The sequence below is a fragment of the Mya arenaria genome, chromosome 3 (assembly GCF_026914265.1).
Source record: "Mya arenaria isolate MELC-2E11 chromosome 3, ASM2691426v1".
Taxonomy (NCBI): domain Eukaryota; kingdom Metazoa; phylum Mollusca; class Bivalvia; order Myida; family Myidae; genus Mya; species Mya arenaria.
The window spans coordinates 45,759,168-46,033,071 of NC_069124.1; the positions used below are offsets into that span (position 1 = coordinate 45,759,168).

General features: G+C 34.2%; 12 protein-coding genes and 1 long non-coding RNA gene across 20 annotated transcripts; 5 read left to right on the forward strand and 8 right to left on the reverse strand.

Moving 5' to 3' along the window:
• Window positions 1-600: 600 nt before the first annotated feature.
• LOC128228379 (uncharacterized) lies at window positions 601-11,660 on the forward strand. Of its 3 annotated transcripts, none has more exons than XR_008259911.1 (7): window positions 606-655; window positions 4,419-4,505; window positions 5,264-5,407; window positions 5,654-5,764; window positions 6,370-6,447; window positions 8,367-8,473; window positions 9,317-11,660. It is a non-coding gene; the product is annotated as an uncharacterized LOC128228379 (long non-coding RNA). The 3 variants fall into 3 exon arrangements; XR_008259912.1 differs by lacking the exon at window positions 606-655 and adding an exon at window positions 807-890; XR_008259913.1 differs by lacking the exon at window positions 4,419-4,505 and having other exon boundaries at window positions 601-647.
• Window positions 11,661-27,487: 15,827 nt separating this feature from the next.
• LOC128226062 (heat shock 70 kDa protein 12B-like) lies at window positions 27,488-31,869 on the reverse strand. The gene is made up of 4 exons (XM_052935959.1): window positions 31,804-31,869; window positions 31,204-31,425; window positions 30,012-30,150; window positions 27,488-28,500 (listed from the first exon to the last, which is right to left on the reverse strand). The coding sequence occupies exons 1-4, from the start codon at window positions 31,843-31,845 to the stop codon at window positions 27,488-27,490; spliced, it is 1,416 nt and encodes a 471-aa protein (XP_052791919.1). The 5' UTR covers window positions 31,846-31,869.
• Window positions 31,870-35,710: 3,841 nt separating this feature from the next.
• Window positions 35,711-44,935, reverse strand: LOC128226592 (heat shock 70 kDa protein 12A-like). Its single transcript, XM_052936544.1, has 6 exons — window positions 44,728-44,935; window positions 43,723-43,840; window positions 40,541-40,720; window positions 39,649-39,873; window positions 38,952-39,102; window positions 35,711-38,325 (listed from the first exon to the last, which is right to left on the reverse strand). The coding sequence occupies exons 2-6, from the start codon at window positions 43,822-43,824 to the stop codon at window positions 37,250-37,252; spliced, it is 1,734 nt and encodes a 577-aa protein (XP_052792504.1). The 5' UTR covers window positions 43,825-43,840; window positions 44,728-44,935; the 3' UTR covers window positions 35,711-37,249.
• An 8,365-nt stretch (window positions 44,936-53,300) lies between these two features.
• LOC128227963 (ubiquitin-like protein 3) lies at window positions 53,301-66,244 on the reverse strand. The gene is made up of 5 exons (XM_052938950.1): window positions 65,954-66,244; window positions 63,010-63,118; window positions 61,514-61,600; window positions 57,700-57,777; window positions 53,301-57,256 (listed from the first exon to the last, which is right to left on the reverse strand). The coding sequence occupies exons 1-5, from the start codon at window positions 65,981-65,983 to the stop codon at window positions 57,195-57,197; spliced, it is 366 nt and encodes a 121-aa protein (XP_052794910.1). The 5' UTR covers window positions 65,984-66,244; the 3' UTR covers window positions 53,301-57,194.
• Window positions 66,245-66,322: 78 nt separating this feature from the next.
• LOC128227958 (syntaxin-binding protein 4-like) lies at window positions 66,323-131,102 on the forward strand. Of its 2 annotated transcripts, none has more exons than XM_052938945.1 (18): window positions 66,323-66,403; window positions 69,535-69,628; window positions 70,776-70,852; window positions 72,914-73,009; window positions 77,934-78,003; window positions 78,382-78,456; window positions 78,972-79,134; window positions 80,777-80,897; window positions 81,957-82,198; window positions 83,591-83,687; window positions 118,422-118,552; window positions 119,623-119,703; window positions 121,899-121,943; window positions 124,692-124,835; window positions 125,411-125,527; window positions 126,078-126,255; window positions 126,709-126,766; window positions 127,250-131,102. In XM_052938945.1, exons 2-18 carry the CDS (start codon window positions 69,561-69,563, stop codon window positions 127,365-127,367), a joined length of 1,881 nt encoding a protein of 626 aa, XP_052794905.1. In that variant the 5' UTR covers window positions 66,323-66,403; window positions 69,535-69,560; the 3' UTR covers window positions 127,368-131,102. The 2 variants fall into 2 exon arrangements, with proteins under 2 accessions (XP_052794905.1, XP_052794904.1); XM_052938944.1 differs by having other exon boundaries at window positions 66,333-66,487.
• Window positions 86,468-91,054, reverse strand: LOC128227962 (zinc-binding protein A33-like). The gene is made up of 2 exons (XM_052938949.1): window positions 90,231-91,054; window positions 86,468-89,954 (listed from the first exon to the last, which is right to left on the reverse strand). The coding sequence occupies exons 1-2, from the start codon at window positions 90,557-90,559 to the stop codon at window positions 89,228-89,230; spliced, it is 1,056 nt and encodes a 351-aa protein (XP_052794909.1). The 5' UTR covers window positions 90,560-91,054; the 3' UTR covers window positions 86,468-89,227.
• On the reverse strand, window positions 93,411-97,644 carry LOC128227959 (E3 ubiquitin-protein ligase Midline-1-like). The gene is made up of 2 exons (XM_052938946.1): window positions 97,113-97,644; window positions 93,411-96,537 (listed from the first exon to the last, which is right to left on the reverse strand). The coding sequence occupies exons 1-2, from the start codon at window positions 97,439-97,441 to the stop codon at window positions 95,106-95,108; spliced, it is 1,761 nt and encodes a 586-aa protein (XP_052794906.1). The 5' UTR covers window positions 97,442-97,644; the 3' UTR covers window positions 93,411-95,105.
• LOC128227960 (uncharacterized) lies at window positions 100,317-105,241 on the reverse strand. The gene is made up of 2 exons (XM_052938947.1): window positions 104,654-105,241; window positions 100,317-104,120 (listed from the first exon to the last, which is right to left on the reverse strand). The coding sequence occupies exons 1-2, from the start codon at window positions 104,977-104,979 to the stop codon at window positions 103,154-103,156; spliced, it is 1,293 nt and encodes a 430-aa protein (XP_052794907.1). The 5' UTR covers window positions 104,980-105,241; the 3' UTR covers window positions 100,317-103,153.
• On the reverse strand, window positions 111,852-117,327 carry LOC128227961 (uncharacterized). The gene is made up of 2 exons (XM_052938948.1): window positions 116,941-117,327; window positions 111,852-115,100 (listed from the first exon to the last, which is right to left on the reverse strand). The coding sequence occupies exons 1-2, from the start codon at window positions 117,264-117,266 to the stop codon at window positions 114,155-114,157; spliced, it is 1,272 nt and encodes a 423-aa protein (XP_052794908.1). The 5' UTR covers window positions 117,267-117,327; the 3' UTR covers window positions 111,852-114,154.
• A 6,003-nt stretch (window positions 131,103-137,105) lies between the features above and the next one.
• Window positions 137,106-173,624, reverse strand: LOC128228596 (protocadherin beta-8-like). Of its 5 annotated transcripts, XM_052940000.1 has the most exons (10): window positions 173,586-173,624; window positions 171,165-171,244; window positions 170,606-170,642; window positions 167,336-167,417; window positions 143,361-146,126; window positions 140,993-141,199; window positions 140,751-140,862; window positions 139,614-140,570; window positions 138,662-138,783; window positions 137,106-137,964 (listed from the first exon to the last, which is right to left on the reverse strand). In XM_052940000.1, the coding sequence occupies exons 5-8, from the start codon at window positions 146,052-146,054 to the stop codon at window positions 140,119-140,121; spliced, it is 3,465 nt and encodes a 1,154-aa protein (XP_052795960.1). In that variant the 5' UTR covers window positions 146,055-146,126; window positions 167,336-167,417; window positions 170,606-170,642; window positions 171,165-171,244; window positions 173,586-173,624; the 3' UTR covers window positions 137,106-137,964; window positions 138,662-138,783; window positions 139,614-140,118. The 5 variants fall into 5 exon arrangements, with proteins under 5 accessions (XP_052795960.1, XP_052795961.1, XP_052795963.1 ...); XM_052940001.1 differs by lacking the exon at window positions 167,336-167,417; XM_052940003.1 differs by lacking the exons at window positions 167,336-167,417; window positions 170,606-170,642; window positions 171,165-171,244; window positions 173,586-173,624 and adding an exon at window positions 170,150-170,237.
• Window positions 173,625-222,096: 48,472 nt separating this feature from the next.
• LOC128227226 (uncharacterized) lies at window positions 222,097-223,290 on the forward strand. Its single transcript, XM_052937530.1, has 4 exons — window positions 222,097-222,164; window positions 222,455-222,553; window positions 222,778-222,894; window positions 223,190-223,290. Exons 2-4 carry the CDS (start codon window positions 222,463-222,465, stop codon window positions 223,288-223,290), a joined length of 309 nt encoding a protein of 102 aa, XP_052793490.1. The 5' UTR covers window positions 222,097-222,164; window positions 222,455-222,462.
• Window positions 223,291-232,171: 8,881 nt separating this feature from the next.
• On the forward strand, window positions 232,172-247,732 carry LOC128228009 (acid ceramidase-like). The gene is made up of 13 exons (XM_052939021.1): window positions 232,172-232,355; window positions 232,629-232,716; window positions 233,539-233,582; window positions 234,096-234,180; window positions 234,467-234,556; window positions 235,489-235,567; window positions 236,044-236,164; window positions 237,675-237,819; window positions 238,421-238,475; window positions 239,026-239,189; window positions 239,673-239,843; window positions 241,923-241,979; window positions 242,345-247,732. The coding sequence occupies exons 2-13, from the start codon at window positions 232,633-232,635 to the stop codon at window positions 242,432-242,434; spliced, it is 1,185 nt and encodes a 394-aa protein (XP_052794981.1). The 5' UTR covers window positions 232,172-232,355; window positions 232,629-232,632; the 3' UTR covers window positions 242,435-247,732.
• A 10,668-nt stretch (window positions 247,733-258,400) lies between these two features.
• On the forward strand, window positions 258,401-264,623 carry LOC128226063 (neuronal acetylcholine receptor subunit alpha-6-like). The gene is made up of 5 exons (XM_052935960.1): window positions 258,401-258,584; window positions 259,218-259,255; window positions 260,863-260,985; window positions 262,283-262,381; window positions 264,030-264,623. The coding sequence occupies exons 1-5, from the start codon at window positions 258,401-258,403 to the stop codon at window positions 264,621-264,623; spliced, it is 1,038 nt and encodes a 345-aa protein (XP_052791920.1).
• The last annotated feature ends 9,281 nt before the right edge of the window (window positions 264,624-273,904 follow it).

Here is a 273,904-nt window from a genome sequence, read left to right on the forward strand (position 1 = left end):
ATCTGTTCCGCCATACATATATTTATATATATATATATATATATATATATATATATATATATATATATATATATATATATATATATATCTACTACAGATATTAAGGTGACCATATATATATTAATCTAGGCATTATGGGGACCGCTGGATTAAGGCGACAAAAATTGGTCTCCTTAATATTTTCAGTCCAGATTTGATGTATCAAATGTCAATAAAAATGTCCATTGACAGTAAGTTGATAAGCTTGAATGTTTATTTACGAGATCATTTCATTGTTTTAAATCTTATTCTCTTTTAATATTAAAAAAAATATTCTTAAACTTTTGTGTGCGTATATTTGTGTATCCATAAAAATAGCTATTAAGGCGACCAGGGAAAAAATCATAATTTTGGTCAAAAATAGCTATATACTAAGCATTTTTTATTTGTTTTACTTTATTTAAAGCCTATTGTATATTATCCCGAAGTTTCATTCCAAAAAAAACAGAAATAAGGAAATTCGATATTTCGTGTACCATCAGCATCCAAATTTTCAAGTATACAGAAATCTAACTTTCCGGAATATAACGGAAATTTTCGGGTATCTCCGTGGTACCATCTCCGTGCAATTATGCAGTATGGCGTTCATCTCTTACGGAAAGAGAATGGTAACTTGGTAAGTGTTTAAAATATATATTCAACGTTTTTTGCGTTTATTTTTATGACTTTTGTACAGTAGTATAAATCGTCCACCCTTTGGATAAAAAGCAAATGATTTATCCGGATTTTGTTCATCCGAAACTAAATCACTAGTATCAACATCCGGTGTAATTTTTGCTTGTATTTTGAAGAAACTCGATTGATTTCTAGCAAACTTGGTTTACCACTACATCGTCGCTTATTATTATTTGGTATGTTCCAATCTAAAAAGGGATTTGCTCCCTTAACATCTCAGATTTTAATAAATAAAAGACGAAAGGATACAAATGCCTTACATTTTGTTTGTCAATGTCATGTCATTAGTCATTCTCATCACCTTTGAATAGCAGAACAGAACAAACACCAATTCGTATTGTGGCTTTTTGCATGTGTCTTAAATTCTCATATTTGATAATAAATGGAACAATAAAATATTTCCCTTATTCTGCCACAGTTATGCACCAGTCAATTGTAACCATGGCCCCAGGTCTTGTTTATACCGGGGATAGCAGGGGAAATGGGCCATGTTTTTACCTTCCAGGTGGACCGGCAGTGCTGAGTGAATGCGGTGTTATTGTTTTTGCGCTGAAAACAGGGAATGGGCCTAACCTAGGATGTCCCCAGGGGCATTTGACGGGGATCTGGTCATTTCGTAACCTTACCATTTCGTAACTGCTGAATCTTGGTTATTTCGTAACCATTCTGTTAGTCAATTCGTAACTGTCAAGAAATCAATTGCTCATATGGTAACCACCATTTAACAACGTGATAAATAGTACACTTAGCACATCGTTAAGTGTATTGTTCGAACCTGGATGTATATGGCACAGCAACCAAGACACCAATTGGGAGACAATAAATTTACTCAAATTCTCACTAGTAACAAGCCAATAATTTATGTTACTCAATAGTTATTAGATTTATATATATATATCATGCTAAATTAGAAATGATTTGTTATACTACCAAAATATGTTAATTATTTTCTTACATTTTGCTTACTTATAAACAATAATTTAAGACTGATTGCGATGTATTTTTGAGTAAAATTATGTTTACATAAATGATCATTCTTGACCTATTTCATTGACTATATTTGTTTGAATTGTTTAAAACGAACAAAATTTTGTTCTGTTCTTTTCTCAATTGATCCATATTCTGCATACTTTATATCTGAAACTGACAAAAAACAGCCTAAAATTATTAGTTATGGTATTAATTTCCAATAACAAGATACAAAATTAAACATATCGGCACATTTTTAATACAATAAGCATATAAAAAGCGCATACTCTCATTCGGCAAACTCACTACATTTTACAGAACTTCTATGCAATTTAAAAAAAAAAATGAAATTCTAAAGTTATATGGTCTATATATTTAAAAAATATTGGCTTAAGGTCACAATTCCTCTCAATGGTAGAACATCTATGAATTAAAAAAAATATTACATTTAATATTCAGCCTACTAATAATATTTCCTTCGCAACATAAAAAATAGCTAGTGTGAATGTTTCTATTTGTCATAGTTTCAGAGTTTATTGGCAAATCGCACTACACTATTAGGAATAAAGAAGGAATACAACTACTAGATTTAACTTTGTTTATGTTGTTATTTTTATGTTTTATACTTACAGTAAACTTATTTTGTAAATTCAAATGGTATTAAATTAATTCCGCATAATTATAGGAGTTAACGGTTAAGATATGACCATTTGATTTCTTAACGGTTACGAATTGACTAACACAATGGTTACGAAATTACCAACAATGAGCGTTACGAAATGACCATAATTCATTTGACAGGGCTTTTACCAACTGTTTGTCTGTGCAGAGCGGGAATTTTACCTGGGATGGGCTGGACCGAAAGTCAAAGTCCCCGCTATTAGCAGGACCTTGGGGGCCCATGCTGCAATTGACTGTTGCATTATTTGGATTTTTTCTTAACTTTACGACACGCCCCCCTACAGTATTTTATAGTCAAGTTAAGTAATATTTATTTACAGAAATTGGATAACTTAACAAGTAAAGTAAACTGTACTGAGCTTTTGAACAAACCTACATACTTATAAATCAAAATTGATATTTTAGGGTCTACACTGAATAAACCCAAAATGTTAGTTTTGATTTGCTAAATTCGAACAGTATTTAGTCTATCCACACAAAATTTACAGGATCATCTGGTAACAAATTTTCTAAAAATTCTCTGTTTTCCAAATAGGGAAGACAGGTTTAAGTGGGATTAAAAGGTTGCTATCTGTGACCAAAAAAATACTGTTCAAAATTGTGAGTATTCATTTATCTTTTGTTCAGTAAAGAGCATGCAATGGCATAGTGGTTGGATTAGATAATCTGACAGTGGTGCTGGACGTCAGGAGTTCAAATATTGTTGTGAGTTCAATGTACCAAAAGAATACCTTTGGAATACACAATTATCTATAAAAATGGCAGAGCAAATTGCCCATATTGTAGTAATGTCTTAGATCCAGCTTGGATAACTTGGACACAGTAAGCGGTTCACACCCAGGGAAATTCTCAGATAAAACAGTGCCTATAAACTTGAACATTATATTTTTCATTGAGACAATTAAAGAAAATACATTATTGCTGATCTTCTGAAAACAAATTTTCTAGCATCCAAATATTTAATTTGTTGGATGAACTAAGGTTTATATTGATAAGAGATTGCTTCAGTTGGATTTAAACTAATCACCAACAAAAATATATGCATTTAAATCACACAATGTAAACAACTGCGCCACAGATAGGTCTGGTTGGTCTGTTGCTTTAGTTGCTGAGTAAACATAATGTCAGTTATTTCATCACTATTTCTTTTTTTACCATTTGAATCATAAAAAGATAACAAACACAAGAACTTAACACTTGTGAATATTTAAGGAATGTAAGGGGTCAGATTTCAGATTGCTCATTATTTCTGGAACACTAAATAATTTATTTGATTGTGTACACTGCACTTTCTTGTTAAGCATTCATCCAAATCATTTGGGTAAATTTTGGCAGAAAAACTGCTTTTGGATTTATACTGGTCATCAAAACCGGCACTGACAAAACATAAGACGTGTTTAATTAATGTGCGGGAAAGAGGTTTAAAGGTGTTGGCCCACAGCGAAAGGCTTGCGGGATGCAGTACCCCTTCAAGTAGTTCTTGAAAAAAATGATTCTCTCAGGTAGCATTTGATTATGTGTACATTGTATTATTGTATGTATTTTCAAGTTTACACATGATTTATATCAGGTTGGTATAATTTTAGTTTTATTTAAGTCTTAAAATTTTGACATTTTTTTTTAAGATTTGCCTGCCCCTGTCAGAACACTTAAATTCTTGGTCTTTGGACTATTGTCTGCAACTTCAAAACACACTTTTTGGAACAGGACACATTTTCCTGATATTTTATCCAGTTTGACTGCAATATAAGTTGTATTTATCAATAATTTAAGTAAAAAATGACATTTATATTTCCATAATTACCTGGTAGTTATTTGTTAATTTGTTTTAATTCATGCAAGGCGGCTATGGTAAGTTGCGTCAAGATATCCTTGGCCCCCCCCCCCCCCCCCCCCGACACGCAATACAATTCGTGTTTCGCTGATCTGTTGGCTGGGATCAGATCATCCATTTAGGGATTTAGATATGTTACCCCAGCCACCAGGCTGAATGTGTAATTTTACTCAATACTAAGCTTTGTTTTATTGCGAACATCATGTTTATCTAATTGCAGTTGCTGCTTGGGACAATTAAGTTAAGTCAGCAACCGTCTACCAGACTGCAAGATTCATCTCTTCCAAAGGATGTCGTACCTTTCCAGGTGGGTGTGCATTGATTGCTTGATTGATTGATTGATTGATTGATTGTGAGTTTGTGTAAATGAATAACTGTGAAACCATAACCAAATGTTGGGCTGTAAAGGTGTGTGAGTATGTGCATGCTTCACATATTTGCCATCCTGGTTGGCACACTGGATCGTCATCAGACACTCTGCCATGAATGTGAAAGAGTTTAAAGCTATTTCTTATTTTCCTGTGTAACTATATTGATTTTTTATTAAATTTACGCCGCCGTGTTACTGAGTAACAATTTGAAATTGGGCCAAAATCATCAAGCTAGAGCTTTGCATAATCTTTTTGAAACTTCTGGGAGATTTCTGCCCTTGAAAGTATTTGCTCGCAGCCCGCCTCAAAGTTACACTTCGTTCAGTATTTAAAGCTTTCGGATACACTTTTTTGTTAATTTGAGATCTTAATGAGGCTACATTGTACTTCTAAGTAAATAGATGCTCAAAGTAACAAGATGCTCTGGGTGTTCACTGGGTGACAAAGGCTACCCAGTATTGGTTGTTTCTTTATTCTGAAAAGATGTTTCTAGTGAATTGCCCAGTTGCAGTGGTTTTGACGCCACAGAACCAGCACAGCTCCATGACAGATATATATGTTTTTGTCATTGATGTCAGTACTGCTGTATTGGAGGCCTCACAATTTCTGTGTGGAAATGTCATCTGATACACTCATAACGGCGTATTTCTAGCATAGCTTTCATAAGTGCATGGCCATTCTCTGTCATTTTCAGATACACTGTGTTGTGTGTGGATAAGAAATGCAGAGTGGTACCACCAATCACCTAAGCCACCATTCCCCTTACAGACAAAAGGCTCATGGGGACAGTTCCTGCAGTTTACAGCAAAGCTCTCAATTGTAGCCCTACAAACTTCAGGTAAGTGATAAATCTGGGCTTCAAGATATCTCTGTACTCACTTTAAGTTTATACTTCATTTGAACAAAACTTACAATTTCAGCATCAAAATCCAGGTTTAGATCCCAGACCGAACCTTGTCTCCTTCATTAAACTTCATTTCAGATGATCTATAAGCCACATACATGTTCGCTACTTATGGCGGATAAGAACTTTCGCAAATTGATTATAAAGGCATTTTCCCAGATATACACCCTCCTCTTGCAGATACTGCCGATGGTGAAGCTTGGGTGCACTGGGCCGGTTATCCAGCCGTGTGGAATCAACATCTCCAGCTGAACTGGGGCCGGGAATTATATAAGAATCCTTAGCAGCATGGTGAGCTTTTGTGTATTTATTTCCAGGCTCGTATACCCGTCCAGACTTCTGCGTTTAAGCTTTCCTTTCGTCATTTTTCTCAGAAAATGTAGCTGTCTAAGTGCCTATTCCATCAATGAGTATCACTGTCTTTAAATTGCTGTTGTGGTACAGTTTAAATAGCAAAGGTTTATGGCCCTGCTTGTTTGCAACTCCTCATTCAGTTTTGTACAGCGAGAAAAGTAAGGGAATTCTAGAGGTTTACTAGAATTATGGATTGTTTTTCTTGAGTTACACAGTACATAAGGAGGAATTAGTGTGTACACAACTCCTCATTTTATTCCTGTTTATTATTTATATATGTAACATAGATGTGTACAAGACTTACGGTACTTTAGAAACATGACATAAAAGAGCTCACTTTGATTAATTTTCTCAAAAAAAGAAACTTTTACTGCATAGTAAGTAATGTCTTCTGCTCATCTTTACGACATCATTACATGGAATGATGTCAACTTCCCAAGACACATTTCCACATGGTGCAGCTCATTTATATATATTGCTGATGGATTGTTTAGAATGGGACAGTTTTAATTCGACATAATGTTTTAATCGCCATTTTACAGAGTGCCAGCCAGTCATTGCTGTTCTTTGCAGTGCTGAGGAGGACAGTCCTGCCAACATAACAGTTTGTTCAATAACAGGTAAAAAACTGGTCTCACTTTACATTTTCAACCACTGTTCAATCGTAACAATTATCAACGAACCGGCTAGTCTCAATCATGCAGCCGCTCTAATTAGAGTCAATGAACGATATAGATCCGGATACAAGCGTCTAGATGATCGAGACTAAATTGGCAACATGAGAACATTTATTTCATTTCCTGATTCTTGAAAATATATTACATGAACAAATGACAATTCTACTACCATTTAAAGTTTGATTAATTTTCGGACAAATGTGTTTGTTTTAATTTGCCTTCCGCTTAAAGTAAACGTATATATACTGGGCAAAAGTGCTGAATTTCATCGTCAATGACAGTGATTATCCAAAGTTTGAATTTGGTTCGGACATGTTTGACGGGAATTCAAAGACATTTTTTGTCAGCAGTCTTATATCACAGGTTTCCATGTGAAACTTAACTCTCAATCAAACTATGGTAAAAGATCAAATGCGGGGCTCCGTGTGCGGCATAGACTGCTAATTTTTATTTAATATGATGAAGAGCTAGTTAAGTTATCTTTGTTAAAAGTCTTCATTTGAAGCAAAAAAATGTTTCAATATCCTGTATGAATTTTCTTCACCGGATATTGATTCATAAAAAACATTGCTCCAGGGTGCGGAGCTACTTTATGCTATATGTCTATATGGAAAAATCTTCTCCTCAGAAGTCAACTTTGTTCCCCAATGTGCAAGGCACAATCGGTGAAAATAATTTCAGTAAAAGTCACTGACCATTATGCCCCCCCCCCCCCCCCTTCGAAGAAGAGGGGTATATTGCTTTGCACATATCGGTAGGTCGGTACCGTCTACCGTCTGTAGACCAAAGCTTATCTGAGTGATAACTCAACAATTCCTGGACGTATGGTCTTCAAACTTGACATGAAGGTTGGGCCTGACCAGTAGATGATTTTAGGGCTCATCGGGTCAAAGGTCAAGGTCACAGTGACCTTGAATGGTAAATTAATTTTAAAGCTTGTCCGAGTGATAACTCAACAATGCCTAGACCTTTGGTCATCAAACTTGATATGGAAGTTGGGCCTCACCAGTAGATGACCCCTAAAGTTTTTAGGGATCATTGAGCCAAAGATCAAGGTCACAGTGACCTTGAATGGTAAAAGGTTGTCCAAGTGATAAATGAACAATGCCTGCACCCATGGCCCTCAAACTTGACGTGGAGGTTGGGCCTTACCAGTAGATGACCCCTATTCATTTTAGGGGTCAAAGGTCAATGTCAAAGTGATCTTGAAAGCAAACTCGACAATTCCTGGACCAATCATGCAATTCAGTCTGAATGGTCATCAAACTTGACATAAAGGTTGGGCCTGACCAGTAGATGACCCCTTTTGACTTTGAGGGTCATCAAGCCAAGGTCAAGATCACAATAACCTTTAATGCAAAAAAGATAACAAATTCTCTCCTAGGGATATCTCAACAATGCCTGAACCTATTATCATCAAACTTGACATGGAAGTTGGGGTTGACAAGGAGATGACGATTATTGATTTTAGGAGTCATTGGGTCAAACGTCAAGTTCACAGTGACCTTGAATGCGAAAATGTTTGTCTGTGTGATAACATGTCAATGCCTGAACCCATGTCCCTCAAACTTGACATTTAGATTTTTGTAGACCAGCTGATGACTCATATGGATTTTGAGGTCATAGGGTCAAAGGTCATGGTCATAACACACTCTATCCTCACACTTTGAATGGTCATAATCTTAAAACTGCCCCAACGGCATCCAATGTCAGTGACTAATCAGCTGTCATTTCGGTCCATGCTTATTTCATTCAATTGTTCATATAATCCTGACAACATGGCGCTCAGGTGGGGGCATAATGTTTGACAAACATCTCTTGTTATTATTGTGATTATTATTAATAAACTTTTACTATTTCAGGAGACAAACAGAAACACAGAGGTGCTATACATTCCGATGGAAAAGACAACAAAAGCATCTCCCATCATTTTGGCGTGGCTCAGATCAAGAGGAGAATTTTAAGAAAGGTAATAACTGAGCAGCTAAGAACATGCAAGTTGCACTGGTTAGAGTGTAAGACCCATCTTGCTTCATAAGAATTGATAATCATCAATGTATTAAATCAAGAAATTGAAACTTAAGTGTCTTGTCTTTTGCAGTGTTTTTGAAATAGAATATAATTTTAAAAAAAAATAAAAAAAAAAATTAATATGATTGTGAATGTGTGATGTTTTCTTCTGATCATTCTCTCTCAAAAACCAGATACAAAAAACATATTTGTAGATTTTTTTGTTTTATTTGTAAATATAGTTTTAAGTTTGTATTTTAGGCAAAGCCTTTTATTCTGCTCAATACAAACTTAAATATTGTAAGAGTTATGGCCCTTTGTAATTTTTATATATTTTCACCAGCTGCATTATAAAGTCAGACCAAAAGTGTCCAGTTAGTGTCCAAACAATAACTAAGTTAGAATCCTTTCTCAAATCAGGTGAGCAATATAGGGCCATCTCTATGTTTGTCTGACAAAAAAAACAATAATCAATCTTTGAGTTAAAATGACAAATATTGTTGTAGAATGTTTTGTGAAGACATACAATTGGATAACTTTTGTGTCAATAGGATTGAGGTTTCTGCACATAAAATTTATTTAGAATAGCATTTGGGTCAGTCGGTTCACGTTCAATATTACTGATAGTATAAGTGGAAGCAGTGACTTAAAATTAATTACCAAACAGTTTTTGCTCATTTGCTTTGAGTTAACATACGAGTTATGAAACTTGGAATACTAGTTCTTGGTGGCATAAATGAAAGACCTTCTTTTGTCACATTGACTTGTAATCAAGCACTAACTTCCTCTAAAAAAATTTCAGGTGATGGTTGGGCACACACAAGAAGACATAGATCACAGGTGTCCAGGCATATGAGTAGACTGGAGTTTCACACTCTGCCAAACTTACTTCATCAGAGGAGCAGAAAGCTTCTCAAGATCCCGCACTGCACACTTAGATATAGTCTTTGACTACAACAAGGGGATGAAAGTACAGAGAGGTCCAATTGAAATCAATTCTGTGCTGCGTCATTTCTTCTTCTGGAAGTCGATGGACATGATTTATCATGGCATCAAGTGTGCAGTTTCGATGGACATGATTTATCATGGCATCAAGTGTGCAGTTTGTCGACTATCAGCAGTCTTGTTCACCAGCTGTGCAACTTGAGCTGGTAGCTTTATTGCTTGAAGCCACTGCATAAGAGGGGGAAGGTGCAGGCTCATTAAAAAGTCTCAAAAGTTGAAACTAGGAAAAGAAGTTTGTCAAACGTGTGAATCTATTTGCTTTGAAAACAATCGTTACAATGATTTGGTTTCCTTTGAAACTTGATACATACTATGTGTATGTTGAATGAATTGAGATGCTTAAATAAAGAACCGCTATTCAAATATCAGGAAACTGCATTTTTCATACTAAAGGGTAAATGATGTTGCCATTTCCTGTATGTATTTAAATAAGATATTTTTCCACAATTAATATTTTTAGGGAATTTTTCTCAACCTAATGAATGAGATTAAATTGTTCCAACGTTATATGAGCTTAATATGTGTTTTCTGTTTCTTTAAAATTGGTGAAAAATTGTCAGAAGATAATTAGACCAGTATCCATTACTGCAATCATACAATCAAATATACAGGGACAAGCCCACTGGGAATATAATATAATTAAATCCTGTTTAGGGGCATGAGGCAAACAGAGTTACTTTCAAACGTTAAAGCTGCACTCTCACATTTTGGACGTTTTGACAACTTCTCTCATTTTATGTCTTGGATTAGAACCATCCAATTTTTGCGAAAAATTAAATGGCAGATTTTTCTATTTAATATATATGCAAAAAGCTACAGAAACATGCTCAGTCGAAAAAAGTTTAAACATAAACCCAGTTTAGTGGCAATGGGCAACGCCAAAGACATAGAACACAAATTCACAGACAAGAAACATAAAACAGCACACAGCTCTACAAACAGCACAGTGCATAAATACTATATATATATTGAACAATATATATATAAATAATTGGTATGTTTATCAAGAAAACATTGATGTTTTATGCACTTTTCTTAAACCGTTAGTAACATTAATTTTCGAACGGAAATATGAAATCTGCGATCTGATCTTTTGTCAGCAATCTTTTATCATTATCATAAGTTTGCAGATAATTACGCAACCATTTGCTCATTCCAAGACAACAAAAAAGTTGTGAAAACGGTATATCTGTGGGAGTGCAGCTCTAAATGTTTAATTGCTTGATTTTACTACTGTATTAGAAATTACAGGGGGTGGGGCATATTTTTAGTGGTTTTATTGCTTTTAATGATTCATACAGTCTTACTTCAGTCCTCAGGGCACAACTTACAAATAGACAAAACTGGAAAATGGTCATATCAAAAGGTCAAAGATAATGCAAGCTGAACAATCATATTGTTCATGGCTTGTATTTTTGGTATATTTTATTGCATATGCTATAGAAAAGTTGAAAGTTAAAAATAAATTCATAGTTGAAATGATGGCTTTGAATGGTATTGTCAGATGAGAAACAGCACTATTAAAAAATAGGTATAATGATACTTTATTTATTTTAATCAATTTTAGATATTGTATGAAAATTATATTATTTAGTACATGAGACCTTTTAAACAGTTATTGACAATATAACAATGTGTATATGAAGCTTCAGATCAACACTTAAAGCTGCACTCTTACAGATTGTCAGTTTAGACACAAAATTGTCTCAAAATCTGCTGATTTGGTTATCATTCCTTTAATTCAGTCATATTAGATAATTCACAATAGAACCAATCAAAAATGTTTGGTAAAACTGCCGAAAATTTCATTTACATTAAATTGTTCGTAAAGCTTTTAGCCATAAAACATCAATTTTTTTTTAACATAAATATGATAAACTGCGATCTGATCTTTTTTCACAGTCTTATATCACTTAAAATTGGGTCTAGACATTTCTGCAAAAAACTAGTCCATTTATAGACAAACAATAAAAGAGTACCGGAAGTCAAAACGAGCAATCGGTGAGATTGCAGCTTTAAATACACCTTTTAAGACCGCTGTAAAATTCCAATGGTTTGCCTTAATCTTTAAAGCTAGCATACTGTTTTAAAAGTGTCATGATAACTTTGTACAATGTTTTTATATAATTCATTAAAGAAGTCGAAACAAATTTGTTTATCTTGTAATTTGTTTTCTATTATTTAAATGACCCAGACAAAAATGGGAACGTCAGTGCTAGTTCTTTTACTATTAACATCCCATTAAGTTTCTATTGGAGTAGCAGCAAGGAGGTGTTACATTAAGGATGCATCATTTAAACCAAATTTTACATTCATATGCACATCATACAGGCGTGTAGCCGCCTATACGTGAATACGCGGCTGAATCCTCATGATTCTGAAAAAAAATCAACCAAAGTTGCAGTATACGAACTTGACTACATGAATCTAAAACTGGTTATTTTCCAGTACTAAATCATGCACATCGGAACGCCCAGAATGCACTAGAGTGCACCATGGTTTTCAAAAAAAAGAGGGGGCATGCCCCTGAACCCCCAGCACATTTATGAATCCACATGAATAGAGGGGTAGCTACGCCCCTGACATTATTGAAACCACAGTGTGGCTAAACAACACTTGTATGTTTATCCTACGCAGTGATCTCCCATGGAAATGCAATCGTCAAATAATCTGAAGGGGCTGTTTATATGGACTAGATTTGAAATGCACCAAGTGTTTAAAAAAGTTGATTTCAGTCACGAAGAGAAACAACCATACCCTACACTTGTTGGAGCAAGATGAAATGTCCACTTTACGCGAGAAAGAAAGTACATTGAAAATGTTCATTTGATTCAATTGACTTTATCTTTTTATAAATATGTTGCAATACATAAAATACGTTATTTGTTATAATTGTTTAACCATGTTGAATTTTATTTGGCAAATGTATAAGAGATTTATATATAAAGAAACCCAGCCGCTAAAGAGGATATGATTATGACATTCTTTTTTTTTTTAAATCTTTCGAACATGAGTTTTTGAGTGAATATAAGCGAAGCGTTAAGGGTTTTTTGAAAATGCATTTTTACTTGGATTTTATAGATTGTTATTACGAAATAAAGTATGGCGAATCAAACGAAGTGTTAAAGCTAAGCTTTTGATGGCTGAAACCCTTCAATAAATGTTGAAATGTGCTAAAATATAAACTGAAGTCCAAAATTTTGAAATGAGTTACTAACCCGATTCAACAAAAGGCTGTTGCACAATCAGTTATTCGACACCTTAGTGTGAGTCCCTGTGGGCGAGTGGATAATCGATCCGTTTTTTTATTCTATGTGTTATCTGCACCCCCATGTGCTTGCTCCCAACTTTAACAAGATTAATTTTTAATACTTTAATCGGTTTTTAAAAATGCAATTGAAGTATAAAAGAAAATCAACCTGGTTACTATTATTTCTGCAATTTCAGTACCAAGGAGTAAAATAAATATACATGTAAGTGTTTTCAGATGCTTTACAACAAAATATGTTTGGTGCCAAAACATGAGAGAGTCTCTTTAAACGGAAAAGTTTTGGCAGTTACTCAGTCAGTCAGATGATGATAAATATAATACATAGCATCATCGCTCTGGGGTACGAGAACGTTGTATACAAAGTATGTTTTTAGTCTTTTTACTGAACATGCGTCTGTTTATTTCGATGTCATAAAAGGTTTAAACTGTTTAAAGGAACTATAACATTATGAAACAACAAATCTGATTACAGATATCAGTGGCAGATCCAGGAATTGACTTAAGAAGGGGTACGTGAAACTCATGGGCTTAATCTTTCCACACCCGCCCCTCCCTCAGAACAGAAATTGAATGGCTTAAAATGTTGGACCGGAGTGGGGGTTAGACTCCCCTAATTTATAGTCCGAAAAAGTGCATTTTTATCTTAATATTGTATTTTTTTCCCGATATTGACTGAGAACGTATTATAAACGGACGATTCAAAGGGGGGGGGGACAGCGCGCGCGCTGGAACCGACCCCCCCCCCCAACCCCCCTTAATCTGCAATTGAGTACATGCATTAAAACCGTCTCCGTAGCCTATTGGTTAAGGCGTTTTATACCCTTCATTCAATGGACTTAATACTTCACACATTTGTTCAGGACCATCAGCCAATGAGGTTACATAACTCCATATCCTTAATACAAGTTATGGCCCCTGATTGACTTAGGTTAAAGTTTTAGGCAAGTAAAATTTAAGGGAAAAGAAGTTGGGATTTTAATAAAAAAAACTTCCATGGGTCACAATGAACCCAATGAACAATGTTCTTTAATCATGAGCTAACTGTTCAAGCGTTAACAGACACATTCGTGTGCAAACTAAACTTTTATTGTTTTTACAAGCACAGAACTTGTATTTAGCATTTACAGTTTCTATATAATTCAACTGAAAGTTCTATTTAACCATAATATATCAAATATTAAGTCACCATTCACTAGCGGATTGAGAAGGGGGCGCAGTCGGCGTGCGCTCCCTTTAAAATCGTCCAAGTTTACTTTTTGTGTCAATATATGAGAATAAAATAATAAAATACGCACATAATGCATCATTTCCGACAACAAATTGTTAAAACATGGATGGTCTTCATTGAGTAACCCTCAATCCTCCTGCAAACGCCCCTAAGTAACGCCCCCTTCTAACGACAATTCCTGGAACCGCCCCTGGCCATTATATATTTTGTTTATCAAACGGTACACATACCAAGTGACTGAAGCTGAATTTCATTTAATGAATGAGATGGTCTGTAAACGATTTTCGATTAATATCCAAAGAAATGTGCAGCCCTTCCGTTTCGACTGGTCATTGTTTGTGGATTTATTACACACAATTATAAAAAAATACTATTACAAAGTTGTCTCTTAAGGTTACGGGAGCCTTCACTGTCAAAAGTAAGATATATATAATTTGTCCCCCTAATGCCATAAAATATGGATGGCCCCTTAATGCCTCAAAAATAATATAATATATACACTGGTCTCCATAAACCCTTCGACATATATACCTGTTTCCTTAAAACCTGCAACATACTTACAAATTATTAAGGAGACCGCAAATTACGTATATTTTTTGTTAATTAATATAAGAAGCCTAAATCTTGTACACATAATAAACGATCATTTCAATACTAAATTATCAACAAAAAAGCAAAATAAAGTATAAAACAAAAAATATACAAATTGTCTCCTTAGTGCCGTAAAATATATACGGTCTCCTTAATGCCCTAAGTAGATATATATATATATATATATATATATATATATATATATATAAAGACATACAGACAGACTCGGGAAACCCGGTTTTCCTTTACATGGAATGTGGTACTTTTCCTTTCGGCGAATGGAAAGTTAAATCAATACCACACATATTACCTAATCGGAAAATAATATAAACACTGCACATAAAGCGTCGATCAATATGATTTGAAACCTACCCAAATCCCATTGGTCCAAGATCATCAACCATTATTGGAAAAAATATTGATATTGTAGTTGAAATAAATACGGAATGATTTTATTGTCGATTAAAGATTTTTTTTCTAAAAATAAAATCGTTTAAGGTATTTAAAAAATACCAGTCAATTATTAAATGTGAAGTAGTAAGTAAGATTTAAGTAAAGATTATGTCAACGTAGAATGTTGGGAATTGCGACAGAGAAAAAAGAAAACACAGCAACAAAAACTTAATTACAATAAAAAAGATTCTGCATTTCAAGAATTTAAAGGACATACTAATTAGTTTTCTACAACCATGTAAAATTATTTATGTAAATGCTGACATGTTTACCGTAACAGTAATTCGTGTTCGAAATTATATTTTGTCCAATGGGATGGCAGTACTTTTCAAATATCCCGTACATTTAATGAAGTAAATCTGCAGTCATCTGTTATTGATTTTAATCAGGTGAATCGGTAGCTTTAATCAGAGTCTGAATCAGTAGGTAAAATATAAACTTGAAAACTAAGCTGTTTAAGGAAATATTAGTATGCATTTACCAAAAACAAATAGTTATGCGACTGTTTAGTATCAAACCATTATCATTTTTATAGTAAATAATAATAACATTTTACCATTATATAATGTTACACAATACAAGTAAAAATTGAACTTGTGTAGCGCATTAAAACACAACAAATGAAACTTGGACAATCATAGAAAAAGACGTTCTGTGCAATATTATATATATATGAGTCAGTTTAATTTGAAAATAATTTTAAAATCGTCATAACACGTATTATATTCGAATTGTTAAAGATGCACTTTTACTCCCAAATAAGATTTACAACAATTAATAATATCGTTTTAATAATCCAAAAAGGATGTCTAAATGTCAAAAACAATGGTTCTTATGAAGGATACCGAGTTTAATTTGAAAGAAATGAGCATAAAACACAGTATTTCTACTTTATGAGACTTTAGTAGACCACAGTAAATCTTTTAACATTCACCAATCATTTAATATTTTTGCGCTTTCTGCTATTAAATACACGGTTACAATCTTGTTATTAGTACTAATATTTTCCATAAATGCATTATTTAGTAAGTAGTTATGGATTTATCATTCAAAATTGATGTTTGTTATACATGTGTGTGTATTGATTTTGAATAAGAGTGTCACTTTAAATAAGTCCAACGTGTATGCTGATCATTGTTTTCAAACTCGATAAGCCTTTGTTATTAAAACGTGAACGCTTTTTGTGACGATGAAAGTAGCAATCAACAACACATATTTCAGTCCGTCTTTCGACAGAACCTTGCAGTGACATGTCCCACTGAATCGTTGAAGTCGTCAGATAAAATCAAACGTCTTGGTCATCACATCTCCAGTTTCCGGTTCCTTTATTCTTAGCAGAACGGCATCTGTCTCAAACACGAGGGAAACTTCACATGCAAAGCAGGTTCTGTGAACTTTCAATTCCAGTTTTCCTTGCAAGTCGGATCAGTAACGAGTGTTGGTATTGTACATGAAGAATTCAAATGTCGCATATCCGCCTTTCTTGTCCAACAACGGCCAATTATTGACAGTGACTACATGTCCGTTTGTATGCTATTCTTCCTTTTCAATAAAGATATGAAATTTGTTTTTCCCGTCCGTTTTCCTCTTTAAGCCGTATGTAAATTTCGTCTTCCTGCTTGCAATTATGGTTGGTTCGTGGCCAAACAAAACGGCGCCATTGAGAACTGCAAGACCAGATTCTGGAGGAACACGAGCTTCTTTTTCTCTGGAAGAAGGCGTTACTTCATTTCAGCTTGAACTATCGCACATTATGCAAAGCCGCCAACGACCAGCACATTTTTAACATCTGAAATCCTCGGATCGCCTGCAAAATTATCTTTAATTGCATCAATTGTCTTTGAAATGCAGTCAACAAACATTCGTTTCATTAGTTCGGCGTCGATTTTGAGTTTATCCTTCGCAATAGAAACCCTGTCACCATTGTCTGATGCAATTAGGCAATTCTCGCGCCAGTCTTTGATAATTTATGCTGTATATAATTTATTTCAGTCAGCAGGAATGGCAAACGGATTCAGACCTTTCTATTTCGGTATAACGCTTTGTCATCTCAAAGTCCTTTAGCAGATGGAAAACGTCCTGCAGGCATTCGTCATAAAACGCATTAATCGCCTACTGTCCGAGACATCTAGTAAACAGTTTAATGAAGTTGTTGTTAAATTCTTGTCCTCCCCATTTGCCCTTGAAATCTGCTCAAAGCTGTTTCAGCTGTCCGGTCCGCAACTTCTGATCGACTGTGATATCAGCAGTTCCACCTATAAAATATAGGAACTGCAGAGAAAATCAACAATTTAAGGTACCTGACCCTAAAACTTAATATTTGTAATGCCTGGTGGTCCCCTTTTTATTATTTCATATTTTAAACTTGTGCTGTGCTGTTTGAAACAACAAGGCTGTAATTTTTTTCTTTTAGATTATATGTACAACATAAGGGCTCATTTTCTTGGATCATTTTATTTTTAAGACTTTTGGTGTTCATGTCTTGGACAAAAGCTCAACGAAAAAAATGATTTGGTATTGCCTTAAAAGTTTGATTTGTAACGTTGCGGAAAATTTGATGTATTTTTCTGAGTGATTAACTTGTGGTTTGCATTAAAATGTACGCCATTTGTGCAGTTACCAACTTTAGTGTTACCTTCAAAAGGTTACCCAAGAAAGTCTAAAATGATAATATCCTAATGCACAGGTCAGTGTGTTTCCAAAATCCGGGGACAGAGGTGTGGGCCGGTTATCTCAGACCTGATGAGACCGCCATGCTTGGAGCTTTTAATGCCTAAATGTTTTAACGTAATTCCGGTGTCGAAATATCCCTTGCGTGCGTGCTAGCAAAACACACCTTGCTTGGATCTTACACTTACCCGGTGGGGCAAAACGTCGATGAGTGCATTGCATACATTTGGCGATAGTTTTGTCCTGTACGAATCGAGTAAAGGTTTTGATAACTATACTTGTATCATAATACTTTTTATGTAACAAGTTTTTTAGTTAATTCACCAAGGTAGATATATATATATATATAATCGTTTGCAACTGTCATTGGCTCATGTTGCAACATGTGTAACTGTATTAAGGAGTTGAGCGAACGAAATATTTTATAAGATATCCAATCGAAAAGCATTTGCATCTTTTCGGAAATGTCTTAATGCAAAATGAAATGCGTTTGTGTCAAAATAGTCAGTATAAACCAAACATTAATGTTTTGTGGTTTTGTGGTGATTGCAGCTATTTCTAGAAAAATATTTGCATGTGTGAAACCAGGAAATGAATTTAATCCACTATTTTCATTATTTTAGAAACGTCTGGTAATAAAAGACAACGTGTACATGAGAATTAGATCAATTAACTAGCGAATGACAATTGGTTGGATAAGAGTGAGCGTTTTCTTATAAATCCATGTGAACGTATTGATTCTGTGAAACTGCATGCCTTTTTGATATCATGCGCAGGAATCATTCGTGCTTATAAATGCTACCTGGCGAATGTCATTTTAAGAACATGGGAAGACTTTTTTTTATTTACTCAAACGTAAAATATCATATTTCTTACAGATTGCATACAGTCAGAGCCCGTAGAACCTCGGGAAATACTTCGAGAAAACAAACATTCGATATAAACGAAATACAAAAAGTGTATAACTAAACCAAACACATTCGACAAAAGTTCGACATAGCCAGAACATCGAGAAAACAGAGTTCGAAAAAAGGAATTTCGACTATATGTAAAATAAATAAGCGGAAAAACATAAAATATAAGTTTGTGTTTTTTTTCCTTATTTCAACTAGAATCGAGCTTGAAAATACCTGTTTGTACTCTTTTAGGTGATTAAACATCCTTATTTGTAAAATTATGTCTATTATAGTCTTGACATAATCTTGCATTGCACATTAAACGCTATAAAATAACACCACAACAATGTGGTGTAACCATGCATCACACATTCACATAATGTGTGCAACGGATAACTTAAATCAATTGATAAACATAATACACGACTACCAGCATCAAAACTAATTAAGAATCAATACTGGCTTTTTCTGAGAACACACAAAACCTACAACAAAAACAGTTTTTTCATATTAAAACATAAAAAAATCCAGATATGAGACAACACGCAGCATGCAGAGTAATAGATATGTCAACAAGCCAAACATGAACAAGAAAAGTACATGAAACCAAATTACACGGAGTAAATCTTGCATTAAAAATATAGCTGATGCCCTGGCCAAGACTCGTTCATCTCTTCAAAACTGATTTTCATCTCAAAGTGAAACAGTATTAAACCTACTCAATATGGCGCAGCGCATGTAACATGTCAATCACCAAACATATCGTCGTTATCCAGAGAGGACAAATTTTCAAATAAATCTGAATTTATAAACGACTGGTACACATTTAAATGTTCTACACTTGTGTCTCCCTCTTTCTGATAATCAACACGAGAATCTGATAACCTTTCACCTGTTTGACACGGTCCATTGCTAGCACTTCCACGACCGGCAGATGGAATTCGGGTTTCATATGAGCCATGTAATTGTTCTTGGGTAGGGTACGGATGTTCATAGGAAAACACACATTTAGGTTTCGTGAACGAGTCTGCATCGCTATTGCCGGCCGATGTTGATGTTGAACTCAATGCTACTGGAGAGTATAGCCTGAGTTTTGGTATGGTTTCGTTATCATCAAATGTTCGGACACTGATAGTCTTAAGACTTTGGCTTCCAAGTAAAACATAGTTTTTTGTTTCATCTAATATCAAATTATCAAGTACTTCCGTCTCCGGTTCTTCCCTTTTTATGATGTCTGTTTGTTGACTTTGCGTCAGAGTGGTCACCTTATCAAAGTAATCTGAAATGAATCTTAATTCGTCAAAATGGCCTTCAATGGCAAGGTTTATAGAGAATCGTAAATTGTCCAGACAGTCCTGGTACTGTTTTGTCAAATCCGCTATTCTAGCTCTAGCAACATAGTAAAACATTTTTCTTCTTGTCTCGATACCGGTCCAGTTTATATCTATATCGGCAAAAAGTTCCTTTGCTTCTACAATGCATGCGTCGTCAACAGGACAATTTTCAATAACGTTTGCACCGTTCCCGAGACTAAGCAAGCAGAATACCATTCTCAAAACAAATGATTTTCTCCACATATGTTTACCATCCAAATTTTCCTCTTCAGCACATTCAAGACCACGTCTACCCCACATTAACAGAGCCCGCCTTTCTTCAGCTGTTTGTGATATTTCAAAGCTATACAGCATTACTTGCACTGCGTTATAAATCATAAACACAAGTTCAAAGCAAGGACCAATACGAAATGCATTACAAAGGGCGGCTTTGATCATATGATCGCTTTTATTGAAACGTCCTGCAATAGCATTAGCATTTGCTAACCGACCAAAATACACACCATTTGTTAGCAGTGTATTACTTGTCGCGTTCGTGAGACTTTTCATTTCGGTGAAGACAGCTCCTTCACATAGACCTTCGTCAAATTTAATAGCTGTCGCATCGATTTCTGCGCCAATAAATGCTATGCGTATGTCATTAAGAATTTGTCTCCGATCTTCATCACTTTCATTTTGCATTTTTAGGCTCAACCCGTCTCTGGTTTGGCGTAAAACAAGCCGAGGATTAGTGTACTGTGCATCATCCACCATCATTTTCAGATTAAAATTTATTTTGCTTATCGATGGCCTTTGTCCTGATGTCGATGTACATGTTTTAAGGTTGTAGCCGCGTCCAGTTTTAAACGGGAACGTAACAGTTCTGCTGCCAATGCTGTATAGCCACATTCTTTCAGAACAAACACAAAGTCCTGTAAGCAAATATTTTATGGCAGTTGTCTTATTAAAACTCCTGAGACGTATTATCTGTCATGTTTCAGTTCTAACTGATGGATAACTGGTAAACAGGTTCAAATCGAGGGTATTCTCTACAAAGTGTTGCCGACACAAAGAAAGGGTCGATTAGTAGAATAATCTCCTCTTTGCACATATCCAATGATTGAACTTCAACTTCCGTCATAGCTTGGTTTCGAGGGACAATCATACGTCCATGTTCTGTAACATATACTAGAATACTAGAAAGTGATAAGGAGAAATCGTTTTGAAGTGATACCTCTTACATATCGAAGCATAAAATCAAATCATTCTTTTGGCATTATATTGAACGAGGCAATGTTAATTAGTGTCCTGATTTTATCACAATAAAAATAAACATAAGTTTACAATAAATGCAATATTTATTTTTTTGTACCAAACTTTCATTAAATTAAATTGAATGATAAAAATATCCAAATATACATGCAGATATTAAATATTCGGAAAAAAACACGTTGGCCTATATCGAGTGTGATCTATTGTTAACGTAATCAATATATTTGGCCGCATAGGTTTAAAGAATTATACATTATCGATTTATCTTATCAACTATTGTCAATAAGTTGTAATGATTACATCAACCATTGAGTTTAAATGCAAACACGTATTTAAAACAGTACCTGTATTTGTATATCTATCCATTTTTTAACATAACTATGCTTAAAATTTACTGTAAGAGATTAATTTCAAAATCGTTCATAGCGCTTGTTTTGAAACACCCATCAAAACGAAACCAATATTATTACGCAGTAGTGTCAGTTTATAGTATCTCATCAAAATCAATAAGACAGACAATTGAGAACCCAGGTATTCGATTCCATGAAATGTTTTATTTTTCAAGCAGCCGAATGAAAATGTAAAAAAATACCACCGGAGAATAATATAAACACAGATATTATACAGCCCTCTGTACCTTAAATCGAACGTATAGCCAAATTAAAATAATACTTACTTTGTAAGGAACCACCGAATTCGCTTTTAAAAGGAGCCAAGTTCATTTTAAAAATATCAAAACAGATACGTTTAAAAGTATGAGTGATGTAAAAGCTCCGTTTTTTATTATGCTTGAGTAACAAAACATTATTTTTAAGTATAGTGTATTGTTTATTTTGACGTCTGTATGAACATCAATCGTTTAATCAAACAAGAGAGAGAGAGAGAGAGAGGGAGATAGAGAGACACAGAGAGAGAGAGAGAGAGAGAGAAAGAGAGAGAGAGAGAGAAAGAGAGAGAGAGAGAGACTCTTTATTTTCTCCAAGATGAATCACATAGCCAATGAGCAAGCAAATAAGAAACATATAAAGTTAATAATAATACGTTATAGATACAATCAAACATATATGATGTATAACATTCATAGTTAAGTATAAATTTCAATGAAGTTGTATTGCTTTATAAAACATGTTATACAAATACAATTATGGTTAGCCTGAAATTGATATTCTTCTTGTTTAAGTTGTTTTTAACATTTTTTTACATATTTCATTTTGTTTTCTTTTCTTTTGGCTTCTATGCGTTATTATATTTCTCTTCTATTACTAAATATGTGTATGCGTAAGAAATTGTACGAATGCAGGTATATGTATATCAAGTATAAAACATGTTGGCGATTTGTTCCATAAGAACCGACACATAAACCGCCGTTCACTATGATTTATCGTCAAATAATTTGAAAATTACGACAACCTCATTGGTCCAAAATAGTAGCCGTATAGCTCCGGCCACATTGTTTTGCACCCTACTTATAGGTGTAGCTCGCAAAACAGAGAAATAAACAATGTCACTAACATATAATGCAACAATATGTAAACGGACTCCTCTGTGTTAAAAACAGTTTAACGCTTAACCATTAGCAATATTTGCGTTCACTAATAAAAAAGCGGAAATAAATCCGTCTTACAGAAAAACATTGATGCCTTGAAAAGTACAAAAACATTTAAAAAAGGTACCTGAATTAATTTATTATTTCTACATATTCCAAATTTAAATTGCGTACTTTGCGTTGTACTTGAAAATTCGTACATTTGTTATTTCCAGTAAATGCACTCGGCATATTTTTAGTACGTCTTACAAAGTGCACGAGGATTTAAGTCATGCTTTTTCCGGCCGCTTCAGTCAACACTGACTTCTGCCTGGTATGACCTCGAATTAAACAATGTATTGAATCGATTTGAACGTATTCGTTCCCAAAAGAAATATACCTTATGAAGCTTATTTGAAATTATCATTAGTTTATCAACAATGTCAATAAACTGTAATGAAGGCTTCATCCATTTATTATGCCCCTCTTCGAAAAAGAGAGGGTACATTTGCTTTGCACATGTCGGTCGGTCAGTCCGTCGGTAGACCAAAGCTAGTCCGAGTGATAACTCGACCATTCCTGGACATATGGTCATCAAACTTGACATCCAGGTTGGACCTGACCAGTAGATGACCCCTATTGATTTTAGGGGTCACCGGGTGAAAGGTCAAGGTCACAGTGACCTTAAATGCTAAAAGATTGTCCGAGTGATAACTCAAAAATGCCTACACCCATGGGCCTCAAACTTGACATGAAGGTTGGGCCTGACTAATAGATGACCCCTATTGATTTTGGGGGGTCATCGGGTCAAAGGTCAAGGTCACAGTGACCTTGAATGCAAACTCGCCAATTCCTACACCAGTGGTCATCAAACTTGACACGAAAGTGGGGCCTGACCAGTAGATGAACCCTTTTGATTTTAGGGATCATCGAGTCAAAGGTCAAGGTCACAGTGACCTTGAATGCTAAAAGATTGTCCGAGTGATAACTCAACAATGCCTAGACCTATCAAATACCAGTCATCATCTGAACATGATTAAAAGCTGTAACTACTATCCTCACACTTTGAATGGTCATAATCTTAAAACTGCCTCAAAGTCATCCAATGTCAATGACAAATCAGCTGTCATTTCGGTCCATGCATATCTCATTCAATTGTCCAAATAATCCTGGCATCATGGCACTCGGGGGGGGGGGGGGGGTCATAAGTCATAATGTTTGACAAACATATCTTGTTTAAATGTAAACACATTTTTTTAAACAGTACCTGTACTTGTACGTGTATCCATTTTTAAACATAACTTTCCTTAATATTTTCTGTGAAACTGACAGAGATCCATGTCAAACTCGTTTGAAATTGGATTTTATGACGCAGTAAAATCACAGTTCAAGTGTCCGATTAAAGTTACTTATGAGATAACCATACGTGCATATAAATAATCAAGTATCTACAGACCAACTCGGGAACACAGGGTTTTGTTTGCGTTATAAGCGTTAATCTTTTTCAGTAAATGGAAATATTACCTAATCGAAAAATAATATAAATACGGATATGGCACAAGTTTACAATATTTATTGTAGGTATTGCCAATTCAAAATTTAAATAAGTTTCTATGTTACAACCGAATTTATTCTTCAAAGCAGCCGAGTTCATTTTTAAAAATATCAAACAGATATATAAAGATAAAATACGTGTTTCTGTTTCTCTCCACAGAGACAGAGAGAGAGAGAGAGAGAGAGAGAGAGAGAGAGAGAGTCCAAGATGGATAACATAAAAAACCAATGAACAAAAAAAAGCTCGTGAAATATACAGTCGAACTTACTTATTTAGGAAATACGCTAAATTATTACATAATATTGTTAACAGGGTAGCGTATATATTTATATGTGTTTGTACATTTTTTAAAGGGATTACAAGAAACAATTTTGAGGAGATATCTCTAACATATTACAGCTGAGATTTGAAACTAATCTGGACGATTGAGATAGTACGCAATTTAAATTTGGAATATGTAGAAATAATAAATTAATTCAGGTACCTTTTTTAAAATGTTTTTGTACTTTTCAAGGCATCAATGTTTTTCTGTAAGACGGATTTATTTCCGCTTTTTTATTAGTGAACGCAAATATTGCTAAATGGTTAAGCGTTAAACTGTTTTTAACACAGAGGAGTCCGTTTACATATTGTTACATTATATGAATAATATCAGTTTACAATCAATGCAATGTTTAGTTTTGCTTTTATTTTAAACTTCCTTTAGTTTTATTCAATAATAAAAGATATCCAAATACGTGATGGTATTATTTATGCAAATATTCATGAAAATAGGTCATTGCGAAATAATCTTTCGTTTATTAACTATTGTCAAACTTTTATGACTGCCTCAACCAAAGTTCGAATGTAAAATAAACGTAGTTAAAACAATACCTGTATTTGTACATGTATCCATTGTGGAACAAAACTAGGCTGAGAATTGACAGTGTAACAGACATAGATCTACGTCAAAATTGTTCATAACTCTTGTAATGAAAACCCCATCAAAACGAAACTGATTTTATGACGCAGTAAAATCACGGTTCAAGTGTCCGTTTATAATTAGCTTATCAAAATGCTATACATGGAAATATATACAGATATACATTACCAACCACGCAAAAAACGCGTTGCCACCGCGGGAGAGATTGCGTCGTCGCGGAAAATCGCGGCGATATATTCCGCGGTAGCCAATGCGGTGGTGCGTGTTATCACCGTGATCATCTGCTGCTACTGCGTACGACTTCCGCATACATGCACGCAGCGTATCGCCGCGATGCGGCTTACTGCGATGTGTAGGTATTTTAACAGGTAAACGTGGTACAAATAGAAGATTGTACATGTAAATTGAACCGTGCTCGCAAAATGGTTTTCACTCGAATGTGAGGGTAAACAATCTCATCCCCCAAACTTGACAATTATGTCGCTGGAATATTGAGTGTTTGTTAAAGTATTTCTAATAAGTTAATTGACTCAATAATGTATTTATTCGCAATCACACAAGTTTAACGAGGGTATTTGAAATTTAGATTGTTTCGAACAATGTGACAATAGCGTCTGAATACTTTGTCAGTTGCAAAGCATAATTTTCAGGGCTCAAACTACGTTTTGGGTACGAACCAAGATTTGTAAATGTATCTGACTTATACGACGATAAGTGTATTGTATATATTAGTGACAATGTATCGGCTAGTGGGATTACTCGAAATTCTCGTGCACGGTCCTCTTACAACCGTAAGAAGACACTTTTTTTCAATAGCTCTGATGGGAGTTTAGTCGTATAATTATAAATGTAGGACGGGAACAAAGAAAAGGCCTTCAGAGAATTGACAGGTACCTATATTACCGTTAATTAACACTTCTCAACGCCGCGTATCGCGGTGACTCGACGTGGTGGAACGCGGAGTAAATTGTATGTATGAACGCGGTGGTCATTATGCTTCAATCGCGGCGTATAGTGAAAACTAGATTAAAAATATGTCGTCCGCGGTAAAGAAAAATAGCGGCGATGTGCGAAATGTGCAAAAAAAACGCGTTGTTGGTAGTGTACTAATCAATAAAGTCATACAGACAGACTCTGGAACCCAGGATTTCGATTCCATGAAATGCCATACTTTTTCTTTCGGCAAATGAAAAGTAAAGCAACAACACATATGACCTAATTGGAAAATAATCTAAACACTTCATGTGAGTCGCCGATCAATATGATTTGATAAATACCGCCATCCAATTGGTCCAGGATAATCAATCATTATTGGAAAAAAAAATGATATTTTAGTTGAAATGAATACGGAATAATTTGATTGTCGATTTAAGATATATTTTTCCTAAACATAAAATATAAAAAATACCAGTCAATTATGAAATGTGAAGTAGTAGGTAAGATATAAGTAAAGATAATGTCATTGTAGAATGTTCGGAATTGTGACATACTTGGAAGAAGGAAAACACAACAGCAGAAACCTAATTACAATAAAAAAAAATCTACATTTCAAGAATTAAAAGCACATAATTATTTTTCTACAACTATGTAAAATTATTTATGTACTTGCTGACATGTTTACCTGAACAATAATTGGTGTTCGAAATTTTGTCCAATGGGGAGCTTTTCAACTTTTCAAATAACCCGTACATATAATTGAGTGAATCTGCAGTCAACTGTAATTGATTTTAATCAGGTGAAGCGGTAGATTTAAACAGAGTCTGGGTCAGAAGACAAAATATAAGCTTGAGCACTAAGCTGATCAAACGCTAATTAGTATGCATTTATCAAAATCAAATGGTTGTACGATTTCGTCGCATTCCATCTTTTTGGTTTTTGGTAAATAGTAATAACCTTTAACCATTATCTTAATGTAACATAAGACCAGTAAAAATTGAACTTGTGTAAAGCTATAACACACAACAAATGGAACTTGGAAAATCATAGAGAAAGACGTTCTTTGCAGTATTGTATTCAGGCAAATAAAGTGTTTCATCCATTCAGGCATTTTGAGTCAGTTTAATTTGAAAACATTTTTAAAATCGTCATAACACGGATAATATTTGAAGTCCAACGTGTATACTGATCATTTTTTCAAACTCAATAAGCCTTTGTTATCGATACGTGAACGCTTTCTGTAAGGATGAAAGTAACAATCAACAACACAATCATGTTACAGTCCGTCTTTCGGCAGAACTTTGCAGTGTCGCGCCTCAAGGATTTTTTGAAGACGTCAGATAAAATCAAACATCTTTGTAATCACATCTCCAGTTTCCGGTTCCTTTATTCTTAGCATAACGGCATCTGTGTCAAACACGAGGGAAACTTCACATGCAGTGCAGCTATTGTGAACTTTCATTTCCAGTTTTCCTACGTTCTTGCAAGTGGGATCAGTAACGAGCGTTGGTGTTTTACTCGTCGACATGAAGAGTTCAAATGTCGCATATCCGCCTTTCTTATCCAACAATGGCCAATCATTGACAGTGACTACATGTCCATTTGTATACTCTTCTTCCTTTTCAATAAAGATATGAAATGTGTTTTTCCCGTCCGTTTTCCTCTTCAAGCCGTATGTAAATCTCGTCTTCCTGCTTGCAATTATGGTTGGTTCGTGGCCAAACAAAACGGCACCATTGAGAACAGCAAGTCCAGCTTCTGGGGGAAACACCAGCTTCTTCTTCACTTTAAGAAGGCGTTCTTTCATTTCAGCTTGAACTATCGCACATTCAGCAAAGCCGCCAACGACCAGCACATTTTTAACATCTGAAATCCTCGGATCTCCTTTAAATTTATCTTTGATTGCATCAATTGTCTTTGAAATGCAGTCAACAAACATCCGTTTGATAATCTCGGCGTCGATTTTGAGTTTATCCTTCGCAATAGAAACCTTGTCACCATAGTCAGATGCAATTAGACTTTTCAGGAACAATTCTCGTCCCTTACTCTTTGATAATTTCTTCTGAGTTATTTCAGTCAGCGAGACTGGCAAACGGATTCTGACTTTTCCATTTTCGGTAGGAGCAACCGAACGTTTTGTCATTTCGAATTCTCTCAGCAGATCGAATACGTCATGTAGGCATTCGTCATAAAACGTATTCATCGCCTCCCGTCCGAGACATCTAGTAAGTAGTTGGACGAAGTTGTTGTCCACTTCCTGTCCTCCCCATTTGCCCCCAAAATCCGCGCAAAGCTGTTTCAGCTGTCCGGTCCGCAACTTCTGATGGACTGTGATATCAGCCGTACCACCTAATTGAGGCAATTTTAATAAAATCTTCAATTATTCGCCTAAGTATCAGCGTGTCTTCACATAGATTAACACATCGAAAGGTATCATTTAAGTTGTATAAATAGCTCGATGGAAACTACAGGTAAAAGCCCATGACAAACTGCACTCTCACATATTGACCATTTTGACAACTTTTTTTTTTATACATTTTTGTTAATATTGGAATGAACCAATCTTTGCGTAAATATGTGAAAACCATTGATATAAGACTGGTGACCAAACATCAGATCGAAGTTTTTAACATTTACGTTCAAAAAGTTTTATGGCTAAAAGCGCTACTAACGCTTTGAGAAAAATGAGTTATTCGGCATGAAATGTCAATTTTCGAACGTAAATATGTAAAACCGCAATCTAATATTTTGTTAGCAGTCTTATATTACTGGTTTCCAGACCTTAATGCAAAAATTGGCTCATTGTAAGACAAAAAATAAAAAGTTGTCAAAAAGGTCCAATTGTTGGAGTGCAGCTTTAAGGTAAATGACCCATAAATATATGAATTTAGAATGACCCCATACTGTTTTGGTACCATTTTAAACGATTCTGTGTGTAGAAATTGAAAATTAAAAACATTTACCGAAAATAATTTGACAAGTAAAATAAAATATTCTTCAAAGATAGCAAAGTTGAATTTGTTATGTCTTTACGAAGGATTTGCATTCAGTCATTTATTTTACATATAAGTAATCAGGAAACAAATATCTTTCAAATGCCACCAAAATTGTATTGAGTCACCAGGCGACATTGTGATTAATGGAGCTATCCGAGAACTAGTCTATCTGGAGTCGGATACCTTAAACATTGGTTTGTTTAAATGCACTTTATGTTAACAGACACTCGTGCATGAAATTGCATATCAACACAGTCTTTTTCAAGATAGTTGAACATAACATTGGACCCCGGACGTATTCCATTGCATTTTAATTAATGCAATTTTGCTCAAGATTTTTCAACACAACATTGGACCCCGGACGTATTCCATTACATTTTAATTAATGCAATTTTGCTTAAGATTTTTCAACAAAACTTTGGACCCCGGACGTATTCCATTACCTTTTTAATTAATGCAGTCTTGCTCAAGATTTTTCAACAAAAGATTGGACCCCGGACGTATTCCATTACCTTTTTAATTGATGCAGTCTTACTCAAGATTTTTAAACAAAACATACGACCCGGACATATTCCATTACATTTTGAATTAATGCAGTGTTGCAAAAGATATTTCAACAAAACATTGGGCCCCGAAAATATTCCATTTACTTTGATATTTACACAGTGTTGCTCAAGATATTTCAACAAACCATTGGACCCCGAACATACTCTATTTGCTTTGATATTTACACAGTGTTGCAAAATATATTTCAACAAACCATTGGCTCCGGACATATTCCATTTACTTTTCATATTAAGATAGTGTTTCTTAAGATATTTCAACAGAACATCAGACCTGGCCATAGTGGTTATATCGTATTACCTCCCAAGTCCACGACCATGTATCGCGAGTTGTCCTGCGTAAAGGCGGATTTGTCCATGGCCACAGGGACCCTTTGGCACCAGACAGAAGCCGCCTCAGACTCCAGGGCCATAACCAACTGGTTTCTTGGTATGCCTGCCTGTAAATAAAGAAATTTATTTGTAGTTGTTGTTGTTGCTGTCATCGTTGTCGTTGCTGTTGCTGCTGTTGTAACATACTTTCGAGTATTGGACTTGTTTAAGCACATATAATCCTTTGCATTTATTTTTCGGTGTTACTAATTTATAAATGCTTATATTACGAATGTAATATTGCCTTTAAAGCCAATAACAGTGGAACGGTCCACTATAGGCGGATGTGCGTTCATAGTATAACATTCCGTTATAGACGGAAGTACGTTTATAGTACGTTAATGTACTTATTTGGTAATATGCGAATTGGCAAAGCCCGGGCTCGTGTGGATTGCGAATTTTCTGTATATACAAACCTGTGAACCCCTTTAGGGTTGAGCATGCTTTTCTCTGAAAGGATATGTTGCGTCTTTGACGTCGCACGCCCCAACACAGGAGCATGACCATGTTCTCAATGATAACCCCAACACTGGAGCATGGCAATGTCCTCAATGATAACCCCAACACTGGAGCATGGCAATGTCCTCAATGATAACCCCAACACTTGAGCATGGCAATGTCCTCAATGATAACCCCAACACTGGAGCATGGCGATGTTTTCAATGATAACCCGAACTATAGGACATGGCGATGTCCTCAATGATAACCCCAATACTGTAGCATGACCATGTTCTCAATGATAACCCCAACACTGGAGTATGGCAATGTCCTCAATGGTAACCCCAATACTGTAGCATGACCATGTTCTCAATGATAACCCCAACTCTTGAGCATGGCAATGTTCTCAATGATAACCCCAACATTGGAGCATGGCAATGTCCTCAATGATAACCCCAACATTGGAACATGGCGATGTTCTCAATGATAACCCCAACACTGTAGCATGACCATGTTCTAAATTCATATAGTTGTGTAGTTGCAAATATAACTTCAAGAGATTAGTTCCAAAATCGTCCGTGTCGCTCAAATTTAAACTGAAAGTTAAGCTTCCAATATTCGTTTGTAAAGTGTTAATATACTAAAATAAACAAATGATCTTTTATCAATGATCTTTTCCTCACCTCGACAGCCGCTTCCCTCATGAACATACGAGCTCGGTCGTCCCAGATAGCCGGAACAGTAACGACAAACGTGATGTCTTGTTCAGTGATACAAAGCCGCTCCAAGTTCAAGTTGTCCAATGCGTGGTCTTTTAGGTATTTCAAGGAAAGTGAAAATATCTTTAACGCAGGCATTTCCTTTTTCTTCGTTAAATCTTGGACAGTGGTCTTTTCGTCAAGTTTCTTGAAAGGAAAAACAAATAATTTGGTTGTCCGGTTAATGCAATGGTTAGCGCACTCACTTCTCACTTTGGCGACATTGGTTCGATTCCCGGCCTGGGAGCATGTGATTTTTTGTTTTTGGTCACCAAGCCGGACAAGTTGGTTTCATCCGGGTACTCTCAATTTCCCCAACAACAATACCACACTCTAACGTAAAATCGTGCCAACGAGAGTGATTAATATAATGTTGTTATAACTTGTTTCACAATCGTTGTAAAATATATAAGTTTAAACTAAGGCACAAATAAGACTATGGAGCTATTGTAAACCTGTATATATCTTCAGAGCCATAACCTGTATAATTTTATATTTGAAATATCTGTGGTATATTAATCGTACTGTGTTTTGGTAAAGGATCATTTTAAACTTCCGGAAGAGCATCCAGCCTTCGTCGCTTTCGTCCAATAACAGGTCAGCGTAGCGTTCCTCCGCTTCGTAGCCGAAACTGTCAAATTCTTTGCTTTGGTTTAACAACAGAACGGTGGGAGTTTTCAGGGAAGTCAAATGTTTGGCCCATCTCTAAGAGAAAAATGTTATTACCATGAACATGATATGATTACGGTGTTATAGAGGTGAAAGTGTGAATTTTCTTTATCTTGTGACCATAACTTAGTTTTCTCCCACCTCAGATAAGTAGAACCAAAAATTTAACTATGCTAGAAATTCTTTTCTCCCACCTCAGATAAGTAGATCCAAAAATTCAACCATGCTAGAATATAAGTATCTTGCATGGCCGCATAGTATTGTTTTTGCTGGAACTCTTTTGTGCGTAGTGAAAATAAATGCGTATGGTTATGTGATAATTCGTGGTTGTCATGGATATGCGCGAAGTAATTCAGATTATGTTAAAAGTGAAATAGGTCTTTAAATAGTTTTCACGCATCTTCAAGAAATAATGCTTCACTCTCCTCAAAACTATGTAAAGAACAATTTGACTATTAACATAATCATAATCTAAATCACTGCGCGCATGTCCATGACAACCACGAATTATCACATATCCATCCGCATTTATTTTGACTACGCTCAAAAGAATTCCAGCAAAAAATACATTTTTTACTTAATACTTAGTTTTGTTTAACTGAGGTGGGAGAAAAAGCATCTTCCATGGCCGAGAGTTTAAACCTCGTTTCCCCAAAACACCCTACGCTCGGGTCGGGATCTATCTTACACTCTCGGCCATGGAAGATACTTATAATCTCGTGACCACGGCATGGTTATATCGTCGTCACGCCTCTATATCTCGATCCCTCGACTACGTAAGTCGTGCTCACGGATTGCTGATAAAAAATCAGATTGTAGTTTTTCATATTTCCGTTCGAAAATTAACAGCTTCAAACCAATGATAAAAGATCGCTGACAAAAAATCAAATCGTAGTTTTTCATATTTCCGTTCGAAAATTAATGTTTTATGGCTCAAACCGTTAATAACGGTTTAAGAAAAATGCATAAAACACCAATTTTTGAACTTAAATATGAAAATCTGCGATCTAATTTTTTGCCAGCAGGCTTATATTACTGTTTTCCATGGATTTTCGCAAAAATTGGCTCGTTCCAAGACAAAAAATAAAAGAGTTGCCAAAACGTTCAATCCTGAGAGTGCAGCTTTACACTTGGGAATCTTTATTATGTATGCAATAATACACTTCACTGGCAACCAATTTTAACATAATGATATAAAATACACGTTAAAACGCTTGAATTTATAAATAGTGTCACTTAAAACTCTACGAACTACTTCTACCGGCATACATCTGAGATTGTTTTCAATGTAAAATGGCCGAGGTGTTCCGGACGAATCCAATATTGTCACAGTTCATGGTAACATGATCATGTTTTTCGTTAAAGTTGACGTATATTGGTACTATTAAATCGAACAGCTCACCCAAAAATTTGACAACATCTTGTCTGGTTTATCTTTGAATTAGTCATCAAGTTTTACTACGCGAACTAATTGCAGCGGACTTAAACGTACCGCATTTTGATTATGTAAAGTGTCCAATTACATCTGAGGTTGTTTTCGATAAAACTGGCTGAGGAGTTCCGAATGATTGTCACAGTTCTGTTTTTCGTTAAAGTTGACGTATATTGGAACATTTAAATCGAACAGCTCACTCCAAAATTTGACAAAATCATAATAAGAACAGACCTGATTTGTGGATATCTTGTCTGGTTTATCTTTGAATGAATACGCATAGCCACTGTAAGTCGTCCCGAAGTCGATGGCTAAAGACAGTATTGACATCGTCTTGGAGTCTATGAAAACTCTGGCGAAATTTGAAAATGTAGCAAAACACAAAGAAATACAATCTACATATAATAACGCAGCAGCGAACCCGTATTTTGTTAGTTTTATGGTCGCGATCTCTCTCGGCCATGGAAGATACTTATAATCTAGCAAAAAGGCAAACTTTCACCGCATAAAAACCCCAATTAAAACACATAATAGTACAATAGTGGTTGATAAAGTTTCATCAAGATCGGACTTAGTATTTTGTGTCCACTCAACCAAGCTTTGAACTAGACTTTTAGAGACGTAAATACTGACAAAGATTTATCGGTTTTAATGTGAACCAAACCAATTGATCTTTCTGCGAAAACGTTTGAAATGACGTTCGGCCCAACTAAAATATCCATCACCATCAACGTTTTTGTTGAAATATTAGAACTCTATTTTTTAGCTTTATTATAAATGGTTAGGTTAATCCTTTTGATGTGGCTAAAAGGCACAGTTGCGCTCCATATAAGCAATTTCTGCTTTTTGCGTTGAGCGTCGCCGCATAAACGTGGTCGCCCTGTTTATGCGTTAAAAAATCACCGCATAAACGAAAAAACGCGTTTATGCGGCGATACTGTTATGCGGCGTTACAAGGCGCAGTGCGTCGACTTCAACTTTCAACAGAGCCCACAGTGCTAACAAGCAGAAAGAAAGATGAGACTTTTTCACGTCGCAACAATGAGCAGGTAATGTAACACCTTAAGTTTGGAATGATATGCAAACACAGTTGCGACTATTATAAATAAAATAAATTATTAATATCAGATACTATTGCTACTTAAAAATACGATTTTTCTGTAATATATTTGCTGACACAGATAATATGGTTTCCGCTTGATATTGCGGACGCGGACGTCCGATTCGGAGAGCGGACGCAAGCAATGTGTATGTGGTATACCGGCCTTATTTTCAATATTTTAGCAGATGCCGTCCCGTATGTCCGCCGCACCTCTGAATAAGATGGAGGTTCACCTGTATAGTTAGAGATGTACCTCTATTTAGATTCTCCCGTTGACTTTTAGCGACATTTGACCAAAAAGGTACATTATAGTGTGTGGAAAGTTTTGCAAAACTGTTTTGTGCACTCCAACAGGTAAAAAAAAGTCAAAGTCGCAAAGAATCGAATGCAGTTACTATGCAACTAAAAAACCCAATGGTGGTATGAACAAACTTATTACCAATATCAAACTATAGATTGTTTTATAAAGCACTTATCAACCACGTTTTGTTGTCGTATTTGAAAAATGATAAATAATTGACATGAATTTTGTTATTTTAACTGGAGACGAACCAACAGTGACCTTGAAGTTTGTCCTTGTCACCGCAATATTGAACAAAACTGAGCTACTGCTTAAGATCAGTGATTTCAAAATCAATAGAGGTCATATACTCATCATGGCCAACTCGCATTCGAATTATGAAATTCTTGGGCCCAAGCGTTCTTTTGTTGAAATATTGAGTGAAACTGTTGTTTTTTCTTCACCCCACCTTGACCTTTAACCTACTGATCTCCAAATCAATCGGGGTCATCTACTAATCATGACCAACTGGCATGACCATGTATAAAGTTCCTGGGTGAAGCGTTCACCGCTAACGTATTGTTTTTCACCTGATGTTCACCGTGACCTTGACCTCAATATGCTGGTTTCAAAATCAATATGTTAATCATGACCAAATAGTATATCAAGTATATCAAGTATGAAGTACCTTAACCCAGAGAATTTTCAGTTATTGAGCGGAAATCTTCTTTTTTTCACCTCAAGGTCACCGCGACCTATACCTTTGACCTACTAATCTAAAAACCAATAAAGGGCTTTTTACTTGTTATACCAAGTATGAAGTTTCTGGGAGCAAACGTTCTATAGTTATTGAGCGGTAATGAAGCGTGACAAACGGGCGGACGGACATGGCAAAAACAATAGTCTCTTCATGAATGGAGAAGACATAATAACAAACGTAACAATGATGTTAATTCAATTATTTTATTAAATAAATGTATATCTTTGATTGTCTTCTTCAATCAGTATGAATTAATTCACAGAATTTAACAACACAATAAAATTGATTCTGACTGTACTGGTTCAGGTAAGAATAATATATAACATTTTACGGGTTAAGATGTAGTCTTATTTGAAATATTACAAGTTTCACAGCTGTGACGGTAGAAGGTTTAGATAGATAAAAATATTAGTAATACTTTGGCGTTTTTTTACTGGGGAATTTGTGACCAGGTAGCTATAAACCAAAAACCCCATTTATAAAAGCTAATATTTCTAGTCTGTTCACGAATCATGTGTGTGTTTTTTGTTCTGATTATTGAAGCCAAAGGAGTTTGACAGATTAATAATACATTAATGTTAATGCATTTCTTTTGTGCATACAGCCCAACCTCGTTGACTCGAACTCCCATGGACCGGCGAAAATACCTCGAGCCTCGAAATATTCGAGCCAAACGGGAATCCTTACCTTCAGTATATATCGGTTCTTAACATCCACTTCGAGCCAACGAGGAATTCGAGCCAAGCGATTTCGAGCCGACGGGGTTCAACTGTATATCTAGACTATCTACCTTCAAACTTGATTAAATGTGAACATGCAGGCTCAAGAACACACACAATAAAAGAAAGGTTTGTCGTTTTAAAAAAAAATATGCACAATTTTGAGTGTTAACATATCAATTACTATAACTGACAATTATCAACTGTCCATGTATAATAATAGAAAACCTCAATCCTGAAACGTTGGTTCGGTTTTTAAAGAATCATGTCCAAGGATTAGAATGTTTAAACTATTTTTATATCCAGTAACAAATGTATATCCATTTTGAGGTACATTTTTGCTAGCTTAAATGCAAATGCCAGGCACAATTAAAAATTTTTTTTATAACTTTACAATAGTTTAAAATTGATAGCTCTCAATCTTGATTTCCATATCAATCCGAGACGTCCGTATTCGCTAACGTATTCAGTCTGATTTTCAGACTCAGGCTCAGAAGACTGAATGTTTCAAAATATCTATAACATAAATAATTTTGACCAAATATGTGAGCCTTTTTTAGAACAGATAACTTTTAACACAGACACCATTTTGTACAACTTTGTTCTTAAAATATTTTTTGACAACAAAATTAAAATGCTGTTTTTCGGAGTCTGAAATTCATACTCTGGATGTTAGAACAGAACAGAAAATTTATTGTTAACTTGAACATATAAAGCTCATCGTTATTACGATAACATAAATACATGGCATGGCAGTACGAAGAAGAATAATGAGAATAAGGTCCCTGAACTTTAGCATAAATGAAAATAACAAAGTCGAACCCCGTTGGCTCGAACTCACAGGGACCAACGAAAATACCTCGAGCCTCAAAAACCTCGAGCTAAGCAGAAATGCTTAACTTCAGTATATTAAAATCGGTACTTTAAATCTAGTTCGAGCAAATGAAGATTTCGAGCCAAACGAGTTCGATCCAACGGGCTTCGACTGTAAAACAGTTTTGCTCGGATTTTACATAAAACTAAAGAACTTTGCAAATGATTTCCCTGTGTGCAAATGTTTCACTTTCAGCATAATTTCGGTGTCCCCAAATATGAGGGAAGTTTCGTAGGCAGTGTTTGCATCCTCGGGCATTCTCACCTCCAGTTTCCCGAGCGCGTAGCACGAGGGGTCCGTCACATACGTCGCCGAGTCTGTAGTAGAGAGGTACATTTCAAATGTAACATATCCACCCGGGTTTTGATTGTCTTTGGGTTTGTGTTTTTTTGTGATTACTTGTCCCGTTTCGACCTCGTCCCCCTTGAACACGTAGATTTGAAACAGGTTAGAACAAAATGCCACTCCGTTTTTCACAACCTTGTACTTGTGTTTGTGTTTTGTTTCGTCGAATTCTTCGGTCGTTTTAAGGCCGTAGGTAAACCTAGCGACACGGCTTGCAATAATCTGCGGGTTGTGGCCGTATAACACTGCTCCCTTGAGCACGGCCAGACCAGCTTCCGGTGGAAATATGATCTTTTTCCCGCGGAGTCGTTGCCTCATGGAATGCTGCACAAGCGCGCATTCTGAGAAACCGCCTACGACTAGAATATTTTCGAGTCTACCTACTTCCGGTTTTTCAAGAATCTCGCCGATTTTACTGATCAATGAGTCAATGGAATGGTCGAACATGTGTCTCATGAATCCAGCGTTCACCCGTAACTTATCACCCTTGACTGAAAAATTATCCCCGTACTGTGAATTCCTAATCGTGGTTAAAAATTGGTTCCGCAATTGGGTTTTCGGCATTTCTTCGTCAAAGCTCTTCCGCAGTTCATGCAAAGACGCGGGAAGCCGAACTCGCACCATTCCCGTTGTTTCTGGTGTTAAAGTTCGCTTCGTTGTTTCAAACTCTCTTATTAAATCGAAAACGTCTTGCAAGCATTCCCTGTGAAACTTTTTCATGGTTTCCTCGCCCAAGCACTGCGCCAGCATGGCGATAAAGCGTTTGTCGACCTGCGTCCCTCCCCATGAGCCACCGCTTGCAGAATCAAGCTCCCGGAGCTTCCCGTTGGCAAGCTTTTGGTGGACAGTGATGTCCGCTGTTCCTCCTGGAAACAATTTAAAGTTTTTTTTTTGAAAAAGTATAGTATGGACAGACGTTATCAATAAACACATCGCGACAACCACTTGATTTATACCTTGGGCTTCTAACTGTTGGTTTCAAACAGTTCCAGAATAAATAAAATGCTGTTCAGTTAGCGCTTTCCGTGTTCGAGTCCCAGCCTGGGCGCGTATGATCTTGTTTTGTGGTCACCAAGCCAGTGAGTTTCCTCCCGATACTCTGGTTTTCCCCACAATACAATACCACACACTCGCGTAAAATATTACCAGCAAGAATGATAAATATGTTTGTGTTATAACTTGTTTCACAATTGTTGTAAAACAAATTAGTTTCAAAAAAATATACTTTATAATGTTATCGTTCAGGGACGTGTCAATTCCACGCTTAAAATGGTCCGGTTCTTGATAAATAACCTTATAATAACAGCAAAAACTCGCTATATCGAATTTGTTTGGACACCGGGAAATACTTCGAGATAACCAAACTATTTTTAAAAAAACTCGATAATTTCCTGGCTACAGAGTTCGACATAACAAGATTCGACTTTATTAATAAGGGAGGGCAATAGCGCAGTCATTGGTATATTAAAGTGTAAGAGTTTATGAAACTAACCTCCCAGATCGACGACCATGTACTTGGAGTCTACATTTGTGAGGGCGTATCTGTCGTCCTCGGCGGGTATGACGAGGGGGACAGTCTGGCACCACACCGAGGCCGCCTCCGACTCTAGGGCCATACCCAGCTGCGCACGCGGAATCCCCGCCTGAAAACAGCGAAACAGAGATTTGTTGGTATTACCATTTTTTACTGGCACGGTAAAGCGAAAAAAGAGCGCCGCGAAGTGTAGCATAATTCGCACAAGGAAATACCTATGAGTAGCAGGGGCGGTTCCAGGATTCGACATTAGAGGAAGCATAACTTAGGGGTGTAACCTTTTGACTTGCACCCCTCCCTCAGAACCGAAATTTATTTAAAATTGATGGTGTGTGTGTGTGGGGGTGCTTTAGTATAAAATGGTGCATTTTGGGCGTAATTTATTACTTTTTTTTTCTCCTATATCGAAATAAAAAGTAAACTTGGAAGATTTTAAGGGTGGGGGATGCCGGGTGCACCCCCTCCCCTTACCATGGATCCGCTAGTGAGTAGATATTGGGTCACTAAAGCGATATTGCCCGAGATTTAATGAATTATAGCATTGCAAAAAATTTTGGTTAAGAACAGATGAGCATTTGTCAAGTTAGAGTGTAAACATAAATGAAATATTTTTCAAAAACTGTTACAATTCAACCTAAACGGCTAACAAACGAACCTCCACAGCAGCCTCCCTCATAAACAGGCGGGCCTTGTCGTCCCAGATAGCGGGAACCGTGAGCACGAACTTGACGTCACTCTCCTTCACGCGCGTTTCCGGGCACCTGTTCAGTGACTTTAGGGCGTGGTCTTTGAGGTACTTGATTGACATGGCGAATACAGTAATGGCGGGCAGTTTGACCACGCCCGCGAGGTCGGTGACCTCTGTAGCCAGAGACAAATCCTGCAGAAAGAAAATAATAAACATGAAAGTTTCATACGAATCGTGAAACGAGATGCTTGTTTAAAGCTGCGCTCTCACTGATTTACCGTTTTGACAACTTCTTTTTCTTTTGTCTTGGAATGGGCAAACTTTTTTCGTGAAAGTCTGGAAACCAGTGATATAAAAGTGCTGACAAAAAATCAAAACGCAGTTTTAAATACTTCCGTACGAAAATTGATGTTTTATGCCGATATTCCATTTTTTCTTAAAAAGTTAGAAACGTTTTTAGCCATAAATATCAATTTTCGAACGTAAATATTAAAAACTGCGATATTTTGTCACCAGACTTATATCACTGGTTTCCAGATATTTACGCAAGGATTGGTTGATTCCAAGACAAACTATACTGTTTTTGTCAAAACGGTCAACCTGTGAGAGTGCAGCTTTAAGTATTTCAATTTTACATATCAAGCGTACAACAGCCATCCTTGTATTTTACGGTGTCATGCAGGTATGGGCATTCAAGCAGTTAATCATCCCCACCTTGAATACAATTTATGAGTGTACTTTTTTGAAACGAAAACAAAATAACGCGAAATAGATATCCCGAAATTGCGTTACTGTTAATAAAACAAGATGTGCGCATATCATTTTTCAGAAGCAAGCGCATTAACATTCAAGTGCAGACCTCTGTGTGGTAGAGAGACATCTTGAAGCGGCGGAGGAGCGCCCATCCGTCCGCCTCACAGTCTTCCAAGAGTTCCGCGTACTTCTCCTCCGCCTCGTAACCAAACGCCTGGAACTTCCGGTCCTCGTCCACGAGTAGTACCGTCGGCGTCTTCAGTGACACGAGCTTCTGTGACCAGCTCTGTATTGGGAACATTCATAAAATTATGATGTGTTTTCTATCATAACAATTATATAATGGTTGCTATTGTGGGTTACCCCCGCTCCTTGGTTTTACGGTGTGTTCGTTATAATGGGTCGATTGTTCAGAACATTGTTAAAGTTAACAACGTTGTTAACTTCATCGTTGTTAACTTTCAAATCGTTCCAGCTCTGGACGTTCACAAAGGATACACTTATGATCTCCTGTATTTCTAACATAGTTTTTTCCGCGACACTTGTGTATATGCAAATATGTGGGCATATCATCAAGTTTCTTACATTTAAAAGTTAACTAATGTCGTTAATCTGTTAACTTTAACAAAGTTCTGAACAATCTGCCTATTGAATGTCTTTAGTATATTCATCTTCCTTCTTTGCGACCACAATTATGCAAACAAATAGACTGGTACCCTACGTAACTTTTCCTACAAAAATCTACCAGTCTAGTAAACAAGCATAATTAGATGACCGATAAACAGGATCAATGCACGTTTATACCCGTACTGTTTATGAAAAGTAAATATTTGTCATGCATGTAAGTTATTGTCGGACCTAAGCATTATGTTAGTGATAAATTAGATACAACAAACAAAGCTATGGAAGCGTATATCGTATATACAAATGATGTGATCATGTAGTTTTGTCGACTCGTTTTATATCGACGAGTTATAAAATCACAAATTGCCAAAGTTATGTCGACTGGTCCACTTCTTTATTTAGTGGATGACACTATCTATAAATTATTGACAAATAGCTGAACATGCTTTGTGACTCCATTGTTGAAGTCGACATATCAGGGTGTTTACACAACTTCTGTCAACATGTCCAGTGTGAACAGGTCGACATAATGTTGTTAGCAGGTGGTGTTATAACTCATCCAGTCGACATAAAGGTCGACAAGACTATCATCAGTATATACGATATACGCTTTCATACTACATGATCATGCTATACGCTTCCATACAACATGATCACATCATCATTATATACGATATACGCTTCCATACTATGTGATCGCGTTACCGGTAAATACGATATACGCTTCCATACTACATAATCACATCATCAGTGTACATATAAAACAAAAACAAGGTCATAAAAGATAAAGCCAAATGTTTGTTCTTCATTGTAAACCTAAATATAAATTAGAAAGAAAGGCGAACAAGTATACAAAACACTTTCAAATATCTATGACTCAACTACATTAATTAAGAAAACCATCATGCAGAACCCTGACCACAATCGATGGGATGGACCTTAAATATGACTCCTAAAATACTTTCTAGTGAGGCCAGACCATTGATATTGACATCCATAAACAGGATTTTAGCTTATTTTGTGAGTAGTTAACTCCATATTATGTTTGTATTCGTTGAAATGGTTTTACGTGTGGAAAAAAGAATAAACGCATTTTCATTCGGAACTCCTCGGCCATTTTCCATCAAAAACAACCTCTTACGTTTATCTTTATACCTTAGTTACTACTAATTGAATGCTAGTGAAGTGTATTGTTGCAAACATCATCAAGATTCCCAAGAGTTAAGACATTAAGTTTAACTGCTAAATTGAAATTACTACGCGATCTACTTGCAGCGTAGTTTAACTGTATAGATTTCTGACATTGTAAACCGTCCATATACATCCGATCATTGTTTTCGATGAAAAATGGCCCACGAGTTCCAAATGACGCATTTTATGGCTTTGAAAGGTGGCAATAAAGGTGATTTCACGTCATTTTTCAGTTTATTATAAACAACAAAATTTAATATACAAACTGTAATATCTGTATTTATAATAATAACAATCAGCAATCAATTAGTAATCTTGCAACTCCAGACAAACTCATCCTACTTTGTATTAGTATTATTAAGCTCTTATTGACACTGTTCTCCAATGTTATATGTCCTTATATTGTCATGTATGTATGACCTGAGTGTACTAAAGATGTTTGTATTGTATTGTATTGTTTTGTATTGCGTCGCATTGTATTGTATTGTATTGTATTGTATTGCGTTGCGTTGCGTTGGGTTGTTTTGTGTTGCGTTGCGTTGTTTTGTATTGTGTTGCGTTGCGTTGTTTTGTGTTGCGTTGCGTTGGGTTGTTTTGTGTTGCGTTGCGTTGTTTTGTATTGTGTTGCGTTGCGTTGTATTGTGTTGCGTTGCGTTGCGTTGCGTTGCATTGCGTTGTATTCATATTGCGTTGCGTTGCGTTGTTTTGTATTGTGTTGCGTTGCGTTGCGTTGTATTCGTATTGCGTTGCGTTGCGTTGTTTTGTGTTGCGTTGCGTAACGTTGTTTTGTATTGTGTTGCGTTGCGTTGTATTCGTATTGCGTTGCGTTGCGTTGTTTTGTGTTGCGTTGCGTAACGTTGTTTTGTATTGTGTTGCGTTGCGTTTCGTTGCGTTGTTTTGCGTTTCGTTGCGTTATTTTGCGTTGCGTTGCGTTGTTTTGTGTTGTGTTGCGTTGTTTTGTATTGCGTTGCGTTGCGTTGTTTTGTACTGTATTGCATTGCGTTGTGTGCGTTTCGTTGCGATGTTTTGTGTTGCGTTGCGTTGAGTTTCGTTGCGTTGCGTTGCGTTGCGTTGAATTACATTATATTGCATTGCATTGCATTGTATTGATACCAAAATTACAATGGGGCACCACACATCAAAATTGAACATTATTGTATTATGGAGTCATCAGAGAGCTGGCTTATTAATTTTTGTAGGGATCATATTCATAAAGCTTCTTTTAATAATGAATGTTTTCAACTTATTTTTTTTTTTCGATTTTTTTAACAACATTCTTTTTTAATTCGCTCCATTTTTAATCAAATATATTCATATAATTTTATGATTTTAACCTTTTCCTTGATGTTTTCATGCTTTTTTGTACGTATTTTTTTTTTGTTTCTTTGAATTAAACTTAGAATAAACATTTCAACAACAGATCTTCAAGATCGTAGTGTTGGTGCAAGTCTTTGTCAGTAGTAAGTAGTATACCTGGTTTGTCTGAATTCTGAGGGGGTCAGACCGGAAGGAGAAGGCATAGCCGCTGTATGTCGTCCCGAAGTCGATGGCCAACACAAGCAGGCTCTCGTCCATTATGTTCTTGTAGTGTCTTAATATACAAGAACATGTTATTATATACGTATTGCATTGAAGTGTTTATGATCTCCATACAATATAAGTATTAGTGCCTTAATCTACGATTAAAATTTTGATCGACCATATTCGAAACACAAATGCATTTAATACTGCAACTCTCATTTGAAGAAAACGTCTGTTCTGTTCTGTTGTGTTCTGTTCTGTTCCTTATGAATGCGCTTAAAGGGACGTAATAGGTAGATGCAATTGTTTTTTTTATGATTTCTGTACGGATCAAGACAAATAAGCAATACTTGGCGTGTTATTTAAACTGGTGGACACGAAGCTATAAAATAGTATAAAAAAACACTTTCAACAGGGGCGGTTCCAGGAGTTGACGTTAGATGGGGCGTAATTAAGGGAGCGTATCCTTTTGACTAGCGCCTCTCCCGCAGAACCGACATTTATTTGGTTTAGAATATTTTTAGGGGAGTTGGGGGAATTTCCCCAATGACTTTCAACAATTTATAATCCGAAATGGTGCACTTTTAGCGTATTTTATTATTGTTTTCTTCTTCATTGAAATTAAAGTAAACTTGGACTGTTTTAGGGGGTTCGCGTGACGATTGCGCCCCCCTCTGGATCCGATAGTGATTAACGCTTATATCTTTATATCTGTGATAATGCATTGTTATTAAACAACACCTTTGCATCGACCTACAATTCACCCCTTAAGCGGCGGTCAGTTACCTCCAGGGATTTATTAAGTAAGGAATTAATTCGTCTTACTGTACATTAATATAAAAGCAAAATGAAGCTTACGAATACGACAATCTATAAATTATACGAGAAAATCTTATTTCAAACTTGCAAAAGAAAAACAAATGCAAATAAAATCTAAAATTAAGATCTAGGACATACCTGAAATGTGATGAAGTGAATACGATATTTTATCCAGTTGACTTAAGTAAGCAAGTATACTATCACACAAATGGAACATTCAAACTGTGTTTCGTACAAAATATTGCTTTAAATTCGTTTATTTATCATCCCTAGCGAGATGCATATATTTATACTTTGTTATTTGTCACGTGTTTTACATTTTCTTTTAAGTCAATCCTTTAAGAATCGGATTTTTTTGAACACCAGGAATTAAGATAGATTGGTTCCGTGATTTCTTGATGCCGCCTTTGAAGTTCATAGCCTTAAGAGGGGAACCATCTGTGGATTACATGCTGTATAGCTTTAAACTTCATACGTGAATAAATGTTTACAAATACCCTTTACAGGTAAAAATAGCAGGCTATATCAGTCTATCAATAGATTTTGAAATAGGTACGTTATAAATCGTCATTGAGGTTATAGACTAAAATTCCCCTATCGGAAATGAATAATGACTTATCTTGGAGTAGGATATGTTTTGTTATTGAACCGATTTATTTTTTGTCGTATGTATAGAAAATTTCCATGGCAAGATTTATCTGCAAAAATAATACAATATCTAAATTGGCGCTAGTGTAAAAGAATTCCATACACTGAAAACGTATTTATGCTTGCATTGTGGAAATTTGAGGAAGTATTTTAAAGCTGCACTCTTACAGATTAACCGTTTTGACAACTAATTTATTTTTTGTCTTGGAATTATCCAATTTTTTTAGTAAATGCCTGGAAAACATAGATCTATACAAGACTGATGGCAAAGGAACAGGTCGCAGTTTTTCATATGTAGATTCGAGAATTGATGTTTTATGGCTGAAAGCGTTACTAACGCTTTAAGAAAATAAGAGCTGTCGTAAGAACGCGCGCGCTCGACTTCGCCGCTTTGTCTCAGAAGTGAATACAATCATAACGTAATATCATCGATGAATACATGCCTGTCAAAGGCAATAATAAAAAAAAAGTCAACGAGAACCGCGATGTGACAAAACCGGGTTTTTAATGATTGGCAGAAGAGATACAGTTTCAACTGCTTTCTTCTATTTTGTAACTGTGAGTGACCTTGATCCTAGGGGCCCCAAACACAATCCCATAGAAGTCCTCCATAAACTCTTCTTTACATACCACGTTTGGTCACAGTATGTCAACCATAATTAAAGTTATTCAGTACCAAACGGTATTCTATTTTTAGTAACACTGACCTTGACTAAGGGGTCAAAAGACAATCCAACGAAAGGTCTCCATAAACTCGTTCTATATAGCAAGTTAAGTCACACTATGTCAACCCTTACAAAAGTTATTCAGTACTTATATTTTTTTCTCTATTTAAGCAACAGTGACCTTGACCATAACTCTGGAGGCCCAAAACAATCTCCTGAAGAGACTCAATAGACTTCATATATACCAAGTTTGATAGAATATGTCGACCCTTCTTAAGTTATTCAAAACCTATAGTAACTTTTACCTTGATCCCAAGGACCTCAAGAGCAATCCTATAAAAGCTCTCCATAAATAAATCTATATACAAACATTGGTCAAAATATGTCAAACGTGACTTTGATGATGCCCTCCCACCAGCTCGCTGGAACAATGACGCAAGTCATTCTCATAACTAGTTTTCCCTTGTGAAAACCAAGCATATAAAAATGTGCCTGTCAAAAGAAATGAAAAGAAAAAACCCCAAATCAATCAAGGGCCATAATTTGTAATAAGTGTTAAAATGGAGTTATGTAACCTTCTTGTAAGACGGTCGTCAATAATTGTGCGAGGTATTTAGTCAATGAATGAAGGGTATAGAAGTGTTTTTATTAAACTCCCAACTTGCCCTAAAACTTTAACCTGCCCTAAAACTTTAACTTTAGTTCTTAAGTCAATCAGGGGCCATAACTTGTGTTAAGGATAACATGGAGTTATCTTACTTCATTGGATGATGGCCCTGAACAACTGTGTGAAGTATAAAGTGAATAACATGAAGGGTATAGAAGTTATATATAAATATCCCAACCTGCCCTAAAACTTTTAACTTAAATTGCTAAGTCAATCAGGGGTCATAACTCGTATGAAGGATAATATGGAGTAATGTAAACTCATTGTGTAATAGTCCTGGACATCTGTGCGAGGGTTTAAAAGTTATTGACTTGCCAAACTTGCCTAAAAACTTAAATCCGGCGCCGACGCCGGAATAGATATTATTGTTTGGGAAACTGTCGAAAATTCAATTTTAGCTTGACTATTCGAAGAATAAGGAAACACTCATGTCAAAATCAACCGATTTTAAGACAAAAAAAACATTGAAAAAAATTTGACAAATCGGTCAATCTGTAAGAGTGCAGCTTTAGAAAACAGGGAAATTCAAAAGTTCAAACTTTGGTAATTTTAAGCGTTGTTAACACTTTCCTTCTTAACTTTCAATTCGTTACTGCTCTGGAAGTTTCATAGACAAACTTGTGATGACTTGTGATCTGCAATATTGTGTACATTTTTTTTATTTAAATGTATGACTACATCAAAGAATTGTGCAACTTTAAATCTGCACTCTCACAAAATTACAGTCATAACTTTTTTATGTCTCAGAATGAGATAATTTTGTTCACAGTTTTAACTCTTGTAGATGTTTTATCACATGAAATAAAAAAGCGATGTCTGACCCTGAAAAACCTGAACGAGTCCCTTTAAAGCTGCACTCTCACATATTGGAAGTTTTGACAACTTTTTTTGCGAAATTGAATGGAAACGAGTGACATAGGACTGCTTCTGTTTTTAAAAAAAAAAACAGATCATAGTTTTTCATATTTATGTTCAAAAATAGATGTTTTGCGCATTTTTCTTAAAGCGTAAATATGTTTTTAGCCATACATCATTAATTTTCGAACGTCAATATGAAAACTGCAATCTGCTCTTAAGTCAGCAGTCTCATATCACTGGTTTTCAGACATTTACGCAAAAAATGGCTCATTCCAAGACATAAAATAAACAAGAGGGCCAAGATGGCCCTATATCGTTCACCTGAGTAAAACTTTGTGCTATAGAATTGTTGATAATTAAAGGGCAATAACAGGGATTTGGCTTCTCTGATGTATTATGCCCATTCACATTCTCACTAAATTTTGTGATGATTGGACAAATGCTTAAAAAGTTATTGATAGTATAAGAGCTAGATAAGAGATAATTTTAGTCAATTTCTATAATCAAAGCGCAATAACTCTCGGGTGCAATTTTGCTAATTATTAAACACGTTCATACACATTCTGACCAAATTTGGTCATGATTGGACAAAGGGCTCAAAAGTAATTGATCGGACTACATACTGGATGGCGCCTTTCTGCCCTTCCGTACACAATAGGTGGAACTATTATACGTCCAGTTTTTTTAAACATGCTGTAAAAACATGACAAATCTATATGAGTTTAAAAAGATACGAAGGGCAATATCTCTTACAATATTAAGGTTGGATTTATATAACTCCAGATGACCCATATTGAAACTTGAGCTAGAAACCATCGAAACAACTTTTTTCGCAAATTTCCAGGATATTTGGGCTGAAAATGTCACTTCTAGAGTGTTAACAAGGTTTATCTATATTTTGGTTCTGTGAGCTAGTTTTTGACCCCAGATGACCCATATTCGAACTTGAGCTAGAAATCAACGAATCAACATTTCTGACAAATTTCCAGAATATTTGGGCTGAAAATGTTACCTCTAGAATGTTAACAAGGTTTTTTTTCATATTTGGGCTCTGTGGCCTAGGTTTTCCCATATTTGGGCTCTGTGGCCTAGTTTTTGAGCCCAGATGTCCCATTTTCGAATTTGAGCTAGAAAAAACCTTTCTGACAAATTTCCAGGAATTCTGGGCCGAAAATGTTACCTCTAGAGTGTTAACAAGGTTTTTCCATATTTGGGCTCTGTGACCTAGTGTTTGACCCCAGATGACCCACATTCGAACTTGCGCTAGTAATCAACGAAACAACCTTTCTGACAAATTTCAAGGATATTTTGACTTAAAAAGAAGCCTCTAGAGTGTTAACAAGATTTTTCTATTTTGTGGTCATGTGACCTAATTTTTCATCCCAGATGACCCAAATTCAAACTTGTCAGAGTAATTACTGGGACAAACATCTTGGCCAACTTTCGTGACAATTTAGGCAAAAATGTGACCACTAGAGCGTTAACAAACTAAGTGTGGACGGACGACAGACGACAGACATTCATCGATCCTAATAGCTCAACCTCAACGTACGCCAAGGTGAGCTAAAAAGTGGTCAAAACGGTTAAACTGCGCAGCTTTAAAAGTCAACAAAGATGCCGTCAACAACGTTGTTAATTTTAACAACAATCGGCCAAATATTTTATGGCAAAGGGATAAACAAAGAAAAACAACAACATTCTTTTTCTTGTTTTTATAATATTTAATTTAAAAGTGCATCTTTTAAATGCATTTAACATTACAATAACAACAGTTTTACTAAATATGCATGCATACATGGCAAAACATTTCATGGATAGACAAAGTAATGTATACAAATGACACAAAAACATACACTGTGCAGTCGCTTAGTAAAATTATATAATAATATAAAAATTGTAAGTAGTTTTTTTATTCTATTCAGAATAACCAGTCTAGAAAACAAGAACACCACAAGGGGATTCAAACACTTGTCTTTTCTTTTGATTTCAGTTGAAAAAGGGATATAACTCATGACTCAGTAATTATTCAGAGTTATGGGACCTGGGTTGTATTTAATATCATTCTTATCCTTGACCTTAGACATGCCTCCTAGACTCCATTTAGTCCAGTGGCCAGCTATTTTTACACTCCAATCAAAACACTCAGATTCTACTCTTAAATTAACTTTAAGTGAAATCTAGGGTGGTTTTTGAAAACAGCCCCATGTTATACATGTGCAAATTTTCTAAATCAATATATGTACCAAGATTCATTTGAATAATTGATGTTCACGCTTGTCCAACTTCTCTATTCAGGAAGGATCATGTATAATTCAACAAAAATATTCGACATATTGCTGGAATTTCTTTCATAGAGTCATGCACATTGCCATTGTCATCATGTGTGCCAAGTTTCATGGGAATATTTTAAAGGGTTTCAAAGTTATGGCAAATATTCAAGGCTTGGAAAACAAGGCTGTGACAATACCTAACGATTGTTTTCTATGACAACTCATTTTTGTCTCAACAAACTAAATAGTATAATGTAAATCAATACCGGTAGGTCATGTTAATACAGACGCAATTAAACATATATATTGCAAATTCATTCATAATGCCATTCTAGCAGGAGCTTATAAGCCAACAGTTTCTCATTTATTAGCCTTTAAATGGCTATTTTTTTAATCTTTGTACAATTGAATGATTTTTACTTTCTTGTATGAACCAATGCCAAACAGTACCTCACAGAAACTTATTTGTACAGAATTTGGTAAATCCAAGTCTACAGTCATTTAATTTTCAATTGCATTGCTAAACTTTTCAGCAGATTTTCTGTCACTATTTTCAAAAACCTGTTAATGCTAAGGCTTAGATCTTAACTTTTGATGATACTTTATCATTATTACAATCATTTTGTTCATATTTTATATGAAGTTAATATTTTCCATATCTTAGACAATATAAAATGTGCGCAAGTCCCTTTAATGAAGATCTATGTATATTACACCTCAAACATGAATGATGCAATGCCATTAGAACAGAACTGATCACGCTGTGACCCCATAGTTTTCCATATTTGGTAGGTAGATTATAACAAAATGGTGTCTTTTTTCCGAATCCAATGAAAAAAATTCCCATAGGTGAGTCAATGAAAACAGGTTGTTGATGTTATATATACATTACAGGGTAAGTCGGTAACACGATATGAGATACAGGGGCACAGAAAACCATATTCGGGTTCGATCCTAAGTCTCACCAGATATGAATTCCTTTGCCCCAAATATCCTATATTAGGTCACTTACTATCCCCATAACTTAACCCATTACCTGATATGCTATATTTAGATTATGATGTCATTTTCTATATTTACCGGTAGTTCAAAATTTTGAATTTTCTGGAAAACCAAAAATTGAATATTGAAAAGTTTTTAAAGCATTATGGAAATTGGAGCATTTGATCCATCAGGAGCAAATGCTCCGTTTTCCAAAATGTTTTCAATACTCACATTTCTCAGATGTGTTCAAGTGCGTGAAAATGCGTCTATATCGGTTAATGGGTTAAAATATTGACAAAGTAAGAAGTCTTCTTATATAATAATAATAATATCAACATTAATTAGAAGAAACATTTCATCTTGGCCATCAGCATGAATAGTCTGAATGTATAAATAACTGTTCACATTATTTCTATATCATGTTCAAGTGTTGTTAAGTTTTACTTCGTGCATATGAAAACTTTCTCAATGATAATTTACTGCAGAAATTTAAACATATCAATATATAGCTATATTAATAACATTTGAATATCTTTGTTCAAATAGCAAGTCAATTACAACACATATCTGTCTCAAGTCTTGGTGTTCTTTGATAAGCTATTACCCACTATGTTTCAACTATTAATATATCTATCTTTCCTTCTAACTGTTTTGTTTTGTATCCCTGTTGCAAAGCAAACCATACACTGCAAACAAAGAACCAAACAGTAAATGGTCGCCTCAAATGTGTTTACTGAACACATGGCAGAAAAAGGTAAAGATTTTGAGTCAATTGATAAAAATGTTTAGAAGGAATACAATACATGGACACTTAGATGCACCATAATCAACAATAAATGGAAACGGTTAAAGCTGCACTCTCAAAGATTGAACGTTTCGACAACTATTATATTATTTGTCTTGGAACAAGCCAATTTATGCGAAAATGCATGGAAACCAGTGATATAAGACAGCTGACAAAAAAATAGATCGCAAATTTTCATATTTAAGTTCAAAAATTGATGTTTTATGCATTTTTCTTAAACGGTTAGTACCGCTTTTAGCCAAAAAACATTAATTTTTCAACAGAAATATAAAAATCTTCGATCTGATCTTTTTCAGTAGTCTTATATCACTGGTTTGAAGATATTAACACAAAAATTGGCTCAATCCAAGAAAATAAATAAAAAAAGTTGTCAAAACAGTAAATCTGTGATAGTGCAGCTTTCAGACAAGAGCAAGGCAAAGGTATGCAAACGCTCGCCTGTTCTCTAAGTTAACCAAGGGTCATACATAATTCCACAAGTGATTTTGCCTCAGTGGTGGGACTGACAAACTATTGTAAATGTGAACATGTCTACAAAGTTTCATGTTCACAAAATGTTTCTGAATGTTCATCGACATAAAAAGTTTTGCATCCAAGAAACAACAAAGACGATAACACAATCAGCAATATGACAATATCTCAAACCTTTTTTTCTTTGAAAAAAACACAAAACAAATGAGCTATCATGGTTGAAATCTGTCAAAACAATGGTGTCAACTGAATATGATGAAGACAAATATTTCGTAACTAACTGTTACTTAGTTACAAAATTTAATGAAACATTAAAATCATTTAATGATGTGAAAAATTCAATTATTCGTCAATAAATTTTACATCTTTGAACCCCAAAATGGCAAAAGTTTACACAATTTCACACAAAGATATCACATCAGTCATAAAAGAACAATACTAGAAATCAGGGTGAGGGATCCCGAGGCTTCAAAGGGGTTCTCACATGGATCAACACCAGTCAAAACTGATGTAAACATACAAGGGACATTACTTTCATTTCTAAATAACTTCTTTGACAGAAAAGATGTGAAAACATTTCTTAGCTTATAATATAAAAGATTATGCTATTTTCTAGTTGCATCATTTATAAACAAGCAAATCTAAAATATTTCACACATGTAGAAGCAAAAAATAGCAGTCTTTTATAGGCTTGGAAATATTTTCATATCTTTTTTTGTCAAAAAAGTTATTGAGAAAGTTAAATCTCCTACTTGTTTGTTTACATCAGTTGTGACCCGTGTTGACCCATGTGAGAGCCCCATTGAAGTCACATGATTTCTCACCCTGGAAATGGTGATAAAATATTCCACTGAAAGATTTACTGAACGCAGCTCAGAAGAGAAGGAGGATAAAAACAGGGAGACATAATCATAGAATTAAAAATAAATGCTATATAAATAATCATATGTCTGTTTAGAGGGACAAGACACCAGATGATACCAATGTGAGAAAAAAATGAAAATTGTCAAAAACTTACATACATTTGATCATGTTGTTTACAACACATGGAATCTTTCCTACTGGTGTATCTCATCTTTTACCACAGATGCATTTTTCGCTGATTTTGCATATTTTTCCAATGCAAAATTTACTTGGTCTTTCTAACACATATATCCCTGTTAATTGAAATTGCATTAGTATATGTATCTGTATTTATCACAGAAGCTTCACATGCTAAATATACACACTATAAACTGAAAAACCAGAATACGCTATTTTCGAACAGGTATACTCAGCTGAGACAGCGATAGAATATTATTTTAATCATGCAAAATAATGTATTATCGGCTTTATACAGTTCGTTTTGATAATTCTAGACTTGTTTTGAGGAAATACTGTACTTGTCGATTTTGGAATTTTGGACGCATCTGGTGTCTAGTCCCTTTAAATGTTGTCTGTATTCAGAAAAATACACTTCAACTCAAACATTAAATAAATAGAATACTCAGGTCTATATTCAGAACATTCACACCATCTTGAAAACCACATACAGATATACTTGCACTTACTTTATAACTAATTAAACAAACAGAGTGCATTTACAATTTATTTTCTTTGTCTATACACTTCATAAGTGTCCGCTTAGAGGCATAGAAACTGTTACAGTTCACTTTTGATTTAATTATTGTAGAACTAATTTACCCAAAATTGTCCTGGGAAACTGTTCCAAAAATACAGAATACCCCATTAAAAGCCTATATTTTTTCTGTTCTTCGGGTAGGGGTGGGCATATCCAACTTTGATTCTGTAATGTGCCCCCCCCCCCATGCCAAATCCTGGGTCTGGCCCTGAATTATAATAAAAATTATATACCCAAAATCAGAAACAAACTTTCCTATTCTTTAATTTCTCGCCTGGTCATATATTAGAAGGCTGGAGTTCAAAAAGGGAAGTATAAATTATTATTTTTTTGCAATTATAAGAGGATGGCTATGAGAAAATCGTGTCTGCCTCAATAATAAAATGCAAGATTTTAGTACAGATGTTCATTAATTATTTAAATGAACGCATCAACACTCGTAAAATAATGACCGCGTCTGCAGGATTGAAATCGGAATATTTTATGTAGACAACAAAGTATTTCAAGAAAATCACCATGGCAACTAGAAGATATTCTATATACATAACACAGCATGTGTCTGGTTTTTCTTGCACCAGTACTATACATGTGTGACAGTTTGTTATAACGAGAATTTTTTCCAATATATAGTAGCTAGTTAATCCATTATAAAACTAGGATGGCTTTATGCGGCAGTCAATGACAGTATAATCATCCACTAAAGAGATATATGGATATTAACAAGTACATTCTGGTCATATAATAGGACTTGTAGAAAAAAACGTTTCTATTTTTTTGCTGAGATTCCTAAAAAAAATTCAATAAGATAATGTGTCCGTGTACTTAAACACTGAACTATACTAATTGAGGGGTGTGCCCTTTAGCAACAGACCAAAAGGTTCCAATCAATGACAATTTCAATATGATGAAGTATCTACGCAATTAAACACTAATTGTGGGTGTGTGCCCTTTATGAAAGCAGGGGACAGAACAGTTCCAAACAATGACATTTTCATTTTAAATATTAGGTATATTTTTAACTCGTATAAAGAATTAATATTTTTTAGTTGTGTATGACCTTTATATATTGTGTTGATTGTTCAGAACTTTGCGTTGTTAACTTCATTGTTAACTTTTAAAGATTTACTGCCCAGGAAGTTAAATGGATACACTTGAGATCCTCTGTATTTCTAACAAGATTTAAGACAGCTTTTAAGCTTTACTACTTTATGAGGACAATATATCAAATATTCTAAGTTTAAAAGTCTAAGTTTAAAAGTTAACAACGCTTCGTAAATCATGTTGTTCACTTAGCAAAGTTCTGAACAATCTGCCCAGTGTCTTACATACTTAGCGGAGTAAAGTAGCTGTGCATGCAAAGGAAAATCAACAAACTGATTGCTAAATAACCCCAAAATAGTGCTTTACATCAAAATATGAATTAACTCTGAAAATGTCACATGTTTAAGTTATGAGGAAGTTCCCCTCTGTATCAATTTGACAAAGCTGCATTGCTGCATGTGTATGTTTAATATAATTATTGAGTAGACACATAGTCTTGCAAGCACTGCTTGTCTAAAGATCATGTTAAGATTATGTTAGACAATTTTTTTTATCATGGAGGGTGTAATCCGCCTCCCCATGTGCATCTCAATTACACCGTTTTACACCATTCAGTGGAAAAAACAGTATTAATTTTTTAAGGGTCAGTGAATCACATAATGCCAAATTTTGAATGCTTGTGCACTGTATGACACCCCCTTCGGTCCTAAGTACTCCCTTAAAGGCTCCTGAATACCCAACACCAAAGTATTGCCTCCTTATGCACTGTAACATTTTTCCATTAGTAAATAAATCAGACACTACCTGAGATCTATTAAAGTAATACATTGATAACATATTTTTATGGGAATAAGAAGTACAGGGATAGCAAAGTTCAAAGCTCATCGATAAAATCCATATCAAATTTCCTTAACTACATGTATAGGAAAACAAATTGTTTACAGGATACAAAAGAGGCCAGATGGTAATGCTATTTTCTATATGTTATACAAATGCTATGCCATAAGGTGAAAAGCTACATGTACATAAGTTTTAGACAATTACTGACAAATCAAAAATTCTATCCAACATTTTTCACTCGGAACAGCAGACATGTGTACCAAATCATAAAGAAAATTGTAAAATGAGGCTATCCAGCAGCCCAGAAAAACATGTACACTGTGATATAACAATGGGATGTAACATATTTTAGCACATATCAGCTCATATCAACTATATACATGTGTATATTCTTACATTTCAGGGCTTTTACAAAACGTTTCATTCAATGTAATGAGTAAATCTGGCATAAAAATCATAACTGGATTATTAGCAGTAAACCAAAATTTTCACTGACATAAATTAGTTCATTAATACACTTATAAATAAAATACCCTTCATTTATCCTATATTCCCTTAGCACAACTAGGGCTTCTTAACAAGTCCTTGAAAAATCTGAACATTACAAATGATACTTTTTCATATTAACTAAATTTAGTCTTTGCAGTTTTAAAATTGAGAAAAGGAAACAATTTTATCATATTTATGCTTTCTGGTGGTTACGAGATTTATCTGTGAAATAAAAATAATATTTCACTGTTTATAAATGTCAGCACGGAGAGGGCTTGGACAAAATTTCAATGACATCATTTCCAAATGATGTTGCATTTTTATACAATTCAGCACATTTTGAAAACTTTAATAAAGTGTCATTTAATATCCTTTTAAGGCATAAAATCAAACGGAAAATTGTTTCCTTCAGTGTAAGATTGCTGTATAATTCACTTGTGAACACCAGAAGTGAAAAAAGAATTTCATGTAAACTAGGTGAAATATATATAATCTTACACAGACACAAACAATTTTTCTTTATTACATTGTATATATACTTATACAGTCAAACCCCATTGGCTAAAACTCAAAGGAACCAGCGAAAACTCATCTGGAAAAGTTTGGGCCAAGCGGAAATTCTTACCATCAGATTAAAGAACTCTAAAGTCATTTGCATCAAGTTCGAGCCAACAACAAGTCAATTTGAGCCAACGAGGTTTGACTGTATTTCATTTGAGTTACAAGCAATCTTGCAAATATAACACACACACACACATCAAACAAAACACACCTTGGGTTTTACTTTTACACTAACAAAATAACAGAAAGTAAAATGCCCGTCTTTTTTTAAGTTCACGAGCAAGGAGAGTACGGTACATGTACCATGAACTTTTTGGCACCAGTGCAAAGAACTGATTAAAATACCGCTAAAAATTTGGAATTATTAACAATTTTACATTGATACAGAGGTAATAGTTTGTAATAGAAAATAGCGTATGAACTGCTGCTTTTAAAAATATGAGAAACATTGCAACTGACTTCGGTAAGAAACTGACATTTTGTCATGAAACTTGTACATGTATAATGATGAAAAGATGAAAAGATAACAACAATAATCAGGATTCTTGCCAGAAGTAATGATAAAACCACAGACTTGAATTCAAATTAAATTCACAACTTTTTTGGAGTTCATTTTCATTGGACAGCACAGACCATGTGACTGTTGTAACAACACATCTCATTGGTCAACACTGATCATGTGACATCACAGAAGAACACAACATAGACTACAACTGGCCTCTCCACTTTTGTCCTTTTTCAACTGGCCTGGAAATGAAACAAACAGAAATCTTCATAAGCCATAAGTATGTGTGCAAAAGCTTGCATGTATTTATTTATTAAGAATATATGAATACTATACTCACAACAGTAAAATTATCAAAGAAAAGAACATTCCAATTTATGATTTTTTAACTTTTACTTCAATTTGGATATGCTTACCTTAGAGGTAAATGTGCAATCATTAGATGATTACTGACAATGTGAGCTATATCGTCGGAAATTTGAGCCAAATTAAAATCTTGAACAAAGATTTCAATCAATTTAAATTGTAAAAGGAATACTTCCAAGGCCGAAATTCTAGGATCATGATTGTGCTTTGTATAACCAGCAGTTCAAAATACTTGAACATGAATATCAGTCATAGTAATCAATAACCAGCCTACTTTCACACTTAAAAAAAATAAACCAATCCAATGCTCGCCACTCACCCTGGTTGTTAGGTTCTGGCAGATTCTCCCGTGCTACTAAATGCATCACTGTAGTCTTTCCGAGGGGCAGTTGTAATGCTGTAAAAATAGGCAGCAGATTATGCAACATGTTCACCCAACCTTTTTAAGAAATGATCACATCCTCAAGATAGGGCCCTTATAAAATACGGTTTGGTTAGGGTTACGTCCTTTTCAAAAAACAGATAGGGTACACATGTAGGAAGGCTTTTGATTTTTTTATTGATTTTTTTTATATAATCAGGCTTTTCGTATTGTCACACTCAACATTGGAAAATTATGTTAATGTAATCTTCTTTATAAAGCTAAAAAGATTTTAAACTTCACATCAAAACACCATTTAAAAAAATTAATTTATTTTTTAACTGACTATATAAACAGTAGTGTCGGAGCCTATTTCGTAGGTAGGATCGGGTAACCTGAACCAAATGTATTTATTTTTAGGCCTTGATTATCATTCATACATTTTACATTATAGACCCATGTCTATTTTAAGCCCATTGATTCAGTTGCCAATCTGCTTAAGTGCCTCCCTCGGGGCTCTCAAATTTCACCGCCCACGGTCCAAAGCAAAACTCAGAGAGTCCCAAGTTTTATTTTGTGCACATTAAACTTAACAACAGTGCATTCCCAGGATGAACCTATTTACTGGTAGGAATAATGGGTCCCAAGAATAATAATGAGTTATAGGACTTTCAATGTGCAGCAAAATGATTCATTCAGGAGTGAACATAGATATCTGGAAGTAAAGATCCCTGAACTTTGATTGGGGTTTAGCAACCCCTTTAATCTCCTGGCCCAACTTTCATGAAACTTAACAGGCTTATATATAGTTTATTTCAATTAGCAAAATGACATACTAAAATTTGAATTTGATACAAGAAAAAGAGTTTACGGTATTGTGATTAGATGTACCATACAGATAATTCCTATTTAAAGTTTAAAAACCCTAAAAGGGGTATATATTATTCAAATTATATAAAAACATAAATAGTGAGCTTAACTTTATCCTGTCACAAGGGACTTAAAACATTTTGAGAAATTTGGGCCTGGTTTTGAAGCATTTTAAGAGCCCAATACTGCATTTAAACATATCTATAATAGTTGTTAGGATTTTAAAAATGTGCCATTTTTTTCTGTCTTTTTTTTTACCACATGTAGGTCAGTAGGAGGCATTAATCTAAGAAATCCGTGAAATTGTGAATGGTTCTCTATCAGAATCATGTACAGTTGATAGGAATGACGTCACCATTACGTCATATGTACTTCCGTTGTGTGGAAAATTCTCAATAAAAAAAAAAAGTTCTTATGATTGATAGACATGTTTTCACATGCTCAATTCACTGTAAATCAAAACTATCATTATTCCTGAAACTTTTATACCTTAAGTATCTATTCTTGCTTGATTTATCATTTAGAGTAGAGATTAAAGCATAAACTTGACCCCCCTTTTTTATTGGCTTAAAGGGTAATTTAAAGCTTGTACTTTAAGAATATATGTGGTTATCATAGCCTGCATTCGCTCGAAATGCCTTTAAATGTTGTCTAAAAATTATAATTTTACATTGAATTATATAGGGAATAACAATGGTGGTGTGTAACCTGAAGCCCAATGGGTTCTGCATCGGTCAAAAGATGTATGCTCTAATTTCTGTAGTATGTGTCAGAGAATGAACTATTCTAATGGAAATAGTGGCACCCCACATATAGTTGATTGATATAGTAAATATCAGAAACATTTCTTTTCTTTTTGGTCTGATGCAGACCTTACAGACAACACTTAACTTATGAGTGATTCTGTCCCCAAATATTTAATTAAAGGGTCTTAAGACTCCCAGTATTCCATTTAAAGTGACACTCTTATTCAAAATCAATTCAAACACATTCATAATGAACATAAATTTTGACTGATAAACCTTTAATTAAATAATGCATATAATTTTTAATGGAAAATATTAACTACTGATAAGAAGATTGTAACCATATATTTAATAGGGGCCGGGATATATTAAATGGCTCATTGGTGAATGCTAAAAGATTTACTGTGGTCTACTATAGTCTCATAAGGTAGAAATACTGTGTTTTATGCTCATTTCTTTCAAATTAAACTTGGTATCTCTCATTTTAACCATTTTTTTTCTGACATTTATTCATCCTTTTTGGAATATTAAAACAATATTATTAATTGTGGTAAATCTTTTTTGTGAAGTAAGAGTGCATATCTAAACAATTAACAACAAACGCCAGAATTTTTTAGGCTAATATTCTTTTTCAACCTTTTTACATAAAAGTTTTTCCAAATTCTTCCAATTTAAAAATGACTTCCTGGATTGTTTGTTTGTATGGAATAGTCATGAAATTATCTTAAATCTGTATTAATGTCACAAAATTAAGGGCAAAAAGTTTTTTTTTTATTCATTACCTTTATTAAGTTCATCTTTGATACTAATTAAACCATCACCCAAAAATGTAGCAAAATAAAAAAAAATATTACGCAAACACAATTTCGATTTACGACTTAGATAAGGTCTGTACTTAAATGGCCCCCTACCGGTAATCTCTTACTAGCCTTTCAGTTCATAATACTCTAATATACTTTTAAACTTATATATGCCTTTTTCTGATAAAGTAATCACTGGCGGATTCATTACCGTCAATGTTTACTTTCCATGTCATAATCGTAAAAAGAAAGTAATAATAGTGCACCATTTCAGACTAGAAATTAAGATTTTTCTTGGGGGAGTAACACTGTTCACGTGACCAAACTTGGTATATAGGAAAAGGTTATTAAGACCTTTCATGGGATTGCGTTTGAGGCCCATAGGATCAAGGCCAAGGTCAAGATCAAAGCTACTACTGTTACAGTATAGTGTAACCCCAAAACCCTCCTGCCAACATTTTAATTACTATTAAAATTTCAATTCTGAAGGGGGAGTGGGGCAAATGACAAAAGGTTGTGCCCCTAAGTTACGTCCCTCTAAGTTCTAATGTTGATTCCTGGATCCCCCCCTGGTAATACATACATGTCCATGTACATATGTATAGCAAAAATGCATTAAAGTATACATCATTCAACTTATGAATTTGAAGAACTGATGAATTTGAAAGGTATAGATTTCATTAACAACATATTATCTGTGCTCAACTTGAATTCAACTGTGATAATTGGTTAATTTAATTATCATGCTCCTATAGTACAGGATGAGATGATCTGATAAATTTGTATGAAAAAGGACACTGCTTTATTCATATTAATCAATACATCAATAATCATGTACATGTATAAATTTCCTGTTCCGATGCAAAACTGATTAAGCTTAAATTTCTTCATACAAATAGAAGTACTGATTACATGTAACATTTCATAACATAAATATTTGATATGATACTAAATTATACTGTAATACATAATAATGTTTTCCTATGTCGAGACAGAAATATTACATTAATAATCATAATAGGCAGAATCTAAGGCTTAGACTACTAGACTCAGACAATAATATTAACCAGACATTTTTTAACTTTTGTTTCTTTTATGTAATAGTTCAAGGTAATTAATACTGAAATATACACACAGTTATTTGGTAATTGCTTACTAATAACTCTATAACCAGCTTAGTGGTTGAGATTATATTTTGTCTACTAACCCAGCCTGTTAAAATCTATCGATTCACTTGATAAAATCAACAAAGGCTGTATGTTAATTAACAAAATAAGATATTTGAAATATACTGCCAGTCCATTATACAAAATACAATTTCAAACACTAAAATATTAATTTTTTTATAAGTTGTACCTCCTAATGTAACATTCCCATGAAGGAACCGGCCTTGATATATCAACCGTAGAATGTTTGTTTCAGGTAACTTCTCCTCGCCCCATTCTGTAAAATAGGTAAACATCGCTTAATTAACTAGAATAATCGTTAATCTACCTTCTGAACAAAAGTGCCGCTGAGCAGATGGCAACACTTGTCTGTTGTTTTTCAGTCAAAAAAGGGGTATAACTCAGCAACTATTAAAACCAGAGCAATAGCCCATACAACACATATTTGCATATTTGCTTAAAAAACATGTGAACTTCTAACACTTAAAAATCTTGAACAGCTTCTAAGTTATGACCAAGATCATTTTTTTTGCTGAGGAGCCAAAGCTATATATAAGTTACATGTATTCCTTTCTTTTTTTGAACAAAGAAGCTCAAAAACCCTCATTTTATAACAGGGATAACAGGAGCACTGTGACCATATGACAATATTTTTCTCCTTCCACCAGGTATTATTGACTGAACATTTATTGTATCCATATGAAGTTATTGGCTGTAATTTTACCTCTCTGGAAACATATAGCATTAAGTTTAATGTCAATACTGAAATTTTAGTATTACTGTAAGGCCACAAATTTATCATATGTCAATACATTTACACATACATGTGATAACATTCCGGACGTCCAGGATTGTCCCGGAAATCGTATCTCTGTCACAGAGTCACGGAGGGTGCATGTTTGTCCCGGAAAGTCAGAAAAATGGCCCTGCACCCCCCTAGTGTGCGTTGCCATTACGACGAGTGTCCCGGAATCCACCCAAGAAATTATCACATATATGATTAACATCATTTTTTGATAAAAAAAAAGCTTTAAAGGGACTAGACACCAGATGGATTCCAAAATACAATATTTCCACAAAACAAGCCTATAATTGTCAATACAAGCTAGTGTGAGGCCGAGTACTTTACATGATTGTTTTGTCGCTGTCTCAGCTGAGTTAACCTGTTTAAAAAATAACACTTGGTTTCCAAGTTTATTACTTATGTATATTTAGCATGACTGTGAATTTAGTCACATGATTAGTACATAATTATACAATAAAACATGCCAACACTTTTTTAAATAAACTGGGATTTAAGTGGTAGACAGACCCAGTAAGTTTTTTTTGAATTGGAAAAATATGATAAAACTTTGAAAATTACATGTTTCAGGAGCAATGTGCTACATCAGTAATAAAGATTCAATGTGTTGTACACAACTATATCAATTTTATGTTAGTTTTTGACAATTTTTAATTCATGCAGTTGTATCATCAGCAGTGCTTCCAGTAAGGTGAGCATTAACAAAACATTCACAATTTGTTTTGTATCCCTATTGTTTTGTTTTGTATCCCTATTTGCAACGCAGCGCATACACTGCAAGCGGGAAACCAAACAGCAAATGTTCGCCACAAACATGTTTACTGAACGCATGGCTGGTGTCGAGTCCCTTTAAGATAAGTAAATGTGTGCCTAGTGTCACTCACCTACTGGCCAGTTACAGTACACATAATCTGTAATATCTGCTGCAGAACTGGAGTGTGTAAACAGGAATTCTTTTGTTCTACCGCTCACAAGAATAAGTCGTAAGTTAACCTGGAAATAATACATGATTAACATAAAACATAGAATAGAAAACTCTTTAAAAAAAGAGAGAACTATTTAAAATGTACAGTGACAGAAATCTCTGGAAAAATTATATAATACTTGAGCATGAAGATCACACTATATTAATTCAAGTAGGGTGTTAACTAAAGATTTATTGGAGGGTGCCTCAATTGATTCAAGCGAAGGCCACACCCATTTGATATTTTGTTTGACAGACTTACCGTATTTTCTCGACTATAAGGCGATTCGCTTATAAGACGGCCCCCTAACTTTGCCCATGAAATCTGGTGCTTTTTGTTTCGACTCGCTTATAAGACGGGGTCAATTTTTAAGCAAATCTAAAATGCTAAAATTCTTCCTAATGTGTAAAAATGTTCAAGCTCAACGGACATTTATCGACTTTCGCGGTAACTGTTTTTGTTTTACTCAAAGAAAATGGCGGTCAACTGTGAGATCTCTATTTGGAGGTAGGTTAAAAATGAGTACATAAGTTTGCAGGACAGGTCGTTATTTATCGAAATTGTAATAATTAATCAATAACAACATATGTTTGTTTTAGTTTATTTTTTTATTGAAGACACCAATGAAGTTCTTCGGCAAAATAAATGGCTTCAATAACATAACTGCGAAAAGCCGAGGCATGAATAGGTGTTTGTTTAGCAATAATGCTTTAGGCAATATTGTCCCTTGATTGGCGACGAACATAAAGGATTCATAATCGCATTGTCATTTGTTTGCTTAATCAAATTGACAGTTAGGTACCTACATCATATTAAGATTCCAATTTATTGATCTGATATATCTGTCAAACTAATTATACTGACACACGCCATGAGAAAAAATGCAGATATAACGGTACACTGTGTGACGTCAGAGCACGCGCGGTGAAGAGATTTTGTGTTGTTGTTTACTTAATTGCCCCATACTTATATCAGTAGACGATAGACTGGATAGATGAATACCCTATGTAAAATTTAACTGATTTTGACTTGAATCTTTTTTTTAATATTTTATCGACTCGCTTATAAGACGGGTCCCCTACTTTGGGGGTAAAAATCGGGACCCAATTTCCCCGTCTTATAGTCGAGAAAATACGGTAGGCCAAAATATTTTCTGGGCGAGAGCTTAATTATATTAAGATTAGTAAAAATGCAGATTCAGAATATACAAATATAATTTATAAAAATAAATAAACACCATAACACAGCTTTATCCTACATGTATTTCATCATACAAATTAAAAAAATGATATTTTATACGTATTCAGGTTAAAAACACTTATCACTTATTCTCGCTAAATGTATAACAGTGTATGAAATGCAAAATCTACATTAACTTCGATGTTAGAAGGGCTATATGGATTTACAGAGACCAATTATCCAATTAAGCTCTTTTCAATTTCTTTTTACTATGATATAGTTTAAAAGATACTTTAATAGGAATAAATTTCACAATTTTTTTTAGAAATGAAGCTTTACAAGTATCTTCAAATATGTTGAACAAGGGCTCTCTATAGTTGATTTAAAGAGCTCTCTTTATTAATGAATGACGGCATTTAATGCTTTGCTGCTAGAATTAGTAGAAATATTCGTTTAAAGAGCTCTTCAATTGATTTAAGATATCTCAGTATTTTAGTTAATGTATTTTTGGCATTCCATATAACTGTGAAATTAATATATCAAGGACCCCCCCCCCCCACATTGTTTAAAGTAATATTGCTTTACAAGTAGCATATTTGGAATTAAGGCGTGTCATTCGAATTTCCTTTTCCTATACTGTCTTATATATATATATATTATTACACTTTTAGCAATTTACATGTAGTTATGGGGTTGTAAATGTATTGATGTACATGGAGCTATGTACATACATGCAATGATGCATGTACTAATATTTGGTTCCCAAGCATACACACTGCTTTCCCAATTTGTAACGTATTTTTACTTTTATACAAATTACTAGACCTGTTTAAATGTTAATAATTTTCCCACTGGAACATATCCAGATCATGAGATGTTGTCCATCTTGAGGACACACCATGTCCTGATTTCTTCAAAGCCATGTGTAATGTACTAATAGTTTGTACATGACATGATCAAGTTAAGGTCGATACAAAAGGGTGCAGGACGAAGTGAACCATTTCACAAGTGAACCAGTTCCTAAGTGTACCATTTCAGGACCAAGTGAACCACATATGTATTACATAGTGGCTATTGTGTGATGGCACACCGTCTGAAAGGTGATAATAACTAGTAATTATCGCCAATTGAATGCAAGACTCAAGAGTAATTACCAATTAATAAGGCCAATTAAAATTAAAGTACAATTATCCATTAATTACACCCACACTTATTTGTTTTTGGGACATGATTGAGGTGTAAATAACAAACATAGATAATTTTTTGAACATATATGAAATAAAATTCAACGAAGTAGGATGTATTGATAATATATTCATTATAAGGATTAAATAAAAAGGTATTTTGTTTTTCATTTTTCTTTTCCTTTTTTCAAAACATTGTTATATCAAAATACATAATTCTAATAAATAAACACTTTGATATGATTAACAATTTATTCATATTATCTATTAAATCATTTATACTCAGGAAAATAAACTCTGAAACATAATATTACATTAAGAGAATATTCCCTATATAACATATAGATGGTTCACTTCGTCTCACCGAGTGGTTCACTTAGTCCTGGTTCACTTGGGAAGTGGTTCACTTCGTCCTACATTCGATACAAAAGCGTTTTTACAACAAATAATAACAAACATCTAGTACAAAACAATTATGAATGAAAAAGCCGGCATATAACCTTATCAACTGGTATTCCTCTTGATCCCATGTCTTTAACACGGTTTTTGATGTCCGATACACTTGTAAGTCAAAATGTAGGTGAAAAAACAACAAACCCCAAAATTGGGGATTTTTTCTTTTATTTTTCAGTTATTCTTTTTAAAATACGACATTTTGTCTTTAAACATATAAATGAATATAATGTTCTTCATTGTTTTTTGTCACCGATTACATGTAAGTTTTGAAAAATTCAGAGAATAGAACTTATTTTGATGTACTATTTCATCCTGTCATATTTTGGCAGCCATTTTTTGTGCTTTGATTGCGCATGCGCTAAACTCATCCACATCAACGAAACGATTGAAAATTAGTTGGTCAAAGATGAGTGGAAAAAGATAAAGCGTCTAGAAGATTCAGATCTGTTTAATATAATTATTAATAAAAATAAACAAAACAATGCATTTATCAGGTACTAGTTTAACTAAACAAATGAACAATTGAGAACAAATGAAGAATTGTTGCATGAGATTGTAATTAACAGCAACATGATCGTGTAAGTAAGAAATACTCGATAGTGACAAGTAAAAAAATCAAGGAAAATGACATTTTCACATTATCTTTAAATTTAGCCTTACTGGATAGTAGTAGTTCTATTAGCTGTTGTGGCTTTGGATGAGTTGTTTAGGCAGAGACTGCCACGATGTACACCTTCCCACCATGTAAGGCTGAATGCCAAAATTACAATAATTCATACCAGTGTTAATATATTCTTTGACTGTATTAGTGTATAGTCCAAATAATTGTACGTTGACGGATTTTTTTTAGATTTTTGATATGGCAAATCCTTCACGCACAAATTGTTTAGTATCAAAAGTGGGTAGTTGTTCCGATCAGGATTCCGGGTTAAAGCATATAGCGTCTATAAAATATCATAAAAACAAGAAATATTACCAGATAATGTTATTTTATATTAGTTCCGTACACAAAAAATAAATATCCAACTTATAATTATGAGTTTGACGGCTTTTCTTCATTTCATTCTGTCAAAACATAACGATATATACATGAAGGGCACCTGCAAGGCTTCAGGGCACAGTTTTAAATCGCTCGGAACATTTCGGCCATGGCCGAGTTGTTACGATTGTAGAACGAGGTCTATCTCGAAGCTTTGTCGGAGGAGGCCGAGTTATTACGATTGTATCAAGTTGTTCCCCTTCGCATAATTGTTGTCTGTGTCAGTCAACTTTCGCTTTATTGGAAAGGTAAACAACTTGTTTTAATGCATTAAATGCTTGTTTAGTGCAAAATAGCATTTCACTTACATGGTAAAATATGAATATAACTCTTTATGATCAATTTCAACCATAAAACACTTCACCGAAAACAATTTCAATATTTTTAAAACACCCCCGTTTTTTGCATATTCCCGTTTAGACGTTAGGGATTGGAAGAATCCCGTATAATACGTCTAATATTTTAGACTATATTAGTGTATAGATCTCATGTCAGTAACACTCGGAAGAGGAGTTGACATTAAACAGAGATAGATCTCCAAGTGATGTTCTGATGTTCAATTATAATCCAAAATTGATTGGGTGGGCCTGAAATTGGCGTCAATGGATTGTATTTGGTCATCATCGATTCAACCATTGAGTTGTTTTTCTTGTTTCCTCTCGTTATTTGCATTCAGTTAATTCAGTTTCAGTGTTCAGTTGTTGTCGTTATGCACCAGTCAATTGTAACAACGGCCCCCCAGGTCTGGGGGTATACCAGGGATAGCCGGGGAAATGGGCCGTGTTTTTACCTTTCAGTTGGCCCTGCAGTTCCGGGTGAATGCGGTGGTTTTGTGGAAAGTCGAAGTCCCCACTATTCCCCGGACCTGGGGGTGGGGTGGGGGGTGGGACGTGGTTACAACTGACTGGTGCATTAACATATGGCTGAAGCAACAAAAAAAACCCACTAAATAACTTCAAACATTTGCATGACATAAACATAATTATACTTAAGATTATGAGATATTGTTTAGAAATAAAACTGCAATTAAAGAATTGATTAAAAACTTACAGTTGTGTGGAACTCATTATCGATAGTCAAACTGGAACCGATTCACAACACTATCTCCACCATAACACTGAATTTTTCAAGGAACAAACAAAAGTGCTGAAAGGTTCAGTAAAATGTGGATTTTTAATTGAAGAAAAGCAAAACTTCTTGTATGAAGTTTTAGCAAAGCAGACAGTGTTGTTATTTTTACTGAAAATTTACCATTCATGACCAAAAACCTATTCTCATTATTTTGCCATGCAAAGATGAGGCAGAAAACATACAAGCATTCAGTGTGCGAGCAGACATTGCAAAAGACTTCAAACTTTTAGTAGACCGAAAACAAATTTTCCATAGATCATATCTTTAGGTTTATTTTACAAGACTTCTATAAAATTCTCTGCGTAAAAAATGTATATCATCATCTAAATTTTGTTCTAATAGACCGCTTATAAAGATTTTTTATTTTATCAAAATTAAAAATTGCCAGGATATTGCTATTGTTTCACCTGTTATATATAATATAAATGATACCACTAGAATCCAGTTATTTCTTTATGTAATGTGAATGTCTAAATGGCAAAACAATCCTCTTAAACTTAACTTTATTTGAGAATAACAATTATTATGTATTTATTTGAAACTCCCTTATTTTGAAAAAAATCCTCTATTGAAGGGCCTGGCGCATTTCCTGAGAATTTGAGTGGCTTATGTAAACCTTGCTACTGAATTACATGTATGCTTGCCATAATTGAATGGCTAGTAATTATGGTTGACAATGGTCTAATAGGGTCACGGACATTACGGACCATGGACATTACTGACCAGACATAACAGACCAGATTTGGGGACAAAACAGACCATATTTAGGGACATTAGGGACCATGATATTTAATTTTACTCAGTTTGTTTTAACTTTAAATAGAATCCATCAACGTCATCATGGTCATGTGATTGCATTGCATCATCACTCTCAATTGATTCTGGTTGACTTTACTATGGGGGTTACGTCATAACTTGAATGTGTTGTAAACATCAAAAAATAAGTATCAACATTAAAGTTATGGAAGCTAGAACTAGTATATAAGCAGATCTAAAAATAGTCGAATAATAGGTTGAAATCCTGTATATATGTTATAACACTGGTTATATTATATAAATAAATATATAATGACATTATTTCACGATGGCGCCACCATGGCAACATCATTGATGATGTATGATGAAATATACATGATATAGTCCATGGACCTATTTGATATTTCATTGAAATTTAAAACAAAGCAATTATCCATTGTGTTTGCAGCTGTAAGTTCATGACATTGAATATATAATATATAATGTATTTTAATAGACATCGAAATTAAGACTTTGGTATCAAATACTAAATAGCCCGAATTCCTATATTTTTGCATCAATATTTTTTAAAAAGCCCTGTTATACATGTATAAAATTAAGAATTTGAGCATAAGCCCAGATGGCATTTTACCATTGCAGGGCTAACGGGCTTGTGCTAATTTCGACCACTGTGTTAAAGGATATCATTTTCATCTTCAGAATGAAATGAACAAAAAGCAGCGAAAATGTCGGACACGTTGGTGATTACGAGTACAGAGCTGCAGCATGAGGCTCCTCTTCAGGAGAATGCAGGGTAGAGTGTATAAGTTTTGATTTTCAATGTTGTTATGCAATCTTTTTAGCAAAGGAGTTTTCCTTCGAGATTATCAGTTAAATTGAATTTGAATAATGAACAAAATCCAAAATTTGTAATTTTTGTTTACAGCTTGTCTGTTGTTTTTTTGAAGAGAAAATTAAGGCTTTTGTGTAGACAGCCTTGATGTTATCGGCATTAGTTTCAGCATCATAATGCATTAGCTTCAGTCTCGGTTGGCTGTAACTCAAAAAATGTTCAAGATATTCAAATGAAATTTGTACACCTGTGATCAACAACATGTTGACACACATGTACAATGCCCCAAACTAAATGATTGTTGAGTTAAACTCCTTGTTTGACTATAAATACAGAGAAAGGTTCCTTCACAGCACTCTTGTATTTAACACAATTTGAAGTGATCGTTTTTCACAATATTGCTCTTGTCAACATTTGAAGTGGTTTTAAGTATATCGCTTGAAAATTGAAGGTCATTCAAGAGCAAAACTCATCAGCCTTTAATTTAATTTAATCAACAGTGAAGTGAATGAGTTGTTCTGAGAAATTAAGAGTGGTACAATGCAAAACTCTTGATACAGTTTTCACACAATAGTTATTGACTTACCAAGGGAACAATTGGGTTTAAAAAGTGGTCGCGTGACTTAAATGTCGGCCTCTTACCTAAATAGGTTTGATCAGCACAAAGGGAACTTGCTTATTACCTCGCAAGATGGGCACCAGTACTGAGTTCTTACAGGACTCAAGCATAATTCTATAATTTATTAGCATTCATCGCACTTGAGCTAAAAGAAAAAGGTATAAACTAAACAGGGGTGTGGCTAGCCCTCCATTCATGTGGATTCATAATCGTGCAATGGGGTTTTGGGGGCATACCCCCTTTTGAAAAACCATGTTGCAATCTGGTGCATTCTTGGCATGCTGGTGTGCTTTATTTAGTACTGAAAAATGGACCGTTTGTGGATCATGTAGTCAAGTACACATACTGCAATTTTGGCTGATTTTTTTTATATTTCTAGTCAGAAAAATGTGAATTTAGCCACTTACTCATATATAGGCAGCTATGAGCCTGATAAAAACAAAGAGAACCACATGTATTGCACGCAATATGTATTCATTTTCTTTACAGAGAACCTGGGGCAGTTGCAGACCAGAATTACCGGGTGGCTGAACTTGTGGTGTTGGAGAACTGTAAAAAAGGCATTGGTAGGCTATATGCAGTGTACTGCAGGGGCTGTATTCAATTACCGCCTTAGATTTATCTTAATTTTAAGATAAGAATTCAAGGGTTTTGATTGGACTGTAAAAATAACTGGCCAATGGACTGATTGGAATCACTGAGGTGTGTCTTTGGAGAACGATAAGAACTATATGCACATTACGCAGTATACTTGTGATTGCCGAACTGATTTTACCTGATAGCAAGGGTAAATAAGGTGCCTAACCTCCCCTCATCAGTATACTGCAGGTCACCCCTGATGACACATCTAAGATTCTTAGAAAAAATTCTGAGTTTGAGGTTTTGTCATAGCCCTTTGGTGTTGTCATTGGTGGTGGAGTTCAGCAAAAATTTAACCTTTTGCCTTATCATCGGTATATGTTAAAAAACTTTTAAGATAATGACACAAAACTATGTTGCCAGTGGCAATATTTACTTTGACAGCAAGGCCCATAACTCTGGGTTTAATAATTGTATCTATGCCCTTTGAAAAAAATATGCCAGGTAAACATTTCCTTTCTCCACAATGCACCCTTGTTATCTCGACTATTCGAAGAATAAGGAGAGCTATACTACTCACCCAAGCGTCACCATCAGCATCGGCGTCACCCCATGGTTAAGGTTTTGCGTGCAAGCACACATAGGTTAATATCTCAGCAACTACTTGAGGTATTGCATTGAGACTTTATACAATGGTACTCAACCATCCAGCCTACTTAATTAACCAAGTTTGATAACTCTACTTTGCATTTAATGCCAATAATATGCCTTTATTATTTGACTTAGAAATTCTGGTTAAGGTTTTGCGTGCAAGCACACATAGGTTAATATCTCAGCAACTACTTGAGGTATTGCATTGAGACATGATACAATGGTACTCAACCATCCAGCCTAATTAATTAACCAAGTTTGATAACTCTACTTTGCATTTAATGCCAATAATATGCCTTTATTATTTGACTTAGAAATTCTGGTTAAGGTTTTGCGTGCAAGCACACATAGGTTAATATCTCAGCAACTACTTGAGGTATTGCATTGAGACATGATACAATGGTACTCAACCATCCAACCTACTTAATTAACCAAGTTAGATAACTCTAGTATACATTTAATGCAAATAATAGGCCTTTATTATTTGACTTAGAAATTCTGGTTAAGGTTTTGCACGTAAGCACACATAGGTTAATATCTCAGCAACTACTGGATGAATTGCATTGAGACTTTATAAAATGGTACTCAACCATCCAATCTACTTAAATAACCAAGTAAGATAACTCTAGTTTGCATTAAATTCAAATAATGGCCCCTTTTTTATTCAACATAGAAATTCTGGTTAAGGTTTTGCATGTAACCACTTTTAAGCCAATGCTTCAGCAAATACATCATGTATTGCATTGAAACTTTACACACAGGCTCCCAACCATTTAACCTTCTTATTTAATCAAGTAAGATAACTCTATCTTTCATATTATATAATTTTTGCCCCTTTATTATGCGACTTAGAAATTCTGGTTAAGGTCTTGCATGTTAGCACACATAGGATAATATCTCAGCAACTACTTGATGTATTGCATTGAGACTTTATACAATGGTATTCAACCACCCAACCTAATTGAATAATCAAGTAAGATAACTGTGTTTTGCAAATAATGGCCCTTTATTATTACACTTAAACATTTTGGTTAAAATTTTGCATGTTACCACATTTATGTTAATATCTCCTCACATCATGTATTGCATTGAAATCTAATCTAACAGTGATCCATGCATGTTTCGCCAAAACTTTTCAATCCTTACACTGAAAAGTGGCGGAATAGTCGAGCGCGCTGTCTTTGTGACAGCTCTTGTTTTTAATATCTTGTCACAGAAATATTTCCTTACATGCAAAAAGTAACCCTACACAACATAATTATCTGAATTATCTGAATCTACTTTCATTTTATTATTTTTTTACTTTCTTTATTTTTCAAAAAGAACTGATCATTACGGAATGCATATTTTCCCTTTATTCTTGTTTTGCTCCTGTTTAAATCTCGTTGTTTTACCAGGCATCAAGATTGTTGGAGGTTGCAGCATAGATTGTGAGGAACTGTATAGCGTCTTTATCAAGAGGATTCTGCCTGGGGGCTTGGCTGACTCACAAGGTGGGTAGCACTTTTGTCTCTGGATTTGTGGTGGGGGGCGGGTATCTCTTATTGTTTATAAATTAGACTGAAGATCTGTCTTCGTAGAGGATTCTGCCTGGGGGCGTGGCTGACTCACAAGGGTGGTAGCACTTTTATTCCCACTGAATGTTGGGGGGGGGTCTATTCTTGTTTGCAAAATAGACTGTACAGCTGTCTTCATCGAGTGAAATCTTCCCTCGGCGAGGCTGAATTACAAGGTTTGTAACACTTTTGTCTCTTGGGTTTGCTATTTTTGTTTATAAAATAGACTGAACAGCTGTCTTCATCGAGAGAATTCTTCCTGGGGTGGTGGCTGTCTCACAAGGTTTGTAACACCTTTGTCTCCTGGGTTGGCTATTCTTGTTTGTAAATTAGACTGAAGAGCTGTCTTCATCGAGAAGATTCTGCTACCAGAATGGTTAACCCAAGGGAGGTTTAGGGGAGGAGCTTTGGTTTAGTGTGTTTTTGCAGTCTCTCCAGCATTCCTATCAGTACTTTATTTATTAATTAAACTTTTTTATATATTTTATCAATTATCATATTGTCCTATATTATAGTTAAAACCTTTAAACATTTTTACTTTTTTTTCTGAAAAATGCTTATAATAATTATCTAGTTATGACCCTGTTTTAGGCTCTTCTTGATATTTTTGATATTTTGTTTCTGTAGCATTTTTGCTTTAACTTAAGGTCAAGATTTTACTTCAACTTGACATTAAGTTGTCTGCTGCTCTTTGTGTAAAGCATCTGAAGTTATTTCCTAACTTTAATAAGTTGATTTTTCATTGTCAAATTAAAAGAAAAGTATAAGTGTGCTTATCCTTAAAGTGAGTATTATCAAGAAAGTCCTTAGAATTTAATTATTTAAGATATAATCAAGTAATTATATATATTTAATATGATCACTGTAAGCATAATTACCTCGTTTATTTAATCAAATTACTTCCTTCAACTTGATGTTACAAAAATAAATAAAATATCTTGATTATGATAAATATAATTTCCCTTAAAAGCGTCTCGCTCATGTTTTTGGACCAAAAATTAGTTTTCCCAGTTATGCATCTGAAAACACTTATTTTATAAATATTAGACCAGGGGTCCGCAAGGGATACACTCATTCAAAACACCTCGGCTATTTTCTACGTAAACAACCTCAGATTCATGCCAGTACATCAGAAGAAGAAGTTCATAAAATTTTGTATTATATTATTAATTATCCCCCGCCTATGAAATAGGGAGGGGGATATTGAAATGGCGTTGTCCGTCCGTCCGTCTTTCCTTCCGTCCGTCCGTCACCTGTGTTTTCTCAGTAACTAGCCGGTATAATTTCATGAAACTTAAAATAAATATGAACCACTATACTGGAATGATGCCTGTCCAAAAAAAATTTTGATTGGTCAATTGTCCTTGGAGTTATTGCCCTTGATTTTTTGAAAAATGCACATTCACAGTCATTCTGGCAGAATTTCATGAAACTTAAAATAAATATGAATTACTATACTGGGATGATGCCTGTTCATTTTTTTTGGATTGGTATTGTACTTGGAGTTATTGCCCTTGATTTTTTTGAAAAACTCTCATTTACAGCCATTTCTCAGTAACTAGTTGGTAGAAATTCTTGAAACTTGAAATAAATATGAACCAACATACTGCGATGATGCCTGTTTATTTATATTTTGGATTGTGTAATTTCTATATGAGTTATTTGCCCTTGATTTATTAAAAGATCCATGTTTGCAGCCTTTTCTATGCAACTAGCTGGTAGAATTTCATGACACTTGGAATAAATAAGAACCAACATACTGTGATGATGCCTGTCTATTTTTCTTTTGGATTGGTCAATTTTCCTTAGAATTATTGCCCTTGATTTATTAAAAAATCATTGTTTGCAGCTGTTTCTCAGTAAAACCAATGTGCTTATCTTATTCTTTCTGAGATTTTTTTTAACCTTCAAGCACAATCAAGCCATCAAGCACAAACAAGCCATCGTTGGCGAGGGATATCATTTCACTGAAAATGCTTGTTAAAATTAAAGTAGTGTTTTAGCTTGTATTTGTAGATATAAGATAAAATTGATTGCCAGTGATGTGTATTATTGCAAACATAAATAAGATTCCTAAGAGTTAAGTCCCTTAAGTTAATTTAAGTTAATTGAAATTACTACTTGATCTGCTTGCATCTTAGTTATAAAGTGTACTGATTTCTGACATTTTAAACCATCCATATACATGCAAGGTTCGGGTTGTTTTCATAGAAAATGGCTGAGGAGCTCTGAATGGGATACACTTTATAAAACCAATAGCTTTATATTGTACATGAATGTTCTCAACATCTCAACACCTTCAGATAAGTATTAAAACAAGTGGCATAGTGAGAACAAACAACTCTACCATCGCAACAGTTTGTACTATTGGTATTATACTCTAGTTAAGGCAGAGGGAGTTTTTCACACCAACAGCATTGACAATGCACAATGATGCTCCTTCACAGTATGCATGAATTGTTAATTTATTTATATTAAAGAATCATATTACATAACATTATTGTACAATTTCAAAATTTTAAAATAATGACTGGAACTCACTATATCCCGATTTTTTTCACTGCCAATATAACTCATTTAACTTAATCCAGAAGATGTGAGTTAGGTCCCTTTGAAATGAAACAGTAAACAAACTCTTTTTTATAGTAGTAATGGTAGGCGCGATTCCGTGTGCGTGCGTGTGTGCGTCCGTCCTTCCGTCCCACATTCATTTCTTTGCATCTCCTTTGCTTATTTTACATTTAAAATTTGTTTCTTCGCAACTCCTCTTACGTTTTTCATGCGATTTCTACCAAACTTTCCCAGATTGATGATCATAAAGTGAAGCAGCGCATATTTTCGGGTGTTCCTAATTTGACCATTTTTGAAAGAGTTATTGTCCTTTGCTCATTTTACATTTAAAATCGGTTTCTTTGCAACTCCTCTTACGTTTTTCATATGATTTCTACCAAATTTCACAGATTGATGATCATAAAGTGAAGCAGCGCATATTGTCGGGCTTTCCCTATTCGACTATTTTTTGAAAGAGTTATTGCCCTTTGTTTATTTTACATTTAAAATTGGTTTATTCGCAACTTCTCTTACGTTTTTCATGCGATTTCTACCAAACTTTCACAGGTTGATGACTATATAGTGACGCAGCGCATATTATCGGGCTTTCGCGATTCGGCCATTTTTGAAAGAGTTATTGCCCTTTTTTACTTTAAAAATTGGTTTCTTCGCAACTCCTCTTACGTTTTTCATGCAATTTCTACCAAACTTTCGCAGGTTGATGACTATATAGTGACGCAACGCATATTGTCGGGCTTTCGCGATTCAACCATTTTTGAAAAAGTTATTGCCCTTTCTTTATTTTACATTTAAAATTGGTTTCTTCGCAACTCCTCTTATGTTTATGACTATATAGTGGCACAGCACATATTGTCAGGCTTTTGCAATTTGACCTTTTTTGAAAAAGTTATTGCCCTTTCTTAAACTTACGTTCCTGAGAAACTACCCTTACCATTGATTGGCTTTCGTTACAAAAAATGCCCCCATGAGGCGGGGGATATAGCTGTCTGTGACCGCTCTTGTTCCATTTATATTTCTGAAGAGCCAAATTTGGCCTGAAATGGACTTCCAAAAAAAAGGCATAATATTTAAGATTTGACGCAGGCATTTTTATGGGAATTCTGCGGAAAAAATGTGTCCTATAGTATACACAGTAAAGTATGATATAAGATTGCTTGATAAATTGGAGCCTGCTTGGCCCCAGTTTCTCAAACCTTCTCAAGTGTTTACTCAACTGAGTACTTAATTTAAATCTTGTGTATATACAGTGAAAAGAAATGAACTACATTCTGATAATAAAAAATTCTTAATATTTAACCAAATTTTATGCTTTAGCTTCTTTTTTAAGGTCAATAAAATGTAAAGAAAAAGCAGTTGAGTACTTTAATTCTCTATGTGTAACTACTGAAGTAAATTTCCTGTTCCAAAACAGCTTTAATTTCAATCTCTTTGACTAAAGTCTATAGCAATAATTAATGAAAGTGTACATGAAAAACAGTTAAAATCTTGAGCCATGCTAGGCTTTAAAGGGGTAAAATGTGTTCGAGTTTGTTATTAAGTAATGACTTAAGTATTTTTAAGGAATTGGGGCCTATTGCGTATTCATTAAGCATCATGGTGAAGAATTGAAAAATTGTCTTCTTTTCTATTTGAAATTAAAGAATGTTTGTAAAGTATGAAAATAAGCAAAAAAAAGTCCATATAATAAATGCACAATGAATAAATTTGATGAAAGTAAAGGGTAATTAAAATATTCATCGTAAAAAAATCAAAAAAATCATTAAGTTAAAAAATTTTGCTAAGAAGCTTTATTATTAGGCTCCTGATCTTTTTCAAAGGTGACTGCTTCTCTTTGCAAGAGGTTGTTTTTTCAAGCCTCATCAGGGGTGCTTTCTCATGTCCTTTTAAAATGGACACAAGTATGCATTTTGCCACACAATGGACTTGATAATACAATGATGAAAAGCCCAGTAGTCATACTAAAAAATTTTTTCCAGCTTAGGGGCACAAGGCAAGGGCCGAAATCAAGTGTGATTTATTCAATGTATTAAATCTAAATGTCGTTTCCAATTACCGTAAGCCCAGTAGTCATACTAAAAAAATATTTCCAGCTTAGGGGCACAAGGCAAGGGCCGAAATCAAGTGTGATTTATTCAATGTATTAAATCTAAATGTCGTTTCCAATTACCGTAAGCATAAATTAAATTGAAATTAACTGAACAAAACATTTGAATATTTCTATGTTTTTCAGGTGGGTTTTTTTAGCGAGGAGATTGTGAAGAAAATGTTTGAATATATATTTGTTTTTCAGGTGGTTTACAGCGAGGAGATCAGATTCTTGAAGTGAATGGGGAAAGTCTTGAAGGTGTCACAAATGAAAGGTTGGTACTCACATGTAAATAAATCAAATAAAAAAAATGAAACGGGAAAGTTAATATCAAACCAAGGCGTTAGCGGAGGTTTACATTTACGTTGTAAGGGTTGACATAATATGCTCTTACCCTGAGATCTGATATTTATTTTATTATATCTCATTTGACTTTGCCTTTATAAAATTACCTGTTAAGTCATCATTAGTTATTCCGTAATGACCCATGTGGTAATATTTAATACAACGTGCACTCTAAAAATAGATTTCTTGCCTTCTCAAGCGCATTGGCACTTATAAAATAAAGTTAAAAGTTTTGTAAGGGTGATTAAGCGCAGATGTTTGTGTCGCCTCTAAAAATTATCCTTTTCCTTCATATATTTCATTACAGAGCTGCCTCAATATTGCGTCTGGCTTGCTTCACCAACCACCTAGAGATGGTCATCTGTAGGGATGAACAGGCCATGTATGTACTGAGGATATCCTAGGGTCATAAGTTTCCAATTTGATCTTTGAGGTTGTATCGACCTGTGTGGAGTTTTGCAGATTCAGATTTCATGATTTCATGATATGAAGTCAGGACCCATTTTCCCCATCTTATAAGACGGGGAAATACGGTACAAGTGAAATCAAAATCTATTATCTGCAAAATTCCAAGTGAGTTGAATATAACCTTGATCATAATGTGAACTGGTTCTCGATATGCATATAGCAGCACTTTTACTGTCTAGCTCTAGAGGTAGAATAATGACGCAGCTGAGTGAAAATATCTTAGTGCCATAGTGTTGTTATTTTGATACATATTTGTGTGAAATCTGAACTTAAGCCAGTATTTAAAATAAGCATGACTTTGTGGAAATAAAAAAGATCAATTTGTTTCCATTTTTGAGAATATAACAGAAAAAAAATATTGAAGTGACAAAGAAAGGGCCCTTGCTCTACTGTGCAATATTTTACATGTAACTTTCTCCCTTTCCTCAGGACAGATTTCAGGGAAGTCATGGAGAAGAAGCAGAACAAGAGTGTTCCAGCTTCCCTCACCCCGGCCTCCGTAGCCCAGATCTCCCACCTTGGGGACTCAGACAGTGAACACGGGCAGCTGGCCCCCAGCAGTGATGTCAACACACCCGACAATCAACCAATGGTAAGTCTAGATAGCCTTATGGTAGGGTGCAGGCTTCTGGTGCGGATTGTAGCAAGGTTTAATCCCCAGCTGTACCAATGGTTAGTCTAGATAGCCTTATGGTAGGGCATAGGCTTCTGGTGTGGGAGGTAGCAGGTTTAATCCCTATCATATCAAAAGCATTTAGAATGGTTATGGTGACTCCCTTGCATATCACTCCACAATTGAGGCCAGGGCAGGAAAAAATGTATACTCAGTGGATTATTTTTTTGACTGAAAATGGGGCTATATCTCAGCCCAATTTACAATAAAAAAAGTATATAGTTTTCACAGAAATAGGACACAAAATTCACAATCCTAAAAAAAATCAACTCTTAACATTTCAATGAGTACAGATATGTTTAAAAGCATTCTTAATCTTTTGAAAATTCTTTAAACTGAGGATTTCAAAAGGCTTTGCCTTGTTTTTGTTTTTTTATATATATTTTACTCTCAATGTTACGCACTTGGTTGCTATTTTTACAATTCTGAGGGCCATGGTTCCATTTGCAAAAAAGTGGAGAGAAAAAAACACTCGAAAGTTGTGTCCTATTTACCAATGAACTGGCCAAGTTTAAGAACAAGGGGGTTTATTCAAAACACCTAGGATATCTCACCTGGACCTTCTTGTATCTTTTTCTGTCTATTCAGGCAAAAGGACCACATTTGAAGTAAGTCACAAAGTGCTTTCCATGGGTTATCCCATAGTTGGCAACCATGGTACTTAATTCAGTTATACTTAATAAATACCCTGGGACAGTTAACTTACAAAGTCTCGTTTTAAAGAATATGCATGCAGCACGGGAGGCTACTCTCCTTCCAATGAATTTGCATGTTACAATTAAGTATTCTTTAATAACCCTCTAGTGTTAATAGCCCCCATAGCCGTGTGGTCTTGACTTCTGACAAAAATGTATTGTACTGAACTAATGGACCTGGTTCAATCCCAGCTTTCGCTAGTATATTTTTCTAAGGAAAGCATCTGATACCTTGAAGAGGCAAGGCATGCTTGATTGAAAAAAACTACAACGGAATGTGGGATGTAGTAAAAATAAACTTTGTCAAGGGAGATCACTGTGTAGGATAATAAGTTTAATCAATTAAGTTTACCAGCATGACTTACTTCCCCTGATGAAAAGCTGAATGCCGATTTTTGCATTTCAACAATGAAATATGCATTTTATTGGAAGGAAATTTATATTTTTAAGGGGAAAACTATGCTCCTTTTCCTTTAAAATGCCTGTTCCTTTTAAGGTTAAAAAGCCCTGTCGTGTTATCAATATTCATTCCAATTACATTATTATACATCAAAGAAAATAAATTAATTTAATTTTTTAAGATTTTTTAACTTGATACATGCCAATTACTGAAATTGTATCTTTTAAATAGCAGACGTCAGAAAATGTTTACAAAAAATAAAATGTTGAATAATAACTTTAATTTTGCTTCTGTTGCTTCATTTTTAGAAAACTTTATTTAAACTATTCTTAGAACATGATCGGATGCCACTCCTGTTTAAAGAAAAGGTACAAATATGAATCTCAATAAAGGTAAACCACAAAGAAACAGTTATATATACCTGTTATATTTATGAAAATAAATTGGATTAATATTTTCTTTGTAGGAGCCCCTAGTGACCCCTACAGATATGATGGGAGCAGAAGCCCAGATCCCTAATGGAGTGACCCCTAAACTGCCATGGAGGGGCTTTCTACCCTCACAGTCCTCAACACCCAATCGAAAAGGTATCTAGTTTATCTTTTATCTTTTAGTTCTTTACAACCTGATACAATGTGCCTTTTGAACCCTGAGCAGCCTGGTCAATCTCTTCAGCAATATATCTTTTGGAAACTAGGGGACCATTTTAATAAAGATCGCCACCAATTAGGATCATAGTCGACTTTAGTCGTAAATTGAAGTTATTTTCGTGTCATAGTCTCTTTTTTTTGATATCCTTTAAAGCTGCACTCTCACAGATTAAAAGCCATAAAACATTAATTTTTTTAATGGAAATATGAAAATCTGCAATCTGTTCGTTTGTCAGAAGTCTTATACCACTGGTTTGTAGACATTTATGGAAAATTTGGCTCATTCCAAGATAAAAAATAAAAAAGTTGTCAAAATGGTAAATCTGTGAGAGTGCAGCTTTAAGTGAACTGAACTTAAGCCAATATTAAAAATGACCTCTAAACTTGAGGAAATATAATAAACTCCTTTCTTGCCATTTGTGATGTTTTTTTGCAGATTAAAGATTATTGAAGTTACAACTAAATTCCTTTATTGAAACATGCGTCTGGCTGAAACCACTCATATACATACTGTAAAGTATCATTCTAGATGTTTAAAGATGCACTCTTACTCCCAAATAAGATGTATCACAATTAATACAATTGTTTTAATTTACCGAAAAGGATAAATAAAATATCGAAAAAAGAAGGATGCCATGTTTAATTTAAAAGAAAGGTGCAGAAAACACAGTATTTCTACCTTATGAGACAATAGTTGATCGCTGTGAATCTTTTTGGACTCTCCAGTAAATTAATATTTGTGTATTTTCAGCTATTAAATACATGGTTACAGTCTTGTTATAAGTAATTAGTATTTAAAGGTTTATCTCTCAAAATTTAGATTTGTTATACATGTGTATGTATTGATTGTAGATGATTTTTACCATACAAAGTAGTTTCTTAATTTTACCCAAGGATTTAACTATGATGTATAAAATAATACCAATAGCTTAAGGAGGAACATTGTGGGCCCCCACACAGGAAGTTCTGGTACCCTGACAGTAGATTTCTCTCCAGTTCCAGGCCCCGTGATGTCCCTAGCCAATGCCCTCTCCAACACAGGAAGTTCTGGTGCCCCGACAGTAGATTTCTCTCCGGTTCCTGGCCCGGTAATGTCCCTGGCCACTGCCCTCTCCTTCAGTTCGGTGTTCGGGGGAGAGGAACCACTAGGCTCCTCAGGGGTCGGGGAAAACTCATCCCTCTCTCGGAAACTCTCCATAGGCCCGAAGGAGAAAGTCGAAGTGAACAAATTGACTTCGGTAAGCCCTGCCAGTGTTGAAATTGCAGCGTTTGAGTCTTTTGTTGCATCCTGGAAGTATTTTGTTGGAAGTTAAAGGGATGATCAATAATGACATAGACTGGTCCCATCATTTTTTTCATACTTTTTGCAACATATTAAAATTGGTACCATTTGAAAGAGTAAACCTTTTTCTATTTACTGCTATGATTAGAATAGCATGACATAGCATAGTGTGAAACAACATAATATAATGCAACCATAGTAATGCGCTAGCGGCCCAGGTACTTAAATGATTATGATCATTCTATAATTATAATGATCTCATAGCATTGGATTTTGAGCCAAAATTACTGTATTATACTGTGTATAGGACGCTAGCATAGGTAGGACCCAGGCAAAAATTATTGGTGAAACAAAACAGGTTAAAACCCTTAATACCAAAGATAGGACTCAGTGGAAAAATTGTCAAAATCAGAGCTGAAAAATAGGCAGCATCCATAAATGGATTGATAAAAAAAGTACCCTGAATGACAATTTCAAAGGTATTCTTTCTGGTGTAGTGTAAACAATAACCTTTTTGAGAATCTGTTACATTAACTTCTTTATACCAAAGTAATGACTTCAGACCAAAACCTGTGATACATCTTATTCATTTTTTGAGTTGTATTTTTTCATGTTAAGAAAGCCTCTGAAGTTAATATATTAAATATAGGATAATGTCAGACATGATTTTAGCAAGCGATTCTTTGCATAAAAATTGTCTAAATTGCATTGAAAATACATAAATGCAAGATTGTATCCTCGCATAAAAATTGTAAGTTGCATTGAAAATACAAAAATGCGAGATTGAATCCATGCATAAAAATTGTCTAAATTGCATTGAAAATACAAAAATGCGAGATTGTATCCTTGCATAAAAATTGTCTAAATTGCATTGAAAATACAAAAATGCCAGATTGTATCCTTGCATAAAAATTGTCTAAATTGCATTGAAAATACAAAAATGCGAGATTGTATTGCCCTCGCTAGCGATTTGTGCCATATCACTTTTATTGTTTACAGCATCAGCACTGCCTATGGCCTATCTTCTTGTTTATTAAATTATACTTTTGCTGCCAACTATGGTCTGCCTGTGCCTAATCAATTTATTTCAACAACATCGTCTATGTACATGTTTTAAAGCAATTTTGCAACAGGGATTAGTTTTGTTTCAATCTGCTTTTAATAAGCGTCTATAATATCGGAAGCTCTCTGAAAACCTCACAAAATTTCAGATCAGAAAACTTTGTCCATTTCTTATTAAAAATCTCACCGAAATTAAAAATTATCTCACCAATTTTGGACAAATGGGAGCACTTCTTTCATTGAAAATCTGACATAGAATTTACCCTGATATTCCAATACATTTCAGGCCCTGGCATATCTAGGCCTTGATGTTACTGCAGACAAGGAGGCCCTGATGAGATCCCATCTCAATGTTGATTCAGCCGGCAAGGTTTTATATGGAGGTAAGTGAAACTGGTGGCTAACCCGCCCGGTTAGCTCAATCGGTAGAGCGTTGGACTCTAAATCGGACAACCCAGGTTCGAATCCCGGGCGGACCAGGTCACTTCTGTTGTGATTGGTTATGAAATCATTTCTACGACCATTCGCACTGTACCACTGCCCCGGGCATGTACAGAAGTTGTCAGTTCCTTGTGGAGGTGAAGGCACCTAGTACTGGTTATCCGCCAGATAGTCTGCCCAGGATAGGTGTGCGGTGGTTCAACTGTCACTCAGGGACCCTTCAATGTGCTCACGCCGGGACCCGGAGTATAAACTACTAACACCAACACCACTGGTGTAAAATGGTGACCAACTTGTGTGAAAATCACAATAGGGGCAGACCCTACTGTTTGTTTTAATATGTAGTTTAACTGAAAGTTAATCATTTTATTATAAAATCAAATACAGTTGGATGATCTAATTATTTATGTAATTTTTATTATCTCCCTTGAATGATTTTAGCCCAATAATTATTTAAACTTGGTAGTCAGTTACATAAAAGTACTTATTTACATAACATTTTGTAATTTTATAATTCTCTAATGTTATGATAGTTAAAAACTCATAGTATATAAGATTATTCAAACTCATAATGCTTTAGTAGTATAGCTCTCCTTAATATACCCTCGACTATTATATTAAGAGTGAAATTTCTTAAGGATCTAATCAGATCTACCTGTAAATATTTTACCAATTGTGCTGGCTAGATTAGCGGACACCTATTCTATCATTACAATGATCTTTAGAATATTCACCAGGCAGATCTGTGGTATAGTGGTAAAACACTCGACTGAATGGCAGTGGCTGGTTCAAATCTCTGCTGCACCACTAACATACTAATCGTCTTTCAGGAGGGACTTTAAATGGGGGTCCTGTGTGAGAGTGCTATAAACTGGGGCATGTTAAAGAACCAAGGTATTTCTAATCAGGGTAACATTCTGCCTGTGCACTTTGCTCCAAAAACCTAAAATGACTAACAATCTTATCAGAGCACTCACCGTATGGGCAAGGCCCCAGTGCGAGTATAAATATGAGAACACACTAGATATGAAGTTCATTTAGTGAAGAATTAGCATGTTGAGCTTGCACTTCAGGGTATACCCACCCCTGTGCAGGGTTACCCACTTTTAGGGGCAATAAAACCTATTTCTAAGGAAGAAACATATTTAAGTTTACTAAATTAAACACTGTCATGTATATTTAAAGGGACAAAATGTTCTTTTGCTTCACATAAATTATTATGAAGTAATACATCACATGGAAAAGACATTGATTAAAGGTACAAAATGAGAGTTGCATAAGACTGCATTTTAGCGCCTGCAGCAATGCAAAAGTCCATTAAAGGACCAAAATTTAAAAAGTTAAAAAAATCAATTTCTATTAAGTTTTGAGGTTTAATATTTAACAAGCATGATTCATATATCAGTTGCAACATAAAAAGCTGTTATTTGGAGTTGAGCAATTTTTACGAAAGAATATTTTATCAGATTTCCAATCAAAAAGCACTAACTTTTTCTCGGAAATGACCAAATACAAAAAGAATATGTTTATGAGTAAAATTTATCGGCACTGCCCAATCAACAATCTCTTCAGGCTTTGTGTTGATTGCATCTATTTCAACAAAGATATATGCATTTTTGTAACCCAGAAATAAATTTCATCCACGATTTTTCATTATTTTTCTGAACATGCAATTTTAAGCAATTAAGTGCTGTCACTCTTGCTGAAATGTAAGTCAGGTACATCATCAGATAAGCCAGGTTTAAAAAGGACAGGTTGCTACAGAAAAGGGACCGGGTGCTGTGGGACAAAAGGGCACATTGTTTCGGGCCGTGAATTATTTAACTTTAAGCATGAATTTCATAGAAATTTTTAGAAATTTGAATTTATATCAGGTTTCAAATACCAAATATGTTATGTATAAGTTTGTTTGAATTCATAATCATATTTCAAGTTTTAATCAAAATAAAAGAAATATTTGTTTATCTTCAGAATTTAATTCTTTAAAAGTAGGAAGTTGCACATTCTGGTCTCCATGAGGGCAGAAAGGTGCTTCCAAAAAGGTGCACCACCCTTCCATTACTCTCCAGCTTAGACCCTAATGAGGCATCATTGTAGGCCCCTTAATTAACCGAAGAAAACAGACATGTTTAATGGTTTTGTTTCTCTTGTTTGAAGAATATTCTTTTCCTCTATAAAACATGTACTGGTATCCTGTATATTATACACTTCCGGTAATTCATCTTGATTGTTAAGCTAAGTGTATCTGAAGTGGTAAAGGAAATGCATGTACATGTAGTTAAAGTTACTTCATTCGTCATTTGAAACAGTTTGTGTTCTTTCTTGTACACTTAAAGCTGCACTCTCACAGATTTAATGTTTTGACAACTTTTTTACTTTTTTGTCTTGGAATAAGCAAATCTATGTGAAAATGCATTTAAACCAATCATGTAAGACTGCTGACAAAAACAAGATCACAGATTTTCCGGTAAAATCCTGAAATTTGGATTGAGAGCTTTTAACTGCAGACTAGAATATTGTACAGTTCTAAAGATTGTTTATGCTCAGACATTTGCAGCAAAAACAGTAGGATATACCTTGAAATGAATGTGAATGATTGTGGAAATAATTTTAAAGCCTAAGGTCTAAGCCTCTTTACCCTGCTTTGGGTGCGTAAATCTCTTGTACTCTGACAAACAAACCTCTGGCTATTTCAGGATAGACAATTATTCACTGAAAGGACTCCTCATTATAGATGTTTATTAGGGATTGATACATAGAATATATGACAAATATGATTTATTAATCAAAATAGGCATGCATAATAGAAAAAATAGTAATTATCAGAGTTACAAATAAGCTAGGTGCGTATTTGCGTCAATATGCAATTAAAATCATGCAATTGTTTTAAAAATTGATGAGTAACAAAACGCATTAGAAAAGGCAGAATACGCAATTAATTAAAAAGGAATGCGTAATGAATAATAAACTTATCTGTAACTCTGAATTATCACATTCTTGCAAACATTCAAACTATATGTATATTTATTTGAATAAAAAAACAACTTTTATACATTTATATAAAGCATACAAGACACACAGTTCAGGATACCATTTGCAAAAACATACTCTCTTCTGCATAGTTAAATGGACAATTTTATTATATGCTTTCTGGTGGTTAAAGAGGTTTATCAGTGAAATATAAATAATATATACTTGATATTTTTCTCTGTTTTGAAATTTTCGCCTGCTCTCACTTTTAAATCAAAGTCAATACGCAGAGGGCTGTGACGCAATTTTAACGATGTCATTTCTAAAATGATGTTGTGTTTGCATACAATTTGACACGATTTTCTGAAAGACTACAATAAACTGTCCTTTTAAATTCCGTTAAGGCGTATAATAAAACAAAAAATTGCTTGTTTCAGTGTAAGATCACAATATATCTCACCTCGACAACACAAAAATAGTATATTTCACTCGTGAATTATAGCTTTTCGTGCTCACTAGGTGAAATTTATTACTATCATACACTAAAACAAAACAATTATCATCAATATATTTGAATATTATCATGTATGTTAATTTATATGTACAAAATAGGGCCATCTTATCGATGCACTCATCTTATGATTGCCGTTTTCAAATTAATATTTTTGATTAGTTATAATATTTATATCAAAACCTACAAGTGCTTTGTAGGTCAGTTTAGGCAAAGTTTATATATCTTGTAATCAGAACTTATAGTTTGATTTGTGACACTCACTAAATATTTTTTAAATTGAAATTGGTTGTCCGGTAAGCGCAGTTGTTTGCGCACTCACTTCTCAACTAGGCGACCCGGGTTTGATTCCAATGTCTAGGCGCATGTGAGTTGGTTTGTGGTCACCAAGCTGGACAAGTGGGTTTTCAGGTACTCCGGTTTCCTCCACAAAACAAGACCAAACTCTTGCATAGCATCGTGCAAACAAGAGTGATCAATATAATGTTGTAATAACTGTAAAATATAACCTAAACTGAAATTCATATTCTGACGATATTTTGGCGTACATAAGATGGCCCGAATATGCATGAATACAAATACCTTTACATAAGCAAATGTTGGCAAATGATTTTGTACAATCATGATTAATTGCAAAAAAAAGAAAAAAAACTGTTGATAGAAATATTTAAAATTTCACTAAGAGACAATCCCTTACATTCCCCCCAGATATTTTTAAACCTTTTTTTCGAAAAGTTTAGAAATGGGATCCAAAGGAAGAAAATGCAGTCTTGGTTTGTTTGAGACTGTTAACTAACAGCAATGGTTAGTACAATTTTGTCATCACTGCTCTTGACAGTGGCTATAAGTATGCTATTCACCAAATTAAGTCATATGACCATTCAATGCTTTCAAAGGACAAAGAAAACAAAACACTTAGGAAGAATGTTGCATCTTCAAACTTAAGGTTAATTATAAGATCAGGTGATCCTCAAGTAACTTAAAGTTATATCAGGTCAGGTCATCCTCAAGTAACTTTAAGTTATATCAAGTCATCCTCAAGTAACTTTAAGTTATATCAGGTCATCCTCAAGTAACCTAAGGTATATCAAGTAAGCTTCAATTAATGTAAACATATTTTAGGTCAGTTTCAACTAGCTTACAGTTTTATCAGATCAGCTTTAAGTAACCTTAAGTTATATCAGGTCAGCTTCAAGTAACTTAGAGTTATATGAGGTCAGCTTCAAGTAACCTTAAGTTAATCAGGTCAGCTGCAAGTAACCTTAAGTTAATCAGGTCACCTGCAAGTAACTTTAAGTTATATCAGGTCAGCTACAAGTAAATCATTTGTCTTACCAGCTACCATGAGCTGCTGTGACCTTGTGGAAAAGTACACTACAAGTGGTTTGCTGACCTTTTCACCACTGACTAATGTTCTTAACTTCCTTCTCCCTTCCTTGTCAATTTGCAGTACTGAGTTTGACCCCATTGCACAGACAAATAGGTGCCCATGCTCGCTTACACATAAACTGACAGGAAACACTAGATCTGGATCCTTGCATGTTGATAATATTTTTCCGGAATTATCAACTGCTATCACCGTGTGGTTCGATGAGTCTGTAATGTAAATTTTTTGTCCATTGTTGCTGGTGTGGATTCCGTTCACTGTACATTGAGACCATCCCAATTTATGGTAGACCTGTTTGACTATTATCCCATCTTTGCTATACATGTAAACAGACGATTCTGAACCAACGTACACGTTATCATTGTGAAAGCTTACAGCATTGCAGTTGTGTGCCACTGCAAACTTGCTGATAGATTTTGCTTCAATATCTTCAAATTTGTCAATTGTTATAAAATGAACTTCATGTTTCTTTTTAGCATCATCTACTGCCAGTGCAATCTCATTTCCACCTACAATGCACATATTTTCAGTGTGTTGTGGAAGATTAAGAGTAGTGACTATTTTAAACTCCCTACTTAAAACTTTCATTTTATTATTGGCACAGTCGGCCAGCACTATTTCCCCTGTCTGTAGTACCAAATTCCTTTAATAGAGCATGGTTTCTCATCTTTTATCCTCAAATTGTGGATGTGTGTCGCTTTGGTTGTGAACGCATAGTTTGGATCATAGCATTTTCTTGCAGTGGTACTGCTTGTTTCTGTTTTCGTGTCATGGACAAATTGTTCTGGTTTTGAATCACATTCATCAAAGCTTGGAGTAGAAACTACTTTGCCTACACTATTTAAACTGTCAAAAAGATTGTCTAAATCTTTCTCAATCTTGAATGAAAGTTTATACTCTGGTATCTTTGACATTTTATTCAGGCTTATTTCTGCATCTTTTACCTGTTCTTGACACCTTTTATAGCCAATGTAAGACATCCTTTCATCATCGGATTGAGTATAGCCTAGTGTTTTAATCAATTTGTCATGCATTTCTGTACATTGTGTAACATCCTCTTGAAGCTTTCCTACAAATATGTCCTTTCGAGTGTCCATTTCTTCACCAATGTCAATTTCCAGCTCTTGAAGGGATGCTAAGAATTTTTCTCTGATGGTTTTAATATCCTGAACAAGGTTTTTATCTGAATCTTGTAGAGCTTTCTTGTTGCTAAGCCTTTTCGTTTTCATTGTAATAAGTTTGGTGTTGACTGCTTTAACCCTTTGTGTCAGGTCTTTTAATTGGTCTGTATTTTTTACTCCTTTTGCTAAATCATCAATGAGTCTAATGCTGCGACACATTCTGTAAATGGAACCAACAACATGAAATTTATTTCTAACTGAATGAGTTTACCTGTTATGTAACTACATGTACATACATTAGCAAAGAGAATTTAATACTTTTAATCAAACATTAATACCCATTCATGAAATAAATCAATAGAAATTCAATAAATGAACAAAAAGTTGAAGGAGTTCTGATATGGCATTAATGGGGTGGCAGTTGGGGGGGGGGATTTGTAAATAAATTGTGATTGAATAATACGCTGATTTTATGCATATGAACATATATGGTTACCTGTGAGAAAGGGAAACACAGAGAGAGCAGCAAAGCTCATCATGGTCCTCACACACCATCTTCACACTCTCCTCCGGGTGTTTTTCACACTTTTCCAGACTGGTTTCACACTTCTTCCCCACCCACTTTGTAACATCAGAGCGTCCGAGCACCTCATGCTTCTTGAAGAGTTTATTGTGCAGTTTTATGCACTTGTTGCAGAGGTAGTTTTCACATTCCTTGCAAGAAAACTGAGCCTCTGTATTAACATTGTCTTCTTCACATGATGAGCAGGCAAAATCGTAAACTTGATCTGAGGAAAGTACATGTTCATCACCTGGCGTTGCCATTTTTACAGAGAATTCAAGTTTAGTTCATTTGTATTCTTGATAACAGTTATCAGGATATCACTTGAAAGTCCATGTTTTAAACTCACCGTTGATCACTTTTAATTTTTAACAAGTTTATTTATCTTTGTTACAATTGGGTGTTGTTTATATCAATATCTTCTTTGTTTAAGTAACTGCTGACTGAGTTAATCCACACATAAAACTTAAGGTGAAGGTCAGGTTCCATATAATAGTTTACACTGTCTGTATTTACAGATATTTGCATTCAGATGTTTATCTGTCTGCATCGTTAAACCTGTTTAACATTGAGAATAGAAATACCTGTAAGGTAGAAGAAAATGCAACTGTCTTTTCTAATGATTTTGTGGCCAAAAGTGTCTACAAAAGTGTATATTTTCCCTCCATTTTCGTGCCATAATTCCCCTCCTTATTAGATTAAAAATAAAAATATAAATCTGAAAAAAGTGCTCTCTGACAGAGGCATTTTTCTTATGCAAAATGCAGTCACATGTTGGAATTTAAATGATAAAGTTGTATAAATGTTAATCTAAATTATATATTGCACAATAATACAATAATTAATATATTAAAGCTGCACTCTCACAGATATACCATTTTTACAACTTTTTATATTTTTTGTCTTGGAAAGAGCAAATTTTTGTATAAATATCTGCAAACCAATAAGTTTGCTGACAAAAAATCAGATCGTTGATTTTCATATTTCTGTTCGAAAATTATTTTTTTATGACTTTCCAAGATTTTTTTTAAAAAAAGTTGTAAAAATGGTAAATCTGTGAGAGTGCAGCTTTAGAAAAATGCATAAAACATCCATTTTTAGTTCTATTGGCCAAAGGCCAGAAGAGATTATGCGATGGTAATGTGTACGTAGTATGTGCGTCCGTGCGTCTGTAAACAATTTCTTGTGAACCAATACAGTCTTCAGTTTTGATTGTATCTCGATGAAACTTTTACAGTATTTAGATATCCATTAGAGCTCGTTTCCTTTCGAATCCATCCAGATCCGCTCATGCATACCTAGATTATGGGCCTTGAAAGTATAATAAAATCTGTGCGTCTGTAACCAATTGCTTGCGAACGCTATACAGTCTTCAGTTTTGATTGTATCTCAATGAAACTTGTACAGTATTTAGATATCCATTAAAGCTCGGTTCCTTTTAAAAACCAGCCAGATCAGCCCATGCATGCCTAGATTATGGGTCTTGAAGGTATAAAAAAATGGCATTTTTAGCTAAGTCTATTTTAAGCCAAGTCTACATGAGCAAAGTCTATTTTTAGCCAAGTTTACATGTAAAGTCACAATTGCTTGTGAATGTTTGTTCAAATTATGCCCCTGGGGTCATTACTGGCCACATCCCCGGGTTTACAGGTTTGGTATACCTAAATTGGGAAATTTTAAAAACCTTTTTGTCTGAAACAGCTATGCAGATCCTTGCTATTTTGAACAAGGCTTAATTTAGTGGTCCACTACCATCGTTCAAAACTGGCACTGCTACGGGGGTTACAAGTTTCCTAGAGACTTATTTAAGAAATATTTTCAAAATCTTCTTGTTTCAAACCACAAGGCCCATACCTTTGATATTTGTTGTGGAGCATCATATGATGACTGTCTAGCAAAACATTTGAAATTATGCCCCGTTAAAAGCTGGCCCCACCCCTTTTAATTTTTTAATTTTTAAAGCTACAGCAAGGAAATTTTGACCATGTGTACAGTTTTGCAAACAAGCATCAATGTACTGAAACAGTTTTGTGATTTATGTGCTTAATCCTACTACAGTAGATCAACATTCAGCTGATAATCTTTAATAAACATATATATCTATATTCATAATCGGGGCTTCTAGCTATAATTTTCATATCGACAACAAATTTTTCATTACATTTTATAAAAATGACGTAAGCGGCGCACTCAGCTTTCAGACTCTGTAGTTAATCAAGCGTGTCGCTGTTGATATCTTATAGAATAAGGGCAGGACTCGGTTAATTAATTCGGACATAAGCAGTTTGCTATGTGAAAATATGGACCAATTTTTACACTTTAATGGATAGCTGCAAGCACATAATTAACACCTAATTTGTTTAATTGTGTCTTCTGCGACCTATCACTACACGTGATTGAACCAATTGGAAGCGTCTGCCCAATTAACAGATATCGGGTGTTCAGCATAGTGGAAAAAGCAGCCGGTCACGTTGGTCTGATGGAAACTAGGACACTTGTATTGGGGGTAATTTTGAATGTGTGAATGACCCAAGAAGGTTTGTGTATTACAATTTCTACACATTTTACTGACTTTAGTCATTTTGGACCGAAATTATAAAACAAATGAAAAAAATCGGACCAATTTTTTTAAACTGAAATTGGTCTGGCTTGGTCAAAATTGGTCCAGACCGGCAAATTGCCGGTTTTTAGAAGCCCTGTATATTATGTTCATTTACATTAAGACATTTTGAGGGTTGAATAGTCTACTCAAAAGTCCGTTGTTATCAAACAAATGCAAAAAATGCATAATTGAGCAGCATTTAGGAAAATGTATTTCGGATTTCTGTCTTTTACTATCTCTAAGTTATGAGAAACATAACAGCAACTGATACGCCCTGCCTAATCTGGACGCTGATTGGTCAGTTGGGTTATGGCCAAGGTTGACTGACAGGCCGCATGATGTTAATTGTTCATTGTTGTAACTCAATTAAAATCAAAACAACTAAATGGGGTAATGGGGTAATAGAAACTTGAAAAACTCATTTTTAATGTGAGATATACCCAACTCAAATACATTAGAAAACTTATCTGTAACTCTGAATTATCACATTCTTGCAAACACTCAAACTATATGTATATTTATTTATAAAAAAACAACTTTTATACATTTATATAAAGCATACAAGATACACAATTCAGGATACCATTTGCAAAAACATACTTTCTTCTGCATAGTTAAATTGACAATTTTATTATATGCTTTCTGGTGGTTTAAAGAGGTTTAAAGAGGTTTATCAGAGAAATATAAATGATATATACTTGATATTTTTCACTGTATTGAAATTTTCGCCTGCTCTCACTTTTAAATCAAAGTCAATACGCAGAGGGCTGTGACGCAATTTTAACGATGTAATTTCTAAAATGACGTTGTGTTTGCATACAATTTGACACGATTTTCTGAAAGACTACAATAAACTGTCCTTTTAAATTCCTTTAAGGCATATAATAAAAAAAATTGCTTGTTTCAGTGTAAGATCACAATATATCTCACCTCGACAACACAAAAATAGTATATTTCACTCATGAATTATAGCTTTTCGTGCTCACTAGGTGAAATTTATTACTATCATACACTAAAACAAAACAATTATCATCAATATATTTGAATATTATCATGTATGTTAATTAATATGTACAAAATAGGGCCATCTTATCAATGCACTTATCTTATGATAGCCGCTTTCAAATTAATATTTTTGATTAGTTATAATATTTATATCAAAACCTACAAGTGCTTTGTAGGTCAGTTTAGGCAAAGTTTATATATCTTGTAATCAGAACTTATAGTTTGATTTGTGACACTCACTAAATATTTTTTAAATTGAAATTGGTTTTCCGGTAAGCGCAGTTGTTTGCACACTCACTTCTCAACTAGGCGACCCAGGTTTGATTCCAATGTCTAGGCGCATGTGAGTTGGTTTGTGGTCACCAAGCTGGATAAGTGGGTTTACAGGTACTCCGGTTTCCTCCACAAAACAAGACCAAACTCTTGCATAGCATCGTGCAAACAAGAGTGATCAATATAATGTTGTAATAACTGTAAAATATAACCTAAACTGAAATTCATATTCTGACGATATTTTGGCGTACGTAAGATGGCCCGAATATGCATGAATACAAATACCTTTACATAAGCAAATGTTGGCAAATGATTTTGTACAATCATGATTAATTGCAAAAAAAAAGAAAAAAACTGTTGATAGAAATATTTAAAATTTCACTAAGAGACAACCCCTTACATTCCCCCCAGATATTTTTAAACCTTTATTTTGAAAAGTTTAGAAATGGGATCCAAAGGAAGAAAATGCAGTCTTGGTTTGTTTGAGACTGTTAACTAACAGCAATGGTTAGTACAATTTTGTCATCACTGCTCTTGACAGTGGCTATAAGTATGCTATTCACCAAATTAAGTCATATGACCATTCAATGCTTACAAAGGACAAAGAAAACAAAAAACTTAGGAAGAATGTTGCATCTTCAAACTTAAGGTTAATTATAAGATCAGGTGATCCTCAAGTAACTTAAAGTTATATCAGGTCAGGTCATCCTCAAGTAACTAAAGTTATATCAAGTCATCCTCAAGTAACCTTAAGTTATATCAGGTCATCCTCAAGTAACCTAAGGTAAGCTTCAATTAATGTAAACATATTTTAGGTCAGTTTCAACTAGCTTACAGTTTTATCGGATCAGCTTTAAGTAACCTTAAGTTATATCAGGTCAGCTTCAAGTAACCTTAAGTTAATCAGGTCACCTGCAAGTAACTTTAAGTTATATCAGGTCAGCTACAAGTAAATCATTTGTGTTACCAGCTACCATGAGCTGCTGTGACCTTGTGGAAAAGTACACTACAAGTGGCTTGCTGACCTTTTCACCACTGACTAATGTTCTTAACTTCCTTCTCCCTTCCTTGTCAATTTGCAGTACTGAGTTTGACCCCATTGCACAGACAAATAGGTGCCCATGCTCGCTTACACATAAACTGACAGGAAACAGTAGATCTGGATCCTCGCATGTTGATAATATTTTTCCGGAATTATCAACTGTTATCACCTTGTTGTTCGATGAGTCTGTGATGTAAATTTTTTGTCCATTGTTGCTGGTGTGGATTCCGTTCACTGTACATTGAGACCATCCCAATTTATGGTAGACCTGTTTGACTATTATCCCATCTTTGCTATACATGTAAACAGACGATTCTGAACCAACGTACACGTTATCATTGTGAAAGCTTACAGCATTGCAGTTGTGTGCCACTGCAAACTTGCTGATAGATTTTGCTTCAATATCTTCAAATTTGTCAATTGTTATAAAATGAACTTCATGTTTCTTTTTAGCATCATCTACTGCCAGTGCAACTTCATTTCCACCTACAATGCACATATTTTCAGTGTGTTGTGGAAGATTAAGAGTAGTGACTATTTTAAACTCCCTACTTAAAACTTTCATTTTATTATTGGCACAGTCGGCCAGCACTATTTCCCCTGTCTGTAGCTCACAAATTCCTTTAATAGAGCATGGTTTCTCATCTTTTATCCTCAAATTGTGGATGTGTGTCGCTTTGGTTGTGAACGCATAGTTTGGATCATAGCATTTTCTTGCAGTGGTACTGCTTGTTTCTGTTTTCGTGTCATGGACAAATTGTTCTGGTTTTGAATCACATTCATCAAAGCTTGGAGTAGAAACTACTTTGCCAACACTTTTTAAACTGTCAAAAAGATTGTCTAAATCTTTCTCAATCTTGAATGAAAGTTTATACTCTGGTATCTTTGACATTTTATTCAGGCTTATTTCTGCATCTTTTACCTGTTCTTGACACCTTCTATAGCCAATGTAAGACATCCTTTCATCATCCGATTGAGAATAGCCCAGTGTTTTAATCAACTTGTCATGCATTTCTGTACATTGTGTAACATCCTCTTGAAGCTTTCCTACAAATATGTCCTTTCGAGTATCCATTTCTTCACCAATGTCAATTTCCAGCTCTTGAAGGGATGCTAAGAACTTTTCTCTGATGGTTTTAATATCCTGAACAAGGTTTTTATCTGAATCTTGTAGAGCTTTCTTGTTGCTAAGCCTTTTCTTTTTCATTGTAATAAGTTCTGTGTTAATTGCTTTAACCCTTTGTGTCAGGTCTTTTAATTGGTCTGTATTTTTGACTCCTTTTGTTAAATCATCAATGAGTCTAATGCTGCGACACATTCTGTAAATGGAACCAACAACATGAAATTTATTTCTAACAAATGAGTTCACAGTCATGTTATGTAACTACATTCATATTTGCCTGCTGAAAAGGAATGGGAAAAAAATAGCAAAGATAATTTAATACTATATAAACAAACATTAATACTCATTCATGAAGAAAAATCAATAGAAAAGTCTTACAAAAGTAAATTTAACAATGTTTAAGAAAACAACCCTAGCTGTGTACATTAACTGAGATTAATTCAGTCGTTTTTCAAATGGTACTGTCAGGACTCAAGAGAGACGGACGTATTCAAAAAATCAGGGTGGGTGGGGGAGGGGGGGGGGGGTACAGTGTCTGTTCAGCATGTACTGTTCAGAGGTGCAATTCCATAAATGAACAAAAAATTGTGATTGAATACTTGAATACGCTGTTTTTATACTTCTACCAGAAAATCAAAAGTTGAAGGTCAGTACTGATATGCAATAAGCCAATTAAGGGGGTAGTAGTTGTGGGGTGTGGGGGGGGTGATTTGAAAATAAACTATGATTGAATAATACGCTGATTTTATGCAGATGAACATATATGGTTACCTGTGAGAAAGGGAAACACAGAGAGAGCAGCAAAGCTCATCATGGTCCTCACACACCATCTTCACACTCTCCTCCGGGTGTTTTTCACACTTTTCCAGACTGGTTTCACACTTCTTCCTGACCCACTTTGTGACATCAGAGCGTCCGAGCACCTCATGCTTCTTGAAGAGTTTATTGTGCAGTTTTATGCACTTGTTGCAGAGGTAGTTTTCACATTCCTTGCAAGAAAACTGAGCCTCTGTATTAACATTGTCTTCTTCACATGATGAGCAGGCAAAATCGTAAACTTGATCCGAGGAAAGTACATGTTCATCACCTGGAGTCGCCATTTTTACAGAGAATTCAAGTTTAGTACATTTGTATTCTTGTTAACAGTTATCAGGATATCACTTAAAAGTCAATGTTTTAAACTAATTTTAAAACCTTTGATAACTTTTAATTTTTAAGTATTAACAATTAAGTTCATTTATCTTTGTAACAATTGCGTGTTGTTTATATCAATATCTTCTTTGTTTAAGTAACTGCTGACTGAGTTAATCCACACATAAAACTTAAGGTGAAGGTCAGGTTCCATATAATAGTTTACACTGTCTGTATTTACAGATATTTATATTCAGATGTTTATCTGTCTGCATCGTTAAACCTGTTTAACATTGAGAATAGAAATACCTGTAAGGTAGAAGAAAATGCAACTGTCTTTTCTAATGATTTTGTGGCCAAAAGTGTCTACAAAAGTGTATATTTTCCCTCCATTTTCGTGCCATAATTCCCTTCCTTATTAGATTAAAAATAAAAATATAAATCTGAAAAAAGTGCTCTCTGACAGAGGCATTTTTCTTATGCAAAATGCAGTCACATGTTGGAATTTAAATGATAAAGTTGTATAAATGTTAATCTAAATTATATATTGCACAATAATACAATAATTAATATATTAAAGCTGCACTCTCATAGATATACCATTTTTACAACTTTTTTTATTTTTTGTCTTGGAAAGAGCAAATTTTTGTATAAATATCTGCAAACCAATAAATTTGCTGACAAAAAATCAGATCGTTGATTTTCATATTTCCGTTCGAAAATTATTTTTTTATGACTTTCCAAGATTTTTTTAAAAAAAAGTTGTTAAAATGGTAAATCTGTGAGAGTGCAGCTTTAAGAAAAATGCATAAAACATCCATTTTTAGTTCTATTGGCCAAAGGCCAGAAGAGATTATGCGATGGTAATGTGTACGTAGTATGTGCGTCCGTGCGTCTGTAAACAATTTCTTGTGAACCATTACAGTCTTCAGTTTTGATTGTATCTCGATGAAACTTGTACAGTATTTAGATATCCATTAGAGCTCGTTTCCTTTCGAAACCATCCAGATCCGCTCATGCATACCTAGATTATGGGCCTTGAAAGTATAATAAAATCTGTGCGTCTGTAACCAATTGCTTGTGAACGCTATACAGTCTTCAGTTTTGATTGTATCTCAATGAAACTTGTACAGTATTTAGATATCCATTAAAGCTCGGTTCCTTTTAAAAACCAGCCAGATCAGCCCATGCATGCCTAGATTATGGGTCTTGAAGGTATAAAAAAATGGCATTTTTAGCTAAGTCTATTTTAAGCCAAGTCTACATGAGCAAAGTCTATTTTTAGCCAAGTTTACATGTAAAGTCACAATTGCTTGTGAATGTTTGTTCAAATTATGCCCCTGGGGTCATTACTGGCCACATCCCCGGGTTTACAGGTTTGGTATACCTAAATTGGGAAATGTTAAAAACCTTTTTGTCTGAAACAGCTATGCAGATCCTTGCTATTTTGAACAAGGCTTAATTTAGTGGTCCACTACCATGGTTCAAAACTGGCACTGCTACGGGGGTTACAAGTTTCCTAGAGACTTATTTAAGAAATATTTTCAAAATCTTCTTGTTTCAAACCACAAGGCCCATACCTTTGATATTTGTTGTGGAGCATCATATGATGACTGTCTAGCAAAACATTTGAAATTATGCCCCTTGGTTAAAAGCTGGCCCCACCCCTTTTAACTTTTTAATTTTTAAAGCTACAGCAAGGAAATTTTGACCATGTGTACAGTTTTGCAAACGAGCATCAATGTACTGAAACAGTTTTGTGATTTATTTGCTTAATCCTACTACAGTAGATCAACATTCAGCTGATAATCTTTAATAAACATATATATCTATATTCATAATCGGGGCTTCTAGCTATAATTTTCATATCGACAACAAATTTTTCATTACATTTTATAAAAATGACGTAAGCGGCGCACTCAGCTTTCAGACTCTGTAGTTAATCAAGCGTGTCGCTGTTGATATCTTATAGAATAAGGGCAGGTACTCGGTTAATTAATTCGGACATAAGCAGTTTGCTATGTGAAAATATGGACCAATTTTTACACTTTAATGGATAGCTGCAAGCACATAATTAACACCTAATTTGTTTAATTGTGTCTTCTGCGACCTATCACTACACGTGATTGAACCAATTGGAAGCGTCTGCCCAATTAACAGATATCGGGTGTTCAGCATAGTGGAAAAAGCAGCCGGTCACGTTGGTCTGATGGAAACTAGGACACTTGTATTGGGGGTAATTTTGAATGTGTGAATGACCCAAGAAGGTTTGTGTATTACAATTTCTACACAGTTTACTGACTTTAGTCATTTTGGACCGAAATTATAAAACAAATGAAAAAAATCGGACCAATTTTTTGAAACTGAAATTGGTCTGGCTTGGTCAAAATTGGTCCAGACCGGCAAATTGCCGGTTTTTAGAAGCCCTGTATATTATGTTCATTTACATTAAGACATTTTGAGGGTTGAATAGTCTACTCAAAAGTCCGTTGTTATCAAACAAATGCAAAAAATGCATAATTGAGCAGCATTTAGGAAAATGTATTTCGGATTTCTGTCTTTTACTATCTCTAAGTTATGAGAAACATAACAGCAACTGATACGCCCTGCCTAATCTGGACGCTGATTGGTCAGTTGGGTTATGGCCAAGGTTGACTGACAGGCCGCATGATGTTAATTGTTCATTGTTGTAACTCAATTAAAATCAAAACAACTAAATGGGGTAATGGGGTAATAGAAACTTGAAAAACTCATTTTTAATGTGAGATATACCCAACTCAAATACATTAGAAAACTTATCTGTAACTCTGAATTATCACATTCTTGCAAACACTCAAACTATATGTATATTTATTTATAAAAAAACAACTTTTATACATTTATATAAAGCATACAAGATACACAATTCAGGATACCATTTGCAAAAACATACTTTCTTCTGCATAGTTAAATTGACAATTTTATTATATGCTTTCTGGTGGTTTAAAGAGGTTTATCAGAGAAATATAAATGATATATACTTGATATTTTTCACTGTATTGAAATTTTCGCCTGCTCTCACTTTTAAATCAAAGTCAATACGCAGAGGGCTGTGACGCAATTTTAACGATGTAATTTCTAAAATGACGTTGTGTTTGCATACAATTTGACACGATTTTCTGAAAGACTACAATAAACTGTCCTTTTAAATTCCTTTAAGGCATATAATAAAAAAAATTGCTTGTTTCAGTGTAAGATCACAATATATCTCACCTCGACAACACAAAAATAGTATATTTCACTCATGAATTATAGCTTTTCGTGCTCACTAGGTGAAATTTATTACTATCATACACTAAAACAAAACAATTATCATCAATATATTTGAATATTATCATGTATGTTAATTAATATGTACAAAATAGGGCCATCTTATCAATGCACTTATCTTATGATAGCCGCTTTCAAATTAATATTTTTGATTAGTTATAATATTTATATCAAAACCTACAAGTGCTTTGTAGGTCAGTTTAGGCAAAGTTTATATATCTTGTAATCAGAACTTATAGTTTGATTTGTGACACTCACTAAATATTTTTTAAATTGAAATTGGTTGTCCGGTAAGCGCAGTTGTTTGCACACTCACTTCTCAACTAGGCGACCCGGATTTGATTCCAATGTCTGGGCGCATGTGAGTTGGTTTGTGGTCACCAAGCTGGACAAGTGGGTTTTCAGGTACTCCGGTTTCCTCCACAAAACAAGACCAAACTCTTGCATAGCATCGTGCAAACAAGAGTGATCAATATAATGTTGTAATAACTGTAAAATATAACCTAAACTGAAATTCATATTCTGACGATATTTTGGCGTACATAAGATGGCCCGAATATGCATGAATACAAATACCTTTACATAAGCAAATGTTCATTCATTCATTTATTTCAATATATCCTCCGCGTGGGAGATTAGAACACAATGTAATATATATAAGCATGTTTAAATATGTCAGTAGAAAAAGTTATTTCATGCAAGAAGTAGCATGAGAGTAATACATACATGTATACAATGGGTTCAAGTCAAACACAATATTTATGACAAACTAACAGCAATTGTATGATCATACAATATAGACATAATCATCTTACGCAATATATGCACAAATGCCACTGTTTCAGTATAATTTAAACACTATCGAAAGTATTGTATACATTGAACGCATCTTGTACATAACGAAAACTGAGCTTGCATAACAGCAATTGATTAAAGTCTTCATTTTGTATGTACTTGCTCCCTAAAACAAAATCTCTGAAAATTGTCAAGTCTTTTTTAGCTAAGTCGGATCCGACATGTTGACCAAATACCATGTTTATATCACAATAAAAACTATCACGTACAGCTGCTGTACACGGACAAGCAAACACGATATGCTCGGTTTTGTTAAAGAACACGCGTTTGCAAATTAAGCAGACGGAGTGCAGTAAAGAGGGCTTGTCTAGCCACAAGTTAGCAATAAAATGCGCAAGTTTTAAGTCCGAGCGATTATTTGCGGACTGCCACACAACACATGGCTTAATTTGTTTATGGAGATTTTTGAATAGTAAAAAATCCCTGTCACTAATAAGTCTTTCGCGCCATAAAGTAAGTTCTGTCTGTTTCACGGTTTTATGAATAGAGCTTTTCCCCTTAAGAGACAACCCCTTACATTCCCCCCAGATATTTTTAAACCTTTTTTTTGAAAAGTTTAGAAATGGGACCCAAAGGAAGAAAATGCAGTCTTGGTTTGTTTGAGACTGTTAACTAACAGCAATGGTTAATACAATTTTGTCATCACTGCTCTTGACAGTGGCTATATGTATGCTATTCACCAAATTAAGTCATATGACCATTCAATGCTTACAAAGGACAAAGAAAACAAAACACTTAGGAAGAATGTTGCATCTTCAAACTTAAGGTTTAATTACCTTAAGTAAGATCAGGTCATGCTCAATTAACTTAAAGTTATATCAGGTCATCGTCAAGTAACCTAAAGTTATACCAGGTCATCGTCAAGTAACCTAAAGTTATATTAGGTCATCCTTAAGTAACTTAAAGTTATATCAGGTTATCCTCAAGAAACCTAAAGTTATATCAGGTCATCCTCAAGTAACCTTAAATTATATCATGTCATCCTCAAGTAACCTAAAGTTATATCAAGTAAGCTTCAATTAATGTAAACATATTTTAGATCAGTTTCAACTAGCTTACAGTTTTATCAGATCAGCTTTAAGTAACCTTAAGTTATATCAGGTCAGCTTCAAGTAACTTAGAGTTATATGAGGTCAGCTTCAAGTAACCTTAAGTTAATCAGGTGAGCTGCAAGTAACTTTAAGTTAATCAGGTCAGCTTCAAGTAACTTAGAGTTATATGAGGTCAGCTTCAAGTAACCTTAAGTTAATCAGGTGAGCTGCAAGTAACTTTAAGTTAATCAGGTCAGCTGCAAGTAACTTTAAGTTAATCAGGTCAGCTTCAAGTAACTTAGAGTTATATGAGGTCAGCTTCAAGTAACCTTAAGTTAATCAGGTCACCTGCAAGTAACTTTAAGTTAATCAGGTCAGCTTCAAGTAACTTAGATTTATATGAGGTCAGCTTCAAGTAACCTTAAGTTAATCAGGTGAGCTGCAAGTAACTTTAAGTTAATCAGGTCAGCTGCAAGTAACTTTAAGTTATATCAGGTCAGCTACAAGTAAATCATTTGTTATACCAGCTACCATGAGCTGCTGTGACCTTGTGGAAAACCACACCACAAGTGGATTGTGGATTTTATTGCCACTGACTAATGTTCTTAACTTTCTGTTTCCTTCTGTGTCAATTTGCAGTACAGAGTTGGACTTAAGTGCACAGGCGAACACATGCCCATGTTCACTTACACATAAACTGACAGGAAATATTAGTTCTTGATCCTGGCAAGTTGCTAATTTTGTTCCATGATTATTAATGGTTATCACCTTATGGTTTGTTGAGTCAGTTAGGTAAACTCTTTGTCCATCGTTGCTAGCGTGGATTCCGTTCAATGTGTTTGCAAGCCCTAATGCCTGATAGACTATTTTGATAAATTCCCCTTTTTTGCTATACAAGTAAACAGACGATTCTGAACCAACATACACATAGTCGTTGCGAAAGCTTACAGCATTGCAGTAGTGTGCCACTGTAAACTTGCTGATATATCTTGTGTCAAAATCGTTATATTTGTCAATTGTTATAAAATGAACTTCATGTTTCTTTTTAGCATCATCTACTGCCAGTGCAACTTCATTTCCACCTACAAGGCACATATTTTCAGTGTGTTGTGGAAGATTAAGAGTAGTGACTATTTTAAACTCCCTGTTTAAAACTTTCATTTTATCATTGGCACAGTCGGCCAGCACTATTTCCCCTGTCTGTAGCTCACAAATACCTTTAATACAGCATGCTTTCTCATCTTTTGTCCTCAAATTGTGGATGTGTGTCGCTTTGGTTGTGAACGCATAGTTTGGATCGTCGCATTTTCTTGCAGTGGTACTGTTTGTTTCTGTTTTCGTGTTTCGTGTTTCTGTGTTAATTGCTTTAACCCTTTGTGTCAGGTCTTTTAATTGGTCTGTATTTTTGACTCCTTTTGCTAAATCATCAATGAGTCTAATGCTGCGACACATTCTGTAAATAGAACCAACAACATGAAATTTATTTATAACGAATGAGTTCACATGTTATGTAACTACATTCATATTTGCCTGCATGAAATGGAATGGGAAAAAAATAGCAAAGAGAATTTAATACTATGTAAACAAACATTAATACTCATTCATGAAGAAAAATCAATAGAAAAGTCTTACAAAAGTAAATTTGACAATGTTTAAGAAAATAACACTAGCTGTGTACATTAACTGAGATTAATTCAGTCGTTTTTCAAATGGTACTGTCAGGACTCAAGAGGGTGGGACATTTTTAGAAAGTCAGGGTGGGGTGGGGAGGGGGGTACAGTGTCTGTTCAGCATGAACTGTTCAGAGGTGCAATTCCATAAATGAACAAAAAATTGTGATTGAATATGCTGTTTTTATACTTCTACCAGAAAATCAAAAGTTAAAGGAGTACTGATATGCAATTAAGGGGGGGGGGGGGGTTCATTTGTAAATAAACTGTGAGTGAATAATACACTGATTTTATGCAGATGAACATATATGGTTACCTGTGAGAAAGGGAAACACAGAGAGAGCAGCAAAGCTCATCATGGTCCTCACACACCATCTTCACACTCTCCTCCGGGTGTTTTTCACACTTTTCCAGACTGGTTTCACACTTTTTCCCCACCCACTTTGCGACATCAGAGCGTCCAAGCAGGTCATGCTTCTTGAAGAGTTTATTGTGCAGTTTTATGCACTTGTTGCAGAGGTAGTTTTCACATTCCTTGCAAGAAAACTGAGCCTCTGTATTAACATTGTCTTCTTCACATGATGAGCAGGCAAAATCGTAAATTTGATCCGATGAAAGTACATGTTCACCACCAGTCGCCATTTTTACAGAGAATACAAGTTTAGCTTATTTGTATTCTTGTTAACTTGAGTTATCAGGATATCACTTGAAAGTCCCTGTTTTAAACTCATTTTAAAACCTTTGATCAATAACTATTCATAACTTATGATTTTTATATTTTATAATTATGTTCATTTATATTAGAATCAAGTGGTTTATGAAATTTTATATCAATATCATCCATGGTTAAATAAAGGCAAGATTATTCTTATCAATTATCCACAAAGCAGAGTGGAAAACTAGTGAAGGTCAAGTGCCGTATTACAACATATACATAGCTGATTAGAGGGGCATAATATAGGTTGATGCGAACAATTATTTTTTTCAGTTTTAGTGCATTATTGTGTTAAATTTATTTTACTTAATTTTCAAAACAAAAATGCATATAATTTGTGTACATGATTACATGTGAAAATTTAATGGTGATGAAACTGGTGTTAACATGGTGACTAACATGTGAAATGGGACTAAATTGGTGACTTACTGATGTGAAAATGGTAGCAAACTGCTGTTTTTTTAGGGAAAATTGAAGTTTTATGTCGCCTTTAAAGCAAACTGAAGCAGAGCTTACTTATAGCAATAATGTCCTGTCACTTTTTCTGAAATGTTGGTCGGATACATTGTTGTATGGCCCTTGATTAATTGAGAAAAAAAGACATGTATTGGGTTCTTCTTTAATGTTTCTCTTGTTTGAAGAATTTTCTTTTTATCAATTCTATAAAACATGTACTGGTATGCTTAATTTTACACACTACTTTATTTTGATTGTTAATACCCCCATCACACTAGAAGAAGACCATGAGGACCGCACTAAGTCCTCTCAATTTCGACAATCGCAGCGAGGACGCGGTCATATTTGTAAAAAATGCTTTACTCAAGTTCATACTATGTCCTGACTGTGTCCCTGCTAGGCATTTACTGCGTCTCACAAGTTCCACATATGTTCTTATTGCAGGCATCTTCACACGTGCACTAAGACCAATGCGTTCATAATATGCATGCACCATGTCCAATACGTTCTTACTACGACCAGGAAGATTGCACCACGCACTAACAAAGTGCTTATCATGTCCTCATTACGTTCTTATGACTTTAATTTATTTGTAAATGTGATAAGATGGAATAAGTGTTCTATTTATAACTGGCCTATTTTTCATTCATATGTAGTGTTGGTATAAAATGAAGTTCTAGGAGAGTTATCCCGTATTTAGGTATACATGGTCACTGTTCAGAACCTGACAGGACGTGGTAGAAACTGATACAAACGTGTCTAAGACGTGTTAAGCACCGAAAGAACGTATTACCAACCGAATGAGGTCTTCTACAACGTGGCACAAATGTACAATAGTCGTAGTAAAAGCGTGGAGAGGTTGTGGTGAGAACTCCATTGACATAGCAAGAACGCAATGACAACCTAGAGACAACACAATGAGAACGCCTTTCAATATTTTCCACGCTTGCACTATGTCAATCAAGTTCCTACTAGGTTTTATTTATGCTGTCACTACATCCAAGCTGTCCTGACATCCAAGCTGTCCTTAAAACGTTTTTATTAAGATCTTACTACGTCATGATTCGACCAGGTCCTCACATTTTTTTTTAATATGTTCAAAGTATGCTCATGTCCATACCAAGTCCATACCAAGTCCTTCTCGGTGTCTACTGCGTTTCTTCTATGTTAACCAATTAAGTTCTGACTTTGTCCTGCCAGGTTTTTGAGGACATAGTGGGAACCTGGCCTTGTGTGATGGGGGCATTATAAGCTAAGTGTATCTAAAGTGTTTTAGGAAATGTATGTACATGTAGTTGAAGTTACTTCTTTCATCATTTGAAACAGTTCGTGTTCTTTCTTGTACACATATTATACCGGTGTTCTATAGTTTAGGATTAACCTTAAAATCAGATTTGGTCAGAATGCGTATGGGAATAATAACAGTTCGATAACCAGCCATATCAGCCATATTCCTTGATAGTTATTGCCCTTTAATAAAAGAAATAACCAAAAACATTCGGAGCTCCTTGGCCATTTTTATTGAAAACGACCTCGGATGTATTTGGACGATTTACATACTCAAAAAGCAGTACATTTAAGTCATCTGCAAGTAGATCGCGTAGTAATTTTATTTAGCAGTTAAACTTTATAACTTAACTCTTGGGAATCTTAATTGTGTTTGCAATAATATACGTTACTGGCAATCAATTTAAACTAAGATCAATAAATACAACTCTAAAACACTACATTTCATTATTGATATAATTAAAAAATGTATGAACTACTTCAACTGATGTACAGGCATAGTACATCCGAGGTTGTTTTCGATTAAAATGGCTGAGGAGCTCCGAATGAACCAAAATATTGGTCTTGTCCGATCAATAATTTTAGAAGCCTGAAATTGTCCAATCATCACGAAATTTGGTCAGAATGTGCATGGACAATTAATAATTATCTTGGTCAGGTCAAAGCAGCAGCCAATTCGCCGCAGTCTAGAGTTATGACCCTTGTTATATTTAGACTTACCAAGCTTAATGTTTAAATTTATGCTTGCAAACAATAGGTTTCCTCATTAAGTTCCGGAAAAATCCTGAATTCTGAGGATTGAGTGCTTTTAACTGCAGACTATTATATAATATTGTACAGTTCTAAAGATTTTTGTTTTGCTCAGACATTTGAATCAGACACAGTAGAAAATACATGTACCATGAAATGAGTAAAAATGACTGTGGAAACAATTTCAAAAGGGGTCTAAGCCTCTTTACCCTTCTTTGGGCGTAAATTACTCGTACTCTAACAGACCTCTGTCTATTTCAGGATGGACAATTATTCACTGTAAGGAACCCTGATTATAGATGTTTATTTGGAATAAATACATAGTGTATAAGATAAATATGATTTATTACTCAAAATAGGCATGCATACAGATGGATATTTGCGTGAATATTCAATTTAAATCATGCAATTGTTTTAAAAATCCATGAGTAACAAAACGCGTAAGAAAAGGCAGAATAGGCAATTAATTTAAAAGGGATGCGTAATGAATTAATTTGATAATTGGAAACTCATTTTGTCTTATTCAGGGAACTTGATTCAGTCGATTTATTTAACTCAAATAAGTTAAAATAGATAATAAGTATCTTCCATGGCCGAGAGTGTAAGATAGGTTCATCCCGACCCTAGCGTAGCATGGTTTGCGGAAAAGAGGTTTACCGAGTTTCCGAAAAACACCCTGCACAAGAGGTTGAGATGAACCTATCTTACACGAGCGGCTATGGTAGATGCTTTTTCTCCCAACTCAGTTAAACAAAATTAAGTAAAAATGTATTTTTTGCTGGAACTCTTTTGTTCGTAGTGAAAATAAATGCGTATGGATATGTGATAATTCTTGGTTGTCATGGACATGCGCGCAGTGATTCAGATTATGTTAATAGTGAACTTGGTCTTTAAATACGTTCTGAGGAGAGTGAAGCATTATTTCTTGAATGGTGCGTGAAAAAAAACTATGGTGACATTTGAAGCGAGAAATAATTAGATTTTTGGGTCTACTTATCTGAGGTGGGAGAAAATGGTTTCCGTAATTTGCCAGTCATTTTTTGGAAGCAAGCTGAAAATAATTGAAGACCTCTGGGTTTGACAGAAGACGCTTTCCGTTGATTAAGATTAAATACGATGCTATACGATTATAGACAGATGCAGGCGGATACTCGCGTGTTTATATGCAAGCTTTCCTGCGAACATGTCATCTAAAATGAGTATGTTTTGAAAATCTATTTTATTTTGATATGTGAACTGTTCGCTAAACAGCAACTTTAAACACTTAGTTTCACTCATTTTTAATTATTTAGTTGTTACGAGTTATTGTTTCCAATCACACTAATTAAAGTCAATTGACACCACGCCGATTGCAATAAGTCCACGCCTACAGTGTCACGTGACCTCTTAGTTTGGGCCCTCCGTCAAGCATGCAGAAGCAGACAATAATAATACAAAAGTTATACATGACAATCAGATATAAAATGCATGGAACATGGTAAAACATAGCAATATAAGCAAGTACAACATTAAATAAGTTCATTATTTAAGAAATATTACACACCACTGAGGGTCATATGACATTATAAGGACCAATCAGTCAGCCAACAAAGGTGTATATGGAGCGAGGCGTTCTTATAATGCATAATATATGGCCCAAAGTGGTGTGTAAATATTTCTTATATTATACCCAACACTTTATATTACCATTCAACAATTTTAAAGCACTTGGTTTAGATGTGTTTTATTGAACATAGCTTATAATGTTTACTTGCAACATTTTTTGCCGTTGTGAAAATAGCAATGCACACTTAACAATTTTATGACGTCAGTGGTCCATATTACATTTTGGAGAGGTCCATACCAGCCAAAAATATGATATGGACCGCTGACGTCATAAAACTGGATTTTTATCAAAATACAGTGATATACGGACCGATCGACTTTAAATATACAAAGAAAGGACACATATGTAAGGTATAATATTATTTATTGCATGCAATGTATGAGAAATTTCAGGTAGAAATAATGTCTAAACTTGAAAATAATTTATTTCTAAATAACATCGGAATTTGGTTACAGTAAAATAACAGTCTCCATTTTAAAACTCAAATTTAGGGAAATAAAACATGTTTGAATTTCCTTTCTGAAAGTCAACAAAAACTGAATGGATTTCGCTGTTTTCTTCCCTTCTCCATTAGGAATCACCTGTTTTTTGCAAGTGTAATTAATGAATTATTATTATTGATATATTTATCCTTGATGTTTATCTCAATGAATTAATATTCGTATTAAATGAAATGCAAAACTGTTCTTACAAGCAACATAAAAGTTAGAAATGACCATAATCATTATAAATGCACAGGTTTTTACTTTGATTTTGTGTCATTTACAAAGATGATTTTGTTTTATATATGTATATACTTTTTGTGACCTCTTTAATAGTTGCATATCAGATATTTTATCAAATTTAATAACAAATGTAACTCAAATCAACTTAGTTGTCTTTTTCACTTATATATGTCTAAACAAACTTAAAAGCAAAATGTATATGCTTCAGATTAAAAACTTTACGCATAAAAAGGTGACAAATTTCAAAATAAAAATAAATCGTCAATATTATATACACTTAAATACACATAATGATATTTTTTGTTTTAAGACTTATGGAAAATATAAGTATATTATGTATTGTTAACACATGAAGACATTTTGAGGGTTGAATAGTCTTCTACTATCTCTCAGTCATGAGTCATATGAGTCACACTGATTGGTCAGTCAGGTATCGACCAGCTAGTTTGACTGACAGGCCGCTTCATGTTAATTGTTCATTATTGTAACTCAATTAAATAAAAACAATGGGGAAATAGAAACTTGAACAACTCATTTGTAATGTGCGATGGCCATTTTTAGCTCTACTGGCCAAAGGCCAGAAGAGCTTATGCGATGGTAATGTGTACGTAGTATGTTCGTCCGTGCGTCTGTAAACAATTGCTTGTGAACATGATACAGTCTTCATTTTTGATTGTATCTCGATGAAACTTGTACAGTATCTAGATATCCATTAGAGCTCGGTTCCTTTCGAAAACCAGCCAGATCCGCCCATGCATGCCTAGATTATGGCCCTTGATAGTATAAAAAAATGCTATTGTGTAAACAATTGGTTGTGAACACGATACAGTCTTCATTTTTGATTGTATCTCGATGAAACTTGTACAGTATCTAGATATCCATTAGAGCTCGGTTCCTTTCGAAAACCAGCCTGATCCGCCCATGCATGCCTAGATTATGGCCCTTGATAGTATAAAAAAATGCTATTGTGTAAACACTAGCTTGTGAACACGATACAGTCTTCAGTTTCGATTGTATCTCGATGAAACTTGTACAGTATTTAGATAACCATTAGAGCTCGGTTCCTTTCGAAAACCAGCCAGATCCGCCCATGCATGCCGAGATTATGGCCCTTGATAGTATAAAAAAATGTTATTGTGTAAAAACTAGCTGGTGAACACCATACAGTCTTCAGTTTTGATTGTATCTCGATGAGGCTTGTACAGTATTTAGATATCCATTAGAGCTCGGTTCCTTTGGAAAATCAGCCAGATCTGACCATGCATGCCTAGATTATGGGCCTTGAAAGTATTAAAAAATCAGTTCGTCTGTAAACAATTGCTTGTGAACATGATACAGTTTTCAGTTTTGATTGTATCTCGATGAAACTTGTACAGTATTTAGATATCCATTAGAACTTGGTTCCTTTTGAAAACCAGCCAGATCTGCCCATGCATGCCTGGATTATGGGTCTTGAAAGTATAACAAATGCTATTTTAAGCTAAGTCTATTTTTAGCCAAGTCTACATGAGCGAAGTCTATTTTTAGCCAAGTTTACATGTAAAATCACGATTGCTTGTGAATGTTTGTTCAAATTATGCCCCTGGGGTCATTACTGGTCATTACCAGTGCGGCAAATGCAAACGACCTCGGCGGAGGCCTAGGGAAGAGTTATCTTTTCTTTGTAAGGGACGGACTCCCCCCCCCCCCTTAAATTGGGAAATATTAAAAACCTTTTTGTCTGAAACCACTATGCAAATCCTTGCTATTTTGAACAAGGCTTTATTTAGTGGTCCACTACCATGGTTGTTCAAATTATGCTCCTTGGGTCAAAACTGGCACTGCCCTGGGTGTCACAATTTTCCTTATTTTACTTATTTAAGAAATATTTTCAAAATCTTCTTGTTTCAAACCACAAGGCCCATACCTTTGATATTTGTTGTGGAGCATCATATGATGCAATTGAAAACATTTGAAATAATGCCCCTTGGGCAAAAGCTGGCCCCACCCCTTTTGACTTATTTATTAATTTTTAAAGCTACAGTAATGAAATTTTGACCATGTGAACAGTTTTGCAAACAAGCATTTATGTTGTCCTCGGATGTCCTTGACTTTGACCTTTGACCGACTTTTTATTTTTAAAGCTACAGAAATGAAATTTTGACGATGAGTACAGTTTTGAAAGCAAATATTTTATACCCTCAGATTACCTTTACTTGGCACATATTAAAATAGCTCATGCAACTAATCTGCTTACAACACTTCCTGTCCTCAGATGTTGAACGTGCAGCGTTTTCAGCCAACCCAAACACTGAAAGTGAACTATATATCTGTTGCCTATTACTAAAACGTACATGCTCTGGATTGAAAATGACCACAAGAGCCATGCCAGTGGAGCATAGGCCCTTTTGAGCCTCTTGTTTTTCAAATGTGTGGAGTAATTATACTCAAATACATTGGAAAACTAAATATCTGTAACTCTGAATTATCACATTCTTGCAAACACTCAAACTATATGTATATTTATTTATAAAAAAATCAACTTTTATACATTTATATAAAGCATACAAGATACACAGTTCAGGATACCATTTGCAAAAACATACTTTCTTCTGCATAGTTAAATGGACAATTTTATTATATGCTTTCTGGTGGTTTAAAAAGGTTTATCAGTGAAATCTAAATGATATATACTTGATATTTTTCACTGTTTTGAAATTTTTGCCCACTCTCACTTTTAAATCAAGGTCAACACGCAGAGGGCCGTGACGCAATTTCAACGATGACATTTCAGAAGTGACGTTGTGTTCCCATGCAATTTGATGATTTTTTGAAAAACTACAATAAATTGTCCTTTTAATTTTTTTTAGGGCATATAATAAAAAGAAAAATTGCTTATTTCAGTGTAAGAGCGCAATATATCTCATCTCGTGAACACAAAAAGTGTATATTTCACTCTTGGCCATGCCACTCTTGAAAAACAGCTTTTGGTGCTCACTCGATGAAATATATTGCTATCTCGCATTAAAACAAAACAATAATCATCAATATATTTGAATAGTATCACGTATGGTAATTAGTATGTACAATTTAGGGCCATCTTATATTTATATCAAAACCAAAGTGCTTTGTAGGTCAGTTTAGGCAAAGTTTATTTTATCTTTTAATCATGAGAACTTTTAGTTTAATTTGCGACACTCACTAAATATTAATTAATCTGAAATTGGTTGTTCGGTAAATGCACTCAGTAATCTCACCTAGGCAACCTGGGTTTAATTCTAATGCCTGAGCGCATGTGAGTTTAGTTTATGGTCACTAGTGGGTTTTCAGGTACTCAGGTTTTCCCCACAACACATTTAGATCACACTCTTACATAGCATCATGCCAACGAGAGTGATTAATATAATGTTGTAATAACTTGTTTCACAATGGTTGTAAAATATAACCTTAACTGAAATTCATATTCTGATAATATTTTGGCATACACTCGCTGTTAAGATGACCCGAATATGCCTGTTTACAAATACCTTTACATAAGCAATTGTTGGCAAATGATTTTGTACAATTATGATTAATTGCAAAAAAGAAAAAAAAAACTGTTGATAAATACATTTAAAATTTCACTAAGAGACAACCCCTTAAATTCCCCCCAGATTTGTTCAAAACTTTTTTTTGAAAAGTTTAGAAATGGAATCCAAAGGAAGAAATTGCAGTCTTGGTTTTTTTGAGACTGTTAACTAACAGCAATGGTAAATACAACTTTGTCTTCACCACTCTTGACAGTGGCTATAAGTATGCTGTTCACTAAATTAAGTCATATGACTATTTAATGCTTACAAAGGACAAAGAAAACAAAAAACTTAGGAAGAATGTTGCATCTTCAAACTTAAGGTTTAATTACCTTAAGTAATATCAGGTGATCCTCAAGTAACTTAAAGTTATATCAGGTCATCCTCAAGTAACTTAAAGTTATATCAGGTCATCCTCAAGTAACCTAAAGTTATATCAGGTCATCCTCAAGTAACTAAAAGTTATATCAAGTCATCCTCAAGTAACCTAAAGCTATATCAGGTCATCCTCAAGTAACCTAAAGTTATATCAGGTCATCCTAAAGTAACCTTAAGTTATATCAGGTCATCCTAAAGTAACCTAAAGTTATATCAAGTAACCTTCAATTAATGTAAACATATTTTCAACTAGCTTACAGTTTTATCAGGTCAGCTTCAAGTAACTTTAAGTCATATGAGGCCAGCTTCAAGTAACCTTAAGTTAATCAGGTCAGCTGCAAGTAACTTTAAGTTATATCAGGTCAGCTACAAGTAAATCATTTGTTATACCAGCTACCATGAGCTGCTGTGACCTTGTGGAAAAGTACACTACAAGTGGATTGTTGATTTTATTACCACTGACTAGTGTTCTTAACTTTCTCTTTCCTTCTTTGTCAATTTGCAGTACAGAGTTGGACTGAAGTGCACAGGCGAACACATGCCCATGTTCACTTACACATAAACTGACAGGAAGTATGAGTTCTTGATCCTCGCAACATGCTGATATTGTCCCAGAATTATTAATGGTTATCACCTTGTCGTTTGATGAGTCAGTGATGTAAATTTTTTGTCCATCGTTGCTAGCGTGGATTCCATTCATTGTCATTGCAATCCCTAATGCCTGGTAGACTACTTTGATCATTTTTCCTTTTTTGCTATACATGTAAACAGACGATTCTGAACCAACGTACACGTTATCATTGTGAAAGCTTACAGCATTGCAGTAGTGTGCCACTGCAAACTTGCTGATAGATTTTGCTTTAGATTTGTGAATTGCTATAAAATGAACTTCATGTTTCTTTTTAGCATCATCTACTGCCAGTGCAACTTCATTTCCACCTACAAAGCACATATTTTCAGTGTGTTGTGGAAGATTTAGAGTAGTGACTATTTTAAACTCCCTGTTTAAAACTTTCATTTTATCATTGGTACAATCGGCCAGCACTATTTCCCCTGTCTGTAGCTCACATATGCCTTGAATACAGCATTCATTCTCATCTTTTAACCTCAAATTGTGGATGTGTGTCGCTTTGGTTTTGTACACATAGTTTGGATCATCGCGTTTTCTTGCAGTGGTACTGCTTGTTTCTGATTGCGTGTCATGGACAAATTGTTCTGGTTTTGAATCACATTCATCAAAGTCTGTATTTTTGACTCCTTTTGCTATATCATCAATGAGTCTTATGCTGCGACACCTTCTGTAAATGGAACCAACAACATGAAATTTATTTCAAACAAATGAGTTCACCCGTTATATAAACTACATAGCTATTTGCATTCTTGAAAAGGAATGGAAAGAAAATAGCAAAGACAATTTGATACTATATTGTAAACAATCATTAACGCTACCGTTGAACCACGTTGGGTCGAACTCCCAGGGATAGGCTAAAATACCTCGAGCCTTGGAAATTTGGGCCAAACAGTAATGCTTACATTCAGTTTAAATAAATCGGTCCTTTACATCAAGTTCGAGCCATCGAGGAATTCGAGCCAAGCGAGTTTGAGCCATCGAGGTATTCGAGCGAAGCAATTTTGAGCCATCGAGGAATTCAAGCCAAGTGAGTTCGAGCCATCGAGGAACTCGAGCCAAGCGAGTTCGAGCCATCGAGGAACTCAAGCCAAGCGAGTTCAAGCCATCGAGGAACTCGAGCCAAGCGAGTTCGAGCCAACAGTGTTTGACTCACTCAGTGTAGTTGTCATAAATAACATCAATAGTAAAAAAATTCTGTGTCAAAATAAAGTCTTACAAAAGTCTAAACAGAGAACATCAAGAATTTGAAACTGAAAGTATGAACTTCCTTGACATCAATATTGGAAGTTTTCCTCTGAAATATGGAAGTTTATGCACCTGAAACTTGAAGAATTTTTCACCTTTGTTCAAATGAATAATTAAGATACTTTGAAAAATGGGGACAAAAAGTAACATTGACACCAAGTGTTGATATTCTAACCTTCCAAGCCTTCATTTTATGAAGTTTACTCAAAAAGAAGTTTTTGTACTTCCAAGGACTCGAAGTTAAAATGGCACAGTTTTAGGGAGTAACAGGGACCGAATTTAACCGTCGCGTGGGTATGGCCAGTTGTGCAACATACATTACCATCGAAAAATGTCAATGTACATAGATATTTTCAAGAGAAAAACATTGCTCAATGTAGGATTTGAGCCTATGAACCCCTGCATGCAAGTCTGGTCCTCTACCCAACTTGACTTACCAGGCACTTGGTTACTCAGACACCTTGAATGGCTAATAATGACACTCCTCCCCACTTTACATTTTGAAAGTATAATCTTAGGTGGGGAGGAGTCACAGTCACTTACTACTAGTGATTCAAGGCTTTTGAGTAACCAGAAGCTTAGTTAGCCCAGCTGGGTATAGGACTTATATTAAAAACAAAATGTAAAGGTTTATAGTTTATTCTTATCTCAGTGCACTTGATAAACGATGTACATAATGCTCCAAAAAACAACTTGTTAATTTGGCAACTTACATGAAGTAAAACAGCCTTTACATAACTGCTAGTGGAACCCACCATTTCGCTAGTTAAAAAAAAAATGGCACTAGCAAAAAATCGCTTGTGGCAAAAAAAGTTAAATTTGATCCCTAGAGTAAAATCTTCAATTCAACTTTCTGAAATATTTTAGAGTCTTTAAGAAAACAACTGAGTGTAACTGAGATGCAATTTTGTATGTGGAATCCCTGTTTTTCAAGTTGTACTGTCCGGACTAAAGAGGGTGGTACCTATTCAAAATATCAGTGTGTGGGTTGCGGGTGAGCGAGGATGGTGAGTAGGGGGTTTCAGTGACTGTCCGGCATGTACTATTTTGAGATGCAGTTTCATGAATGAACAAAAATTTGTGATTGAATACACTGTTTTCATGCATTTACCAAAAAAATCAAAAGTTCATAAAATGAAGGAGTACTGATATACTATTACAGGGGTGGTTTTGGGGGAGGCGATGACGGGGGGATAATTTAAAAATAAACTGTGATCGAATACGTTGATTTTATGCGGACAAACATACATGTATATAGTTACCTGTGAGATATGGCAACACAGAGAGAGCAGCAAAGCTCGTCATGGTCCTCACACACCATCTTCACACTCTTCTCCCGGTGTTTTTCACACTTTTCCAGACTGGTTTCACACTTTTCCCCCACCCACTTAGTGACATCAAAGAGTCCGAGCACGTCATGCCTCTTGAAAATCCCATTGTGCAGTTTTATGCACTTGTTGCAGAGGTAGTTTTCACATTCCTTGCAAGAAAACTGAGCCTCTGTATTTACATTGTCTGCTTCACACGATGTGCAGGCAAAATCGTAAACTTGATCCGATGGAGGTAATGGTTCACCACCAGTCGCCATCTTTACAGAGAATTTAAGTTTAGTTCATTTGTGTTCTTGTCAACAGTTATCAGGATATCCCTTGAAAGTCTCTGTTTTAAACTCTGACTTCTGAAGGAAGTTATCCGTAGATAAAACTTAAGGTGAAAGTCAAGTTTCATATAACAGTTTCACTTGTGATTTTGTGGCTGAAATTTGCCTTAAAAGCATATAATTTCCTTTCAATTTTGGCCAAAATTTTATGAAAAATAAATACCTGTAGTTAAAAATCTGACAAAAAATTGCTCTCAGATAGAAGCATTTTTTTTTTCAAAATGCTATCACATATTAGAATCAATTATTTAAAAAATAAAGCTGCATAAATGTGAATATAAATTATATACGGCACAGCAATACATTAATATGATATAATCATATAAATAAGTAACTGCACAGTAAACATTAAAAATTCCCTTTTGATGTTAAAAAAAAAACTTTTTTAAGGGCCCTGGCGACTTCCCCCTTCAATGAGAAACGTTTTATGAATAAATGAAGCTGTTTATTTGCAGTGGCTGGAGCCACCTTTTTCAGCCAGTATTGGTCAGGTCCCATGTCTGTAATTATTTGTTTTACAGTTAATTGGTCTGGCCTTGCCCTTGAAATGAACAAATGATAAGGATAGCCATATTGATACTCAATGTGACGGATCCGTGGTCAGGTTGTTACACACTTGACTGTCAATCCAGTGGTCACAGGTTCGATTCCCGGCAGCACCACTAAAACAAAATCATCTTCCGGGAGGGAAGTTAAATGGGTGTCCCGTGTGACAGTGCTGTACACTGATGCAAGTTAAAGAACCAGGGTAGCTCTAACCAGGGTTACATTCTGTGTGTGTGCTCTGCTCTTAAAACCTCAAATGACTAAAATATCTTATTGGAGCACTCGCCGACAGGGAAATGCCTGAGTGCGAGTATAAATAAGCTTATATACCACCATTGGTACCCATCTATATAAAGGGGAAACAGAGTGTAACTTTATCATCTCTATTCTATCAAATGTTGCCATTTATAAGGTACATAAAATAATATTTACAAGACACATTTGTTTCACCATTGCTGATCGGCACAGACAACTATTAAACGATATGGTCTTAATATTTTGCCATATGTTTAAAATGCTTACTATGTAAATTTTCAGATGTGGTTGAGGTGGTGCGCGATGTGTTCAGAGAGGAGCTTGAATGTCGCAGTATGGGCACCAGTGGCTTCTTAGGGCTCGATAGTGTCTCCATCATGCACCCACCACCCGAATACAGAAGCAGAACCGAGGTATGACAATGGGACATTGTTTAATTCATAACTACTTAAAGTCAATACAGTCATACTTTTGGGCCGGAACTCACAGATACCAACGAAATTACCTCGAGCCTTGGAAAATTTGAACCAAGCCATAGGCTTACCTTCAGTTTAAAGAAATCGGTCCATTACAGTCTGTCTGAGCCAATGAGGAATCAGAAGGAAGTTGGAACCAACAGGGTGTGACTGTGATAGTATTTGTTGGTTTCCTTTTATACAACATTTAAAATGCCCATAACTCTTGCTTTAGCAATTGTTAAGTTATTCCTTTTTTATCGTCTGAAAAAAAAACAGACGAGCATTTGATCTTGCTCCACAGCACTCTTGTATTAATACTCTTGAATGTTAGTTTAAACTTATTGATTTCACAACGGTTTTGAAACAAGTTATTACAACATTATATTTATCACTCTTGTTGGCACGATGTTAAAGATGCATCCTACTCCCAAATAAGATGTACCACAATAATGACAATTGTTTCAATTTACCAAAAAGGATGAATAAATATCGAAAACAATGATTCTTATGAAGGATACGTGTTTAATTAGAATGAAAGGTGCAGAAAACATGATATTTCTTATTTATGAGACAATAATTGATCATTGTAGATCTTTTGGACCCACCCGTCATTTACCTTGTCATATTTGTGCGTTTTCAGCTATTTAATACACAGTTACAAACTTATTGTCAGTAATTAATATTTTCCATAAAATGCATTATTTGGTAGGTATTTAAAGGTTTATCACTCAAAATTTGTGTTTGTTATACATGTATATGCATCGATTTTAAAAATGAGTGTCACATTAAGGGAGAGTGTGGTCTTGTGTTGTGGGGGAAATGGGAGTATCCGTAGGAAACCTACTTGCGCGGCTATAAACCAAACGCACATGAGCCCAGACCGGGTATCGAACCCGGGTCACCAAGGTGTGAGTGATTGCGTTAACGGGATAACCAATTTACAATGGTAAAACACAGACTTCAATTATAGTTTGGTTCACATTTTATTTGATTTGAAATGTAAACTATCTGTTATCTTTCTATAGATGAATGGTGGGGCGAGTGGGGGCGTGGCTACCCCTGAGGTGGAGCTAGAGGAACTAAGACAAGAAAACCTCCGACTTCAGGTATGTATAGGCATAACCAAAAAAAATCATTTTTTCCTGTTTCCCAACCTACCCTCAATGTTTACACCAGACCCTATTTTTAGCTCACCAGAGCACGAAGTGCTCCAAGTGAGCTATTGTGATCGGTCTTTGTCCGTCGTCCATCTGTCAGTCAGTCTGTCTGTCCGTCTGTCTGTCAACAATTGCTTAAAAAACATCTCCTCTGAAACTACCACTCCAAATTCAATGAAACTTTACAGGAGGTTCCTTGGGTGACCCTCTACAAAAATACAACAAGGGGTCGCAATTGATCAACAACAACAAAAATCTGGCCAACTTCCTGTTTTGCTTTAAAAAACATCTCGTCTGAAACTACAAGGCCAAATTCACTGAAACTTTACAGGAAACTTCATTGCATGACCCTCTACAAAAATACAACAAAGCATTGAGATTGATCAACAACAACAACAACAACAAAGTGCCCAACTTCCTGTTTTTCTTTAAAAAAACATCTTCTCTAAAACTATCAGTCCAAATTCAATGAAACTTTACAGGAAGCTTCCTTGGGTAACCTTCTACAAAAATACAACAAGGGGTTGCAATTGATCAACAACAACAAAAATCTGGCCAACTTCCTGTTTTGCTTTAAAAAACATCTCCTCTGAAACTACCAGGTCAAATTCACTGAAACTTTACAGGAAGCTTCATTGCATGACCCTCTACAAAAATACAACAAAGCATTGAGATTGATCAACAACAACAACAACAAAATGGCCGACTTACTGTTTTGCTTTAAAAAAAATCTCTGAAACTACCAGGCCAAATTCAATAAAACTTTGCAGGTAGCTTCATTGCATGACCCTTTACAAATATAAAACAAGACATCATTATCAATAAAGATATGTTTCAATTGCAACATTTTTATTAATGCTTTATCACAGAGTTGTGGCCCTTTGCTTAGGTGAGCGTTTAAGGGCCATCATGGCCCTCTTGTTACATGACCAGCAGACAAACTTACTTACCATTTTTTTTATCCTTTTATATATTTCTCTTCCATTGTTTCTTGTAGCTGTAAAAGGCATCCATTTAATTTTGTATAAGAGGGTAAAATAGGAACAAATGTCACCACAAATCATCAATTATAACCAAAACAAAATCCCAACCTACTGTTACACCAATTTTTAGTGAATCAAGTTTATTGGCCATGGAACTCATGTACAAGAAAGGGGGATTAGTTTTCACACAGAACAGAACAGATATCTGTCTCTTTTGAACAATTGATTCTGAATGCATTATTTGCACGCAGTGTTTCAAAAAAGTTGCAGATTGTATAAATAAGGAATAAAAGCCAGCCATTTCATAGTTTTACAGTAAATTCTAAATGCACTCTGGATTTTAAAGGGGCTTTATAGTGTATGATGAAATAGCGAAAAAAAGTGAAAATTGTTGAAAACTGACATAAACCTGGTATTGATGTGTACAATGCATTGAACCTAACTAAATGAAGCACCACATAGTTTACAACTCATTTATTTTTCACAGTTTTTTTTTCTAATCGTTCCATTAAAAAAGATTACTAGGTATCTGTCACAGTATATTTAGTAGAATTCATTCTTATGCGTTATTGGCTAGTCAATGTTATCACGTGATATTACCAAGTTCAGTATATAGCTTAAATATTCCAACGCTTAAGAGTCAGCCTTTGTAGCACAGTGGATACAACACTGAACTGCAATTTTGGCGACACCGGTTCGAACCCAGTCTCCGTCTCAAATGATTTTTTTTACATTTTGGTATTTTTTTTTATGATATCAAAGAGTAAAACTTTTTATTAAATAATTGTCCTGAGATTTGTAACCGAAAAAAACTTTTTTTGGTGCCAATCTGGTGTATAGTCCCTTTAATAAGATAACTGTATTTTAAACAATAAAGTTATCACTAGATTAATTGGTTTCAAACACCATAAGAATTGCTATATTCAGAAGTTTTAAGTCTTTGATCTTTGATTTTATAATTTTGATGAGGAGTATTTTATTAATAGGACTTGTTTTACCTTAAATGTCAGCATATTTTCTTTTTAAAGCATGTTTGCATACAATTTAATGATATATGTATTATCATTATTAGTATCAACAGTATAAATTTAATTGGAGGTGAATAGGACCATACTTGATCATGATAATGTCACGATAAAGATAAAATATTTCTTCTTTTAGATGTTGTTGGAGGAGAAAGAAGAGGAGGTTCAGACCATTAGAAAGGTAATCAAATATAGATATTAACAAAAAACGATGTTACCTTACATATTATATTTCATTTTTATCTATCTTTTTTTTTGAAAGACAATATGAGATATTACAATGTTATTTTTAGCTCAACCATTCAAAAAATAAGGAGAGCTATACTTGACCTGGTGTAAGTGTTGGTGTCTGGTTTAGGGCAAGTTGTTATTTTCACTTATAACTCCAATACTGTTCATTCTGTTCACTTCAGGTTAAAGTTTTAGGACACATCAAGATTTTCACTAGTAACTCCTATACCCTTTATTCCATGGACTTCCTACTTCACTCAATTGTTGACTGCCATCAAACAATTAGGTTACATAACTCCATGTTATCTCCAATACAAGTTATGGTCCTTGATTGACTTTGGAACTTCAGTTAATGTTTTAGGGTTAAAGTTTTAGGGTACATTGTATCAGGTTAAAGTTTTAGGGCAAGCTAGTTGGGATTTTCAGTAATAACTCCTATACCCTTCATTCCATGGACTTCACACAATTGTTGACTGCCATCAAACAAAATGGTTACCATTAATGACTGGTTATAAGACGCACCATTTTCCCTCAGAGTTTGATGTAAAAAATGCCTGCTTCTTACAAACAGTAACAAGCTTTTGACATTTTTTTTTCTGAGGTCGTTTTCAGGCCGAAATTTGCTCTTCAATGAAATAAATGGTGAAAAAGCTAGTTGTTTAAGTTTATGTAGAAAAGGATGTCACTCACATTATCTCAATTGAGTTTATACGGATTAAAACCGCAGTTGAAGATTGGGATATCATCAGTGGTGTATCATAAAATGTTTATTATTTTAAATTTTCATTATTGTACGATTAAAATTATTCAATATTATTTTTTATAAATCAATAATTAAACATGCATTTAAAGAAGCAAAGCTGTGCACTGTCGAAATATATTTTGTCAGTGGTATGATAAGGTGTGAAAAACTCGCACTGCCTGCAGTTTGACAATACCAATAGTACAAACTATTGCGTTAATAGTCTTGTTTTTTCGCACTTTGCCACTTTCTTTATACTTTCCTGTAGGTTTTGACATTTTGAGAACAAACACGTTTAATTTGTTATGTTCTGTAACATGAAAAAATAAACAAAGAAACATATTTTGCTTTGTTTAAAATAACCATCGCCATTTTCACACAAAAATGCGTCCTATAACCCATAACATAGATTTAATAGTTTTTTCTCGAGTTTTTCACAGTTTTTTTTGCATGGGTCTTATAATCAGTCATTTACGGTACATATCTCCATGTTATTCCCAATACAAATTATGGTCCTTGATTAAACTTTGGTTAAAGTTTGAGGGCACATCGTATCAGGTTAAAGTTTTAGGACATGTTTGGATTTTCACTCATAACTCCTATGCCCTTTCATCCCCTGTTTTTTTTATGTTTTTTTTAGAGAGATTTTACAAAAGGCAATAATGACTAAATTGAAACCACAGTATGTGAGTGAAGCTGAATGTAAACAAACAACTCCACAACGGAGAAATGACTGTATAAATCACAATGAATTTTTTAAAAAGGTTTGATAAATGCCAAAAGGAAATTTTTGCAACAAGTGATTAATTTATTTGTAGTGATGATCAAAGGCAAAGAAATATTACTATTTGGGAAAAGGAAGAAATGAATAATATTTATTCCTTCCTCTTATTGTCTGAGCGTCATCATAGCTGATATATTAAGCAGATTTTTATAAAGACTTTGGAGGAAGGTAAACCAATTTGATTGTCTCGAAAACATATTTTTCAAATAACATATTGTGTCTGCAAGTGCATTACAGTATGACATGACAGTGTATCATAAGAATATGATGAATTATGATACATAAAATAATTCTTTATATTTATAGCAATACATATATGTGAATACATTTGTTCGTACTTGCGTCTAAAAATACTTTGAAATTTTGCCAACTTAGACCTGCTGAAAAAATCCCCCTGAATACTACCAAATTCCTCTGAATGTTCAGCCTTTCTGAACAAATCCCCCTGAATGGTCTCCAGAAATATGACATGTATGCCCTTGATTGTTTTCAAAAGTTTGATTAAACTCAAGAGCAACTTGGGATTTTAACTCAAATCTCAAATAAGGTTCATTCAATGGACTTCAAAATTCACACAGTAACTGTTGTTCCAGGCCATCACACAATTATGGTAGGTTACCCCATATTAATCTAAATACAATTTATGGCCCTTGATTTACTTTTTGTATTGATTGTTTTGACAGGCACATATAACATCATTAATGCATTCATTTCTTAGACAAATCAGCATATAGGGGAGCACACTGTCCTTTGACAGCACTTGTTATTTTGTGTTTTTCAACAAAAGTTGAGGTATTTTCGTTGCTTTAGTAAAGTTGTCATCAGTGCTGGTATTGTCCCAAAAAAACTTAAACAAAAATGTAAAGGATATTTAAATCAGTGCAAATAAGCTTTACTGTAAATAAACTCACATGGTTTTTTGGTTTTGTCTGTGAATTATAATCAAACATAATATTGTTGTTCTTTATATAAGAATGATATAAAGAAACTCAGCACCAGTCTTGAAGACTTTAAAGAACTGAATTTAAAAAAATCATGTGCGTTATAAAATCTTAAAATTGATGGAAATAGTGAAAAACCATGACCATTGTCTGAAGTAATCTGTAATGATGTAAAGTTGATTGATTTCACTTATAAATAAATGAAACTCAGAACTCATGTCCATTCTACAGGAGCAGCGTGAGATGCGCAGCAAGGTCCACCTGGCCGCAAAGGCCCAGAAGGTGGCCCGAGACATGGAACATGATTATGAGGAGGTCGTCCATCTTCTCGAGAGTGAAATAGCCCAGCTGAAGCTGCAGCTTAACAGACAAGTGGTATGTAGCCTTGAGGTCGGGATGTGTGAAATTTGAAATAATGTAAATATTTGCCTTTTTGTGATATTATCACTGGTATATGTCCATATAGCAATTTTTGGTTGGAGCTTGCACATAATTTACTTAAATGACTTGTGTCAGTTTTATTTCATCTGTGTTTTAAGGAAAAAAGTTTAGGTATGGCATTGCCTTGGTGTCCTTGGCTTTGGCAGCGTGCAAAATCTTGAACTTTGACCAATACTTAAGATATTCAAATGAAACTTGGTACACATGTTGCCAGAGACAATATGCACAGGTATAATATAGCAAGACCCATAGATCTTGATTTAATATTATTTTACTCAAGCCACTTTTTTACTGCAAAAACAGGAAATCTCTCCTAGCTCTGGTATCACTCCTAGGATCCCTGAGGAAATGACCCTTAGCATTATCAAACATACCCAGTATCTCTTAGGTTTCATGATAAAATGGTACGGGATTACATACTTTATTAAAGTTTAGTATTTTTAATGCTTATTACAAAATAGGAAATATCAGGAACATGGTAAAGAACATGCTATATAATGTATTATCAGGAGAATGACCCGGTAACACAGCGACGGTTAGCAGTGCTTACATGTCAGCTACGCAAGGCCGAAAATGAGAAAAGAACACTGAAAGTGGCCACTGAAAAGCTGCTGCAATTTGCCGAGGTTTGTAGCAGAATTCTTATAAGTTTGTGGAGGTTTGTAGCAGAATGGATATCAGTTTGCTGAGATTTGTAGCAGGATGGATATCAGTTTGCCAAGGTTTGTAGCAGAATGGATATCAGTTTGCCGAGGTTTGTAGCAGAATGGATATCAGTTTGTCGAGGTTTGTAGCAGAATGGATATCAGTTTGCCGAGGTTTGTAGCAGAATGGATATCAGTTTGCCGAGGTTTGTAGCAGAATGGATATCAGTTTGCTGAGGTTTGCAGCAGAATTGATATCTGTTTTCCGCACTGTTCATAATTCATCTTGAATAGATTAATCTCAACACTGAATCCAGCTGAAATAGATTAGTCTCGTAAGGCATAAAATTGACATTGCATCATGAATTTAAATATGAACTTATTTTTATGAAAGTAAAACAGATATAAATTTTAACTGATATAAAAAAATATATACAAGCTTGTAATCACATGTATTATGAATACTATTCTGTTTTTCGTTCAACCAATTTCAGTGCATACCTTTTTACCTGTGTTTGGTACTGATTTACAGAATGTCAAAGATACCCTGGGTGACTCAGCAGGTGGGGCCAAATCCCGGCCTCTGACCGGGGCTAAGTCCCCTGGTATCCTGGGTAAACACAAACCCCCTAGCACGGCTGCCAGCAAGGCCCTGGGTGGGGAGGCTCTGGATGTGATCAAGTCTGTCAGGGGGCTCATTGATGGCCAGCGTAAGTACCCATATTGCAGGAACACGATCTAATGACTTATTACTGTAGATTGGTCAATTTTGCAGGGCTTCAATAATTTGTGACACAATAGTATAATCATCAGAAAGTTACAGTCATTTAGATACGTTGCTAGGTTTTATATTTGGGACATGAAGATGCTTGATTTCTTTTTAAATAAAATCCTTGAGAAATTTTGCAAAATTTATACTATCTACGATAAGCAGATACAGTATCTCTGATATTTTGAATGGTATTACTGCTGTGCGCTGTCGTAGCCGTCATGACGTCATGGTAATTGTAATTGTGACTGATGGCATTGTGTGAAACATTATGTTAGCAACATGGCCATCTCTCCAAACCTCTTTAGATATTGTTGTGTAACACCATAAAGTTATTACAACATAACGTCTTAAAGGGTAATTTATTTAAAGAAAATGTCTTTTTGTTTTTCAGCTTTGCCGTTTGGTTGGGAGGAGAACTACACAGCTGATGGAGTCAAGTACTACATCAAGTGAGTACTCCTCTGTCTCCTTCGGATTCAGTTTATACAAATTTATAAGCTGATGGAAATCACTTTCAAGTCTGTTTCCTTGGTAGAAACCTGTACTTGTGTCCAATTTGAAAGGCATTGTTTCATTGGTTGGGCTTCAACTTTCGGGTGACCTCGTGGATGAGAAGCACTTTCACACTTTTAGAACCATTAGACCCTCTTTTGTTTTATTGCTTGTAAAAGTTTATTACAGCCTGAGATTAACATTAATAAAAGACGTTTAGGAAATTTTGAAAATTGTGTTCGATATACTGGGTATGTACAAAAAGAACCACAAAATATGCCACATGATAGGATGATATAGAAAAAATTGTTTCCAAATTCAAATAATGGCATCAAATTTAAAATGGATAATAATAATAACATTATAGTCTTTACTGTTATCTTACCAATTGAAAGACATTTTTCTGATAAAATCATTACACTATACATTTTTTATTTCAGCCATTTAAATCAGGTGACAACATGGACTCACCCACTGTCTAACATATCCCATGTTCCCCCAGCTGACACCCCCACAGAGGAGAAGAGTCCAAGTCAGGATAAACCAAACTCATTGTAGCATGATAACATAGATGAAGATGCCAGTTCAAACATACAGTTGTGCATAATAATCAGTTTTATCTACCTATGCTTGTGAAATATGGGGATTTACATAATCTACATAGAGATGATACATTTTAAATTTTGCAAACTATTATAGTGAGAACATGGCTGAAAATCTATGATTATTTTTTTTTTTTTAAATCACCTAAGTACAACCCTAACTTGAATATCGCAACAGGAACTTTATTTTAACCAGAAGTTTCATCTCATAATTATTTTACGTCTTAAAATAATATTTATTCGTCATGCAAAATTCCATTTGAGACATAAGTAAAAGTGAGGTTAGGGAAAAATATATTCAGAGAATTTGTTATATGACTTTTTTTTAATGAGTACTATATTGTTTCACTTCCTTTATGTTTGGATATTGTTGTTCATATTATTAGGGGTGCTATGCATCTAAAAAACACATAAATCTTTAAACCGAATCATTAAACACTCCCAACAAGAATATTACATTACTGTATTACAGTAAATGACCCATGTAACATCATACCTTAGCCTAGAGAAATTATTACCTAGAAAAATGTTATGTTACTTAAAATCATTCATCGTATCCACTTTTTCTTGAAGAAAAATGTGTTTACACTATCTCTTTCACAACGTGTTGTGATTATGTATGCATCTAGTCCTTTTAAATCTATGCATTTATATAGCATTTAATTTTATCCCTGAAATGTCTCGAAATCCATGAATCTCGCTTATACCGTCCATTATTTCTCTATTAATTCTAGAAATATTTATTTTGTCATACAAAATGTAGCTATATTTTACTTAGATATAAGGGTGCCAGCAAGAATGTAATATTTCCTTCTATATATTCAGGTTGTAATTACAGTATTGTAAGCAAATACAATTTACATGAAACATTATATGTGACATGCTGTTGATCTGTTATACTTTATTCAGATAACTATTCGATGTAAAAGTTATTTTTCATTTTTTCTTTACTTAACTATAAATTTGGAATAATTTGGGTCCTAAATTTGGCAAAAATCGCTGTCTTAGTGTTTGGCACCTATGTCTCTATACAAGCCATTGCACAGTGGTAGACCAATAAATAACCGACTTGGGAAATTGGCCGTTGTTTTCGTCAGAGGTTATCTAAATAAATCAATCAGAACCCTTCTGGCAATGGCATAGACAGAGACATGACTGAAAACACTAAATGCCGTTTATTGTTGTGCCATAGTGCCCTGTTCCTAAAATATGCAGGTTTTTGATTTAAAGAAAATATTTTTTATAGATGTTGTAACTTGTTACTTAAAAAGACAACGAATGCTGGTATAAAGTTTGGTATTGTATTGTTATTCATGTAGATCATTTTAACTCCACAAATATACATATGATATAACATGTAATTATACATAGGCAAACAAATTATTTTTAAATTTTGTTATGCTTTGTGTTACTATGAAAGTTGCAAGGAAAATGTTTTTAACTATTTACTATATAATCAATCATGTTACAAAACTTTACAGTTTTATTCTACTATAATTATTTTTCTATCTAGAAATGACTGATTCCTTGTTGTGAATTTATTGCGATATATTAAGTAATTCCGTTAATGCAGACCTACTTATATTACTATTTAATAACCACTGCCATTTTCACTATTCAATAATATTCGTCAAAACAAATATAGTGGCTGCTGAATTTGACATTTTGTCAGTGTCCTGTCTATGGTTTTATTTGAGGTTTTTTCTCCATTTTTTTGTATTTTTTGCCTGCGTCCTATCTATGCTAGCATCCTGTACTCAGTGATTTATGTTAATAAGAACACAAAGTGGTTAAACAGTTTGATGAATCTTATTTTTGTGCAGTCTTAGTGGTTTCGTACAATGTTTTAGAGTGTTTCCTTTGCTTTTGACTACACATTATTGACCGTATTTGAATGGTAACAAGTAGGCGGAGCTTAACCGTTCAATAAGTAGCACATTGATAAATTACAATGTTATTCACCTATACCCCATGCTAGTTATTGAGCGTTGTCCTTGACAACATAGTACATAGCAGTTATGTCACCCATTACACTCGTTATTGAAATTATATACTCGCTTTGAAGTGCTCGTGTATGATAATTCCAATAACTTGTGTTGTGGTTGCAGTTAACTATTGTGTGTATACCATGTGATAAATTATGTCATAAATGCTACGTTGGAAGGCGACATTTTGCTTCAAATGAAGACTTCAAGCAAAGATAACTTCACTTTTTATTCACCATTTTAAATGAAACAGAGTGCAGTCTACATCGCTAACGTAGCCCTGCCTTTGGTCTTTTTCTAGAGTTTGATTTAGAGTCTCGTTTCTTTAAGCTAAGCTTTTCCTGAAACGCCACCTGATGGAGCACAGGTTTGTCGAAGTGTTTGTGGAAACTAATCATATCATAAAACCCCAGTAATAAGACAAAGGTGGGGCTCTTTGAGTGACATAGACTACCTTTGTTTCATTTAAAATGATGCAGAAAAGGAAAAGTTTTCTTTGTTTTAAGACATTCGAAGCAAAATGTTGCCTACCGACGTAGCATGACATTATTTATCACGTGGTATACAAATTGACTTTTTAGTTTTTGAAATGTCATTTTTAAGCTGGCCAATGATATTGAAACATGTGTTTAATCTTTAAATGAATATCTAGGAAGATTGAAATCACTTACCTCGATCATTCATGCTCATGTTCCTGTGCCATTTTACGTGTACATTATACATTGTGTACCAGTTACAGCATATCTTTTTTTAAAGCAACTGTGCACCAGATGATTAATTTGCAAGAAAAAAAGAAGATTGTCAAAAACTAAAATAAACTTGGTATTAATGTGTACAATGCATTGAAACTTACTAACTAAAGTACTACATAGTTTACAATTTATTCAAGTTTAGCAGTTATTTTGTATTTTTCCATAAAAAAAGAATACTGGGTATGTCTACCTAGTGGAATTCATTCCTAATGCTTGATTGGCTAGTCGATGTTATCACGTGATATTACCAAGTTAGGTAGATAACTTAAATATACCTCTCGTTTGGAGTAATCCTTTGTAGCGCAGTGGATACAACACTGGACTGCAATTTGGGTGACACGGGTTCGAAACCAGTCTCCAACACTATTTTTTTTTACATTTTGGTACTTTTTTTACAATTATGATATCAAATTGTAACACATTCTATTAAATTATAGATTCGTTACAGAAAAAAACTTTTTTTGGTGCCAATCTGGTGTACAGTCCCTTTAATATACAGAAAAAGTATGCGCATAATGAAAAATTAAAATTAAAGTGTATGACCATAGATATTTTTCAAAATCCTTATTTTATTTTGGATCATTGAAATCCAAGTCCCATATTTTTTACTCGTAGAATTGTTAGTGGGCTAATTTTTTTCTGATAGGAATTTTTAAGCTTGTATTTACAACATATTTTTTTTATTTCTATTGCTTATGTTTTTATAATTATTTATTCATAATCAGCCTTATTAGACATTGGTAAATGGAGTCATGATTTACTGCAATATATGTATTTTCTTTAGTTTATTTAACTTTGTTTTACAATTTATTAGCTTAAGATATTTATGTGTTTTTCGATAGAAGTCTTTTGGTTGTTTTAGCTGTGTATTAACAAGATTATATAACCATTCTTTCGAACGTATTAACTTTGTATAGAAAAACAGAAAAACTTGTAATCTCATTATTTATAATAAAGGTGCTAACATTGTGCATGACTTTATTTATTTCTGTGTATAAAGGAAATGCATAAAAATAAAGTCTATTGAACAGCTTGATAAAAACATGTCAAAGGGAGGAAACTGATATCATTCAAAAGATAATATCAGAGAAATTAACTCCCTTAGTTCATATGGACACTTAACCTGAAGCTTGTGAATTATGGTTATACACTACAAACTTATTTCCCCATTCATTTAAATGTAAATAGGCAAAACTTAAGGTTTGAAAAAATGCCATTCCTAGTGTTTTATGTACATGACAAACATATATTTCTGTAAAATTCCATTCAAAATTTATATGAAAAACTACAGAAACACGCTCAGTAGCCAAAAGTTTAAACATAAACCCCATTTAAATGCCATGGAGATAGAACACAATACCGGGTAACAAGAAATCACAAACAAGACACATGGAACAACAGCACAAAACTCAACATAACAACACAGTGCATAAATATACTACCGGTATATAAAAATTGATGTGTTTATCGAGGATTGTTCGGTACCGCCTCGGAGGGGTCAGTAAAGCCACTTGATTTAAACAGTTAAAAAGGTATGTCACATTTCTCCAAAGAAAATTTACTCACTGAAGTTAGGTACAGTTTATTGTTCAAGGAATCAATGTTGCATCCGCCATTTGTGAGCAAAATTCTAGTCTGGCAGAATGTTTTTAATCTCTGAGATATTCATGAATTTTTTATGTCTGATTGCAGGTATTGGACTGAATTCAAAGAATAACAACTATAACTTATGTGTATTGCTCAGACTTAAACAAAATGTCAGTCTGAAGTAGCATTCTCGATCTTAATAATAGAGAGTGCATTCTGGACCACATCCAGTCACTTGGCATGTAGTTATAACATACTATAAGCAATAATTAGTTAGAGGTAAACTGTTATCCAAATAATTGTGACTGTTATAGTTAGTGTTTATTTTTTTGTCTTCTTAACTATTGCCATGCATAGCCCAGCAGTGACCTAATGGTTTCAGAAGACCAAAAATAAATAATAGCCATCTTAGTGTCTTGTGGGAAATGTCTGAATACTAACTGCTGTGCTCATGCCTCTGTACAATATCAAAAATATAAAACCAGTTAATGGTTTAATGAAATTAGGGTGGATTTTTTCATTGGACTCTTTCAAAACAAATAAAAAAAGAAGTGCCTATCAACCTATAGGCAGAGACCTGAGAGTGACAGTAAAAAAATTCAGCTTCGCTAGATGTCTGGCCATTATAATGCATATGATAGGTGCGGAAAGACCATGATTAACATTAATGATTAACACAATTAACATTAAGCGTTATTGCAACACTTCCATAAAAACATCCCAGCTCTAGAATGTGTGCTTCACATTGAAACTTTTATGGGTCTTTTTGTTGTAGAGGGTCAGTAGAGCTTATGCCATGGTATGGTGTCCATCGTCCAAAAGTCAGTGGAACCATAAACAATTGCTTATGAATGTGATACAGTCTTTAAATTTGATTGTATCTCAATTAATACAGTAGTAAGATATCTCTTTAGAGCTTGGTCCCATTCTTAAACCAGCCAGATACACAAATTCATAACTGGATTAAGGCCCTTCAAATGCTGCAGCCCTAGCCAATGTATTTTGTAAGGGAGACAACTTAGTACAGAGATTTGTTTATTTTTGTAGTAGTTCTTTCCCTTTGCCCTTTGTGAAACAAAGTTATTTATGGTATCAAAAAGGTCCTGCCAGTAGAACATAGACCTTTTTGGGCCTCTTGTTTCAAATTAATACTTAACTGTTTTATATTGAAAACAATAACATCAAGAAATGTACAGTTATGCAAACTGTTGATATGCATTTTTTGGTACCAAGATTGAACACCATTACACAAATGATTGCAATCAAAGGGTTTGAAAAGATGACAAATTAAACATACACTGTTAGTAACGTCTCCCCTAAAGAGAGACTGTTTTTGTCAGTATTCTTATTCTTAGTATTATTCTTTAATCATTAATTTAAACAGGAAACATAGATTTCTGGCAATGTAAAGTTGTGCGACTTGCAAAAATTATACCTTTAGGGCACTTTGTAGGAGCTATCATCCCCTTGTTCATTTTTTTATATTGTGGATTTTGTCAATGCCATTACTTAAAAACTGTCTAATGGAATCAATTGAAACTTTTATAGATGACAATGTCAACTTTGGCCGGGCAGGACAAGAATTTTATCTCTTCCACAGTTGCAGAGTAATCAGTCAATAACAATGCTTTTTAGTACAGGGCGTACCTGAAGCAGTTTGAACTGTACGCCTGTACACTTGAGAGATGTGTCGACATGTGAGGGTCTTTCATCAGTTTGGTTTCAAAATGTTATACAGGGTGGGAGCAGGGTGTTTGATTCTTAAAAAACATTTTGAAGAATATGCTCCTTAAAAAAACCTCTTTAAGCATTATCTAGATTATGTACGCCAACATTCAGTGGAATTACGACAAACATTAACTAGAAATCTTTAGCATTCAATTGTTATTCCTGATTTCGAGATTTAAGCACTTGCCATTTTGCGGACATCAGATATTATTTGTTTGCCTGGGCTTACTTGCACGTGCAAAGGTACACACACCCTTGCTAGTTAATAAGTAATTTTGTCTTCATTTTATTTGACTTCTTTATTTGGCCTCTAAATTTAATTGAATGTTGAAAATATTGTAACAACATACTCAAGATACACCTATAAATTCATTATAATTATTCCATTTTTCTTCACAATGACTTATTAAAACATGGTAGTATTTAGATGAGCTTAGCATCGCACCATTAACAAAATTGCCGACAATGGTTCTATACATCTTTTTTTCATGGTTGCGTGTGTTTTATATCCATTATCACATCAGCTATAGCGACAAGATTCAAATTATTGTGATTTTATGAAGGTAGAAGCTGAGCTCTAGCATCATTTTCAACAGTTTATGGGATCTTATTAAAATTACATGAAGGTTATCTAAGCGTAATCTTTCGGTATTAAAAAAAATGAACAAGATTGATGTTTTTGATAAGTGACCATAAATTATCACCAGATATTGCGGACATATGGACATGTCCATACATTTAACTTCAAAGAAACATGAAATACATGTAATATTAAATGACCGTAGTAAAGGCTGCCGATTTTTTTCTAGTGACTTAATTATTTAAAGATAAGGACATTTTTCGTAGAATTTACCGTAAGAGTTTCATCACCGATGAAAGCTTGAATATCAAACTCGATATCCAACAATGGTCGGCTATTGCAAGGAGCATAACTCTACAATAACTTAGCTGGAGTGATGGGCCAGCTTGCTACTTATAAATGTATTGTCATTGGAAACATGTGTACCAAGCTTCATATGAATATCTTTATGCTTTTTTAGTTACAGTTAAAGATACAAGTGTTTACACAACTCCACAGCCTCCCTCTAAAAGCAACTTTTAACAACACCTTGGTCTAATTTTTTAAAAAGTTTCAGCATAAAAAGCTTAAGTCTTATTTCATTTAATCAAAATACTAAAATACAATTATTTTTTTTTGTGATTATCATCAAAAAGTTATTTTCTTTAAAAGTCTTAAAACTTGTTAAGAAAAGAATAATACACAAATTATACCAAAAAACAAAAATAGTGAGCTAATTGCATTATCTTATTGTTATTTAAAGGGATTAAACCTGTTTGAGAAATCAGGCCCAGAGATATGAGACTAATGTGACAATACATCAACTTTTTACCAGCTAAAATCATTCTTAATTTTTTATCAAGTTAAATTGATAATACATAACTTACAAGTGTAACTGAACATTATAAATTTTAATTTTTCCATAAGTCTAATGTATCTAAGCAAAGAATGGTTTTGACCTGAATAATAAAAAAAATATTTCTTTGATATTTTTTCATTATTCAGAATTTAATCATATGCTTAAGTATTGGTTGACTTAAAAAGTTCTTGACAACGTGGTACAAAAAAGTCTCTCAAGTTGTGGGTGCCGTAACTATAATTTACAATTTGACTGAAATTTCTTTTTTTCTTAAGTTGAATATAAAACTTAAACAGTGATTTCCCTCAATAAAGGTTGATGCCAGAAATAAAAAAAAATTAATTTATATGCATTATCATGTTTAAGTCGTTTGGCTTTAATGATTAAAACAAAAAATGCATGAAGCATATTATGATTTCAGTCCCAATAAAAGAATAAGCCATGTTTGGGCCATTTTTTAAATGTGGAAATTGAAAAACAAAATAAGGCTAATATTCTTTATCTGTACTTAAATTATAGGCATGTTTTGGTTACAATCATAAAAGACCAATCAGTAATGCATAAAAATTAAAAAAAAAAAACCAAAAAAAACCCCATCATTTTCATCAACCTAAATTGTGTGCCCCTTTAACTTAATTGATGTACCACTATGTAAATAAAATGAAAAGTATTTGTATATTTTTATATATTTTACATTTATATAACAACCCGATCCTATTAAATTTCGGAAGCGTTAATTCTTTCTCACTTTCTCCAAGTTAATTTGAATATAAAACTTAAACAGTGATTTCCCTCAACAAACCTTTTTCTATTTGGACCCCAAATTTACTCATGAGTACAGATTTTATGCCTGTCATAATAAATTATTATTAAAATGATATTTTAATTCAGGCAATATTGCGGTACTAAATTCCTTGTAAAATGTACAATAAACAAGTTATATGCGTGCAAAATGAGCTTCCGTAAATTTATGGTTGTCATAAACATTGTCAACAACGTGGAAATGAATATCAAAGTTGAAGTTCAATGTTGTAAATGCTCTGGTCAACTCTAGATGGAGTTTGAATAGCTAGCAAAAGGGACATGTTAGGGTCATAATAATTTTGTGAACATGCACTAAAATTCATGTTATTGAAAACCTTTTTATACCATAACCCTTTCATCATTATGATTTTTTCAGATAATCAATCTGTTTATGACATGGGAGACATATTTGTTTGCCTTTGTCATCCGCCTAACAAGTATCAGGCGATATATCTACACCCTTTGCAGGGGCGGACCAGGATTTGAGGTTAAAGGGGGCGTAAGCATTTGTCTTGTACCCTTTTCTCAGAACCAATATTTATTTGGTTTCAATTGTTCACAGGATGTATGGAGGTACTACTATTTTATCACTTTTTTTCTTTTTTTTACTAGTTTTTTGAAATAAAAAGTATACTCTGACGAAAAAATTTTTTGGAGGGGTCACACTAGTCACAGTTTTTAAACTTTACTATAGAGTTAAGTTTCTGGTACTACCAGCTCCCCTTGTTTACATAACGTATGCACATTCTTTATTGTTCAATTTTGGCAGAGCTATGGCCTATCTCTTGGATTTACAACTATATAATGTGTTTGTGCTTCCTAGTATCAACATTATTTGGCAGGATTTCAATGAAACTTCACATAAAGTGTCCCTTTGAGATGAAGCATGTTCTGTTCAGATTATTTGAGTTATCGCCCTTTTCCAAAGTTTCACTGCAATAACACTTTTAACAGTTTCATTTAAATAGCCCTGTAAATAGGGGCATAACTTTATTATTTATGCCAGAGTTATGGGCCTTAGCGTGTCTTTGCAAATTGAAACTGGAAACAAATGTACACATTTTCATTTAAATATCTTGAAACCTTTTTTTTTTATTAAATGACAAAGGTTTAATTTATTGCTCGACCTAAGACAATTCTTCACTGATTTCTTCGCAAAAAAGAGACATGCTTTAATTGGTATGCATACACAAAATGTGCTCTTTTTTTATCTCTCTCTCTTTCTCTCTCTCTCTTTCTAAAACTATCTCTCTTTCTAAAACTATCTCTCTTTCTTAAAAACTCTCTCTCTATAATTATAACCTGTACGTGATCAGCTAGCATTTAAACCATTTATTTTTGGTTATCTTTCCTTATTCGCTTAAAATGTATGTTAAAGTATTTACTATAAAAGTTCTGAAATAATATAAAAAGACACATAATAATTTTCTCATTTTTTATTTTGAGATCATTTTCTATTATTTTCAATGCACTATTTCGATTGCTATTCAACACATGTACAAAATAAATCAATTCACTTTGCATGTATAATTTGAACAACTTTAGCTGCCCTTTAATTTAACAGCTGTTAACAATATACATGAAATACAAACAATGTGATCTATCTTCATATTGCATCTGCAACAACATCCACCAATATCTTATCAGTAAATGTAGTAAATTTATTGGTACATGCACTATAATCCAATAATTGAAACATTATAACAGCGTCATCAACAATAATAATACTTAATAACATGAATATATACAACAATATTTACAGTTAAACTGTAGAATTTACAAATGGGAGTGTTAAAACACAAGCACTAGAATTAATAAAATAAGTTACAGATTCCCGTATACAGTAAGTGACTTTCACTAATGCATCAAATGCATTCAAAATATGAATTGTCAATGTCGATTTTCTTCTGCTTATGAACCAATAACACTTTCTATTATTTTTAAAGTAAGTCTCTGCTTAGAAAAGCCAATTATCCACGAATGGTATTATGGTACCAGTCACCGCATGTTTCGGTTCTTTCGTTCATCATGACCCGTCTCCGTACAGATGGTGTTGTTGGATTCCAAGCGACATTTAATCTCGCACACAAAAGTTCTAAAGTTAATCCCTACAAAGTCTTCAGGAAAGCCAGTTTATCATCCCAAGAATGGTATTACATTGCTGATCGCTTCAACCTTCCAATCGTCATGACCTGTTTCCGGACCGATGTCATTGTTGTATTCTCGGCATCCATATTCTCCCAGCCGCAAGGACATCCAGACTGATCACATCTCCGATCCTATAAAGATAAAGAAATGAAAATAATGAACCTTACAATCATAAAAACAGCGGTATACTGAAACAAACGTCTTTGATCCCTCGAAATAAGTCACCAAATCTGAAGGCTTCGGCCTTTATTCCCAGATCCGATTAATTATTCAAACAAAGTGTGAAATATAGAACCATTGGGAGCAAGTTAGTCTCATGCCATCAATTAAAATGGTGTATATCCTATTTTATATCCGTTTTATTTCAAAATGTATTGATTTCCCACGTTTTCTTAATCAAAATGCAAATTGCTGCACTGGTTGGGAACATGCAATTAGCATTGGGCAGCTTTTGTTTCTAATGAAGATAGAAAACAAATTTGCATGAGGCTGAATTGGAATATAAAACTTTATCAGTAAAAGCTTTTAACGCCAATTTAGAGAGAACTTTGACAATACTCATTTCTCAATACAAAATGTCAGAATGATTTTTTTAAATACACTTAATAATGGGTTTCGATTTGAATCTGTATTGTGTAAGCTTTATAAAAACTTAAACAGAAAACAAAGCAATTCAAAACCATTTTAATCAAACAAGTAGTTGAAAATCTCAAACAATTTGGGTGGCGGAAGATTATTGCTCTGTGCCAAAAATATCACCAATCTGTGTTTTATTAGAAATTAATGGTTATGGATGTCATTTATATTGGTATTAAAACTGCACCATACCTGGTATTTGGGCATGGTGCTGCACACTTGTAATAATAATCGTCACTGGTAGCGCCCCATGGACTGATCAGTATTCCAACTGGCCTCGCAGCTTTTTTGCCCCAGCCCACTTTTTCCTCGCTCTGAAATAATAAAATAAAACCAGGTTTGAATGGGAAGTCCTTAATACAACAATAAACTCTTCATGTTTAAGAGTCTCGTCTGTTATTTTGGCAATCAATATTCAATAAATTGTTTCTGATCCAATTAACCAATAAAATATTTATTTCAATGAATTTCTTTGATATCTAAAAATGATGAATTTCTACAATTGAAATGAGGTATAAATCATGCGAGGTGGTGTGTTAAAGGTCCTAAATTAGAATGACCCCTTCCTACACCCCCTGCAAGTGAAACTCAATGACGGACAATGCAAACTTGGGAATAATTAAATCTTAATCTGTTGAAGATTAAACCGGAATTTAGTCATCCTGTCTTAGCAGCCAAGGGAAAGATAAAACACAGCGTTTGGTAATTATTCTCATATAAGACAGATTGGTCAATAATTTGTCACCGGACTCCCGAGGGGAAAGCCTCCCATACTAAGATCGCTATGTATCCTTTAGATAACAAAATCTACTAATGACTTAAAATCGCAAAAATTCGTGACCTAAGTGACTGCACAGTTTTCACAAAAGTTGTGCAATTGTTGGATATGTGAAGATTTTTTACCAAACAACAGTCAATTTGCTCATTATTTGTTAATCTTTTTCAATGAATTTAAAATTGAAATAAACTTTCATTCAAAAGAGCATAGGATTAATGCTTGTTGTGGGATTGTTTCTTATCCCTAGTCAGCAAAGATAATGTTTAGCCCTTTCCTGGTGTGAAAATTTGTAAATCTCCAAACCAACTTGATGCCGTGAGTAAACTTTGTGTCATAACAGAACAAACAATGTAACAGTTTACATACCTAGAAGAATGAGATTTGGTAAACGGGTCTATACTGAGGCTGTAGCCATGCTGAGCTCAGGAACAGGCATATCGAGGGATCCAGGAGATTAGAGCCCTTTTAAGAATGGCGTGCCCGGCAGATTAGGGTCCTCACAGCGGGATTTACACCTGACAAGACATGATGTAACCGTCTTCGTCTGAATGTATGACAGCGACCTCTCCAATCAGATATTCTAGGATTATAAACTTGGCAGCTTTTCATCGAATATTGTAGTGTTTTCTAGCCTTTTTAAGCCTTTATCTTTCAACGACATTCATTGGTTACTCTGTATAAGTCATTATTGAGATCACATAATGAATGTTTATTCTCATGTAACATTGAATACAATGAGATCGACACAATGTCAAAAAGACAGATGAAAAGATAGCACCAATTTGCTCACGAGCTCAAAACACATGTCATCGTCTCTTATTGTACCACCTATCACCTATCACAGTCTGGCTTAATTAAGAGTCAGTATGGATCACAAGATTTCCTCGGAGTATATTGTGTAACTTCCGGAGGTGGTGGTTGAACATGTGTCTTCATCGTCTCGATAGGCATTGGCGTAAGTCATGGGTGTTTTGTCGAAGAACGAATGCAACGCGGAATCACCCGTGAAGTCCATCGGCATCACATTGCCGTATAATGCACTACCCCATGACATACGATTTTGGCTTTCATTATTAATACTGGAAACACTGTCTAAATATCCTGAATGACGAATGTTAAGATTTCTGTTCAAACTGAGCTGACTTTGTGTTGGTCTTGTGTCACGATGCGAGGCAAGGTGGGGTCTACGAGACCAGGGTTGCTTTGTGTAAATGCTGGTGGAATTTTGTGGCTCTAGAACAGCATGGTAGGGCTTGGGGGGTGGAATCAGCCCGCTACTGCGCTGGGACTCGGGACTAGATAACTCAAACAGCTTTGGATCATCTGAAAAAAGGAGATAATGAGAATTAATATTCTAAACCAGATGTTACATCTTTATAATTACTCATATGCATAATAATGAGCTTCGCACATAATCTTTCAATACAACATGAAAATTTCAGACTACATTCAATGTTACTGAAAATTACAAAATTTATAATAAACTCTGTCAGAACTACTTACCAGCAGAGGGCGTGCTGAACATGTCGTCTTCTTCGCTACAACCCCGTCCACTGTCACTGGGTATCGTCTCGGCTGATCCCTCGCTGTGGTGGTCATCTGGGCACGTACCAAACTGGTGAGAGAAAAATGGATGGTTATTATGATTGTTGACAAATAACTTATTATATTATTATTAAACAGTTTTATTATTATGCCCATTTTTTTAAATACAACAATGTAAATAATAATTCTAACATGCATACCTGGTGTTGCTGCTCGACCCACTGTTTAGCGCGATTCTGCAGTATCACCTGCTGAAGTTTGAGGGAGTGAAGCTGGTTGTTTGCCTCGTGCTGTAGCTCCCGGGAATCAAGCACTGTCGGGGAGCCGGACATGTGGTCTCGTGCGTCTTGAGACGCGGGGGATGAGGCATGGTGGGGAAACTGCTGTGGCAAGTAACGCAGGGATGACTGGAATGAGAGAAAAAACTATTATAGATATATTTTTGAAGCATTCCTTCCAAACAGTTTTTATTATAAAAAGAATTGTAAATTCAAGTCAGGTTTTCAAAATGTTCGAGACTAAAGAATGTGTTGCACTTCCTCATGGTTAATTTAGAGTGTTTTTCTTCGTCTTCATGTTCTGTATTTCTTTATAAACACGCATGTCCTTAAATTACTTAATTCTATTTTCTCTGATAAGAGCTATTCATTTTCATTTTTGAGTAAAGATTTTTTTGCATGAGCAGAAACATATTTTCCAAAATGTCTTTGTTCTTATTTTTATGTACTTTTAAGTGCAAGAAATTATCAAAAGAAATAGGCCATAATTACAGCCATTGTTAGCAACAATTAAACCATATTTGCAGCAATGGGTAAACATTAAGGAAACATTATATTTCACAACTGACTACCTAATTGCCGTTAATGGTAACGCTTCAAATTAAAATACACATAAATCTGATTGCGGAGGGTGGTAAGTCGCCAAGGAGCAGAGTTTATCAAAACCATAATCCGTCTTTGCGAACAATTAAAATACTTTAATTTATCGCTTATCTAAGTTTTGATTGTTATACGCTTCACTCTTCAAACTTTCTTTAAAGTCGAACATTTCTATATTTGAAAATAATCTCTGATACCAATCTTCCTCATATCTTTTTTTTTCTAATAAAAAATTAAAGTTTCCCTTTCAAACATGATTTTTAACAGATGAAATGATAATTCTTACTGTTCATAAATAGAACCATGATCAATTTTCACCCATTTATACCATTTATACATTCTTCTGATTTCCAATTTTGTATCGAACAATAAACTTCTCATGTTACAATAAATATGACTGTATAAATCTCGAAAATCGTCATTTTAGCAAGATTCATGCGAAAACATTTTTCAAATCGAGCTCCTACTGGCACGGCTGTAATTTCCTGCTGAGGACAAAGTGACCCCTTATTCATAATGAGTGTCACAAGGGGCCAGGCCCCTTATTGAGATTAATCAAGAGCTTCATCCTATTCAGGTTCAGAGGGGAACATACTAATTTAGAGAGTGAAATGAAAATTACTATTGAAAAGCCAAAAGTCTCTTCGCTAGGGACTTTTCAGAAATGTACTTTTCTACATTACGTACTTTTAAAGCAAATAATTTAATAAACTGAAAATATTAGAGCGGGGAAAATTCAATTTTAGTCTAAAATGAATAGGAACTTTTTCACGCACAAGTTTTAAATTAAATAACGATGAACAAACAACAAATTGCAATTTCATTTTTGCTCCTAACATTGAGTAAACTTGAACTTTTGAAATTAATTCAGTTACAAACTGAAAGTAAATTATAAAAACCAACAAACATATCATTAGCCGGCAACGAAACCCAGAATTAAGCAATTACCATATGCAAATAATAGTTATTAAACACTCAGAATTGATTCGGGAGTGAATTCAGTTAACGAAAAATTACTTCACATTACAAAATGTAAATACATCTGCAGCCCAGAGACATTTTTAATTAGTATGCACAAGCTATATTTACAGAGTGACTTAGACCATGATTGGTGTCATATTTACTCCATTATTCTGCTTATTTGCACAAACTGATAGTTTTATGCAATAAATATTGAAACACACTTCTCACATCAATGGATTTCGCTCAATGTAAGCGATAATCAATGGGTCTCTAAGAAAAACGTTTAAACTTCTGAAGGGGTGTCAATTCCAAACAAACAAACAGGAACTTTTATTAAGTTCGGCCCAACTTTCACTGCTGTTCTCAAAGAGAAGTTAATTGTTACCCCACATAATAGGAGACTTTATCCATTTTAACCTTAAGCTGAGTTACCCCGCCTTTTTTGTACACGATTCCCAATAACATCTCAAATAAAATATTTGAGAAAACGGAAAATTCTAAGGGTATTGTTAATAAAGCTTAAAGCTATGTGTATGGGAAATTCAATTGAGCAAAATGAGATCAAAGAACCCATGATTACAATATTTTGTGGGGATAAAACAGGACAGTACCAAACCAACAGTACATAAAAATAATATGAATTGACACCTTACGAAATTAACGCCACAATATCATATGTTTTCAAGTGTATGAAACTTAAATATAATTTATATAAAAATCTGCTTACCTTCGAAGGCTTATCTTTGGCAGCGGTACTGGTTGTCTGTCTTTGTTGATTAAATTCATACGAGTCATTTCCGTCGAGAACAAAGCTCACTTCTTTCTTTTTTATAAGGTCTTGACCCTCACAAGCCGAACCTGATGACAGAGTGTCCACCGAGAGGATCGTGTGATTCGGGTTCTGTTGGGTAAAACCGAAATCCGATTCCAGGGTCGAGCTCGTGCTGTTTGATTCTTTTTCTTTACGTTTCCTGTCCAAAGTTCTGAGGAACAGAATTACGCCAATAATGACACCGGAAATGACCAATGTTATTATGACAACGACGACAGAAATGATGACGTTGCTGGAATTTGCACCGTCAGAAATACTTTTCAAGAATGTTGCATTTGTATATTTCAGCTCTACGAACAATGTCTTAATCGTTTCTAAGGGATTGTCACCTTTGTCTTTAACGGAAATATCCAGGGCAATAATTTTATCAGCACCAATGTCAATTTGTGACTTGAAATACAAGTTTCCAAAAACAGAGTCCATTTCAAAGATGTCCATGTCATTTCCAGCAACGATTGAGTAAAACAGTTCTTTGTTGCGGCCTTCATCAAGGTCATAAGCTTCAACGGTAGTGATATATTCTGACTCAAAGTCTGGGTAGGAAACTATAACACTGTTGTTCGATGGTCTGGGGAATGTTATAACCGGTTGGTTGTCATTTACATCTTCAACGCTGACAATCACAGGCACACGGCTGCTCTGCTGGGGATTTCCCCTATCCGTAACTATGGCAACAAAATCGTAGCGACTCCTTTCCTCCCTATCCAGCTGTTTGTTGGTTTTTAATTGTCCGTTACTGAACATAACAAATGGCACAGAGCTCACAAATTCCGGGGCAAGAGAGAAAACAAATTCAGCATTAACACCATCATCTTTATCATCAGCTCTGAACTTGAACACATCAGAGCCAGTTTCTTGGTTCTCTTTCACTGCGATTTTGTACGAAGATTCCGTAAAAGTTGGTGCATTGTCGTTGACATCGAGCAAGGTAAGGAAAACTGTAGCTGTCCCTGTGAGAGCTGGGTTACCATTGTCCACAGCAAGGACTCGAAAGACTACCACAGGTTCGACTTCCCGATCAAAAACAGCATTAACAGTTACCTTCCCAGTATTGCTGTCAACAACAAATCGGTCCATGGCATCTTCATGTGGTACGTAGTGAAATATAGCATTTTTGCCATCATCTTCATCAGTGGCCATAACTTTAGTTATCAGTTCGGTCCCCTGATTATTTTCAGTGAGTTTAACACGGTAGATTTGAGGATCGAACACTGGCCTGTTGTCGTTGTAATCTGTGATGTGAACAAAGAACGAAGCTGAGTCACTCATGACTGGTGTTCCCTTGTCTGAGCAGGTAACAGTCAGGTTGTAGGTACTGAGCACTTCTCTGTCAAGAATAGCATTGACGACCACCTTGTAGCCCTTATCCATTTTCACAATAGCGAAGTGAGTATTTGAGATCCTGCATTCGATTTGTCCATTTTCGCCACTATCAAGATCAGTGACACTTACATGGGCTACAAATGTCTGGTTCAAAGCGTTTTCTGGCACATTCACATAGCCGGTGTTTCCAGGGGAAAAGAAGCTAAAACTGACAATAGGGGCATTATTTCCGGAGTCTTGAATATGCACTTCAACTTCAGCCTGAGAAGACCGTGGTACAGCCCCATGGTCAAAGGCCTCGACAAAAAATTTAAATGATTGTCCCGCATAAGAAGAGAGGTCAGATTTAACTTTCAGTTCTCCTGTTTCTTCGACTAGGTAGAATATTTCTCGTAAACCATCGTTATTCAGGTAAAATTCACTTATTCTGTAAGAAACTCTGGCATTTTCGTAAGCATCTTTGTCGTTGGCAGAAAGATAAAGGATTGTTTCATGAATGCCTGATGTTTCTTTGATAGTGACATTGTAAAAAGTCTGGGTGAACTGAGGGTCGTTGTCATTTACGTCTGTGACATTTATGTTGATTCTCTGTGTCCCAGATTTCACTGGGTTCCCTCCATCCTTGGCAATAACAACCACACTGTAAGAGTCCTTCACCTCTCTGTTCAATTCCTTCGTTAGAATGAGTTTGAGATTGAAAGTGCTGTCCAAGTTCTTGGTAATATTCAAAGAAAAGTAACCCGTCGATCCTTCATTTAACAACAGTTCGTAACTCTGGACAGAGTTTTGTGCTCCGGTGTCTTTGTCAGTAGCGAGCTCAATTTTGAAGGCAGATCCAACTGGGCTATTCTCCGCAATGTCAACTTTGGTTACATCCGTTGGAAACATTGGCGTGTTGTCATTTTTGTCTTCAATGATGATTTCTACCGAGATCACCTCAAATAAGCGATTATCTGTCGACCTCACAGCAACGTCCATTTTAACCATACAGTCACTCTGGTATTCGCACACGTGTTCACGATCAATCACAACGAGCGTATAAATGTCCCCAGTCTCATCGTTAATACTGAAAAGCGTGCTTCCCTCAGTGGAGTATGTAAGATCTGTTGGGTCCCACTCTAGATATTGCTGGGTTTCATTGGCCACGGAGCCCACTCTATACCCGCTGGGCTCTTCCTCTGTCATGGTAAACCGGATTGGCGGAATAGTGGCTGTCACTATCACAACAACAGCTGCGATGATGATGAGATTGATGAACAACGACATGGTGATCAAGGTAAATCGTTTCAGTCAATGTATCACAACAGCTTAATAAGCATATCTCTGTTTTTCGACACTCTGAAAAAATAAAACAAAACACATGAATATTTTGTTAAAAGTACTTATCTATTCATATTTTTAGGTGTACATGAATATTTTTTTTAAATAAAAATAATTCCATATTATTTTCAAAAAATGTAGATACAATGTATTTGAAACAGTCTAAGTTTAATATTTAACAGTGAAAGGGTCAGAAGGATTGACAGACATGAACATTTGGTTTAAAATCACTCTGATCTCTGTTTTAGAAATCCAGTTTAAAATCAATTTCATCATATATAGGAGATTGGGTAAACACTTCAATTTCTTCTGTTTTAATTGCCATCCAAAACACTTGAAAATCCATTAGCCTTCATTATAAAACGGTATATTGTCTAAATCTGGATTTTTATGTAAAACAAATGCAGTTTTTAGTCAATTATTCACTGTATTTTTTTCATAAAAATGTCAACAATCACTTTAAACCAATTTCACAGCACTCAACACTTAATTTTCATCAAGACTTTCAACAGAAAATGACTTTCCAACCCATTAAAGTTAGATCCATCCAAGACCAAGTTTTTCTGCATTTAGCCTTTTTCCTTAAGTAACATTAAAGTCGCTTACATGCAAAATTACAATAAAGCATGATTGTTTGCATGCTAGCTAATCATTCAAATTCAAAATTCAAATGAAGTCCTCCACTGATGCATTCTAAGATATCCAATTAATGAAATCAAAGATTTCCACTGTTAATCTACCTTGTAATGTTAATGCAAGCGATCGCCCAAGAATACGAATAAACTTTTTCGAGATCAACATCAAACCAACTTCGCAAACAAAGTAGTCCGTTTACACAACTCCACACTCAGCTACTAACTAAACTTGACTAAAAACTCTATTATAACATAATTTCATTGTATCCTTTATTCCAAGTAATGTACACACTCCACTTGAAAATTAATCATCCACTCTCTCTCAATATTTGTATTTTTATTTGCCCAAAATGTTACTAGTTTTAAAGGAACGGTTTATTTAAGTTTCACGGCCAATGGTTTCATTTCGGCCTAAAAATCTTGAGTGTATTTGCACGAAAGTTTGTTCCTGTCTTATTCAAAGAGAGATGAAGAAAAATTTAAGCCAACAATGATTCTGCGATACAAAATCTTAAGTTAGTGTACACATCCCTTAAGTCTGATTACACAATTTTTACAATGCCCTTAATGCTGGCTTTAAGAACCGAAGTTCCACCTAAGATTCTTTTTGATGCCGTGCATCGTTTTGTTTGACATTACTTTCGGTTGCCAAATTGAAGATGAACCAATCTATTGATATATTAATCCTTGCACCAATTTGCACCTTTTGGAGAATCAAGAATGTTTAATTTAATGATAAAAATGCCAAATCCGTAAGATTACATATTAAAGTTTTACTTCTACAATATATGCAATAGGGATTTTCTGGATTGAATTAAGATTAAACTTCAAAGAAAATGTTAATGCTTTTTCAAATAGTACATATTTTATTCTTTCACTTTCATGTTTAAAGAAAAATGTTTATCCTTGACAAAAATAATTTTTTTATTTTTCACATAGTTAGCTGTGATTTATTTAAAAATAATATTTACCTTTTATTTTTTTATTTCCAATTTTAAATCCATTTGCAAAAAGAACTGAACAACAACTGTTGAATTTAAACACTTATGTCCAAATTGATGTAAAATATTTTTCGAAATGATTATCTTTTTTAACACTTGACTAAAATCAACAGCTAGTTTTCAAGTATTCTCTTATGTCATAAACTGCGATAATTTTACATCGAGACCTCTCTAGTACTCTCATCGAAACAAATAAATCTTTTCAGCTGAACACGGTCGTCATCCAATGACTTTGATAGGCCGGATTGAATGCTGTATAGTTTTTCAAGCTACTATAGCTTTAAACCCTTCAAATTACAACTGACGCATAGATCGCCAGTGCGCGTGATTCGCTGTCCAGGACTCTGTAACGCTGCGATTTTCGATAAAAACATTGAGAAATATTATTGACTTTAATAAATGATCTTAACCGCCCTGATTTTATACAGCTGATGGTTTTTTAACTTCATTTGGTTTTAATAAAGCCTTCAATCTCAAGCCAGGTGTCAGCAGGCCCATTTTAGGAAAATTATTCCCGTCTTAAAACCTGCGTGTAATTTATAGAATTGAGTTTGAAAAATTAATGTTATGATGTTTTACATTTAATGAATATTAAAACGTACTGAATAATTTCATGAGTCATTGATTTCATATTTATGGAGTTCATTATTTTGTGATTTTGATGAATTGAAACTCATTGGGCTCAATATATAACTTTAAATTATCATAATTCAAACCTTTTAATATATTTTTTTTGTACTTTTTTGAATATTTTACAAAAAAAAATACATCTTCAAAATTCATCAACATATAAACAAAGAATAATTATTTTTTTGGCAGAAAAATAAAATAAAAAAAGGAATAAATGTCACTAAAATAATGATACATAATATTGAACTTGGGAGTTAAAAAGTATCTTTTACAAACCAGGTATATCTAATTCAATGTGATTCTCTTCAGTTTTTTATTCCACCAAATCTGGGGCATAAAATATTTGTATGTATATTAACTATGACTGAAGCATAAGTAGAGCAAGGAAATACTGACAACTTAAAAGAGAGTCTCTGGTTTTATGGTCATGTAAAACCAAGGAAACTGTAATTAAATGGGTTTAATTATCATGTTTAACAATGTATATCCTTATATGATTATGTCCTTTAAAATTACAGATAAATAATTGACAATAGTTGACAAGCCTCTAATTGACCAATCACAATTTCCTTTACTAATTTACATCAAAAAGATTATTCTACTAATTTCACTGAATTATTATTTGATAAAATTATTAACAAGTTTAAAATGAGTAACTGAACTGTGTATTTGAATTTCAGTCCAAAAATGTATTTATTTATATGTATTAAGTGCAAAATAATAATAATATATAAACTTTATTTAAATATAGTTAAAACTTTAATTAATGGTATACTAATTGCTTGAAACATTTTCTTACCACTGATGTACAATAATGCTTCTATGATACTATATCAGCTTTTTTTAAACAAGTAAGCTTTATTTATGTTGCATTTAACTCATATTGTTTGATGTTATATTGTAAATACAATATCAAACTGAGTGATGAATATTCATGAATTTAACAATCATAATTAACATAATTAATCCTTTGTAGTTTTGATCATTTTTTACATATTCAGACAATAGTGAAGGGCTAAACAAAAGACATGTTTGTCCATAATGCACCCTTTGAAGTATCTGGTACTAATGGGTTTTTGGGATAATCCTATTAAGCTGTTTGTTTGAGATTATAGTTAACAAGGGTCTAATTGTTTAAGGGTTTGATGGGGACCCATTTTGCAGGTGTCTTGTTGTTTGTATAAGGTCTCATATTATTTTTTTATAATCTCATCAAAATGATCATAAGTAATTGAATATATGTTTAAATTATTTAAGATTAATGAATTAACTCCATAAATAAAGCTAATTAAACTTCAAAGACATTTTAATGGAATTAATGTAATATTTTAATAGCCAATATTATTTTTAGCCCTGAGAATTTAACAACTTTTTTGAAACAGAGGAAAATCAAAAAAAGACTAAGCATTATTTCAACAATGACTAAATTTAAATGACATTTTTGCCTTCTACAGTCAATCATATTTTGGCATTTTTTTTGTTTCAAATATAAAACAAAGCCTGAAATTTGATGATCAGAAATCTACCTTTATCTCATAATATTATTTATCAAATGACTTTAAATGATGTCCTGACAACACAGATATCGTACATTGTCTCATAGGTTAAAATGTTTTGGTTTCCAAAATAACGGTCATCTTACTTAATGCTGAAACATGATTATTTACAAGATGCAAGTGTTAATTTCAAATAAATCTATTCTCAAATGATAGCAAGATTAAGCCGAGCTCGGAATACAAGAATTATTAATATATTCTTATCTTTGACAAAGTTCATTGATAAGAAAATCGAAAAATTTCTATTTCAAATATGCCATATTCTGTCAATCGAAAATCGATTCAATAATAAACATTAACAAAGGGTAAGAAATCAAATGGAGGACCAAACAAATTTATTTGAAAATTTATAACTTTTCATAAATTTATCTCCCAAATCTAAATTTCATAAAATATTATAACTATAAAGTAAATACTGATTTTGAATAACTTAACTCCCGACATAATAACGAAATGTAACACCTTCATTTATTATGCAAGCGTTCTCTTTACTAACCAATTTGGCTGAAAACGTGGTTTACAGTTTCTCTAGAATAGATATCGGGTATATTCATTACATGTTTTTGTTCGCACGAAAATTGAAGCTGTCAACAACGCACAGTGTCGTATAACGGAATACAGGGTAATCCAACTTTTGTAAATGATAAATCTCCGAAGACGGGCCGCCATGACTCGATATTCATGTTACGGATGATTATATCACACATATGGTGTAAAATTGCCGACAACTAATTATATATTCATGGATCTAGTTTATTTATTTAATTACAAAGAATACGAACCTGCAGGTGCCATATAATAAAACATCACTACCAAGTGCATGTCATATAATTAAATCCATCAAAAATACAAAAAATAGACAAATGCATTCAGCTCCACTGACTTTAAGTATCTTAAATTGCATTTACTATCATCATACAGTACTGCTTGTTCACAAATAACTAACCTATATATATATATATATATATATATAATATTTTATATAATTATATGTGTGTGTATTTTTTCAGAATTATGATCTTATATATTATGTTCTATGAGCTTTATGTATATTGTGGTATAATGGGCCATTGGCCTTCTGTCACAAATAAACTGAGTTTGATTCCTTGTTACCTATAACACACTGTGAATAAAAAGTCAATTTCAGTTTTCTACTCTTATTTAGAATTCTGCATAAATTAAACAGTTTTTACCTTTACAGTAATAGTATCCCTTCACTGACATATATAATTTGGAAAATTATGTAAATCCAAATTCTATACTCTTCCAAAAATTGCAAATGCATCTGACAAAAAAATGAAACTGAAGTACATCAGTCAGTTTAGATTATCTTTGTTATAAACTATAAATTTGTTTTATTATATATGCCTACTTGCCAGTCAGGGGCAAACCCTGTCCTGCCTCCGTTGATGGGACTGTTATTCGCACATCACTCAGCCCTTTAAAATCTATGTTGACAGTCTTTAATTAAAGGACACATGCCAATAAATCCATCAGCAGTTTATATTTTAACAAACTGTGAACAACTACTTGTCTAAAGCATTAAGTCACCAATTTTGCTATCAAATGCTTTGCAAAAATCAAGAAATAGTTTAAGTAACTGCCAGGCAGTCAAAGCTTAAACAAAAACTCCCTGATTTTACTATCAAATGCTTTGCTAAAATCAAGAAACAGTAAATGTTACTGGCAGTCAAAGCTTAAATAAAAACACCCTGATTTTACTATCAAATGCTTTGCTAAAACCAAGAAACAGTAAAAGTTTAAGCTCAGACACTGATTATGCTGTTGTAAATGCTTTGCTAAGGTATAAAAAAATGTACCAATTAAGAAATACTGCTAGTGTAAGCACAAACAAAAACTCACTGAATTTGTCATCAAATGCTTTGCTAAAATCCAGAAACAATAAGCTCTGAGTGTTACAAGTAAGTTCAACAAAAAGTCAAACAAAGCCACAACTTTATATAGATGTAAATGACTTTCACACAAAATTAGCAGCTTCTGAAGCATGTAAAAGGGCTTCCTTTAGCATATCCTATCTAAAAAAATCTAATGCACTGATAAAGATCATTAGATATTCAGAACGAGAGCGACAGCCCTCTCTGGGATGACTTTGAAACTAATAAAGAGAACTTGACGCAATTTGCACCAATTTTCACCTTGTTTTATTGTAGCTGGAATTAGATTTACACAACATTACAGAAAGATTGCCACATTGGGACATCCTTTCCTTTGCAAATAATTGCAATTGTGAGCCACTTTGAGCCTAATTAGCACTGAGCACACTTCTATGAATATCAAATATTAACATATACTTATTGAAATTAGTTTCCCTATGATAAAGTCGTTGCCTCCAAAGCTATCATTTTGCAGCACTCCAGTAGGTGGTCAACAGGTTTTACAGCACTTTGGAGAGGAACTTAGTAGCCAGTATAAACAAGTATTGCTTTACAAGGTGTTGGACCAGGGGGAGAGTCCTTGTGGGTGGGGGAAACTTATATTGTCAACTATCCCTGTACACTTCCTGCTTCAAAACAGCTGCCAAAGTTGTCTTAACTCCACAGACTCTAAGACACCTAATAATATAATTTTTAAGTCAAGAAATTTGTGTATTTTTTTAAAGTCCAAATTCTATGCAAATGGGGAAAATATGAATACCAGTTTTTTTAATTTATAATATATGTATAAAGTATTTAATATCCTTATAGGCAATAAGGTTTAACTACAATATAGAATAGGTCATTTTCAAACAACACTTACAACTTCTTGTTGATATTTTGGCAACTTCAAAAAGTGCATTGACTTCCATTAATCAATTTGCCTCACTTTAAATCTTGAACTGATCCTGCATAAAGCTATAATAAATAACTTCATAATACTGTGCAATATAACTCCAATGAATTTAATTGGCTACTAATGAGTGGAATAATTTTCAAGCATTATGACAAGCATGTAATATTACATAAAAACATTCCAAACTTATATACCTATATCACAGAGGTAAAGGTATAATTTTTTCTCACAAAATTTCCATAAGCATCAAAAGCAAACATTAACTTGCAAATTATATGTCTCGAAAAAGTCTGATAAAAGCAACAACATTTCTTTGAAATATGATCCATTGTGATTGTTGATGCAAGAAAATTTAATTCAAATTACATGTCAATTTAAAATAATATTATTATTTTATTAATATATATATTATTTATTTTTTAAAATAAAAGAAAAATATAATAATACTCCAAACCGTTCACATGATAAATCGCCTTAAACTGGATCCAATGCAGTCCATTTATTAAATCTCCTATTCCTGTCTTAATTATAAACCCCAAACCACCATATACCTCTTGTACACTTTTTCTGCCATGTTCATAAAAAACCTAATTTTTGGCTAGCACCTCCAAATATTTGGTCGCTGTTTAAAGTTTGGAGCTTCTTCCCATGGTAAAGTTCCAAACAATGAAAATTCTCAGACAAGGTGCATCCCATCAGTCAACATAACCATGCAACTCCTGACATGTGCATTTTTTGGCAAAATAAACATTACTCTTCCATACTTTAAGTCACTTTCCAAGATATTCTGTAAACATTTGACAAGACAAAAATGTGATTTTTGGCTTATCTGTTGCTGATGGATGCAATATGGAACATCAAGGCTGTTTATTGTATATGCCTTAAATGTTATTAGAAGAATTCCGATTTATTGTTAATTTCGATCAAATGCCAAAAAAAAATTAACACTACATTATTACTTTGATTTGATAAAAAATTTACACCAAAATTATTGCTCTCTTGTAACTGAACATTTAAGAGAACATTAAAGGTCAAATTGTTTTGTATAAAAATGCTACTTAAACTGAAGCAGACAACAGTTTTGCTCATTACAAAGAGTAAAAGTTAATTTACCACATGGTTTAATTAAACTTTTTAAATTAAAGTCCTCTCTCTCGCTGCCCCCATGTAATAGGTACCCACGAACACTAAACGGACACTGGACGTGGACAAATTGATACTGTCCACGAGCTTGTAATTGCTTTAAACCTTTAAATTACCCAATTCACCTCCAGGGCCTACATTCCCACCACACGTAGTAACTATCGCAGCAGTGAGCCCTACGTCAAACTTGATTTCCAACCAACATGTAACACAAACCATTAAACAAGATGACAAATAAAAATTTCTGTAAAGAATTTTCACAAAACTTGTCATAGACATCATTTATATTACCATAGAAACGAATGTGAAAGATTTCTGAATGTCTAAATCTGTCATTACATTGATAAACGTCTCCATAAGGCGTTGGAAATATTCCCTGGCAGCCATTTTGTATTGTGGCCCCTCAGAGGCTGGGCTCCGGGACAGGAACATAAATCAAATGAAGGGCCACTGGGCCCTTAACAATGCTTCACACATTTTAACCATTACTCACCCCAAAATCGGGTCCATGGGACTATCAGGCTCCACAGCTATTATTTTTACATTAAGTTTTATCGATAAATTTTATCCATTTCTGATCAAGTTGATGACTAATTTTGTTGCCTTTTTTCTCTTCTCTCACTTGGGTATGAATTCTCTTCAAATATTTATTATTTATTTAGAACTGAAGCACACTATAGCTATCCATTTATTTATTCATGACACAGGTATCAAAAGAAAGTAATAATATTACATCACTTACAATTTAAACTGTCTAACACAATTTCAAATAAAGCCATAACAGTCAAATGTCAATTTTGGTACATCTTAAATCAGTAAGAAGTCAAATGACAAGTCCATTATTGATGACATCATGAGAGGTGCTGAAAGAATTATTGCCCATATTATAGAAAATGAAACAAAGCCAATGACAGTTATCTTTGTTATTTTCATGTAACTTTTGCCATAAAGGGCCATTAGGGGCCAGGAGTTGACAGTTCCCTTAAAAAGTCCTGACAGTTTATAGGCTGACATAATCATTATTTAGTCCCAAATGTGAATAACAAGCAATATATTTCAATTTTCTGACCAATTTCTCATACCCCCATTTGTAATAAAACATGTGGACCACAATTGTTTTACAAAGGAATACAGCTGTGCTCCTAGATTAGCAGTCACTCTAAATTAGCAGTCTCTTGGAATTAAAAAAAATGCCCAGACATTTTTAATTGTTTCAAGAATTCAAAATTGAATAAAGAGCTAAAAAATTGCCAGACAATTTTCATTGTTTCAAAATTTCAAAATTAGATATCATATTAAAAATTGTTCCGATGATTTTATTTGTTTCAAGAATTCAACAATGAAAAAATTAGGTAGGCCTAATTCTTTGTGCTAATACTAAACAATTAAACACTATATTCTCCTAATTATAACTACTTTAAATGAATACCAGATGAGACTCTGTTATACAACATTTTAAACACATTTTTGACAATGAACCCACATAATATATATATATTATTTACAGTCATGGTATAACTGAATTAGAACTCAATGCATACATAATGGTATAATATCTTGGGAAGAGTACGAATATGATATGATACATTTGTTGGAAATATAAAGAACTGGCTACAGACATAATATATGTTCCTCTATGACAAAGATGCATGCTTATATTTTATGCAGTGAATATTAAAGTACAGGAATAAAACTTCAGTTAATTAACACCACCATAATGTTTAATGAAGTATTTTTTTTATTTTATTACTTGTTCTATATATACGTATGGTAGTCTTCAAATAAGTTATCAGGCTTTACAATCTGTAACTGCAAACTAAAACTCTTGCCAAAAATCTTATTTCTACAGTAACAACTCCAGTCAAAACCTTGCAAAACTGTGTCTTTTAGCATATTGCAAGTAATCTGTTGTATCTAAGACTTGCCGTATGGAGCATTTAAACATGAACATCAATGTCAGGACAGACAAAACAAAAATAAAAACTGAAGCTGCCTTACCGGAAAACAAATATTACGGTAAAATAAATCAATCTGCATCAATATTTACTCTATTAGCAGAAACTTTCTTTGCTTTTTTTCCTTAATTCTACCAAGCAATTTTCTCAGACCATAGACCTAAAGCACAATCACACAACACAAGACTATTATTTTTTTATCAGCCAAGATTTTTTTTAGCTGCTTAAGTATTAGCCATACAAAGAAATTTTCTAACTTAACAGTTCCAGTTCAATACTACCCTGGATCTCATAACCTGCACTGTCTGTATCATAACTGTTCAAATATTTGTCTGCACTCTTTAAAATTATATTTCTAAACATCAAAACCGGAGTTAAATTAATAGCCTGGTTCTTTCTCTGAATTTATACCTCATGGATGGAAGTACAATGTTTGTTTTAAATCATTATAAAAAGTTTTCAATACAACTATAAAAGCTTTTTACAGCATGGTTATCAATTTTAATTTTGTAACAATTACGACGAATCAATTTTAATAATTCGTTTTTTACATTAATTTATTTCAACATGTTCCGAAGCATACGTTTCGAGTTTCAATATCCATTTGCTAATTATTCAATATTTTCGTATTCATGCATGGCTTTCATTTTTATGTATTTGTACAATATCAAATTACTTATATTGTATCACAAACTGTTGTAATGTTTTCAAACATTAAATAATTATACAAATTATCCAATTCACAATCATAAAAATTATTAAAAAATATGAAACTAAAAAAAAATAGCTGCTTACCATGTATTTAATTGTATTCCACGATTCTTGACCTCTAGAAACCACACTCAAACCTGTTTCGTTAAAATGTTATAAGTGTTAAACATAAAAAATAAAGGTCCAATGTCCGAATTTCCTTTCAAGTCCAGTTAACAAAGCACCATTAACTCATGTCCAAATAGTTACACTCAGAGTCAGCAAAGAAAAAACAACAAAGCAGTTGTATATCAACATGAACTACATTAATTCACTGCTTAAAAATTGTGTCCAAACTTCAAAGTGACCAATTGTCAAGTCGACCAATGAGCAAAGAGCCAGTGCAGACCACACTGACCACTGTATAAGATTCACAATCTGTTGTCACACCTAAACTGACTTTCACCGTTTCGTTAACTCAGTCCAGTGTTACAACGATGTCCTAGTCCCACAATTGTTCGGTCATTTATAACCAAATCTCACTACTGCCAGAAACATATAATAATCTTGCTGGCTTCAGAGTCAGACAGCGTGACTATCCAGTGACTACCACCTCCATCCGTTGGCTAGTCCTTATAAGTCATTTATCTTTAAACTTTCAGCTTCTATCCATTCCCCCTTATCCGAATTTTCACTTATCTTTTCAACCCTAAGATCTGATTATGCAACCAAAGATCTTTTAAAATTGTTATCCCTTTCAACAGCTTCACCAGCGGTTATGTAATCTAATTGAATTCTGTCCACCATGAAATAAAAGTGATGGGTTTTAATTTGACTTTTAAACCCCACCCCTTTGATCTTGTCTAAAGATCATTTGAATCTCACTTGAAATCAAGTAGCATCTAACAAATTTAGGAGTTTTATCTGTAAGATCTATTGATATATATTGTTCAATATACCCTGAAGCATTGTGTGATGCTGGACTGTGGACAGCATATTTGTTTACTCGTATGTTATAAGTTACAGGCATAGTATTCATAAAACTTCTCTTAACTTGATTTCCTAAAATTTTCATAATAAAATTTAAAGCAAATTACTTATGTTTTTAACATAAAAGTATGTATATCTCTAAAATTAATGATTATTATTATTATTATTATTATTATTATTATTATCATTATTATTATTATTATTATTATTATTATTATTATTATCATTATTATTATTATTATTATTATTATTATTATTATTATCATTATTAATATTATCATTATTATTATTATTATTATTATTATTATCATTATTATTATTATTATTATTATTATTATTATTATTATTATTATTATTATTATCATTATTATTATTATTATTATTATCATTATCATTATTATCATTATTATTATTATTATTATTATTATTATTATTATTATTATCATTATTATTATTATTATTATTATTATTATTATTATTATTAATTATTATTATTATTATTATTATTATTATCATTATTATTATTATTATTATTATTATCATTATTATTATTATTATTATCATTATTATTATTATTATTATTATTATTATTATTATTATTATTACTCTTATTATTCATAATCATTATTATAGGTATTATTTAGTTATAACAGCATTTGACCAGTTATTAATATACTTAACAAATTAACAAAGGAAAATCATCTTAGTTTAAGGAAATGATTTAAGATGTTACATGGGCCAATCGGATTTAACTATTGCTTTTACACCAATGGTAGAACACACTTTTTCTTCTTTAAATCTTTAAATTATTTGAAATTGTTAGGTAGAAAAAAAATCAAAATCAAACAAAATAATGGGAAAAATAACTGAGCTAATGTTTGAATTCTTCCTCAAGCGTATGTAATAGTAAATCATAAGGGTGTTAGAGAGCGACTGCCAATTTAAGGCTCACCTTGTCAAAAAAGGGGCATAATTCACCATCCCATTAATCCAGGGTTACCAGCCTTGCTGTATAATGTGCATATTGTGTCTAGCAACATGTCGACACAGATCTTGAACCGTTTGTGATTTCCAGTCAAGTTTGAAAAAAAATATTCCTGATGATGCTGACCACAATGACATTAAGGGAATATGAGAATATGTCATTATCACTATATAACTTCAAGACAATTATCTTATTAACCATGATTTTAAAAAGTTGAGAAAATAAGAATTTCCCAGATTTTTTGCCTTATTTAATGGAAAATAAAATCAAATTAAAATAAATTGTTCTATTAAACTGTAAAATTTGTTGCAAGGAATGTTTGTCCATCAGTTAAAGAACAAAAGCCCTGAAAAAATGTCTGAAATGTGGTCAACAACACATGAATATTAAATTATACCAACTAATTAATGCTCGCCAATGAATAATGAATGTATGACCACCAAATGCTGCTGTATTTGTTCTGAAACTGAATTCAATAGGGGTTGACTGACAATTGTATTACAGCATAAAACATATTTTTGGGCTCAGCTGACAAGAAATTGTCCCTTTGATGTAAATTGCCGATCAAAAAAATGTTACAATTCAATTAACACTGAACTGTTAAAATTAGACAGGGAGCCCCAAATATTGGGAATTTTCAATATCAATTTGTGTAAAACATTTTTAAGACCCGACCTCAGTATTTTTTCTGTTCCTGAAAGCTTGTAAAATTGTAAAATCATCTACTTTTTTGCTTGAAACCAGGAATAATTATAGAATGATGAAAAAGATAATAAATATTTATCATGAGAAAATCATCACTAAATATCAGTGACTAATTATTACTATTGATCATCAGAAAATAGAGAAAAAAGTGATTGAAGATTTTTTTTTATCAATCATACAATCTTTCGATTCACATTTTATTATGTTTGTGTGAAGAATATGAATTTTTGAAAATATTTTTTTTATCAAAAAATCTAATCTTCTGGATTTTCACAGATGAAAGTGAAAGATGGATTCTTAAACCTTCAGATAAGCCAGCTAATAACTGATAAAACATAAACAGATAAGTAACCTGTTGACTTATTCCCTAATTATTACTTTGAAAAAGGTGATAAAAAGATAAAAGCCGTAAATTAGTTTTATATGGAACATAGTGGTAATGTTCCTCAACTAGTCTCATCTTTTTTCTTCCTATTAAGCAGTTTTTTAAAGCATTAGTTTGAGTCTGTCCATATAAACACCCATATTTTTTGTACATTTTGAAAACATGTGGTAATAACTTCCTCAACTTAAGAAGTTTCTTTTTTATATTCTTTCCTTGTGAAGTGTTTTTTAATGTATCCATTTATGTGCATATATTCTTTTTGTAAAACTAAAATAATACTTGATAGACAGGAAACATTATTATTATATGTTATATATAGAACAAAGTATAAACCATAATTAAACCATATTGTCTACAGTCTTATGTTCTGCAGTCAAAATTGTAGTAAATAAAAATAAAATAAAAAATATTCGGGAAGATTGTTTGATCATTATAAATGTGTTTTTTTTCAGGAAGCCTAAAACCTGTCTGTCTGCTAAACATAGAAACAATTTGATAATTTAATTTAATTATATTAAATAATTACCAACCTTGCAGACTATATTTAATACTGCAAAATTATAGCTACATGTAATAAAGTTTGAGTCCCCCTATCAAAAAAAAGGTCTCTTTTACCCTAAACCCCCATAATGCCCTGCATCGTCTTCTTTCATCTAATGATTCTGGTATTGATTCCCATCAAGAAAAACACAAAATTCAATTATCTTGTCAAATACATTATAAAGAAGCTCTTCTTCTAATTGATGTGAACAATTTTCACCTGACAAAATACAAGCATTTTCATGATAAAGTCGTAGAAAGACGATAATGCATCATGTCCTTCTTTAATTGACAATTTCCGTATATCTTACATAGAAAGTCACAAAAGCCGTGCCAATACAGTGAAGGCATTACAAGGGCTACATGGGTGTGCCTGGAATGATCATCTGTTGTTTTTTTTTCACTTTAAAAATTCTGTTTATCTTACATAGAGTATCACAAAACCGTACAGTTAAGGCAACTTACAAGGGCTAAACAAGGGGAATGCTCATCTGTTTTTTCACTTTGAAAAGGAGCATTATTCAACAATTATTATAGCCATTGTTATGGGCCTTGAAGTGTACATGTGCCATATTATAAAGTAACAGCGAATTGTCTCTGGCAACAGGTGAACCATTAGCTTAGTTTAATTTTAAATCTATTGTTTTTCAGTCATTTATTTGCCTAACTCGTCGATTATTGGCCTACATGTTGGGCCTACATTTGCATGTGACATACAGCATTGGTTTAAACATATGTTATTCAACATGCATATGTATATCTATATAATATATCTATATATTAATCATCAAAGTTCACATTAAATACAATTACAATCTTTACATATAATATATTGAATCATCTTGAAACAAAACCATAGCTTATGAATTATCTCTCCGTGAGAGTGTAAATTGTCTCTGCATGCAACATTCGAACCATAACTTTGTTTTATTTGAATATCTTGAACGGTTTTTGAGTTGTGGCCAACAGGTTAAAATTCTTGCATGCAGCAGATAACAATAGTGCCAAGGCTATGACAATTCTGAGACTTTTTTCCTTTGAAAAAACAACACCCAACCCTGAGCTTAAGATGATTGTATTACTGTGGTGTTGCATTCTAAGACATTTGCTTGCATTATATTATAATTTCAGTAATTTTGATGCTTTAACAGATTAAATTAAGAACATTTCTCCATGTTTTATGAGCAGAGGAAGGTGTAGGAAAATAGCTCATTGAGCTAATGTTTCTTCAAGAAACAAGTTGTTAGTATATACCCGACTTTAAATGAAGATTCTTGTATCTTGTAAAGACAAAATTCAGACTATGAGAGAATTACATTGTATTAAGGAAACCATTAATGAATAGTTTGATTGGCGTTTTCCTGACCGACTCACAAATTTATCCCCAGTCCAAGCTTTTCCAGTAGCCATAATTATTGTTCCATTTTTTATTATACAGAATTAAGATGTAAGAGAGTACTAAAAAGACAAACGAAAACAACAACACCTACTTACCAATGTAAACAAATATTGGTATGGAAGCAGCAAACAAACAATTTATTAATAGTGGCCTTAAAGACAAGTTTACCTGAAATTTCTTTGAACACACAAAAGAGACTGACTTCCAAAGATTGTTAACAGTACATACAAAAAAAGGTCATAAACTCAGTGCAAAAATTATGTTTCATTTCAACTCAAATTAACCACAGTAAAATAAATAGTATGATCTAACTCAGAGGTGAGTTATATACTCGTCTTTTTAACATGATTGTCAGTTTAAAAACTTGTAAACAAGGACATTTTCTTGCAGGAGTTCCCTGTCCTGACGATATAACGAGACAGTTATGATATTTAAACAATAATTGTAATTTCGAAGGTTGAAATGTCACAATGTTTTATCTTTTCTGTCACTGTTTCGATATGACAGGGTCAATTCTGGTAAAGTGCTTGAACTATGATGTATAACAGAAAGGCTATATAAATCAAATTACATACATGAAGCACAGATGAAAAAAATTCAGGGTGCTGACATTTACATTGTAGATGGGAATTGATATGAACTTAATGATTTATAGTAATATTTTCATTGTTTCTTCATAACTATAAAATCAACCCCCAATTTCATACTTTTTGTTCAAAAAAGGAATTAGCCAAAGGTTGCTGAGTGAGTTTTTGTCAGTGATGAACAACTTGTTTTTCATACTACAGTCAGTCCAAACCAGTATGCTCAATATCCAAGGGACCTGCCAAAATACTTCCAGCCCATCGAATTATTGGAGCCAAGTGGGAATGCTTACAAAGAGTAAATCAAATCTGTCCTTAACATCCAGTTCGAGCCAACGAGGAAATTAAGCCAAGCGATATCGAGCAAACAGTTTCGACTGTAAACCATTTTTTAGCATGATTCTTGATCGACATTTACAATTATACTTATACTATTTTTTGCATGATCCCAGTGACCAATACTGCTACATTGATACCTATGGAACCAGTTGTGAAAATAACTGTTTTTGATGGTTCTCATTATGCAATCATCCAAAATCACTTACATGCTGGTCCATTTAAGGCATACCCTTCATGGACACCAAGGGTTCATGAACATCAAGGGTTCACAAACACCAAGGGTTCATGATCATCAAAGGCTCATGAACTTCTGTTCATTAACTTGATGACATGAAAAGTTTCATTAATAGTTTATGAATTACTCATGAACCATTCATGAACTGTTTGTGAACTGATTTCATGATATAAGCTCATGAACAATTCATGAACCATTCATGTACTGTTTGTAAACTGATTTCATGATGTAGTTATGAACTATTCATGAACCATTCATGAACTGTTTGTAAACTGATTTCATGATATAAGCTCATGAACTACCGTATTCATGAACAGTTCGTGAAATTCTAAACAAGGAATTAAAACAAATTACACTGTTCTTATCTGAACTTTTCGTAACTGTCCAATATAAGCTGCTTAGTGAAAGTTTCTTATCAATGACACTTTCACTTATATGATGGCTGATGATTTAAGACGACTATTTTATCAGAATAATTCCTGTCATTTGAAAAGCAGCTGTTCTTTCCAGTATTATAATCAAGATATTTTATTTAGAAAAAAATGTACCAAATCAGTGACTTCATATACTTGTATTATATAACACACATAATACAAGAGTTTTGACAACTTAAAGATGCATGTAACTGCCAAATAAGATGTACCACAATCAATAAAAGTGTTTTCATTTACAATGAAAGGATGACAATATAACGAAAACAATAGTTCTTATGAAGGATACCGTGTTTGATTTGAAAAAAAGGTGCAGAAATTATGGTATTTCTACCTTATGAGACGATAGTTGATCACATCAAACAGAATACTAAAAAATGGTATTTTTTCAGCTAATATAAGGGCTCCACCAAATTTTATGACTTTAGGAGTACTGTACACATGTTTCACAGACCCTAACACAGGCATCCTTTGATGAGCAGATGATTATATTCTTTAATGAAATAATAAGATACCTAATGACATTACTGATCAGTTTAATTTCGTTACATATCAAAATTCTCAACAAAACCTTATTTTCGCAGATGGCCAAGCACAAAATCCCTTGCTTTACACGCACAGCTAGACTCAAACAAACTCAAAATGCGACTAAACTTGATATATTTCAATCAAAATCAATCAAAGCTTGCAATTTATTCCCATGAATACCCCTCATTGACTCCATGTCATTCCAGTCGTTTGTTTACCAAAATAAACAAACCCGAATTGTCCTCATTATATTAATAATGAATTAAGCTCTTTTTTAAGGGTATCTATAAACTATATCTATTAATCGGTGAATCATCAATCGTTCAATCAAATCATGATCATACATTGACAGGTGACAGCAGGATAAAACTCTATTATAATGGACCGAGACATGAAACTATTAGACAACGTTATAGCATTTTGTTCGTAATGACAATTCAGGTTCAATGAAATTTCTGACCCTGAAAATAATGTACTTTAGAAAAAAATAAGTTTATTCCTATGCACATGTTAAGAAGATTGAAATTACGCTGACAATATTCAGACTTGGGCAATGATGAACATAGACAAAAGAAATTATTTTCAAACCCATACTTAAAACTTTTGTATCATATAATTATAATGCAGCTAGGTTTGGAAAGAAAACTCTACCTCAAACTCCAGCTTCAAATAAGGGCCTTTTTACCCTTGTAGTTGATACCCCAATACTTCCCCAAGGGCCAACCCCTTTTTCTTTTCACCCCAGAATAGCCGGCTCTGAAATACCCATTTTTTTTCTTTAAAATTGATACATTGAGAATCTCAGTATTCATTAAATAATAATGATGTTTTACTCCATCTGTAACCAAGTACTGAAAATCAGGGGTGGGGTTGGGGGGTCTAGGTCTGCACAAAAAAGGGCTTAAGTGTCTTCACTTAACTGGTAAAAAGGCTCTGCAATTATTCATTTTCAAAAACAAAATGACACTTGTATGGATAATGCCGTTTTAAAAAATAATAATTTTGATTGAGTGTTTACAGTACCGCCCGGTATTATAAATAAAGTATAAATCTGCATGAACGCCATGTCACATTATAGTAATATCAATAATGTTCCATTAGCACTCCTAAAACATTTTCGGTGTATCATAACTTTGGTCTGCCATAAGAAATATTAGTTGATATGATTAATTACAAAGTATATTATAATCATACAATTTCTGCCAAATTTTTTATGCGACATGCATCAGACAATAAAACAAATTAAATGACATCATCCACGTTTGGTATCAGTTTCTTCTTCAGCCATTGTAGACGTAGACCACAAAGCTGCACTCCTCGCCAAAATGTTACCTGATGAACTTGTAAGAGCCAAAACATTACACCGCAATGGTTTACTAACGGTATCAATATGACCAAATGAACTATGATTTGACACAGAATATGCGTCGGGAGGGGAAAACGGATATCCTCATTTATACCTTAATTCATTACGCTAGAAAACTCATTTTTAAAACTTAAACGGAAGAAACATTGTTTATCTGCGATAAGCCGAGACAAAGGGTAATTTTTCTGGTCATGATTTTGTAAAAGATTTATACAGATGATTTTCTAAAGAGTTGAAATGATAACCGTGCTAGTTTAATACGAGGCCAGCAATATGATAGCCCATTTGTCAGAAGGGCGATGACTTCATACAAGAATCGTTTAATTTGTGAGCGAAGACCTTAGATTAATCTCGCGATTAACAGAATGATTATGATCTTGATAAAGATAATATGACAGCCCTTGATTAGTAATAACAGAGTAACGTAACCGGTGCATTCAAATTGAATACCGGTATACATGTAGCTAAAACTGATAAAGTGAATATACATGATAAAGGGCAGGTTTCTGTTAATGTTTTAATAGCATTTCTTTGTGCTTATAATCTTATTCTTCTGCTTCTTATACTCATTTAATGGCACAATAAGCAGTAAAATAATAGACGTTAAAAAAAGAGGTTCTTCTTATCTCTAAAGTGAAGGATTTGCCATATAAAATAATCATTAAAAAACATACCATTATTTGGACTAAATAAGTGGCTACTTTTGTTCATATATATATATATTTTTAGTCCAATTTTGATGAACACTGATAGCTTATAAAATTCCTCTTGAGTCTGTTTTGTGGGATGTCCATTATGAGAGACCATGAGATTATGAGTACTCCTGGTGGGGATTGAGCCCACAACCTCTTAGATGAAAGGCTGATACCCATATACCACTAGAGCACTAGACCACTTAAGCGTGGCTACTTATAAAAGATCTCCTGTCGGCTTTACTGAAAGTCCAATTTTAGAGACCATGACATAGTACTCCTGAATGGAATTGAACCCACAACCTCTTAGATAAAAGGCTAACACCTGCATACCACTAGATCACTAGACAACTTTGGCGTGGCTATACTTCATGGATAGTGAAATGCAAAGATTCACTTACTTCTTACAATTTATGAATGCAATCATACTGCATGTTTCATTTAAAGATGCCCAGTTTATTTTTTTTTTAATTAAACGCAAAAAAAAGAAATCAAATTTTGCAAAATGAATAAACTTATAAGTGCTTCCACAATACGCTGCTACAGCCAGGTCCTTAAATTAAACACTTCCTACCTTTTAAATCCAAATTATAAAAAAAACATTCATTCAATTTCCTTGAACAAGTATAAGGATTCTTCAACCCTTGGTCACCATCAAATGTTCAATACTGACAGAAAACATAACATCTCCATTTGACAAAATCAAAGAGGACAGCTTTAAATATTTTGATTTTAAAAATGCCAAAACACATATAAGTGTTTTATGGCCTTTTTAAATACTTTCAACAATCAAACTTATATATTATTGGGCAATAAAATCATTTTACAGTTTTAAATGGTCATATCAAGTTTATCTACAGACTTTTAAACCATCAGATAATGTCTAAATGTCGCCCTATTGTATGAATGACAATTTTTTGAAGAATTAAAATCGTTAAACAACACATTTATAGTTGTAAAATTGTCATAGCTTTATAATACCAGCAGAACAATCTTGTTATAGGGCAGAGGTCATTAACTTGTCAGAGATATTTTTTCACTTTTTGAAGCAAAAATTACATTTTAAACACTTAATTGCTCAATTCTGAAAGTGATACTGTCAATATGTCTATTCTAAATTAATGGGCGTGTAGATTATAGAATTTGCAGGCGTTACCCAAGAAAGACAGATTTAATAATTTCATGAATAAAACATTTAAAGCGAGAGATAGATTTCATTTATTGTCAATTTTTTTTGTCAAGAATTCTATGATGAGATAAATATGATAATTAAAAATATATGTGCTTTTAAGGGATAGCCTGTAGATATTTATATTGCTTAAAAAGGTGTGTTTTTTACAATTCAAATTTTGATTTTTTGAAATGATGTTTTTTTTTTAAATTTAAATCTTCTATATTAAAAGCTCAAATGGTGTTTTCTTACAGTTCAAATTGTGTTCTTGGAATCGTGTTTAATTTCTATAATTTGTTCTCTTTTTTTAAAAATTATTTTCCGTCTTCTTTTGTATAACTATAAACATGATTTCTTACCTCATAATCGTAATGTTTAAACGTATCATAATATAATATCCCTCAAAAATACAATTTCTCAACGTAACAAAATATAATATTCATCCAGTTTCGTTTCTCTTTTCAATAGAAACCATACCTGACTCACGATCACTTTCGCCTCATGGTTTATGTCACCTTTTTCTTGCAAGTATCTTAATTCTAGCCGCTAATTCCTTACCCTGGAATTAAAAATGCATGAGCCACCATCAGTAGCAAGCTTTCAACACCATATAGCAGCCTACCGACCGATCTGATAACATTAATAGCAATTTGAAACCTCAGCGATCGATTAAGATACTGTTTACTATACAAGGAAATATCACAAAAATTACTTATAATTGTGATCATTTAGGGTTTTAGCAAAAGAGTTAGGGGGGGTGGGGGGTGGGGGGGCTGCACCTTGCCGTTTTTAGTAGATGCAACCCCTCTGCCCTCATGAAGACTAGCATGTGCACCCTTCTGCCTTCATAGATTTGGAGAGTCAAATATTTCCTCTGTTTTGGTTAAAAGCGTATTATATGAATATCAATACATACAAATTTAATATATCTGGCAGTTGAAACCGTAAACTACTACAATTACCCAGTTATAACATTTTTTTATTAAATGTATAATATTTAAGTTCTTTATTGTCTGAAACAATGTGCCCAGCGCCCTGATAGCTCAGTGGTTGAGCATTAGTTCAGGTGTGGAAGGTTTGGGGTTCAAACCCCGCAGTGTCAAACTGAAACATAAAAATGTGGTACCAGTAGCACCCTTGTCTATTGCTCAGCATTTAATGGATGGTAATGGCAAAATGGTGTACTCAGTACTCAGGTGCTGGTCCAATCCAAGAAAGATGTATCACGTTAAAGAACCTGAAGAGGTCTTTTCACAAAGAGCTAGGAAATTGCAACCGGATGTCTGCAGCACCCTGCTCTTTTTAAAGCCTGGCTTTAACCCTTTATCAATGTTAATTTACCCTTATTTGTAAATTTCAACTAAAGCAAACTTTGATTTGACACAAATATTTGGTTCAATGTTCATTTAATTACCCAAATAAGAATTTTTGAATTAATATTTAAAATTTAATTAGATTTATCTTGATAAACCTTATAATAACTCTTGTAAGTTTTTTTAAAGACTCCATGATTAATTTTGATGCTTACTATAGATTCAAATTTTAACTTTCACTTCCTAATTTGATTCTAAATAAGAAAGTCGTCTATCACATGCTGTTGTTAAAATTCTCTTTCATTTTTCATCCGAAACAAATTAAGCTAAATTCTTCTGTGCAACAAATGGCGTCTGAATGGATGAATAATATATGGATAGTAATCTCGACAAATTAGGGCATTTAGAAATATGGATACTAGTAGTCTGTAACCTTAAATTTGTGTGAGTACTATCATAGACAGGTAGACAGTTATAAAAACATTCCAATCACATTTGTAATACAAACTTTTGAATGACTACAAAACATAGATGATGATGACTTCTATATACTAATAATATATATATCGCAGTCTAGTAAAATATGTGTATCTGACTTTGAAGTATTTAACAAATTCTATAAAGAATTTATATGATTAAATAAATGGCATTGCATACATGAAAGAATGACATTACCGTATATATACTTTTGAAGTGGTATGAGTTAGTGTAATTAATTTTGATGTCACATCGTAAATTAATGGTGTTAAAAATGAGAGTGCAAAACAGCAACATTTTATGTTATAATTTAGCGACGTTAATCCTAAAATTAGTATTTATGATATAAACAGAATATCAAACTGGTGGTCATTCAATAAGAAATTTATTAAACTAATGAATACTTAAATTGATAAAAACTCATTAAGGCTAGATTAACCAATTTAAAAAAACTTGTTTTATTAATGAATAAATTATTTACTAAATGCCCACTAACCCAATATCTTCTTTTGATATAGTGAAGTCAAAGGCAAGAAAAAGTGTCATTGACTTTTATAGTGAAATGGCTCACTTTTTTGCCATTAAACTTCAAGTCATAATATTACAACAGCATTTAGCGTGGCTAATGTACATGCAATTAATAAAACAGTTATATATTGTACATAAGCAATTTGTCTTAAATTGGTTGTCCATAAGTGGTGCCACAAAATGACAAACTTTTAACAAAACCATTACTAGACACATTTGGGTGACTTCTTTTAACAATTTTCTGTCAAACGAAACAGTTCTGACCAGTAAATTGAGCCAAAGAGTCTAGGTATATTTGTCAAACACTCACACTGCCCATTAGGCAATAGAGCAAGTCCACTGCTCCGTGCATGTCAAGTTAAGTCAACATTAATGCAATGTAATTATTGGAGATGATGTGTTGACAATTTTAGACATGGGGGCATACACTTTCTGATGTACATTGTCAAAACTGCCAAAAATGATAATCAATTTAAGACAAAAACAAAAACTGGTGTTTGCACTGTTGTGAAAATATTTACACATAATCCATAATGCTATAGTCATTTAAGCAAACATTTAAAATCTAACCATTCCTCAGTGTAAGGAAAGAGACACCAGATGATCCCATTTCAAGAAAAAAAGAAAAATTGTTAAAAACTTACAGAAAATTTATATCGTTGTGTACAATGCATTGGTCTTACTTACTGATGTATCATATTGCTTACAAAACATGTACCTATATCTTTCACAGTTTTTGCATATTTTTCCAATGCAAAATTTACTGGGTTTGTCTACCATGTAAATCCAAGCAAATTTAAAAATAGTGTCAGTTTGTGTATCTTTACTTATCACAGGACCTTCACATGCAAAATATACACAATATAAACTCATACTAGCTCAAATTGATAATTCTAGACTTGTTTTGAGGAAATACTGTTTTGCCGATCTTCGGACCATCTGGTGTCTTGTCCCTTTAAACCACAAGGCTTACCATTCATCAGTGGTTCTGAAGTAGATGTCCTCCTTTTAGAAGTCCTCACCATCACTTTACAAACATTAACACCATCACTCTGCAAATGCAATTTTGTCTTAATCATAAAATGTATCATTCCAGCTTAATAGCAAGATGTTTCCCGTAAAGCAAATAGTTTTAATTAACTGTAATAAGAAGTTCGAATTTTGCAAAATTTTGCAAAAGACAGGACTGTTCTGAACAATTAGAATGCATTTTTTTAAACAATTAAGTCTGATTAACTAATATTATTCTCATTCATTTAAGATTTGCAATCCGTTCTTATTAGTTTCAGTTTTGAATCCTGTTTAATTAAGAATTGCTTACATGAAAGGAAAGAACTTTAGAATAGTTTCAATGTTTCAATGACTCAAATGGTACCCGGCTCACGTCGTGTGTCTTGCCTGACTCCCTTACAAAAGGGTCTGTACTTACGTTACATGTATAGAACTTGCTCATATGGGTCACGGACCTAGAAAATGAACACGGATATTTAATCACCCTTTGTCATGAAAAGTTACTATACATAACTAGTGGATGTTTGAAAAGTTACTCCAGCACCAATTATTCGGCAATCAATCAGTACTTTTTCATGAAAGAACATGAAAGAACATGAAATGGAAGCTGAAATTAGTCAGTATATTTATCAGTAAGTTTAATTTCAAGTCCAAACTTAAGTTAAACGTATGGTTTATATAATTTTAGGAACACAAACTACAAAAGAAGCTAGCTATTGCCAGGCGCAGTATCTACATGTCTTATAGGTACCCGAACTATATATGCATATTATACTTGTTATCAGGAATAAAAATCACACAACAAGACTCTATAGGGGGTGTATATATACTTGCAAAACTTTATATTTTACAATACTTTAAACAAAATTTAAACTTTATTGAAACAATTTTTCGATAAAATGTTTTAATTTTACTGTACAAAGTTTAGGAGATATTGACTTAAGGTAAAAATGACTTAAGATGATTCAAGAAAATACCATCCCAGCTACTGAATGATGTCGAAATATTGAGTAACTCTTCCTGTCTGTCACATGGCCGAAGAAGGGCCATCTTTTGCCTGGAATATAAAACAGCAATGTTCACTGAAAGTCTAACATCAAGGGCTTATAAGTGGTGATCAAGTTTTATAAAGCCAACATTTTCATCAAATGAAATGTTTTATTTAGGTTATCCGAATAGTGTAGTGGTTAGCGCACTTGCTTCTCACAGAGGCTTTCCCGGTTCGATTTCCGGCCTGGGCATGTGAGTTTGGATTGTGATCACCGAGCTCAAAAAATGTTTTCCCCCACAACACAAGACCATACTCTCGATAAATATAACGTAAATGTTGTCATAATTTGTTACCCCATCGTTGTTAACTACATTAGTTAAAAAAAAACTAAAGTTATGACAATTCCTGACACTGAATTTAACTACACGACCAAACAAGAGTGCCAATGATCATCAGGGTATTTTTAGTAAAAAAATCAGACAAAAGACTTCAATTTTAAGTCAAAGTTATAGGCCTTGTCGAGGTATTGTCTCTGGTAACATGTGCACCAAGTTTCATTTGAATATCTTGAACATATTGGAGTTTTGGTCCAAATTGAAGTTTTTTAGCACTTCAATTATGCGACACAAAGGCTCTGACAATACTTCAACTTCTCTGTTAAGATGAAAATGGGCAACATGGGGCAAGGTTTTACAACTTAGCACCAAAATCCTCCTCCAATTTTCACATTGTGAACCGAAATTGCCGAACTTGGAAGTCATAAAACTATGTAACTCCCATTGTGAGGGAACTCTGACAAATTGGGAACCAATTCTTGGTGACTTTTTACAACCCTGTTTGCAGATTGTAAAACAGGATTAAAATGTACTAAAGGAACTTCATTCAGGAAAGTCAATTATAGAAATAAAGTCTTGCTATGCTTGAAGGCATTGTCAAAACTGTTCATGCATTACAGAGTGCATTGTAGACTAATTCGAAGAAGTAATTCGATAAAATATATGTGACCGATGCTTCTTTTGCATCAACTTCAAAATGGAACTGCAATGTATTCCATATATTAACTTTGAACAACTTAAAAATTCTTCTTAAAATCCTTTAACATAGCAGTTTACATTTTAGTAATTATAATACCACAAAGTAATACCACAATGTTATTGAATAGACTGTTCATTTCGTTTCATGAGGGTATTAGTGATATTTTGCTAATAAATAAGAACATAAATTACATATATAGCGAAAATTATTTTTTCTGATTTATTTTGCTGATAATTAAAAAAAGGCGGCAGATATTTTAATAATACATGAACACAGAGACTAGCCCAATTCAATACAACTACATTGGCCAACATCAGGAAACAGCGAAAAAAGGTCCTTGCCAAACAACAAATATCTGCTAATCAGAAATCCAGCCGTTACTTTCACATCAACCCGTATTTAACACAACAAAATGACAAGGAAGGGACAAAAATAACATCACCCCTATAACTCAGGGTCTAAAAAGAAAGGGCTGTTTTCACCTTTTTTCACTTTCATTAACATGTTTTCAGTTTTGTTATTATCAATACAAAATTTTTAACAATGGATTTCAGAAAATATTTAAAGTAATCATTAATTAAGTGAAATTATTCACGCAGTTATTTTCGTACCCATATAATTTAACATCTGTAATTACCAATAAGATAAATTAAGCTTTCCCATGAAGTTAATAATGTGTGCCATCTTCAAAGGTTAACGAAAACATAATACAAATTTCAACAAATATTTGTTTAACTCAAAGAAACATACAATTCTAGTGCCACCCAAAACATAATGAAAAGGACTTGAATAAAGCAGCTTTCTGTATGTAACTTTCAATTAATTGAACTCTTATATTGTCATTGAGATCAAAAAGTCACAAAGGGATTTTCGACCTATTGCCATGCTGAAAAACCTCTTACGACAAAATACATCCTTCAAATGCATTGTATGGACATAACCACACTGCTTGATTCCCATTTATAAGCTAAGAACCTATTACAAGGTAATCCCTTCTTCTTTTGACATTCAAGGGCCCTTAACCAATTAATCAGAGCAGGCTTCTGAAGAACACAATCGTATACAAACCCTTGGCCATAAAATTATGACATCACCCTAAGGGAAACCATTTTCCCTCCAACAAAACTATTAGGCTGGTACTTTCACTAGTATTTGTCAAATAACGTATAATTTTCACAAGTTTTTGAACAGGCCTAAATAGAGTCCTTTACTAACAGACTTTTTAATAGGTTCGGAAATGATGGTCTTACGGCTGTGTGAATTGTAATAAAGCCTTAAATGTATGAAAAACACTGCAGGTAGACTTAAGTCACTTCAAGTAATTGATATAATTGACCATAAAACCACTTCCTTCAATGCTGGTCATTATTACCCGAAGAAAAACTGGCCATATAAAGTTATTTCCTGCCAAGTAACGAAGGTCCATCTTACTGGGGCTTTGTGTAACGTGGTCAAGTCACCATGGCCATAAAATCTGCACCAAGCTATCATCCTGGTTCCTGAAAGTTTAAATTTATACTTTGCGTTGCTTTTCTGTAATTAAGTTTAAACTTATTTATTTTACAAAGATTGTGAAACAATTTATTACACTATTTTATCAATCACTCTCATTGGCACTATGTTACGCAAGAGTTCGGTCTTTTAAAATTCAATAAACATCTTAACATATTTTGATACTAGTATTATAAACTAAGTATTTACTTAAAACTAAGATAAGTATATTCGTGGGTAACTGAAAGCAAGATATCAAAATCAAAAACGAAGGCAAACTGTCATTTTTTTAAGGTGCATTTAACACATTTTATGAAAGTTTACCACATCTGCATAATAAAAGGACTTGCTTAGCAGCTTCAAACACAAATTCTGAACCATTCTGTATCATTGTGAACATGAGTGCCAAGTTTCATTTCATAAAGTTGAAGTCATATTTTTTTAAGTTTTTTTTTTTCAAAATTCAAAAAGAATGGCACTGTGAGTGAACAAAGTTGTTATGATGTTAAAGTGTAGTTGTCATTCTCTCATCCAACAGGTCCTAGGTCTGATCTCTAGAGTTGGTGACTTTATGCAGCTTCTTGCAGCAGACGCAATGATGGTACTAAATTCTTCCAAGAACTCTGCCCAGGAGATGGACTCTAGCATGTTCCATGTCAGCTGCTGGTACTTGGAACTGAAATAATTATGATAATGTACTTCAAATTAAAAACCTAGAGCCCTGCAGAACAAACACAATTGCTCATATGTAGGTGAATAACTCACTATTACTACAGCTAGAGTTATGGGCCTTGCTAAACGAGTTCGTATTGTCTCGGGATATATGTATACATTGAATATCTTAAATAGTTTTTGAGTTATGGCCTAGGTTGAAGTTTGTGCACACAAATGACCACGATGCCAAGGCTTTTAAAAGAGAGCTATATTGATGTATTACTTCTGTAACAGTACTTAAAAAGTAAAATTAAAGTACAGTAATATCTAAACAACAAGTTGGGCCGATTGTTTAGAAAGTTGTTAAAGTTAACATCGTTGTTAACATCATCGTTGTTAACTTTAATTTTTATGGCTCCCGAAATGAAATGGATATTATTGTGAACTGCAGTTGTTTCCAACAAGATATGAGAAAACTGTTTGGTTGTTTATATTTAAAGCAAATATATAAGCACACCATAAAATATTTCGACTTTTAAAATTAACAATGATGACGTTAACAACGTTGTTAAATTTAGCAATCGGCCCCTTAAGTCATCTGATGTAAATTTATGTGAATGCATGGTGAGTCATATTATTTTCCTTAATTTATTTTACATATCAGAAATCAGGAAGCAATACTCTTTTAAATAATACAATAAATTAAACAAGGTCACCAGGCATCATTATTTATCATTATGGTCAATAGCAACATCAAATGAAAAGCTTAGGGTATTGTACATGGGACACCTTGAATGGGTACAGAAGATGATAATGTGTTACAGTCCGTTGTAGGTGGCGGATGTGCGTTCATAGTATAACATTCCGTTATAGACGAAGTATGTTCATAGTACGTATGTTTACTTGGTTGATAGTATGCAAATTAGCAAAGCCTGGGCTCTGTGTGGATTGAGAATTTACTGTATATAAAGATCAGGGGATCCCTTCAGGGTCGAGCATGCTTTTCTCTGAAGGGATCTGTCTTTGACGTCGCACGTTACATTACATTACGAGTGCCTTTCATCACAATTTCAACCAACGTTCATGAAGTGTGTGTTTTATTATAAGGCTTATAATTTTAGTTATGAAATTATTGAAGTCTGAGGTTATGGCCCCCAGTGGACTTGTGTTCCAGTAAACTCATGTTTAACTGACTGTTCCAAAGCGGTACCCCCATCATTTATCGGTAAAGCTATTTTGATGCCTGTGTAGTATGTTTGTGGTGTTTGTATTTTTGTATGTGACGTTTGTTACATTCTTGTTCGGGCCCTTGCCTTGTACCTCTAAACAGGGTTTATACTTGATTTTTCGACTTATGGGCTTGTCCCTGTAGTTTTCATTGTAGTTTTTCATTCTCAAATTGTTTTCATTGTATTATTGTAAGGAAAAAAGCAGACTTCTTCTTTAGAGTACAACCATAGAGAATGTCTCATTTCTGATTCGGGGAACCCTTAGCGGACAATATCAGTATGGCCATGTCCCTTGAGAAAACTGGCATAATTACGGAAAGGATATCAGAATTTTGCTTCAATTCTTCTCAAATCAAGCATCCTAATGCCATTATTTTAATAATTCTTTCATCGAACCAAGCATGCCTAAAAATTAATCTAAACCGTCAAGTACGGCAAACATACCAATAGGCAGCACAGTCTGGTCATATGGAAAATGAGTTTGATTTGGATTAATTGAACTAACCCTCCCTTGGTCAGATCTTGTATGTACTGTCCACATGTCGACTGCCTGGTGAAAGGGTTATTAATCCCTGAAAGGCGTCAAAGTTTGGCTCCGTGTGACCCCTTAAGCCTAAATTTCCTTTCGCGGACAATTCATAAGGAAAAAATTGGGGTGAAAAGGCGACAATAAATAACGGATAAAATCTTTATGATAATCTAATACAGCAGAAAATTATTTCCAAAGAACGAACCACCTTTCTCCCTCCCTAGGGATTAATTTGAGAATCATCCTCATATTTCATAGAGAATAATCACAATTTTTAATAATGAACTTAATATACACTGAATATTTACATGGATCAATCAACTGTTCATTTGCATGTTTAAACGTTGCCTGCCTGTTGGTAATTTGGGTCTGGCCTCCGTTTATAGACCACAGTGATTCATAAAGGAGCCATTTACTGGATTAGAGTCATCATTAAATAAATATTAGATTTCACAAGAATATGCACCGAGGAATAAATATACTGATGAGGTTGTTTAATGAAGCAAAATAATCGCTTAATACAAAACGCAAAATAAAACGATTGAAAAATGGTTTTTCGTTAATGCACATAAAATACACTTACAAAACATTAACATTTATATATTAATAAAAATGATTCTTAAATACATGAATTTCATCTAAATGATGGAAACTTAGATTTCAAACTACAGTAAACAAAAAATAAATAAAACAAAAAATAAATAAATTTTTTGGAGACACAGTATTGAGAACTGTTCATACTCATATATATTTTATTGATTTTCTTTTCCTTCAGAACATGTAAAAATAATGATACATTATGCTTATTAAAATTTCAACAAACTCTGACTGTTCATTTTATTGACATGAATTGATTCTACAATTTACCAGGACAACCCTGGTATATTTCTGCATACCGTTTTGTGCAGATATTAGTTTGTAATAATTTCTTTCAAAAGCCGATAACTTATATAAACACTCTCGAGTCCATTTCCTGGGTAGAAACTAGGACACCAAACTAGTACTGGTGTCCATTTTCAGAGGCTGTAAAAATGGAACCCTGGTGGGGATCTAACCCGCAACCTCTTGGGTGAGATGCAGACACCTTTACCACTAGACCACTCCAACCCTCACTGTGAAGATATCATGTTACCACATAACATGGCCCAAAAGATTCAATAAACTTGTACTTGACATGTCTTAACATATCAAACTTTGGAACTTCTGTTCCTTTACATTTAGGTTTGTGGAAAATCTACAATTTTAGAATAGAAATGTTTTGGACTTAGCTTATTTGCAAAGCATTAAGTTAAGAATAATCTATATGCTTTTGTTTAATCAAACAGGCTTCTTGTCCCAAAGGCCTAACTCCTATCATTCTACAAAACATCTGTTGACAAAACGAGAAAAAAATGTCACAACTTTTGTTCACACAAATTACTTTTATCGATCCCCTTTTTGATTAATGACCCTTTTATCACCTTGATGGACATGCCAAACTGAAGAATAAATGTTTCACGCTGTCCCATGAAACCCTGCATCTCGTGATTATCATTATAATCGTTTGCCATTACGCACTTGAATGTGCAAATGCTATGTAAACTCGATATTCTGCAAATTTTGTACGTCAATAGAGGAAATTGGCAAAAATATGTTAAAGGGACTCAAATGTTAAAAAATTTATTATTATTTTTTTACAATTTAACAGTAACTGATAACTTCATTTTTACATTTATAATAAGTTCTCCACACATGTGGATTGTGTTCTCAAAAACATGTCAGGGATTTCTAAATATGAACAAAATATCAACTAACAAGTTGTATTAATTCAAGAGTCATCGTAGACTGTTTAGCTTGGCGTGAAAATCGGATAGTCATGTGACAGGAACCTTAATTTTACTTCATGCTATTGCACCAGTCAATTGTAACCACGGCCTGCCCAGGTCCGGGGAATAGCAGGGACTTTGACTTTCGGTCCAGCAAACCCCTGCTAAAAGTGTTTAGCTTGGCGTGAAAATCGGACAACCATAATTGACAGGAACCTATTTCAACTTCATACTTTACACTATCTCACAGCATGGTGTTATGGGATTTTCGCTATGCCTCATGCAAGTTGGAAATTACGAATCTTAAGTTCTTTCCCTTTAGAAAATTATCTCCAAATCAAAATGTACGAGGAGGTTACTTTTTTAAAGTTTTGTTCCAAATTTCAATTTTTATATCCTTATAAATGTGTTATTCAAACTAATGCTGGCCCTTTAAAAGTGTATTTGGTTCACATTTTGCTTCTTTCATGGGAGCTTCAAAGTAAAAAATATCAATATCAATTATTGTACTAATTTGCATCATATATAAAGGGAAGCAAATACAAATTGTTTGCTATAGTTAAAAAACTTTCTGACATCAACAATCATAAATTAATTGCAAAAAAGGCACACACTTTATTGCATGTGTTGCAAATGATCTTGGAAATAATGCCATATTTTAAAAAGAGCACCGAAGCGGTAGTAAATGCTCATCTGTTTTACTGAGCTGATGAAGGGGCATAACTCAACAAATGTTTGTACTAGACTGCAGTGACTTGCTTCACAAATGTATTCATATACTTAATGAATTCCTGTGGCAGGTTAGCTGTGGTTGTCCAGTTAGCCGGTGGTTATCCCATTACCTTCTCACCTAGGCAGCCGTCCTCCAGGGTGAGTAATATTTGAAGTCAACGAGCCAGACATTAATGGGTCTCCTCCTGGTACTCCAGTTTCCCCTACAACAAGACCATATTCTTGAATAACATTGGGCCAACAAGAATGATAAATATATAATGTTGTATTAACTCGTTTCACAATTGTAGTAAAAAAAAGAGTTTAAAACTCATTCCCATGGCCGCCCCCCAAAACAGAAACAAGCAAATAAAATGACAAGTTGGATGCATGTCATCCCACATAATTAGTGATTTTCTAGGGGTTTATCTGTATGACCATCAAGGCAAGTAAAAAAGGAAGTACACTGTGCTTCTAAATTGATCTAAGATTGACATAACCTATTTGACCACAATTCACTGTTTCAAACTGTACTCATTATATTCAGTGCATTTTTCTGTTAAAACAAATACCCCCCTCAAAAGCTGGTGTGCAGTTTGCGGTGTTATGACTGCTAGTTTTTCAGATTATTGTATTGATAAAGTGTACTTTTAGATTGTTTTGTTACCTTAAACCCAATAATGATTCAAGTTTACAACAATGGAATGACATTTTCTCCCTTTATTCAGTTTTAACGAAAAATTGGTTAATTTTTTTAAATACAGCGTGTACATCCTAATATGTCCATAGTTTTTTAATCTAAACTTCTATAATTCTTAAAGATGATGCATATCAGTAATAAAATTTAATCTAAATTTCAAATGAAACTTTACTAGACTTTCTTTTCCTACAATATGAACACCAACATTATTTCAGTAAATAAGAAAAAGTAATTGTTTATTTTTATTTTAACCCATGAAAACTGACACAGGGATAGTTTGAGCATGGCTATTATAATAACAACAATATTATCTTTACTCGCGATCTACACCATGCTACCTCACCAAACACGGGTACAGGAGGTATCATATTTCCCGCCGTCACAGCGCCAAAAGCTTTGTCACTGGACCCAAGTCCTCTTGTCTGTGCTGAGCTACAATGGGAACAACAATGCGGCTCATAATTAAAACTGAATTTATGATCAGGATGAGTTTTTAAAATGATAATCAAAATGCCATAAGTAGCAAAATGAAGTGACAATATCAGTTTCTTAATATGTCATCAACAGGTTCAGTGAAAGCATACCATAAAATAGGTTTCATTAAATGTACATAAATTAAGAGTGTTGATGATTTTAGATTCAAAACAATATTCATAAAACCTTGATACTTGATGGTCATCGGAGAGAATGATCTATCGTTCTTTAACGTGCGAGTTCCGTCAATTATATCAAACTGATGTTTTGAGATACGGGAATAAAATGATCATGGCTTCTGTATGAAATGTCAAGTGGGTTGGTTCAGTAAGAACCATTTCTAGCCCAGCAATTTCGCAAAAGATGTTACAAAAAAAAAAAATTGGTGCTCAAGATTAATGTTATGATCAAATATGAGCCTTATATAATATAAATGTATACAAAATGTAAACAGTTTGTAAAATCTTGATCTGTCACTAAGAGATAAGCTTGGATTTAATATAAGTGATTTGATTTTTCATTTAAGATATGCACTTTCATATAAAACATTAATAAGCTCAAAATTAAACTTAAACTATGCCAATAAAATGAACTAAGAAAATCACTAAACATTTGTTGGATGTATTCATATTTTATTATTCTTCCATAAAATACAAACCTTGAAAGGGGAAACAATACAAATATTTTTTCGAAACTTGAATTTGATAGTTGCTTCCCTCATGAATAATTTGTATCAAATACATTGTTAAGTTGTAAGTAATTAAGTTAAAACTAAAAAGATGTTAAATGGTTCAAAGTTTGACCTTGATTTTCACCAGAATAACTTTTAGACATTAGGGAGTGTCTTCAGCTGCCTGAGTTTGGGGGAGTTGCTTTTAAGCTTCATGGAGTCTTCCTGTGCTAAAAATCAGAAATTAAATATTTTGTTTGACTTTGAATTATTTTTCTGTTTAAATTTAACATGTGTTTTGAGATCCTATTACTTTCGGTTAAAAAATCAAAGTGACACCTGATTTGGAGGTTCTGGTGTCCTCTCATGAAATGTGGTGTCCTCGGATCCCGGGATCCACCCCATCATGCACCAGACAAATGTAACCACGGCCTCCCAGGTCCCGGGAATAGTGGGGACTTTGACCTTCGGTCCAGCCTATCTCGGGTAAAACCCTCGTCCTGCAAGAACAAACTGCTGGTAAAATCCCCGCAAAATGACCCCACATGCCTGGGACATCCTAGGTAAGGCCTTTTCCTTGCTATATTTGGCGCGACCCCCCCCCCCAACACATTCACTCGGCACTGCGGGGCAACCTGGAAGGTAAAAACACAGCCCATTTCCCCCGCTGTCCACAGTTTACCCGGGACCAGTGGGGGCCTTGGTTTCAATTGACTTGTGCATTATATAGTGTTGAACACCACCAAATGCACATATTTCATCTTCAATACTTCCATTTAGAACTGTTAGGCAAGTCTCAGTTCTATCCCTGTTCTAGTCAGTCTGAAATGCCGCCCAGGTTTTTTTTCATTAATGAAAAGCAAAGGCTGGATGACATTTTTGAATGACTTTTTTTACTAGCCCTGCCCTTGTCCACCTAAATGGCCGTCAAGGAGTCTTTTGACAATTTTTTTTACTATGGCAGACTCGAGACACAGGGATACATAAGAAATGTCAAAATAATAAAAAGTATCCCTGATCGCTCATTGTTGTAGCTAGGCCAAATAATTGTACGTTGACAGATTTTTTACAATTTTTTCACGTACAAATTGTTTTGTACGAAAAGTGGGTAGTTATTCCGATCGGGATTCGAGGTTAAAGCATATTGCGTCTATAAATTATCATAAAAACAAGAAATATTACCAGATAATGTTATTTTATATTAGTTGACAGTACACAAACATAAGGATATATACATGAAGAGCACCTGCAAAGCTTCAGGGCACAATTTCAAAACAATCGGAACATTTTGGCCATGGCCGAAGTGTTATGATTGTATATACGAGGTCTATCTTGAAGCTTGTCGGAGCCGAGAGGTGGCCAAGTAATTACGATTGGGTCGAGTTGTTCCGCTTGGCATAAATGTTGTCTGTGTCAGTAAACTTTCTTTTTTTTGGAAAGGTAAATAATGAGTTTTAATGCATTAAATGCTTGTTTTGTGCAAAATAACTTTTCACTTACATAGTAAAATATGAATTTAAACCTTTATGATCAATTTCAATTTTGAAATATTTTTCAAACAACCCCGGTTTTTGCACAAACCCGTTTAGACGATAGGGATTGGAATCAAAGTGCTGAAAGCACTGATGGACTAGGGCTTCATTTAGGGGAATGTTGACAACCATGTTCTAAGCATTGACAAAATCGGCTCACATCACAAGGGGTCACTGTTTGATGGGCTAGCTTAAACTTTAGACTTAAACTGCTTGCAAGCTGCAAAGGAAATTTGAAAAATCTAGTTAAGTGTGCGTAGAGTGAGGGGGGGGGGGAGGGGGGCTAAGGCGTTAAATCAGATAAAGTCATAGTTCTTTTGAATTTCTCAAAGTCGTTAAATCAGACTTGTACAAATTAATTTACGTGGTTGGCACACATACCTCTTTAATTTGATCAAATCCTTTTATATCAAAGGTCTGTTATTTGCAGTTTCAGAGAAGATTTTCAATGATGTAATTATATACTATATAGAAAACCTGTCACCTCTTTTTCAGGGGAGCTTTAAACCACAGGGCCGTACTTTGAACAATCTTCGTAAAATACATCTACATTGTACACCTATGTCAGACTACACAATGCTATTAGGAAGTAGTTTTTATTTAAAAAGTGAAGAATTATTTTCTCCCTCTTAATTTGTGCTTGGTATTCAAGTCATATAACATGTTACCATGATAACTTAGTGCTGTTGATGAATACTAAGCACTGCCTTCTGTCTAATGCTATTCATATTACTGCTGCAGACTTTTGTACATAGCAAAGCAAGTTGAGTAGACTAAGATGAGATGAATATCGTTTTTAAAGTATGAAATATTGAAATGTCTTTTAAATACTTTGACCATCAAATTTCATAACATGGTGTCAGCATTTAATCACACTGCTAGTGAGAATGGAATACCAAACATAATTTTATTCTATATTATATACCCATCATCAATCCACATGCAATACATATCACAAAATACTTTAACCCATATTCCGCTCCAGTGCAATACGGCCATATATACCACTCTTGTGACGTCACGTCATAACAAGTATGTTGCGCAATATTAAATTGACGTCATTAAAGCAATGAGTGCATCCTTAAAATGAAATTTATTATGCAAAGATGTGGCTTCTAAGTGATCTAATCAGTAATGTATATAATAAAAGGGTTATTAGTACTGCGTTTTGATCCGGATATGGACGAATGTCATATTTGATTCTGGTAGTATTTTTGTAGATTTTAATTTTACTCGGCTTGTGCCTTGTGAAATCCAAATCTGCAAAAATCTACTTGAGTTGAATACAATCTCCTGGATCAAAATGCAGTACTTATAACCCTATTATGTACAAAACATGTTACCCCATGGACAGATCATCTTTAACCCACAGGGCCATTGTAACTTTGAACAATCATTGTAAAAGACAACTATATACAAGATGTTTAAGGAAGTAGTTTGGAAAAATTAAGAATTATTTTCTCCGTCTTAATTTGTATGCATTAGATAACTCAATAAATGCAGCAGTTGGCCATTCTTGTATTGTCCTCTGTCACTGTCCTGAACGCTCCCTATCTCAATAGTTGCAAAAGGTTGTAGGTTCATGATTCTCCTGGTCCAATATGTCATACAGAAAGAAGATGTTGAATGTAGAATCAAAAAGCTTTCTTTTCAGGCACTCCAAATTGAATGGTACTGTAACATTTGAAGTGCCAAGAATTTGTTGGATTCCTAGGCAACAGGTATCAGGTGTTGCAGTACATTTGGCAAATTCTTTTCACCCGTCCTTGTAAATCTAAAAAAGCTTTCATTTCGCAAAAGTAGTTCATATAACTATATTAAGGTTGCTAAATCAGAGTTTGAATAATTCTGTAAACTAGATGTGCCTTTAATTGCAGCAATTTGAACTCCAACTCATAATGTCAATTAAGCTGGTTAAGCAATACTGCAGTTCCTTGGTGTGGGGATTGCTTTATTTACTTGAATAAAAAACAGTTCTTGCGTTGGAAAGTACAATGTATTAACATGCATTTTTCTTGCCCTGACTCCATTCAAGCCTTAAATCTTAGATCAACATGTTATGATGTACTTGGGGCTTTGTGTAATATCAATGAGAACTATAAATTATGTTCAATTTAGTGCCACTTATGATATTTCATTCCACATACAAAAACACTAACATGTTCTTTAAAACCAATATCCTATGCTATGATAAAACCAGTGCCAAGTTGGTAATTTGAAAAGACAAGAAATTATATCTGGTCAGGGTTTGACATTGTCTTTCTAGACAGCTGGACTTGTTTTGCAGTTACTTTGAAAATCTTCAAAAGCTAAACTGAACAAGACTGGAGCAAAAAAACTCACAATACCAAAAGTGGTTCTAAAGACTTACGAGATCATTCTCACATCACCTATACCATAAGTTCTTATCTTCAAACTTAAGTCAACATAATAATTAATGTTTTACATAAATATTGCAATGAATAAAACATACTGCAATAAGTGCCAATAACATATCAATCAAGTATGATCACTATAGGCCTAAACATGAGATTTCAACATTTTCCTGATAAACAATAAATAATTTTACTTAACAATTTTCTCATTATTTACACAAGCTGAAAAACTGGTCTCTTTTGGAATACTTCACATATTTCATGGCTTCATCATTCAAACTAACATTTTGCTTGTTATTTCAATATTCAATGGTTTTGTAAACATTCATAAATGATGGTTAAAATGAACATTCATGCTAATAATGCCTACCAAAAGCACCTGACTGACCATTCAGTATCCAATTTTGGCAGGGCTTATTGGTGGTTCATTGAAATCAACCATGACCTCCCACAATCTGCACTGATCAACAGTAGTTAATGAATTGTTTCAATTGTTCTTATTTTCATAAACTTAGAAAACAACTGCAGTAAATAAAATTTATTCCTCATCACTGAGAGAAAGTTTAGAAAAATGAACGAAGCCGAGTTACATCTAGTAGGATATCAAATCCTTCAAATGTATTCATCATTTTATATAACCGTATTTAGTAAATGTTATATTTTTGAAAGTCTAAAAAGTTTCATTTTTTTGTATATCAAAGAAATTTGTGTGTAAATTTTGAAGATATTTAGTGATTCATTTAATTTCATTCTTGTTTCATTTAGTGTTCAATCCCAAGCTTTGACTTGTTGACATTTAAGTGCAAGAAAAGTCACTTAATTATGATCTGAATAAATTCATTATAATGTAAGGTCACATAAAGGATATATTGTGCTTTTTAAAAATAACATTTTTTCATCTGTTTAAAATTATGTCAAATGCAGTGCATTGAAACTTTATTATGAGTTTAAAGCTGCACTCTCACACATTGAATGTTTGACAACTTTTTTATTTTTTGTCTTGGAACTAGCCAATTTTTGCGAAAATCCATGAAAACCAGTTATATAAGACTGCTGACCAAAATTTAGATGGCAGATTTTTATATTAAAGTTAAAAAATGATGTTTTAAGCATTATTCTTAAACTGTTAGTAACGGTTTAAGCCATAAAACATTAATTTTCGAAAGGAAATATGACAAACTACAGCTGGTTGTTTGTCAGCAATCTGATATCATTGTTTGAAGATGTTAATGCAAAAATTTGCTCTTTCCCAGACAAAAAAAAAGTTGTAAAAACGGTAAATCTGTGAGAGTGCAGCTTTAAACTATGACAGGAATAATTCAAGGGAATGATTTTTTGTGATTTCTAGCATTAAAATTGTCTGAATCGCATGCAAATTTATAAATTATGTAAGGTATTCTCATATTAGTCACACTTTTTGAACTTTGTGCTGTCGTCTTTTTGTTTGTCTCAAATTAATACAGCATTGGCTTCACTCGTTGTTTATGAAAGGGACTGTACACCAGATTGGCACCAAAAAAGTTTGTTTTTTCCTGTAACGAATCTAAGGACACTTTTTTAATAAAATATTTTACTCTTTGATATCGTTATTGTAAATAAAATTCCAAAATAAATAAAAAATTGCAGTGAAGTGTCGTACCTACTATGCTATGAAGACTTACTTTTACTGGGTGAAATTTTCCAGATGTATACCTAACTCGCTTATATCATGTAATAACATCAACGGCAGATCATGCATAAGGAATGAATTCTTCTCGGTAGACATACCTAGTAATCTTTTTTTAATGGAAAAACACGAAATAACTGCTATTAATAAATCATTTGTAAACTATGGGGATCATAAGTTAGTAAGTTTTAATGCACACATTGATACCACGTTTATGTCAATTTTCTACAATTTTCTTTAAATTTTTGCTTTTTCATCATTAACCGAGTACTGTACAGCCCCTTTAAACTGTACCTTATAATGTCTGTGACTTATCAAATATTTAATAGTTATGGTCTACAACCAAGATTTGTTTTAATTATCCAGGTTTCAAACTGCATAGTGTATGCGATTGGAAAGGTAACCTTGAAAGCTCACTTAGTTTAATTTTAACAAATAACATTCACCCTGCAAGGTACTCATATTTGGATGATACATAAAGATTTGCACAGTCATTTATTGATACAGGATAACTTTTTCAAATCTTTGATTTAGATTGCAAAGTATAACTTATATAAATAAATATATATTCTTAACTTTATCTGAATACACAAGCTAATGCATCAGTCAATTGTAACCATGCCCCCCCCCCCCCCGTCCCGGAATAGCGGGGACTCTTTTACGGGATAGGCAAACACATACAGCAAAAATTATCAGGTCGAAGAAATTGGTTATTTCACTGGTTGTTTTCATTCCTGCATGCCAATCTTCTGCAATAAAAAATGGCAAAACAAAACAAGGGAGGTAAACGAAGATATATCTGTCGGGACGGGAGCAAGACAAATCGGCCCCTTACCAAATCGGCCCCTAAGACGTTTCGGCCCTGCCATTTCGTCCCCTTAATTAAAATGACTCGAGACGTTTCGGCCCCTTAGTGATTTTCAATAGAGACATTTCGGCCCCTTAATTTTATTTTATTTTTTATCTTGAGTATAAAGAAAAACATTGTAGGTCGTCTTATAAATGTCAATGAGATCTGTAAATAAGTTGTAAATAAAATCTTTAAATTTAAAAATAGACAGATATGCATAAAAAACATTGATATGACTGATATAAAAATATAATTAAAATCTAAATAACTATTAACCCTGATTTTTAATATAAAATGTTAGAAAATCTAAGAAATTTTATTTGTTATAACTGTTAATTATTAATTGATCATTAAAGACTTCAAAGAAAATTTGTCTTTGAACCATGCGTTCTTTTTTGCAAGGCAAACTGTTAGTGTTGTGGGTGTGTAAAAGACATTCAAAGACGTGTGAATGAATAATTGTCTTTAATTTGTTAATGTTATTTAGAGTTGATTGAAGATGATTTGAGTAATATAAACAACGTAAGTACATATATTAAATCGTTTCTAAAAGTGGGTACCATTTGTTTTAAACGTGTTGCGTTTTTTAAAAATGCCCTTACATTTCAACCATTAATTTGTTATCTATGTGGTATACTATTGCTCCAGAATAATTATTAATTATTATTTTTGACAATTAGTGTTTTATCTAAACATAATTAGGAAATACTGTTTGTTTTATAGATATGAATTGCAAACAAGATACAACTTGATAGTTCAAATGCATTTTAAAAAGAATATAACAATATATACGTAATAAAAAAGTGAAATAATATTCTGTTTGAGGTGCGAAGAGATAATTGGTATTAATCTTGTGAGTGTAAGTGTGAGAATTAGCGGTTGGGAAAGTCGGAACAAACCTTGTAGATGTATTTATAAGCTTGTAAACACAAAGTGTCACAATTTCAACGCCTGATACCTCTGTGAAATGTGACAATTCGCCATAAGACCGTCTGTCTAAAATCACCGTTTAAGCCAGTTTGGTTTTGCATGTACGTATTCAATATAAGATTAATAATAGTTTTTTTTCATCCTTATATATACCTGATTTGAATATAAATAACTGAATTTCATAAAATTTATAACTTATATCGAGAGCGTTACAGGGACATCAACGCCAGGATCATGGGTGAGTGGGACTCATACGATTCGCATAAGGTCACCTGCGAGGAGTTCCTGAAAAATGTTGGTGCCATCTACGGCGGGCGATAGGTGTTTGGTCAAGACTGATGTTAGACAATGGACATGTCATTATACATAATATTAGCAACATAGTTATGTATAATATTTAAAGATTATTTAAAAAAAAAGTTTAAATATTTCTTCTTCAACACTATTTCGTCTTCATGTATATAGCTTTGTCTCTTAACATAAAAAAAATGAAATTACATGTTTTTTACTTGTATTTAGAAACAAAATAAAAATATGTTTTCAAGTGTACAGATATTTTCTTTAAATCTATTTTTATCTATACCTTTGTATGCATGTATATCGAGGGTTGAAAGCGAAAAGGTTCTAAGTGACATTAAATAAAGAAGCAGATAGAACCTTTTCGCTTTCACCCCTCGATATAGCTTTGTCTATTAAAAAAAAATGAAATTACATGTTTTTGACTTAAACAATGTATTTAGATATAAAAAAATAAAATAAAAATAAGGGCCGAAACGTCTCGGTAATCAGGGGCCGAAACGTCTACGGGATGGGGACGATTTGGTAAGGGGCCGAAAAGGTAACCGTTTGAGCTAGGGGCCGATTTGGTAAGGGGCCGATTTGTCTGGTAGCCGTCGGGACCAGTGACTGATTATTCGAAAAGCATGAACTATTAAAATCGTTTCCGCATTGGAGAGATACATGCATATAATTTATGTCAGTTTCATAAAATTCTGAATCTCGGTCTCGATGACTTTTAAAAAGTCTATACAAACAGACACACTGACTATTAGCACTGACATAATAAACACAGGTCCTCTACAGCTAGTCTGGAGTTCCTTCCCTTAACACTATCGCTATGTATGAAATATCAGTAAGCAGGGAACCAGACTACGATTGACCATCCCCCCCCCCCCCGTAGATGAAGGTTACACGGTACTATTACAATATCCTTTATGTTTTTTACCCTCCAACGCTGTAATCTCCCTTGGCGACAGCAAAAAGGCGAGTTTTGAAAAAAATACATTGAGCTTAATTGTTTGTTTTGAAAATGCCATTCGAAAGAATGAACACCAGATAAATCCCTCTGAATGTATAGTATTTTTTTATCCCCGTTCTATTAACTCAAGAATAAAATGTGCTCACAAAAAACAAAAATACAATACATGTATGTATTTAGCCCGGAATTCACATAACTGGGTTTTCCCATGCCGGTACAAATATAAGGTGAATTTAATGCTATTGAAATTCATATATTAGACCGACTCCTCTTATTTCTTCCGAAGTAACGTGTATATTGTTGGTATAATATAGTTTGTACCGGAGGATTAGCTTGGAAAAAAAGAATATCTATAATTCCGGGCTTAAACTAATGTAACAAAATTATCAACCACAAAGTCCTTTGAACATCTGTATACCCAACAAATTATCATTGAAATAATAACCATTTTTTTGGTTATCTACATGCACGTTTTTCTTCTAATTTGATTGCGCCGACTTGATGCTATGCATCAATTTTTTTCTTATATCTATGTTAATTTTATTTCCAATCTAGCAGCCTAATATTTCGGCCAGGTTAAATTGTTACCATTGTGTAGAAAAGTGGCCTAGTAGGCTTCATGCAAGGGTAATCAATTAAATTATTAATGTTATATATAATTAAATGATGTTAATGATATCTAAATTAAATTTAGCTGTTCATTGGTACCGTTATAGTCGTACGATTTTCAAAAAGCTAGTATACAGTGTGTGTATACCACGTGATAAATTGCGTCATATATGCTACGTCGAAAGGCAACTTTTTGCTTAAAATGAAGACTTAAATCAAAGATTTCTTTTCTGTAACTCCAACATTTTAAATAAAACAATAGGCAGTCTTTGCCGCTTAAAGAGCCCCGCTTTCGTATTATTACCAAAGTTTGATATGGTGATTGGTTTCACCAAACACTTCGACAAACCTGTTTTCAAAATAATGTTTTGACAGTGCTCCGTCAGACGGCCGTATTGTGAAAAGGTTTGTCGAAGTGTTTAAAGAAACTAAACTCTCAATCAAACTCTGGTAAATTCCCGAAGGCGGGGTTCCGTATATACATTCAATATGGTGAAGAAAACGTGTAGTTATCTTTGTTTAAAGTCTACATTCTAAACAAAATATTGCAATGTGACTATTCTACAGCGTTTCAAGTGACCAGTTTTTAGATTTATTTTGAAGGTTGGAGATTTATTGTTAATAACTGTCGATCACTCTTCCTTACTCCGGTTTATTATCCATACATGACCAAAAAATGAAAAATAAAGGCACAATCGTGTCACAATAATGTTGCTTTGCACAAACAAACACAGCAGCTGAAACATATTTGCCGTCGGAGCTGAGATGTCAGTTGATTTTTGACATCCTTTATTTACGAAGTGTTCTACGTAATGACTTACTTTTTCTTGATTGAATAGATGCAAGCGTTTCCTGATTTTCTGAAGCGTATGTTCCAGTTTTACAACTTAGGCAAGCAGTCGTTTATCGGAGTCGAACCTAGAGCATGCTGGCTCGGCAGCCTAAAAGTTTGTGTTTTTTTTTAAATTATCAAACCAATAACAATCTTAATAATTGTAAGATATGGATTTAACATTTTGCCATTCACCAAAATATCAAAATATACAAAATATCAACATTAAACTAATGGACATCCCCAAAAGGCGAATGAAATACGTTACAAAGATTAATTCGAAAAGCATTGTTATGTAAATACATAATAATTATAGATCGAACTTTTGAAATACTTATTTGAAAAACTACAGAAACAAGCTCATTAGCGTAAAGTTTAAACATAAACCCGGTTTAATGGCACTGGTTAAACGCCAAAGACATAGAACACAAAAAAATCACAAACAAGAAACATGGAAGAACAGCACAAAACTACATAAACAGCATAGTGCATACATACTATATATAAAAAACTAGGTATGTTTATCAAGGATTGTTAAGTACCGCTCTGGAACGGTCAGTAACATATAAATTTACTGGGGGTTTAAAGCAACTGTGCACCAGATGATCAATTTGCAAGAAAAAAAGAAAGTTGTCGAAAACTGACATAAACTTGGCATCGATGTGTACAATGCATTGAAACTTACTAACAGAAGTACCACATAGTTTACAATTATTTAAGAATAGCAGTTATTTCGTATTCTTCCATCAACAAAGATAACTGGGTATGTCTACCTAGTAGAATTCATTCCTTATGCGTGATTGGCTAGTCGGTGTCATCACGTGATATTACCGAGTTAGGTGTATTAGCTTAATTATGTCACCCAATAAGAAAAAGCTGTCGTAGCTCAGTGGATACGACGCTGGACGTTTTTACATTTTGTTACTTTTTTACAATTATGATATCAAAGCGTAACACATTTTGTTAAATAATTGTCCTTAGATTCGTTACAGAAAAAACTTTTTTTGGTGCCAATCTGGTGTACAGTCCCTTTAAACCAGTTTACGTGCACAAACCTCACTTCAAGACCCTTATTCCAACAATCCTAAATAAAGAAAAAACGTGAATGATAAATCGAGAGTTTCCCTTACAAAGAGGACCGGAAATCATAAGCGGGAAATGTATATTAACAACTCTGTTAAAGGTAGCACACCCCTAATGGGATCCATTTCAAAACGATCAGCTTGATAATTTCTTAATGCGTATCATTTCCTGGATTCAAAAACAAAATATAAAAGAAATTTACGGTCAAAAAACAGTTTTATTTAAATTTGAATTACCCTACCCTCATATCAGAATTGTCGATAAAAACGACATTTTCCGAGATACAAGAAAAATCTTTTATTTCATTTATTTTTCAACATTTTGGTAATAATTTGATATCAGGCTTACAAGAAATATATTTGCATTCAGAAATCATACATTATTGATCACATCACCAACAAATATAATCATACTGTACTGAAATAGCCATATGGTATTTCAATTTTAACATACTGTTTATTCTTTATTAATATGGGCTTGAAGCGTTTGTCTGTACAAGCCCTCTTACGGTTTGTACGTGTATGCAAGGGACAACTTCTTTTAATTATCTTTGATCTTTTGGGAACATTATGCCATAAAATCAAAATGCTTTACCGTCTCATTGAAAAAAAAAATGTAATTCCCAACCACTTATTTCAGCCGTGCCTGCAACTTACAAAATCTTCGCAAAAGCTAATATTTATGTGTAGAAATGTATTTAATTTCCTTTTAATGAAAATACAATATCAACTTCTGTGAAAGATGTTAGCTAATGAAAACAAAGAACACAATATTTGTGCTTCGGACTGGATTCGAACCACTACCTTGAAACCCTCAAAATAAGTGTAGTCCTGTGCTTAACAACATAGGCTAAAGCATATAAATTGAAGAGTTTCAAGTGCAGGTTTTCATTAGGGGTGTGCTACCTTAAGAGCATTAAAACACTTAAACTTAAGACCTAAAAAAACAGATGCATCTAACCTTAAACAAAACATTTCCCACATAAAATACATTATCAACTATTGCAAATATGAGAATTTAAAAGGCAAAATTAATACGTCATGATTTAATAAAGTAGACAACAATGCCGATATCAATGCATAATTATTTTACTTCTTTTAATGAAATATTGTTGTTGTTTTCCATTTGGGAGGGAGGGAGGGAGGGAGGGAGGGAGGGAGGGAGGGAGGGAGGGAGCGGAAGGAAGGAAGGAAGGAAGGAAGGAAGGGAGGGAGGGAGGGAGGGAGGGAGGGAGGGAGGGAGGGAGGGAGGGAGCGGAAGGAAGGAAGGGAGGAAGGAGGGAGGGAGGGAGGGAGGGAGGGAGGGAGGGAGGGAGGGAGGGAGGGAGGGAGGGAGGGAGGGAGGGAGGGAGTGAAGGAGGGAGGGAGGGGGAGGGAGGGAGGGAGGGAGGGAGGGAGGGAGGGAGGGAGGGAGGGAGGGAGGGAGGGAGGGAGGGAGGGAGGGAGGGAGGGAGCGGAAGGAAGGAAGGAAGGAAGGAAGGGAGGGAGCGGAAGGAAGGAAGGAAGGAAGGAAGGAAGGAAGGAAGGAAGGAAGGAAGGAAGGAAGGAAGGAAGGAAGGAAGGAAGGAAGGAAGGGAGGGAGGGAGGGAGGGAGGGAGGGAGGGAGGGAGGGAGGGAGGGAGGGAGGGAGGGAGGGAGGAAGGAAGGAAGGAAGGAAGGAAGGAAGGAAGGAAGGAAGGAAGGAAGGAAGGAAGGAAGGAAGGAAGGAAGGAAGGAAGGAAGGAAGGAAGGAAGGAAGGAAGGAAGGAAGGAAGGAAGGAAGGAAGGAAGGAAGGAAGGAAGGAAGGAAGGAAGGACGGGAGGGAGGGAGGGAGGGAGGGAGGGAGGGAGGGAGGGAGGGAGGGAGGGAAGGACGGACGGGAGGGAGGGAGGGAGGGGACATTCCCACATATCGACCTTTGTTAGGTAGTTTACCATTACTCCCATTATAAAAATATACCCACTAAAGCCCTACTTACCCTAACTAACCCTACCCAACAAGGGCTACCCAACAAGGGCTACCCAACACATTTGATCTTCTATAAGTAATGAAGGAATTAGTACCCAATATATACCCATTCGTGTGTGCGGACGGACGGACGGACGGACGGACGAATGAGTGGTCACTCTTCATGTGTGTGTGCGTGTGTGTGTGAACTATAACAACCATTGACATATGAGATTATTGAAACGATTCAATGTTTTCATTTATAATTAGTGCAAATATCTAACCACAGAAGTCATTTTTTCCTGTTCAACGTGTTGACGGGTCAGTATTTAACGAATATAACTGACCCCGGCCGTTAATTAATGTCCCTTCGTTCCGTGAAAAATGACCCTCGTGAAAGTTAATCAAGAGCTATATTCACTACTACAAGTATTTAACTTCAATCAATTGGTCATACATTGCATTTAACCGCTGGCGAGGGATTTTTGTATATTTTTGTGTAGACGGGAGTTAAATTTTCCTGTCTAATTTGTTTCTTTTGGTAAAGTTAACCTGGTAATCTTATAATTACTTTCGCGAGTTTTAAATCAGTCACGTGTTTGAAGGTGTTTGGTCATTCTTAGAGGGAAAATTTAAATTGAAAGTCAAGTGTTCAGATTGAAGAATATCTTACTTGCTTTATACAATCTTCGGAAAGTGAGTGTTTGTTTTTAAATTATTTATGCCATTATTTCAAATCGCATTGATAGTTTATTTTTTTTATTAAAAAATCTCTTCAATGGGACAATCGACAACAGGTTTTTGTGGTTATAATCGTTTTTCAGATAACTTTGAAAGAAAATCGTCGAGTATTTAAACTTCAAAATTTAGGCTATGTAGCTATAAACATCTCAAAGTACTTCTTTAACTCTTATTTAGATATTTTTAAGCTTTTTTTGTACATTTTATAGCTCTTGTAATGTTAGAGAAAGGATTTTTTTCAAAATTGCGTCAATTATTGGAGAATCGCTGTTTAGTTTAAACAGGCTCATGAGTATAATCTGTGATATATTGTAATTTTGAGGGTCTGGTTTAAATTTCTTAGTAGTATTGTCATCCTTTTTTTCAGAAGAGCTGGGTATTTCTGCACAAGGGGCACGTTGACTGTAGCAGCGTAAACACAGTGACGTCTGGCGTCCAGTGAAATGTTCTTGCGTGTTAGGTACACAGTTTTCAACAGATATGTGAGTAAAACAGCCCACTGTAATTAATTGCGATTTGGAAATTGCAGTCATCTTTAAAATGTTTTTGTATTTTTTGTGTCATTTTTTTCTAGAAGTACCCGAAGTTTTGTTTTAAATATGATTTGTACATGGATTCTGATCTTATTTGAGATATGCAGGACTTTTTCAGAACGACGAATACGACTATTTGTTTAATAAAACACGTTATGAACATATCAGGAAGGCCTATATTCACATATGTATTTGTTTTTTGTATTGGTGTAGGTACTCTGATATACTCTCGTTAGTTTTGATGTTGAAGTGTTGGGACATGTATATATTGTTTGCTTTAACCAGTCAGCACCAGGTTTCGCTCCCGGGATCGCTGTACGGACGTATGCACCTTGTGCTGTCAACGTGTCGATGCCAAAGACTCACTCACAAGACTTTGGGTTTATATGCATGCATTTGTGACAGAAACAGAGAAAGGTGGTGGAAAATTCCAAGCGTTTTATACATCAAGTTGCTTATGCTATACAGACTGCCAATTGGGCCATATCACAATTTAAGTGGTCACCTGTTTCAAATCCGGGCTCGTTGTGCGGATGTTCGACCGACGCATTACCATGGTTACCATGCAGAAGAGACACAAGTACGAGAACATTTCAACAGATATGTGAGCAGAAATACCCATTGTTTAAGATTGTTACGTATAAAGATGGTTTAGTTACCCTTTTCAATTACAGTTTTTAGATAACTGCAGTTTTCTATCATTTGTACACGGATATAAGAATTTTAGGATATTGTCCATTAAAGGAAGACATTTACAAAAAAATGCATGTTTTTAACTTGTAAAGGTATTTATTAACTAACTTGACTTCCGGGTAGTGGAACATTATATTTACCATTTATAAATGTAAAGTATATATACAGTACGGTACACAATAGAAATGTGAGTAAAAACACAATTACTTTTTAAAAAGATGCAAGTATCCAGTTTTGTAACGTACACATCGTTACACAAGACATTTGTGTATTTAATGTTGATATATAATACACGTTCATGGGGCGGATAATCAACGCCAGTTAAGTCATATTATTTTCACGAATTAGGTGTACTGTAGCCTTTTACAGTTAATGAGTTATGCCCCTTAGAAATTTGAACTCAGTCTGGATAAAAGGAAACCCTTCTACAAATAATAAGTAAAAAAAGATAAATCGGTAAGTTCACATAGAAAGTTATACTTTGGTATACAAACATAAAGGACCAGAGTGTCTTTTTTACTTCTATTGTGGTGTTGTTTTTGTTGTTGAGCAAACATAATTATTAGGCAATGATTTACAGTTACTTATTGATTGATCAAAAACCACTCTGTTTACAGTTTATTTATTCTTTCTCAAATGATGGAGGGGATTCAAAATCTGATCATGTGGAAAATGACATTTTTTTAAATACTGGCTACCACGCACCAGTTAATTGTTACCACAACCCCCACAGGTCCGGGGGTATACCAGGGATAGCGGTGGAAATGGGCTCGTTTTTTACCTTTCAGGTGGATCCGCAGTGCCAGGTGAATGTGGTGGTTTTGTCTTAGCGCCATGAATAATAGGGTATGTTCTTTGATTAGCATTTCTAGGGTACAGGGGCATCTGACGGGGATTTTACCTGCAGTTCCTATCCGCAGGGCGGGGATTTTACCAGGGATTGGCCGGACCTAAAGTCAAAGTCCCTGCTATTCCCCAGACCTGGGAGGGCTGTGGTTACTATTGACTGGTACATCAGAATAACTTTATAGGATCCAGTCTTGATATCTCTTAAGCCGTAAACATATATTCAGAAGAATATCAATAATTGACTAAAAGTGATCTAATTGGGGTAAAACTATCATTTTCCATACATTAAAATGGAACCAGTTTTGCTAAATTAAAAATATAACAGTAGTTGTATTACATCAGCCAATTGATTTAAAGGAATCCAATTTTGGTTAATTGCTTGAAAGAACACAACAATTATAAGATCCATTTTTTATGACACAAACATGCCATACCCCTCCCCGTGGTCCCCCAGAATTCACAATAAATATGTCTGAGATGAAATATTTTTAAAGCAAGCAAATCATTGACATATACTTATAAGTGTCTCATAGAAAAACATATGCTTTGAAATATACATTTCACTTCAGTTTTCTTGATTCAGTTTTGGTTAAAATAATTTTCAGGTAAAAATATATATAGTACATTGTACTCACAATTACTGACAAACAACTTGATATAAGAGGTTTGAAATTTACATATAGTAATTGCAGAAGTGGGTTGTGTCCTTTTGTAATGGCTGTACATTGTTTATTCATGTCACATTATATATATAATTTATCAAATTTAAACAGGTATTGGGATTAATATTGTTCAATAGCTGTGGATTGGATGCTTTATACAACCAAACAAATGTGTGAGGACTTTTAAGGTTGAAGAACTTCCAAGTGGCAGTTTTAACAGTTTCTGCTTATATTGGAAATTTGAAGTTTGAAAAAACTGTTATGATATATATTAATGAAGTGGAATTAATTGTTGATTGCTTTTGCTAAATTAATTGAGTGAAAACCACATTATTGCGTACAAATAGGAACAAGATACTTGTGTAATAATATGTGTATTATAAATTGAATTCCGGTACTTTTACATCTACAAATAACTTGATGTATAAGACGTTTGGAATTTAAATAGGATTACTGATTGCGGACGGCAGTTTTTATAGTTTCTGCTTAGATCAGGAGTTGGAAGATGAAAAAACTGTTATGTATCAATGAAGTCAAAGCTGTTGATTAATAAATTGATTTGTGGTAGTTATACTAACAAACAACTTGATGTATAAGGGGTTTGGCATTTAAATAGGATTATTGATTGCGGACGGCAGTTTTTATAGTTTTTGCTTATTTTGGGATTTGGAAGTCTGAAAAAACTTTTCTGTATCAATGAAGTGGAAGTTGTTGATTGCTTTTGCTATTAATTGAGTTAAAAAAAATTTTAGTATACAAATAGGAACATAAAACTTGTGTTATGTGTATTATAAATTGAAATGTGGTACTTATGTTGACAAACAACTTGATTTTTATAAAAGATTTTGAATTAACATAGTGATTTAGTGACTAAGTGATTATGGACGGCAGTTTTAATAGTTTCTGCTTATATTGGGAGTTGATAGTTGAAAAATTTGTTCTGTATCAATGAAGTGGAAGTTGTTGATTATACCTTTTGCTAATTGAGTTACGGTAAACCCCATTATTGCGTACAAATAGGAACATAATAGTAATACTTGTGTTATGTGTTTTATAAATTGATTTGTGGTACTTTTACTGAAAAACAACTTGATGTATAAGAGGTTTGGAATCTACATAGTGATTACTGATTGCGGACGGCAGTTTTTATAGTTTCTGCTGATATTGGGAGTTGGAAGATTAAAAAAACTGTTACATATCAATGAAGTGGAAGTTGTTGATTAATAACTTGATTTGGGGTACTTATACTGACAAACAACTTGATGGTTATAAGAGGTTAGGAATTAACATAGTGATTTAGTGACTTAGTGATTATGGACGGAAGTTTTAATAGTTTCTGCTGATATTGGGAGTTGATAGTTTGAAAAAACTATTCTGTATCAATGAAATAACTGTTGAAGTTGTTGATGAATGAATTGATTTGTGGTACTTATACTGACAAACAACTTAATGTATAAGAGGTTTGGAATTTAAATAGGATTACTAATTGCGGACGGCAGTTTTTATAGTTTCTGCTTATATTGGGAGTTGGAGGTTTGAAATAACTGTTCTGTATCTATGAAGTGGAAGTTGTTGATTACTTTTGCTAATTGAGTTAAAAAAAAACCTTTTTGAATACAAATAGGAACATAATACTTGTTTTATGTGTCTTATAAATTGAATTGTGGTACTTATGCTGACAAACAACTTGATTTTTATGAAAGATTTGGAATTAACCTGAGTGATTTAGTGACTTAGTGATTATGGACGGCAGTTTTAATAGTTTCTGCCTATATTGCAAGTTGGAGGTTTGAAAAAACTATTCTGTATCAATGAAAAGGACGTTGTTGATTAATAAATTGATTTGTGGTACTTACACTGACAAACAACTTGATGTATAAGAGGTTTGGAATTTAAATAGTGATTACTGATTGCGGAAGGCAGTTTTTATAGTTTCTGCTTATATTGGGAGTTGGAGGTTTGAAATAACTGTTCTGTATCTATGAAGTGGAAGTTGTTGATTACTTTTGCTAATTGAGTTAAAAAAAAACTTTTTGAATACAAATAGGAACATAATACTTGTTTTATGTGTCTTATAAATTGAATTGTGGTACTTATGCTGACAAATAACTTGATTTTTATGAAAGATTTGGAATTAACCTGAGTGATTTAGTGACTTAGTGATTATGGACGGCAGTTTTAATAGTTTCTGCCTATATTGCAAGTTGGAGGTTTGAAAAAACTATTCTGTATCAATGAAAAGGACGTTGTTGATTAATAAATTGATTTGTGGTACTTACACTGACAAACAACTTGATGTATAAGAGGTTTGGAATTTAAATAGTGATTACTGATTGCGGAAGGCAGTTTTTATAGTTTCTGCTTATATTGGGAGTTGGAGGTTTGAAATAACTGTTCTGTATCTATGAAGTGGAAGTTGTTGATTACTTTTGCTAATTGAGTTAAAAAAAACCTTTTTGAATACAAATAGGAACATAATACTTGTTTTATGTGTCTTATAAATTGAATTGTGGTACTTATGCTGACAAACAACTTGATTTTTATGAAAGATTTGGAATTAACCTGAGTGATTTAGTGACTTAGTGATTATGTACGGCAGTTTTAATAGTTTCTGCCTATATTGCAAGTTGGAGGTTTGAAAAAACTATTCTTTATCAATGAAGAGGACGTTGTTGATTAATAAATTGATTTGTGGTACTTACACTGACAAACAAGTTGATGTAAAAGAGGTTTGGAATTTAAATAGTGATAACTGATTGCGAATGACAGTTTTTATAGTTTCTGCTTATATTGGGAGTTGGAGGTTTGAAATAACTGTTCTGTATCAATGAAGTGGAAGTTGTTGATTTCTTTTGCTAATTGAGTGAAACCAAATTATTGAGTACAAATAGGAATATAAGTAATATACTTATGTTATGTGTATTATTAATTGAATTGTGATACTTGAACAGAGAAAGACATAAATGTACATGTATGAGAGGTTTGGAATTTCCATAGTGATTCAGTGATTGCAGACCGCAGTTTAAATAGTTTCTGCTTGTATTGTAAAAATGTATTGTTATGTTTATAGAGTGTGCCTTGGCCAGGTTTTTGTTGTTTAGTGTACTTCACTTTTAACCATGTATTGTCATGTTTACAGAATGTGCCTGGGCCAGGTTTTTGTTGTTTAGTGTAGTTCACTTTTAACCATGTATTGTTATGTTTACAGTATGTGTCTGGGCCTGGTTTTTGTTGTAAGGGTTGTTCACTTTTAACCATGTATTGTTATGTTTACAGAATGTGCCTGGGCCAGAGTTTTGTTACTTAGTTTTGTTAACTTTTAACCATGTATTGTTATGTTTACATATTGTGCCCTTGCCAGGATTTTATTTTTAAGTGTTGTTCACTTTTAACCATGTATTGTTATGTTTACAGAATGTGCCTGGGCCAGAGTTTTGTTACTTAGTTTTGTTAACTTTTAACCATGTATTGTTATGTTTACAGATTGTGCCCTTGCCAGGATTTTATTTTTAAGTGTTGTTCACTTTTAACCATGTATTGTTATGTTTACAGAATGTGCACTCGCCAGGATTTTATTTTTAAGTGTTGTTCACTTTTAACCATGTATTGTTATGTTTACAGAATGTGCACTCGCCGGGATTTTATTTTTAAGTGTTGTTTCCTTTTAACCGTGTATTGTTCTGTTTACAGTATGTGCCCTGGCTGGGCTTTTATTGTTTAGTGTTGTTCACTTTTAACCATGTATTGTTATGTTTACAGTATGTGCCCTGGCTGGGCTTTTATTGTTTAGTGTTGTTCACTTTTAATCATGTATTGTTATGTTTACAGTATGTGCCCTCACTGGGATTTTATTGTTTAGTGTTGTTCACTTTTAACCTTGTATTGTTATGTTTACAGTATGTGCCCTCACCGGGATTTTATTATTTAGTGTTGTTCACTTTTAACCTTGTATTGTTATGTTTACAGAATGTACTCTCGCCGAGATTTCATTTTTAAGTGTTGTTTACTTTCAACCATGAATTGTTTTCTTTACAGTATGTGCCCTGGCTGGGATTTTATTGTTAAGTGTTGTTTACTTTTAACCATGTATTGTTTTCTTTACAGTATGTGCCCTGGCTGGGATTTTATTGTTTAGTGTTGTTTACTTTTAACCATGTATTGTTTTGTTTACAGTATGTGCCCTGGCAGGGATTTCATTTTTAAGTGTTGTTTACTTTTAACCATGAATTGTTTTCTTTACAGTATGTGCCCTGGCTGGGATTTTATTGTTAAGTGTTGTTTACTTTTAACCATGTATTGTTTTGTTTACAGTATGTGCCCTGGCAGGGATTTTATTGTTAAGTGTTGTTTACTTTTAACCATGTATTGTTTTCTTTACAGTATGTGCCCTGGCTGGGATTTTATTGTTAAGTGTTGTTTACTTTTAGCCATGTATTGTTTTCTTTACAGTATGTGCCCTAGCTGGGATTTTATTGTTTAGTGTTGTTTACTTTTAACCATGTATTGTTTTGTTTACAGTATGTGCCCTGGCAGGGATTTTATTGTTAAGTGTTGTTTACTTTTAACCATGTATTGTTTTCTTTACAGTATGTGCCCTGGCTGGGATTTTATTGTTTAGTGTTGTTTACTTTTAACCATGTATTGTTTTGTTTACAGTATATGCCCTGGCAGGGATTTCATTTTTAAGTGTTGTTTACTTTTAACCATGAATTGTTTTCTTTACAGTATGTGCCCTGGCTGGGATTTTATTGTTTAGTGTTGTTTACTTTTAACCATGTATTGTTTTGTTTACAGTATGTGCCCTGGCAGGGATTTCATTTTTAAGTGTTGTTTACTTTTAACCATGAATTGTTTTCTTTACAGAATGTGCTGTGGCCGGAATTTTAATGTTTAGTGTTGTTCACTTTTAACCATGTATTGTTTTGTTTACATTATGTGCCCTGGCCGGGATTTTATAGTTTAGTGTTGTTTACATTTAACCATGTATTGTTATGTTTACAGTATGTGCCCTCGCCGGGATTTTTTTGTTTAGTGTTGTTTACTTTTAACCATGTATTGTTATGTTTACAGTATGTGCCCTTGCCGGGATTTTATGGTTTAGTGTTGTTTACTTTTAACCATATATTGTTTTGTTTACAGTATGTGCCCTGGCTGGGATTTTATTTTTTAGTGTTGTTCACTTTTAACCATGTAATGTTTTGTAAACAGTATGTGCCCTGGCCAGGATTTTATTTTTTAGTGTTGTTTACTTTTAACCATGTATTGTTTTGTTTACAGAATGTGCCCTGGCTGGGATTTTATTTTTAAGTGTTGTTTATTTTTAACCATGTATTGTTATGTTTACATTATGTGCCCTGGCCGGGATTTTATGGTTTAGTGTTGTTCACTTTTAACCATGTATTGTTATGTTTACAGTATGTGCCCTTGCCGGGATTTTATTTTTAAGTGTTGTTTACTTTTAACCATGTATTGTTATGTTTACAGAATGTGCCCTGGCCGGGATTTTATTTTTTAGTGTTGTTTACTTTTAACCATGTATTGTTATGTTTACAGAATGTGCTGTGGCCGGAATTTTAGAGTTTAGTGTTGTTCACTTTTAACCATGTATTGTTTTGTTTACAGTATGTGCCCTGGCCGGGATTTTATTGTTTAGTGTTGTTTACTTTTAATCATGTATTGTTTTGTTTAAAGTATGTGCCCTGGCCGGGATTTTATTGTTAAGTTTTGTTAACTTTTAACCATGTATTGTTATTTTTACAGTATGTGCCCTTGCCAGGATTTTATTGTTTAGTGTTGTTCACTTTTAATCATGTATTGTTATGTTTACAGTATGTGCCCTGGCCGGTATTTTATTGTTTAGTGTTGTTTACTTTTAACCATGTATTGTTATGTTAACAGAATGAGCCCTCGCCAGGATTTCATTTTTTAGAATTGTACGCTTTTTACATTGTATTGTTATGTTCACAGTATGTGCCTTAGCCGGGATTTTATTTTTAAGTGTGTTCACTTTTAACCATGTATTATTTTGTTTACAGTATGTGCCCTGGCAGGGATTTTATTGTTAAGTGTTGTTTACTTTTAACCATGTATTGTTTTGTTTACAGTATGTGCCCTCGCTGGGATTTTATTTTTAAGTGTTGTTTACTTTTAATCATCTATTGTTTTGTTTACAGTATGTGCCATCGCCGGGATTTTATTTTTAAGTGTTGTTTACTTTTAACCATGTATTGTTATGTTTACAGAATGTGCCCTGGCCGGGATTTTATTTTTTAGTGTTGTTTACTTTTAACCATGTAATGTTTTGTTTACAGAATGTGCTGTGGCCGGAATTTTAATGTTTAGTGTTGTTCACTTTTAACCATGTATTGTTTTGTTTACATTATGTGCCCTGGCCGGGATTTTATAGTTTAGTGTTGTTTACTTTTAACCATGTATTGTTATGTTTACAGTATGTGCCCTCGCCGGGATTTTTTTGTTTAGTGTTGTTTACTTTTAACCATGTATTGTTATGTTTACAGTATGTGCCCTGGCCGGGATTTTATGGTTTAGTGTTGTTTACTTTTAACCATATATTGTTTTGTTTACAGTATGTGCCCTGGCTGGGATTTTATTTTTTAGTGTTGTTCACTTTTAACCATGTAATGTTTTGTTAACAGTATTTGCCCTGGCCAGGATTTTATTTTTTAGTGTTGTTTACTTTTAACCATGTATTGTTTTGTTTACAGAATGTGCCCTCGCCGGGATTTTATTTTTAAGTGTTGTTTACTTTTAACCATGTATTGTTATGTTTACATTATGTGCCCTGGCCGGGATTTTATTGTTTAGTGTTGTTCACGTTTAACCATGTATTGTACTTTTAACCATGTATTGTTTTGTTTACAGTATGTGCCCTGGCCGGGATTTTATTGTTTAGTGTTGTTCACTTTTAACCTTGTATTGTTATGTTTACAGTATGTGCCCTGGCCAGGATTTTATTGTTAAGTGTTGTTCACGTTTAACCATGTATTGTTATGTTTACAGTATGTGCCCTGGCCGGGATTTTATTTTTTAGTGTTGTTTACTTTTGACCATGTATTGATATGTTTACAGTATGTGCCCTGGCCGGGATTTTATTTATAAGTGTTGTTCACGTTTAACCATGTATTGTACTTTTAACCATGTATTGTTTTGTTTACAGTATGTGCCCTGGCCGGGATTTTATTGTTTAGTGTTGTTCACTTTTAACCTTGTATTGTTATCTTTACAGTATGTGCCCTCGCCGGGATTTTATTGTTTAGTGTTGTTCACTTTTAACCATGTATTGTTTTGTTTACAGTATGTGCCCTTGCCGGGATTTTATTTTTAAGTGTTGTTTACTTTTAACCATGTATTGTTATGTTTACAGAATGTGCCCTGGCCGGGATTTTATTTTTTAGTGTTGTTTACTTTTAACCATGTATTGTTATGTTTACAGAATGTGCTGTGGCCGGAATTTTAGAGTTTAGTGTTGTTCACTTTTAACCATGTATTGTTTTGTTTACAGTATGTGCCCTGGCCGGGATTTTATTGTTTAGTGTTGTTTACTTTTAATCATGTATTGTTATGTTTACAGTATGTGCCCTAGCTGGGATTTTATTGTTTAGTGTTGTTTACTTTTAATCATGTATTGTTATGTTTACAGAATACGCCCTCCCCGGGATTTTATGGTTTAGTGTTGTTCACTTTTAACCATGTATTGTTATGTTTACAGTTTGTGCCCTGGCCGGGATTTTATTGTTTAGTTTTGTTTACTTTTAACAATGTATTGTTATGTTTACAAAATGTGCCCTGGCCGGGATTTTATTTTTTAATGTTGTTCACTTTTAACCATGTATTGTTTTGTTTACAGTATGTGCCCTGGCCGGGATTTTATTGTTTAGTGTTGTTCACTTTTAACATTGTATTGTTATCTTTACAGTATGTGCCCTCGCCGGGATTTTATTGTTTAGTGTTGTTCACTTTTAACCATGTATTGTTTTGTTTACAGTATGTGCCCTCACCGGGATTTTATTTTCAAGTGTTGTTTACTTTTAACCATGTATTTTTTTGGTTTACAGAATGTGCCCTTCCCGGGATTTTATTGTTTAGTGTTGTTTACTTTTAATCATGTATTGTTTTGTTTACAGTATGTGCCCTTGCCGGGATTTTATGGTTTAGTGTTGTTTACTTTTAACCATGTATTGTTATGTTTACAGTATGTGCCCTGGCCGGGATTTGATTTTTTAGTGTTGTTCACTTTTAACCTTGTATTGTTATGTTTACAGTATGTGCCCTGGCTGGGATTTGATTTTTTAGTGTTGTTCACTTTTAACCTTGTATTGTTTTGTTTACAGTATGTGCCCTGGCTGGGATTTTATTGTTTAGTGTTGTTTACTTTTGACCATGTATTGATATGTTTACAGAATGTGCCCTGGCCGGGATTTTATTGTTTAGTGTTGTTCAAGTTTAACCATGTATTGTACTTTTAACCATGTATTGTTTTGTTTACAGTATGTGCCCTGGCCGGGATTTTATGGTTTAGTGTTGTTCACTTTTAACCTTGTATTGTTATCTTTACAGTATGTGCCCTCGCCGGGATTTTATTGTTTAGTGTTGTTCACTTTTAACCATGTATTGTTTTGTTTACAGTATGTGCCCTTGCCGGGATTTTATTTTTAAGTGTTGTTTACTTTTAACCATGTATTGTTATGTTTACAGAATGTGCCCTGGCCGGGATTTTATTTTTTAGTGTTGTTTACTTTTAACCATGTATTGTTATGTTTACAGAATGTGCTGTGGCCGGAATTTTAGAGTTTAGTGTTGTTCACTTTTAACCATGTATTGTTTTGTTTACAGTATGTGCCCTGGCCGGGATTTTATTGTTTAGTGTTGTTTACTTTTAATCATGTATTGTTTTGTTAACAGTATGTGCCCTGGCCGGGATTTTATTGTTAAGTTTTGTTAACTTTTAACCATGTATTGTTATTTTTACAGTATGTGCCCTTGCCAGAATTTTATTGTTTAGTGTTGTTCACTTTTAATCATGTATTGTTATGTTTACAGTATGTGCCCTAGCTGGGATTTTATTGTTTAGTGTTGTTTACTTTTAATCATGTATTGTTATGTTTACAGAATGTGCCCTCCCCGGGATTTAATGGTTTAGTGTTGTTCACTTTTAACCATGTATTGTTATGTTTACAAAATGTGCCCTGGCCGGGATTTTATTGTTTAGTGTTGTTCACTTTTAACCATGTATTGTTTTGTTTACAGAATGTGCCCTGGCCGGGATTTTATTGTTTAGTATTGTTCACTTTTAACATTGTATTGTTATCTTTACAGTATGTGCCCTGGCCGGGATTTTATTGTTTAGTGTTGTTCACTTTTAACCATGTATTGTTTTGTTTACAGTATGTGCCCTCACCGGGATTTTATTTTCAAGTGTTGTTTACTTTTAACCATGTATTTTTTTGGTTTACAGAATGTGCCCTTCCCGGGATTTTATTGTTTAGTGTAGTTTACTTTTAATCATGTATTGTTTTGTTTAAAGTATGTGCCCTTGCCGGGATTTTATTGTTTAGTGTTGTTCACTTTTAACCATATATTGTACTTTTAACCATATATTGTTATGTTTTCAGAATGTGTCCTGGCTGGGATTCAATGGTTTAGTGTTGTTTACTTTTAACCATGTATTGTTATGTTCACAGTATGTGCCCTCACAGGGATTTAATTGTTTAGTGTTGTTCACTTTTAACCATGTATTCTACTTTTAACCATGTATTGTTATGTTTACAGAATGTGCCCTTGCCGGGATTTTATTGTTTAGTGTTGTTCACTTTTAACATTGTATTGTTATCTTTACAGTATGTGCCCTCGCCGGGATTTTATTGTTTAGTGTTGTTCACTTTTAACCATGTATTGTTTTGTTTACAGTATGTGCCCTCGCCAGGATTTTATTTTTAAGTGTTGTTTACTTTTAACCATGTATTGTTATGTTTACAGAATGTGCCCTCGCCGGGATTTTATTGTTTAGTGTTGTTCACTTTTAACCATGTATTGTTTTGTTTACAGTATGTGCCCTCACCGGGATTTTATTTTTAAGTGTTGTTTACTTTTAACCATGTATTGTTATGTTTACAGAATGTGCCATCCCAGGGATTTTATTGTATAGTGTTGTTTACTTTTAATCATATATTGTTTTGTTTACAGTATGTGCCCTGGCGGGGATTTTATTGTTTAGTTTTTTTTACTTTTAACCATGTATTGTTATGTTTACAGTATGTGCCCTCGCCAGGATTTTATTGTTTAGTGTTGTTCACTTTTAATCATGTATTGTTATGTTTAGAGTATGTGCCCTCGCTGGGATTTTATTGTTAAGTGTTGTTCACTTTTAACCATGTATTGTACTTTTAACCATGTATTGTTATGTTTACAGAATGTGCCCTGGCCGGGATTCAATGGTTTAGTGTTGTTTACTTTTAACCATGTATTGTTATGTTTACAGTTTGTGCCCTCATAGGGATTTTAATGTTTAGTGTTGTTCACTTTTAACCATGTATTGTACTTTTAACCATGTATTGTTATGTTTACAAAATTTGCCCTTGCCGGGATTTTATTGTTTAGTGTTGTTCACTTTTAACCATGTATTGTACTTTTAACCATGTATTGTAATGTTTACAGAATGTGCCCTGGCCGGGATTTTACGGTTTAGTGTTGTTCACTTTTAATCATGTATTATTATGTTTACAGAATGTGCCCTCGCCAGGATTTTATTGTTTAGTGTTGTTCACTTTTAACCTTGTGTTGTACTTTAAATCTTGTATTGTTATGTTAACAGTATGTGCCCTCGCCGGGATTTTATGGTTTAATGTTGTTCACTTTTAACAATGTATTGTTATGTTTACAGTATGTGCCCTGGCTGGGATTTTATGGTTTAGTGTTGTTCACTTTTAGCCAGGTATTGTTATGTTTACAGAATGTGCCCTGGCTGGGATTTAATAGTTTAGTGTTGTTTACTTTTAACCATGTATTGTTATGTTTACAGAATGTGCCCTGGCTGGGATTTTATGGTTTAGTGTTGTTCACTTTTTACCATGTATTGTACTTTTAACCATGTATTGTACTTTTAACCATGTATTGTTTTGTTTACAGTATGTGCCCTGGCCGGGATTTTATTGTTTAGTGTTGTTCACTTTTAACATTGTATTGTTATCTTTACAGAATGTGCCCTCGCCGGGATATTATTGTTTAGTGTTGTTCACTTTTAACCATGTATTGTTTTGTTAACAGAATGTGCCCTTGCTGGGATTTTATTTTTAAGTGTTGATATTTAACCATGTATTGTTTTGTTTACAGTATGTGCCCTCGCCGGTAGTTTATTTTTAAGTGTGGTTTACTTTTAACCATGTATTATTTTGTTTACAGTATGTGCCCTGGCTGGGATTTTATTGTTAAGTGTTGTTTACTTTTAACCATGTATTGTTTTGTTTACAGTATGTGCCCTCGCTGGGATTTTATTTTTAAGTGTTGTTCACTTTTAACCATGTATTGTTATGTTTACAGAATGTGCCCTGGCTGGGCTTTTATTGTTTAGTGTTGTTCACTTTTAATCATGTATTGTTATGTTTACAGTATGTGCCATCACTGGGATTTTATTGTTTAGTGTTGTTCACTTTTAACCTTGTATTGTTATGTTTACAGTATGTGACCTCACCGGGATTTTATTGTTTAGTGTTGTTCACTTTTAACCTTGTATTTTTATGTTTACAGAATGTACTCTCGCCGGGATTTTATTTTTAAGTGTTGTTTCCTTTCAACCATGTATTGTTATGTTTACAGTATGTGCCCTTGCTGGGCTTTTATTGTTTAGTGTTGTTCACTTTTAATCATGTATTATTTTGTTTACAGTATGTGCCCTGGCTGGGATTTTATTGTTAAGTGTTGTTCACTTTTAATCATGTATTGTTATGTTTACAGTATGTGCCATCACTGGGATTTTATTGTTTAGTGTTGTTCACTTTTAATCATGTATTGTTATGTTTACAGTATGTGCCCTGGCTGGGATTTTATTGTTTAGTGTTGTTCACTTTTAATCATGTATTGTTATGTTTACAGTATGTGCCATCACTGGGATTTTATTGTTTAGTGTTGTTCACTTTTAACCTTGTATTGTTATGTTTACAGTATGTGACCTCACCGGGATTTTATTGTTTAGTGTTGTTCACTTTTAACCTTGTATTTTTATGTTTACAGAATGTACTCTCGCCGGGATTTTATTTTTAAGTGTTGTTTCCTTTCAACCATGTATTGTTATGTTTACAGTATGTGCCCTGGCTGGGCTTTTATTGTTTAGTGTTGTTCACTTTTAATCATGTATTATTTTGTTTACAGTATGTGCCCTGGCTGGGATTTTATTGTTAAGTGTTGTTTACTTTTAACCATGTATTGTTTTGTTTACAGTGTGTGCCCTCGCTGGGATTTTATTTTTAAGTGTTGTTCACTTTTAACCATGTATTGTTATGTTTACAGAATGTGCACTCGCCGGGATTTTATTTTTAAGTGTTGTTCACTTTCAACCATGTATTGTTATGTTTACAGTATGTGCCCTTGCTGGGCTTTTTTTGTTTAGTGTTGTTCACTTTTAATCATGTATTGTTATGTTTACAGTATGTGCCCTCACTGGGATTTTATTGTTTAGTGTTGTTCACTTTTAACCTTGTATTGTTATGTTTACAGTATGTGCCCTCACTGGGATTTTATTGTTTAGTGTTGTTCACTTTTAACCTTGTATTGTTATGTTTACAGTATGTGCCCTCACCGGAATTGTATTGTTTAGTGTTGTTCACTTTTAACCTTGTATTGTTATGTTTACAGAATGTACTCTCGCCGGGATTTTATTTTTAAGTGTTGTTTCCTTTCAACCATGTATTGTTATGTTTACAGTATGTGCCCTGGCTGGGCTTTTATTGTTTAGTGTTGTTCACTTTTAATCATGTATTGTTATGTTTACAGTATGTGCCCTCACTGGGATTTTATTGTTTAGTGTTATTCACTTTTAACCTTGTATTGTTATGTTTACAGTATGTGCCCTCACCGGGATTTTATTGTTTAGTGTTGTTCACTTTTAACCTTGTATTGTTATGTTTACAGTATGTGCCCTGGCCGGGATTTTATTGTTTAGTGTTGTTTACTTTTAACCATGTATTGATATGTTTATAGTATGTGCCCTGGCCGGGATTTTATTGTTTAGTGTTGTTCACGTTTAACCATGTATTGTACTTTTAACCATGTATTGTTTTGTTTACAGTATGTGCCCTGGCCGGGATTTTATTGTTTAGTGTTGTTCACGTTTAACCTTGTATTTTTATTTTTACAGTATGTGCCCTCGCCGGGATTTTATTGTTAAGTGTTGTTCACTTTTAACCATGTATTGTTTTGTTTACAGTATGTGCTCTTGCCGGGATTTTATTTTTAGTGTTGTTTACTTTTAACCATGTATTGTTATGTTTACAGAATGTGCCCTGGCCGGGATTTTATTTTTTAGTGTTGTTTACTTTTAACCATGTAATGTTTTGTTTACAGAATGTGCTGTGGCCGGAATTTTATGGTTTAGTGTTGTTCACTTTTAACCATGTATTGTTTTGTTTACAGTATGTGCCCTGGCCGGGATTTTATTGTTTAGTTTTGTTTACTTTTAACCATGTATTGTTATGTTTACAGTATGTGCCCTCGCCAGGATTTTATTGTTAAATGTTGTTCACTTTTAATCATGTATTGTTATGTTTACAGTATGTGCCCTTGCCGGGATTTTATTGTTTAGTGTTGTTTACTTTTAATCATGTATTGTTTTGTTAACAGTATGTGCCCTCGCCAGGATTTTATTGTTAAATGTTGTTCACTTTTAATCATGTATTGTTATGTTTACAGAATGTGCCCTCCCCGGGATTTTATGGTTTAGCGTTGTTTACTTTTAACCATGTATTCTTATGTTTAGAGTATGTGCCCTCGCTGGGATTTTATTGTTTAGTGTTGTTCACTTTTAGCCATGTATTGTACTTTTAACCATGAATTGTTACGTTTACAGAATGTGCCCTGGCCGGGATTCAAAGGTTTAGTGTTGTTTACTTTTAACCATGCATTGTTATGTTTACAGTTTGTGCCCTCACAGGGATTTTATTGTTTAGTGTTGTTCACTTTTAGCCATGTATTGTACTTTTAACCATGTATTGTTATGTTTACAGAACGTGCCCTTGCCGGGATTTTATTGTTTAGTGTTGTTCACTTTTAACCATGTATTGTACTTTTAACCATGTATTGTTATGTTTACAGAATGTGCCCTGGCCGGGATTTTATTGTTTAGTGTTGTTCACTTTTAGCCATGTATTGTACTTTTAACCATGTATTGTTATGTTTACAGAACGTGCCCTTGCCGGGATTTTATTGTTTAGTGTTGTTCACTTTTAACCATGTATTGTACTTTTAACCATGTATTGTTATGTTTACAGAACGTGCCCTTGCCGGGATTTTATTGTTTAGTGTTGTTCACTTTTAACCATGTATTGTACTTTTAACCATGTATTGTTATGTTTACAGAACGTGCCCTTGCCGGGATTTTATTGTTTAGTGTTGTTCACTTTTAGCCATGTATTGTACTTTTAACAATGTATTGTTATGTTTACAGAATGTGCCCTGGCCGGGATTTTATGGTTTAGTGTTGTTCACTTTTAACCATGTATTGTACTTTTAACAATGTATTGTTATGTTTACAGAATGTGCCCTGGCTGGTATTTTATAGTTTAGTGTTGTTCACTTTTAGCCAGGTATTGTTATGTTTACAGAATGTGCCCTGGCCGGGATTTTATAGTTTAGTGTTGTTCACTTTTAATCATGTATTATTATGTCTCCCCCTCTCTGGGGGAGACATATTGTTTTTGCCCTGTCCGTCAGTCCGGTAGTCCGGTAGTCCGTCAGTTCGTCAGTCCGTCCGTACGTCACACTTCGTTTCCGATCGATAACTGGAAAACCGCATGACCTAGGATCACCAAACTTGGTAGGGAGGTTGGTCATGAGGTGTAGAAGATCCCTATTGTTTTTGGGGTCACTAGGTCAAAGGTCAAGGTCGCGGCGACCCCCAATGTAAAAAACATTTCCGCTCAATATCTTGACAATGGTTTGACCTAGGTTCACCAAACTTGGTAGGGAGGTTGGTCATGAGGTGTAGAAGATCCCTATTGTTTTTGGGGTCACTAGGTCAAAGGTCAAGGTCGCGGCGACCCCCAATGTAAAAAACATTTCCGCTCAATATCTTGACAATGGTTTGACCTAGGTTCACCAAACTTGGTAAGGAGGTTGGTCATGAGGTGTAGAAGATCCCTATTGTTTTTGGGGTCACTAGGTCAAAGGTCAAGGTCGCGGCGACCCCCAATGTAAAAAACATTTCCGCTCAATATCTTGAGAATGGTTTGACCTAGGTTCACCAAACTTGGTAGGGAGGTTGGTCGTGAGGTGTAGAGGATCCCTATTGTTTTTGGGGTCACTAGGTCAAAGGTCAAGGTCGCGGCGACCCCCAATGTAAAAAACATTTCCGCTCAATATCTTGAGAATGGTTTGACCTAGGTTCACCAAACTTGGTAGGGAGGTTGGTCGTGAGGTGTAGAGGATCCCTATTGTTTTTGGGGTCACTAGGTCAAAGGTCAAGGTCGCGGCGACCCCCAATATAAAAAACATTTCTGCTCAAAATCTTGAGAACGGTTTGACCTAGGTTCACCAAACTTGGTAGGGAGGTTGGTCATGAGGTGTAGAAGATCCCTATTGTTTTTGGGGTCACTAGGTCAAAGGTCAAGGTCGCGGCGACCCCCAATGTAAAAAACATTTCCGCTCAATATCTTGAGAATGGTTTGACCTAGGTTCACCAAACTTGGTAGGGAGGTTGATCATGAGGTTTAGAAAACTCCTATATTTTGGGGGGTCACAAGGTCAAAGGTCAACGTCGCTGTGACCTCTAATGTAAAAAAATATTTCCGTGCAATATCAGGAGAGTGCTTTGATCTAGGTTCACCAAACTTTGAAGTGAGGTTGGTCATGATGTCTAGTTGATTTTGCAATCAGTTGGTCAAAGGTCAAGGTCACTGACCTTGAGGTGAAGAACCGGTTTCTGCTCAATAACTCAAGAACGTTTACACCCAGGAACTTCATACTTGGTATGCCAGTTAGTCATGACTAGTTGATGGCCCCTATTGATTTTGGGATCCATCATTGATTATTTCTCACCTACGACCACACAATGGGGGAGACATGCGCTTTTTCAAAAAAGCAATCTCTAGTTATGTTTACAGAATGTGCCCTCACCGGGATTTTATTGTTTAGTGTTGTTCACTTTTAACCTTGTATTGTACTTTAAACCTTGTATTGTTATGTTAACAGTATGTGCCCTCGCCGGGATTTAATAGTTTAGTGTTGTTTACTTTTAACAATGTATTGTTATGTTTACAGAATGTGCCCTAGCTGGGATTTAATAGTTTAGTGTTGTTTACTTTTAACAATGTATTGTTATGTTTACAGAATGTGCCCTAGCTGGGATTTAATAGTTTAGTGTTGTTTACTTTTAACCTTGTATTGTTATGTTTACAGTATGTGCCCTGGCCGGGATTTTATGTTTTAGTGTTGTTCACTTTTAACCATGTATTGTACTTTTAAACATGTATTGTACTTTTAACCATGTATTGTTTTTTTAACAGTATGTGCCCTGGCCGGGATTTTATTGTTTAGTGTTGTTCACTTTTAATATTGTATTTTTATCTTTACAGTATGTGCCCTCGCTGGGATTTTATTGTTTAGTGTTGTTCACTTTTAACCATGTATTGTTTTGTTAACAGTATGTGCCCTTGCTAGGATTTTATTTTTAAGTGTTGATATTTAACCATGTATTGTTTTGTTTACAGTATGTGCCCTCGCTGGGATTTTATTTTTAAGTGTTGTTTACTTTTAACCATGTATTGTTTTGTTTACAGTATGTGCCCTCGCCGGGATTTTATTTTTAAGTGTTGTTTACTTTTAACCATGTATTATTTTGTTTACAGTATGTGCCCTGGCTGGGATTTTATTGTTAAGTGTTGTTTACTTTTAACCATGTATTGTTTTGTTTACAGTTTGTGCCCTTGCTGGGATTTTATTTTTAAGTGTTGTTTACTTTTAACCATGTATTGTTTTGTTTACAGTATGTGCCCTTGCCGGGATTTTATTTTTAAGTGTTGTTTACTTTTAACCATGTATTGTTATGTTTACAGTATTTGCCCTTGACGGGACTTTATTGTTTAGTGTTGTTTACTTTTAACCATGTATTGTTTTGTTTACAGTATGTGCCCTTGCTGGGATTTTATTTTTAAGTGTTGTTTACTTTTAACCATGTATTGTTATGTTTACAGAATGTGCCCTCCCCGGGATTTTATTGTTTAGTGTTGTTTACTTTTAATCATGTATTGTTATGTTTACAGAATGTGCCCTCCCCGGGATTTTATTGTTTAGTGTTGTTCACTTTTAATCATGTATTGTTATGTTTACAAAATGTGCCATCGCCGGGATTTTATTGTTTAGTGTTGTTCACTTTTAACCATGTATTGTTTTGTTTACAGTATGTGCCCTGGCCAGGATTTTATTGTTTAGTGTTGTTCACTTTTAACATTGTATTGTTATGTTTACAGAATGTGCCCTCACCGGGATTTTATTATTTAGTGTTGTTCACTTTTAACATTGTATTGTTATGTTTACAGAATGTGCCCTCCCCGGGATTTTATTGTTTAGTGTTGTTCACTTTTAATCATGTATTGTTATGTTTACAGTATGTGCCCTTGCCGGGATTTTATTGTTTAGTGTTGTTCACTTTTAACCATGTATTGTTTTGTTTACAGTATGTGCCCTGGCCAGGATTTTATTGTTAAGTGTTGTTCACTTTTAACATTGTATTGTTATCTTTACAGTATGTGCCCTCGCCGGGATTTTATTGTTTAGTGTTGTTCACTTTTAACCATGTATTGTTTTGTTTACAGTATGTGCCCTCGCCAGGATTTTATTTTTAAGTGTTGTTTACTTTTAACCATGTATTGTTATGTTTACAAAATGTGCCATCGCCGGGATTTTATTGTTTAGTGTTGTTTACTTTTAATCATGTATTGTTGTGTTTACAGAATGTGCCCTCCCCGGGATTTTATGGTTTAGTGTTGTTCACTTTTAACCGTGTATTGTTATGTTTACAGAATGTGCCCTTGCCAGGATTTTATTTTTTAGTGTTGTTCACTTTTAATCATGTATTGTTTTGTTTACAGTATGTGCCCTCACCGGGATTTTATTGTTTAGTGTTGTTTACTTTTAACCATGTATTGTTTTGTTTACAGTATGTGCCTTTGTCGGGATTTTATATATAAGTGTTGTTTACTTTTAACCATGTATTGTTATGTTTACAGAATATGCCCTCCCCGGGATTTTATTGTTTAGTGTTGTTTACTTTTAATCATGTATTGTTTTGTTTTCAGTATGTGCCATGGCCGGGATTTTATTGTTTAGTTTTGTTTACTTTTAACCATGTATTGTTATGTTTACAGTATGTGCCCTCGCCAGGATTTTATTGTTTAGTGTTGTTCACTTTTAATAATGTATTGTTATGTTTACAGTATGTGCCCTCTCCGGGATTTTATGTTTAGTGTTGTTTACTTTTAACCATGTATTGTTATGTTTACAGTATGTGCCCTCGACGGGATTTTATTGTTTGGTGTTGCTCACTTTTAACCGTGTATTGTTATGTTTACAGTATCTGCCCTCGCCGGGATTTTATTTTTAAGTGTTGTTTACTTTTAACATTGTATTGTTATGTTTACAGAATGTGCCCTTGCCGGGATTTTATTGTTCAGTGTTGTTCACTTTTAACCATGTATTGTTTTGTTTAAAGTATGTGCCCTTGCCGGGATTTTATTGTTTAGTGTTGTTCACTTTTAACATTGTATTGTTATCTTTACAGTATGTGCCCTCACCGGGATTTTATTGTTTAGTGTTGTTCACTTTTAACCATGTATTGTTTTGTTTACAGTTTGTGCCATCGCCGGGATTTTATTTTTAAGTGTTGTTTACTTTTAACCATGTATTGTTATGTTTACAGAATGTGCCCTCCCCGGGATTTTATTGTTTAGTGTTCTTTACTTTTAATCATGTATTGTTTTGTTTACAGTATGTGCCCTGGCCGGGATTTTATTGTTTAGTTTTGTTTACTTTTAATCATGTATTGTGATGTTTACAGTATGTGCCCTCGCCAGGATTTTATTGTTAAGTGTTGTTTACTTTTAATCATGTTTTGTTATGTTTACAGAATGTGCCCTCCCCGGGATTTTATGGTTTAGTGTTGTTTACTTTTAACCATGTATTGTTATGTTTAGAGTATGTGCCCTCGCTGGGATTTTATTGTTTAGTGTTGTTTCCTTTCAACCATGTATTGTTTTGTTTACAGTATGTGCCCTCGCTGGGATTTTATTGTTTGGTGTTGCTCACTTTTAACCTTGTATTGTTATGTTTACAGTATGTGCCCTCGCCGGGATTTTATTTTTAAGTGTTGTTTACTTATAGCCATGTATTGCTTTGTTTACAGTATGTGCCCTGGCCAGGATTTTATGGTTTAATGTTGTTCACTTTTAACCTTGCATTGTTATGTTTACAGTATGTGCCCTCGCCGGGATTTTATTGTTAAGTGTTGTTTACTTTTAACCTTGCATTGTTATGTTTAGAGTATGTGCCCTCGCCGGGATTTTATTGTTAAGTGTTGTTTTGTTTTAACCATATATTGTTTTGTTTACAGTATGTGCCTTCGCCGGGATTTTATTTTCAAGTGTTTTTTACTTTTAACAATATATTGTTATGTTTACAGAATGTGTCCTGGCCAGGATTTTATTGATAAGTGCTGTTCACTTTTAACCATGTATTGTTATGTTTACAGTATGTGCCCTGGCCAGGATTTTATTGTTTAGTGTTGTTCACATTTAACATTGTATTGTTATCTTTACAGTATGTGCCCTCGCCGGGATTTTATTGTTTAGTGTTGTTCACTTTTAACCATGTATTGTTTTGTTTACAGTATGTGCCCTGGCCGGGATTTTATTTATAAGTGTTGTTTACTTTTAACCATGTATTGTTATGTTTACAAAATGTGCCCTCGCCGGGATTTTATTGTTTAGTGTTGTTTACTTTTAATCATGTATTGTTGTGTTTACAGAATGTGCCCTCCCCGGGATTTTATGGTTTAGTGTTGTTCACTTTTAACCGTGTATTGTTATGTTTACAGAATGTGCCCTGGCCAGGATTTTATTGTTTAGTGTTGTTCACTTTTAATCATGTATTGTTTTGTTTACAGTATGTGCCCTCGCCGGGATTTTATTGTTGTGTTGTTTACTTTTAACCATGTATTGTTTTGTTTACAGTATGTGCCTTTGTCGGGATTTTATATATAAGTGTTGTTTACTTTTAACCATGTATTGTTATGTTTAAAGAATATGCCCTCCCCGGGATTTTATTGTTTAGTGTTGTTTACTTTTAATCATGTATTGTTTTGTTTTCAGTATGTGCCATGGCCGGGATTTTATTGTTTAGTTTTGTTTACTTTTAACCATGTATTGTTATGTTTACAGTATGTGCCCTCGCCAGGATTTTATTGTTTAGTGTTGTTCACTTTTAATAATGTATTGTTATGTTTACAGTATGTGCCCTCTCCGGGATTTTATGTTTAGTGTTGTTTACTTTTAACCATGTATTGTTATGTTTACAGTATGTGCCCTCGACGGGATTTTATTGTTTGGTGTTGCTCACTTTTAACCGTGTATTGTTATGTTTACAGTATCTGCCCTCGCCGGGATTTTATTTTTAAGTGTTGTTTACTTTTAACATTGTATTGTTATGTTTACAGAATGTGCCCTTGCCGGGATTTTATTGTTCAGTGTTGTTCACTTTTAACCATGTATTGTTTTGTTTAAAGTATGTGCCCTTGCCGGGATTTTATTGTTTAGTGTTGTTCACTTTTAACATTGTATTGTTATCTTTACAGTATGTGCCCTCACCGGGATTTTATTGTTTAGTGTTGTTCACTTTTAACCATGTATTGTTTTGTTTACAGTATGTGCCCTCGCCGGGATTTTATTTTTAAGTGTTGTTTACTTTTAACCATGTATTGTTATGTTTACAGAATGTGCCCTCCCCGGGATTTTATTGTTTAGTGTTCTTTACTTTTAATCATGTATTGTTTTGTTTACAGTATGTGCCCTGGCCGGGATTTTATTGTTTAGTTTTTTTATTTACTTTTAACCATGTATTGTTATGTTTACAGTATGTGCCCTCGCCAGGATTTTACTGTTTAGTGATGTTCACTTTTAATCATGTATTGTGATGTTTACAGTATGTGCCCTCGCCGGGATTTTATTGTTAAGTGTTGTTTACTTTTAATCATGTTTTGTTATGTTTACAGAATGTGCCCTCCCCGGGATTTTATGGTTTAGTGTTGTTTACTTTTAACCTTGCATTGTTATGTTTAGAGTATGTGCCCTCGCCGGGATTTTATTGTTAAGTGTTGTTTTCTTTTAACCATATATTGTTTTGTTTACAGTATGTGCCTTCGCCGGGATTTTATTTTCAAGTGTTTTTTACTTTTAACAATATATTGTTATGTTTACAGAATGTGTCCTGGCCAGGATTTTATTGATAAGTGCTGTTCACTTTTAACCATGTATTGTTATGTTTACAGTATGTGCCCTGGCCGGGATTTTATTGTTTAGTGTTGTTCACTTTTAACCATGTATTGTTATTTTTACAGTATGTGCCCTGGCCAGGATTTTATTGTTTAGTGTTGTTCACTTTTAACCATGTATTGTTATGTTTACAGTATGTGCCCTGGCCGGGATTTTATGGTTTAGTGTTGTTCACTTTTAACCATGTATTGTACTTTTAACCATGTATTGTTTTGTTTGCAGTATGTGCCCTGGCTGGAATTTTATTGTTTAGTGTTGTTTACTTTTAACCATGTTTTGTTATGTTTACAGCATTTGCCCTCGCCGGGATTTTATTTTTAAGTGTTGTTTTCTTTTATCCATGTATTGTTATGTTTACAGTATTTGCCCTCGCCGGGATTTTATTTTAAGTGTTGTTCACTTTTAACCTTGTATTGTTATGTTTACAGAATGTGTCCTCACCAGGTTTTTATTGTTTAGTGTGTTTCACTTTTAACCTTGTATTGTTATGTTTACAGTATGTGCCCTGGTTGGGATTTTATTGTTTAGTGTTGTTTACTTTCAACCATGTATTGTTATGTTTACAGTATGTGCCCTGGTTGGGATTTTATTGTTTAGTGTTGTTTACTTTCAACCATGTATTGTTTTGTTTACAGTATGTGCCCTGGTTGGGATTTTATTGTTTAGTGTTGTTCACTTTTAACCATGTATTGTTATGCTTACAGTATGTGCCCTGGCAGGGATTTTATTGTTTAGTGTTGTTTACTTTTAACCATGTATTGTTATGTTTGCAGAATGTTCCTGGGCGGGAGTATTGTTTTTTTGTGTTGTTCACTTTTAACCCTGTTTTGTTATGTTTACAGAATGTACCTGGGAGGAGGTTTTGCTGCTTATTTTTGTTCGCTTTACCATGTCTTGTTTTTGTTAACATAATATGTTAATGGTTGTGTTTTTGTTTACATAATATGCTTGGGTTATTATGAAAACAAGAACACAGCCTTTTGTTTTCTAACTGTTGTTTATTTATAATCATGTCTTGCTGGTGGTGGGTGTTGTTTATGGTTGTGTTTTTGTTTACATAATTTGCTTGGGTTATTATGTAAACAAGAGCACAGCCTTTTGTTTTCTAACTGTTGTTTATTTATAACCATGTCTTGTTGGTGGCGGGTGTTGTTTATGGTTGTGTTTTTGTTGACATAATATGCTTGGGTTATTATGAAAACAAGAACACAGTCTTTTGTTTTCTAACTGTTGTTTATTTATAACCATGTCTTGCTGGTGGTGGGTGTTGTTTATGGTTGTGTTTTTGTTGACATAATATGCTTGGGTTATTATGAAAACAAGAACACAGCCTTTTGTTTTCTAACTGTTGTTTATTTATAATCATGTCTTGTTGGTGGCGGGTGTTGTTTATGATCGTGTTTTTGTTTTCATACTTTGCAGAGCTTGTGGTGCAGCCCTTAAGATATGGATCGAAAATATGGTGTGTGTTTGAACTTGTGTGAGTTTTGTAAGGAGGTGCCTGTTGTGTCCTCTTTGTACGATTGCATAGGCTGTCAAACTTTAACTTAAGGCAGGACTTGTTCAGTCTTTACTATTAAATGCTCAGTATATCACTGACAGGTAATTAGATTTCATCCTTTGGTCAAACATTTCAGAAAAGTCTTAAATGCTATTGTAATGTTTAACTTTTATGTGCACCTCCATTTCATGAATTTCAGAAAAGTCAACACTGCCTGAATCTGCGGGATGCAAGTCCAGATAACCCATCTTAAGGGTCCAGGCCATAAGCTGCTGCAGAGGAAACATAGATAACTGGTACATCTGATGGTAGCTTTGATTGTTACAAATGTTGGTAGCCAAAGTGTTTAAAGTCTCATGCCAGAGAGTCTTTAGCCATTCCCTTTTCCACCAAGCTTTTCTGTTGTTTGTTTTGAAGAAAGCTCAGGCTGTTTAAAGATCTAAATTGTATTTGGTGACATCATTGTAGTGAAAAACTTTAGAAACATGATTGTCTGCAGATTTCCACAGAATTGAGTTGATCTTAGAACCACTCCCCCCCCCCCCCCCCCAAAAAAAAAAAAAAAACAAACTTTTTTCGTTTGACTGGTAGCCTTCTGTTGTTTCTTTAGTTTTGACACACCAATTTGATCCGAATTTGAAACCAGGAGAGCCCTCAAAGGGCCTTGTGATCAAAATGAAATTAATTGAAAGACATTACATTCCCAATAGTTTGTTTATTCCTTGCATTGCACTCTTTATGACAAATATTGAAGTTTGTAAACAGTTGTTCATATATCCTATTTCCTTGTGCAGATATAAGATATGTGGGGGAAGCGGACATTGTAGAGGTGTTGTTGCGTTGATGGCAGCCAGTGATTATTGAGGACGTCCTCGTCGAACCGTTCCAGGTACATATATGAAGAAAGGCAGATATCAATGTAAATATAGAAAACAAGCACTTAAGTACAATTTTTATAATCTGATTTTTTCATCTTATAATTTTTCACAAATTCTATAATCATTTAACTTTTGGAATTTACTGTTGAAGGAGCGGGAAGACCGGGAAGTGGACAATGTCATCCGTGAGGTGGGACCCGGCTGATGGACATTATGGAAAAGTAGGTTAATGAAGATACTAACATAATAATTTATAATATTTCCATAACACATTTGCTTAAGATTTTTACCAAAAGTATTTACCCAAATTGATGGAAATCTCTAGTTGTCCAGCACGTGAATTACAAGTATTTGGGGGACATGGCACCGTTCAGTAAATATGTTCCATTGCATTGAAGATTATACCACCAGGACTCACCATATCAATCGTACAAATGTTTTTCGCACAGCAATACAACCGGGTATGCAGGGGCAACATTAACATGAATCATCACGCCACAGGCTTGTAAAACTAGGAAGGAAAAGATGGAGGACCAGCTTATCCGAGGGAAGGAACAAGTCTGAGGCCACTTACCTAGTAAGATATGATTTTTAGGTCTGTAATAGCACCTCTTTGAAAATACATCATATGTGGCAATGCCTGATGATGATGCTGCTGATGATGATGCTGATGCCGATGATGATGATGATGATGATGATGATGATGATGATGATGATGATTGTCTACCATTTTCTGTATGTTTTATGTCTGACCTCGACTGTTGCCTTAAAAGACTGATTTTATATCATAATGCATCATCTGTTGTCTGTGAATATGGAATATGTAAATTTTTAATGCATAATTCCTTTTTAAATTTCACACACTCCATTACAGTTTGGGACTTGACCCAGCAGTTCTTTTTCCCCCATCATGCCCAGCAGACTGGTCCAACATTTTTCAAGCTCCACAGAAATGTGCTGCCTGGAAATTGGCTGCCTTTTGGAGTATGTGCATAAGGCTCAGGTACATTGTAGATCTTAAAAACCGAGTTCATGTATTATTCAACTGTGTAAATAGAAATGTTTTTTTCAACTTTTCATTTACTTTGAATCAATTTTTTACTTCCTTCCAGTTGTTCCTAAATTGAGATGAAATACATGTGCGCAGTGCAGTTCAAAAGATTTATGTCGTAATGTTAACATACTTTTAAACATTTTATTCACTGTAAAGTACCATAGGTCAATGTAATCATGTTAATGTAGTAACATTTTAAAAAAAAATTTCTAATTTACATGCGCATGTATCTGTTGTAGGACTACATATGCGGATTGAGATATCTAGGATAGCCATTAGGAGCTGCTTGGCCATTTTCCATCGAAAACAACCTCAGATGTTTATGGACGGTTTACAAGGTCAGATATCTTTACATTTAACTACGCTGCAATAAGATCACACAGTAATTTAAATTTTCAATTTAGCAGTTAAATTTTATGATGTTTCTTATGGGAATCGTAATTCTTAATGCAATATTTTGTGTGCACTTTAATCAATTTAAACTTAGATGTACAAAAAACACATTAAAACACTACAATCCATTTAAACTATTATGTAATTTGTTTACAAACTTCTTCTACAGATGAATGGCAAACATCAAGGTTATTTTCAATTGAAAATGGCCGAGAAGTTCCAAATGCAATGATAGCAGGAAATACAAAGTTCCACCTGGGTCTGCACTGGGGCACTTCAGTCCATAGTAGGTTGATAGTAATACTTACTGAATAATTCCCTAAAAGACTTTTGCTTAAGATTTTTAAAGGTATTCACTTTTGTTTTAGCCTTGGTGTTGTTGTTGTTGTTAGTGTCATATAGAAAACTTACCTTGGCCATAACTTAAATACTGTTGAAATTATTTGAACACTATTTTGTTGACATGTTGTCAGAGGAATTAAGTAGATGTGTAGCAAGAATTGTAATTGTGTTTTAAGTAATTTTTGTGTTCGTTTAATTCTTGAAATGAACAAAATAAGCAAACCCTCCTATGATTTCAGATGGAAAATCAAATGCTGAGATGATAGGAGAAGTGGCTGCGCTTGTGACCAGCTCATCAAGGAGTGGCCATAACATTCTCCAACTTGTAGCTGTTGCCTGAAAACCAGTCACGCTCTTCCATCTGAAACACTACATGTATCTTCAAATGTTCTTCAAGCCATTGAAAAACATCTCGAAGTAACACCATTTTGTACTTGAAGGTATGATAACATAAAATATGACATATCACCATTTCTTTAAGCCTACATTTATAAGCTTTCAATATTAGATTTCAATTTCCCAGGAACGTTTAAAGGGACTGTACACCAGATTGGCACCAAAAAAATATTTTTTCTCTTACAAATCTCAGGACAATTATTTAATAAAATGTCTTTGATATCATAATTGTAAAAAAAATAGCAAAATGTAAAAAAAAACGGTGTCGCCAAAATTGCAGTCCAGAGTCGTAACCACTGTGCTACAAAGGCTTACCCTAAACGGATGAAATATTTAAGCTATATACCTAACTTGGTAATGTCACGTAATAACATTGACTAGCCAATCAGGTTTAAGGAATAAATTCTAATAGGTAGACATACCTAGTAATCTTTTTTAATGTAAAAATACGAAAAAAAATATGAAAAAATAATTTAATTGTAAACTATGTGGTACTTCAGTTAGTAAGTTTCAATGCATTGTACAAAAAGATACCAAGTTTATGTCAGTTTTCGACAATTTTCTGTTTTTTCGCTATTTCATCATATGGAGTACAGCCCCTTTAAATGAATATACTCTGTTTAACATCATTTTATTAGAACTAGTCAAGTCATTCCCCACCTAGTCAAAAATAATTCCATGATTTTTGTTTTATTACCGGTACCTGATTCAGTATATAAATACAAATAAGAAATATTTTGCTGTTTTACATAAAAATGATCAATTTGTCTTGAATTGGACTCGTCCTAAATCAACAATATGAGCCATTTTCCTCTCGCCCTAAGACGTCATAATAAATGGACCTTCAAAATCTTATTTCAAAACAGCATCTCATTTATGTTTTTTTAACACTTTTTAATAAGATTTTGATCAGCTTATAAAACAGTTATCTGCTTTTTTGTTTACGCAGTAATAAGACTTACCGATATTTCATGGTAGTTTGGTGTTGGGATGACATTCGGCCAAATGGCTTTAGGCAACAGTTCAGATGTCACCCCCTTCACCTCGGGACAATAGTTTTGACAGTTACCCAAATAAACATGAAATTACTGTAAACTGAACACTAGTTTTTGTTATTCTTATGTGGATATTTTTTCGGTTTTAAATATGTTTTATCAATCAATATTTTCAGCAGATGGACCCAGATTTGTGCAGTGCAGATAGATGGCTAAATCAGATGTGGTGGAGTACAACTAATGCTTCATTGCTGAAAAAGGGAGGAGTTGTCTTGCCTGAACTCCCATGTGAAATCTGCACCAATGGCATGGACTTTGAATTACAGTGATATTTACATGAGAAGATAAGGAAATACTTCAGAATTGACGTTAATAGAGACAAATTAGCTTACCCTAGATCATCTCAACCAAAGCAGTGAACAACCTTTTCTTCTTACAATTTGTTTAGATATGTCTGTCATACAACTGATGTATGGTAGGGTGAAATATGTTTTCAACTATAATTCATCTTCTCTATTGAAGGCAACAATTGACATTCATTGTATTATTCGCCTGTGAACTTTTAACGGAATTCCCTTGATAGCTTTACTTTAAAGATGCTCTCTCACTTCCAAATAAGATGTACCACAATTAATACAAATGGTTTTATATACCATACAGGACAAATACATGTCAAAAACAATAGTTCTTATGAAGGATACACAGTTGAATTTTAAGGAAACGTGCAGAAAACATGCTTTATACATTATGAGTGGATAGTAGATCACAATCTTTTAGCATTCACCAGTAATTAGGAATTTTTGCTTTTTCAGCTATTAAAGTGACTGTTCACCAGATTGGCACCAAAAAAAGTTTTTTTCTGTAACATATCTCAGGACAATTATTTAATAGAATGTGTTACGCTTTTTGATATCATAATTGTAAAAAAATCACCAAAAATGTAAAAAAAAAAAATGTGTCGGAGACCGGGTTCAAACCCGTGTCGCCAAAATTGCAGTCCAGTGTTGTATCTACTGTGCTAAAAAGGCGTACTCCAAACGAGTGGTATATTTAAGTTATCTACCTAACTTGGTAATATCATGTGATGACATCGACTAGCCAATCACGCATAAGGAATGAATTCTACTAGGTAGACATACCAAGTAACTTTTTTTAATGAAAAAATACGAAATAACTGCTAAACTTAAATAAATTGTAAACTATATGGTACTTCAGTTAAGTTTCAATGCATTGTACAAAAAGATACCAAGTTTGTCAGTTTGCGACAATTTTCTGTTTTTCTTGCAAATTGATCATCTGGTGCACAGTTGCTTTAATACATGGTTATAATAATGTTGTCACTAAATATTATTTTCCATTAATGCATTATGTAGTATAAAGTACAATTTACATTAATAATTATGTTATTCATGTGTATGAATTGAATTTTAATAAGAGAGTCACTTAAAAATTAATTTCTATTAACTTTTTATGTCTGCCTGAATCATCAATTTAAATCCAATGTTTTACCAGGTTTATAAGAATGCTGAACTGCAATGTCAAAACAAAACATGTAATATATATTTAAATGTGTATTTAGTTTTGTCATGTGGTAATATTTCAGTTTGTTTTCTTTATTAAAATTATTATTTACTATAATTTTGTATCTTAGTCAAATAGATATGTTACAAAAGAACACAGTTTATTATAAGCTTTCCTGTAGTTGATAGAGATTTTTCTCCCACCTCAGATAAGTAGATCCAATAATTTAACCATGCTAGAAATTCTTATCTTGCCCACCGGCGAATATAAAATGCCCATATGGAACTCCTTTTTAAAGACAATGTTATCTGTAGCATCATGGAAATCTTGTCTTGTGGCAATATTTAGAATGCTAATTATTTATTTCTCGCTTCAAATGTCACCATAAACCAGTTTTCACGCACCTTTCAAGAAATAATTCTTCACTCTCCTTAGAACTATTTAAAGACCGATCTGACTATTAACATAATCTGAATCACTGCGCGCATATTCATGACAACCATGAATTATCGCATATCCATACGCAATTATTTTCACTAAGCACAAAAGAGTTCCAACAAAAAATACATTTTTACTTAATTTTTTTAACTGGTGAGGGAGAAAAAGCATCTACGATAGCCACTTGTGTAAGATAGGTTCATCCCGAACCTCGCGCAGGGTCGGAATGAACACCCTTTCTCAGGTCGGAATGAACCTATTTCACACTCTTGGCAATGGGAGATACTTATAATCAGTGAAATAAAATCACCATCTTTATCATTAAATTCTTATGCTTTTCTATATTTGTCTTTAAAATTGTTGAAATGTGAGAACTGACTCATTCGGAAAGGTGTTAAGTGTATTGTTATTTTACTAAGTGTGGTAATAAAATAAATATTGTGTATAATGAGTATAGCTACAAAATTCTTAAATACCAGAATAAACCTGTTAATTGTATTACAATTTCTGAATATTTTGAATGGATTTTTTTTGTACAACAATGGTCCACTCCTGACATAATTGAACACGTGTGTTATTGAAGCGTTTTATGTCATGTGATGTATGGTCAGTCGAAGGGAAAGGCGGGAATATGCACAGGTTTTAATTATATTGGTCATTTCTATGCTTGACTGAAGCGGTTAACTTGATTTTATTCAAATTTGAGTCGTTTAATGTTGGCATAAAGATGTTTTATCATTTAATGATTTTATTCTAAACAGAAAATTGTTTAGTTAATTGGGAACATTTATAAAAAAATTATAATCATGTTAATCATTAATTAGAAAAAAAGTATTTAGGTCATGAAATTGAAATATTTCAAAAAGTATTGATGAATAATGAAGGAAATATTTATACATTTTGATCTCATGCATTTTGAAGCATTATGGTATTCTGAGGTACAGTTTTCCAGAGTTATTTTACAAACAGTTGAAGTTTTGATCTCTGGTTTTTACCCTGTCTTGGAATATCATAATTTGTATAACATTGTATTATTCGAACACTGTTTTATAGATGTTGTATGGTAACAATATTCTGTACAAATGTATATTTGTAATTTGTTTAAAGTCTTCTGGAGAAAAAATAAATTGACCGCAAGTCTTATGCTTAAAGCAACAAAAGTGTTTGTGTATAGTTGTGTTAAGACATAACCATAACAATATAAGTATTATTACACATGCTCTTACCTTTTAGAAAGTATTTCTGAAATGGCTGCCTATACTTTTGTAACTTAAGAGATTTTTAATGCCTATACTTTTGTAATTTGAGTGCTTTTTAAATGCCATTACCTTTGTCTTTTGAGTAGATTTTAGTGGCTATACTTGAGAAATCTGAGTAGTTTTTAAACCCTAGCTAGTCCCAATGTCTTAAAAGTTTCTAAAGCATAAAAGACTTAAGTAGCTTATTTCAGTTAGCCAAAATGCATACTTTAATTGGATTTTGATACATAAAAAATGGTTTATTGTAATTGACAATTCCTATATAAAGTATAACGATACTCAAAAGAAGTAAATATAATGCAAATTATTGAAAAACAAAAAATAGTGAGCTTAGCTTAGTCCTGTTGTAACGGACTTAAGAAGTTTCGAGAAATTGGGGCGATCATGTTTGTAATTCAAGTATTTTTTTAATGCCTTTATTTTTGTTGAGTAGTTTTTTAAGACCTCTAGTTTGATCCATAATGTGTTGCATATTGTATTGTATTTTATTGTCGTTGCCATGGTAACATTTTTAATACAATGAAAGTATTGCAATGGTAACATTGTTTATATCAATGAAAGTATTATCATGATATTTCTAGAAAATTGTCACCACTTTAGATTATGTTATTTTGTCTATGATATAATATATTTAACTACAAAATATATAAAGAAATGAAAAAACACGTTTTTTTGGATTATTATCTCTAAAATTCGCCACATATTACAAACTTTGCATTATTTGTCATAAAGACTATGCCATTATCGTGCCTTCCATCAGCAAGGTTTCCATGTCCAAAACCTTTGGCCAATTCTGGACTCTATCGTGTAAGGCGTAATGATTCATGTTGTCGGCAGGGTTATCTTGGACTAGAGTAGTGTACAAAAACTCATGGCCAATCGTTCTTTTTAATCGTGTTTCGGAAAACCCCAGGTTATATGATAAGGTATGATAATCTTGGCCTTTGTATGTTCGCATCTTCGTTCTCGCCTCCATCCATCCATAATTACCCAGCACATATGTTGTGCACTCAAGATAACATGCCATTTTATTATCAGAATACACGAAAAACGCAATGACGCTAAAAAAGAGGTGTTACACAAATTCAAACTGATATGAGAAGCTGTTTTTGGGACAATTTTTTTAGATGACAACTCTTAAAAAAAAATAACAGCATTGTTTATGTTAGTTGATCAAGGTCAGTTTTGAGGTCTGTCTGCACCCGCTGGCTGCATTATGGCTTGACCCTACTTTGATGCTATAACGACTTATATGAAACATGAAATAGAAGTGACAACTCTGTAGTCAAATCCAGACATTGGAAGACGAGAAGAAACAGAGTGAGATACAAGAGATCAGGGTGCATTATCCTTAATCTTTGCAAAGGTTCTTTAACATGCTCGTTGTAAAGCACCAATACACTTGATAAAACTTTCCTGGGTCGAACTAAAATGCAGAGCGCTAGGCAAGGTAGCTACTGGTACCATATTTTGACCTCTTGCGGTTCTACATGGCCAGGGTTTGAACCCCTGACCTTCCACACCCAAAGCGAACACTCTACCAATCAGCTATCTGGGCAGTAAAAATAACAGAGCTTAAGTGGTGTTTAAGTATTATAGTTATAAATACATGTACTCGCAAAGCCCATTCAGCAATAGCTAAAATAGCATTGTTAGTCATTTCAGTTTCTTTGGACCATAGTGCACAGTCAATCGTAACAATCGGCCGTCTCCGCCAATCCTCAATTCTGTTTCATACTGGCTGAGGTGCTTTGATTGAGTGCAAAGACAGAATGTTATCCTGGTTAGAACTACCCTGGTTCTTTAATGTGCACCAATGTATAGCACTGTCACAGGGGACCACCATTTAACGTCCCTCCTGGAGGATGACAAGTATGTATTATCATTGCGCAAGGAGTTGAACCTGCGACTACTGGATTGACAGTCAAGTGTGTTACCACCAGACCAACGATCCACCACCCCACAGGTGCACTTCACATGGCCTGGATAAAGTTTTTTTTTTTTTTTCATTTCTTTTTTATTTTTAAAATTATTCCACTATTTTTCATGAAAGAAAATTAGTATATGTTACTAATTTTCTTTCATGAAAAATTGTGAAATAATTTTAAAAATAAAAAAAGAAATGGTTTTCTTTCATGAAACATTGTGTAATATTTTTTAAAATGACAAATATTCACCATCTCGACCAAAAAATAAAAATATACATAAAAAATATTTTTTTTAAATGTATTACTGTATCCGGTCAATGTGACGGCTGTCAGACTTTTCAACCCCAAGACTTTTCAACCCCTTTGTCATTTGTGAAAACAAAGACTATTCAACCCCTTTGTCATTTTAACCCCTAAAAATGCTAAGACTTTTCAACCCCCTTTAAAACAAAGACTTTCAAACCCCTAATAAACAAAGACTTTTCAACCCCTTAATATCTCATCTTTCTTTGATTATAAGTACAACAATAAGCAACAGATTCTGAAAATTATTTTAAAAATCAAGAATATATTAAGAAAAAAAAATGTAACGAACACAAAATATACATTCTTGAAACACATGATAATACAATCATCCATAAAATATTTACACGGAAATAAATAAAAAAAAATGCATGACTGTTCATTTAGCTGTTCAATCGCTTGGAAATAAACCTCCCTTACCTCCCTGAGGAAATCCTCACACAATATATCATGTGCATTTTACTGCTCCCACAATTAATTGAAACAGAATATCTTTTCTTTATCTTTGTCCAAAATACATAGAACTAAAACATTTTTTTAAAACACAAAATGAGTTGAACTTCAAATAAAATTCTTCATAATATCTATATGTAGCAGAGAAAGTTTTAGAAATACAAAAGTATACATTGAGTTCAAAGTTGTTCAAAATGCATTATACATTGAGTTTTAAATGCTATCAAATTTCAAAAAGAATAACATACTAGAATAATAATTATGTCAAGCCAGGATGAAACATTTTTAAAGATTGAATAAACAACATTATGCCAATTATCAAAAATGTCCGGAAGAGAATAAACGCTCTATATCATTAAGTGCTAACTGCTTTTCAACTGTGTTGATAAAATGAGAAACATCACTCGGTGTAACATAAGATTTTATAAATGTTTTTTTTCTAAGGTTAAAAAACCCCATTCTATTATGAAGTGGTATATATGTAAAAAAGGATATAAGCGTTGTATTGTTTTATGCAATTAAAGAATGGAATGAAGATCACACACACCATTTAATAAGCAAAACGTGTGATATGGTCATAAATTTCTAAGGGATTAAGGGGCTTCATAACACCTTTAGTTTAGGTTATAGTGACTTGAAAGTGACAGTTAATTAAAGATGTAATACCCTGATCGCCATCATTCCAAACTATGAGCAGCTTGATAATTATTGTGTATGATTTCCGGATTTCAAAACCAAACAAAAAAGCTTCATTTTAACTTTATTGCCCTACCCCCAATTCTCAGAATAGTAAGATAATACATAATTGATTACATTATGAACAACAAAAATCGAACTGTACCCAAATAGCAATATGGTACTAAAACAAAATGTTTTGACCCCTGACCTTTTTTAAAAGCAATGATAGTTTGATAATTGTTAAATGGAAGTTTTTATCGGTGTTCTACAAGCAAATAATTTTATGGAGTTTGTTCTGTAAATCCTTCTATGTGTTTAATTTCTTTTGCAACTATTCAATTTTGTTACTTAAAGAACAAAAGTATGGTCATAACTTTGTCCATTATATATGTTAATTCGTTCAGATATGTAATACACTTAATAATAATACAACAATTGTTCGGGGCAACCAGGCACCAAAATCTGACTTTACTTTAACATAATTATGTGTATGGTTCTAAGAGTTACATAACCCAACCCAGGAAATTAAATTTAACGTATTACACTATGATAAATTATGTGTAGACTGAGTTTCATAACCCAATCCAGGAAATAAAATTAATTTTAACTTATTACACTACGATAAATTATTATTAAAATGACACCTTCTATGCAATTACTTTCTTTTGCAATTATACAATTATTTTGTTATCTAGAAAACAAAAGTTTGATCAAACACATCTTTAATTGTATTTCAATAGTGATGTGTTAATTGATGTGTGCTCTAAAAGCGTAAAAATTACAATCAAATTTATTTCCAAATAATGTGTTTATGCAAATAAAATCAAATAATACAGAGTAGGGGTTGAAAAGTCTTTGATTTAGGGGTTGAAAAGTCTTCAATATGGCTATCAAAATAATTCAACTAGGGGTTGAAAGTTTTGATTTAGGGGTTGAAAAGTCCAAACAGGTAGGGGTTGAAAAGTCTTTGAAATAGGGGTTGAAAAGTCTAAGGGTTGTAAAGTCTTCGTTTTCAGAAGGGGTTGAAAACTCTTGGGGTTGAAAAGTCCTGCTCCCAATGTGACGAGCACCTGTGCACCATCAAATATACGGAACAGTCAAAACTCCCGGCTTTTTACTTGGCGTGACGTCATAATCAAGATCATTAGATGCTTGTAATGCGTCTATGCGATACAGACGGTGCAACTCCTAGTCTGGAGTTCCTTCCCCTAACACTATCAGTAAGCAGGGAACCAGACTACTCTACAGCCATAACATACCAAAGGGAAGTAACTGCTCGAAAGAAACTCATAAAATCTCGTGACAATGACAAACAACAGGGAAGGAAATTCCTAATTGCTGTTGTTCATATGATAATATTTTGAGCATTTCTCGTTCCAATTGCAAATAAATTCCGTTTAACTCGAATCAGTTTCGCCAGGAAGCTGACATAAGGTAAACATCAGTTCTTGTTTACTATTTATTGATAATATTCGGATGTGGTTTATTTTCGGATATCATTTTCTTTTTTACTTTAAATTGTTTCATTGATTTATCATGGCTTGTAAAAAGATTATGACTGTTACCTACCACTGTAAAAATATTCAATAGCGCATGCTCGTATGGTAAACAATTTTAAATATAATGTGCCTTGCAATTAGACAAAAACAGTTTATCTTTAATTGATAAAGACATTTATGATAAAAATTAAAGCCTTGTTATTTTCAGTGAGATGGATATTCCAGTGGTATTTACGCTGTCATCTCTTTACATACTGGCCATCCTTTGCTGCTGTTCACAAGGCCAATCTCCACCTGTATGTTTATGAAAATATACAATTTAACGTGCATTTTTGGTAACACAATTATTATATAAAATATACATATATTGTCAAATTAAACGGTGTCTCAAAAGTTATGTACATGTACACCATTATAATCATTGGCTCACATTGGCACAATTTCACATGTGAATGTGGTCATATGTTGTGGGTAGAAGAAACGGGCCACTTGTCCAGGTTGGTGACCACAAACCAAAGGGCAGTCATTGAAATTAAACTTTTGGATGAACAAGCCTAAATTCATATACTATATAGCTTGGCATCAAATTTTTGAACAAGCCCTGCTATATAAAATTCAGAATTTCAGCAAGCCCGGAAGACATTTTACCAGAGCAGGGCTAGCGGGCTTGTGTTTATTTCGACCACTGAAAGGCCTAGGGGTACATCGCATAAATGTTTTGGGTTGTCTGGGGGTATTGATACCCCTATATATATTATATCAATACCCCCAGACCACCCAAAACCTTTATGTGATGTACCCCTTTGCCACAAACCAATTTATAAGGACCAAGGCCTTGAATCAAACTACATGTAGGTGAGAAGGTTAACTGAACAATTGTATACAGATATATATTGTTGCTTGATTTGATTATTGCTATCTAAGCTTTTAATACTATCCTATCTTACAGGGGCATTATATCAGATAATTGAAAAGTGAAACAAAAAAATGAAGTCCATAGATTACCATTCAAGAGTATTTTGTGGACAAGAAATTATTTCTTTTTTCTTACCAAAAGAATTTGCAATGTGTACCGGGTAATTTATAATACATTTTTGTTCTATTCTCTGTCCATACAGTATGAGGCAGAGTGTGTTGAAGGAAAGTACCCCCCTCCATCCAGGTAAGCTCTTTTTATGTGCTGTTCAGTGTCTTTTTTCTTACCGTTTTGAATGGGAGCATGGGCCTTTCTGATTTGGAGAATGTGATTTTGACTAAAATTGTGGATAACAAAAAGATGAGTTCTTGATGAGATGGATGAATTTATTTTAAATACAGAAATTGGGAATTTTAGTGACCCTTTTGGGAAAATATAATATGTTTTAGCATTGGGAAAGGGGCTGAACTTAAGCCCCAAATCTGTCAGAAAAAAACACTGGCATTTTTTTTATATCAAATGTGATTATTAATACATGTTGTAGTTCTTATTCGCATTGTCATCACTCGCTGTCATTAAAACAATGTATTGTGCCTTTAGTGTGTTGAGATGATTTTTTTTAGCTTGTTTAACTTTCAAACAATTATTGAGTTATGCCCTTAATTGTATGGAAAAAACAAACACTCCGACAACATCATAGGCGGTGGCGTTCTATCCACACAGTCTTGACATTATTATCATTATGATCATGTGTTTCAGCCGCAGAGTTAAGGAGTATGTGGTTAATCTAGACCTGCCTGGTAAAGAACGATGGAAACATGTGGCTGCTGAGAAGAAGCAAGAAGTATTTATTAAGATTTATTTCAGTATATATATATATAAAACACATATTTAAAAAAAAAAAAAATATACACTTCAAACACATAAAATCATTAATAAAGAACACTTTGTATTACTAAGATTTATTTCCCCAAGGGGGAATGCTTACCTTCAGTAGTAAAAAATCAATCCTTTACATTAAGTTCGAGCCAACCACTAAATGAGCCAAGTGAGGTTAAGCCAACAGTGTTCTACTGTACATATATTTATCTCACAAATGTTCACAGTAAACATGACAATTTTTTCTTCAGATTAAGAATATTCTTGCCTCCTTCAAGAAGTACATATATGACTTTGGAGGAATTGCTGCTGAGATTTGGTACCTCATAGACCTGTTAGGGGTATGTATAATTCACTGTTTAACGTTACCATGAACTTTATCAAGACATTTATAGATATGACCCGCTGAGGTAAAGATGTATTATACCATCATATAATATTTGCAATTTACCATTAAAGGTAAGTTGATGCAAAAATAGATATTCTGATATTTATTTTCTTGTTTAAGTCATTTGACTTTAACCATCAAAACAAAAAATTAATATGATTAAGGTACAGATGAGAAAATGATAGGGATGTATTGGCGCTTTTTTGACTGGAGAATTATTATTTTGTAGCTTCGTAGCTATTAGTTAAAAAAAGCATTTGTAAACGCTAATATTTTTTTTATCTGTGCCTAAAATATATGCTTTTGTTTTTATGATATAAGTCAAATGGATTAAACATAATAATGCATCAAAATTAGAAAAAAAATATTTTTGTTGGCATCAACCTATATTGTGCACTTTTAATTTATATTGCTTCGATATAAATCAAACTAACCCTTTATGATACTGTCAATTTGTCTTGTAAAGATGTATATTGTGTAATATTTGTAAAGACTTGTAACTTACCATTCATTTATGATGTCTAGGTATAAATTCATATAAAAGTCTAATGTGAGGTATTACGGGACAGTGCCAGAAAAAAAGAAGTGAAATATGGAGGAAAATATTAGTTATTACAAGCTACAACATTAGATCATATAGATTTGGTGGTACACAAGATTGTGGTCTTTTGTTATGGGGATACCACAAAGGAATCCCACACAGCTTGGGGCCACTCACAAATCTCTCATAAGTCAACGTTAGCAAGCAAACCTAAGATTCATTTGTAAGGCAGTAATCTGTTCAACTTGACAATGAAAAAATAATAATCATTGCCTTAGGTCACTCTAATGATTCTTGTTAACATGAGTGATGTTTGTAAACTTATACTGATTTATTTTTTCTAGCCAGCAATAGTGGACGTATTACCACAGCCTTTCCAGGATGAAATACGTGGGATATCAGATGTGACAGGCATAGAAATAGGTAAAGTCCTTTCATATGCTTGCCTGTCTATTGAATAAAAAAATGAGGAATTGTCATAGCTTTGTTGTCATTGTTGGTGCCGTTTTTGTCATTCAAAAACCATAGTCATAATTGAAAAAAAATGCTCAGGATAATCATATGAAACTTAGTACAAATGTTGCCAGCGACTATACGCACATGTATAGCAAGGTTCATTACTTTTGCTTTAATTATTGTTGACTTGTTTCACTGAAAAAATAGACAAGCATCGGATTTTGCTCTGCTCGGCTAACTGATTGAAATTAACAAATAACACTTTCTTCATGACTGATTTTATTTATTGGTAAACAAAGAAGTTTGTACATTGTGAAAATAATATCTACGTTTTATGTAGTATTGTGTTATCCATTTATCTTTTGCCAGCTGCAACATTTGTTCATTTAAAAAATACATTCAAAAGACTAAACAATGAATTGATTGTTTCAAATGCTTTTCAGGGGAGGTAACTCTGTACAATATATTCTATGAGATCTTCACAGTTTGCACATCCATTGTGGCCCAGGACAGCAATGGTACGCTGTATCATGCCCGGAATCTCGACTTTGGTCTCTTCATGGGGTACGTGTTTCTTTTGTTAGAATAAGGTCATCATACAACCCCAGTTATATATATATCCAGGGGCTTTATACAGTCGAAACTCATTATGTCGATTTTTTCGGGACCTAGTGACAAAAGTCGAGATAACGAAAAGTCGACTCATCCGAATTACAAAAAATATCACCAATCCCAACACGTTTGAGTTGGATTGTCCGATGTTACATCCACAATTGAACGGTCTTGTTATATATTTTCGGCGTGAAAACAGCAAACTTATTATTGTAGAATAATGTGAAACAAAAGAAGAATTATTTGTGTCAAATTTATTTCTTTTACGTTTATGGATCACACAAAACACATATAAAACCACAATTGCATACATTTGTACATTGTAAGAAAACGGTATAGCACATATGACAACAACTTTTATAAAATAGCACATTCGTGTTTCGTTTATACACAGCAATATAGCACAATCTCAAAAATACCAGAAAGAGCTTGAGCAATAAATGTCTCTTTAATTAAATACATAAACAAACAACTTTAATTATTCGCACTTACCAATTACATTTTTGTATCCCGCAATTATGACAGTTTGTTATATTGACACGCACGGTATTTTGCGACATGCCGCAAACCGTCATGAATATTTTCACACCTACGTCTCATTCTACAGTTCGACATAAAGAACATAGGAAATGTGTGAAACGAGGTCGACATAGCGAAAAAGTCGAGGTAAAAAAATTGACACCAACAGATTTATTTTATATAGAATAAGAAGAAATAAATTCGGGACCGGAAAGAAAAGTCTACATAACCGGAAAGTCGACTCTATATCCAACGTCCACATAGCGAGGCTCGACTGTATAGGAATTGCATTCGTTGCTTCGCATCACGTCTCGTTGTACATAATGTGCAATATGTTTTAAGAGACATTCGACACTTTTTTTGGTGACATGATATTTCCTTTCATGAAACACTGTGAAATTATTTAAATGTGACTTGACGAATGCAATTCCTATAAATAGCCAAGTCTTACAGCATGACATTTCATGACGGTACTTTGAATACCTTAAAAATTGTAATGCTGTACGTTGTGTTGTAGTTCATGAACGCATCCTTTATGATTATGTTCAATCGCATAGTCAGGAGACAACCGATATAAGAATAATTGCTTTGGAACTCAAGATTTGGATTAGCATGTCTGAAAAAAAACTTGACATAGATGACTTGAGATAACCATACATGTACCGGTAGTTAAGAATATAATGTGCTAAGGGGTTAATTAAAGCCCCTATATAAGGAATTTTGCCAAATTTCATGACTGATTTTCAGGAATTTTCTAGCAATATTTCAAAAAATTGTATGGATGTACTACCAACAGAAGTCATTTTGAGTGTACTGTACCTGGTTGGGTTCAGTTTAATGTATTTATTAAGATAGTTGAAACTCTATTTGGAAATCTGATATCAACTTTTATCCTATGAATGTATGGTATATCATTGTCACGCTTTATTACATATCATTCCAGATGGGACCCTAAGAACCGTACCTGGGAGATCACAGAGTTGTTACGACCGGCCATTGTAAATCTGGACTTCCAGCGGGGTGGCAAAACTGTGTTTAAGTCTGTTAACTATGCTGGATATGTTGGCATTCTGACAGCAATCTCTCCAGTATGTTCACTTATAATTTCTGCTTCAAAGTTTCTATACATTATCTGTTTATATATGAGAATTGAATTATTAGAGTCCTTTTACAACCATTGCCAAGTTTTTAGTGTGTTATAATAATATACAATGTATCTAAATTCGAGCTTGATTTTCTTTACGATCCAGTTTGCATTAATTTTGAACTAGTTGACCTTTTGTGACCTCGATAGGCAGAGTTACGCAAGAAAGACCTAAGTTGTGCATATGTAAAACACAAATCATAATATATCCATAATTTTCTTGATAAATGCGAACATTTTTACAACCCTAATAATTTTTACCACCCAAACTGAAAAAGTGAAAGGGGAGATGTAAACTAAAGGATTGATTCTTTCTTTTTGTGCTTTCATGCAGTATGAATGCTTGTCTATGATTTTAAAAATCCATTAAACATGCAAGTATTTGACTTTGTTAATATTGTTTTATTTGCATGACAATATTTACCGTAATGTTCTTTTTATTAGAAGCCTGATATTTATCCATTTAAACATGATTATAAATGAATTGCTGTTCATTAATTGAATTTTATTGAATGACATGACTTCATAAATTTGTTTTTTTTCAGGGAAAATTCACCTTGACTATGAATGAAAGATTTACACTAGATGGAGGATATATTGGTAAGAAATGATTTTGCCTAGAAAACAAAGTTTTTTAATCACGGACCTCAAAATAGAATTAACCGTAATAATTTTATGTAAAATGAACGATTGGTCACTTATTCTAGATACTGGTTATCAGTAAGAAAATGTGTAGTGTCACTCAGGGTAAATTCTATGACAGAAATTGGGTCCAGACAAAGAAGGGTTGCTTTGTAGCAATTTTTGCTATGGGGCTACATAAACGCTCTTTCAAAAACCTATTTGCAAGATCTTTACTGCCTTGCTGAAAGCACTTTTTAAAAACACTGTGTTAAAGAAGATTGGAATCAATTTATACTGTCAGAACCACATGCATTTTATGGAGGGGTTGAATAATTTGAACTATTTTTTCTTTTGGTTAAGTTAATCTATTTTAAACAGAAATTTATGAAGCGTTTGTCTCTCTATATATAAAAGGTGCTGATCTTCAGAGGTTCTCACAAAAAGGGGCTCTGTCTGTATAACTCACTCCATTTAAAGTGTAATGCTACGTTCTTAACCTTATATGAATATCTATCCCTCTGTACAGGTATAATCAATCTCATACTGACTGGGAAGGGCACATGGATGGGTTTCCTTACCAGGGCGACCATGGAGAAAGCCGAAAGTTTCAAGGAAGCCCGGGCCATGTTGACAAGTACTCAGATGATTGCCCCAGCCTACTTTATCCTGGCTGGAAACACATCTGGGCAGGTGATAATGTTTTGGCAGATTAATGAAGTTTTATTTGTATGGTTGCTGCTAGATATATTTATATCATAAATGTTTATGCCAAGCAGGCAGACAAGCGTCAAACATTGTTTCTGCCCAATAACTTAAGTTAGCATTGATCGATAGTGATGAAAAATGGTGTGTAGGTAGCTTATGTGAACAGCTAGGGTGGGACTGCTTTTGAGAACCCACTACTAGAGCCAACTATTGAAATTCAAACTACAATTTTGCCAAATAGCATCAGCAATTATAAGTCAACAAAAGGCAAACATGTATACGCAGTTGTTTCGAAAAAGTCTCAAAATGTTAGCACTACCTTTTCCAAGATGTCTTACAAAATATGTATGTCACGCCCTTGATTATATAAAATCTCTAGATGAGTATAATGACTTGTACCTTAATACATGAAATAATTATCCCAAGGTGAGTGCAATAGCCAGTAAGTTGAAATCAATTTACTCATAGGCTTGTGTGATAACTCGTAACCGTGAGGTAAATGGGACAGACACATGGTGGATGAAGGAGGCCGGGGGCTGGTACGTCCTGGAGACAAACTATGACCACTGGTCCAAACCTTTGTTTGTTGACGACAGAAGAACCCCAGCAAACAAATGCATGAAGAAGCTCACTCAGAAGGTATGTCCAAGTAGTCTAGTGGTATAGGTGTCCGCCTATTACCCAAGAGCAAGGATGTGATTTACGATTTTTGCGGATCTGATTGCTCGAGGGACCAAAAACAAAAAACAAACATATTAAATAAATGATTAAAAGAAGTTAACTGGTTGGTTCTGGTTGTTTCTTTTTTAAGAATTGACACTCCAGTTTGCTACAAATTTGAAGAATTTAAAAGAGCCTCTAAAATGTTTTGCTTCTGTGGCAAGATACTTCACTCCCCTTGGGGGCCTAAAATGCACCCTAAAACCCATTGCTGAAATGGTTTAAGCCCTTAGCTGGCTTCATTTGTCCATCAATTACTTCAGACATTACTTTGTTATATTTTTACAAAGAATTCATTCAAACTACATTTTTGCAAAAATCTGAGGGTGTGTAAATGGTATCATGCTCAAAAGGTGAAGGTTACATGTAGTTTTCTAATGGTCAATTAAGTCAAATAAGATGACAATACAGTTCGTCTTTACAATATTATTGTAACACTTAAAGGGACAAGACACCTGATGGTTCCAAAATCAGCAAATACTGTATTTTGTCAAAACAAGCCTACAATTGTCGATGAGAGCTTGTATGAGGCAGATAATACATCATTTTGCATGATTAAAAGAATAAAGGCAACAATCATGTCACTGTCTCAGCAGAATTTCCCAGTTTAAAAAAACATGGAATATTTTTTTGGAAAACATTGCAATTCATGTAATCATTTCACAAACTAAACTGTAAAGAAGCGTTTTAGCATCTCACTTTCATTTTCAAAGTTATTATCGTTCAAAAGTTTCCATTGTTCAATTTTGTCACCAATGTTGATATGTCAAGTTCTGACGTGTGTACGTTATTTCGCAGCATTATTCCACTTAATTGCAATGCCCTTTTTCGGGAAGGGATGAAGCCTGTATATTTAGCATGTAAAAGTAACGTGATGAATACAGATTAATATACCTACGCTATTTTTAAACTTACTGGGATTTTAACTTGTAGACAATCCAAGTACATTTTGAATTGGAAAAATGGGCAAAAACTGCGGAAGATACAACTGTCGTACGTGATGTAATACATAAGGACGTAAGATTCAATGCGTTGTACATAACAATATCATTTTATGACAATATTTTCTTGCAATTGTAACATCTAGTGTCTAGTCCCTTTAATGCTAGTATTTATTTAAGGAATGATTTGCGGGGTTGATGTCATTGTCGGGGTATGAACGCAATTGGGCTAGTCAAAGTGTGTGGAGTCCGAAGCAATTCATTACTTATATTTACACCAATACTTCATTATATTATTCAATAATTGTTTAAAAAATACTTCATTTCATTGAAGAAAACCTTTCAGTAATCCTGTCTTACCCATTCTGTAAATAGAACCACCCGACTGTTACCGAAAACATTTTTTCAAATGACGTCACAAAAAGTTATTTTAAGTGGTTGATCTTTTCCCACGTTATTGAATAACAAGGGAAAAGATCAACCGCTTAAAGTAACTTTTAAATGTTAAATTTAAACACTTATGGCATCAATACATTTGAAATATAATAAATGAACACTTTCTAAAATGTTGATTTACATTTTACGGGACCTGCTGACACAATACAAACAATAACAAGATCAATAGTTTTCATGTATATTGCTATGCGATAAATTGCGATTCCGAACATATCCGAAGTTGTTGTGTTCATTGATTGATAAACGCAATTGCCGAAAGGCAGTTCAATTAAGGAATGGACTCTGACTGCTCCTAAAGTGTTTTGAACTAAAAGAATAAGATCTTGATGATGAATAGTTTATTCAATGTCTTTATAAATAGTATTCCAAGCTGGTCACTTTTTACAAAAACAGTAGTGATAGGTGCATTAACTTGTAGTAAGTCACTCTCATTGGCACAATGTTGTATTGTGGAAACCGGAGAACCCACTTGTTTGACTTGGTGACCAGGGAGGGAATCAAACCTGGCTTGGCTTGGCGAGAAGCAGGTTTGTTTATCACTGTGTTAACCGGAAAACCTGGTATCTTTCTTTGTTAATTTAATGTCTGTTTTGTGTTGCAGGGTGTTGGCATACCAGGCATTTTCGATGTATTGTCATCTAGACCAGTTTTAAACAAGGTTAGTTCATTTGATTTGAAATATAATCATTAAAATGTATATATGATATTTAATTGAATACATATTTAGGTAGTCTGTTTCAGAAGAAAAAATGGTGGGGTGTCATTATCGCCTTGTTTCTTTGTCAGCCACTGCGTCGTTGAAGTGCAAAATCTTAAACCTGGTCCTTTCTTGAAAACTGTTGAAAATGTTCAAATGAAACTTGTAACATATGTTTCCAGAGACAATATGCAAATCTACCGCAATGCAGACAATCATTTGCATTCACTCCTTAGTGCTCATGTTTCCACACTTGTGAGGCTCAGAGGGAGAGCATCACAGCTTCCCTGTGTAAGAGTCTTTAAGATACCTTTGTTTTGTTTCAGTTGACGACGTACACAGCCCTGATGCAAGTAAACCAAGGTCACCTTGAGACATGGCTTCAGTACTGCCCTGACCCTTGTTTTCCCTGGTGACCTCTTGAACAAGGTCAAGGTCACATGGATACATTTAAGTGGCTCACTTCAAGAAACAAGCATGGAGTTAATTCTGCCTACAGACCAGTAGTGAATAGAAAATAAACCAGTGTTACAATTGGTGCAGCCATTTTTGAGCATTACCGGGATATTAGTGAAAAGCTTAAGGTCAAGGTTTAAACTTGGTCACTTGCTACTATCATTACATGCGTGTACCACCAAATCCATCGCTACTATCGTGTAAGCTGTAAATAAGAAATCTCTTCTTGAATATTATGTTTCTGCCACACATATTGCGAGCTATATTGATATATAACCAACTTCTATGCAATGGAATGGAAGCGAATAGTGCTTCTTATTTATGCAATGCCCTAGGGTATCTAGGTCTTTGCTTGAATAAGAAGCATGATCATGATACTATGTAGCACTCTCTGCCTATGCAACATGCCAAAGATCTAAGAATAAAGTTTGTTACTTGCGTACCAGTAAACTAATCTATGACATTTTTACTTGAATTAGCTTCATGAGATGTGTTATTTATTAAATGATCATGGGATATTTAATTGCCTGGACCCCAATTTGTCAAGAATCTTCAAAGCGATTTCATACCTACATTTAGGAGGGTTTATAACAATAATATAGTACTGTTTTTAATTTCTTGCCAGAAACAAATTGCTTCAAGGAATTTTGGTGAAACATCGCCCATTTCCATAGCATTAATTATGCAGAAAGCTTTGAATATGTGTTGCTTCTGTTGTGCATGTCATGGTCATGTGAAGTAGGGTATTATTCTGGTTAGAGAACACAATGTTTTTTTCCACTCTTCTGTTTTTGAAAGAAAAAAGTTGACAGGCATTTTTATCATTTAGCTCTCGTTGATCTCCAACACATTAATTTTTGCTATTAATAAAAATTCACTGAGGATATTCTTATGAAACTTAACCTGCATGTTGCCAGAGGCAATTTGTAGCAAGGCCCATAATCAGCCTTTAAAAATTGATGAATTATGCCGGTTTTCAACTGAGAGCATTGGCATCTGTTGAGAGTGTCGGATGCTGTTTAAGAAGTGGTTACCGGTATGTGTTATGACGTTATTGCCTTCTTAAAAAAAAGCGTATATGTACAAAATTGCTTTTCTTATAACAGTTTACCAAGTGCCTAAGTTCTGTGATATCTGTTCATTCCAAATGCAAATAGGTCAGGGATTCAAAATTGTGCATTGATTTGCTGATCCTGAAAATTAGGGTTCTTTAATTGTTAATACATTAAAGTTGTACATGCTTTGTTAGATTTTTTTACTACCATGTTAAGTTCTTAACCTTAATACTCTTGTGTTAATGTATTCTGTGAAAGTACATCTATTTTATAAGCTTATCTATTTTAAAAAAAAATAAGTTGAGGTAATGCAGTGGGTATTTTTAGAGAGTAAATGGGGCTCTGCTTTGGTCCTTTGCTTGAAATACAATTTGGAAAACTGATGTTGTCCAGTTAGGGCAGTGGCAAATACACTTGCTTTTCACCCGGGTTTGATTCCTGGCCTGGGCGCATGCGAGTTAGTGTTCACCAAGCCGTACAAGTCGGTTTTCTATGAGTACTCTGGTTTCCCCCACAACATAAGACGACACTATCACGCAACATCGTGCCAACGAAAAAGTGACATAGTATAGGTTATCACAACTTTCTTTTCAATCGTTGTTAAATATATGATGTTTAAACTTATTCGGTAAATTCACCATTTTTTCGTGTTTTGTTTTCACCAGCTCTGACCTTATTAACATTTTCTTTCATGTATTGTCATAGTAATTTTGTCGTCATCGGCAGCGCTGTTGGGCAAACACTTTACCTTGGTTATTTCTCAAAAATACGTTCAACGTACAGTCAGAACCCATTGGCTAGATATCACTTAGGTTGATTTCCCAGTTGCCTCAAACTGGATGTTAAGGACCAATTATTTTTTCTTTGTAAGCATGTCCTCTAAGCTTAATATTGGTGAGGCTGGAATGAAGTGGTGGGTCCCTGGGATATCGAGCCAATGGGGGTCCACTGTATTCAAACTCAACTAGGTACCCATGTTACCAGGGACAATAAACACATGTTTTGAGTTATGCCCCTTTTTCGACTGCAACAAAAAACAGACGAGTGTTGGCTTTCCATCTGCAGCACTCTTGTTTATCATCGAACATTAACATTGTAAAATACTGTTACTGCTTTAATTTTTGCGTTAATGATAGAAATAATGTATGTATAAAAAAAAGAGTTTATTCTTGAATGTTGTTTGTACCTTTATATATGGTTTAGTTCTTGTGAGTCTTTATGCAATTGATCTGACAGGAATATAGATCTTGCTTTAGGAAAAGTCTGAATTTGTATTTGATAATATTGTATATACATGTATTGAAATTGTGCTAAAATTGTATGTCATTTTTATTTTTGTTTATTGGCAGGTCATGGCCGAGTTTCAGTGTGACTGAATGTGCAATATCAGAAATATAATCTTGTTTCCATTTTTATCAGAACTCAACTTGAGTTTCATATTTTGCTTGTCTAAAAGGTATTGAAATTGTCAAGTGGTGCTGCCCTTGGGCCTAAAATAAAAAAATTCTTGTTTGGAGTAACGCGACCGACCCATAAAAATCGTTGCCGACTCAAATTTTTTTTTGGCATTTTGATCCGCGAATTTTTTTTTCAACGCCTTTCCGCTACTATTTTCTGTTTCGGCTCTTTTCTTCTGTTTCGGTTCTTTTCGATTTGTAGACACACTCGTAGAGCTTCGGTTTTTATCGCTGATCCCAATGAGCGTTTCGAAAACATGGCTGATAGCTAACACAAAATTCTGATAGAATTGATTTTATTTGGTAAAACATAATGAAACATTTGACAATGTAAAATCAAGTGAACTACAAGTACACAAAGCCATTGTATGATTGTATGTAAACCAATTTGTTTCACATTTTCGTTTGCTTATCTTGAGTGTCATAAGTTTGTTTTGTTGAGTTCATCTCTGTGTCAGACTTAAGTAGATTGAAATTCTTTGAAATTAAAAAAATAAAGGATCAGAAGTTAAGATGTTTGTTGTTCAAAAGTTTATTACAATGCCTTGAATAACTAGTGTTATGTAGTGAATGTACTGTACACAAGATCCAGTTGTCGTTGGAGAAAAAAAAAAAAAAAAAAAAAAAAAAAACCTACCTACCTACCCACCTTAAAAAATCTGGGTAGGGTTACTCCAAACAAGAAATTTTTTAAGGTTGGCCTTGTCATTCTGACTGTTGGTATGGTGCACAAACTTTAAAGAGACTGGCTCAAAGTAAGCCATCCATCACAAATAAATTGCTACTGGTCAAGTTTCATGTAAAAGTTACAAAATGTTAGGTTTGAATATTTTTAAAGTTTTTATTGAGAGTTTTATTTGATATAGGTATTATTTGATTTAAGAACCAAATTAATGAAATTGCTTTATAATCATAGTAGACTTTTGTTTTATAAACGCCCTTCAAGATATCATGCCATAATAGTAGCATCATTATGGGGTTATTAAAAAATGAATCCAAACAATAATATAATGGTTATTACCGGTAATCAATATCAACTTAAGCATATAATAATTTTGATGTTATTATTTAAAATGCACCAACACATTTTGCATTCTAATGATAGATGGCTTACCTTAAAACCTTTGTTCAAATTGGGTGATATTAGTAATGGTCAAAGGTTGTTAGTATATACATACAAAAATAAATGATATGCTGCACTTGTCTCTCGTAACCATGTTTTTTTGTGTACTAGGTACTTTCTAACAACCTTTAACTATTTTAGTGGTCTACATTTTATTGTGTAATCTACCTACTGAATGGGCCAGCCATGGTTTATATCTATCGCTTCACCTGATTTAAATCGATAATGACTGTCTGCTGATTTACTGATATAAATGTATTAAAATGAAAACGTGAGATATTCTTATTGGACAAAATAAAATGTAGACCACTAGCTTACTTTTATAAACAAACACCAAACAACAACTGGTAAATTATTTGGTAAATCCAAGTTAAAATAGTTCAAGTTTCAATATGGTTTCTACTCCATTTCCACAAACTAGAGCATTTTCAACCACACTTTTATATTGTCAACATAAGAGCTTTATGTTACAAAAGCTGGTAGCTTATAAAATCTTGCAATAGTACTGCATTGTATTAAACCATTTATTTGGTAAACACATATTCATAACTTTTAACCATTATTAAGTAGTAAATTATTTCTAATATCTTATTAAGATATCAGGACATTTTCACCTGAAGGTATTAGGTGAGTTTTTTTAATCAGGTGTGATAGGGTTAATCATACTTTAACCTAATTAACTGTGGGATTTGTTTTGTTATTGTATGAAGGTGCTTACAATACAATATTGTACATATACATTCAAGCTTGTTTAATCAGAGGTCTTATTCTTTTTTAATTACTTTTAATTCTGATCTCAAGTGAAAATAGGTGGTCATGTTCCAAAAAAAGTTTTATTATTTGAAGGTCATGCAAATGGTCTTTCAATCTACATACATGTATTAAGTTGAGCACCAGATTTTCCCTACCAGACTCCTTTATGTTATAACTACATAGTCGATAGACCAGGTTCGGAAGTGTGTGGGGGGGGGGGCACACAAATGAACTTTTCATTTTAATCTTGTAAAAAAATATTATTAATGCATAAATAAGACCAAAATGCACAATTTTACACTTCAACAAGCGAAATAGTTATTGGGGAAGAACCAAAAATAAACCCTACTTTCCACGTTGAGATCCTAGGTGTCTGGTCCATGACACAGCCTTAAGTTGCACCCCTAAAGTGCACCCCTTCTGAACACCCATGTTAATCTCGTTCATAAATCATTATGTACAATTGCTAATTTTTTTTTCTGATATTTTTGTTGTTACATTTATTGGTCTTTTTTAACTTTTCACCTATTGTGCCAGGGTTTTGATAACGATATTAAATTGTTTTATGTTTAAAAGCAATGAATATTGCTTTGACTTTGAAGTGCTGGACTGTTGTTATGTAAAAAAATAAAAAAAAAATGCTTGCATTAGCAGTCAGTCGTTTGTTAACAACACAGTCATGATTTAAAATAGAAACCTGTTAATGCAACTTTAAGGTTTATTTATAAATGAAGTTAATTTCACCTTTTTTTCTTTAAATCGAATATTTATTAAAAAAATGAAAATTAAGTTAATAGATATTTGAAAATATTTGGTTTCATCATGTGTTTAAAATCTCCAATTAAGTCTAAATAAATATTTGAAAATGTTCGAATTGTTATCACGTTTAGTTGGTGTCATCTGCTGTGTTTGTGTCGACTGCATCGGTAGTGATGTTTGCCACGGCGGTATCGTCCGCTACGGCAGTATCGTCTGCCACATTTGTAGTATCGTCTGCAGCATCTGCAGTATCGTCTGCAACGTTGGCGTTATCGTCTGCAGCAGTTGCAGTATCGTCTGTAGTATCTGCAGTATCGTCTGCAACGTTGGCGTTATCGTCTGCTGCAGTTGCAGTATCGTCTGCAGCATCTGCAGTATCGTCTGCAACGTTGGCATTATCGTCTGCAGCAGTTGCAGTATCGTCTGTAGTATCTGCAGTATCGTCTGCAATGTTGGAGTTATCGTCTGCAGCAGTTGCAGTATCGTCTGTAGCATCTGCAGTATCGTCTGCAACGTTGGCGTTATCGTCTGCTGCAGTTGCAGTATCGTCTGTAGCATCTGCAGTATCGTCTGCAACGTTGGCGTTATCGTCTGCTGCAGTTGCAGTATCGTCTGTAGCATCTGCAGTATCGTCTGCAACGTTGGCGTTATCGTCTGCAGCAGTTGCAGTATCGTCTGCAGTATTTGTAACATCGCCTGTAACATTGGCAGTATTGTCTGCAGTATTTGCAGTATCGTCTGCAGGGTAAGCTGTGTCGTCTGCTGGATCACCATAGTCTGGTTTCGCTGGATGGCCATCTTCGTCCTCTGCGAAAGGTAAACGAGTACTAAATGGTACATGTAACTATTGAAAAAAGTATCTACAAATGAAATGAACCTTGACCAAGAACAAAATCTTCCTAATAGAGTAATCCAGAATATTGTATGTACACTGTTCCTTTTTGGTTTGAAGGATATTATTTAAAATAGTAAAAAGTTAACAATTCTGGTAGGGGTAGGGGGGGATTAATAGAATTTAGTACAGTGAGATGCAGGATTGTCACATTTATTAAAAGGTCATACGTATGTAGTTATTTTTCCATCAAAGAACATGTGCATAAACTTGTCATGATCAAAGGTCGTTAATGGTCACGTTGGTAATAACGTTATTATTTTAATCACATGTAGTAAGCTTAATCTATATCGCCCAATCTCAATCCCAACTTATTTAACTACGTAATTATTATCAAAAGTTATTCAAAATTGTATGTGTTAGACACTAATTAAAGCAACTGTGCACCAGATGATCAAATTGCAAGAAAAAAAGAAAATTGCCGAAAACTGTCATAAACTTGGTATGAATGTGTACAATGCATTGAAACTTACTAACTGAAGTACCACATACTTTACAATTTATTTAAGTTTGGCAGTTATTTCGTATTTTTCCATTTTAAAAGATTACTGTGTATGTCTACCTAGTAGAATTCATTCCTTATGCGTGATTGGCTAGTCAGTGTTATCACGTGATATTACCGAGTTAGGTGTATAGCTTAATTATGTCACCCAGTGAGAGTAAGTCAGTGGATACGATGCTGGACTACAATTTTGACGACACAGGTTCGAACCCGGTCTCCGACACAATTGTTTTTCATTTTGGTACTTTTTTACAATTGTGATATCAAAGCATAACACATTCTATTAAATAATCGCCCTGAGATTCGTTACAGAAAAAAACTATTTTTGGTGCCAATCTCGTGTACAGTCCCTTTAAGAGTGCATTTTCCTTGTATAATTATGCTGATTAAAAACTGAGTTTAAAATTCCAAAGAAAAATATTCTGCAGCAATACATATAATTGAGTGCTTTGAGTACTCAATGTGTTTTAAGAATTACTCATTGCAAGTATATATTTTTTAATCTTAAGAGTTATGTGTCTTTGAAATATTGACGTAATGTTTTAATCAACACATTCCATGAGAAATACGTTTTTGAAAATAGAAAAAAACACATACCAAATTATGAATCCCGTGATTCTATGCTTTTATGTGGTGAAATGAGTTGAGATTGAGACTGAGGTTTAACTTGAGGATTTGATATTTGGTCCAGGGGCTGTGCTAACAAACTGTCTTTACTCAGATTTGAATCTGTTCGTAATTATGGCCCCTGGATACCATATTTACCATCGCCGTGGTGCATATGGGTGAGAAGCGACGACTTCCGGTCTAGGTCAGGTTTGTGCAGTCTTTCTTCTTGCTCCTCCGGCGCCCTCCTGCGGCGTTCTTCAACCAGACGAATCTGCTCAGGAATTGCGGCCATCTTTACAGGGTCAGGCTGAATAATGATTGTATTCGTGAGTGCTGTTGTACAATTGAACTATACGGCTGATATCCTGACCTATTTCTGATGGGATCATTTAAACTTATGCAACAGTCAATTGTAACCCAGGTCCGGGGAATAGCGGGAACTTTGACTTTCGGTCCAGCCAAACCTGGGTAAAATTCCAGTTCTGCGGGGACGAACTGCTGGTAAAATCCCAACCAAATGCCCCCACACCCCAGGGACCATAGGTAAGGCCTATTCCCCGCTAATTTTGGCGCGAAGACAAAACCACCGCTTTCACCCGGCACTTCGGGGCAATAAGGCAGAAGGTGTCACCAATACAAACTACATGTTTTTATGCTTGAACATATACACGAATGGATGCCATTTTAAGGCTGAATGTCGCTAGGCCTGCAGACTTTTATAACCGTAAATCGGATTCTACCATCGGCAAATCGACATAACGTTTTTAAATTTGACGAATAAATGTGCGCATGGACGTATCTACCCCAGCGTTGTTAGAACTGTGCTGGTCTAATTCACCACTCAATTACTTAGTTACCAATCTGCTCTGATAGCTACGGGGCTGCCTTCTGCGTTATAAGTACATTGCTAAAAGTAACGCTGTAATGACTATTTATAATGTTATGCGGTTAATATAGTCCGAATAAGCTGCATTTTTGCGTAATTACGGAATTAAAACCATAGAAAACGCAACTGTTTTTTATCTTTGGAACTTGTAAAGCAGGAAACGTGAACCCTCTTTTTTACGCCGGCGACTGTTACATTGGCATGACCCCCCTCCCCCCCCCCCCCACACACACATCCTTAAAAAATCAGTCATTTTTTTGAAGACCAAAATTATCTAGAACATGATCATCTATCACCGTAACCTTTATATCGATTTAAAATTCCAAGATAAAAATCCGTCAAATACTATTATTCTAAGTATGCGTGGCAATAGGGTGCGTCATGTCAATGTATGAAATTGCCGCCTGTGATCTAATCAAGGCAATTTGAAGACGTTTCTGCGGGCCATACCTTGGTGCGCGCGACCCTGTTCTTGAAGATCTCGTGCAGCTCTTGACTGTCAGTGGAAGTTTTACACATGATGTACGTCACACGGTTACCAGAATTGGCCAGGGCCTTCTGTTCCTCCGCAGCTAACATGGCATTCTGGAAGTACATGTATTAGAAATGTGTTGAATTCAAACTGTACGCATTTATCATTATTTCGCCCCGACGGTGTGGGCAGTGACGGGGGATATAGGGGACTTTGTCAGTGGGTGAATTCTGTCAGTTCAAACGGGTTTACTTTGACTTTGATGTAATTATCAAGTAAAAAAATACATGACACTACCACGCAACATTTTATAGTAAAATAACCAAATCCTATGAGATGGTCTGTATGTCCCCACACAATCATTTAACTTAAACCACATATGTTTTTTCTATGGGGTACATGTTCAACTTTGCGCCTCCTTTAACGTCAAACTTTTGAACCGCCTATGGACAGGCGGGATTTTGTTCGGCCCGGTTAGCACCGGGAATAAATTTGGCCGGAATATGTTTCAAAGTATCTTATGTCTACAGTATTTATTTCAGATAATCACTAGCGGCTTTAGAGGGGGAAGGGGGCGCAACCGGCGCACGCTCCCTCTAAAATCTTCCAAGTTTACTTTTTTCATCAGAATGTGGGAAAAAAGATAATAGACGCTCATAATGCACCATTTCCGTCTGTAAATTGTTAAAATTTGCTTGAGGGAGTAACCTATGCAAACAGTTTATGCCATATGTTTTTTGGTTCCGAGGGAGGGGCACATGTCAAAAGTTTGCGCCCCTCAGTTAAGCCCCCTCTAACGTCAATTCCTGGGCGCGCCCCTGAGAGTAATACATAAATCAAAAGCATTGACACTGATAAATAAAGAACGAAAGTAAATAATATTAATATGTTTAATTCAATTTAAATAAAGAACAATGCTAACAATAGTATACATTACAGAAATACATTTGGTAAGCAACCAAAAGAATTGTTTGTGTTTTCTGAGTGTTTCTTCTGTTCTCATTGAATCGACCGTGGTAAAAAGATTTTTAATAAAAACGAGTATGGACATTCTAAATACCCTCTGTATTTTATCAAATCAAAAAAATAAAAAAAATCCCCAAAAATACTTTAATTAGTATATAAGTATTTGTTGTGACTAATTTTTTTTAAAGAGGGGGCGTGGCCATAGGGTGGGTCATGTCAACGCAACTGCGGCCTGTGTTAAGAAGATTTATGAATACGGTATTTGGCATATATACTCCCAAAGTCAGACGATTTTCTGAAATGCATGTATTATTACGTAAAGTGAAACAAGATATCTGGCTGGGGCGGATCCAGAAATTGAGGAAAGAGGGGGTGTAACGTAGGTGCACAACCTTTTGACATTCGCCCCTTCCTCAGAACCGAATTTAAAATGGTTTGAAATGTTTGAAGGAGGATGTGGTGGACCCCACCCACCAACCCCACCCCCGAAAATCTTTACAATATCTAGTAAAAATGGTGAATTTTAAGTGTATTTTATTTCCGTTTTTTCTGCGATATTGAATTTTGAACTGTTTAAGGGCCCTCTTAAATCGACTTATATATCGGATACCTCGAAATTGCGAAAAAAAACTCATGTGAAGAGCAAAAAAAACACCAACTTGGAAGCTGACTGTTTTGGGCTGAACATGCTGGATCTACTTCATCTATTTTTTGTTTAAATTTTCACCGCATTTTTTCATTCTAGTACACCGGATGTGGTCAATTTGTCGAATACACTGTGGTTACGTTCAACCAAATTTTATTCTATTATTATTAGAAACGTACTTTTTTTCTGAGGTGTCTCACTTTCAGTACAGTGGAACGTTCTGCCCATATATGGTGTTGGGTTCGTTGGTCACGGGGAATCAGTGTTATTTGCATGCACATTTGTCAATTGACTATATAACAGAAAATTTATTTAGTGGTCCTTCACCTGCCAAAGTGACTTACCATAAGTCTTCCAATCGGTTTACACATACAGTCGACCTGGTGGGCCGTTTCCGCCATCTTCTCTGACGGGTTTGGCTACAATGGCAACAAATAGCATGTTTTACATCAGATTTTGCGGTTTTAATGCGAAAGGTAACGATTGTAGGCAGTCTTTATGCACCAGTCAATTGTAATCACGCCCCCCCCCCCACACCCCGATCCGAGAGCGGGGACTTTGACTTTCGGTCAAGCCAATCCCGGGTAAAATCCCCGTCCTGCGGGAACGCACTGCTGGTAAAATGCCCGTCAAATGCCCCCGTATCCCTGTGTCATCCTGGATAAGGCCCATTCTCCACTATTTTTGGCGCGAAAAGAAACCACCTCATTCACTCGGCACTGCGTGTACACATGGAAGTTAAAACACGGCCCATTCCCCTGCTTTCCCCGGTATACCCCGGACGTGGCGGCCGTGATTACAGTTGACTCGGGTACATTATATCCATTATTTTAAAATAATGCAACAAACAGTAATGTTCTTAACAGTCATCTTTTCATTTTGCACCAAATATTGAATATCATCTATACATACATACAAAACAAATAGTATTTCTTCAAATTCTCCTCAGCCGTCGAAAAAAACACATCTGTTATCATTTCAGATACAAATGTATAACTTTTACGAGTTGTCAATTATTATGCTTTTTTGGCAATATTGAGCAAGGATGTGTTTTACTAAATTGTGTAGTTATTGCCTTGATTAAAATACTAAGTGTTACAAAAATGCAAAATTGTTTGTGAACTTACATACTGGACTGGAATGTTTCTTTGGCGCCAACACAGTCACGTCCCACAACAACAACGTCACTATGCGTCATTAAAGATGTGACGTAACAAGTCGCGCAAAATATAACGTTAGTGAAAGGAGAATAAAATATAATTGACCATCAAATTTTATGTGCTTTATGCTATTCAATTTGGAAACAAATAGACACCATTATTTTTTTGTCTTGGAACTTAGCCAATTATTACGTAAATGTCTGGTAACTGGTGCTATAATTTTGCTAACAAAAGATCAGATCGCACTTTTCGTATTTACGGTCAAAAGTTAATGTTTTATCTAATGGTTTAGGAATAATGATTTTTTCGACATAAAACATATTTATTGGACTTAATCAATAAACTGCAATCTGATCTTTCGTAGTGTAGTCTTTAGGCTTACCTGTGTTCAGACATTCACGAAAAAATTGGTTTATTCCAACACAAAAAAAAAAAAAAAAAAAAAAAAAAAAAAAAAAAAAATGTCAAAATGGTCAATATGTGAGAGTGCAGCTTTAAGGTGTTCGATGTACTGTCAAATGACATTTTAATGCCAGAAGGCATGGTTACGAAGTCTTGAGTTCAGACTCAAGTTGCAAATCTTCATATCTCCATTTCACTGTAACTTTGCGGAATGGTACACAAGGTATATGTATTCGAAATTGTACAATTCATGTTATTATTCACATTCACTTTTGTTACACGAATCGAATATAGATGATTATTTGTTATTTAATAAACTGCTTTTCTGAGTCTGAGTCTAGACTTGGACATGAAACTGTTCGTTATCATGGCCCCTGCCCCATTGTCGGATTCTCCCGATACACACTACGCCATGCTTCGTTGTCGAAACCTTACATACAATTGATATCGTTGTGTACAAAGCATCGAATCTTACTTACTGATGTATCATATCGCTTACGACACATGCATCTTTCGCAGTTTTTGCATTTTTCCAATGCGAAATATTCTGGGTGTGTCTACCACGTAACATCCAGTAAATCAAGAATAGCGTCGTAACCACGGGACCTTTACATGCTAAATATATACAGAAATGGGTAAACTTATCTTAGACAACGAACAAAATATTCCTTTAATCATGTCAAACCATGCATTATCGGCCGCATACTAGCTTGTCCTTATAATCCAAGGCTTGTTTTGAGGAAATACTGTATTTACCGACGTTGGGACCATCTCGTCGGTTATATTTTTGGAATGAAGCGTTAGTAACACTCACATGTTATTATCTTTCTCTACAAATAACTTCAGTCAAAACAGAGTCAAATAATTGGAACCAACCAATATACTTGTTTTGTTTTCACACGAGTATTTAACTTTTCAACTTGCAGACGTCAGCGAATTATTGTTCTTTTACCCATTTCAAACGAATCAACATCAGAAGTCACCGATTGATTTCCAGTTAAGTACAGTAATGATATTGTACGAGGCAACTTTTTGAAACCATCATCATCATCATCATCATCACCACCACCACCACCACCACCACCACCATCATTATCATCATCATCATCATCATCATCATCATCATCATCATCATCATCATCATCACCACCACCAACACCATCACCATCATCATCATCATCATCATCATCATCGATACGTTTTACTGTTTTGAGAATTTAGCCGGAATCTAGAATTTAGAATCCCACGTACTCGTCAAACGTTGGCACGCTTTCCGAAAATCTACATTTAACTTTAATTTAGTGGTCAACTTACTATTTTGTCCAATGAGAAGGCAGTATAAATCAGCGGTAGATATAAAAAAATGTTAGTGGGAAGTTTACACAATATTATGAAGACCACTAAAAAGTTGCTTATATGTACTTACGCAAAATGAATGGCTATGCTACTGCATCGCATCAAACCATAGCTCGTATACTAAGTATATATTAACAGCTTTAAAAGGGACTCGCTCACGTTTTGGCATTCAATCCCCCCGCCCGGTTTTTCAGCTGAAAACACTTATAATATAACCATTTTTACTTTTTGATACCGACATTGCAGAAAAGAATACACTTAAAGTATAAAGAATATAAAAATAAAGTTTTAGTGGGGAGGGAACCAACGCCGATATAGTCAATGACAAATTAGAAAACTGACAATAAAACCTCACGCCCACAAGAACTTTTACTCAGATGCAAGGTTAACTTAATCTTTTAGCCCTTTATTGAATCGCGTTACTAACGTGGACTCTGAAGACAGTATTTGAACATATGTCAACATTTGTTGGAGGGTTCCAGCCGTCAGTATCTTAGTATTAACACTCCTAATACACACTTTATTTCGTCATACAAAAATGTGCATTTTATAAAGACATGAGCGAGTCCCCCGCCGTTACATAATATCCTTTTTAGGTATTCAAAACAGAAAATTTCTTTGTTGAAGTGTAAGCACTGCTTGATCACCAAAATCTGTATTTTACGATCAGCGTTGCCAGCAGTGAAATAATTTATTTTTGTGTTCAACAATTAGCCTCTATAATAATTATTGAAAAACTTAAAAGTGACACTCTTAATCAAAATCACTACATACACATGTATAACAAACATCAATTTTGACTGAAAAAACTTTCACTACTTACTAAATAATGCATTTATGGAAACTAGTAATTACTGATAACAAGATTGTAACCCCGTATTTAATAGCAAAAAGTGCAAAAATATTGAATGATTGGCGAATGCTAAAATATTTACTGTGGTCTACAATAGTCTCATGTAAGGTAGAAATACCATGTTTAATGGTAATTTATTTCTAATTTAACTCGGTATCCTTCATATAAAGAACCATTGTATTCGACATTTATTCATCCTTTTTGGAATATTAAAACAATTGTATTAAGTGTGGTAAATCATATCGGGGAGTAAGAGTGCATCTTTATATAATTGCACTCTAATATTTTAAGTGGCACAATAATGCCGTTGGTATTAAACTTTTGAACTTAAAGACATCGGAGAAATCTTTATCCTACACTCATTAAAAACGAAACAACAGCTAAAGGCGTCGATTGATTTCAAGTAAGTGAAGTAACACAATTTGATTATTTTTAGAACATTCTGGAATACGCACTTTCAGCGAAGGGATGTACGCGGACTTATGCAGTAGAGAAACGTGAATTTCTAACACAATGTAGTGAAAAAAGGGGCTTACAGTTACTCGCTCATGGTTTGTAAAATGTACTTTTTTAATATTGAGTCATTTCTTAACTTAAGTCAATTTCCTAAAATTTTCATATTCACAAACAAAAGTATAAGTGTTTTAACACCAAGTATCAACATTTTTTTTCGGACAGTATAAAGTTATTATACCAGTGTTAGAAATTGGCGTAAGTTAGGACATTGTGTGTATACCACGTGATAAAAAAGTATTTTGTCTATGTATGCCTTTGCTCAATATTTTTTGTCTATGTATGCCTTTGCTCAATATTTTTTGTCTATGTATGCCTTTGCTCAATATTTTTTGTCTATGTATGCCTTTGCTCAATATCTTTTTTGTCTATTGATGCATTTGCTCAATGTCTTTTTGGTATATTGATGCCTTTGTTCAATGTCGCTTTTTGTCTATTTATGCCTTTGCTCAATGTCTTTTTTGTCTATTTATGCCTTTGCTCAATGCCTCTTTTGTCTATTTATGCCTGTTCTCAATGTCTTTTTTTGTCTATTTAGGCCTTTTTTCAACGTCTTTTTTGTCTATTTATGCCTTTGCTCAATGTCTCTTTTGTCTATTAATGCCTTTGTTCAATGTCGGCTTTGTCTGTTTATGCCTGTTCTCAATGTCTTTTTTGTCAATTTATGCCTGTTCTCAATGTCGTTTTTGTCTATTTATGCCTGTTCTCAATGTCTTTTTTGTCTATTTATGCCTTTGTTCAATGTCTTTTTTGTCTATTTATGCATTTTCTCAATGTACTTTTCTGTCTATTTATGCCTCTTCTCAATGTCCTTTTTTGTCTATTAATGCCTTTGCTCAATGTCTTTTTTTTGTCTATTGATGCCTTTGTTCAATATTTTTGTCTATTTATGTCTTTGGTCAATGCCATTTTTCGTCTATTTATGCCTTTGCTAAACGTCTTTTTTGTCTATTGATGCCTTTGCTTAATGTCTTTTTTGTCTATTTATGCCTTTGGTCAATGTCTTTTTTTTCCATTTATGCCTTTATTCAATGTCTTTTTGGTCTATTGATGCCTTTATTCAATGTCTTTTTGGTATATTGATGCCTTTGTTCAATGTCTTTTTTTTTGTTTATTTAAGCCTTTGTTCAATGTCTTTTTGGTCTATTGATGCCTTTGTACAATATTTTTTGTCTATTTATGCCTTTAGCTCAATGTCTTTTTTATCTATTTATGCCTTTGCTCAAAGTTTTTTGTCTATTAATGCCTTTGTTCAATATCTTTTTTGTCTATTTATGCCTTTGTTCAATACATTTCTTTTGTCTATTGATGCCTATGTTCAATACCTTTTTTGTCAATTTATGTATTTGTTCGATGTTTTTTTTGTCTATTGATGGCTTTGTTCAATGTCTTTTTTTGTCTATTTATGCCTTTGTTCAATGTCTTTTATATATGTATGCATTTGCTCAATGTCTATACAGCCTTTATTCAGTGTCTTTTCTTTAATGAAATACTTGTTTTATTCATTTCAGATATTTGAAAGATGAGCATCTATCCCATTTTAGCTCTCGTGTGCCTCCTGCTCATCCCCCAAAGCAGCAACGCAAGTCACAATGGCGGCATTTTAGCCAACGGCACAGATGCTAAGCAACTCTACGACGACCTTTTTGTTACCGGCGCATACAATTATCGCGTCAGACCAAGTAGCACTTACCAAACACCAATGAGTATGTTTAGTTATAGTTTGTATAATGCACCAGTCATTTGTAACCACGCCCCCCCGGGTCCGGGGAATAGCGGGGACTTTGACTTTCGGTCCAGCCAAGCCCGGACAAAATCTCCGCCATGCGGGGACGACCTGCTGGTAAAACCCCCGCAAAATGCCCTCGCACCCCAGGGACCCTAGATAAGGCCAATTTCCCGCAATATTTTTCGTGAAGACAAAACCACCGCAGTCACCCGGCACTGCGTGGCAACCTGGAAGGTAAAAACACGGCCCATTTCCTCGGCTATCCCCGGTATACCCCCGGACTTGGGGGGGGGGGCGTGGTTACAATTGACTGGTGCATAATATGGTGACATATTTCTTTCATGAGATAACATGATAACGTTCGCGAATTGTTTTTTTAACCACTTAATTTTCGCGAAATGTTTTAGTGGTTGTAATTATATTTTTTTTCTGATGAAAACCTACAACGGCTGACTGGACTGCTCATTGACCAAAGTCAATGTAAAATCGGATTTGGAAAAAAACGCTGCTGTCGCATTTGGCACAGTATAATTTCGACCACTAACGTGCTTCAATTCATTCTTACCATATTTTACTGCAATTATAACTTACATGTATATTAATTTCCCAGCTGTTTTTGTGGAGTTCTACCTACTGGCGATAAACGAGGTGAACGATGTGTCTGAAACCTTTCGAACAACAGGATACATATTATCGAATTGGACAGATGAATTTCTTGTTTGGAATGCCTCAGATTACAAGGGCTTGGATTACATGCAATGGCCACAGGCCTGTAAATCAATGGATATATTATTCAGAACTTTGTTTACGTTTACAACGGTGTTATAAACATGGTTGTTAACTTTAAAGGTGAACTATTTTATGATGTGTTCATGTTATGAAGAAAAAGCAACAAAAACATGTGAAACAGTTGTCTCAAATCGTGTTAGCAACCCTGCAGGTCATAATAAAATCCATTAAAGTTCCAGTGCAGTAACGGTTTTAAACTTAACACTGATGACGTTGTCATCGTCATTAGGTTTAAGAAAGTGAATTTTATTCCAAATATTGTGAAATATAGAAATTATTAATTGAAGAGTGATTTTTTGTGTGAATGTTTTGTTGTTGTTTTTTTTAAATTGGGGAAAATTCTTGAAATGTGAATCATTAAGTATGACTAAAAGTAAAGGCAAGATAATTTTTTAAATTTTCAATTCATAATTGTGTCGATTTTTCAGAACTTTATTTATAGTTAACACGGTCGTTAACCTCAATTTTGACGTCGTTAACTTCATTTTTCTTTACTTTAGGAATGAATTGCGGGAGTGATGCCATTATCGGGGTATGAACGCAGTTGGGTCGGTTAAAGTGTGTGGAAAGACACCACGTGTACGCGTACTTTGACCAGCCCAATTGTGTTCATATCCCGATAAGTGCATCAATCCCGCAATTTATTACTTCAACTTCCATTCCTTAAATGAACTGCATTTCGGCAATTGCGGTTACCATTTGGCCCCGAGTGCAAAATAAAACTAAACATCATTGATGTTGATAGCAAATCTTTGAATTTCAAAGAGATGTTTGGCATCCCAATTTGTTTGTTTATTTGAGTTTATCAAGGTCTGCCCGCGCCCATTGGCTGCATTATGGCTTGACCCCGCCGTGACGCCATCACGACTTAAATTGTGTTTGAATGCCATAAGTGACATGAGATAGAAGTGACAGCAATTCGCAGTCAAATCCAGACATTGGAAGACTTGAAGAAACAGAGTGAGATACAAGAAATCCGGGTGCGATACCCTAGCTCTTTGCGAAGAGACCTCTTGGTTCTTTAACGTGCTCAGTGTAAAGCACCGATACACGGGATACAACTTTCCTGGGTAGAACCAGTACTGAGTACATCACTTTCCCAAGCACTACCCTTTAAATGCCAAGCGCCAGGCAAGGGAGCTACTTGTACCAGCTTTTAACGTCTTTCGGTATGACGCGGCCCGGGATCGAACCCACGACCTCCCGCTCCGTAGGCGGACGCTTAACCACAAGGCCACGGAGATCCCAATTTGACCTTGTTTACTTAATTTATATCAGGTCGATAAACATCAGCGACTCGTTGTCTTTCAAAAATACATTTGGCATTCCGATTGGAGCATGTGCTCTGAATTAACATAACCATTATTGATGTTTCTAGCGACTCGTTGTCTTTCAAAAATATATTTAGCATTCCAATTAAACCTTGTTACCATCATTGATGTTGATAGCGAATATATGTCTTTCAGGAAGATATTTGGCATCCCGATTTGGCCTTGACGAATTCTTTTGAAGACTACAAACAGATTGGAGACGATAAGCTGTTGGTAGAAAGCTGCTCGGACGGAACTGTGTATTGGTTCCCATTTCAGGTAAATGTACGCTTGATCCAGAGCAGGTATTCCTGGATTGTCCGCAGTTTAAACAAATCAAAATGAAAGAAAGAAAGAAAGAAAGAAAGAAAGAAAGAAAGAAAGAAAGAAAGAAAGAAAGAAAGAAAGAAAGAAAAGCTCGTTCACAGCTATACATTCTAGGATATAGATAACAATTGTCATTCAAACACTATTTAAAATATTAAAACCACTAGCGAGTACGGGGCACACCCGCCTCTTCCCCCTAAAATCGTCCAAGTTTGCTTTGAATTTCAATACAGGAGAAATAAAGTAATAAAATACGCCCAAATGCACCATATCAGACTAGAAATGTTTATTTTTTCTTTGGGGAGTAATCCGTCCTCCTCAACACTTCAAACCAAATCAAATTCGTATCGGAGGGATGGGCGCAAGTAAAAATATTACGACCCTAAGTCAAATCCTGGATCAGCCCTTGTAAACTTTAAGAAACCCCTTATTCTTGCTTCTTGTACACTTCTTTTTAAACTCACCACCAGAACCTACACGAATACAAATCATACTGTTTGGAATAATGACAATGGTTATATGGTTCATCATCACTATATTTTTTTTCTAACGGTTTATTTCAAATATTTATATGAAAAACTACAGAAACAAGCTCAATAGCCGAAAGTTTAAACATAAACCCCGTTTAATGGGGCACAGGGTAAACACCAAAGACATAAAACACAAATCAAACAATCAGAAACATGAAACAACAACACATAACATAAACAAAACTCCAAAAACAACACGGTACATATATACTTATATTCGATATAAAAACTATGTAAACCCCAAGTACTTCTATGTCTAGGGATCTCAACTAAATTTGCAGACGAAGGAATGCAATTAAGAGTATTTAATGCAACATCGTTTCAAACATATGATGCAGTTATTGTTTGAAACTATGGACATCACCCAGTCTGCCTTAGCAAAAAAAAAGGTTTAAAACTGTGTGATCATAGAGTTTCATAATGAAACGCATCATTGTACTAAAACTGGGAACAAACAAAGAAAACATTATTAAAAATAAAAACAACATATATTTTCTAAAAACTTCATCCAAATGATTACTTAAGTTACGTAAAATTTGAAAGAAAGAGACGTCACACGCTGGAACATTCCTAGCAAGCCAAGAATAGTTTTAAAGATAACACGAATCTACAAAATTTTATTAAATTCAAAGCACCTAATCTTAGTTATGTAAGGACGCTATATTCAACTATATATTTTTATGAGGAATTAATCATCAAAAACAAACTCTTTTTCGTAGGTTTTCGAGTCAACATGTCCCTTAGATATAACCTACTTCCCGTTTGATGAACAAACATGCAAATTAAAGTTCGAGGCCTACAGCTACACACAGTACGAGGTAAGCATCATTTACTTGCTGTAACAGGTGAGGAATCACGTGACTTGAAAGGGGTTCTCACATGGGTCACCACGAACCAAAATTTGTAGAACGACGCAACGCTGAAATTCTGGCCACGGATTGCATCATTGAACTACAAGTAAGTCTAAACTATTTCACACGTGTAGAAGCAGAAAAAACAATGTATTTTATAGGCTAAGAAATAAGTTCGTATATTTCCGTCGAAATTGTATTTTTTAGAAATGAAAGTTAATTACTTGTTTGTTTACATCGGTTGTGACCCGTCGTAACCCATGTGAGAACCCCTTTAAAGTCACGTGATTCTAAACCCTGTATAACAACCAATCAACGGGAATATGTATCGAGCTGTTAATGCGTAGGGTATATTTTGACCATTCTTGGTTGTAGGTGGTCTCCTTTATTGTTTCTTGTACAAAATTGAAATATATGTACAGGGACTACTAACTGGAAACAAAAAATAGTTTGGTTACATTATTATATAATCATTACGTCACATTGACATATTGATTGGGAGAAACCAGATTTTGTTTGTTTTCGGTTGCCCGAAAATTTCAGACGATTTCTTTATCGACTGTTCTTTTAATTTTACCTTATTTTGGTCGAATAGCAGTATTTTTTTAACTGAAAAGTGCAGTAAATGTACCCCGACAAAATTGCAAAAATGCTCACCTTATTCCGACTGGCTGCTACCTTTGATATTTTAACTCGGAGCTGAAGTCTTGTGAATGGCATTAGCAAGGTCCAAGAAGTCGGCCATCTTGTGAATGCCCTTAGCAAGGTCAAATAAAGTCGGTCATCTTGTGTAAGTCCCTAAGCAAGGTCCAATGAAGTCGGCTGTCTTGTGTATGCCCTTAGCAAGGTCAAATGAAGTCGGCCATCTTGTTTATGCCCTTAGCAAGGTCAAATGAAGACTGTCATCTTGTGTATGCCTTTAGCAAGGTCAAATGAAGTCGGCTATCTTGTGTATGCCCTTAGCAAGGTCAAATGAAGTCGGCCATCTTGTTTATGCCTTTAGCAAGGTCAAATGAAGTCGGCCATCTTTTGTATGCCTCTACCAAGGTCAAATGAAGTCGGCCATCCTGTGTATGGCCCTAGCAATGTCAAATGAAGTCGGCCATCTTGTTTATGCCCTTAGCAGGGTCAAATGAAGTCTGCCATATTGTGTATGCCTTTAGCAAGGTCAAATGAAGTCGGCCATCTTTTGTATGCCTCTACCAAGGCCAAATGAGGTCGGCCATCCTGTGTATGTCCCTAGCAATGTCAAATGAAGTCGGCCATCTTGTTTATGCCCTTAGCAAGGTCAATTGAAGTCGGCCATCTTTTGTATGCCTCTACCAAGGCCAAATGAGGTCAGCCATCTTGTGTATGTCCCTACCAAGGTCAAATGAAGTTGGCCATCTTGTGTATGTCCCGGGTCAGAAAAAAGGATGATGGCCTTGCAAAACGTTTTTTCTTATCAATATTAAAATGATTTTCAGACATAACCTTACTAAAACAATAAAGATCCCGACTTACCGACCTTGGGACTTTTTGGAAGTGTAAGTGGAAACGGGCACTCGTTTCGGGGGCGTTTTTGTCCAGCAATTACATACTGCGACAACTGTTTTTTTTATACTTTTTATTCCAGCTAAACGTGACGTCTAGGGGACCGGGTGTTAATCTTGATGAATTCGAAAGAAGTTCAAGCTGGGATGTAACTGAAGTTTCCTGGGAGACGGATGCTGATGCATATGGGCCAAATGTTATTTTTTCGATCACAATGAAGAGGAAACCACTCTTTATTATTCAAACCATCGTGTTTCCAATCATCGCGTGCGCACTGCTGAATACCTGCGTGTTCGTTCTTCCGGTTGAGAGTGGGGAGCGATCTGGCTTTGCCGTCACCATGTTTCTAGCTCTGGCCGTCTTTCTAACGATCGTTTCCACAACACTTCCAGCTAATTCGGATACAGTTGCTGTTTTCTCCGTGTATCTAATTATTCAAACGACGGCAAGCGTATTAATAACCGTTATAGCAAACCTATCGATACGACTTAGCATCTTGAGTGATCCGATTCCAAAGTGGCTTCACAAAGGGATGAACCGCACAAGATTGTTGCTCACTTGCAAGACTTGCAAAAGGCGAGCACCTACTTCCGAGGTCCACCCATTTGATGCCGAGAGCGGAGATGTTCCGAAGAAGTCAGTCGATTACGAGCCACACGGTGGAGAACCCACGTGACTTATTTGGTAAAGTACACGGCAACAAATGTCAACAAGTCTCGATTCAGGTAAGGTTTTTAAAGATAACTTTCTTAATATTTAGAGAATTTTTGTGAAATAAAGACCATAAACCCCGCATTTAAGAGCTCTATCCACGGTAATAAAGAACTTTCTCTAATATTCTAAAGTTTTCCTGAAAATCTTGACCAACTGATTTCTCAGAGTTGAAATCTAAGGCAAAGTACACGGCTTTTGACAAATCTATCGCTTTACTTAATGTTAGCCGTAAATAATTATATACATACACAAATCTTATTTTAAGCAAATTTTATGTATTTTAAAGTTTTCAGCGTGTATTGTTGCACTTCTTATAGTTATTTTAAAGGCAAAAATGAACTAAAACCAAATTGATAAAGTACACGGGCATTTTAGGTTTGATAAAGTACACAACCTTCAGTGTGTATACTCATTATTTCACTGACTGGGGCTTAAACGAGTTATTATAAATTTATTTATTACTTCTATTCTTCAAATTCATTATTGAACATTGCTCCATGTTTGAAAAGACGCATTGTAATGGAGTGGCAATGGAAGAATGAACGCGTTTTAACAGACCGACGGATTCGCCTTAATGATGGGCTCATTTTCATGAATCATGGAAACATGTGTTATCACACTAAAATTCAGTCCCGTATTATAACAATATATTCGCAATTGACATATAAAGGGCTTGACGTTTTTGTAAAGGGTGTTCCACTTCTTTTTCGTATCGTATATGTAAAACGTGTTGGTATTCATTATACATGGTAAGCAGTAACACATAACTACTTTATAACTCTTCATTTTGTCAATTTTGAGAAAGAAAAGTGTTCTTGTACTTTTAATGTCTTTGATTGCTAGCTGATTTGATAGACTTATGATTTTGTGACATTTGTTTCATTTCAGAATATGAAGACTCCGACTTTATGCAAAGAATGCGGAATGGCATTTCTAAATAAAAAACAACAACATCTAGTAGACCACGATAGAAGGCATTCTGGTCAATTGCCATCGTTTTTGCGGTAAAGTGTTTACGCAGACACAGGTTAGTCTTTAGCTTTATTTTTTCGCAGAGAAATAAGAATATACTAACAGTTATGCTTTTATTATGACTCCCCTCGTGTAGGGGTTAAGAGTTGCCGTCGTCTGACTGTGTTTTTAACGTTTTTAGGGGTTGCGTTTTTCAAATTATAATGTGGTCCGTGTTTCAGTGGACAGGATAGTTTAGTTTTATGATGCTGATTACATGATCAAACACTCATTGCGTGGCAGTAATATATAGTGTTTTTGTTTTGTTTTTTTAAATTATATTCAAGTACTTCCATTGCCAGCATTTCTCGCTAACTTGTGACAGTACATGTCTTTTTATAGGTGCAGCAATCACGGCGAGACAAAGTTGCACGTTTGCAAATATTGTGGCAAAACTGATCTTGCAAGACTTGAAGATACACGAAAGATGCGAAAGCGGCCAATTGAAGCTAACCTGTGATGTGTGTGGGTTCAAATTGGGTGACACGACCAATCTCAGTGACCAGATTTCTTCTAGACACAAGGAAATGACACGTCACAAATGTCTACAGTGTCGCTCAGCATTCAAGTTCAAATCTGGACTCAGCAGGCACGTTAAGGCGAAACACACCTAATCAGGACACATTGGAAGATTACAATGGTCTAGTTAGAAGTGCATTCCAGTATGTTGCCGAGTTAAAATAACGTTTTGATGAGTTTGACATTTTATTAAGATAAATAGCAAAACGTACTATTACCAAATGGTGCTCTTTCAAACTGTTCGTTTGTCTTACAGTACTGAAAAAATGCTGTGTAAAATTATTATGAAAACGGGTTGAGCTTAAAACATTTTCACATGGTTTAGAGATGCATTGTTGTCATTTTCCCATTGGTGTCCTATAAACTCTTAACTGCATGTATCTTATATAATTTAGCAAGCTTTGAAACACAATTGTTTTGTAATCACATTTCAGCCTTTAGTCTAGAACATTCTAATGTTCCATGCTCAGCTTTTATCTAGATGTTCAAGTCTTAGTCCTAGCCTGTAAGTTGCTAATATAGTGTGCTCTCATTCCTCCTTGCTGTTTCCCATCTAACTCCGAGCCTCCAACGTTACAATGAGTTCCTGTCTGTATTGTTCGAACGACCGCAATTTTACTGATGTAGATCAGATAATATTTGTTCAGACTGAACCAAATAAAAGATTCAGCGTTACCTGAAAGGTATGAACAGTATGCTTTAAATGTGGAAATATATATAAACTAATTGTGATGTGCCTATTTTATTGTTTCAGATCACATCAAAATAGGAACATTCATGAAATTTATAATCCCCACAAACGGGCCGCTAACTACAGAGACGTTTGAATCGCCGTCAGTCCAGATTATAATTTATAAGTAAAACTATGTGATTTTTGAAGAAATGTATGTATAATTCTGTATTGATCTGCATATTTAAAAGAAATCGAACTTACAATGGCAGACTTTCTCTTAAATTATCCCATAGACTATCTTTCAACTCCTCATTAAATATGATTGCTAAATATTTAGTTATTTAGGTGTGCCTTATAATGCAAAATTTATTGATACAACTTAAATAAAAACTAACACTATACATTCTGACTTCACGAATAAAAATGCTTATATAACGATTAGTTTGTAAACCGCACTCTGCTTTCAAAAATAAACTAAAATGACCGTGTACTTTATCATCCTAGAATGTCCGTGTACTTTATCAATTTGGTTTGAGTTCATTTTTACCTTTGAAATAACTAAAAGTTAAACAATACACGCTGAAAACTATAAAATACATAAAATGTGCTTAAAATAAGATTTGTGTATGAATTATTTACGGCTAACATGAAGTAAAGCGATAAATTTGTCAAAAGCCGTGTACTTTGTCTTAGATTTCAACTCTGAGAAATCAGTTGGTCAAGATTTTCAGGAAAACTTTTGGATATTAGGGAAAGTTCTTTATTACCGTGGATAGAGCTCTTAAATGCGGGGTTTATGGTCTTTATTTCATAAAAATTCTCCAAATATTAAGAAAGTTATCTTTAAAAACCTTACCTGAATCGAGACTTGTTGACATTTGTTGCCGTGCACTTTACCAAATAAGTCACGTGGGTTCTCCACCGTGGAGCCAGCTGACGCGGAGTTTCGTGATTACACATGGAAAGATGTGATTCATTTGCTAGATATTGGATGCTTCATATTCTTTATCACACTGATTCTTTTATCGTCCATCATATGCTTGTCAGTTGCATATGCTGGGAAGTAAACTCTTCGATGATGTATATCAATTAAAGCGCTGAAACGGTGAAAGGCTGTAGGCGCGATAAGCTTGAATTTACTTTATTACAATTATGTTCACAGGCAACAAAATCCAAAATAACATTTTGAGTGGCCTCAAACTGTAACCGATAAGTACCGGTCATTATCTAAGAATAGGTTATGTAAATTGATGTTTTTTATACAATAAGCTAGTTTCATAAGGCCTAAAAAATACATTTGGTTCGAGTTACCCGACCCTGCCTACGGAATAGGCGCCGTTACCTTACCGTTTTAATAGTCAGTTTGAAAAAAAATATGAATATATATATATATATATATATATATATATATATATATATATATAGAACATCCCCGACATGAATGACGCAACGCCATTGGTCCAGGGACATTATATTTTCATCTTGGGTCACTTAATTTTATCGTACCAAAATGACGTCTGCTTTCCGATTCAAATGATAAAAAGCAGAAACATTTACCATACGTTTATCAATTTAAACAGGTTGTCGATGTGACATATACATGACCGGGTTTGTAGTTGATCCGATATGGGGTGCAGGAAACCTTATTCATAATATGGAAATGGTTTCCTTTGCCCGTATATACCATTTCGGATCACCTACTTACCCCGTTACTTATACTATTCGAGTTCATGGACCATACCAATTTCACGACCAATGATAAGTGTTGCGTTGTTGGTTAAGTTCTTACAACAACCTGCGGAATGGGTTAGATTCATAAGATCTCAAATGGAGTTACATGTTTATTCATTCATACCCAAGCATCAAGTGAAATACAATACTACAGGCATAGCTATATATGAAACATAGTATTCAGTATGAATAACTACAATAGAGAAATATGCTGTAGTATATAAAGAGTTGTGTCCCTTAGATACATTAGATTTAGAATGCAACATCTCTCTTCTTTTAAAAAGAATTAGTAAATTATGAAGAACACATTTAATCTAAAGTAATTTGGTCAACACCCTAGCGTTATCATTATTTTCAGCTGAGCAGAAAATCTTCTTGACAGATTAATTGTTCCAGCAGAGTGTATCTGGAAATTAATGAGAATTTCTTCTAACTAAACGTTTACAGTTCAGGTAAGGACACTTGAATCCTCCCCAAAATGTCATCTGAAAGTGTATTGTTTTCATACCGCAGATAGCTGTTGATATATCCAATTAACATTGTAGAAATATTATCCACAAATATCACTTTCACACGGTTACAGGATATAGGCGATTATGAATTTCCTTCACAGCACAGAATATTGAAGAAATGTTTTACATTTGAAATATATTGAAGTATCACAAATATATATACAACATAACACAAAACACATCTTAAATCAGTTCAAAGATCCAACCTTTGAGGTACTTTGACCTGTCTTCCTGATCTAGTGACGTACATGTTAGAATTTTGATCAGTATTACCAGCAACATCAGTTGGTGCTGATGGTTGTTGTTGTTGCGACTGAGTGTTATCATGAGAAAAGTTTCGCTCTGATTGATTTTGTATGTTTCTGTCACTGTCATTTTGTGATTGATCAGTTAGACGAATGTCGTTGCCATTGCATGGATGTGTATCTATGATTTGAAATGGTTTTTCATTTGTCTTCAACAAATGATTTCTGTTTCGTCTATAGACACCACCATCATTAGTTTCAACAATGTATGATCTGTCATGCACTTGTTTCCTAACAATTGCATGTTTCCAGCGTTCACCTTGTTTGATTCTAATTGTTTCTCCTTGTGACAATTGTGTGAGTGGCTTGGCAGATTTATCAAACCATGTCCTTGATTTGATTTTTGATTTTGACATTTTGCTTTTGATTTCTTGCCTATTTTGAACTTTCGGCTCAAGGTGTTTGCGTGTTACTGGCAAAATAGACCTAGTCTCCCTACTCATTAGTAATTGTACTGGTGATTTGCCACATGAAAGCGGTGCATTTCTGTATTCGAGAACTGCAAGATACGGATCTTTGTTATCTTGTAGAGATTTTGTGAAAATCTTTTTGATTGTTTGAATACATCTTTCAGCAACACCGTTGCCTTGTGAGTGTAACGGCGATGACGTATCATATTCAAAATCCCATTCTCTAGCAAATTTGTCAAATTCCTGACTACAATATTGTCCTGCATTGTCACTAATGACTTTTGAGGGTATTCCATGTGTAGCAAAATAGCCCTTCAATTTGTGAATAACCGTGTCAGTTCTCATAATTCTGAGTAACCAGAGCATATAACAAAATATAGTATTCAACCCAAACTCCTTTCCAATAGTCTCCTGGCCCCAATTTCTCGAAACCTCTTCAGCTTAACAGGCTTAAGTAGCTTATTTCAATAAGCCAAAATACATACTTATAGTGATATTTTTATAAATGAAAAATGATTGTGATTATCGTAACGATAGTATTAAAACTTTTAAAGGAGTATATAAAAAATCAGAATGTAGAAAGACAATTAGTGGGGATATCTTAATCCTGTCATAAGGGGACTTAAGAGGTTTCGTGAAATTGGGGCCTTTTATTTAACACATGTTTCACGCAATACTATCACTCTACCAGGACAGACCAATTATGTTAAAAATAACATAATAAAAAAACATAAAATGATCATAATATAATCGCATCTGTTCGGTATTTATAAATATGGTATATTCATACGTATGCGCATTCCATAGCGCAGCTATTTGGGTGATGCCGTCTCTTCCACATACAGGGTACTAGTTATAATGACATGCACAGTTGGGGCTGCACTCACCATTATGCTTCTTGACTACTCCTCTGTCAATGACCAAGATAACGTGTAAATCAATTATAAAATGTACAATGTTTAATTAGGTGAAGTCCACCATTTTATTATTCCTAGAATCACATGCTTGCTTTCAATCATCATTTATTGAATACAAATCATTTATCCATATTGATAGAATATTTTGTATTTAGATTGTGACTGTCGTGCCCAGTAACAATATCATAATATGCTTTGTTCTACAGCATACTTGTCTTGCATTATTCAACAATATTTTAGTATAACGTACTTGCATTGCCTTTGGCAGTCGTTGCCATATGTAACATAATCATTTCCACACACGGGCGTATAGTCTTACAGATACATGGGGCAGGGCATTGACAATTTGACTGCTTGATAGTGCCGCTAGATAAAGTATTTGAACGATATATACTGTATTAATCAATTTACCTTATGGTACATTGTATTTAACTTTATCTTTTTTGAGGTTAAACTAATGAACGAATAGCTGAACAAATATTAGCAATACCGCGTCTCCTTTGTAAGGTAGTTATTGACTTAACATTGCCATGTGATGTTTGGATTTAAAACCTAATACTTGAACAGCTGCGTTCATGGTAGACTGGGATAATATTATTAAATAACATCTATGAGAAAGTTACCAGAGCTTGTGAATGCTTTCATTTAAGGAATTAATTGCGGGGTTGATGTCATTATGGGGTATGAACGCAATTGGGCTGGTCTAAGTGTGTGGAGTCCGAACAATTCTCATGTATATTGTTATTCGATGAATTGCGATCCGAACATATCCGAAGATGTTGCGTTCATCGGATGATTACCGCAATTGCCGAAAGGCAGTTCATTTAAGGAATGGAAGATGAGGTGTAAATATTTTCAAGCCAAACATTTAATACAATAATATTTTATGAGTATCAAATAACCTTAATAACCAATTAAAGGTAGCACTTGCATTGCCATAGGCAGACGTTGACATATGTAACATCGTCACTACAACATTTTGGCGTATAATCGAGTGTTTTATACATGGAGCTGGACATTCTCCTCGAGGCAAATATATTTAGAACATCAATCATTGTACAACAGTTCATCATGACGTTCAGTAACATAACAGGACCATTAGGAATATATGCCATACTCTATCTATAAATAAACATAACTGAAACATGTTTTGAGTATTTAGAATATATTTTAGAAAAAAGCGATGTTTTGTCAGCACTTATTAGTATGTTTTATAAAAGGGGCAATTTTAAATCTTATCTTGAAAGTCTCGATTTCACTATATTTATCGTATGCTCGTTGATTAAGACGGCACCAAAGCCTTATCAGCAGCTTCTGTTCTCAAACTTATTTCATAAAGTAATTGCTAAATCATATTTGATACAGTATTCTTTCGCACGTGTTCACAAATACGCATGTCCACCCGACAGTACTAAACCTGTTCGATTTTCATTGCATTTCAAAATGAATTTATTAGTTAAATTTCTTCCCGGTAAATAAGAACATTAATTTCATAACAGCTCCTCTCACAATCGTTTAGGTATGTAACACTATCCACCCAACTCACTGGGCGGTAAATCCTTGGACATTTACAGTAATGGCCTTGTACGGCTAAAATAGGTATGTTAGCATTGGATTATTCGCTACTTAAGGTGTCCGATATACAATGAAGTAGAATTTGGATCCAAGGTTTATTCCATAGCATTGTGGCATCATTTTAAGGTTTTAGTAAAGAAGAAGAAATATGTACAAAAGACATAAACCACTATTACAAAGAAACTTTTTTGGCTTTTTAATAATAGCAAAAAAAGGATATTTAACGTCCGATTTCTGTTTGAATAAGAACACAATTAAAAACTGGAATAATTTATTTCGGTCATTTATTCAACATATATGTAATCAATGAGAAATACCCTTATATAAATGATCCCATAATTATATGTGGTCACCAGGCGTCAAAATTTAACATTCAAACGGGCATTTGCACGATAAAATAAAATTCCTTATTTGCACATCGAATTCCTTAAAGTTAACTTATAGAATGGATGCTTTTCTGTTTTGAATTATTGTTTATTAATCTATATTCGCAAATTCCATTCAAAATAATAAACAAACAGTAAAATGTTGTGAAAGCATCAATTACAAGTCAGAGCTGCATGAAAACACAAGGCAATACTCATGTAACGTCCGTTCATTTTCGCCTTAAATTCAAGAAGAAATAAATTCGTCTCAAATTACACTAGGAACAACTCTAGGAACATAAATTTTAATTGCGCGCTCTCAATAAGCCGGTGCACTTAGTATTTTCGCAAACATGATGAAATTAGGTACATCCCATAATTAAGATTGTTTTATACCAGAGTGGTCACTGGACTAATTTGCACGAGAAATATTTTTTTGTAACACGATTCTTTTATCGGCTGTGACACAGATAGTGACATAATGTAAGGTTCGTGACTGTCGTCGGGCGAGTGTTGAATATTAAATGTACCTTTTTTCACAAACCCGTTATATCCAGAATTATGTTCTTACTTTAATTGTTCCATATATGTTTGTATGTCATGGATTTTTTTTTAACTTGTTCCAAGTTTTATAATGGTGTACAAAAAATTAATATATCTCCATTATTGTAAAAATTAATGTATGTATCTCAGGGAAAGCACACGTCTTATTGTTTCAAATGCATTGGTTAACAAAAGTCTAGTAAATAAATATAAAATGTAAAGCCACGAGTGAAATTAAATACGATCTCACACTGAAATTTACAAATTTTCTGTTTCTTTTATGCTTATTTTCGGTGTTTTATTATTTCTTTACTATATTTCTTAATTACCCCTTTTTTAATAGGGTGTTATTTATGCCGCTACCCATGGGCGCCCCTCGCGCAGAATTATAGCTGTCAACTTCTCTATTTCCAATTTGTTGAGAAATAGTTTTCTGCTATTCATTCTTATAGTTTATTATTCGTTCGTTTTAAGTGCAAATCTTACAGTAATCAAGATTTATAAGTGCACATATGTTCCAAAAAATAACGAACACTTTTATTTTAAGTGGGGCATGAATACATAACCAAATAACTACGCTGCCATTTAATGAATGAAAATTGATATTTTCACTGTTGTTATTTCACTGTTAAAGCCCCATATTTTATTAAAAAAAACATGAAAGAATTAAATATTATTTCCT

Coding starts and splice junctions, on each gene's coding strand:
- LOC128227963 (XM_052938950.1), bottom strand. CDS start 65,983: ATGGGATCAAGAGGAATACCAGTTGATAAG. Junction 63,119..65,953: donor GAGGAATACCAGTTGATAAG/GTTATATGCCGG, acceptor TATTATTTCCAG/GTTAACTTACGACTTATTCT. Junction 57,778..61,513: donor TGGGAATGTTACATTAGGAG/GTACAACTTATA, acceptor CTATTTTTACAG/CATTACAACTGCCCCTCGGA.
- LOC128228009 (XM_052939021.1), top strand. CDS start 232,633: ATGGATATTCCAGTGGTATTTACGCTGTCATCTCTTTACATACTGGCC. Junction 232,717..233,538: donor CACAAGGCCAATCTCCACCT/GTATGTTTATGA, acceptor CTGTCCATACAG/TATGAGGCAGAGTGTGTTGA. Junction 239,190..239,672: donor CTGGAAACACATCTGGGCAG/GTGATAATGTTT, acceptor ATTTACTCATAG/GCTTGTGTGATAACTCGTAA.
- LOC128226063 (XM_052935960.1), top strand. CDS start 258,401: ATGAGCATCTATCCCATTTTAGCTCTCGTGTGCCTCCTGCTCATCCCC. Junction 260,986..262,282: donor TGTATTGGTTCCCATTTCAG/GTAAATGTACGC, acceptor TCTTTTTCGTAG/GTTTTCGAGTCAACATGTCC. Junction 262,382..264,029: donor ACAGCTACACACAGTACGAG/GTAAGCATCATT, acceptor TTTTTATTCCAG/CTAAACGTGACGTCTAGGGG.
- LOC128227226 (XM_052937530.1), top strand. CDS start 222,463: ATGCGGATTGAGATATCTAGGATAGCCATTAGGAGCTGCTTGGCCATT. Junction 222,554..222,777: donor GTTTATGGACGGTTTACAAG/GTCAGATATCTT, acceptor CTTCTTCTACAG/ATGAATGGCAAACATCAAGG. Junction 222,895..223,189: donor CTGGGGCACTTCAGTCCATA/GTAGGTTGATAG, acceptor CTATGATTTCAG/ATGGAAAATCAAATGCTGAG.
- LOC128227961 (XM_052938948.1), bottom strand. CDS start 117,266: ATGGCGACTGGTGGTGAACCATTACCTCCATCGGATCAAGTTTACGAT. Junction 115,101..116,940: donor TGTGTTGCCATATCTCACAG/GTAACTATATAC, acceptor TTCCATTTACAG/AAGGTGTCGCAGCATAAGAC.
- LOC128227959 (XM_052938946.1), bottom strand. CDS start 97,441: ATGGCGACTCCAGGTGATGAACATGTACTTTCCTCGGATCAAGTTTAC. Junction 96,538..97,112: donor TGTGTTTCCCTTTCTCACAG/GTAACCATATAT, acceptor TTCCATTTACAG/AATGTGTCGCAGCATTAGAC.
- LOC128227960 (XM_052938947.1), bottom strand. CDS start 104,979: ATGGCGACTGGTGGTGAACATGTACTTTCATCGGATCAAATTTACGAT. Junction 104,121..104,653: donor TGTGTTTCCCTTTCTCACAG/GTAACCATATAT, acceptor TTCTATTTACAG/AATGTGTCGCAGCATTAGAC.
- LOC128227958 (XM_052938945.1), top strand. CDS start 69,561: ATGTCGGACACGTTGGTGATTACGAGTACAGAGCTGCAGCATGAGGCT. Junction 80,898..81,956: donor CTCAACACCCAATCGAAAAG/GTATCTAGTTTA, acceptor ATTTCTCTCCAG/TTCCAGGCCCCGTGATGTCC. Junction 83,688..118,421: donor CGGCAAGGTTTTATATGGAG/GTAAGTGAAACT, acceptor GTAAATTTTCAG/ATGTGGTTGAGGTGGTGCGC.
- LOC128228596 (XM_052940001.1), bottom strand. CDS start 146,054: ATGTCGTTGTTCATCAATCTCATCATCATCGCAGCTGTTGTTGTGATA. Junction 140,863..140,992: donor GGGTCGAGCAGCAACACCAG/GTATGCATGTTA, acceptor TTCTCTCACCAG/TTTGGTACGTGCCCAGATGA. Junction 140,571..140,750: donor GTTCAGCACGCCCTCTGCTG/GTAAGTAGTTCT, acceptor TCCTTTTTTCAG/ATGATCCAAAGCTGTTTGAG.
- LOC128226062 (XM_052935959.1), bottom strand. CDS start 31,845: ATGCTCTTCCGGAAGTTTAAAATGATCCTTTACCAAAACACA. Junction 31,426..31,803: donor TGATCCTTTACCAAAACACA/GTACGATTAATA, acceptor TTTCCTTTCAAG/AAACTTGACGAAAAGACCAC. Junction 30,151..31,203: donor TGAGGGAAGCGGCTGTCGAG/GTGAGGAAAAGA, acceptor CTTTATTTACAG/GCAGGCATACCAAGAAACCA.
- LOC128226592 (XM_052936544.1), bottom strand. CDS start 43,824: ATGGACGAGAGCCTGCTTGTGTTGGCCATCGACTTCGGGACGACATAC. Junction 39,103..39,648: donor TGAGGGAGGCTGCTGTGGAG/GTTCGTTTGTTA, acceptor CGCTGTTTTCAG/GCGGGGATTCCGCGTGCGCA. Junction 38,326..38,951: donor CATGGTCGTCGATCTGGGAG/GTTAGTTTCATA, acceptor AATTGTTTCCAG/GAGGAACAGCGGACATCACT.
- LOC128227962 (XM_052938949.1), bottom strand. CDS start 90,559: ATGGCAACGCCAGGTGATGAACATGTACTTTCCTCAGATCAAGTTTAC. Junction 89,955..90,230: donor TGTGTTTCCCTTTCTCACAG/GTAACCATATAT, acceptor TTCCATTTACAG/AATGTGTCGCAGCATTAGAC.